Consider the following 288,358-nt stretch of genomic DNA (forward strand, 5'->3'; position numbering starts at 1 on the left):
TAAAAATATACACTGACCAACCTGAGCAATGAGCTGTCAGAATGAATGCCTGGTCTGTGATTTGTTAATAAACCTTTAATGAACACACTATCAAGTAAACAGTCTTCATACTGGAATTAAGTTGAGATACTGAAGAAAATGTCAAAAGAAACTGATTTTATATACAGAGATAATTCAGAAACATTTGAGAATTTAGAATACAAAGTACTTGTTTTAAATTCATTTTTCCCCCATATAGTGATATTGTTTATCTTATTAACTGATGAGAAAACAGATGGTGCATGTTGTTTTAAACTGGAACAAATCTAATCATTAATTTTATTTTCATAGGTAAAATAATAAACATGCATATTTTAAAATCTGTGTTCCTATGGACTCAAAAATATTGAGGTATACAGTTTTCAGCGGAAGAAGGGGAAGAGTTTCTCAGAGCCCATGGCAGTCCTGATTGTAGTCTAACAGATACTGTGATTTCTTTTTTTCATTGGGGAACCTCCTCCAGTCAATATTATAGACACCTGAATGTCATTCAGTAGTTAAAACACACAGTACTGCAAGTTGCTGAGAACCTTTTACCCCAATATCAGTGGATTGAAGGCATTCCCGACTTTCAGGTTTTTCAGCATCTTACATGACACGGACCTTTGGCTCTAACCAGTTTTCTACTGTAAGGCCCTTATCTTTTCCTCCGCCCACACACACAAGAATAGTTCCTAAAAAATCCTTTATATTTGGAAGTTAACATGGAGTTTGTAGTCAGAGGACTTTTTCGGGGAGGCAGGTTTTTGAAAAGTTTGAGACAACTAAGGTAAGGTGTTTGAGATATGGAACTGAGAATGGAGGTACATTTTGAGAGGTTTTAGAAATTTATTGTAAAGCCATATCTAAAAAAAGGGCTTGTTCTAGTAATTTCAAAAGTATCTTATTCCTTAACACACTATAGGTTATTTATGGTAAGATTCCATAGTCAGCAGATATTTATGTCTATTTATATATTTATTTTAAAAGAACTAGAAAGCTAAAAATTATGAACATAATGTGTCCATCTGATTATATTTCCCTTACAGCTATTCTAAATTAAGGTTTGGTGATCCAAGGTGCTGAGTCAATGCAACTACCCATGAGAAGTAAATGCTAACTGCTTACCTGGATCAGGAACAGCACTGAATAGGAACAAGCCCTTAGTTTATATCTATATGTAACCTTAAAAGTACGGTAGCAATTTTAATGGGGCTAAAGCTACAGTTCAGATGCCTTGAACTAAAACCAGAGCAAATGACTGATGTTTCTGAAGATCAGAGAAAAGAGATTATCTGGAGGAGCCTGAACCAAAAAAATGACAAAGGACAGCCCAAAATGGTGTCTATGGGTTCGAAAGAATTTGGTGAGGCTGAAGAAGATAGCGAATAGTTACTAGGCAAGGAATCTAGAGGAAAGCCATGAAAACCAGCCACAAGCCCAGTAAAGACTGTAGTCTGGCTGGTCCCATGCAGAAAGTACCTAAGTACCCTGATAAGTACACTTTAAGGAGAAGGAAAAAAATAGAAATTATAGGGTTAGAAAGGACCACAAGAGTCATTGGACTCCACTGCAGGAGAAGGGTATGCATCTCTTCCAGCTCTGTGCAGGAGGAAAGCAGCCTAGCTAGTCAAAGTCTACCAGCTTCACATCTCAGCCTATGTCTGTCTTTGAAAAGATGCCCAATGTGGTCCAGCAGATCAGGCACAAGCCTGGCATGTAAGAGAGGTGGGCCCTACCTGAAGTCCTAGCTCTGCTACTGAGCAGCTATGTGGACTTTGGCAAGTCACTTCACCTCTCACTTTGTCCCTGTATCTCTAACCTTTGCTTATTTATATTGTAAGCTCTTTGGCACAGGTACTGTCATATATTATATGTATGTACAGCGTCTAGCATAATGGAGGACCTGACTTCAGTTGGAACGTCTATTGTATTACAAGTAATACCAATATCATCATCAAAAGAATACCAAGAAGAGAGGCACCAGATACCTCCAAATACCAGCACTATTACCACTCTGTCACCTAGCCAAAAGTCAGAAGCATTAGGGGGTCGGATTGTAGAAAACTGGGGATCCTTGCCTCTCCAACCTTGTGGAATCCACTAGAAGGAGAAAACTGAACGCAGTCACAGCTGTTTGGCCTCCCTTGCACTGAGGAAAACAAGGATGTTGTTCACTTTAGGACAAGTTCTATGCTTAAATAGGGTAGGAAAGATTTCTGGGGTAACTAAAGACTTAGGGTACATCCTCCCTGGAGATGGAGTGTAGTTTCCACCTTGAGTAGACATGTCGTTGTTAATGCACTAAAATATAAAAGTGAAGCCATGGCAGCATGAGTAGCAGGAAGCACTAGCCTCCCTCGTGTGTACTTAGGTCTTAGATGGGCTAGTACTCAGGCTTATAGGTTTGAAGGGATGCATCAACTCCACCAAGTGTCTAAGTGATGATTGGGATTGCCATGACTATCTGAATCTCCAGTACAAATTTCTGCTATCCAGTCACTCAAGAATTTCAATGTAGCATATATATTTACAGGATCAGGGCTTAAAACTAAGTTTTTTGGGGGCAGGGAAGAAGAGTTTTGGGTTTGGGATATGGCTAACGTTTTCAGGCATTTGTGAATAACTGAATGAATGAAATTAAACACAGAAAAAATTGATGCAAAGTTCTTGAAGGAACACTATAAAGTCAATATTGTAACTCAACTTATTTTAATAGTTACCTTTAACTATGGGAGAAAAATCTGTTTGATTGTTGGCTAAAATAGGGATCATAGCTTTAGCTGCCAGTCTTTTGTATCACTATTCCCAAACAGAAGTGGGCTTCCATATTTTTGGATAAAACTAATATAACAGGAATTTCCTTTCTGATACGCATCCCATTTGTTAATCACAAACAAATGTTTAGATTCTCTAACCAAAGAACAAAAAATACTGTAAACATTGCAACCTGTTAATGTGCACATGAAAACTACTGATGTTTATCTATTTCCAGATTCTTGTTCATTTACAGTGTGTTATAACACACTTGGTGCACCAAATTCTCATGGTATAACTCAACAAGATGTTTGAAATTGTGGTGCAAGATGTTTTAATTTAAAAACAAAAAATGGTAGGAAAAATGTTCATTAGACTACAGAATTCCTACAAGCATCTTCAACGTCAATTCAAGAGTACACTAAAACTATCCAAATAACTATTCATGCCTTTATAACGTGTGCACCTCTAAGCTAAAGCCTATTATGATTCTTACAAGTAAACCCATGAGAGCTCCAAGGTAAGCAGGTGACTCATTCAGGCTAAATACTCATTTAATCATTCCCTCTCACCCATGTTTTTTATACAACATTACTAATACTATTTTATTATTGTCCCAAAGTTTGCCAAACCTTTTCAGGCAAATAAGAAAAGTTGAATGGATTGCACCAGTCAGTCAGTCAATACATGATTTTTGTTGGAGTTTATCACACCAGTGAAAAGCGCCATATGAGAGCTAGTTACCATTTTATTGTATTAATGTTAGTTCCACATGTTTGTTTTGAAGTTGCTTGTTTTGCTTTCTCCTATAATTCTATAGGATACGTACTTAAACCTGTTGCTACTTATGGCAAACTAAGACGGATATCAGATATGGCTGGAAACCTTTTCCTACAGCACTACTCTTCAGAGACTCTTGAATACAATGCCTATTTCACTTACTAAAACTGGAAGAGTGAGACCAACACACTCGTCTTCATCTTTCCCTAGAATGTTACTCCAGACATCAGCACTTTATCATATCAATTGACCATTCACCTATGCCTTTACATATAATAATTTGATGCTGTGAAGTCAAAAGTTATGTCCCTGCAACTTAAAACAAAAATGCTGGACTGGAGAAGGGATCTGCCCATTGGAATAAAAGAATGGCATATATTCCAATAATTCTATTTGTATGCAATATAATGCCATGTTATCTTATGGGGTGCAATTAATTACATTTTTTTCTTCTAAAATATGTGATATCATCCACCATATTCAAAGACCATGGTTTCTTAGCATTTATATTGCATTTCATTCAGAAAGGCTTCAATAGCAAAGTAAACCTAGGAATATAAAATGCATTACCCTGAAGTGAACTAATGGAATAAAAGACATGTTAATCTTTGCTGCCACCTTAGGCTAAGGAGTTCCTTTCATTCTAATCTCTCCTTAGAATGGCAATGCTATTCTAGATGGACATTCTAGAAAATCAGAGTTTCTGCTATAGCTATACTGATTATGTGCTACAGTCAAATATAGTCCCCTGGGCCACTGTACTGCTCAGAAAAATCAGTGCACTTAATTCTATTTCTATGTCCATCTGGGAAATGGCTTGTGTGGTTGAATATCAATAAAAGTATATTACAGAAATGTATCTCTCTCTTCAATTTGGTCTGGTAGCCCACAGAGAGTATCTGATTTATAGTTATGTGTGAAAAAACAAAGCCTGGGAAGACACTAGTACATGTTAAACTATGTGCCTTCATCCATCACTTCTACAAGACAAGCAATACAAAAATCTTATGAGAGGGCATCTATAGATGCCGCTTATCTCTGTAAAGACATACACCGCTAGCATCTGTAATTTTCTTTCACTGCACAGCAGCTAACAAATGCTCGTTTGACCCCTCACAACAGGTAACTTTACTTGTTTTGCTTCATGGTACATTGAATTTTATACAATTTTAGTGTGGTGAAAGCAAATGTTAAATACACAGATATCTATGGCTGCAGGTCAGAAGTGAGATCATTGGCCAGATACACATAGAGATGCCCACTTTGTGGTTGTTCAGTGTACTTGACTAGTTGGCAGAGAAATGTCTAATGCTGACAGTCTTAGTCTTCACCAAACAACAAGCCACTTTCTGTTCTCATGTACTTCCATGCATAGATGTTCCTGAGAATTTGGCTGCCTCTACAGTAAAGGCACATCAAAGGAATCTACCTGATGTACTCAGACAAATTAGGCCTAGTACACCTAATTAATACATAGAATTCTTTATGTGAGCACTGCAGCTAAGTTTGGAATTCATCTGTGACTGTCACAGTTAAGCAATTGAAAAGCTAAATAAGATCACTTGGTAGAAGAAAAGACATAAATCCCTTAGTCTGTACATTCAGTTGAGAAAATAACCTGAACTTCTTTAGACCTCTTCAAAGGGACTCTGAGAATGCTACTCTAAGCAAAGCCCTATTTGCTTCTTAATATTTCAGTTAAGGACCATTGGTACCAGAGTTGCTACATTTCAAATAAAGCAGACAACATGCTATATCAATAGTACAAACTTTTTTTCTACATTACAATTAAATTTACTGATTTATTTGTATTTCATTTAGATTAGAGATATCTTGCTGTCAGGTTCTGCAGGGACAGACTTGTTCTAGAATTAGAACTGTTCCTAAACAAAAAGACCTTGATCTAGGTTCAGATTCCAAGTTTGCTGAAAGTGCCGAGGGTATCTAGGTCCAGGTTTTGTTTCAGATCAATCGTATGGAACTCAAAGCATGAAACCTCTAGATCCCATCACAGGGTCCACTTACCACAGTGGCACCTCCTGCTGGCCATCCTCAGGGTTAGCTCCACCAGCTTACGCTCTCCCTCCAACATGGTCTCTCTCATCTCATCTCACTCTGCTGGTCTGCAGCTTCCTCTCTGTGGCTTAGCCTTCTGAGCAGCTTATTAAAGTTCTCCCCTCAGGCAAATTCAGAGTCTTTCAAAACCTGAAAGATGGCAGTTATCTGTAATGCCTTTTGCCATTCCCCAGTGGCTGGTTGCGGAACCCAGCCCCACCCTCTACACTGGGCTCCAGCCCAAAGACCCTATCACAAGTAGCCAAGGTCTCTGGACTGTCCCACCCCTTGCTGCTGGTTTCCCAGAGCTTCTTCCCACCTCTCTAGCTTCCCCACTCCCTGGCTTTGCAAGCCTCCAACTCCCTCCACTCAGGAAGTGGCTACAACCTACTTCCCCACAGCCTTTCCCAACATCAGCAAGCTTTCCTCTCTATAGCCAGCTACCTGGCTTTATACAGGCCCTGCCTGTTCCTGCACAGGTGAGCCTGTTTCTAATTAACTGCCTCCAGCCTAAATCTCCCCTGCTTTTAGCATAATTAGCTGATTAGGCCCACCTGACCAAATGCACCTCTTGCTGGGCTACTGTGGGGAGCACACCCCATCACAACCCCATATACCAAAGTAATATTTTTCTTCCCAACAGACCAAAAAGTTATGATCAAACATAAGTACAAAATAGAAATAAATCTGAACTACTGAGAGTCTCAAGTGTTCAATACTCACTTTGTAATACAGCACACAATGGGTTTCAGTACTAACTCACTTTCATGTGTTAAAGGGAATACGGAAAATTGTTCATGTAAGATAAACAGATGCTTTTTAAAAATTAATATCATATGCCTCCCATGTGTAATATCGCCCCATGTATAATTTTCAGAGAGGTTTACATCATAGGCATTTTGTGTCAAGTAAAATTTTGTTTGCAGAAAATAAAGAGGACCTGGGAAGGGAAATATGACGCTGCAGATCACAGGAGACATTTGTTTATCTACTCAGTAGATCCAGATAAAATATGAGATATTACTCAAGTCCTCCTCCAGAAATACGTTCTCTACAACCTATACATCCAGATTCTTCGCCTCACCTATATTTTGAAATCACTCAGATCATCATGAGAAGTTAAATGGTACAGTTAGAAGCAATTAGCAGATATTATTGATAGCTAGAGACATAGCAAAATTGTACTTTGTAATTAACAGAACTGTGGGCTGTCTTTTCTTGGATTATTTCCAAAAAGTGCAGATTTCATATAAATCTAGAGCAATTTGCAAATGTTGCTAATTTACAAAAAACTTCATTACAATAAAATCTTTACTATGAACAATGCCTGTATTCTTAATTTCATTTCCTATCCATACATGACACTAAGTCTTTGCTCTATTTTTTTCTTTAACCTTACACTGATCTTTGTTTTGTTTATATTTACAGCCTGTTTAGAACGGTTTTACATTCTATTTTATTAAGGATATATATCATTGCAGATATACCAATAATGAAATATCCACTGTTGGAAGTGGATAAGATACTTTATATACAAACTGTGTATACAAACTGTGTATATTTGCATGCTTTCATATCCTGGTTTTCTGTAGGCGAGTTCTGATCATATTGTAGATGTAATTATTTGAATGTTTATCCAAAAGTTCTCTCACAAGATTTGGCAGGGTTACCTACTGAGAGACAGGAAAAGGAGTTAGAAAATAGAGCCCATATGCAAAGAGACATTACCATATGTTTCACACTACATTTCATAAAATGTTCCATGCATTTATACATAATATGTATATTGCCACAACATATAGCATAACTATTAAAGAAGCAAAAAGAACAGGAGTACTTGTGGCAACTTAGAGACTAACAAATTTATTAGAGCATAAGCTTTCGTGGGCTACAGACTACTCTGAAACCTATTAAAGAAGCAGAGATGAATGGATGGCTGAACTTGGAAATGCAGTTTTTTGGGCCTTAGCTTCTTTAGCTCCCTGTCATCCAAATCATCCTGCTGTTGTCACGTGAAGAAAATTTCACCTCGGTACTAGCATATTTGTGGTACTCTGTACATGCTTTGTGGAATGTCCTGACATCTCAAGAATCTGTCTGCCATATGTAATGCAAGATAACTGAGATGTGCCAATATGGTAATAAGGGACTAGTTGTGGTACATAATATGTTTAATGGGACTGAAAATGATTTTCCCCTTGAAGAATATGGATTAGCCGCTACAACTCACAGAACCTCCATGGTCCAGTAACCACAAAGGATCGTTTCTCTGCCAGATTTGGCACTTGAGTTTAAAATTCTTTTGTTTTTTAATATTTGTAAAATATACCTATGGGGAAAATAGTAGTTTAATTCTGAAGGCCTTTGCCTGACTTCTGTTGGATTGTTGATGGAGTGCAAAGGGGAGACCTACACTGGCCATACTTATGCAAAGTATAACTATGATTTTTTGCTGGTCTTTGATGCACGTGTTAAGAGCATGCAAGGAATTTTTTGTAGCACAAGAAAGCAAACAGAGGCAGGATGGGAGTGGGTGAAGTTATCGTCCTACCCACTCTGCAGCAGCCCACATGGCTGGCCAGGGATGCCCTGTGCAGGCTTCACAGGGGTGAGGTACATCCGCCTTTCCCTGCATGTTCAAGAGCCAGAGGAAGTCTTGTAAGTGTGGCAGAATATCTCCCATTCTGATAGTGCCCCAGAGGTCATACAATTCTGCATTACCCCCAACACATACAAATTCAAAGTACCCAATCTGGCCCTGTGTTGGTACATTTAGGAACTTCCATGTACACCTGACAGTTGTATTCTGTACTTTAGAAAAGTGACTTTGGGAATAATTTTTCATTTCTAGGGGCATTTTAATTTGCTTCAGTGTTTACTTATAGTATCAGTACCTCTATTATTTATCATTAAGAAAGTTTGTCTGCATGGTATGTACCACAGGCTTCACCACAAAGTACTTCATTCTAGCAGACAAATTTCATCATGACTATTTCATTACATGTTGTTTATCAATTTTTATAGTTTTATTAAGCTATGAGAAGTGGTCTCATTGCTTTTTTATCTTCATTATTGGCAGTAATAAGCACTCATTTTATTGGAGAAATAACAAAATGGGATGAACAAAGAATTTTTGCTAAAAATGCATTTCTTACTTTCTGTTTCTCTATTATTACTTTCCCAAACTACAAACAACATCAGTCACTGAAGACTAACTGCTGCGCTATGACGGAAAATGTATGCTTGCCTTACAGTCATGTTTTCCTTCCTTTATAATAGACATTATTCAGAATGGAAATCGTAAATCTTAACTGATTTCAGAGTGTTTGGCATCAGACAAACTACTATTTTATGCTGTGTTTTAAGAATTGTGCTGAAGAAAAACCAAAGAAACAAAATTATTGCCGCAAATCTCATCTCACCAAAAAGATGTAATAATACAGATTCACGGATTCTAAGGCCACAGAAGGGACCATTTTGATGGTGTAAAATGATTGCCTGCTTATTACAGGCCATAGAACTTCCTGGAATTAATTCCTGATTTGAGTCCAGTAGCTATAGTTGAACATCATCATCATTCAGGGAAAAAAACATTCAATCTTGATTAAAAGTTTCTACTGATGGATAATCCACCACTCTCCTTGTTAAGTTGTTCCAATGGTCAAATTACCATCCCCGTTAAAAAAGGTTCACCTTACTTTTAGTCTGAATTTGCCTACTTTCAACTTTCAGCCACTGGATTTTGTTATACCTTTCTCTTCTAGATTGAAGTACTCGCTTCTCAAATTTCTGTTTCCCATGTAGGTACTTAAGGACTGCTCAAGTCACCCGTTAATTTTCTCACTGCAAAACTGAACACATTAAGCTCCTGGAATCTACCACTATAAGGTATGTTTTCATCATTATCAGGATTCTTTTTGGAATCCTCTCCAAATTTTTTGACATCCTTCTTGAATTTCAGACACCAGAACTGGAGACCAGTATTCCAGTACCAGTCACACCAATGCCAATTAGAGACTATAACCTCTCTATTCTTACACAAGATTCCCCTGTCTATACAGTCAAGAATTGTATCAGCCCTTTTGGCCACAGTATTGCACTGGGAGCTCATGTTCATCTGATTATCCACCATGACCCCTAAATCTTTTTCAGAATCTCTATTTCCCATGATAGAGTCCACCCTCCTGTTAGCATGAACTGTATTCTTCATTCATAGATGTATAACTTTACATTCAGCCATATGAAATCCTTATGTTTCCTTGAGCCTAGTTTAGCAAGTGGTACAGATTGCTCTATGCCAGTGACTTGACCTCTTCATTGTTTACCACCACTCCACTTTCTGTGCCATTTGATAAAAATATTAAATAGCAGAGGGCCAAGAATTTATCCTTGTGGGACCCTACTAGAAACACACATTCAATGGTGATTCCCTATTTACTGTTACATTTAAGATCTATCTGTTAGCAATCTATTTAGTGTGGCCAGGTAAATTTTGAATCATTCTAGTTTTTTAATCAAACTGCTGTGCTGAACCAAGTGAAATGTCTGAATATATTACATCACCACTATTACCTTTATCAACCAAACTTTTAATGTAATAAAAAAAACACATCTAGTTTGAGAAGATCTATTTTCTATAAGCCCATGTTGATTGGCATTACTTATATTACCAACCTTTAATTCTTTATTGATTGAGACCATATCAGCCATTTCATTATTTCCCTTGGGATTGATGTTAGGCTTACAGAGAGTGATGGGGTTGATAGACCTCACACTAAACCAGAGCAACACATGGAGCAATTCTGGGCTAGCAGGGCATGTGCTATGTGGAGCGACAGTTTAAAAGGGCACTGACAGCCCAAGGGAAAGGAGTTACAAGCTTCACTAGGAAGTGAGGTTAAAATCCAGAGCTGCTGGTACCATGATTATGGCACTGGTAAAACCATTCCAGAAGCAGTGATCCAGACCCTCCCCTCATCCCCTTTTGGAGGTGAGAACCCATGAAAGGCCCTGAAGAGCAGGACGTTACCCCGAGGGCAGACTAAACTACTAAGACTGATCATGCCCCAAAGGGAGAAGTTGCAGCCCTGTAGCAAGAGCCTTGGAGAGGAGAGGAAGTGGAACTTGGGATAAAACAGTGGGTGGTCTGGACACTGCAACACCCCTTTAGGGTCCTGGGTTGGGACCCAACAGAGTGGGAGAGTCTGAGTTCCCCTACCTTGCCCCCTCCACCTTCTGTTGTGACAGAGCCCTGATGCAAGAAGAGGGAACACAGGAGGGACTGAGGGCCACAATATATGACCCAGCAGGCCACTCCGTCCAGAACAGACAGACAGAAAAAGACTGTTGAGCCATTGCATGACCAGTAGGCATTATAACTGACCTACTTACTACTACTCGAGTAATCTGATTTACCCTTTTTAGCTATGATCATCTGATCATATCATATCAGCTCATCTGAACCAATCTGTTACACAGTAATAGTTCAGTTGCACTACATGCTATCATATGGTAGTGTAATGCCGACAGACCCCAATTGTCAGTGTGTGGGATTGAATGTGGAACCTCTGGAGCTTAGTTCAAGAGCCTCTATAGCATGAGATAAAAGCCAACTGGCTCCTAGCTAAGGTTGTAGAGTAAAATCATTTAACTCTCTTTAAGTGGTCTCGGTGCCACTAGATGGGACAGAACACCGTGCCCAGAAGGTGTGGGGAGTACAGTAGCACAATATTACAGTCCTCAATACTAGACGGTAAGATTATTTCCTCCAGAGGATAAGAGGTTCAAGTAGCTTTGTTATTGCTTCATCCCTTTAAGGCTCCTTGTCCTCTAGTCCTAGCCAGAAGGAAATAGACTGACAGGCCAGTTATATGGAATTGTAAAGCTCTTTAATGCAGGGATTTTGTCTTATGTGTTTGTAGATCACCTAGCACAAAGTGAAGCCTTGGAGAGACCTTGTCAAAGAGAGGTGCAGTAGCCAAACCTAAGATCCTATCCCTTCCACATGCTTACTAAAACTAGATTGAGGCTTGATGAGATATACTAATCATTTTTACAAAGATTCTGCCTGTGGGAAGCACTTCAGAGAGCCACCAATATGTTTTGCTTGGCATTGGAATGCTAAAAATAGAAACCAAATAATGAGGTACTAAATAAAAGCTGCATTCATTTTGTTATGCAATGTCTCCTGGAGTAATGGACAAACATTCAAAAGTTCAGTTCAGATAATTCCTGAAAGTTCTTATGAGAAAATGCATCATGTCATATATAAACTGAAGTTTATCTGAAGGTACAGTTTTATTTACAATTGATGGGGATACAGCAGCAAAATGAGAACAGACATATGCACGGAATTAAGTGGCAGGCCGTAACTTTTATTAAACTTTAAATACTGGGGGGGGGGGGTCTACCCTTCCATCATTTGCATGTATCATCTCCTATACCAGGTGGAATTGGTTCTAGCGCAGGGCTTAAGGGAAACTTACCATACAACTTGTAACAGAGAGTGTCTCTTCTGAGTCTACACCCTAGGACTCACCTCTCTCTGAATCCTCAGACACTTCCCCCCATGAGGGGGACAGAGGGTGCAGCATGCTGGGAACCTCAGCTCACAAGGACCACATGGTCTTTCTTGGCCTGCAAAGGCGACAAGGTCTGACCCTATCATATAAGCACAAGGCCCATCACCAGGACTTTTGCCTCTAGGAACCATTCATTTTATTCTTTTAACCACACTGGAAAACATCTGCAAGTTGAGATGAATAAACACCACCTTGTTAGCTCAGTTAGGTACTAAGCATATTCCTATGTAACCCACTGTTTCACTTGAGAGTGGGAAAAAAATACCTCCCTGGTCCTCTGCCAATTGGCCTAATTTCTTCCCAACACCCTAAACAGGTGATCAGCTGGATCCACAGACTCTGTCAGGCCAGGTTCCCATTCCTAGTTTGGGTGGGTAGGATGGGCTGCTGGAATGAAGCTGAAAAAAAGACTCCACTTGGCCCCTGCAGTGGGCTAAATCTCAGGAGCTGGGGAATTCTGGCCAATCAGCACCCCTCTCTCCCAACTAGGCAATGGGTGCCAGAGATTCCCATGGGAAGGAGCTACCTGTTGTCCTTTGGCAATTGTCTTTCTCCCTTGCTACTGGGACTATCCCCCTTTCACTGTTGGTCCCATCAATTTCCCACACCTGTTGATGAAGGTGAGTGGCATTTTTGCTTGCTGATGAAGACCTTGCTGAAAACTCATCTGTGAAAGTCATGGGAGCTCAATGGTGAGCCTGTCCAACAGTATCCATCCAGATTTAATATTGATTTTTCATACAGAAGGAATGTTTTCAGAAAAGAACATGTGATTTACACAGCATTGTAAATCAAGGCTCTCAGCAAGTCGGTTTGTGTAAACTACTGTTAATGTCAAGTTTTTTTTAATTCCATTTATATTAAACATATAAATTAAAATAATTCTTTACTATATTACATGAGATTTTTAAATCCTTGTTAACTTTAAACAAATTTGCATAGAAATTAGTAATTACTAGTGTTAAACACTTACATATCATTGATGAATCATAGAATCATAGACTTTACGGTCAGAAGAGACCATTATGATCATCTAGTCTGACCTGCTGCACAACGTAGGCCATAGAATCTCAGTCACCCACTCCTGTAACAGATCTCTAACCTAGGTTTGAGCTATTGAAGACCTCAAATCATGGTTTAAAGACTTCAAGGTGCAGAGAATCCTCCAGCAAGTAACCCGTGCCCCACGCTGCAGAGGAAGGTGAAAAAAACCCAGGGCCTCTGCCAATCTGCCCTGGAGGAAAATTCCTTCCCGACCCCAAATATGGCGATCAGCTAAACCCTGAGCATGTGGGCAAGACTCACCAGCCAAACACCCAGGAAAGAATTCTCTGTAGTAACTCAGATCCCACCCCATCTAACATCCCATCACAGGCTATTGGACATATCTACCACGAATAATTGAAGATCAGTTAATTGCCAAAATTAGTTCATCCCATCATATCATCCCTTCCATAAACTTATCAAGCTTAGTCTTGAAGCAAGATATGTCTTTTGCCCCCACTGCTTGCCTTGGGTGGCTGTTACAGAACTTCACTCCTCTGATGGTTAGAAACCTTCATCTAAGTTCAAGTCTAAACTTCCTGATGGCCAGTTTATATCCATTTGTTCTTGTGTCCACATTGGTACTGAGCTTAAATAATTCCTCTTCCTCTCTGGTATTTATCCCTCTGATATATTTATAGAGAGCAATCATATCTCCTCTCAGCCTTCTTTTAGTTAGGCTAAACAAGCCAAGCTCCTTGAATCTCCTTTCAGAAGACAGATTTTCCATTCCTCGGATCATCCTAATAGCCCTTCTCTGTACCTGTTCCAGTTTGAATTCATCTTTCTTAAACATGGGAGACCAGAACTGCACACAGTATTCCAGGTGAGGTCTCACCAGTGCTTGTATAACAGTAACAACATCTCCTTATCTCTACTGGAAATACCTCGCCTGATGCATCCCAAGACCACATTAGCCTTTTTCATTAGCCAACAGCCATATCACATTGGCGGCTCATAGTCATCCTGTGATCAACCAATACTCCGAGGTCCTTCTTCTCCTCTGTTACTTCCAAGTGATGCGTCCCCAGTTTATAACAAAAATTCTTGTTATTAATCCCTAAATGCATGACCTTGCATTTTTCACTATTAAATTTCATCCTATTACTATTAATCCAGTTTACAAGGTCATCCAGATCTTCCTGTATGATATCCCCGTCCTTCTCTGTATTGGCAATACCTTCCAGCTTTGTGTCATCCGCAAATTTTATGAGCACATTCCCGCTTTTTGTGCCAAGGTCAGTAATAAAAAGATTAAATAAGATTGGTCCCAAAACTGATCCAAGAGGAACTCCATTAATAACCTCCTTCCAGCCTGACAGTTCACCATTCAGTGTGACCCAATTTAATCTCCCCTTTAACCAGTTCCTTATCCACCTTTCAATTTTCATATTGATCCCCCTCTTTTCCAATTTAGCTAACAATTCCTCATATGGACCTGTATCAGATGTCTTACTGAAATTGAGGTAAATTAGATTCACTGCATTTCCTTTGTCTAAAAAAAATCTGTTACCTTCTCAAAGAAGAAGATCAAGTTGGTTTGACACGGTCTACCTTTCGTAAAACCATGTTGTATTTTGTCCCAGTTACCATTGACCTCAATGTCCTTAGCTACTTTCTCCTTCAACATTTTTTCCAGGACCTTGCATACTACAGATGTCAAACTAACAGGCCTGTAGTTACCCAGATCACTATTTTTACCATTCTTAAAAATAGTCACTATGTTAGCAATTCTCCAGTCATACGGTACAACCCCTGAGTTTACAGATTCATTAAAATTTTTGCTATTGGGCTTGCAATTTCATGTGCCAGTTCCTTTAATATTCCTGGATGAAGATTATCTGGGCCCCCTGATTTAGTCCCATTAAGATGTTCAAGTTTGGCTTCTACCTCGGATGTGGTAATATCTACCTCCATATCCTCCTTCCCATTTGTTGTCCTACCATTATCCTTAAGCTCCTCATTAGCCTCATTAAAGACTGAGACAAAGTATTTGTTTAGATATTGGGCCATGCCTAGATTATCCTTAACCTCCACTACATCCTCAGGGTTTAGCGTTCCCACTTCTTTCTTTGTTTTCTCCTTATTTAGATGGCTATAGAATCTTTTACTATTGCTTTTAATTCCCTTTGCAAGGTCCAATTCTACATGGCTTTTGGCCTTTCTCACTTTATCCTGACATGTTCTGACCTCAATAAGGTAGCTTTCCTTGCTGACCCCTCCCGTCTTCTACTCCTTGTAGGCTTTCTGCTTTTTTTTAATCACCTCTCTAAGATGCGTACTCATCCAGCTTGGTCTACAACTCCTGCCTGTGAACTTTTCCCCCTTTCTTGTGATGCAGGCTTCTGATAGTTTCTGCAACTTTGACTTGAAGTAATTCCAGGTCTCCTCTGCCTTTAGATCCACAAGTTCTTCAATCCAATACACTTCCCTAACTAGTTTCCTTAATTTTTTTAAAGTTAACTCTTTTGAAATCAAAAACCCTAGTCACAGATCTATTTTTGTTTATCCTTCCATTTAGTCTGAACTGAATTACCTCATGATCGCTCGAATCAAGGTTGTCCCCTACAACTATTTCTTCTATGAGGTCCTCACTACTCACCAAAACCAAATCTAAAATGGCATCCCCCGGGGTGACCAGACATCCCAATAAAATCGGGACTGTCCCGATATTGAGCAGTTTGTCCTGCGTCCCGACCGAAGTATGTTCGGGACACCATTTGTCCAGATATTTTGTTTCAGGCGCGTCTTTTTTTTTCTTCTTCCTTCGGTGGCAGTGATGGCAGGGGGAGCGCTTTTTCAATTGTTACACTCACCCGGCATGTCCGGGTCTTCGGCGACACTTTGGCGGCGAGTACTCCAGTTGCTGATGGGCTTCAGCAGCATTTCGGCAGCAGGTACTTCTTTCTTCGTCGGCAAGATTTATTTCCCGCCACTGAATGTGCCGGGTGAGCATAACAATTGAAAAGGCGTTCCCCCTGTGGCGGTCCCGATATTTTGTATTTAGCATCTGGTCACCTTAGCATCCCCTCTTGTTGGTTCAGCAACTACTTGGTGAAGGAATCCATCAGCTATCACATCCAGAAAAATCTGACCCCTATTATTATTACTAGCACTTGTCCTCCAGTCTATACCTGGGAAGTTAAAGTTTCCCATGATCACACAATCCCATTAGTATTTACTTCATTAAAAACATTAAAGAGGTCTCTATCCATATCCAGATCAGATCCTGGCGGTCTATAGCACAGCCCAAGCACTATCCCAGGGGAGGCTCTAGTAGCTTTCTTTCCCAATGTGATTTTTGCCCAGATAGACTCTGTCTTCCCCATTCCATCACTTCTTATTTCTTTACAGTCTACCTCATCATTGATATACAATGCTACTCCACCACCTTTGCCTTTATTTCTGTCTTTCCTAAACAGCACATACCCTTCAATACCTGTAGTCCAGTCATGACTACTATTCCACCATGTTTCTGTTATTCCTATAATATCTGGTTTCACTTCCTGCACCAGTAGCTCTAGTTCCTCCATTTTGTTACCTAGGCTCCTCACATTAGTTTAAACATTACATGTTTAAACATTACATGTACATAAAATGTACAAACATTTTAATTTTTGCTCTTTGGCCTCGCTCACATTCTTTACCTGATTAGGCACAGACATTCTACCACCAGTATGATCTATTAGACTGGTATGTACACTACCCTTCCTCCTTATGTCCATTCTCCTACCCACGGCTCCAAGTTCAGTATCCAAGCTCTACTGAAGTCCATGAGAGTTTTGCCACCAACTTCTGTAGAGCTTGGATTTGACGTGAAGAGTCTGATCCTACAACTCTCAAGCATGAACAACGCACTTAGAAGTCAATGGGCAAAACTTACTGGATCAGCCCCTGAGTTTGTAAGGCCCTGCTAAATGCCCTGCTTTAAGAGCCAAAGTAAAAGATATGCTGTACAAAAAATGTACTATTTGCCTGATTTAAACAGGCACCCTACATTCTTGCAGGCATAACTCTCCCCTCCTTCCCCCCATACACAGAAGCAGAAGATTTGCTGAGCTTTGGCTGTACTGTTAGCATGCTACGAGATCTGTGTCTTAACAGGGATTTTCAATCATATTCAACTAATTTGATAGAACTATTTTAACAGACACACAACCTCATTTGGCTCATCAAGACATGACCAAAGTGACAGGGAAGATCATGAGAGGGGTCAGTGGTAGCAGATAAAAAGGAAAAAAAAATGTTGCTTTGGAGGGTGGGGTAAACCTTTCGCTTAATTGAACACATCTATTTTGTAACAGGAAAAGGAAACTGGGGAAAGTTTTATACATATCCAGCTATGTATGATATTTATGAACATGGAAAATATCATTTTCAGGATGTCAAACTGGGTTTTTATGAACACAAGCTTGGTGAAGGGTGTTCAAGCAGTGAAGAAAAAGACAATCATTCTAATTAATAGACTTGAGATGAGTACTTTCACTTATACACTTTTCTTCCAATTTCTTCATTTCATTCTTGTGATTGAAAATATTTGTGTGGCACTTTTTATAATGGGGCTAAGTGAAATAACTTTAACCTGGTATAATGCTTGCTCCAGGATCTCTGCACTGGGATATGAATGATATATAGCAAGTTAATAGATCTGCAACCCTACTTATGTTAGAATCTCATTGAAAGAATGCAGAACTAGGCCTTTTATTTTATACAAGTAACAAGAAACTGCTGGAAAGTAAAAATGATTAGCAATTTGAACCTGAAACAAAGTAACTATAGATAAGTGATCTTTTTAGTGAAACCTAAATATAATTGAGATGGGGGGGTAACCAAAAACTCATCACACTAATGAAATCAAGAAACTTCAGCACAATTATCTAGAGAAGAGAAAGCAATGTTTTTTTAAAAAATTCTTCCATCTACTTCTGCTGTCTAATTAATGCTTAATTCTTGATATTATAGGTAAATAAGTGTGTATTTGATTAACTGTGGCTTGAAATCATCTAGTGCTTGGATTCCTTGCATCAGAGATCTCTCAACTTACATAAAATTGCATTTAAAATTAAATGTCTGATTGTACTGAGATATTCTAGTGAGGTGGCTGAGGTCAAACAAACAAACAAACAAACAAACAAACAAACAAACAAACAAAAACTTAGCTTGATCCCAAACAATATGGAACTGAAAACAAATATTTAGTATAGTTATTTGACCACTTGAGCCACAGTAGTTTTCATATACAAAGGTTGATTCTGATCTCGCACCAGTGAGAAACTGGAGTGAAATTAGAATCAGGGCCACAATATACAGCAATTAGTGCAACAGCGTCCTGATCTATAACTAGAGGTCATGGGCACTTTAGTAACAAATACATAACTACACTTTTCTACATAGTATTTCATATTTTATATTTAATTGATCCTTGTATCTGTCTCACATATTTTCTAAGGTGCCTTTGTTTGTGAATCAGCTGAATCTCAGAAATGAGCAAGAAATTGCTTCCTGGAAGCATGCACATAAACCAAACTTGGATGAAAGTTCCAAAATAGGAACTAAAAGGGTTGAGAACATGGTTGGACCACAGCTCTGCTCAGAAGTTATCCAAATATTCACAGATAATTTCTCACAGTTTTCCAAGTTCAAGTTAAGACCAATAATTTTAAATATGAGTTCATATAATATATTTCAACTATGCTGTCTACTAATTTACTTAAGGTTCAGTAAACATATGCCTGTTAAACATTAATTATAGAATCATAGAACTGGAAGGGACCTTGAGAGGTCATCTAGTCCAGTCCCCTGCATCCAAGGCAGGACTAAGTATTATCTGGACCATCCTTTACAGGTGTTTGTCCAAACTACCTTTAAAAATTCCCAGTGATGGAGATTCCACAACCTCCCTAGGCAATTTATTCCAGTGCTTAATCACTCTGACAGTTAGGAAGTTTTTCCTAATGTCCAACCTAAACCACCCTTGTTGCAATTTCAGCCCATTGCCTCTTGTCCTATCCTCAGAGGTTAAGAAGAACAATTTTTCTCCCTCCTCATTGTGACAACCTTTTATGTACTTGAATAATATTTAAATTATGTTAATTTACATTGTTTAAGTCAAATCTGACCTTCAACTGTGGTTTTAAAGTATTTATACGTCCAGGATGTGTGTACGTAAGTGTCATTTCAAAAACACTAGTTTTTAATGAACTTGAAACTTCACTGGCCAAATTTTCTTCTGGTGTAAATGAGCAAACTTCCATTGAAGTCAATAGATCCTCATCTATTTAAGCCAGAAGAGAATTTGATCTCATGTTTTTTCATACATTGAAAGTTTACATGTGGTGAGAAGCACTTGTAACCATGAGTACTTCCAAATTGCTATAACAAGCAAAATAACAACATTTATCTTTTGGCAATATCTTAATTCTGTTAAGCATGTTAAGCTGTCAACATTTATAACAGATGACAGAAAAGTACACAGTACCGTAGTTTGAACAATAGAACAGTTCAGGAAAGGAATTTTTAGCCTTTTCATCACATTAATCTAAACACGGAATAGTAGTTACCTGTAGTCTCATTAGTCCATCAAATATATTTACTGGCAACATTAAATACTGATAAAATTAAAGATAGAAAACAACGACAAGGCGCTAAAAACACAAGCACACTAACTTTTGTAACAGAATTTACAGCTGTGTTTCAAAATATATTCCTCCTGAACACCAATTCTCTGGCAGATTTTGAAGTGTTCCTATATTAGGCAAAGGTCCCTGCAGTGCTTAACAATGCTGCAAAGCTTTTGGGACCACAGAGAGTACTTAGGGTGGAGTCTCATCCCCATCAAGAACTGCAGAAAATAGAAATTAATTTTGAAAATAGAGAGATCAAACATCCCCTCCCTTAAATCAACAAATGAAACAGCAAAACAATCAGCATCCAGACAAAACTCTCTCAGTCTTTATCACCAGAAGAGCAGAGGAAGCCTGCGGGATTACTGATGACCACCTCAGGCTTGGCAGACCAGCAGGAAACTTCGCCCAGTTTTCTACCCAGCAGGAAAACTACATTTCATACTTTAGCAACTATCGTGTTTAACTCTGAGCGAATTGTTCTGTGTGAAAATAGCTGCTAGTGCTAGAAGTGAAGTAACAAAAGGCTGTTCAACCTTACTTATATTTAACCACACCCATTGACAACTCTTGAATTTTTCCTTCTTCTTTTAAACGACCCAAGACATTTTGCAAACACATATAGGATTTTATAATAAAGCATACTTTTTTACATACATTTAGCAGCCATTACATCTTTTCATATATATTTTTGATAGTGTGTTTCCGGTTATGGTATGGGGTTTTATATCAATGATTTGGGACCCGGGTACCCCTGATGCTGTACTTTTCTTTTCCCCATGTGGTGTTATCTGAGGCACCTGTGCTAACCTCCACTTAAAAAACAAAAAGGCCCAGGGTTAAGTGTTCTAAGTGAAGTGTTCAGGGCAGTGGAATTTACTCCTGCATTGATTTATTGGGTATTTTATCTGTTCGCTTTTTCAAACTTTCATAGCTCCTTTGCAAGGCCTATTTATTCACTCAAGCATTCTGTTTAGGATTACATTGAATTGGTTAACGGAGGGATAATTTAATTTGTGTTGAGTTGGAGTTGGATGCTGCAAAGTACTCAGAGCCTTTTTGAAAATTCAAAACCATAAATTATCTTTGATGAGGTAGGTAATCATAGGTATGCTATAATCCTGCCATCTTTAAATCTAATGGCTTTGGCTGAAGTCAGGTTTTATGATGCTTTTCCTCTAGCCTCTTTGTAACTGAAGTTTACCCATTTTAGTTTTAAAATGCATATAAAAAAAGATGTTATCAGCTGATGCTGTTCAGTGACATGTGAAATTAACTGATGTCTCTCTAACATTTCATGGATGTCTAGCCACCAGCTCAAGCTAAGTGTGGCTAAACCAAAGATCCTAATCTCCCCTCTCTTGCCCCCAAGACTTCCCTGCTATCTTTTTTGTTTTAATCATTGTGAACAGTACCACCATCCTGTCTGTCACTCTGGCCCATAATCTGGGTGTCATCTTCAACTCAGACCTTTCTCTAGGTCTTCACATCTGGGCTGTTTCTAAATTTTGCTAATTCCTTCTGGCATATTTTAAATGTTATGTATTCCTATCCAACCACACTACTAAAACTCTCTCATCTCATCTTGAATACTGCAATATTATCCTTTCTGGCCACAACAAATTCAATCTTGCCCTGCTTATAGCCAGACAGCATGCTGCTGCAAAGATCACTTTGATCATGTCACTGTGCTCTGTGAATCATGGACTCCAAGTCGAAACGGGACCACTGTAGTCAACCAATCTTGATTTTAAAATTGTCAGTGATGGAGAATCTACTGGGACCCATGGTAAATTGTTCCAATGGTTATTTACCCTCTGTCAAAACTCACATCTTATTTCCAGTTTGAATTTACCTAGCTTTGACTTCCAGCCATTGGATCATGTTATGCCTTTCTCTGCTAGATTGAAGAGCTGATCATCAAATATTTGTCCCCCATGTGGTTACCTGTGGGCGCTAATCAAGTCACCCCTTAACCTCCTTTGTTAAACTAAATAGATTGAGCACTCTGAGTTTATCACTCAGAGACATGTTTTCTATCCTATAGACATTCTCATGGCTCTTCTCTGAACTCTCTCCAATCATTCAACATCCTTCTTGAATTGTTGACACTAGAACTGGACACAGGATTCCAACAGCTGTTGCACTAGTGCAAATAAAGATAAAATAAGCTCTCTGCTTCTACCCAAGACTCCCTTGATTATGCATGCAAGGACAGCACTAGCCCTTTTGACCACAGCATTGCATCGGGAGTACATGTTAAACTGTTTATCCATCACTGATAATCCCTCTTCTGCCTCCCATTCTCTATCACATCAGAAACAAGGTGCTTGTATTCACTTTCAAGGTCCTGCACAGACAGTCCCCATCCTATCTATCATTTTATTTGCTAGTGAGTGGTCAATGCTCACCTCTAATCAGCCAATGATGCCAGCTTCCACTGCCCACCTGTTAAATTTTCAAACAAGCACTTTTGTGCTTTCTCCTATGCTGCCCTACCAGCTAAGGAGGCACTCCCTGTAAATATCTACACAGCTGCCTCATTATCCAGCTTCAAATCCCTCCTCAAAACTCTCCTTTTCCAGGATACCTATATAAAATTTAGCTGTAAAGCGGCTAGTATGCAGAGACCACTGCCTACTCATGCTGACCAATATTGTCTTATTGTTACTAGTCCTTTCCCATCTGTCTGCATCCATCTGTTGTCTCTTGCCTTATTCTTAGATTGTAAATCACTTGGGGCAGGGACCATTCTTTTGTTCTTTGTTTGTACAGCACCTAGCATAATGGGGTCCCGATCCATGACTTGGGCTGCTAGGTGTCAAAATAATACAAATAAATAATAATCCAAGTCCTTATGGACAATTGTCACAAAAAGAAATTACTACCACAACTGGAAACCTTTGCAGATGGGACAAGGGTTCAAGTCACAAGACAAACAAACTATGTCACCCCTAGAGGTGAGCCTTCCAGATAAGATCTGTGAGCCATTGAGAAGTACATCTATCAATTTGGTGCCTGCTCCATGATAACCTCACCCACCAAAACTCTCAGCTAGCGATTTTCACAAGTGCTAAATTCATGCAGGAGTGTATGAGTGATGTATACGTACACACAAACACACACAAGTTTAGAAAGTGCAGGTGTATCTAGAAAGCTTAAATATGGACAAAGTGAATACTACCACTAAAGATAAAAAAATGGTTTCAGGAGTCATTACAGCCCCTGGAGTAAGCAGAGCTGAACTGTATAACTCTCCATTTAATGTGTTTACTTTATTTGTTTTAAATTAAAAACAGAAGGATAAGTATACAAATGTACATATCATTAATGTATGGCAAAAAAATTGTGTAAACCAGACAGACTGAAATTAAGACGGACATTCCATATTTTACTTATTTCTCACAGTGCAAAAAGCTGGGGATTGAATTTTGGATTTCCTGCATGTGTGGGTTTTTTTTGGTTATAAACTTTATGTGGTTTAAACATTGAGTTTTGCACTTAATAGCCATTGTTTTTACTGGAACACTGCCAGGAAGCCCTAAACAAAGTAGCAGCTTCCAAAATATTAATGCAAGAATATTCTTAGCCTCACCATCAAGACTGTTCAGGAAACAACAGCTTATAGTACTGGCATAGTAGGAGACGGTGCTTTACCATGCTGTGCAGTGTGAAGTGGAGATGAGGAGCAGTAAGCTCAGTGCTGCCTAATACACATAGCCATCTCAATGATGCTATACAATTAATATGCAGATATTTAATTGCACATCATATGAATCGTGAGATAAGGAAATACCTTTTACTGTTACCACCCACATGGCACTAAGTAGATCATTAGTATGCCGTGAGTGCTTCCAGGATGCAGTGCCGGTGTTTAGCAAGCAAATAGAGGAGATCATTGCACTTCTGACCTTTAAATAATAAACAATTCTTCTCTTACATCACTATTTCTAGATTTAGAGATTACACTGAGAGGGGGGAATGATGTATAGAGATTAATATCATACTGATTTGGAAAAAAATCATCTGAGAAATTATGAAAAAAGAAACTAGAATTGTTGAAACTATTTAATTATTCTTCAGTGTGAAACCATGAGTCTGAACAACAAGAGTGATGCTAGAAGTCTGAAATTAGGATGGACGAGGAAAACAGAAGATGAAGAAAATTTCCTGAATTACTAGAGAACTATGTTTAAGTGGCACAATGGAATGAACATCCTAATTTAATGAGATACAAATGTAATCATTCTCTTCCTGCCTCTCTCATTGCATTTTGATTGTATTCTCAAAATTGTGGTGTACTTCAATGGTCTAACTATGAAACAATTTTATATACAATGGAAAAATGCAGTGGGTTAGAGTGACAAAAAGAGGACCCTCTCACCCACTAAAATGACTTACTCTTGTTCTCTTTTCTAAGCCTCCATCCTTGCCTAACTAGACAAGTCTATGAAAGCAGTTGTGCTTTACAGCATGCTCTGAACTCATCAGATCTGGCACTCTTGTGCCAAATGAGGAAGTGATTTAGTTAAGGACCCTCCCCTGAAAGCGTCTGGTGTCACACGCACTCAGGTTTAAAGCAGAGTGCTAACTGCTCAAAAACCTTGGCTGACTGAAATGAGGCTGGTATAACAAGAAAGAGAGTCTCACACTAGCCCAAACCAAAACCACACTGAACTTTCTGAATCAACAGCTGTATTTTAATCTTCTCTCAAATCAACTGGCAGCCAATGCAGATCAAGGAACACAGGTATGTGTGAAACACCAGTTAATAGTTGAGACCGTGGTCAGTCTGCTCCAGCTGCCTTACAGCATTGACTCCAACCTGATATTTTCAATTAGCTGTTAACACCAAAAACTAAATTGTCAAGTAAACAAAGGCTCTGACTATTCTTAAATATACGAATTCCAAAACTAAAAAAAAAAAAAAAAGGCTTGAACTCCAGCATTTTTGGTCTTTTCCTTCTTTTCATTAATTTAAATCCCTAGAACTTTGTTACCTACTTCTTACATGGTCAAAGCTATAGCTTCTGGCATAGCAACTGTTGGAAATAGATACTGGGTGAATCTCCAGTCCCATTGAAGTCCCTGGTAAAACTCTCTACCTTCCTTGGGCCAGGGTTTCAACCATTATTCTTATAGTGTGTCCAGAAGATTTAATATTTGTAAAGGGGGTAGCAGGAAACCTACATTTCAATGTAACCTAATGAGAGAAAATGCCAGGTTTATTAGACCTACCTATATTATATTTTCCCAGCTGTTGTCTGTCTTCTCTAATTCGAAAGCAAGCTTTTGAGGGAAGGGATCATCTCTTACTAGGTGTGTGTTTGTTTTTTAATAGTGCCTAGCACAATCCCACCTCTAACGCAATTGGGACCCCTAAAACTGTAATAATTATTCTCATTTCAGGCTGGGATTTTTTCAGGTTCCTAATGAAGTTAGGGACCCAAATCAACCCTTATGCTCCTTTGACTGTTTATTGGCTAGAATTTTCAATGTACATACAGGATGTCAAAGGACATTTGAAGGGAGATGGACAAATCTTCAGTATTGTGTATCTAGGTGAAAGGCAACAGCCACACATGCATTATTATCAGGAAGCATGAACAAGTGGTCAGAAGTTTCAAAACTAGAGCACATTCACCAAATACTTGCACTGCCTATTCATTTATTCTTAGTGATTCTATGGTATATTAGCATAGATTATGCTTCAGGCTTTTAAATTATTTTAAATGTTTTGCTTCACTTTTTTTAAAATAAAGCCTCTTCCATAGTTTATCCTTTTCCCCCTTCTGTGACAAAATGTACTGCTAGGCAGAAAGAAAATGAATTACATTTTATAATATGCAGTGAGTGGGCTTCAAAAGACTCCAGTCTGAAGCAATAAAAACAAAACTTCAGAAAGCTTTACACATAACAAGAAGGCAATCAAACAAGATGAAGACTATCTTGTTAAAACTACAGGAAATGGAATAAATACTTAGTGGGTGAGGTAGAGCTATCATATGTGCAGATTTAAAAGAAAACAGAAAAAAATCACAACCCCAGATATTGGAAGATTTATGTTTTGTCTTTTTTTCAGAGAGAGAACATACCTGGTTACAGTCAATATAAGATAATTATGCTTATCCCTTGCCATTGCTAATCACCCCCCACCCCTCTCAAATTTAATGATGAACTATCTTGAAAATGCTTGTTGCCTTAAGATAGCAAGAAACTTGGATATTTTGAGCTGTTAGAGGTTATATACTGCCACTCCTAATGTTGCAACCTCTGAAAGGTAATGACCACCACTGAAGGTATGTGAAATTCAGTAGATTTGATTCATGAAGATACTTGTATTATTCACTTTCAGGGCATGTTTCATATCCCCTGGGTTTCACTGTGAGTTTCAGATTAGTTAAAAATCTTAAATGAAAACCTTGGAGTTTCACTTGGTTTTGCTCAAAAGTTACAAAACTTTGTCAAAAGCTGTTGAAATATCAGAACATAAGACCTGGATTATTTAGTCCAATCCCCTATCATTACATCCAACCCCGCCCAATGTTTCTGTTTCTAAGCTTATCAAGGTCCATTTCTTGCCCCTATCACTCCTATTGGAAGGCTATTCCAGAGTCTCCCTCCTCTCTTGGTTAGAAAGCTTCTAATTTCTAACTTAAATTTACTCATGACCGTTTGTTGCATAAGTTATTTTATCAGCTAGTCTGTATACTAAGTTACTGTTTAAAAAAATAGTAAAATTAAAAAGTAATTTTAACAAAGTATTGTGACATTTGTTATGTAAATTTGATGTTATATAAATTTGATGTTTTGATCCTTGTTACGGATCATTTTGATTGAAAAATTAGTTGTCCCATATTTGTTTATATTTGGTCCAAGTTAGCCAAAAGGTCTGCACATATCCTGATGATTCTGTTGTGTGTGTCAGGTTTGCAACATAACAAAAAAACAGGAAAGTGTACCTGGTGGCAGGTTTTAGGATTATGTTTAGGGAAGGAAGGGCTCTTCTGCTGACTCACAGGGATTACTGATTCTAGTGTCCTATACAGAAATGCAGGGGTATTTCTGCAGAGTCACTCTGAAGTCACATCAAGTGTCAACTCAGAGTGTAGGAGTGTCTTTCTGTATTGCAGCCAGGTGTGATTTGCAGCTCCAGTAGACATCCCCAGGCTAGCTGTACGCCAGACAGTTTGCTAAAAATAGAAGTGAAGACGCCATGGCATGGCCTACAGTGTGGGCTTCAGATGCCTGCATGACCCCATTGGGTACATACTCGCGTGTACAACTGACACCAAAGCCAGTGCTGCATACTGCTATTATGGCTGCAATGTAGGGCCCAGAAAGAAACACTAGGAACAGCAAAGCAGATGAGAAAGGTCAGGCTGAGGTTTAAGCTTTGTTAGGTCTCTGAATTTAGCAATTCTAGCAAATTCTGGCAAATTCCAAGACAGGATAAGTTTGGACCATAACCAAATTCTATAAACTCTTCACAAAGGGCAGAGAAAAATTGAGTTTATAGGGAGACACTATTCTAACTAGTATTTTACAGCGTTCTAATAAACACTTGAAGAAAAGATAATATGGAGCAAGTCAGCTTTTTTCTGCTGACACCAGCATTTCAAGAAATACCATTTTGTGGTCAAAGGGAAATTATTTCTTTTCAGAAAGCATAGCAGGATCATGGCAGTACCCACAGCTATTGCGACCTGTTGTAGCTCACCTTGATATGCTGTGGTCACATGCTAGTTACCTCCATAGTACCGCAGCTTGAGGGCTAGATTTTGTCTCGCCATTGCACGGGGAAGAAAGGGAGAGTGAAATGAGCGTTCACTGCTGCTTCTATCACCTGCACAGTCACAATCCCTATACTCAGAAAACAAGGATTGCTCCATCTTAGTCCCCAGGCTTCCAAGACACCTCAAAGGAGGCATGGAATATATGAGGACATACTCTCTCCTTTCCCCACTCCATACAGGCCACAAAGCTGACTGGCACCAGATAGGGAAGCATATTGCATCATCCCTTGTGTGCCAGGAACCTCTCTGGGATTATATCTTCTGATGCACAGTCCTGCCTGGAGGTCCTACTGGAGTGTGGTGTCACATTGTTCCATAATGTGACTGGGACTCACAATCTGGCCTTGAATAAATGCTGAAAAGTCTGAAATTCGGCATCTATTCAAACAAATGGTACATGCTAATTAATTTATTTGGCCAGTATTTAGCCACTCTCTCTTCAACTCCCCTAATACCTTCCTCTTCAATGAGAGCAAAGCAAAGGGATTGAATGAAATTGATAGTTTTGTACTAAGAAAATAGATTAGCTAGCAAGTGATTTAAACACAAAGGACAATATTTTGAAGATTATTTAACTACAGCTATTACCATTCATACCCATGTTAGCCAGATCCCTAGGATTTATAGCAGTTTATTAAAAAACCTGCTCTCTCAAATTCTCACCACGTTAGTAAATGTGCTTTAGCACGGGCTCCATTTGTAAGAAATCTTGAAAATATAAAACAGAAAATGTAACATGTTTGAGACTTCATATTAATGTGGCATACAGACTAACCTGATTGTTAACCTTCATTATCTGAACAGATTCCTGGCACTTGACAAGCAGTGTTAAAAAAAGATTTGGAGATTTGGATAATGAATGCCCTGAAGCACAAGGATAGATATTCCTTATAGCTTGTATGATAGCTGCAATAGAAAAACCAGAAAGAGCCAGATAAACCATAACAAAAGTAATTATTGATGCCATTCCTATTCATACATATCTCCATTTTTTAACCTTGCTAATTGGTTGCTTCCATGATATCTGTGGTAACAAATCTGATGTGTCAAATAACAGTAGTATGCAAATGTGTGACATGCAGAAATTTTGTTTCTTGAAGTTACTGCCCAATTTCAATCCATTCCAACACAGCAGAGTAGAGAAACAGGCTCCCTCTTCTACTTATTCACCACTTTTCCGAACTGAGTCTTGATTACTCCCTTGCTTACACCATTTTTACATCCATGTGCCATCATTCATTGCTTTTAGTCAATACACTCCTGATGTATAGTGGGGTCAGTGAACGTGTAAGTCTATTCCAAAGGATGGAGTTTTAGTAGATACAGTTCCTGGTCTGTTTTATCTTGGAAGACAACATACTGTACGGTATAACCTAAGTTTTTATTGAACATAACACTTGTTTCTATATAGATGTCCATACAGAATACCGCTAATTATGGCTCTGGCTGGCTTATTATATTTGGATATAAGTCTACCACTTTACCAAGAATCTCCAAGGGGCTGAGGTAAAGTAGTACAGTACTAGAAAACAACCTGAATCCACAGTTCAGAAAACGGCAGATTAGGTTGATGGTGGCCATTAATGTCATGTCCCACACAAACCATAATTGAAACCATAGGCCAGATTCTGCAGTGGGAGTTGAGGGAACTCGACACCTATAGAAACCAGTGGGAGTTGAAGGAACTTGACACCTATAGAAACAAAACCTATAAATTATCCCCATAAAAGTTTAAGATGACGTAGAGGAGAAATTGGCGGATGGGAACACAGCTTCACTCATACAAATAAAGATGAGGAGAAGATAGAGTAGGATGTTCAGCTACTCTTGGCATCTATAAAGTTGGGGGTGGGGAAGTGCTAGGGAAGTGGTTCTCAAAGCTGGTCCACTGCCTGTTCAGGGAAAGCCCCTGGAGGGCCGGACCAGTTTGTTTACCTGCCGTGTCCACAGGTTCGGCCGATCCGGCTCCCACTGGCCACGGTTCGCTGCTCCAGGCCAATGGGGCTGCAGGAAGGGTGGCCAGCACGTCCCTTGGCCTGCGCTGCTTCCCGCAGCCCCCATTGCCTTGGAGCAGTGAACCATGGCCAGTGGGAGCCGGATCAGCCGAACCTGCAGACACAGCAGGTAAACAAACCAGTCCGGCCCACCAGGGGCTTTCCCTGAACAAGCGGCAGACCGGCTTTGAGAAGGTCCGCCACTGTGCTAGGGGAAGGAAATGAGAAGTTGAACACTTTTCAATAGTTTTGGTGCAGAAGCTAAAAGTAATAAAAAATTAATAGTACTTTGCACTGCTGCAGTGCCTTTAAAACACTTACAAAACCTATACCTAATTTCCTCAATACTAATTTCTCTCTACTGTTACTCACACCTTCTGTCAACTGTCTGTAATGGGCCACTCTCATTACCACTTCAAAAGTTATTTTTCCTCCCTTGGTATCGTGCTGTTAATAGATTTATCTCGTTAGACTGATCTCACACTTGGTAAGGCAACCCCCATCCTTTCATGTATTTATACCTGCTCCGGAATTTTCCATTCCATGCATCTGATGAAGTGGGTTCTAGCCCACAGAAGCTTATGCCCAAATCAATTTGTTAGTCTCTAGGTGCCACAAGAACTCCTCATTTTTTTTTAAATAAAAGTTAAGGAGGTGGAGGGATTGTAACAGGTAAGTATCAAACACTGTCAGTGAATCACAATTCCTAACACAGGAAAGGCCCAGGGAGAGTAGTTTAATCTCAATCAATCAATCGTCTTTCTCTCACACACACACACATGCAAACGCACACACACATTTGGGCAAATCCTTGGATGACAATCAAATCAAGAGTCCCTTGTAGGCTTCCTGTACAGTGAAACCTGCCAAAAATTTGTAAAGTTTTCCAGGAAGAAATAAATGAAGGAGGGTGAGTGAAGAGTTTCTAAAGAATTATATGATTTGAAAAAGTCAAGAGCACACTGTCTCTAAAAGTAGGACATAAGAGCCAAATACAGATATACGAAATAGTCTTTTAACTTTAAATGAGTTGCTTAATGTGCATCGATATGTATTTAGGCTCAAACTCTAACAATAATATTTTGTCAGACTATATAATTATATACAAAACTGACAAATATGGATATTTATGCACCAGGAAAAATAATACCTTAAAATTATTTACAATCTGCAACTATTTAGAAATTAACTATATATTTCCATAAGCCTTAATTAAAAAAGGTAAAATATGTTCATTTATATTTTCTTCTGAAGTTTTTATACTTTATTGAAAATACACATGCATAAAGAATAATATCTGTAAATAACATCAAGATCTTGACTGAAACCAGCAAATGCCAACAAACTCAAATTAGAAGTGTATACTCCCTGAATATGTATTTTGTTTGTGTCAGTAGGGGAGGGTTTTTTGGTTGTATGCTTTTAAAATTTTCCATGTTCTAAAGAACCTTAAGTACCTTTTAATTCACAGACAAAAAAACCCTATCATTGTTATCAGATATAATTGAGGAGAACTGCTTAGAGAAATTTCAGTGGAACTATATCCCTTTGGAATATTTAATTCCATCAGAATATAAATGCTTCATGAAATTGTGTATATTTCAAAAGAAAAGCGGTAAAAGTAATTTCTGTCAGTGTTGAACTGTTCTATTCTTATAGTCTATGAGCTGTGACAGGGTTAGACCAGATGCCTACAAGAGCGTGGTTGAAAGTAGATATATTAGTCCCAGATTAAGCAGGTCTCCTTTCCCTGGGTAAAATAACAGGTACTATTCCTGAAGACTCAGGAACTTGCCAGAACCAATTAAGGTAGGCAGGCTAATTAGGACACCTGGAACCAATTGGGAAGCTGCTAGAATCAATTAAGGCTAATCCGGGCACGTGGTTTAAGAAGGACCTCACTTCAGTGAGTGAGGCATGTGTGTGAAGAGCTGGGAGTAAGAGGCACTAGGAGCTGAGAGTGGGAAGGCGTACAGCTGGAGGACTGAGGAGTACAAGCGTTATCAGACATCAGGAGGAAGGTCCTGTGGTGAGGATAAAGAAGGTGTTGGGAGGAGGCCATGGGGAAGTAGCCCTGGGAGTTGTAGCTGTCACGCAGCTGTTACAGGAGATACTCTAGACAGCTGCAATCCACAGGGCCCTCGGCTGGAACCCGGAGTAGTTCCCCCCCAAACCTCTCAACTCCTGATCAGACACAGGAGGTGTTGACCTGGACTCTGGGTTCCACCAGAGAGGAAGGTTTCTGGTCTGTTCCCCGACCTACTTGGTGGATCAGCAGAGACTGCGGGGATCGTTCTTCTTTCTTTTCCCCATGCTGGCCAGTGATGAGGTAAGCTGAGTGACTGGCAGATTTGAGCCACGAAAGTGGCCAAACTGAGGGCTGCCATGAATCTCTGAGGCGAGCAAATCCGCCAATAAGCACAGGACCCACCAAGGCAGAGGAGGAACTTTGTCACAGAACATAAATTTGATTCTTTTGTTTTAAAATTACTTCATTTCATATTCTAAAAATATATTATTTTAAATCAAAACAAAACATTTTGACAAATGAAATGTTTTTGTATGGTAAAAATGATTTTTTAAAAAAAAAACATTTGTTTTTTTCTGTAATTCAGAACAAAGCCAAATTTTAAAATCTTGAAATCATTTGCAAATGGAACTTCCATTCTCCATACAGCTCTATAATTGAGCTCGTTAATTCCACAGGCTATTGTTTCCATTGAACTACTGTAGGTCAGATGCTAAATTCATAGCAGTTTAATATATTTCCAGATTTCCATTTATTTTCTTTCCATCAATCCAATTCTCCTCTTTTGAGGCTGACTACTAGCTATTGGCCTTCTTTGGCAGCACAACAGCTTGCAAACAGCTTGAAGTGCTGTAAATGACAAAAGTAGATGTACACAACAAAATACTTACTTTCATTTAATAAAAACAATATTTTTGAGCAGTATAGGAGCAAAGAAATTTACATATTGATTCCATGTGGCACTAAATAGAGTGCACCTGCATAAATCTATCAAACAGATATCTTCCCCTTAATGAACTCTTCATGTTATTTTCTCCTCTCCAACCTTCTATTGTAATTCACGGAGCATTTTAACAACAGCTAGGACCAATTTCAGAGCTGGGATAAGCAGGTGCAAATTCATGGAAGCCAACTGTGTCATTTCAGATCTGAAATTGACCCCTGCTCTCACAAGTAGCATTCAAAGAAGATAAAGCATAATTATCTTAAATCCGGTCATTTCTAATCTTTGTCTGTCACTCTCAGTTGATGCTCATTTGTCCTACATCTCGCCTTCAAAACAGGGTAAAATATTATCTCTTGTAACTTAGAGGTTACCTCATTTATCATTGGTAGGCTAATGTGACTTATGTCTCTACTGCACACAAAGCCCAGGCTCTGACTCAGGTCTGATCTCAAGCCCCGCTTATGTCCACAAATAAGAAGTCAGTAAGTTTTGCTACTGACTTCAATGGGGAAGGATTTCATTGTGTTCTCAGAGGCCTGTGGATGCAGTAGACTGAATATTGGCCTTTAGTCATGTTGGAAGAGGCTGACATCTTTCTGTGAGTGATACAGAGCTTTTGGGGGTAGTATTTACAGAAAAAATTGATTCAGTGACATAATTCCAAGAGGTAGTTTCTTTAAAAACAAACAATGGTATTTCAAGAAGTGATATAAATATGAGGAATCCCCAGGCCTGAGTTAATTGTGTATTTATAGGAGTCAAATCACCAGAAAGCCAAATCCCACAAGGAACTGATGATCCTAGACTCCCACTGAACTTAAAATAAAAAACAAAATAATCTTAAACTGAAATTCCATATGAACTTTCACATTGACAATATGCAGAATTATTTTTGTTTCTAAGGGGAAAGTTCATCCTCTTGGTCACAATGGGTACCTGTGTATCAAAACTGATGTGGTCCCAATGCACAAAAGAGAAATTTGGATGTGAAATAGAATGCAAGGAAGTGATTTGGATACTTCCGTCCCCTGCTCTCAGATGAGTCTATCTGTAGGTAGAATAGTTTCTGTGGAGTGGCTTTGCTTTCTATGGGGAGAAGGAGGGAGCAATTTCTCCCCTGTTCATCTCCTCAGCATCCAGTCAATATAATATTGTTAACTGAAAGATAGTCACATGTAGAAAAGTTCAAGTATTGGGATCTGCTCCTGTAGGGATTTTCACTGATGTCAGAACACAAAAACCTACAGGATCAGATCCCAAAAATGCTTCAACATTTCTAAAAGTGACTGGTTTTAAATCAACAATATTACATTGACTGAGACTTCAGAAGATAAGCAGAGGGCAGGCAGGGAGAAATCCTTACCCCCAGAAGATGTAGAGCTTTGCTGTGGTGGACTTGGCTTCTACACAGCTTAATGCATATGGTGGAAGGATGGATGCCCACGCAGTGGCAGATCTCCCGACTCCCTTTTCTCATGCTTCTCTTTTCCTTCCTTTCTCCCTGGATCCTGCACTCTGGGGTTTCATGTTCAGCTTTATACATAGACCCCTCACTTCTGTAATGGAGCTGAAAAAATGTTTGCTATTTAGAGTCGAAAATAAATCTGCATATTGTATGCGTTTGAATCTGCTTCTAATTTTCATATGAAGTTAAAACTTCAGAGCTGTGAGAGATGCACAGGTTCATTTCTAAGTCAAATTGAGGAGAAATTCATTGACTACTTTGCAATTTAAGTATAAAAGCTATCAAAATTAATGCCAACTAGATTGTTACTTTGCAGAAGAGTACACTACTAGTAGCATATCCTCCATTATCATCACCTCATTTGACAAGAGTGTTATGATGCTGTCATTACACATCAGAAAATAAAAAATAACCTCCTTCATGCTATTTTTTTCTACCCATTTTCAGTTCTTGCCTTCAGACCAAGCTCTCTATTCCCATAGTGTCAACAGTTATGGTCAAATGCCAATAACTTATGGGTTTTGTTCCCTGTTCTGTAACTTAATAGTTGTGTGGCCAAGTCACAACCTCTCTGTGCCATGTCTCATTTTCTCTGCCAGTAGAAGGAGAATAATTTCAAACCTTTCTAGATCTATAGATGAAAAGGGTCCCTCCAAAAGTGGTTGATTTCTTCTTCTTGCTCATGCCCCTATTCTAAAGTCAGGAATGTGCTTACTTGGTTAGCTGACACCTAGTGTGTAAGTATTCTGCCAAGCCACTGTGCTTCATACTCTTAGTTACACCTAGGGCTCCTACGAGGCCTACAGCCCTCATTACTGTAGTATAGGAGCACATCATAATCTTTAGTGTGCTTATCCTACTAACACCCCTGTAAAGTTGGGAAGTGCTATTATCTCCATCCGTGAAATGGGGAACTGGCTCAGAGAGTCCAAGGCCCAGAACCAGAAAGGTATTTAGGTTGCCTAAGTCCCAGTTTTAGGCTTCACTCCGCTCCACAAAACTGCCGAACCCCTGTGATTAGAGCAGTGTTGTTCCTATGATTTTGTATATGCCTAAAAGTTAGTCATTCCAATGCTTAGCTCTCCTTGATGGATCTAGGCCTAGGTGATTTGCCCAAGGTTACACAGGAAGCCTGTAGTAGAGGTGGCATTGAATGTGGGTTTCTTCAGTCACAGGCTAGTGCTTAACCACTGAATTATCCTTCTGCTGTTCACCCACATTTGCCCTCTGGAATCCCTACTATCTTCATACTGAAATTCTGAACCTCCCCTTTTAGCATTCTATTGCTAGGGCACCCTAATGCAGAACCACTGCAGGAGGAGAGAGAGGGTTTCTCTTCTATGCTGCCATATGGCAGAGCAGTCAAGCTCCTTGTTCATCTTCTCAGAAGACTCTTGGGATTGAAGAGGCTGTTGTTTTCCTACTGTAGAAGATTAGGGAAGTGCCCAGCGGGTTCGCTGCAAATAGCAGTGAGACCATCAAAAGGGAGAGGAAGGCCTGCGCTCTCTACTGAAGACAGCGGTAATGAGACTTGTGGGTTTCCTGGTGGATGAAGGTTTCCTTTTGGAGTAGATGGGGAGAGAGGAACTGGCTGTAGAGAGTATGGTTCCAGCAGGGATTGTGAATTTCTCCACTATGTGAATGTTCTTCCAACAAGTTCACCAAATTTAGCATGTTAATCCCAGGCTGAGTTCAAGGTTCTGTATGGGTGTTTCTTCCAGCTCTAGCCTTATGTCCCTTTTGCACTGTATTAACAACGTCCCCAGTGCCACGTTTATTTGGACATTACTCTCTCCTCTTCCTTCTATAGCACCTACAGCACAATGAGTGGCTGTCACTGGAACATATTCCAATATTGCATAAACAAGCATTCTTTGCGTGAAAATAGATGGTGAATAAGTTAAATTAAATAATTGTTTGCATACAGTAGTGTGATCCATAGCTCCAGAAGGCCAGAGTCAAATACTGTAGAGGGAATTAAGAGGAAGTTGTATAATTTTATGCCTATTTGTAATAATGCATGATAAGATAAGGGAATTGTAATGTCATGCTGCAAGGCATATGATGCTCATCCCAGGGAGGAAAAATGTTCTTTGTGCTATGTATAGCACTGTACAATTGACTAAGTTCATCACAGGGCAGGAAGGATGTATGTGTGTGAAAGACCTTCCTCTAAGCACAAGTATTGGCTACTTCAGAAGCAACATATCAGCCTTGGACAATGGCCAAATGGAGTATTGCAAAAGGGTGAAGTCTATGGACCAGATCTTCAGCTGGCGTAAGTCAGTTTAGCTCCAGTGAAGTCAAGGAGCTATGCCAGTTTACACCAGATGAGACTACTTTCCTAATTCAATAAATTCTCACCACATTTCTATTTCCATTTGGCAGCCTTATAGATCTGAAAGAAAAAAATATGGAAATGCATTCAGAAATTTTGAATCTACAATGCTTGAGTGAGCTTAAGGTTTCCCAAGTGTCACCCCCATCATGTTTAATCTTATTGTTCACCACTTCAGTAAGTGATACAGCAAGAATCCACAGGGACAGCCTACCTTCAGAAAACAAAAACAAAATGCACATATGCACAAAACGGACTAGAATGCATTCCTTCCCCAAAGCCTTTTGCTGTAATTTGGTTAGAGGATACTATTTTTTTAAGCTTTAAAAATAAATCAAGAAAGCAGAGCAAAATAAGGTCACAATTTAACTATAATCTCTTGAGGGTGTAATAATATGTTTCCTTACACACATACAGGTTTCCTTGCCAGATATTTTATGCCAACATGTAATTATTTTTTTCCCATTTTTTGTGATGATATTAAATATTAACTGAATAGCAATTAGTATTTTTTCAGTCCTGAAAAGCTCACATAAATACAATACCTTGTCAGTTTTGTTACTAGTTCTGAGTTTGAGGGGAGAATAACTGGTAAGTTTCTTGCACACTTAATGATAAGTGAATGGTGCAAAAGAGAAGCATTTGTCCAAATTTCTTTTTAATTTAACAAGTCAGGGCTAAGACTCTCTCATTTATACTAAACATAGATTCCAGTTCCACCAAGCACTTGACTTTACAATTTACCTGGATTTGTGCTGGAAATGGCCCACCTTGATTATCATGCACATTGTAGGGAGAGTGGTCACTTTGGATGAGCTATTACCAGCAGGATAGTGAGTTTGTGTGTGTGGTTTTTGGAGGGGGGTGAGGGGATGAGAGAACCTGGATTTGTGCAGGAAATGGCCCACCTCGATTATCATGCACATTGTGTAGAGAGTTGTCACTTTGGATGGGCTATTACCAGCAGGAGAGTGAGTTTGTGTGTGGGGGGGTGGAGGGTGAGAAAACCTGGATTTGTGCTGGAAATGGCCCAACTTGATGATCACTTTAGATAAGCTATTACCAGCAGGACAGTGGGGTGGGAGGAGGTATTGTTTCATGATCTCTGTGTGTATATAAAGTCTGCTGCAGTATCCACGGTATGCATCTGATGAAGTGAGCTGTAGCTCACGAAAGCTCATGCTCAAATAAATTGGTTAGTCTCTAAGGTGCCACAAGTACTCCTTTTCTTTTTACCTTGTTTAACATCTCAGATGCCTTTGTCCAGCTTTGCATTAAAGTCCTACAGATGTAATATGCTCTAGACCATACATCTTTTGTTTATTTGAGCATACAAAAAGTCCCTACCCCTGATCCAGAAACTTAAGTCAGCTGGTATTTGCATTTCTAATACCCTGTTCATGAGGATAAGATGAAAGCATTGAAAATCTGAGCTTTCCCACCCTCCGTCTCCAGTTGTCCTTCAAATGTGTAAGCTTGCCTCTCTATTGAGCATCTGGAGAAAGTCACAGAAAAGTCTACTATCTTTTACAAAATCAGGAGTTCCTCCCCTTTATTTTGTGCCAGCAGCATCATATATTTCTCAGACTAATGTTAAGTGCTAGACTGCTAAAGCCATGTTTATGTTTGGCCAGCAGCTGTCCTTTTCAGCTGGAAGAAAGGGAAGAAAAGAAAAAAAAAGTCTACCACAGTAATTCTTGGTCACAAAAAGAGGCAGTTAAGGCACCAGGATTCAAACAGAGTGAATGACTCAGTAGTAACACAAGCAACGTGTATGTACATATGAATATTTATTCAGTATCTGTTCAGGGTTTTATTTGCGGAAATCTTCTTTAGGAAGCATTTGCACAGCATTTCCCTTCAGTGCATAAACTTCACTTTGTCAATAATTCTGGTGTTATTGTTGGTGACAGAACAATTGGTGGTGGGTGGTCTATATGACACAATAATGCACAAGTACTGGAACTAAAATGCAAACTTTTAAAATATTTATTCTGCAAATAGGGAATGATGTATCAAATGAAAAGCACAATCAATAGGATACATTTCCTCTATTGTTATGTCAGAGACCACACCAGAATCATTGACAAAGTGAAGTTAGATGCCCTGAAGGCAAATGCTATGCAAGTGCATTGCAGAGTTCCACAAATAAAAAACACTGATCAGATACTGAATAAATACAAATTAAAAAGGGAGATATATTATATTGCTTTGTATTCAGATTATATACACTGCTTCCCGTTATCTGTCTACATAAATAGATATAGATACACACATTCATCCAATTGTAACCAAATAGCATCTATGTTGCATAGATGAAAAAGAATAAAACAATCAAAACATCTACTAAAACCTCTCTTGGTCAGCTGCATTATTTTGATAAACATTTCAGTGCTGAACCTGCTAAGTAGAATTTCTTTGATATGCTATTGTTTTCTGAATTCTTGAATAAGAAACGGTGTTTACAAACTTTATTACAACAAACAGGTCTCTAGCATGAAGTTTAGATATTTATAAATAGATGTTACATCAATACACATTAATTGTGTGGGCTCAGTACTCAGATTTACAGACAGCTTCTGTTCAAAAGCTTCTTGTTTCACAAATTTGAAATAGTATAAGAAAACATTTGTACTTGTAATGTCACGTTACCACATGCATTCTCATCATTGCTACCAAAGCTGAAATCTGGATGAACTTCATCAGTACAGATTAACTGAAAGTGTGTGTGTGTGTGTGTGTGTGTGTGTGTGTGTGTGTGAGAGAGAGAGACTGACTTTGGGCTGAGTTCTGTCATCATTTACACCTACGTCTTCTTGAATCACACAGGGGGGGAAAATGAATCTTTAGCCTGGAGACAAGATGTCGTACACTGCATACAGGAATGCAGCTAAGGTGAAAACCACAGTGTCTACTAATGCTAACACAATAGATTTAGGGAAGATCAATGACAAATGGAATTGAGGGGCTTCCATGCAGCTTCTTCTCACATACTGTCCAGCGGGGTAAGTCCAGTGTGATTTCCTAATGAACAATCATGAAAGCTAAAACTAATCCTTAAGGGAAGGCTACCCTTAATCCCTTTCTCCTAAAACAAACTGGGACTCAGAACTGGTGTTAGATATCCTTTCCCCATACAAATCATGAGTGTCAACATGAGGGGTGCCACATTCTGCACCAGACTTTGAGGCCTTCCCTCACCTTGCAAACAGAAAGCAGGTTACTCAGCCAATTCTCTGAATATAATGAGAACTCTACCTCTGTGCTTCCATTCCTTCTTCCCACCACACCCATCAAGTAAACTACAATGGACACCTTCCACAAAGTTGTGACAACAGTGGAACAAATAAGTCAAATCTCTTTGTTGCTGGGCTTGGACTGGGTGACGCGAGAGAAGGCACAGAAGATAGCATATGAACAATTCTTAACCAAACCAGAGGAGTAAACTCATCTCACCACCTGACTAATCATTATCAACTTGAATTTTGTAAGAAAAGTGAATTTTCAGGAGGGACATGAAAGAGGACAATTTGGTGGCTTTGTGACTTTTGAATGGCAGCTTTTCACCTGTTTAAGGGGAAGCCTGGGAGAAAGCAAAAAGTGCTTCCTAGAGAAGTGGAGACTTGGGAAAATGATGCTAGTGGAGCCGTGTCAACCTTGTGAACATAATAGGTAAGAGAAATATATAGTGAAAGACTATGAAAGCAGAACAAGAAGTTTGTGCTTGATGTAATGGAAGAAGAGAGTCTTTAATAGTGGAGAGGTGACAAAGTCAAAGCAAGAGTCCATGGAGAATTTTAGCAGCAACATTTTGCATTGACTTGAGAAGGGGAAGCTGTAAGCATCAAAGGCAGAGAAGAGATTAGAGTAGTGAAAATGTGAGATGATGAGGGCTTTGGCAAGGATTTTCGTAGAATGAGCAGATATGAAATGTCATATCTTCAATGTCTGTGCAACAATAATTAACAAGATTTTGACACTTCCTGGAGTGTGTATCAAAGGAGAAAGCAGACTAAAAGATGAAACCAAGATTATGGGTTTGAATGACAAGGACAATGGCTGTGCTGTCGACAGTGGTTGAGGAAGGGGAGCAGGAAATCAGGAGCACCATTTGGTGCCATGATAAGTTTTAGCTGACAGCCACACTTGTTGATATCCAATTAGGAAGTAGTACATCAATTTGGTCTTCAGGCTCTTGGCAAGTCTTCACAAAAGTTTTTTCTTCATTGTGTGAGCTGAGTTTCGTATAAACCTGTTACCAACAAAATGTCACCTTTACAGACAAATCAGGTCAATGGATTATTTCCTATAAAAGTGGACTACACCAAATCCACTTAAAAAGAGGCATATTCAACTAACCCTAAATATCTCAAAGGTTATGGAACAGATAGATGTTTTTCTGATCACACTGGCACTATTATTATTTTTTAATAAAAAATATATTTCCAATATGTCAGTCACCAAACGGTGAATTGAAGCAATCTAATTGGTCATTATTGCATATGCATTTATTGTGATTAAGAAAATATCCATGAAACTCAGAATTTAAATCAGTAATTGTTTATATTGTGTTTTTATTCCATTTTTAAGAGATAGCAGTTATTCCAGGGTAGTGATGTAACATGGCACATCTTAAGATTTAAAAACACTAATTGTAACAGCACTTGAAATATGAAACTAACTCAGTGAGAGCTAATTTTCTCTCCAGAATCCATTTCTGAACAAAAATGCCCAAAACCACATAATTTCAGGTATTTGTACATATAAGTACTTGTTGACCTCTCAGCAGATCTAATAATATCAGGCCCAAATCATTACTACTCAAAGGCAATTTTTAAAAGTCTGCAAATGCCACTAGCAATTTTATGTTAAAATAAACCACAGCTTGTTACAGTAGTGTTAACATAATATTAAACTTGTGACAATGCAGACTCAAAAATCCATAAACCCCTAAAGTTTAATTTTTGGAGCAATTTAATACAGCCACATAACTCGCCTGTATATGTAATGGTATACATTATTAACACATTCATTTAACAAGAGAAAGAGAAACAACACATGTGTAGCAGAGTCTAATTAATTTTGATAGGGTAACCTCCACATTTAGAATTTCCTGACTTAATAAAAATAAATAAATAAAGACTATATAAATTCATAGGTAAAAAAGTTTGAACAACTTCAAAGCTTTACCAGCTTTTCAAGCAAAATTTGTAAGTTCTTTGAAAAAAGCAAAGCACCTCTAATTAGTGGTACTCAGTGGTGCAAGTAGAAATCATTTCTTGCCAGTACTGCACTCATGCGAAGGACACAAGGGGAGGGTACATAACCTCCCCACATGACTCCTCCCTGCCCCCAGCCTGGGGACCAAACGCTCTCCTGATCCCCTCCGACACACCCCCTTTGTATATACAAACACCAACATGCTTCACTACTCACTTTCCCCCCAAACATGTAGTATTCAGGCTGTTTATATGTAATATGGGAGTTGGGTGAGGAGCCATTTCAGCATTTGTATGACTTATTAAAAGACTAATTTTAAGTATAACTGTATCCTAAACTGCTTTATGGTATAGTACCCAAACATTGCATTTCAATGTGGGATTCAACTTCATTTATAGGAACAGACTCCTGAAACTCTTACTAGTCCACAAAAGTGGTCCATAGTCATGCAAATACTCCCATTGTCTTCAATGGGATTGATCAAATGATTAAGGGTTCATAGGATTAGGTTCCAAGTTTGTAAATTGTTCTGGATGAAACTGAGAATGCATGAGCTGTCGAATCAGAAGGAGCTTTATACGAATGAAGGTGGACAGATGTGTGATAACTCTTATCTCTGTTGTTAAGATGAAGAACATATTTCAGCAAAGTTCTTGGCAGATTCCTGAGGCGGCTGGTTTAAGGATGTTAGTGTATGGCAATATAATCTTCACTTATCACTCACCCACAAAGCTGGAAAATTAGGTATTTGTTTTGCTGCTCTAGTTCCAGTTAACAAAATGCATGTTAGACTAGTTTGGCTGCAAAGAAGAATGTACAGTAGGGGCAACACCTGATTCCCATCAGGCTGGAGAACTTGGCTGACATCAGAATTCAAACATCCTCTGGTCAGTGCAAGCAGAGGCGTTCCTCTAATGATTTGGACTTGATGTGAAGCAGTATGAATGTCATGGATAATTCATACCAATAGGGAGAAAGAGAATAAATGTTTATGCACCTTCCTTCCCCACCACCCCTCCCCTCTTGAGGACTCCTGAACAACATAACAGCACAATACATATGACTTTATTTAAGTTTGTTAGCATATGTATTGTGCTGTTAAAGCCATATAAAGAATGAATGCCCTCCCTAGCCATGTTCTGCTCCTTTAAGGTACCCCGTTAAAAATTTCTTGCCAATATTGCATAGTGGAGGGTACCGCCCTACTTGCACTCCTGATGGTACTCTTAAAATTTAAATCTTCAAGGAACCAGGCACCCTCATTAGCTGCAATACCTTAAATAGGTACCCACATACAGTGTAACTGTGTTTCAATGTGAAATAGTCTCCTGCAGCTACTCAGTATGCAGTTTTCAGATGCTCACATCTTTATTAAATAAAAAAGAATGTTATGCAGACCAATAACAAGGCATTAACCATGCTTGCCCATGCCAAGTGTTTTTTTTTTCCTCTAAAAAAAGGGACAAGAATATTTTAAAGTGTGTTTGTGTAACTATATGATTTTTATAGTCTATCTGAAAGACTAATTCCTAGAGGAATATATCCAACATAACAGGATGATTTTGTTGATAATCAGACTAAATGACAGATCTCAGCTACATTCATTGTTATTATTATAATAGTGCCTGGAGATCTATCATAGGGTTTACTCACTGCTGGGGGTGTCCACTGGCAGCTGCGTCTGTGGATTAGCTCCACCCAGTCTGGCCCTGCAGCCCCTCTTGTTCTCTAGAAGTCACCCTGCTTCATCTTTGTGGCTTTGCTTCTAGCCAGGTATTTTCCAGGGTAACACAGTCTCACTGTCTGAGTGCTATTCCAAGCAGTCTTCCCAGCCATGACTGTGCCACTTTCCCAGTGGGGAACAAGGGCCTACTCGCTTCTCCAGATTCCTGCCCAGGGCCCCTACAATCAGCAGTCAGTCTGTGCAGCATCTGAACCCCTGCTGCTGTTTCCCTGGGCTTCTTCCTACTCTGCCCTCTGTTGGCTTTCTTCTACACTACTCTTCTGGGTAAATCCCTTCCATCAAGATCCTAAGGCTTCTGCTTCCCACCAGGTTTCTACCCTCTCTTCTCACTAGGCCCAGAATGACTACAAACTTCCATACTACAGCCCCTTCTGCTTGCACCTCCTAGCTTTGTGTAAGCTCCCACCTAGTCCTACACAAATAGGTTCCACCTTCAATTAGTGCTTGTCAGTCAAGCCTAAGTATCCCCCCAGGTGCAGCCAACTAGGTTAACTAGGCCCTGATGGGCCACCTTAATCCCTTCAGGGTGGTTTGGGATGAACACCCCCATTCCAAGTTCCCAATCAGGATCAGGGATTTCCTGTGCTAAGTGCTATACATTCAGAGAGTGAGAGACAGCTCCATCCCAAAAATCCTAATATCACGTACTTTCACAGATATTTGTTTTCTTTTTTCCCCTTTTCCTTGGGTTGCATTATTGAATGTAAACCACTGGTAAATTTTGCATATCAGTAACTTATCCACTACCATATAAAGTAGAAATTCTGAGATTTCTGATGGGAGTTTTGCACAGATGATATATTATTTTCACTGGGGCAATTAGGCATTGAACACCAGTTGTTTCACCCAGAGTACTGTGATTTACTTTAGAAGAAATAAAAACAGCTTGTCAGCTTCAGTACACAGACCACAACTCTTTAATAGAGAAAAATAATGGATTAACTCAAATTTCTACAATTTGTCCAGAAAGCAATTGTCAGTGCAGAAAATATACCACAGCCAGTATTTACTTTAATATTAGGAGACATATTCAAGGCAATTCATGACTATGCCATGAGCTCTAAGTAAGGGTTAGAGTTTTGTTATCTCAGGAGCAGAGAGAGAGAGAGATTTTCATAGTCTTCAGCGTTGCCCTTGCTCTGTATGGGGAAGTACCCTGCCCCCGATGTAGATGTGACACCGGTTATGCACCCAATGTCCCAGAATGGGTACATGGGTTGGGAAGGTAAAGCCAAGGCTTTTCCCAGTCCCAGATGCTTCTCACCCACAACTGTGTATGTGAGGAAATATAGCGGCTTTGCAAAGGCTATATCTGTTCTGTACTGCTATTCACAGTATGAATAGCCCACCCAGAGGCGTAAGAGGGGGCTTTACATTTCCCCTTCCCCACATCATTTCCCTGTGTGACTGCATACAAGGGGACATGATCATGTCCAGAATGTGCTGCAGTTAGAATAGGCTCAAAAGACAATTTTTTTTAAAAAAAAGAAAGCACAAAGTAAAAAAAAAAAAAGTTCTTGTTTGCTGTTGGGGCCAATTCAGTGCAGTGAATGTGCTCTATAAATCCCTTCCTCATTCTTTCTCTTTTCCTGCTCATTTATATCCTCCCATCACTCTCTCTCCCCACCACTATTCATTCCTTTCACTAAGCCTCCCCAAATAAGTTACTGTGGCTTTTGACCCTCCTCTCAAACCTCTTTGTGCGGTGCTGCTCCCCCCAGGGACACCTTTTGCTTGAGGAGCATAGGAGTGTCAGGATCAGGCTTCTCCTCACTTGTTTGACTGATCTTAAATGTATTGATCTATAGGGTATTGCGCAAAACCTCGGGGGCGGGGGGATGCACGCGCAGACACACATCCTAATACCCCAAACCTAATACCCAATCTTGAAGTCTTTAATTCTCTGAGTAGGCCTCTGAAGCTTATGGATCTGCTTACAGGTTTAAGGCTGCAAGATCTAGTCACTTGTCTTGGAACAGTTGATTAGCACAATACTGGCACTTACAGGAAGAAACAAGTAAAGCTAGCTATTTACTTCAAAGCTTGTCAGTAAGGAAACAAAGCATTCAAGAACTACAGTATTAATTACAATCTATTGTTACACAAGGATGGGTCATTCTGTTCAGATGCTCACAGTAGCCCACTGTGCCACCTTGCCACTGATACTCAAGAAAAGTTAACAAAGATGTTATATTTTTTACTTTGCTTTTGTTTGAAATCTAAGGGTGCCAGGTGAATCATCTTTTAGTACAATATGCAGGTGGTACTTAAAAACCCTGAGACTGAAAATTCTTACAAATATGCTTAGTTTTAAGCACGTAAGTAATCCTTTTGAAGTCTTTTGGACTACTCATATGCTTAAAGTTAAGAATATGCTGAAGCATTTAGAGGACGGTACTTAAGGTAGGTCTTTTAAATGAATTAAAACCAGATTATTACACAATACAGGGAAAAAGTGCTTCATGTGTGAAAAAAAAATTCTTCTGGTTCTGCATCAGATGCACAATGTAAACCAACTGATTTTTTTCATATTTTTATTAATAAAAGCTGTATCCCATATTCCACAAGTCAAAATCGTTCTCTTTTTGTGTAGCTCAAGATGTGTTTATTGTCCACGGGTAATGAGTGAGCTCTCTCTTCTGTTTCCATTCAAAGTAATGTATAATTTTGTTCCTCATTGAACTTTGATCCAAGTAGCAAACTGTATTGTTTTTCACAAATACCTCTGCTGCTTCAGATATGAATTCCTGGTGGGGGAAAGGAGCCTGTCAGGTTACTGCTGTTTGTTCTATGAGATGTTCTTGGTGTGATGTCCTTCAAAATGAGTGAGATTAATGAGCATTAATTGATTGTAGCTCATTAACATGCATGTTTTCATTTGTCAGCTATTTGGTTACCATAAGTGCTGTATAGATTCCCAATGATGTTTGTGGTATTCTTTCTTTCAGATTTAATTTTTATTCCCTAGCTATGTTTCTCTATCTTATCAGTGTTATTATGTAATTATCTGTCTTAGTGCTGTGTGTGCTACGTTTATGTGGTTCTTTGTATTTTATCCCTTTACTATCAAGGATAATTGTCAATTAATTTGCATAAATCTTAGTCGAATATTCTTTAGTTGGTACTAGTTGGTGTAACGTACTAAAGCTTCTGGGAATTTTTTTGTGTTCTTTTATTTTCCTGCAGCACTTGAAAAAAAATTCACAATGCATATTGATTACTCACAGTTTTATTCCAGTAATAGACCATTTTTTCCCCAAAACGATAATCTAAAATTAGTATTAAACATACGTTTTGCAAAACTACAATAAAAAATGGGTTTATTATCTCAATAGGATCTGCATCGACTTGCTAAAGAGTCCAAAATCCCTTTTCAGTGCATCCTGGCTCCTGAGTTCAGTCTAGAAAGATCTGGACTCCATATAAATAATGTTTAAGGCCCTTTGGTTTTGTTTTTTACTAAACTTCTCTGAAAAATTCCCAGGTTTGGAAAAAGTGTTTACTTGAGCTTTACCAATTTTAGCCCAATTTTTGCAAGTGTCATAAATCCCTGGATGTTGCACCCCATTCAGATTCCTTGCTGAATGTCACAGTGCATCTGAAATTGGCAGGCTGCAAAGGTGGCACACAGTCACATAGATGCCTCCCTTTCTGAACCATGGCTGAGCTCAGTTTGGCCACAGTTAAGTACCAAAATCAAGAGTTTAAATATCAGTTCTTATCCACCCATTATCATCTGTTGCCTATTCTTCTCACTTAGACTCAAAGCAGTGAATGCTCCTGTGAAGTATTGACTTGAAGGGAGCAGAAGGGTCGCAGAACCTCCCAGGAATGTTCAACACAATGCAGAATCAAGTTTTTAGGTTCCTTTATACTTGGAGCTATAGCCCCATCAACAAGAGTGTCTCCAGTGACCACTAACTTATTCTACATGTTCATCTCAGCTATTTATTTCAATACAATTACTTGCTTAATAAACTCATCACTTGCTCATAGTCTATAATATTGATCTGCAGGAACCCTACCAATATCTTACATCCTTATGTACAGAATTTTCTGGGTTTGGTGCATTTTGTATATTTTTAAACTATTTCACCAATAGTAATAGATTATATAGTGACTACATGAGGTACTTGCAAAAATGCATATTAACTTGATGGTGTATTGATTTTAAACACTAGCATTAAAAACAAAGAAGCAATGTTGAACATCTGATTTAAACCCATATAAGGAGAGAAAATTGGAATTAAAGCTAAAATTATGAGCTGAAAAGGTTGCTATATGCCTAGCATCCTTTGTACCTTTCAAGCTTTAAAATCAAGTACAGTTTCTATTGTGATTTTTTGCAGTTTTAAACCACCTGGATTGTTGTTTTTCTTATGGTAGAGCATATTATCATATATTGGTAACATATTTCTCCATTCACATTTTAGTTCTATTGTAAAAAAAGATGAGTTAAAACAGTATGCACTGGTATTTTCTTTTTCTCTTATCAAAGATACTTTACAAGTTACTTAGCAGTATTAAGAGTTAGTGTAGTCCACTGGTAAACCAAGAAAGAGGAATATGAAGGATTCTGGGCTCAAATCCCATTTGAGACCCTAATCTTGAAAACTTGAAATCACTGATGTGTGTAGTCCTATTGAAGTCAATTCTCTGTGAGCGTAAAGGGACCTTAGTGTAAATGAAAATCAAGCCTATTGGGACTACTCATCTGCTTAAAGTACAGTACATGCATAAATCTTCGAAGTTGGGCTGAGTCAAAAACTCACTCTGTGATCTCCAACAAGTCATCTGAAAGCATCATATTTCTGTCAGCCAACTTGTAAAACTGAGAAAACCAGATATGCTTTACTAGGCAAATTATTTTAAAATCAAAGCTGTGTATTCCCATATACGCAACTGTACAGAATCAAGCTAGTACATTTATTTAATATCTTCTTGTTGGTTCTGGTCCTTGAAGGATTTAATATTCTTTTATACATGCACATTTTGGAATTCTACTTGTTTTCCGTAGGTGTCCTTTTAGACCACAGGGAAACATCACTCAACAGTTTTGGAATTATTTGGCAATTTCAGTGTTTTGTCATTAAGAAATTAGGAAATTTGTAATCATCTGTTTTCATGCTTCATCCAACTCCTCTACATCCTCCCCTAGCCCTTCCCTCAACTCAAAAAGACATTAGTAAATATGGCAGAATTTAGAGAAACCTTACCATTTAAAATAAAATCAACATGTTTTCGAACAGGGGGTTGGACTAGATGACCTTCTGGGGTCCCTTCCAACCCTGATATTCTATGATTCTATGTTCAATGTTTAGAAGAACAATGATGGGCTGAAAAGGTTCAAAAACATTCAGAAATTTTAATCCTCTCCAAACTGCTAATAATTAAGCTAGAAATCTCACTGGCATGGCTTTTCTCATGTTTCCCCCCAAGGTCAGAAATAGAGTAAGAATGGCATTTCCTGTAGTGTTTTATTATTTTATTTCCATGCCAAAATCCAAAACATTTTTAAGTATCTGAAAAGAAAATAAAACAGTTATCTGAACTTCTTTGTGCTTCTAAGGAGGTTCAGGTCTGGTTTGGTTGAAGTTTTAACTGAAGAGTCAAAGCAGTTTTTAATTTAACTCAAAAAGGTTTAGTAATCCATACTTGAGAATAGATAGTTAAGATAGCCTTAACTAAATGCAAGAGAATTAATTTTAAACTGATCTTGGCAGGAAAAAAGTGAAGAATTAACTTTAAAAGGCTAGAGAAGTCAGGGGAGACCTGAGCTATTTATCCTTGAGGTCATGGACGTGATATTTCAATAATTGCGGATGATCTGTGAGAACTATAGTGACTCAACAGTGCTATCAAAATTATATATACTGTAAATTTTTAGCAAGCATGCAGATTAATATTACTTCCAGGAATGCCAAAAATATATATATTTCTATTTCCCTCCAACGGCTTTAGTTTATGTTCCCACTGTTGCTCTCCTTTGCTCACTACTCTCCAGAGCCTTTCACTGTGTCTAGTTAGATCTTGTATTAATTTAGTCCTTGATCCTGCATTTCTTACCCACCCATAATTTTCATTAATTTCAGGGGGAGCTTTAGGTGCATGAAGAATGTAAGATCAGACCCTTAGACTGTAAATTCTTTAATACCAGCGCATTGTCTTTTATACATCTATAAAATGCCACGAACATTTGTGGAACTCTACAAATAATACTAACACTATTCCCTTAACATGAGTCAAATCAATAACTGCAACAATTCCATCTAGCGTGCCACACTGAAAATTAACATCTAATGGGTGGCATGGTTGAACAAAACAAACTAGTATATCTTTTTTACAGATTCTCAAAAGTATTGTAAAAATCAGGCCCTAGCAGTGTCAGAAGCTCTAACAGGATTTACAGCATCTGTAGATGAGGTAGCCAGAAGTATGAAAACATAAATTTTTTAGTTGTGATGTGAACTTTCTTTTTTAATGGAGTTTTCTCTCAATCTGTGCCCTACAAAGCAATTGTTATCTGATGTGTAGTACAGACGGATGATCAGCAGGGAACACACAGAGATGTGTGTGTGCATGCATATATCTGTTACCTGGATGTTTGATTTCATTTTATTGTACTAGGCAAATATTTTTTGGGGATGTGAGGAAGAAGTTTAAAAAAACATAGTTGCTAAGAGGGGGTCACTATTACAGATGATTTTGCTTTTCAGGAAAAAATGGTTTTTGAACAAAAGCCAATGATTTTATTCTTTCTCACTTTCAGCAAGATGCTTAAGTACATTCCTAATTTTAAGCATTGGGAGTAGACCTATTAACTTCAGTGGGACTACTCATGTACCTTGCTGAGCTGGGGCCTGAATTCTACCTTCTTAATCCTGTTCAACCATTGGTTAGCTCTTGAGAAAAAACAGCACTTACCTGGAGCCTGCTCATTTCAGCTTAACTGACAGCTGAAAGTTCTTTCATTCTTGAGGGCGCTACAACAGGGTTTGTCCTTTTCAGATACGTGTAATAGCATACAGAAAAGGGAGGAAGAATGAGCAACTTGTTTAGGTAGAACTGTGAAATAAAAAAAAAAAATTACAGTAAGAAAACAGCAAGAACTTATGTTATCATTCATTTTAAAAGTTGCTTGAAAGCTTTTTGCTACATCCTCATGGGTGTTTTAAAGTTTTTCTCAGTTAAGAACCCCGCGCCCCCCGCCTCCCCCCCCCCCCCGCCAATATTATTGTTTTCTGGCCACTGGCACATATCATTACCTGCCAGAGTTGAACAAATTTCCTTTGGGAAATTACTATGAATCTCTCAGCCACCTATGTATTTGCTTCAAATACCATTAGCTTTTTTCAATTTGTGAATGGGTGCAAGAAGTTGCCTGATTCTAAGTCCTTGCATAAGGACAACTGTTCCTCTGAGTCACCCAGCTCTAAAGCGCTTGAACTTCCACATGGAAGTTCAATGTAATTACTGCTGCTTACTTTTAACAATGATAAATGGATGTAGGAATCTCTCTGAGCACTGGGAACTGAGTTCTGGGACAGAAACAACCAGCAGGGAAGTCTGTAGAAACACTGAGCTTCTGAGAAAAAGCTTAAGATGAGGTTTATGATGGTGATTATTTGAGTTACTAATAGAATTAGAGCTCAGGAAGCAAGCTCCATGGCAGTGACGCTCAGACAGCTCAGCTCTAACAAAATAAAATAGAGAGGTGTTCAAGGCAGAGGGTGAGCTACAGTATATATACAAAGAAGTTTTATTTTCAGCCTTCTTCTTCTACAAGTGAAGAGTTATAACATCTTAATTTAAGCTAAATATATCCCCAAAGGGCAATCTCCCCAGTCCTTTCAGCATACCATATCTCTTTGTGGTGTATTCTGCAATGACTGTTTTATCGAGGGAAGGGAAATAAAGGGAATAGCTGTTTATAATCTCAAAGATTTTTTTCTGTGATTGGACAGCTGGAGAGGATGAGTAAATTCAACAGTTCCCTACTTCAGCAAGAAGTTCTCTGTATTTCTTGATATCCTCCTACGTAATAAGCTCAACACAGGATTTGATTCCCACGTAACACATCCATCTTCAAGCTTCAGAACAAACACATAACAAAAGACCTAGGAAAATAATTCAAAATAAAGCTTGGCATTTTGAAAAATAGTGATTTGTTAATTTTATGCAGGACACAGTATAATGGCCCTTTAATCAAAAAGGGTAAGCTCTCCTGGATTCAAAGGAGGGGATTCTGATCTCACTTATACTGGTGCAAATCAAGAAAAAACCCAAATGAAGTCAGTGAGTTACACTGCTGTAAAATCATTGTCAGTTAGATCATAATCTAACCCAAAGTGTTGCTTCAGTACTTTCTGAACAGTTTGTAGCACAGTGGTCCAGAAACTCATTTTGGACCACCTCAGTGCCACTAGATGAAGTGAACCAGTGGGAGAAGAATGAGAGGCAGTAAAAAAATGCAATAAATAGTAACAGGAAATATAAAAGGTAGAGGTAATCTCAGAGCAGGAAGATGAAAACTCATTCTCCTTTAATTCCTCCCTCTCATCTGACTTTGCTGCTGATTTCAGAATTGCATGCTAGAGTAATGCCACATGCATGTTATTCTGATTGTAAAGAAGCAGCAAGATGATGAATGAGATATCAAAAGATTAATGAAGGTGATGTGAAATACTGAAGTATATTTGAAGGAGAGTAGGCTCATTTATGGAAGAAACACAACTCAAGGGCTCTATTGTGAAATCCTTACTCACATGGGTAATCCCATTAAGGCCAATGGGATTACTCATGAGTAAGAACTATTTGCACAAGGAATGGTTTACAAGACCAAGCCTCAATCATTTCACAAATTTCATTTTCTTCCCACTGAGTTCAGCTTTCACTTTGTTTCTACTTCCATTTATCCTGTTCCTGAATTGTAGCCATACATGAGAGGTTTTAACATCCTAACAATGTAATATTTTTATGTGTAGGAAATATGTCTAGGATGCTGAGGATAGACAATAGCTTAACATGTCTTTTTGCCATTGTAGACCTAGTCAACTATTACAAATTGGGAGAACTTCAGGAAGTTTGAAGTTTACATTTCAAGCCTAAAAATGTGGATGTTTTTCCAAACCCTTCCCAAATTTAACTGAGCCTGGTTTCCTCTGGTCTAGGAATTCTGAAAGAACAGCTCTTCTTGTGGTATTTTGGTACTTCCCCTTCCAATTCTTGCCATTGCTAGTTAGTACAGAGACATATCTATATACCTATATAGATATATAAAAGCAAGAAAACCATATTAACACAATGGAGCTTCTGAAATATATTTAACAAACGGTTAAATTCTGCCTTCTACTCCTGGCTGAATACAAGGGTTTGACAATGGGGTTTCAGGAACTGGAAAGGATCTTGCCTCATCCCAGATAGTGGAGTAATAAAAATGATTTCACTGCCTCACCCCTCTCCTAGTCCAACTTTGCTCCCAAGTCCTCTTGCATTGGTATATGCAGGGAGCATTCTGGGACTTTCTGTGGCTACAGAGAAGGGATAAGATTTGCTCCAAATAGCTGAGATGTTAAGAAACTTCTGGTAGAGGACTGAAATTCTTATTTCAAAGTGATCATCATTCACATACACTGTTAGCCATGAAATCTTACCCCTGGTGCCTCCTGTCTGAAAAGGGTCCCATGTGCATTTCAGATTATAGTACAGCTGTATGCGTTTGGGGGCAGGGAAAGAATTCTTAATGAATTCAAACAGAAAAAAAAAGATACCTTTTGAAGTAAGGCCAAATACTTAGGAGAAACTGCTTTTCATATATGAATAATTGAGGGGTAAAAACGTAGTGTTGTACAGGTTTTGTGCTCAGATTCCCTTTACAATGCTCCCATCTAACATGCTAATGAGATGAGACTCATCAGATAAGAAGCACCAACACATTCTATATATAGATTGATAAAAGAGCCTCATCTCACTCACTAACAAGGCTTTCCTTCCCATGTTAAAACTGCTGATGCTTTTGAGAGGCAGCTTGGATCATTATTTTCTTAATTTTTATCCATAAACTCCAGATGGCTACCATCCCACTAAAGCATTTTTCTTTGTCACTATATTTTGCTGCAGCATGCACTGGTCAATAATGAATACTTAAATTATTTTTCTGGTTGCATTTCTATGATTTCACAGGTTTTTGGGGTAAAAAATCTAAGTAACTATTTCAAGCTGAATGAATCTGCTTAGTTACTCTAATGAACATGATCTTTAATGTAAGCCAATGGGAGAAGGAAAACTGACCAAGAAATAATTTTCTTAAAGGGATCAGAAAAACACAGAAAGAGGTAACAATATTCCCTCTCATAAATAATAGTGTAGCTCTTTCTTCTGACAGTGTTTCATTTTTGACATCAGTGCTGACCCTCTGCCAAGTGGCAGCAGATGTCCATTGCCCTGCAGGTTGGGTTCCAAATAGAAGAGAAATCAGTGTGACATGGAGGTTGACTATAATTTTTGGTGTCATCTGCTCTATATACACCAGTCCTGAAGAGAGGCAATTACAAACAGTATGCAGGCTCTCCTCTGCACCAGAAATCTCAAGCCAAACATCCATGTCCAGTTCTCAAGATGCCACTCTGCCATCAAATTTGCCTTCAAGTACAGAGAATAACACAAAGAGAAAACTTTCTGCCAACTGCCACAGCTTGTCTCAAAGAACTACTGCATAACAAAACTATATAGTAGAGCTGGTTGGGAATTTTCCAAAGAAACAAGGAGCTGAAAGCCTAAAATTGTGGGAGCCACGGCTAAGCCATAAGCATCACTGCTTGGACTCCAGGGTTAATTTTGTGTCAACATTTTAAAAAAACAACATTCTGATTATTTCAAAATGATTTTTTTTCCCAGATTTCCTTTCCACTGGAAATGTCAACATTCTGCTTTTGGTTCCAAAATGGAATTAAGTGTCCTTCAGATTTTCAGAAAGTCCCATGGAACAGAAATTCTGTCTTTCAACCAGTTCTACAATACAACATTTCTTCAACTACGAAAAACATTCTTGTAAACTAAGAAAAAGGTCTTGTAATACTATGTAACATCACCATCCAGTGACCCCCATCATAACAAGAAAAAAAACAGAGGAATCTGCAATTGAACCTATAGTGATCTATCTACCACCTGTTCAACAGCTAATGTCAATAGTATCTTCTTCTTTATTTGAAGCCAAAAAAGATTTCTTCATTTGTGTAAGTTGACCCCAAAGGTAAAAAGGAAGCTCTATTGTAGAAATCAGACAACTAAGTATTCCAAAAAATTCAGCAGATGCTTGTCACTAGAAGTATTTAAGTGTTACACACATGCTTATCTAGGGACAAAAGGACCTGGAGGAATAAAATGAGTCTTTATGCTTAATGCTATGACATTTTCTCACTTTGAACTTTGAAGTGAATTCAGGAGAGTTATTTGACATAAATAAAGATGTATACTAAACAGGAGAACAATAAATAAAATCTTACAAAGGCAAATGTCATGTTTTCCCTTACTCCATTGTGTTCCTTCAGATGTGTAAAACTCTAACATGTCTCCTTGTAATGACCTAACTGATAATCTGCAGGTAGAATTTTAAGGAGTCTATAGGGAAAGAAAGAATTGATTTAGTGCAGAGAAGTTGGTGCCAGTACTTCATGCTTCCTTGGCCTTATTCTAATCACCCTGTCATGTGTCTAAAGAAATAGGATGTTACAGGTTAAGTTAAGCAAGATGAGGAGCTCTCACATGCCATTATTTATTTATTTATTGGCAGTAGTGCTTTGGAGCCCCAGTCATGGACCAGAGCCCCCATTGTGCTAGGTGCTGTACAAACATATAACAAAGAGATGGTCCCTGCCCCAATCTGAGTAGGTGATGGACAGGCGATCAGGATTTCATAATGACCTTGAGCCTTTTCCTTACAAGGTGACTGTGAGGTCTGGCCCAACTAGCATCTTAATCTAAACTGGGTTAGGTAGTGGCACATCCAAGTAGGACTAGGCAACCAACTCCCTTGGACTGGAGACAGACCCACCTGCAGAGACACTACTGCTACTTGAATGATCCAAACCGGTGGTGGGATTTAGTGGATGGGTGAGATAGTGCAGCCACAGGCCTGTTACCTTATGAGACATTCTCGCTGGTGGGTGGGAAGGGACTTAGCCTACTGTTAAAGTTACTGAAGTGGGAGAGGTATTTTACTATATATTTGCATATACATCTGTTGCTGTGTCTCCCAGTTTATGACTGTGTTCCCATTCCCCTGTGTTCCCTTGTTTATATACAGTCTCAGACTGCTTGTGAGTGGGGAAGTTCTGCCTGTTAAGTGAATGCAGGGACCATGTGATTAGTTTTTCCAGGTTTCTGAACTGGTTTAGTCATTGTCAGAAAGACCCTTGCTGCCCTTCTTCCTCCTGTTAACTACTTGGCAGATAGTCACGTATGGAATAAACAGCTATTGGCAGAATCATTTATTCTGTCTATATCCAAATGGAAACCAACCAGTTGCATTCACAAATTCTAAAAATTGTGCTAGTTTTCAATTAGCCATGAAAACTGCTGGTCAGTAGAAAGAACGCTGCTAATATCTTTTAAAGAAATTTTTAAATCTTTTGATTAATGCAAATCGAAATTCTTAATCCAGAAACAATTCTAAAAATACCTCCAACTCAGAGACATTATAAAACTCAGACCCATAGAATGCCATTAAAAGATCTTTTTGGAAAGGATTCTCTTTAATAATCTTTGCTTACAAAGCAAAATACTTTACAAAATCTGTTCAGTTTAGGGATCTCTGCTGAAATGTAAGCAAAAAAGGAAACAGATGTAAATCTGGATGTGGCTAATAAGAATTGGTCCAAAATCCATGAGCAAATTTTAAAAAGTACCAAGCCCTATTAAACAGTGTTTTATAAGGAAATACTCTCCACCATGCACATTCAGTCCTAAAAATATTAATTGATTATTGGTGTTGGGCTTCTTATCACAGTGCACTACTTTTATGTTGCTGCTAAGATATTGTAATAAGGAGGGAATTGATGGAGAATGCTGATTTGTAGAAACATGGGTGAGATTCTGCAGCTCCAAGTCACTGAGACACAGACCCACCAGCTGCCAGGGGCTGCCAAGCCACCTCCCTGTGCCATGCACTCTTCAGTTCTACTCTCCCAAGCTGCAGACGGCTATTGAGGGGACACCAGGGAGTGCAGAGAGTTAGTCAGCCACAGGGACAGAGCAGTGCACAGATTTAAAGTACTATTTGTTTAACTTTACCTGCATTCAGCTTCATTCTTTGCAAATGAAACAGGTTTATAGGTTTGTACGTAATGAAAACCAATCCAAACCTGAGGCCATAAGTTGAAACAAATACAAACTGAACTACTGAAGTTTTGGGGAAAAAAAAACTGGCCCACTTCTAAAAACCAATTTTCATTTTTGCACTCATCTGAGCTTCCTGATTCAAGCTGATACTGGAAGCAGAAGTGCTGAAATATCCCAACAACGTCACTGCTTATTGTAGTTTCAACCTGACCAGAAACACCAGGTACTAGAAACCTTGTCAGAGATCCTTGTCTAATGAAATTAGTTTGAGCCCAGCTCTCAATGCTCAGTAAGCTCAGATAGTTCAGGTGAATATGTTTCTAAACTTTTGGGTGCATGTCTGAATCCAATCTTTTCAGCTTTACACATTTCTAATAACTACTGTAGGCTAGTTCTGTGGGTACATGGTGTGAGGTAGAAAAGATTGCCAGGAGCCTGCCCTCCCCTTGTAAGGTATGCTTAAGGTGCAGGCAATCCTTGGATTCCATACCTACTGCCTTAGGAGTGCACATCCACCAAAAGAAGGCAAGGAGAAGGTGAACTCATGGCTCTGCCCTCCCCACAACCCAGCCACAGTATACAGTGCGAAACACCTCATAAAAGGTAGTAATGTGGGTAAAACTCTCCTTGCATGCCAGGGAGTTCAGGACATCATTGTGTTTCTCTGCTCCCCCACAATGGCACTGGGCTATCCTTTAATCTGGGTTGCATCTAAGTAGAAAACAAACCAACAAAAGAGGAAATGAACACCTAAGGCCGAAAAGAAGGATCATTTATCTTTTTCTTTAAGTATCTACCTTCCAGCATATCTAGGGCTTCTGATTTTGGTTTTAACCACAAAACATTGATAACACAATAAATAAGTAAAATAATGAAACCTGTGTTTATCCAAAAAAACACCAGAAAACCAGCAGTAATTGTTATTTATCTCTAAGGGCTTGTCTAGGTGAAGCAGTAACATGGACTACATGGGTATGATTTCTAAAGTGCATTAATGTTTTGAGCATTAATTGATCCACATAGACCCTACTGGTGCTCATCAAATATTCCCTTGGGCACTTTAACATAGTGCTGTTTGAAACTAGGGAACATTACAAAGAGATTACTTATTAGAATATATACATTGCTCATTAAAAGAGAAAGCCCCAAATCCAACCTGGTCCCTCCTGCAATTTTTGGATATCTACATAAAACTTTAAAATAGCTAAAAATAAACTCCAAAAAATTAAATGAATAAACCCTGGAAAAAAGAAGCCCTAACCATACCATATGTCTGGAATGGCTTCATCACTGCTGTTGTTTCTCTGCTTTTCTGACATCTCTAAAATAGGAAATCTCCACAGCAACATACAGTGTTGCAAGAGTATGGGAACAGGCTACAGAAGTCCTGTTGAAAGTGACTGTAAATCTGTTGATTTGTTAAGAGGATTTTCCATTCAAAACTGGTCATTTTACACCACTTAAATTAAAGCATGGTACTGAACAATGTATTACTGTCATTTGTCCAATTCCCATGTTATGGAGATTCTAGCTGATGTTAAGACCCTGCGCACCACACAAATTCAGTTAGGCAGCTGAGGATTCCCCTGGCAATGAATATTTTGACTGAGGTAACATCTATCTTGATTCTAGGTCTTCTTTCCATCCCCCATAGCAATGGGGCCATGCCAGAGATGGGAAGGGGTACCGCAAGAGTGCAGTGTGATCTGGGTCTCTATGAATCCATGACAATCTTGTCTAATTTAGATACATCCACATTAGAGCCTACTTTAAGTTGCGCCTGAGGCCAAACAAGCTCGGAGCCAGTTCTGGGATTGGTGGGAGCCACAGGGAAAGGTACACTCAATGCTGCTCCACAGCACTTGAGCACTGAGTCCCAGCTTTCCTAAGTTTTGCCAGTTTAATTCCACTGATTTCAAGGGAGTCATTCTGGTGTTAATGAGAGGAAAATTTGGCCTGGAGTCAAGATTTTATTTGAAAGCTCCTATAGAGTTTCATAACACAAAAAGCTCCTTTAGATAAATGAACATAATCCTGAACTCTCAGTTTTTGAACTATAGTGGATAGACTATATATATATTAGATAATCAATAAACATACAGCGAAATACAATCAGTAAACCTACAACTAAACATTTTGTATGCTGTCTGCAAGCATTATCTTTGAAATTCCAACACATAGGAAAACAAAAACCACCAAACGGTGAGTTCCCAAAGGGCTCACACTATGTGTCTGCTGAAAGCAGAAGAAACTTGATTTGGGGAGATATTTAAAGTAATGAAAAGAGCATTTGTATTTTACTTTTCTTTTGTTTTTTTTTTTAAATCAAGTTTCTTTCCCCAAAACCATCTGCCATGTAAATCAGATTCTGTGGTCATCACAGACAGTTTCAGTAAAATCAAAGTACAGATGGTGGTTTATTACAAAACAACATAGTAGGCTTAGAATAGATGATACATTTGGTCATTTTTGCACACAAACTCCCTGATTAAGTATGAAAAATGTGAATGTTTGTTTATCTTGGAAAAACTGCTATTACTTGTCAAGCATGACCAATTAGGTATTTCTAAACGGTTACCCATATAATTAAGAAAAAACAGCCATCTGTAAAGTTAGAAGTTTTGCTCTCCTTTTTTCTGATCCACATGTAAATGTAATTTCTCTAATCTGATTTACTCACAAGACAGTTACCAGACAGAGCAAAGAGGCTGATGATTGAAACTGGTCTATTTTACTTTAATTTTTTCCTTATTTTCCACTTACATTTTTCTTATGACAGATGTTGGCTGCTAATAAGAGAAGACAGGAGGAAATCTTCTCAAAATATTTATCATTTCATCCTCTACTGCACTTGAGGGATGTACAAGACTGAGATAGCAACAACAAAAGTTTCTTTTACATTATTAGTCAGTGGTGTTTGATACTTTGAATTTTAAAATTCAGAGAGAAAAACAAACAAATGTTCAGTCCATTTCTGAATTCTGTAAGATTAAAGCAAAGACGGGACATGGAAATGGATCTATTTTGACTCTTTTCAAGTAATAAGGAACACGTAGGACTTTTTAAATTCACAACCCATGGTGGAGGAGTAGGCCTGAGAAGAGGCAGAGATACCCCATGCCAGTGGGAGCCCCTAGAAGCAGTTCAACTCAGCTAGAAGTTATTTTATACTTGGAGAACACCCACTCAAGGAAAGGTCTTCTGCAGTTTCCACTGTATGCATCCGATGAAGTGAGCTGTAGCTCACGAAAGCTCATGCTCAAATAAATTGGTTAGTCTCTAAGGTGCCACAAGTACTCCTTTTCTTTTGCGAATACAGACTAACACGGCTGTTACTCTGACACTTGCACCAGAAACTCTGTGCACCATCATTTACACACATAAATACTGAGAGCTTCCATGCATAGAATTCATATGGACTCAGTTTTACACATTAAGGGCTCTCATACAGCACCTTCCGAAATCAATGGGACTCTTCTGACACAAATAGGAGCTGGATCAGGCCGTCAGGGAAAATCCTGATATGATTTTACTGTGCAGGATTTTGTAAGCCCACATAAATGTGAGCTCAGTCAGCTCTTCTTGGTGCAGGGTAGCTGGAAATCTTCCTTGTAACTTTATGAAAGTTTAAGAAAGTATTTCTTTTTCTTTCTGAAATAACCCTAAATTTAGCAGGATAAAATAGTTCCATTTAGCACCAAGCTTAAATTTTAATAGTTCAGTTTAGGTCGCCTAATCTGAGACCTCCAGGTACATGAAAAAACATAATAATGGTACATTTTCCTGAAAATATTAACTTTTCCCCCTAAATCAAAGGTGTGTGTCTGTATGTGGGGAAGCGGCCGGGGGGGGGAGAGGGGGGGGAGAGTCTATCCTGCTCCACCAAGGAACAAAGACTTTGACCAATAAGACTTCAAAAACATTCTCAGAACAACAACAACAAAAAGCCATTCAGAATATCAGTAGCTAATCTTTTAAACCCAGAAACTGAACCAAGAAAGGTTATATTTTCACAGGAAGTACACATTTAAAAAGCCATTTGTTTTAAATACATCAGGAAGAATGGTTAAATGATCAGATCCCTAAAGATGTCCTTCTTTAACACCCCAGAATGCATACATTGTATTTCTCATTCTGAAATTACTCAAGAAATTAGAACTTCATTTCTCAAAAGATACATTCATTAGTACGTGTGCCATCAAGTGGTTTCAAATTTAGAATTAATCTTTTCCTGGTTTCCATATCTAAAGTGATTTGAAAATTCCTTTAAAACCATACCAAATAAACTTAATGTCCTAGCACCATCCATTTCAATGTGGACATTCATAGTTTTAATGTATACAAAATAGTTAAAGAAATGTGATCAGATTCACTTTCTACAAAAGCAGCTGCTCCAGAAAGACTCTCCAGCTATAAAGAGAAGGAATCCATTTCAGAGAACATATAGAAGCATCAGTGGTCATGCCCAGCTTCAAATGAATCCAGCCTGAATTGATCAAGCATTATTTATATTAATGGAGATTTTCCAGTGTTTTTCTTTTCATTCAAGACATCACCTTATTTACCAGCTACAACTAAACTCAAAACATTAAAAATAAGTTATACCTAGAAAACCATATCAAAAGAAAACAAAAAAAAAATTTTTAAAGCACACTGGAATTTCAAAGCAAGTGAATTACTTAAAATAGTACCATTGTCCTTATCCTATCCAGGGACTGATTCTGAGAATTTTAACTTCAACCTCTCTATTCCTCAACATTCTCATATTACCAAAAAAAAAAAAAATCACAATACAAAAAGATCTGTCAGTAAACCAGGAGAGCATGTTATGGTCTCAGCTCCTATTAGCAACCAGTCACATCAACCAATGCAGGTTGTGTCTAGGGATGCAGAGTGGTGAATCCTAATGTGCTGCCTCAACCAAGTTCTGGAAGTGAAATCCATGGAGAAGCAAACAGATGGCATGACGGAAGAGTAGGTCAGCCACAACAGCTAGTACAAAGGAGTGAATCATTTCTTCATGCTCATTGTGAGCTGTCAGGGTTCCCTCCCCACTCTGTACTCTATGGTACAGATGTGGGGACCCCCCATGAAAGACCCCATAACCTTATTTTTACCAGCTTAGGTTAAAAACTTTCTCAAGGCACACATTTTGTCTTGTCCTTGAAAAGTATGCTGCCACCACCAAGTGATTTATACAAGAACAGGGAAAGGACCACTTGGAGTTCCTATTTCCCCAGAATATCCCCCCAAACTCTTACACACCCTTTCCTTGGGAGGCTTGAGAATAAACAAGATGAGCACAAAACCAGCCTTGGATTTTGAAGACCCCAAAACCCCAATCAGATTCTTAAAAAAACAGAACTTTATTAGAAGAACAAAAAAAAGATAAGAGAACAACTCTGTAAGATCAGAATGGAAGATAATCTTACAGGCAGTCAGATTCAAAACATAGAGAATCCCTCTAGGCAAAATCTTAAATTACAAAAAGACACAAAAATAGGAATACACATTTCCTCTAGCACAGTGAATTTCACAAGCCAAAACAAAGGAAACCTAACACATTTTCTAGCTAGATTACTTACTAACTTTACAGAAGTTGGAGGGCTTGCATCCTTGATCTGTTCCCAGCAAAGGTATCACACAGACTGACAAAAGCCTTTCCCTGCCCCTTCCAGATTTGAAAGTATCTTGTCCCCTCATTGGTCATTTTGGGTCAGGTGCCAGCCAGGTTACCTGAGCTTCTTAACCTTTACAGGTGAAAGGACTTTGCCTCTGTCCAGGAGGGATTTTATAGCACTGTATACAGAAAGGTGGTTACCCTTCCCTTTATATTTATGACTTGAGCAAAGAAGTAGCATGAGAGGGGAAGCAAGTGAGGGCCACAATAGAGGTATACTTCAGCAAGCCATGTTTTTGTTGTTTTTTTTTTAATTCCCCAAAGTTTCAGATACTCTGGATAAGAATCAGAAATTTTGGGTGCTTATCCCAGCCAAATCACTAAACTGTTTAAGGGTCAACTTTCAGGAGATTTGCAATTTACTCATCTGAGTTGCTCATCAACAGAAAGTCATATTAAGTATAGTAGTACAGATAGTACATTATGTAAATAATAATTATGCTTTCCAACCAAAGCCCTAGTTCAGCAAGGTAAATTTTAATATGTGAGTAGTCTCACTGAAGTCTATGGGAATACTTTTGTGCTTACATGTAGACAGATACTTAAATACCTGTCTGAATTGGGGCTAAAACCTGGATGTGAACTAAAGGAAATATACACAGTGTAATTGAACCTGATGTACCAATTGCTCTTTGAACCATCATCTTAAAGTTATAAGATATTGCCACCATTCTTTTGAAAGAGATTTGGAAAAATGTGTTTCAGGGGGTCAGTAATGTTAAAGGAATCTGTGAAATGCTATTGAAAAACATTTCATGACTACAAAAGTCTAATAATGTAAGATAACATAGTTTACTTATAACACAGAAACCAATCAAATGAAATAGGAAGTTGGCATCATTTTTTGGCACAGGGAGAATAAGTCTTCTTTAAGTCTTGTTTTTTTAGAAGACTGTGTATTATTGATCAGTTGGGGTGAGAGAAACACAAGGTAGTGACATGGTGCCTGTTAGACAACAACATAAAATGTTTCATAAAGTTATTAATCACTCTGAATAATTAAGATGGAAACTATAACATTATTCTGCCTATGGAATAAAGTTCATCCTCATCTGCTACATCTTGATACAAGGATGATGTCTGACGGGGAAAAAAAGTTCTTGATGAGATTTAAGATGGCTGAGGAGTCCAATCTGTGTGCTACAGGTTTTTCCATGCATATATCAGGTGGTTGCTTGGCGAGAGCACAATTGCTAGCCAGGATGTTGTACCCTTTCCTTCCTCCTCTGCCATTTCTCAGCCTCTTGAGCAAGCTGATTCTCTTCAAAAGGGGATGAGGCTTGATGTATGATAACACTCCATTGCAGTGTATTGCCAGCCAGCTCTTCCCAGTTCGTGGGGTTAATGCCTCCCTTCTTAAGAAATATTTTCAGGCTGTCCTTGTAGTGTTTCCTCTGTCCCCTGTGAGTTCTCTTACCATGAATACGTTGAGAAAAGAGAACTTGCTTCGGAAGATGAGTATCAGCTATCCTCACACAATGGCCAGCCCAGCGAAGTTGATGTTTCATAATCTTCACCTCAACACTGGTGATGTTAACTGCAGAGAGAACACTGGCATTGGTGCAATGATCTTCTGATCTGATATGGAGAATCTTCCTAAGGCAGTGCTGGTGGTACCACTCCAGATGCTTAAGATGGCTTTGCTATGTCACACATGACTTGCACCCATTAATAAGAATGGGGATGACTACTGCATTGTAGACCAGGATCTTAGTTTCCATCCACAGATCTCTCTCAATAAAAACACAACAAAACAACTTTTCAAAGGATGCGTTGGCACAACAAATTCTGTGTTTGATCTCCACATCAAGATTGGCTATCAAGGAGAAGTGGCTACCAAGGTAAGGGAAATGTTGAATGTTTTCCAGGGGTTTTCCACCAATGATGTGGGAGAATGGGAACAACTGGTGCTGGGGCAAGTTGATGGAGCACCTTAGCCTTTCCAATATTGAGGGAAGTCCTGGGCTCTGATAGGCAACTGAGAAAAGATATAGTGTGGATTGCAAGTCAGCCTTCGTATGAGAGAAGATAACACAGTCGTCAGCATACTGAAGGTCAGTAATAATAGTCCTGATTATCTTAGTTTTAGAATGAAAATGCTGTAGGTTGGCCATCCATGCAATAATCAATCCCAATTCCAGAAGAAAGGCGGTGTGATGGGGCAAGGCCAGATGGCTATAGTAAAGTAGTGGGATACAGAGACATTAGCCACAGGCTAAACAAACCCTCTTACCAGGATAAGCAAATGGCAGCTGCTTCAGGTCAATTAAGACACCTGGAGCCAATTAAGATCTTTCCAGAAAGCAGGGAGGACAGCTAGGTTGATTGGGACACCTGAAGCCAATCAGGGGCTGGCTGAAACTCATTTAAAGCCTCCCAGTTAGTCAGGTGGGCACATGTGTCAGGAGCTGTAGGAGGAAGCTGTACTGCTGGAGAAACTGGACAGTACAAACCCTATCAGGTACAAGGAAGGAGGCCCTGAGGTAAGGGTGAAGTGGTTATTGAGGAAGTGGGGGCTGCTGTGGGGAAGTGGCCCAGGGAATTGTATGCATCCTGTTTCTAAAAAGTCACTACCATAGCTAATACTATTAGGGTCCCTTGGCTGAAGCCCAGAGTAGAGGGTGGACCTGGGCTCCCCCCTTCACCCGATGATTAATCACTGAGACTGGGAGACAACAGAAACTGTTCAAGAGAGGATAGTTTCTCTTCACCTCACTCACTGGCTTATGATGAAAATGGCTCAGTAGGCTGTGACCCTTGCCTCTAGAAAGAGAAGGGCTATGTGGAGGGTCACAGTGGTCCTCTGAGGTAGCGAAATCCACCAGAATTCAGAGCTTTGTCACAGTGGTCACAAATGAGAATCAAGATCATGGTAAGATTGATGGAAAAAAGGGTTAGGGCAATAACACAGTCCTGCTTAACACTAGTATGGATGGTGAACAGGTCCATCTCCAACCCATTAGAGAGGACAGTGGCAGTCATCCCGTCATGAATTAGCCTGAGAACGTGAATTAACTTTATGGACAGCTGAACCTAGACAGCACCTTCCATAATGCTTCATGATTGATGGAATCAAAGGCCTTAGTTAGGTCAATAAACGTCATAAAACAATGGCTGGTGTTGTTCTCTATGCTTCTCTTGGATCTATCATGCAATAAAAATCATGTCAGTGGTGTCCCGAGACAGTCTGAAACCACATTGGGATTCTGGAAGAATGTCTTTAAAAAGAGAGAGGAGATGGTTCAAAAGGATGTGAACAAGTATCTTCCTGGCAATGGAAATGAGGGCAATGCCTTGGTAATTCCCATGCATTGATTTGTTGCCTTTCTAAAAAAGGGTCACAATATTGGCATTCTTTAGGTCAGGTGGAATTTCCTCATTAACCCAAATTCTAACAAGAAGTTGATGAAGATTTTGCACAAGTGCTATCCCACCAGCTTTGAAAACCTCCACAGGTATGCCACCTGGGCCTGACCCCTTGTTGTTTCTAGTTTGAGTGATGGCACCCTAAACTCCACTGGCTGAAGGTGGCTGCTCAGGCTTGCTGCTCTGTGCAGTAATCTCCTCCCAGTGTGTTTAGATATCACTGATTTGTGTCAGGTAGGTCAGAGAGCCTCTCTACCACAACAATGTAATGGTCCAAGGTGAGGGGAAGAAAATGGTTATTTTCAGGGAATTTGAAATATCTGAAGGCTACTTAACTCCTCCCTGTAGTTTCAATTTGATAAATTATTTTTTCTTCATTTCCTCTTCTAAAGGGGCCCATAGAAACATGGTGTGAAATTCCAGCCCAAGTTCAAGTCAATGGGAGTTTTGTATAACTCACTATATGTTCTGATATTCAACCTATATTTTCCCTTTCTAATTTGCATTCTATTGTTCCTAATTATGCCCCTTTATGTCATATGCCCTAAATACTTTTCTGTCCTGCATCATGTTTACATTGTTACATAATAACATCTCAGCTTTCTATTGCTCAGCTGAGCTATAAATACAGGTAGTTTAATTTTCATGCATATGTCAAGTCTTCCAGCCCCCTGCTTATTGTTTGTTGTTCTTAAAGCTACTTCCAGTTTGTTGAAACTTGCAGATAACATGGAGCCTACACTGGAATGAGATATTCCAGATGGGTTGCATCAACGTCATACAAAAAGCAACTGATCCATAGCCACATAGGGGAAGAAAAAGATGTGATACCTGAGCATGCAGACCCAAAATGGCATTTGCCTCTTGTGCTGTGGTATCACATAGCAAAATCATTGATGTTCACTATCAGCCCAAAGTCTCTTTCAGCATCACAGTTTCCTGGGTTTCTTGCACCCTTCAAGAAACTAGATTTCAGATTATTTTGTCCACAGATGTATTATCTTGTATTTTTCCAATCTGAATCTCATGCTAATTTCTGCCCATGTTTCCAACCTCTAAGGTCCCTTTGTATTATTTCTTTATTCTCACAATTTCCAGTTCTTTGAAGTTTAGAGTCCTCTGCAAATTTCACTTAAATGCTTCTTACTTAGTTTTAACAAACCATTTGTGAAGATGTTAAAAACTATCACAGCCAATGTGGTTCCCTTCAGTTTCCCACTAATATCTCCCTCTAGCTTGATACGCTGCCTTTTATCATTCATTTAATTTCCTAATTCAGAGTAGAGTTTTTTCACCCGAGATAGCTCTGATAGCAGTTTTCTTCTAAATTTCCATATTTCAAGGGTGTGTCCAAATTCCAGCATGGTACATGAGCATATATAGTCATATGATGAACGCTAAATTCAGCTGGAGATGTGCAATTAAATCCCCGCACGAGAAGTTGAAATATAGGGGTTATAGTTTACTATGTAAAGTAGTTGACTAAACAATCTAGAGTAATGACTTAGAATTTTGTTGGTAGCTATTAGCAATTCTGCTGTGAAGCAGCTGCTTGATTTAATTGGCAGACACTTGTTCTTTTCATTTACAGGCAGAATTAGCACCTCTCCCCTTGCCAACAAGTTAAAGATTGTATGAGTTCTGAAACAGGCACTACTTAACATGGTTTATAATTAATGCAGAAAAATCCCACCTTACAAAGTTAGCCCTGCCTGATATGGGCACTTAAAAATGAAAAGGTAATTAATGCTCAGCACATGATTTAGCTAGCAGGAACTCACTTTAGATGAATCCTTGAAATCTCATCCCCTACCCGCAACGCGCCCACCCCACCCCACCCCACCAACGCTTTGTGTTTTTTAGAGCTGAGCAAATTCAACTGAGTCAAATTTTGGAGAAAGTAGTTTAGATGGGGTGTATCAGTAATGTTACGGGGTGGATGGATCGGCATTCATGTTGCACTCCCCATTATTACCCAGCCCAGCCTGGAAAAACTAATGATCCAACCAGCAGACCAAATTCGGTGATATATCCTCATCATGTGCTACCTGAGGCACATTGCACATACATTAAGAAGAAGTAATGTTACAGAAACTTTAAATAACGACTGATACTACCCAATTGAATTGTGATGTGTAAGCCCCAAATTTCTTTATGATTTTATTACTATTTCACCTTTAATCCCTGCTGTACTCTATAATATATTGTGTTATTCTTCCAACAGTGGCTGGTCTCCTCTTAGTTCCTGCAGAGAACTCTTCCCTTCATTAATCATTAAGATAAAAATAGGCTGGAAGTTGGACAAGATCAACTATAAGTTTACATTTTGAAAGCTGGATGCCTAAGTTAGGCACATAACTCTAAAATGTGCATTGGGACTTAAAAATAGCATTTTGCCAGAGTGCTCTTATAACTGCTAATTCATTTGAGATTGTGGAAAAGGACTATGTACATGCCCAGTGTCTGGCTTAGGATATGAAACAACCAGGTTCAAGCCCCTGCTCTACCTGAATCAGAGCTATCCAGGGTGAAAAAACTCTACTCTGAATTAGGCAGTGCAGGGTATTGAACCCAGGTTTCTCACATCCCAAAGCAGTACCCTAAATACCAGACTCTAGAGCACAGGCATGCACACACACTTTATTTTGACACAATTTCATTTTTACCAACATTCTAAAGATGAATGAAAACAAGTTTTGATACTGCAAAAGTTGCCTTGTAACAAAATGTGTGTCATCTGGTCAGCTGTAATAAAGACCCTTGTGCCCAAGGACTGCACATACAAAGTCTGTCATTGACCATGTTGTCAAGTCCTAACTCCATAGTGGTCTAGTGAGATGTTCTATGACTTCCTTTTAGTTAGTGTTATACCCTGGATACAACTGTAGTCTGATGAACTATAATTTTCAACATCTACTGATCCTGCAATCCCCCTTCAGCTTTGTTTACATAGTCATTGTGCAGGAATTATTGCTGTTGGGAGCTGTAGTTGCAGTGGAACATAGTGGCTACAGGATTAGCAAGAGATACCCTATCAGGTTACAAAAATCCAGGCAAGACAGGACCTTTTGGTCTTGTAACCTCAGAAGTACAACACTTAAGAAAATAAGAATGGCCATACTGGGTCAAACCAATGGTCCATCTAGCGCAGTATCCTGTCTTCTGACAGTGGCCAGTGCCAGATTCTTCAAAGGGAGTGAACAGAACAGGGCAATTTTGAGTGATCCAGCCCTTGTTGTTCATTCTCAACTTCTGGTAGTCAGAGACTTAGGGGCACCCTAAGCATGGGGTTGCATCCTTGACCAGCTAGGCAAATAGCCATTAATGGACCTATCCTTAATATCTTTCCTAGAGCAAAGTTTAACTTTTTATCTTGGTGCAGGACTCATACGTTTTCAGTCCGGTAAGGGAATCAAGGAAGATTAAAAGGTCATCAAAATCTTTTCCAGTTACAAAAAGCTGCATTTTGATATTGTAACTAGTTTGGGCAACACAGAAAAAAATGGCATCCAAAGGTGAACTGAAGGACAGTCACAGTGATGGATTTAATATCTCTGTATTGTTTCACCCATTTGCTGAAAGGCAACAAAACAGCCCAAACTTCCAAAAAGCAGTACAACCTTCCCACACCTCAAGTCTGGCCCTACATTTGCCATGACAGAAGTTTGGTTAGCAACAGCAGAGGTAATATCTAGTTTGTGAATGCCCAATAAGGCTTTGTCCTCTGGGAGTGGGTTATTTAATTGTCTCCTTGTTGGGAAAGAAATAGAGTCAGACTTTAAGGCCAAAAGGGACCATCATGATCATCTAGTCTGACCTCTTGAACATTGCAGACCACAGAACCTCACCGACCCACTCCTGTAATAGACCCATAACATCTGGCTGAGTTACTGAAGTTCTCAAATAATAATGTGAAGACTTCAAATTACAAGAGAATCCACCATTTACACTAGTTTAAACCTGCAAGAGACCCATGCGCCTGCTGCAGAGGAAGGCAAAAAACTTGAAGTTTCTCTGTCAATCTGAACCAGGGAAAATTCCTTCCTGATCCCAAATATGGTCATCAGCTAGACCCTGAGCATGTGGGCAAGACCAACCTGGGAAAGAATTCTCTGCATTAACTTAGAGCCTTCTCCGTCTAGTATTCCATCAGCTGTTGGAGATATTTGCTCCTAGCAGTCACAGATTGCTTAAAATGGCATGTGGCCTGTCTCATCAAGCTATCCCTTCCATAAACTTATCAAACTCTGTCTTGAACCAGTTAGGTTTTTTGCCCCAACTGCTCTCCTTGGAAATGAATGGAATCAGACTCCGAATATTCCTTCTTAGTTTATTTTTATTTACATTTCAAATTGTGAACATGGATGGCCAAAATTTGCAAAAACAAACAGCAAAATTGACACAGATATAGCATCACATTCAGAGCTTCAAAAGAAGAGCTCTGTGTTCATGTTCTTCAGCCAAACACTGACAAGATAGCACAGTGAATTTACTGATTCGATATTTTCACCACTCTTGTGTACTATACAGCTACTACACAGTACGTGGGCCTCTTCACTTTAAAGTCTTAGTATTAAAATCATAGGTTTTTTCGCAAGTTACCACTAAAGATTTACAAAATATACACATTTATTTGATTTACCTTAACTTTCATGTCTCGATTCTCCCCCATTCTCACTTATTTCTGAACCAATTTCTTGACAACTCTCATGTGGGAACAATTGCCAGCATGTTCTGATACTGCCAGGGAAGGAATACAAAGGACATTTCATTTTCATTCACCACCTTAAAATTGAAAATGAATTGCTGTGTGTTCTTTTGAATAGGATTTACAGTGTAATTTAAGAAGAAGATTTCATCTGCTGTTCCTGTTAGCTTCTATATGGTCACCAGTCTTGTCTGACACAGTAGACAGCTAAATCTCCCTCCAGAGCTGGCTGTAATCTTAATATGTCAAAAAGACCACCAGGGACCATTTAAGTGTTACATTTTCCTTTAAACAGTATTACACTGAAATATACAGAGAGGCATCTGTCTGCTGTTCCTGTTAACATCACTACAGGGCTGGGTCTTTCACACGTCAACAGTGCTGCCATCTCTTTTGTGGGCTGTAGCATGTGTCAAAACTTGAACATAAGACCCAGGTCAGGAAAACAAGATTAATTTTAACAGGAATATTTGCTAAATCAAATGTGCTCTTTGGTTATCATATAGTTATTTTAAATGACAGGCAACTTTTACAATGTCAAGAAAATATTTGTAATTTTTTGCTACATCACATGAGATTTTTTTCCATTTTAGGTTTTATAGGTATTCTGTAGTGCAGTCTCTCTCTCTGGGAGATTCAAATACTTTCATATAGATGTAAAAAATTCTCATTGTACTACACCCTACTCTGCAGACCATTTTCTGAATCAGTAGTAGTTTGTTTACAATTATTGATTCAACAGATTCTTAATTAAGAGTAATCATTTGTTTAAAGAAATGTTTAAAAATAAAAAAAAGGTTTTCAATTTCACTGAGCAGATGGGCTATACAGCAATTGAACCTTGCACAGTGCATTGACATACAGTTCTAAACCCAATGCTTCCAGGGGTTTATCAAAAATTACAGGGTTTTCTATTAAATTATAATTCTAATGAACAGCAGGTCAGATATTTTGCTTCAAAGGAAGAAGGGAATCAAGGAAATCATTCTAACATATTGAGAAGAACATAGAAAATAAAAAACTTCAGAAAATCTTTTTTTTTTTTTTTTTACATTTTTGTTTATCCTTTAGAGTATACTGAAAAAATAAGTAAAACAAACAACATAAGAAAAAAAATGGATTCCACTTACCCCTATTTGTAGACTCCAGCCTCCAGTGTCACAGAATGGTGGGATTAATATTACCATTAGGGTGTGTGTCTGTGTGTATTTTATATATGGGCTTTCAAGCTATTAAAAAAATTAATCACGATTAATCACACTGTTAATAATAGAATACTTTTTATTTAAGTATTTTGGATGTTTTCCACATTTTCAAATATGCTGAATTTATTTTCAACATATAGTTTCAAACTGTATAGTGCTCACTTTATATTTATTTTTATTATAAATATTTGCCCTGCAAAGATAAAAGAAATTGTATTTTTCAATTCACTTAGTATAAATAGTGCAATCTCTTTACCATGAAAGTTGAACTTACAAATGTAGAATTATGCACAAAAAATAACTGCATTCAAAAATAAAACAATGTCAAACTTTAGAGCCTAAAAGTCCACTCAGTCATACTTCTTGTTCAGCCAATCGCTCAGATAAACAAGTTTGTTTACATGTGCAGGAGATAATGCTACCCGCTTCTTGTTTACAGTGTCACTGAAAGTGAGAACAAGCATTTCCATGTCACTGTTGTAGCCGGCTTTGCAAGATATTTACATGCCAGATGCACTAAAGATTCATATGACCCTTCATACTTCAACCACCATTCCAGGGGACATGCGTCCATGCTGATAATGTGTTCTGCTCTATAACGATCCAAAGCAGTGCAGACATATACATGCTCATTTTTATCATCTGAGTCTCAAGCCACCAGAAGGTTGATTTTCTTTCTTGGTGGTTCGGGTACTGTAGTTTCTGCATCGGAGTGTTGCTCTTTTAAGATTTCTGAATGCATGCTCCATACCTCATTCTTCTCAGATTTTGGAAGGCACTTTGGATTCTTAAACCTTTGCTTGAAATCTGTAGCTATCTTTAGAAATCTCACATTGGTACCTTCTCTGTGTTTTGTCAAATCTGCAGTGAAAGTGTTCTTAAAACGAACAACATGATGGGTTATCATCCGAGACTGCTATAACATGAAATATATGGCAGAATGTGGGTAAAACAAAGAGCAGAAGACATACAATTCTCCCTCAAGGAATTCAGTGAAAAATTAATTAACGCATTATTTTTTTAGCTAGCATCATCAGCATGGAAGCATGTCCACCGGAATGGTGGCCAAAGCATGAAGGGGCATAAGAACGTTTAGCATATCTGGCATGTAAATACCTTGCAGTGCTGGCTACAAAAGTGCCATGTGAACATCTGTTCTCACTTTCAGTTGACATTGTAAATAAGAAGCAGGCAGCATTATCTCCTGTAAACATGAACAAACTTGTTTGTCTTAGCAATTGGCTGAACAAGAAGTAGGACTGAGTGGATTTGTAGGCTCTAAAGTCTTACATTGTTTTGATTTTGAGTGCAGTTATTTTGCACAAAAAATCTACATTTGTAAGTTGCACTTCCATAATAAAGAGATTGCACTGCAGTACCTGTATGAGGTGAATTGAAAAATACTATTTCTTTTGTTTATAATTTTTACAGTGCAAATATTTGTAATAAAATAATAAACGGTGAGCACTGTACACTTTGTATTCTGTGTTGTAACTGAAATCAATGTGTATGAAAATGTAGAAAAACATCCAAAATATTTAATACATTTCATTTGATATTCTATTTTTAACAGTGTGATTAAAGCTGTAATTAATCGTGATTAATTTTTTTAATCACAATTTTTTTGATTTAATTGTGTGAGGTAACTGCTATTAATTGACAGCCTTAATATATCTAGGTTATATTTTATGAAATGCATTAAGGTCTCAATTATGTCACCTTTCCTCATGCCAAGTCATCGTTAATTTTCAAGTAGAGCCTCTGAAATTCCATTAATATATAGAAAAACTTTATATAAAAATTTACATACTTGCTATTTTTTCATTATATTTGCAAATGCATTTTGTCATGCCATTTTTGAAAATATAAATATATTCATAGATGACTCTATATAATAGTCATTTTCTAGTCACATGCAATACCTTTTGAGCCCAGTCTCGATCCCACTCTCACCTCTCAAGTGTACTTGGCATAATAAAAGAAAATGTTCTGTGGTAAACCCAGGACAAACAGCTACAAAAGGGGGGTAGTAATTAGTCCCAGGGGTTTCAAAGGCCCCTCCCTATCCACTGAGGAGAGAGAACCATGGGGCAATAAGGTTCAGCTGGAAAAGGGGTTGCTAGTGAACCAATTAGGTTCAGCTGACTCCAACTACTTGGGACCTTTCTAAACCCTCCCCTGGGTGGTAGGAGGGAGAGAATGAAGGAGTGAGAGGAGCAGGGAAGCTGCCAGTAGGCTGTCTGCAGCAAGACACCAAACCTTCCCAGTAGGGAGGCTACACTCACTCCCCAGGAGGGCAGGAAAATAAGCACAAGGGACTAACTGAGGAGAGGAGTAGCAGGATGCTGTGCAACCTATAAGGATTTGCCTTGCTGCAAACCTGAGTCTCCAAGGCTAAAAAGGACTGAGCCTACTGAGGTGAACAAGGTATTTTGCCACAGTTCCCATTGCAACTGTTCAGGAAATAGGCATGAACAAGTAAAATAATGGGGGGGGGGGACATGAAAAATATAGTCTCAGTTCAGAAAAGTTAGCTTTCCACTAATTGGGGACTGGGACAGAGTCAAAGGTGGGGTGAATTGGGACATGAAGAGCAGAGTGGAGAGACTGGGACATGAAACTGGGGGGAGAGGAGAACTTGCATTGTTACAAGGAAAGGCTGGAGGAGTTAGGGAGAAAGGTCTGTAATCACTACAATACACTTCCCTCAGAACCTGGAATAGAACATAGGATTCCAGAGTCTCAACATTTTTCTGCTGTCAGCAATTAGTTGTGAAACCCACTGTCAGAACTTGCCTTTTCTACCATCTTGTTCACATACAGGATGGCCCTTCTGTTATCAGCTATTTGTTAGCTCCAGAGGTTTGTACTGTGGACCTATAGATGGTGTCAATATGATGCCACATGATGGGATTTCTGTTTGGGGGGTTGTTGGTTGTTTTTCAAAATCTTACAAAATAAAAAAATAATATATTAAAAGAATGTTAAGTTTACAAAATCAAACACTCAAAATTAGGAAATGCCAGAATTAAGGTTGCAATTTTAATTCAGTTCCCTTGTGAATATGCATTATGATACAGTCTTTAATTACATGATCACATACTTTGTTTTCCCTGTAGGAACCCTGCCTCATTCAGCGTACAGGATGGACTCTGAGGATGAATCAGGGGGTATAATGAAGGTGTCTTGTCTATGGGATCCCTGCCTTATTTGGTGCAGAACATGGATGGCGTGCAGTAAACAAAACAGGAAAATAACTTTATTTTGTTGAATTTCATCGGGGAGAATTGACTTCTGTCCCTGATTTTGCCTTAGAGTTCCTATGTGATGCTAGACAAGTTGTTTAAACCAAACTTTTCACAGAGGGCCACTAATTGTATATTGTTCAATTTCTGGGTGCCCAATCTGAGACTATTTGATTTGTAGAAGTCCTGAGCATTTACAGCTGCAAATGAAGTCAATGACAGCTTCATTCTAAAGAAAGTGTTAAGACTATTTATTCTGTAAAAGAGGTCATACCCATCCATCATAAAAATGTCTGTTTCAGTTTCCCCATCTCTGAAATGGGAATAAAAACATCATGTTACCTCAGAGCGGTATTGTGAAGATAAACTCAGTAAAATTTGAGAAGAACTCGCATACTATAATGATGCGTGCCATAGAAAAGCCCATAAGGAAGCTAATAATTCAAAGCACATTTGAATTATGTGTAGGCACAAAAGGCATTGGGCCAAACATTCAGTGATGTAGGCAAAACAAAATATTGACTAGCTGTTCATTTAGTGAGCGCTATCCATTCTGTGCACTGAATGAAGCAGGAGTCCTGTTGATAAAATAGTGTCATACAATTAAAGACTGTATCATAATCAGTGGAGCAAGTGTGGTGGTATGGTCCCTGGTACGCCATCCCAGTAAGATATTTATAGCCAGTACTCTGTACCGGAAACACACAGGAGGAGCAGAACATGGGGCTGCTAGGCAGCCCTATGCCGACAGCTCCTCCGGCGCAGCTGTACTGCCCTCAGCCCTTCCACACAGCTGCATCTCCTGTCTGCGGTCTGTACAGCAGCCCCGCCAGAGGACAGGGCTGGGGGTGGCACAGCCGTGCTAGAGGAGCTGCCAGCGGCCCTACGTTCTGCTCCTTTCACCGCTGCAGTTCCCAGGAGAGCCCTGAGGTTCAGAAGTCTCCAGTGCAGCAGGAGGAGCACAGAACCCCCTTCCCTGAGGTAATGTGGGATGGATCATGGGGAGGGGACAGGGAGAGGGTGCGGGCAACGGACTGGGGGCAGGAGGAGTCACATGGGGGGGGTTATGTGTGGAGGTCACATGCCCCCCTTTGTGTCCCTCCCATGAGTGCAGCGTACCCGTAAGAAATGAATTCTACTTGCACCACTTATAATATATATGCACCAGGGGCGAAATTAAGTTTGTACAGGTTAACTTAATTCTGGCATTTCCTAACGTGAATGTAATGCCCATGCTTTATATAGCAACATTTGACTGTTTTTCAAGGGGATGTGAAGAGAAATGGAGTTTAGCTGGATACTTTGTCTTTGCACATCTGCAGAAAGCAAAGTAGGGTAACTCAGCATGACCAGAAACTTCCAGAACACGGTAACCAGACATGCTTAGTAGTTCTGATGTTGTAAGGAAGTTTTCATTGTGGCAACCTACCTTGCAGTTCATATCCTGTTCACTATCTGAGAGTTGAGACAATCAGTGTGTGTGTGATGGTGGGGGGAGGTATAAACAGAGATGAAAGTAGGCTTGTGGACTCAGCTGCTGATTAAGATAGCACCAAGAATTATGTTTGCTCTTAGTTCTGGTTCCCAATATCTGTTTGATTTTAGATGCAGGTAAGTGCTATGCCAGGTTTATTTATTAAGGAAGCCCCCCATTAGGATAATGTTTGGTCCACAGTAGTGGACTAAAGGGAAAGCTAGCTGTAAGCATTTGTTACCCCATATTGGCTAAAGAACCTGGTGGAATTTACATGTGGCTATCAGCTCACTGCTTTAAACTGGGAATCTGTCTCAGTTAAAAAAAGAATGGGGGACAACATTTAGTGAAGTGAGGGTTTGTAAATTCTTACCTGATTTAGATGGACTTATGGGGAGAGGAGAGCACCCTACAGAGTGAGAATCTTGTAGAGATTGAGGGAATGGATGTTTTATACGCTGATCTGAATCCCAATACAACATAACGTTATGTTGAAACCTTATATTTTCATGCTTGTAACACAAACAAAAGGGGAAGTCAGTGTAAGAAAGAGTAGATTTATTGTCTAAAAGCTTTTGTTTAAGAGCTATTCATAATATTCCAAATACTATTAACAACATGTTCTGTGTGTATTAAGGGTTTGTTTTACTAAGAAAGTTTATGGTACTCTTCAAAACTGACTGGAACTATTAATATCCATTTATCAGGGTTCTACATATCATAGCTCAGAGGCTAAATTATTTGTAATGCTTTTTGAAAATCCTGGAAAGGCAAAACTCTGGTCCGTGCTTCAGCAAAGTGTGCAGGAGGAAGGGAAATATCATAGATGTGTACAGACTAGTGTCTGAGCGTTCCCTCTTCTGTTACATGCACACTTGGCTTTGCAACCTTAATGTTCTGTTAATGTAGGGTTTTTAAACATAGAGTTTAACATATATATTGAATTAGCATTAGGGGTCTCAGCTACATTGAACCCTATTATGCTGAACATGTCACAGGATTCAGAAAATAGCAGTCCCCTTATTGTTGACAGTCTAAAAAGATACAAAATCTCGTGGATGAGACTAACAAGAGGCTTTGGGTGAAGGCAAGGGAGACAAAGTAACAAAACTAATAAGACAAACACCATACTTAATCGCTCAAGAGTAGTATTCACAACTGGCTATTTGACAAGCCATTATCTATGCAGATAGTTTCCTATTTGTGGAAGAAAAACAATACATTGAAGGAAAAGGCACTAAGAATTTTGCCAGAAATGTAGGAAAGTTTTCTTTTTGAGCAAAAAATAAAATATTTTGCTTTCTGAAAACAAGCTGTGCACCTCAGTCAAAGAGCACAGCAAAAAGTCAAGGGTAAATTCCAATTACTGTGACTTGTTCTCTGAAAACTGAATCTTAACCTTTGAAAAGGTTCAGATGAAACATTTACCAGCTGAATTAGTCATGACATGTAAGTGATGGGAAAACCTCAAAGTTTAACTTACAAAAGTTTATCTCAACCATCCAAAATATTCCAGCCAGAAAAATCAGCTGGAAGTCTGTAAAAACAGACTCTTGAGATTTTCCCATTTCCACTTCCAATAGCCACCAGAAATACCATGAGGGCAGATATGCTATTTTTGATACTTCTAGCTCCAGCTCTACCTGGAAGCCAAAGTGAAAAGACCTTGTTTGGATTTTCCAGAAAGTCAAATATGGATCATTTAAAAATGGTTATAAGCAATTTGGGCAGGGATAGTGCATGTTTGGCAATTAGCAAATTATAGGAACTACTGGAGTTCTATTGCTACTACTAAGGCCTTGTCTACACTGGCGGGGTGGGGGCGGGAGGAGAGCTAAGTCAGTCTAAGTTACGCAACTTCAGCTACGAAAACAGAGTAACTGAAGTCGACGTATTTAGAGCTACTTACCGCGGTGTCTTCACTGCAGTAGGTAGACTGCTGACGCTCCCCCATTGACTCCGCCTACGCTTCTCGCTCTGGTGGAATACCGGAGTTGACGGGAGAGCACTCGGCGGTCTATTTATCACGTCTTCACTAGATGCGATAAATCAACCCCCTCTGGATCGATTGTTCCGGAGGTAAATGTAGACATGCCCTAAGAGTAATAAGACAAGATTTTAGAGAAGTTTCTCCTCCCCCCCCACTCCCCAAATAGCCCTGGTGGTTTGGCTGGAACCACCACTTCAAAAGATCTTTTGGATCACCTTCTCTCAAACTCTCCCCCCTCAACCACCCTTTGGATAGCTGCTTCAAACATTGAAAAATGATGTTGGGAACTATGATTATGACTTTGAGAACAACAAAACAGGGGAAATGTGACTGGGGTGAATTTCTACTGTCCTACTGCACACAAGTATCAAGTTTTATTCCATTGACTAGGTAGGGCAAGGAACATGCTAATGTGATATTGGGATAGCTGTAAAGGTAATATCAGCTGTAGGGGTGCCACTGTACACCATCTTTTCCTCCCCCTAATAGTTGTCAGCAACTCATAATGCTCTTCCTTGCCCCCGTCCAGTTCTTCTATAATCCACCATCACCTGTGTCACATACAAGGATTTTGTATTGCAAGAATCAAATAAACATAATGCTAAAAAGTAACTTATTGGTGTCTTTATGTATTTTACAGGTTGTGATGTGTTGATATTCTAGGAGAATCTATCTTAAGGTTTTTTATAACACCTGACATAGTAAGATCTAAGTGCTTCCCAAGTAAATTAGACACTCAGTGAAGTCCCTAAGAGTACCTGAGGTGGGGGTAGAGGCAATGCATCCTTCACTTCAGCACCCTTCTTTCTCCAGCATCATTGACTTGGTCTCCATTCCTTTTGCAGAAATAGTAGTAAGCATTTTAGTGCTCAGTAAGGAGAGAAAGGTTAATGGAAAATTTTGTATATGCAAACTTGTAACAACTTAGACGATGTTCAGTTTAAATATTTTAGAAAGTGGCAATACAGGAAAATATCAGAAGCAAAAGCATTTTGGATAAATGGTCAAATTTGTCATTGTATTTAGAAAAGTACATTAGCATGATGAATCTCCTTGATGAATTCCCTAATGATGTTTTTCTAGTCTCCTTGTATTGCTTATGTAATGTTATTTTAAAGTGCATTCATTAGTGTATAGTATTTATTTTTCACCAATATCTCCTTCAACTGTCTTATTTTCTTCTCTTTGTACAGGTCAAAAACTTTCAACACAAAGTATTAACTCAAAAGACAGATGAATGCACTTCAAATAAAAATTGGGAAGCTGACTCCATTACCAGGTTTGTAACCTTTTGCCCGTGGACTCTAATTGAGATGGTTAGTGGAAAATTGTATTACTTTTCAAACATGGCTGAAATTAATTGCGGTTATGAGGATGGCTACAACCTGGTCATTCTTCCTGTGAGAGAAGACTGAATTACTAGACAATAATATGGATACCAACACACAACTAGTAAGCATATCCATATTGATTGGTAGACTTAACCTGTGAAACTATTATAGGCATGCAGTGAATCATCCTTGCTGAAACTAATATATCTTTAGACAATAAGAGAGGCTAACATGGGGGAAAAGCACCCGACATGTGTCCTTCCTGATTTCGGTATAGATCTATTGTTCCCGGAATGGGAATGTTTTGAAAGTGTGTTGTATACTCTAGAGCAGGGGTGGGCAAACTTTTTGGCCCGAGGGCCACATATGGGTATGGAAATTGTATGGTGGGTCACAAATGCTCCCAAAATTGGGGTTGGGGTACAGGAGGTGGTGAGGGCTCTGGCTGGGGGTGCAGGTTCCGGGGTGGGGCTGGGGATAAGGAGCTTGGGGTGAGAGAGGGGGCTCTGGGCTGGGTCAGGTGTTTGGGTGCGGGGGGGAGGGCTCTGGCTGGGGGTGTAGACTCTGGGGTGGTGCTGGGGATGAGGGGTTTTGGATGCAGGAGGGGGCTCCAGGCTGGGACCAAGGGGTTTGGAGGGTGGGATGGGGATCAGGGCTGCAGCAGGGGGTTGGTGTGGAGGGGTGGTTCGGGGTGCAGGAAGAATTTACCTCAAGCAGCTCCCGGAAGCAGCAGCATGTCCCCATTCCGGTTCCTACATGGAGGCGCACCCAGGCGGCTCTGCTGAGTGCTGCCCTATCCACAAGCACCACCCCTGGAGCTCCCATTGGCCATGGTTTCTGGCCAATGGAAGCTATGGAGATGGGGCTTTGGGCAGGGGCAGCATGCGGCGCTGAGCCCCCTGACTGCATTTAGGCATAGGAGCCGGAGCGAGGACATGATGCTGCTTCCGGGAGCTGCACGGAGCGGTCCCCAACCTTGCTCCCCAGCTGGAGTGCAGGAGTGTGACCAGCCCTAGACCCCGCTCCCCAGCAGGAGTTCAAGGGCCTGATTAAAACTGCTGGTGGGCCAGATTGACAGATATGGGAGTATAACCAATATCTCCCACATCCCACGTGACTGCACTAGCCACTGGGCCAAAGGTTAAAATAGAGGCAACAGCAGCTCCTCCTCCACCATTCCATTTCTTTTGATTTCAGGTCCAAAAGTGCCAGGAAACAAAACTATTCATTTTGAGTCAAACAACGTTTTGTTTGACATAGAACAAAATTTGTGTTGACTCTTTTGATTTGACAACAGTTGCTGGAATTTTCAGATTTGAGTTGGTTCAACCTGAATTTTTCAGAACAGTCAGTGAAAGAAATTAAAAGTCAATGATTCCTACAGCTGTAGTTATTGGATAGTTTCCAAAAACAAACATGGGTGTCAGTCTTGAAGCCAATGGGAAGTCTGTGTGAAGAACAGTTGCAGAATATGACCTTTTACACCTCTGCTGTATCTAGCACATTTTCAAAACATTGGCAATTCCATTTTGTGATCATGGGGACACATTCACCACTAGGATGCCTGGGGCTGGGGATTAGCTTTTTCCAGGTCTGATGCACCCTTCCACTCCTTGTTCTCATGCCCTGCTACCACGCTGCAATTCAGGGTGCTCTCTCTTCATGACTTGGGCCTCTAGCCAGGTCACTATAGTCCTCCCCTTCTAGGGTATCACTGCCTAGAACAGTTGTCTAGTCTTCTGCTCCACTGCCTTGTCTGTGCTACTTCCCCAGCAGCTGGTCAGAGAACCCAGGTCCACCCACTACTCCAGATTCCAGACCAGGGTTCCTACATCTAGCAGCCAAGGTTTTCACTGTCCCAAACTTTGCAACTGTTTTCCTGCGCTGTTTCCTACTTCAACTCTGTCAGGCTCCTTCTCCACCCTCCTCTGGGTACTCCCTGGTCTCAAGGCAAGGATCCTAGGGCTTCCATTCTCCATGTGCTTTTAGCCTTTCCCTTTCTAAGGCTAGAGAGTAACTGCAGGTCATCACATAGCAACACTCTGTTCTCAGCTTCCAAGTTGTATACAAGATCGGCCTGTTCTGGCCCAGTGAGGTTCCATCTTCTATTAGTGCTTGCCTATCCAGCCTAATCCTCCCCCAGGTGCACCCTATCAGATTAATTAGCCCCTTCCCAGCTACCTTAACCCTCTCAGGTAAGGGTGGAGTGCAATCCACATCACATATCCCTGTATAGTAGAGACATAATGTGGGGAAAAGCAGACAGTATAACTGTCATCAAGCTGTTTATTGCTCTAGGCATATGTTAATTTTGGTGAGAGTGGGACACTGTATGTCCCTAATAGCCACACAGCTTCAGTCTACAAATCAAAACAAATATTTTATTGTAGATTTCATTTGATTGACAATTTATGCTGACAGAAAGCATACAAATCTCTTTGAGAGTCTTCAAAAGGAAAGGGGATTGACTTTTTAAAATAATGCTTTTAAAAATACATTTTACTTTAGCAAATAACTTTAATGACCTGCTAATGTCAACAGTGATGTTTTAATTAACGGAAAGTCATCCATCTCTTTTAGACCTCCGTTTAAAAGTTCTGTGCTGAGAGGCATGCTTATTAAGTCTCTATGCCATCTTTGCACTTATCACTTCCCACACAGAGTTGTGGGAGTAGAATCATAATTTATTCCAGATTTTTTTAGATAGCAAATCTTACATCTCATTGTCACTTTGACTCATACATCTGTGAAACTTCCCTTGGAATTGTTAGACTGGGGAGAAGGTGGAGACTTTCAAAAATATTTACCAAAAAAAATACATACCAAAATTGTGTGCCCGAGACAGGAGTTACTCTTTTTGGAAACTGAAGTTGGACTCCTAAATACATTTAAAGTCTTAAATAAATGCCCAGAAAGCTGAAAATGAAATTAATTGGAGATGAATTCATTTTTCATGTCAAACTTATCTAGGAGCCATAGTATGGTCTTTGGCACCTATTTTAAGGCTCTAATATTTGAAAATCTTGGCCTGTATATTTTTAAATATCTTTAAAAATCTCTTCCCTTGCTCTTTATAACTAAGGACTAGGGGACTGGGATTTCCTAACTGGGACCATGAGTGGTTATTTACACCTACACAAAGTGAGTGGAAAATACTACCAAATCAGAATTCTTCACTCACAGTGGCAACAACATTCTATGCTCACTTGATGAGATGTAAATGACAACACAAGGTGCACAGATGGGGAAAATTAGGTCCAGAATACCATATGTTAAGAATTCATCTGCTCTTTTTGTTGATTCTGGATCTCTTAAAATCCTGTCTAACATCATAGTTATTTCTACAGTATCTGGGTATGATATCACAGGGTATTAAATATACAGCAGGATCAGATCAAATTTTAAAATACAAAGATCCTGTTTTTATGTTCATGACTTTATAAAGGCTAATGGAACAAAAAATACAGAAAACTATTTATCTAAGCAGAATTTTTCTAAAGAGAATATTTTTCAAACTCATTGACCATTTGTCAGCTGACAAATGGTCAATTATATACAGGCCATGATTAGGAATAATCAGTGTTTTTCAAAACAAAAATAAATAGTATTAGGACCAGAGCACATGGAATAGTCTTTTGCCAAGTATAGATGCATTGCCAGCAGATGTCTGAAATTTTTTTTATAAAAAAAAATATAGTTGAACTAATAGCTTTGATATCTCCTACAGGTACATTTCCTAGGATAACTTTTTCATCTTTTTTTTTTTTTAAACAGACAATATATTTTTGCAATTGACTAAAGAACCAGCAGGACTCATTGTCTCTCATACAAGATATGAACTGAGGAGAGAAAAAAGTTTCTAGTGAATGCATTTTTCTTGTTTAGTCACCAATGTTCTACCTTGGAACCACGCTGCCTTGTTACCAAGAAATGTTCTCTTTTTTCCAGAATATACCCAAGAATCAAACTTAAAGGGAAGGCTCCAACTTAGCATCCAATATCAAATTAGTCGTTGATCCACCTGATATCAGAAATTCTTGATGCAGGGTCACTCCCTAAACATATGAACTAATGTAGCACCAAAGTTACACATTTTTCAAGAGTGGTCAGCATTTATGAAGCCCATTACCATTAGCCTATGTGGGGACGAGTAGATTTGAAAGTGCCTTTTGGTAAATATGCTGTACTCTCAGGCTAATAGTTGCTTTTTAACGTTAGATACAATTGTATTCCATTAGGTCAGAGACAGTTGTGTATCCAAATCCCTTTTCCAAGCAACTCACAAATTATCAACCTTTGGTCAAGTTTTTTGGTCCAGAAAATCATACAAGGATACCACTGGCTATGTAAATCCAGGAAGGTTCTGGAGCTCCCATTGCATCTGGTCCAAATACATTTGTAAGTGCATGCTTTAACTGGAGGTACTACCATGCTCCAGAGCAGTGCAAGCAATATTGTTGCTGAAGATCTACAAACAATCTAAATTTATCATTGTCAATTAGCTGCAACACAGTGAAAATTCCTCTGTCCATCAAATCCGTCTACATTAATGTTTTGCCACCAATTTTAAGGAGAGGATTGCTTCATAGTATTGCCTCTACCTGGAAGAATGAATTGAAGCAAACTTTCTAGTCAAGTTTGACCAAGCTTGCCTCACAGCCATTGTGGGAGCTCAGGAGCCATCAAATCTGTAATAATTTGATCCTACAATGCCTGAAAGGGAAAGAGGGTATAGCAATTCTCATTCAATCTCATTAAAGGTGAGGTCACATCTAATATGCCAGGCTTAACAAAAAGAAGATAGAATTTTCCAAGTTGAGGTTTTTTTTAAAATAAATTTAGGGAATAGAAATAGGGAGACCCCTCAGAACATATCAAATTCTGGGAATGTCAAGGTTCCTTCCCCACTCTGGGTACAGGTGTGGGGACCTGCATGAAAGACCCCCCTAAGCTTAGTTTTACCAGCTTAGGTTAAAACTTTCCCAAGGTACAAACTGTTTTACCTTTTGTCCTTGGACCTTATGTTGGACCTTAAGCTGCCACCACCAAAGCATCTAACACAAATAACAGGGGAAGTACCCACTTGGAAACGTCTTACTCCCCAAAATATCCCCCCAAGCACTACACCCCCTTTCCTGGGGAAGGCTTGATAAAAATCCTCACCAATTTGCATAGGTGAACACAGACCCAAACCCTTGGATCTTAAGAACAATGAAAAAGCAATCAGGTTCTTAAAAGATAATTTTAATTAAAGAAAAAGTAAAAGAAAAACCTCTGTAAAAATCAGGATGGTAAATACCTTACAGACCAGTCAGATTCAAAACATAGAGAATCCCTCTAGGCAAAACCTTAAGTTACAAAAAGACACAAAAACAGGAATATACATCCCATTCAGCACAACTTGTTTTATCAGCCATTTAAACAAAACAGAATCTAACGCATATCTAACTAGATTGCTTATTAACTCTTTACAGGAGTTCTGACCTGCATTCCTGCTTTGGTCCCGGCAAAAGCATCACACAGACAGAGAGGACCCTTTGTTTTCTCCCCCACTCCAGCTTTGAAAGTATCTTGTCTCCTCATTGGTCATTTTGGCAAGGTTATCATAGCTTCTTAACCCTTTACAGGTGAAAGGGTTTTTCCTCTGACCAGGAGAAATTTAAAGGTGTTTTACCCTTCACTTTATATTTATGACAGGGAAGGATGTTCATTTTCAATATATTAATTTAATCACACAAACAGTGTTAATGAATTACCTTTCCCCAAATTGTTAGCCACTTGGGCAATAATTGGTTCTATATTTTATTTTAGAGATGTCCTGAACAATTTTGGAATTCAGTATTCTTAACTATTTCATATAAGAGGATTACCATTGAAAATCCACATTTGAGGAAAGGCCTTTGTGGCATATTTGTTAATGCCTAAGATTTCTGACTTATTCCAATTAATTTCATTGGAGAAGAGTCCAGTCTTAATAGTGGTTAGAAGTTGGGAAATGGTAACCTCAAGCTTAGATACAAATACAACAGCATCTTCCTTATGGAGCATAATTTTGTGCTCTTTTTCTCACTCTCATACCATGAGTATATTGATTTGCTTAGATGACAATGGCTAAAGGTTCTATCGCTAAATCAAATAGAGGAGAATGGGGCAGCCATACCTCATACCTCTTTTTAATGGAAATGGAGCAGAAATAATACTATTGGTAACTACCCTAAAAGTTGGTTAAGAGTATAAAATCTTAATTCAAGCAATAAATTGGTTACCAAATCCAAATTTTGCTAACACTGGAAAAAACTATGTGGTCAAAGTCCTTTTTGACATCTAAAGAAATGATAGCTAAGAGTTCTTTAGAATGTCTCAAAGTGGCAATAATATCAGTCAGTCGATACAAATTGTCTGAGCCATGTCTATTATGAAGGAAGCCTATCTGATTTATGTGTATAATGTGAGGGAGAAGTTTATCCAGTCGCATAGCAAGACCTTTAGCTAAAATCTTAGTCTCACAATGGATTAAAGCAATTGGTCTATAATTATGACATAGTCCAAGGACTTTACCAGGTTTAGGAATAACTGAAATTACAGCTTTTTAGAGTAAGCAGGACAGTTTGCTTATTCTTGGCTTCACTGAACATATCCAATAAACTAGGTGTTTAAGTTTCAGAAAACTTTTTATAAAATTCATCTGGCAACCCATCTATACAAGGAGTCTTTCCAATCTGAATTTATTTTATAGCCTAAGTCAGTTCTGCAATTCTAGAGGAAATATTGAAAAAGTTCCTTCTGAGATTGAGATCTGTGGCAGAGACAATCCACTAGATAGATATAGATAGCATCTTTACTGATTCCCTCTTCAGCTAAATAACTGAATAAATCTGTTGAACCTGTTTATTAATATCTGACTATATTATACATAATTTATTGGTACTATCACAAATAGCAGCAATTTTATTTCTATTAGCCTTTTGCTTAAGTCTGTATGCCAACAGCTTGCCGGCTCTCTTGCCAGATTCCCAGTAGTTTTGCTTCAAACAGAATAAAGCAAACTCAACCTTTGGAGACAGAAGTTTGTTAATTTAATACCTTAGACTAGTGATGGTTTTGAGTTTCTCTGGTGCGTGGACAGAAGCATAGTCTCCATCCAATGACTTAGTTTCCTTCACAAGCGTATCAATTCTATGTTCTCTCCCTTTCTTTTTGAAGGTGGCATAAGAGATGATATGGCCTCTAATGAAGGCTTTAAAAGCTTCACATAGTGTGATAACTGATGAAGCAGTGGAGGTATTTGTTTTTTTAAAATGTTCTAAGTCCTCCTGGATAGAGTTAACAAATGGTGTATCAAACAGCAGAGAATATTTGATCTCCATATTTTAGTTGAGGATATGTACCCTGGGGGCCTAAAAGACCTATTTATAAAACATGGTCAGATGTAACAATGTCACAATCAGTGACAGAACTGATCAAGTCTTGTGAAACTAAGAAATAGTCCAATCTTGAATATATTGAATGAGCTGAAGAGGGGAAAAAAAAAAAAAAACTAGTCTCTGGCTGTAGGATTACTCAATCTCCACACACCTTGTAAACCTAAATCAGCTATGTATGTATAAAGTAAGTGATGAGTAGTTATGGTCTTATATGAAGATGGAAAAGACTTGTCTAGGGCTTCATTTAAGTCTGTAGCAATAATAGGATGGTGGCCCATGTCTTTTATACTCAAAAAAATTATGAAAAAAATCTGGGATTGTCCTGGTTTGGTCCATAGAGACTGGCAAAGATGATTATGAAATTGCCAATTTTAGAACCTCAAATCTGCCCTCACCGTCAGATCTTGTGCTCAGAATGTTAACATTCAACTTTTTTAATGTATTAGTACACCAGTGCCCTTTGCTTTAGAATTAAAGTAATTAACTCTGTTCAGTTTACAAGCTTTAAATTCTGTTAGATGTGTCTCCTGGAGCACGGCAATGTCAACATTCCCTTTTTAAGCATTGAGTATATCACTTTTAAGAGGGTTATTAAAAACTTTTATATTCCAGGAGACACATTTAATTGCTGGAACCACTATTGTCAAAATATACCAGATAAAATATGAAGTCACTTTGTGAATAAATGAGAAATTGCAGATTTTCCTGAGCAGCATACAGTTCTTGTATAGCTATGCAGTGCAAGTTATATAATCCAGGGATAGGGTGTTGTTTCCCAGTACATTTTCTACAAGAGTGAGAAGAGAAATCCCAGCATGGAAAGGGGTAGAAAAGGGAATTAAAAACAGTATAAAAACAGAAATGGAAAAGATACCGGAAGAAGAAATACACCTTAGTACCCTAAAATCAAACAGAAACATTTGTTTCAACCGTCCAAAAATACACACTTGTCAGCCAAAGAGGGTGGACAAATCAGATGAAATTTAGAGATCCTCACACCTACTTGGGCCCCAAACATTACAAGTGTGGTAATCACATATTACCAATAGAACCTTGATACATTAGTCCATAAAGTAGTACCATCTAATAAAGCAACTATATAATATACATCATTACTAATCAAATTATAAATTTTATATTGATTCTCCTTTCCCATGAGTTATTGCAATAGGAAGTTAATTCATATTAACCCTTTAATCCTTCAACTCCAATGAGAGAGAAAAAATTGAAAAGGAGCTAACAAATATCAATTAACTCCCATCCACTTGTTTAGAGCAGCCATATCAAATTTCAGAGAGCAATACATACATTCCATATGGCCAGATCATTCGAGAGATGTTTCCTCTTGGGAGGGAGGAGTTTGCGCATTTTGAAGTATTTTTCTGCTCCTGAGGAAACTTAATGATACTATCTTCTCAGCACCGTTAATACGGAGTGTTGCTGGGTTTTTAATAAAATACTTCACGTCCATCTTCCTGGCCAATTGTTTTTCTTGATCAAAAGTTGCCCTCAGGAACTTCACAATCAATGCTTTAGGTCAACCTCCTGCAGCTGGCTTGGGGGCAAGGGCTTGGTGAGCCTGTACTATATCAAAACATTCCCTCAGGGACCCCCCCTCCCCAATCCTGATGTTACATCAAAGTGAGAAGTTTTCTAGATCAATTAGTTTGGCCGTATAGTCTTGATTTGATTACAGTGCTTCATAACCTGTTATTTATTCTCTTTAAAATCATCTTCTATTTCAGAAATTCTGTGTTCTGCTTCACCCATCCATCTGGGATCTGGTATAGGTCTTGTAGTACACTCTGACTCTCAGTCATGGTGGTCTGTAGGGTGGAATTTGTAGATTTAATTTCACCAGTATCTGCAGCCACCTGTTGCAATACAGCCATCAGCTGCATTCCATCAGGCGCCGGCATCATTTTGTTTGGAGAAGGAGGGGCAAAAATTGTTTTTAAATTGCCATTTGACATAACATTTTGGGGATTTAAAATTTGTTTTAGTTAATAAAAATTGAAACAATGTGTTTAATCATATCCAAGATATATTTTATAATTGTTAGTTGGAGATACCATCAAATTCATGAAGTATTTGATTCTATTTGTTCTTTGTTCACTTTTTTATCAATTACTTAGTTCTAAATATCAATCTCATTGTCAGCCAATTATTTCTCTAAAGCAGAACCTTCTGTTTTAGACGTTATCACATGTTTAGTTTATTGTGTGATTTCTTTTCTAATTTGGCCAGAATATTTAATCCAGTGTGTATCATTGGATTTAGGGATTGATATCCACAATTAAGAATACTATTTATTGATTCGTAGTAATAATGCATAACATACAAATAAGTCTTTAATGTTCAAAAGATAAAATTGGATACAGTAACTCTGCACTGTTTACAGTGGTTGCTCTTAATGAAATCACCATTGTTGAAGTACTGTATTCAGTAGTTTAAACAATAGCAATCCCATTTCAAGAGGTTGTCACTGTTGTGTGAGAACAACAGTGCTGGAAATAAGTGTTATAACAAATTCACATGCAGTGGTGACCAATAATCCAGCTCTGTTATGAGGAAGTGCAAGCTGCAAACCAGCTCAAGGTACATATCAACAGTCAGACAGAATGAGGTGCATTATGAACTCCAATACATTTCTGGGCATTAAATAGATATTGGGATTCAGCTTGCATTCCTTTTGTTCCTAAAACAACCATCAATCCAACTGCCCTTCCCCCATCCCTGCAGCCTCACAAGAGAAGAGGCTTTGTCTGAGATAGCAGCAGGGAAATAAAACCCTTGGACACAGTAAGGTTTGCACGCTCCTCCCACTCCCCTTGTTGGCACTCAGACTCCTTGTAAGGTTGAAGAGGGGAGCTTTGTGGCTGAATGACCGGACAGAAGGATGCAGTATAAGCCTCTTGGCTTCTCCACACACAAAGGGGAGGCTTATAAATCCTACCCCCTGCCCACTCATTCTGTGCAGGAAGTAAAGCTCCCTACCAGGGGCATCATTTCAGAAAAATTCTGCAGGCAAGGGGAGGGGAAAGTTATGTCAACATATAGAACATTAGATATAATTATATTATATTTTGCAGTAGGGGCGGGGGGGCAGAGTGGAAGACATGATGGACTATATAGATATATGAAAAGTCAGGGGGCATACCAAGGTTTGGGGGAAACTGCCTAACTTGCCCCATAGCAAATGATGCCTTTGCTCCTCATTCCCGCCTCCTTACTATCCCCCTCAGAAGTAAAGCAGGATTGGGTTCAGGGGTCTTGCTGTGGGCATCTTGCTAGTTGTCTTTTGGGGGTCGGAAGTTTTTTTTTCCCCTTCACTGCTAGATTGGCCAGGGTGGGACAGGTTTTTTCACTGGCCTTTCAGAAGCCCAGGGACCTGGTGAGTAGGTTAGGTTGAAAAACGCATTTTGTCACAACTTGGCAGGTGACCAGTGTTTCTTCAGCCTTTATAAATATGACAGCTCTTTCCAAGTGGTTACCATTCTAAAATATTTCTCCTTTAGGGTTTCATTTTGGAATGTGATTTTTTTTTCTTTGTAATAGTAGATGGTTTATTTTAATATAAGCACATTTTTAGTGAGACTTGTGTGTAGTTTTTTTACACAAACTAGATACATAGTTTTGTGCTGAATGCCCCAAATAGAAAGGGCAAGAGGGGCTTTCAGCATAATTTTAGTGCTATGCCCTATCCTAGAACAAGTAAAAAAGATATTATTTTTAAGTATTAAAAAATGCAGAGTCCACTTCATTAAAAACAAATCCCCAAGTCCTGTCCACAACATTCAAAAGATTCAAGTAGGACAGCTGAACACATGGCTTTCACAAATATGTGGGGGAAATTTTATGACACTTACCTACCTAAAAATAACGTCAATGTACAATAGCTTTAGCAATGCTAGCCACACGGTAACTACCTCAATGAAGTATTTCGCTGTTAGATTTGCTATCCTCTGAGAAACAGCTGCTTCAGCTGACACTTGGGCAATGGGTCAAGGGACACCAATTGGTTCCTCATTCTGAAAGCCAATAATGCCCAGCATCCGTCTTCAGAGGATGGAACATCTGCTGCACAATACTACTAATCACTAGTTGCTCTCATAGCATTGGAGTGGTAAATGGTAGGGAAAGAAAAAAGGCAGGGTAAGGAACAAACAAACTGCAATGAGCCAGTGATCTAGAATGCTTAATCAGGGAATATTTGGAAGAGAGAAAACAGACAAATTGAGACAGATGGATTTTCACTATATTTTTCAAAATAAATATGTGTGAGGAGAGTACAAAAGGAAAATAAAGATGAAACATGAACAATTATTTGACTGACATTGAAACATTTGAAATAATAGAGAGAAAATATGGTCTAGTAGTGAAAGGACAGGATTGGGATTCGGGACAACTGAATTCTATTCACTTCTCTGCCACTGATTTGCTCCATGATTTTGGGTAAGTCACTTAGTTTCTCAGTGCTGCCAGATAAAGGTGGTATTAGACTTAAAATCTGAAACATTGTGAAAGGTACTTGTAAATGCAACATTTTGTTTTTGCAAGCTGTCATAAATATAAGGGGAAGGGTAAACCCCTTTGAAATTCCTCCTGGCCAGGGGAAAGCTCCTCTCACCTGTAAAGGGTTAAGAAGCTAAAGGTAACCTCGCTGGCACCTGACCAAAATGACCAATGAGGAGACAAGATACTTTCAAAAGCTGGGAGGAGGGAGAGAAACAAAGGGTCTGGGTCTGTCTGTGTGCTGCTTTTGCCAGGGACAGAACAGGAATGGAGTCTTAGAACTTTTAGTAAGTAATCTAGCTAGGTATGTGTTAGGTTATGATTTCTTTAAATGGCTGAGAAAAGAATTGTGCTGAATAGAATAACTATTTCTGTCTGTGTATCTTTTTTGTAACTTAAGGTTTTGCCTAGAGGGGTTCTCTATGTTTTCTAATCTAATTACCCTGTAAGATATCTACCATCCTGATTTTACAGGGGGGATTTCTTCATTTCTATTTACTTCTATTTTCTATTAAAAGTCTTCTTGTAAAAGACTGAATGCTTTTTCATTGTTCTCAGATCCAAGGGTTTGGGTCTGTGGTCACCTATGCAAATTGGTGAGGCTTTTTATCCAACATTTCCCAGGAAAGGGGGGGTGCAAGTGTTGGGAGGATTGTTCATTGTTCTTAAGATCCAAGGGTCTGGGTCTGTAGTCACCTAGGCAAATTGGTGAGGCTTTTTACCAAACCTTGTCCAGGAAGTGGGGTGCAGGGTTTTGGGAAGTATTTTGGGGGGAAAGACGCGTCCAAACAGCTCTTCCCCAGTAACCAGTATTAGTTTGGTGGTGGTAGCGGCCATTCCAAGGACCACGGGTGGAATACTTTGTACCTTGGGGAAGTTTTGACTTAAGCTGGTAAAGATAAGCTTAGGAGGTTTTTCATGCAGGTCCCCACATCTGTACCCTAGAGTTCAGAGTGGGGGAGGAACCTTGACATGGTGGCAGCGGTGGGATTAACCTGAAATCATTTTGAGATCCAGTTGAGATTTTTTGAACTAGAAATACAGATTTTAAAAAGGAATTTTTTTTTCCTGTGGCTTTGAAGCAGCTTTGAAACTGAAAGCATCTTGGGTTTTCCCTGCTTTGTGGCCAAGCAGAGACAAAAGGGGATTATCTTGTGAATTGCAGGTTTTCTTTGCCTGGAGGCAGGGTACTTAACTCCTGCAGGGAAATTCACAGTCTTCCAACCCAGAGGTTTTTTTTTTTCTTTTCTTCCTAAAAGTAAATAGGGGGTGTGTGTTCTACCCATTTGCTTTTTCTTTGGGCTGGGTAAGCAGGTTTCCAAGTAGTTTGGAGGTTTTTTGCTTTAAGTTGGGCCCAGAACAGAGACAAGGGAATTGTCTTTTTCTGTAGGCTGACAATCACTATCAGAGAATAGGTATTCTATTCCAGCACAGCAAAATTTTACAGCCAAGTTTTGTTTGTTTATTTCTAAACCTCGGGTGTAAAGTTAGTTAAAAACAGAGAGGTTAGAATGACCAAATCCTCAGCTCGACTACAGCTGGAATTAGCCAAATTTCAGGCTGAGGAAAGACAAAGGGAACATGAAAGACAGATAGAACTCATGCGGCTGAAGAAGGAACAAGAAAGGGAGGCAGAACAACACCAAGCGGCTGCTCACAGGAGAGCTATGGAAGCGAGGGACAAAGAACTGGAGGAGAAGGAAAAAGAGAGGAAGTATGTGGAGGAGATGGAGAAGATAAAGGCTCAGCAGAATATCCCAACAAACCCTAGTAATCCTTCTCCAAGTACCACTTCCCATCCCAGAAAGTTCCCCACCTACAAGGCAGGCGATGATACTGAGGCCTTCCTAGAAAACTTCGAAAGGGCCTGCCTTGGATACAACCTCTCTACTGACCAGTACATGGTAGAGCTGAGGCCGCAGCTCAGTGGACCCTTAGCTGAGGTGGCAGCTGAAATGCCTAAAGAACACATGAACAAGTATGAACTGTTTAAATCCAAGGCGAGAGTCAGAATGGGGATAACACCCGAGCAGTCTCGTCGGAGGTTCAGAGCCCTAAGGTGGAAACCAGACATGTCATTTACCCGACATGCCTACCACATTGTGAAACATTGGGATGCCTGGATATCAGGAGCAAGTGTTGAATCTCCAGTAAATTTGCCCTTCCTAATGCAAATGGAACAGTTCTTAGAGGGTGTTCCTGAGGAAATAGAAAGATACATCCTAGATGGGAAACCCAAAACTGTAATCGAGGCAGGAGAGATTGGAGCCAGATGGGTGGAGGTGGCAGAGAAGAAGAAAACTGGTCGCAGTTGGAGCGGAGACCAGAAGGGACCACCCCAGACCACACCCTATTACCGGGGGCCGCCCAAGGCCCCACCTACCTCCCAAAGAACCCTCCAGACCCCTTATCGTCCTGCCACCCCGTTCTCCAGCAACCCTCCTCGCCCCAGTGACCCGTCAGCTGGACGATGTTTTAAATGTAACGAGCTGGGGCATGTAAAGGCCAACTGCCCCAAGAACCCCAACAGATTACAGTTCATTGCACCGGAATCACACCAGAGGTCCACAGGCCCAGATACTTCCCAGATACCCTTAGAGCGGAGGGAAACTGTGAGTGTGGGCGGGAAGAAGGTCACCGCGTGGAGGGACACCGGAGCACAAGTGTCAGCTATCCATGCTTCCTTAGTGGACCCCAATTTAATCAACCCAGAGATCCAAGTGACGATTCAACCCTTCAAGTCCAACTCTTTCAATTTGCCTACAGCCAAGTTGCCTGTCCAGTACAAGGGCTGGTCAGGAATGTGGACTTTTGCAGTCTATGATGATTATCCCATCCCCATGCTGTTGGGGGAAGACTTGGCCAATCATGTGAAGCAGGCCAAGAGGGTGGGAATGGTCACCCGCAGCCAGGCTAAACAAGCCGTGAGGCCTAGCTCTGTTCCGGAAACTTCTATCAGGACCCAGTCAGAGGTGATGGACCCGGACCCCAGGCCAATGTCTGCAACAGCAGTAGTGGATCCAGTCCCAGAGACCCAGACGGAACCAGTCCCAGAACCGGAACCAGCCGAACAACCAACACCAGACCCCGTGCCAGCACTGAATCCAGTACTTGCAACCTCAACACCAGAGGGCCCCACCGAACCTGAACTGGCAGCAGCCGATAACCCTACACAAGAGGCTCAGCCGGAGCCTGAATCCCAACCTAGTGCACCAGCGGAGAGCGGTTCACAGTCAACAGAAACAGCTCCATCCCCTATATTGCTTCCAGAGGGACCAAGCCTAGGTCCACAATCCAATGAGGGACTGATGTCTCCAGCATCAAGGGAACAGTTCCAGACCGAACAGGAAGCAGATGAAAGCCTCCAGAGAGCTTGGACAGCGGCACGGAGCAACCCACCGCCTCTCAGCTCTTCTAATCGATCCAGGTTTGTTGTAGAAAGAGGACTTTTATACAAGGAAACTCTTTCTGGTGGACACCAGGAAGACTGGCATCCTCAGAGACAGTTGGTAGTTCCAACTAAATACCGGGCCAAGCTCTTGAGCTTAGCCCACGATCACCCTAGTGGCCATGCTGGGGTGAACAGGACCAAAGACCGTTTGGGGGGGTCATTCCACTGGGAGGGAATGGGCAAGGATGTTTCTACCTATGTCCAGTCTTGTGAGGTGTGCCAAAGAGTGGGAAAACCCCAAGACCAGGTCAAAGCCCCTCTACAACCACTCCCCATCATTGAAGTTCCATTTCAGCGAGTAGCTGTGGATATTCTGGGTCCTTTTCCGAAAAGGACAGCCAGAGGAAAGCAGTACATACTGACTTTCATGGATTTTGCCACCCGATGGCCGGAAGCAGTAGCTCTAAGCAACACCAGGGCTAAAAGTGTATGCCAGGCACTAGCAGACATTTTTGCCAGGGTAGGTTGGCCCTCCGACATCCTCACAGATGCAGGGACTAATTTCCTGGCAGGAACTATGAAAAACCTTTGGGAAGCTCATGGGGTAAATCACTTGGTTGCCACTCCTTACCACCATCAAACAAATGGCATGGTGGAGAAGTTTAATGGAACTTTGGGGGCCATGATACGTAAATTCGTAAATGAGCACTCCAATGATTGGGACCTAGTGTTGCAGCAGTTGCTCTTTGCCTACAGAGCTGTACCACATCCCAGTTTAGGGTTTTCCCCATTTGAACTTGTATATGGCCGTGAGGTTAAGGGGCCATTGCAGTTGGTGAAGCAGCAATGGGAGGGATTTACACCTTCTCCAGGAACTAACATTCTGGACTTTGTAACCAACCTACAAAACACCCTCCGAACCTCTTTAGCCCTTGCTAAAGAAAACTTACAGGATGCTCAAAAAGAGCAAAAAGCCTGGTATGATAAACATACCAGAGAGCGTTCCTTCAAAGTAGGAGACCAGGTCATGGTCTTAAGGGCGCTCCAGGCCCATAAAATGGAAGCATCGTGGGAAGGGCCATTCACGGTCCAGGAGCGCCTGGGAGCTGTTAATTATCTCATAGCATTCCCCACCTCCAACCGAAAGCCTAAGGTGTACCATATTAATTCTCTAAAGCCCTTTTATTCCAGAGAATTAAAGGTTTGTCAGTTTACAGCCCAGGGAGAAGATGATGCTGAGTGGCCTGAAGGTGTCTACTACGAAGGGAAATGTGCTGGTGGTGTGGAAGAGGTGAACCTCTCCATGACCCTTGGGCGTATGCAGCGACAGCAGATCCAGGAGCTGTGCACTAGCTACGCGCCAACGTTCTCAGCCACCCCAGGACTGACTGAACGGGCATACCACTCCATTGACACAGGTAATGCTCACCCAATTAGGGCCCAACCTTACCGGGTGTCTCCTCAAGCTAAAACTGCTATAGAACGGGAGATCCAGGATATGTTACAGATGGGTGTAATCCGCCCCTCTGAAAGTGCATGGGCATCTCCAGTGGTTCTAGTTCCCAAACCAGATGGGGAAATACGTTTTTGCGTGGACTACCGTAAGCTAAATGCTGTAACTCGCCCAGACAACTATCCAATGCCACGCACAGATGAACTGTTAGAGAAACTGGGACGGGCCCAGTTCATCTCTACCTTGGACTTAACAAAGGGGTACTGGCAGGTACCGCTAGATGAATCTGCCAAGGAAAGGTCAGCCTTCATCACACATCTCGGGCTGTATGAATTTAATGTACTCCCTTTCGGGCTGCGAAATGCACCCGCCACTTTCCAAAGACTTGTAGATGGTCTCCTAGCGGGATTAGGAGAATATGCAGTCGCCTACCTTGATGATGTGGCCATATTTTCGGATTCCTGGGCAGACCACCTGGAACATCTACAAAAAGTCCTTGAGCGCATAAGGGAGGCAGGACTAACTGTTAAGGCTAAGAAGTGTCAAATAGGCCTAAACAGAGTGACTTACCTTGGACACCAGGTGGGTCAAGGAACTATCAGCCCCCTACAGGCCAAAGTGGATGCTATCCAAAAGTGGCCTGTCCCAAAGTCAAAGAAACAGGTTCAATCCTTCTTAGGCTTGGCTGGTTATTACAGACGATTTGTACCGCACTACAGCCAAATCGCTGCCCCACTGACAGACCTAACCAAAAAGAAACAGCCAAATGCTGTTCAGTGGACCGGAAAGTGTCAGAAGGCCTTTAACAAGCTTAAAGCGACACTCATGTCTGACCCTGTACTAAGGGCCCCAGACTTTGACAAACCGTTCCTAGTAACCACAGATGCATCCGAGCGTGGTGTGGGAGCAGTTTTAATGCAAAAAGGACCTGATCAAGAATTCCACCCTGTAGTGTTTCTCAGCAAAAAACTGTCTGAGAGGGAAAGCAACTGGTCAGTCACTGAAAAAGAATGTTATGCCATTGTCTACGCTCTGGAAAAGCTACGCCCATATGTTTGGGGACGGCGTTTCCACCTGCAGACCGACCATGCTGCACTAAAATGGCTTCACACCGTCAAAGAAACTAACAAAAAACTTCTTCGGTGGAGTTTAGCTCTCCAAGATTTTGATTTCGACATCCAACACATCTCAGGAGCTTCTAACAAAGTGGCTGATGCACTCTCCCGTGAAAGTTTCCCAGAATCAACTGGTTAAAATCGTCCTTAAGATGTGGAAAATATTGTTAGTCTTTATGTACTTGGTAGTATATTTAGAGATGCATGTGTCTTATTAACTCTGTTTTTCCTAGAGCTCCAGGAAGAAATCCCAGCCAGTGTTTCACCCTAGCTGAGATTTGGGGGGCGTGTCATAAATATAAGGGGAAGGGTAAACCCCTTTGAAATTCCTCCTGGCCAGGGGAAAGCTCCTCTCACCTGTAAAGGGTTAAGAAGCTAAAGGTAACCTCGCTGGCACCTGACCAAAATGACCAATGAGGAGACAAGATACTTTCAAAAGCTGGGAGGAGGGAGAGAAACAAAGGGTCTGGGTCTGTCTGTGTGCTGCTTTTGCCAGGGACAGAACAGGAATGGAGTCTTAGAACTTTTAGTAAGTAATCTAGCTAGGTATGTGTTAGGTTATGATTTCTTTAAATGGCTGAGAAAAGAATTGTGCTGAATAGAATAACTATTTCTGTCTGTGTATCTTTTTTGTAACTTAAGGTTTTGCCTAGAGGGGTTCTCTATGTTTTCTAATCTAATTACCCTGTAAGATATCTACCATCCTGATTTTACAGGGGGGATTTCTTCATTTCTATTTACTTCTATTTTCTATTAAAAGTCTTCTTGTAAAAGACTGAATGCTTTTTCATTGTTCTCAGATCCAAGGGTTTGGGTCTGTGGTCACCTATGCAAATTGGTGAGGCTTTTTATCCAACATTTCCCAGGAAAGGGGGGGTGCAAGTGTTGGGAGGATTGTTCATTGTTCTTAAGATCCAAGGGTCTGGGTCTGTAGTCACCTAGGCAAATTGGTGAGGCTTTTTACCAAACCTTGTCCAGGAAGTGGGGTGCAGGGTTTTGGGAAGTATTTTGGGGGGAAAGACGCGTCCAAACAGCTCTTCCCCAGTAACCAGTATTAGTTTGGTGGTGGTAGCGGCCATTCCAAGGACCACGGGTGGAATACTTTGTACCTTGGGGAAGTTTTGACTTAAGCTGGTAAAGATAAGCTTAGGAGGTTTTTCATGCAGGTCCCCACATCTGTACCCTAGAGTTCAGAGTGGGGGAGGAACCTTGACACAAGCAATGGAGATGCTATATTGAAAAAAGAATCCCTCAGTAATCCTGGACAAGTGAATTTTAAGATTATTTGATGTGCCATATAGATATTTATATTGTACAATACAAATAGTCAGAAACACGCATTTTCCAGTTTAATAAGCAAGTTGGACATTTCTAAGAATTTTGCTTCATGTTGTTAATACCATATTTCTATTTATACTGCAGTCTATATGATACAATTCTTCTATTCTCTTTTATACGTTTAGTTATTTTTTAATAAAAAGTTGAAAATGCTTAACTGCAGCTTTTCTGAACTACCTGTAACTCTTAACTCTCTTTCAATATGATCATCTAGTAATCTCCAAGTTCTGTCCCCTTTGAACAGGTTTTGTTTTATTGCACATTGTCCCAAATTCCTCTGTGTGTTTTATGAGGCCCAATTCAGTGGTTCTGGTCCCATTATGAAGAAGGGATTAAACACACACATTTACCTTTGCAGCTAGCAGGAAATTTATCTGTCTCCCTGAAATGTTGAGTACTACCCAGGGTGGCCGCTTCCATTGTGGGTCATGGGTTATCTCAAATGTCTTTTTATAAATCAATCAGCTCTGCCTTTGAATCTATTTAACTTTAACATCAGTATTGCAAAGCTTGAGATTAATAGTCTAAGCTTGTTTGTGAATGCTGTCAATGAGCAAATATCCCTGGGAATAAGTATCACTCACCCCTGTTTGGCCTTTATTCCTTTGCCTCCATACATATACCCCAAGTGTCCTTTTTTTCTTTTATTTCCCATGCATGACAGGGCAGACCTCAGCTGTCCTGTTTTCTATTCACATTACCGCAATTCTAGAGCGAGAACTCAATTCTCTTAAAAGGCAAGTTTTATAGCACTCCCTTTTTTCCACAAGGGAAATCTTTTCCTTGTGAATTCTTGTACTGTCTCTACTCCTCTGTTGCTGGGCAACCTGTGTTTTCATTTATTAACATGTAAGTGATATTTTTAAACATATAGGCTATTAAGCAGCTCAAGGGGACAGCAGAATGAGGGGATTGGAGCAGAAGGTCAGTTTTAAACTCTCCCTGCTCCTCCAAAGTGCCAGGCTCCAGGAGTGGCCCTCCAGCCCTTTAACTCTCTTGCATTTCCAGTTCAGTTTTTCCTAAAGAAAGTGGAGCTTTTCAGAAAATTTCACTAAAATTAGAAGGGGAGGGAATGGGAGAAATGGTAGGATTCTCCCCCCCCCCTCAAATTATTTCTAGTAGAAAGTAAGTTGGAAGTGACTGTTCTACAACAAACTGCTTCTGAAAGAGAACTCAGATTTGAAAAGAAATGAGGGGAGAGATGTCCAAATAATCTAGTTGAGCCTTTAAACTGGGTGAAAAAACAAAAAATATAGATAAAATATTAAGGAATATTACATGCTTTTCTTCTCTTAGCCTTTTACTAGGAACTATTTTTTGTAGTGGAAAGATATATTGAATATAACTTCTGAAGTATGATTTTGTTTTTTAAAGAAACTTAAAATTAAAGAGCCGCCCTCTAATAGCAATAAACTCCATTGGTCTGTTTATGAGGCTACACCTACACAACGGGTACTGTAACATCATATCTACAACACCATAGCCATGCCAGCATAATCCTGTGGTTTTCTGTTGCTGTAGGAACTCCACCTCCCTGAGTGCCTCCCTGAGTTCAATGGAAGCATTCTTCAGTTTACCTAGCTAACCAAGTCCATGGGCCATTTCTTACAAGGAGCTGAACACACTTACACCGTTCTCCAAATGGACTTGGTTCAGACATATTTTTCTTTTGGAGAGAATGGAAGGAGGTGGCAATGATCCAAACCAAACTTCCCCACACTCCAAGATGCTCAGGATCGTCACGGAAGATGAAAAACAAATACTACTCCTAAATTCCCCACCCCCTCAACACATGCACAAGCATCCTTTCCCATTGTTGCTTTTTTTTATTTTCAAAAATTGTCTTAAAGACTGAAAATAGGGATGGATCAGAATGGGCTGCAAGGCCATCAGAGAAAACTTTCAAGGTGTCAGCAGAGTCTTTTCAGAAATCCACTTAAAATGATGGTCTATTGTGCTGTGGAGAACATAGTGTATCTACTAACAGGTGGTGTTCACCAAAAAGAAAATATTTTTCTTTTGTTTGGCATTAATAAGTTTTAATTATGTTAATTAAGACATGAAGGTGGACAAATAAAATTGCTCTAGTGGGAATTACCACTTTTCATTACAAATGTAAAAACAGCATTTAAAATATCAGATTTCACTGTTATAGCTCCATATGTCAGGGTTTATATTAATCTCAAGTCATTATTAATTAATTATTATAATTATTTGTGCTTGAGTTTGGATTTTAACAAAGAACAAGGCTTGTAATATGAAATACAGTGGGATTGATTGAACTCTGTGGGTGCATACTTGGGTCTGCAGGGTCAGCTGCAGAGGGGGAAATTCAGCCACAGGAAAGGCAAGTGTAAGTACTGACTCTGCCTTCTCCCAGGATTCCTCCAGTTAAGAGAAACTTAAGTTTATGGCTTGGGCTCAATGGTAATCTTGCTGTTGCATGTGGAATGTGTTGTCTCACTCAGAGTCAACTGATGAACCACACAAATTCCCATCTGAAATCAGAATGAAAATTTTTAATCTCATACATTTTACAAAAAAAGAATGCTCAAATAAATTGGTTAGTCTCTAAGGTGCCACAAGTACTCCTTTTCTTTTTGCGAATACAGACTAACACGGCTGTTACTCTGAAACCTGAAATTAAACATTTAGTTTTCATTTGATTTAATTATCTTAAAAGCTAAACAAAGTCTTTTTGAACCAGACAAGTAGATTTTTTTATTTTGAAAATAATTTTAAAACTTTTTTTTTTAAATTTGAGTCAAGAAAAGTTTTGGTTTAAGCAAATCAGATTTTTCTGACAAAAAATGCTTTGTTAAAAATTCCTGACCAGCTCCTGTTGCAGTGATTTGTGCGGGTTTCTCCACGAAGTCTTTCCAGAACATAGCAGAACTGAATCCACTCCAATCTTCATTGTCCCTTTTGAGAAGTCCAAAATATATCCCTGTGACCAGGGTCCCAGGTGGCCACACTGAGATTGCTCAAATCAGGGCAAACTGCAAAGAATGGGGCAGACAATCCCCCAAACTGGTGGTTTTTCTAATACTTAGATTCACCAAGCTAGCAACAAAACAGAAGCCAAAACACAGTTATTTTAAGGCAACCCAGCCTTCCACTTCCACCTAGACAAATATGATGAGGATTACTGAAAAACTTGTTCATCATATAAAAAGTTTCTACCAATCCCAAAATACTGGACACATTACCTCACAGGTTAATGAATACTTCAGATCTTACTGAAATACATGCTTACAGCCAATTTTTATTAACTATGGTGTTTATTAATTTAACTATGGTTAACTTAATTTATTAAGTTTATTAATTTATGGTGTTCATTAATTTAACTATTAACTATGGTATTTATTAATTTATGGTGTCCCTAGCCTCTGTTTGTCAGAGTGTGGAGATTGATGGGAGGAGAGAGATCACTTGATCATTACCTGTTAGGTTCACTCCCTCTGAGGCACCTGGCATTGGCCTCTGTCGCTAGACAGGATACTGGGCTGGATGGACCTTTGGTCTGACCCAGTACGGCCATTCTTATGTTCTTACTAAACTAAAATTTATTTGCAAAGAAAAGAGAATATTGTTTAAAAGATCATTATGCATACAGCTATGAATACAGTTTTTAGGTCAGTATCATAGTAGAGGTGGTAAGCTTTAGTGTAGTAAAGCGTTCTTGGATCAGGCTTGAAGCAGTTTATGCCATCACTGATTAAGTCTCTGGTTGCTCCCAAATGATTGGAAGATCCTCAGTCCCTTGGTTAGAATCCTCCCATTAGTATAAGTCCATAATCCATAGATCAGAGCAGGAAAGAGGCAAAATGGAGATGTCTCCATGGCCTTTTATAGCTTCTGCCATGTGTATGGAAACCCATTGTTCTAGTTTGTGGAAAATTACAGGTAAGAAGATGGAGTTTGGAGTCACATGGGCAAGTGCTGGCCGCCGCTTCCCGCAGCTCCCATTGGCTGGGAACGACAAACCGTGGCCACTGGGAGCTGCAGGCGTCCGTGCCTGGGGATGGTCAATTAACAACAAACTATCTCATGGCCTGCCAGCGCATTACCCTGATGAGCCGCATGCGGCCCACGGTTTGCCCACCGCTGCTTTACGGGACTTGCAGATGTCATAACAATCTCATCATATGTCAATGAAAGTCTGTTGAGACTACACATTACAATGTCATGATGAAACGAAACAATGTCAATCCAAGTCTACAGAGGCCTACTCCTACTATATAACATTACTGTGACAAAACTAACTTTAATACAATTCTGTGGGAGCTACATTCAAAACACAATATACTGCTATTCCAAGAATGTGCAAACTGTGTTAATATAAAAATTTGTAAACCTGCAGTATCAAGAGAATTCTATGATTATCAAAAACTTCTTAAACTAGTCTATTATTCCTTTCTGTGTCTGCACATTTGTCCTGCACTGATTTCTAGAAGAGAAGATAGTATTACATAAAGACTAGAAAACTGCATTTCAACTGTACTAATGACATTGTATATGCTTTTGTATTTTAATATCATAATATACTTGTAGATAAATAGAAAGTTTCATATTAGCATGATGTAGATTTTTTCAGTATTTTTACTCAAAATATATTTTATCTGTACTCTTATAGTAAGGTCATTACTGTCAATATTTATATTCACCATGCTTAGAAAGACAGTTGCATTGCTTTATACGGGCCTCAAGCTGCAAATTTCAGATCCATGTTTGAATCTAAAGTTCATTCATGTTTGCAATAGACTTTTCTCTTCTACATACTTTCATATCCTTCCACTAAAATTCCTTTAATGTTAATGGACTTACAGGAAGAATGGTTTGGTCTATTGTTTCAAAGTCTGTTAACTTTTGAAAACCTTTCCCTTTTCAAACTTGTAACTTTTAAATTGACATCAGTGCCATGTGAAGGTCACGTAAACCTAATATTATAACAGGATGTTTTCCAGTGATCAGTCTTCTGAGTTCACTACTGCTCGGCCCCTAGACTCACATCTATCAGAAAGACTACTATACTGGACATGGAGCTCAGCGGTATGGTCCCAGGGTAAATCAGCCATGTGGGATTTGTACAAAGAAGTACTAGTCAACTGGGCAGGAGCATTAGCAAATATTTGTTTTCTCTTTATTGTGACAAATCATATAAGAATACAATTTAGAAATATATATCTATCTCACAGCTAAGTAAATTAGCTATCAATACAAGATGGACCATTGGTCTGACCTAGTTTGGCTATTCTTATGCCATTTGAAAAGCACTGGGTAAAAAACTTCAAAATGGAAGGGGAAGAAAGGCCGATTAGAAAGACAGCATAAAGTCAGAGTGGGACAAATTCTGATACTCCTTCTCAGGTTGGGTAGCACCTGATTCAACAACTGATCCCACTGACTTAAATGAGTGGCTCTCCCCCCACACCTACACAGTGCTCACTCAGGAAGGAGAATGGTAGTGTTGACCTTGCAGTGTTCTCTTTACAGGATGCAGGAACACTCCCAGCCAGGGCTCTGGGCTTAGATGGTCATGAATAGCCTTAAAGAGCCACACCAGCAGCCTAGGAAGAAGGTACACTTTGGCCTGGCAGAGTGATGAGCTGGGCTCCCACTCCTTCCTACCCCAATTACGTCCCTGAGTGATGACTCAGAGTTCTCTCTCTCTCTCTCTCTCTCCCTCTCCAAGTACTCACAACACTGGGGCCTGCCACAGAGGAAGGAGGCCTCAGCTTATGCAAAGAACAGAAGCACAGGGTTGGGAAGGCTTCTTTCACTTGGCCCACCTGAAAAGCAGCAGTGACAGCAGCAACCAGACCTGTGGCCAAAGACACACATACTATAGGGTACTTGTCTGAGGGAGAAGGACAACATTAAACATGGTTTTATTTCTTATTATTTCTGTCAGAAGAGCAGAGCAAATGCACCCATTGGTGGGTGAGCTGGAATCTGTTCTGGTTTTCTCATCATCAACAGAATTGTTGACTTAGGTGTGACTGCACAGTCTTTATTTCTGTTGAGAATACTTGATCCAGAAACAAAACACTTTCAGATCCCAGGTGAGTTTCCAGGATTGGCAGTTAGAACAAGGTTTTCATTGTCAAAGCAGATATGGGAGTCATTGAGAAACAGTAAACATGGAACTTCATGGTACACTTTTCACAGAGTAGTTTTTCCAGAGTAGAACTTCATTAAACAGTTCTAGTTCACACTTCCACATTCTGAAAGTATAAAGATACAAAGGACTGATGAAAACTGGACCATCATGTGAAGCTAAGACTAACAGGTAACAGAAAAGAGCTCTGTGTAGCTCTAAAGCTTGTAATTTTCATTAACAGAAGTTGGTCCAATAAGATATTATTACCTCAACGTCTTTGTCTCTCAGGGCTCAGGGAACCTGTGAGACGGGAGGGTGCCAGAGCCCAGGCTTCACACTGAACCTGGAAGTTTTCACAGCAAAGAAAAACTCATGGCTGGCCTGTGCCAGCAGGCTTGGGCTTGTAGGGCTGTTTCATCACTGTGTAGACTTCCAGGCTCAGTCTGGAGCCTGGGCTCTGGCAGCCTCCCGTCTCACAGGGTCCCTGAGCCTGGAAGTCTACACAGCAATGAAACAGCAAGCCCACAACCCCAGCCCAAGTCAGAAAGCACTGGCCAGCCATGAGTTTTTCTTTGCTGTGTAGACATACCCTTAGCTAAATCTTGATACTGGTTTACTTTGTTTATTTGTCTCTAACCAATTATTGCCTGGTTCTGCATTCATAATTACAGAATGTTTCAAAAATATTATTAATGCAAATTGACTGTGGTTTTACTCTCTTAATGCTGTGCACGGCAGCTATTTGCTGCTCACTTTTTAGTGTTCACACTGTCATCAACTGCAGTACTAGAGACCAGTCTTGCACAGACACAAGTATTTCTTCTTTCTATTGAATTCAATGGGACTACCCATATGAGTAGAGTTACTCATGTCAGTGTTTCTATAATTGGTCTCTTATATTATATAAAAGAGTAAATGCTTTACAATCTGCGCATACCCTTATGTGTTTTCTTCAAAGCTCAATAAAATGTCTAACGAAAAAAAAAACCTTAAATATCAAGGCTTCCCAAAAATCTTGATTTCTATTAATCACAAAGTTTACGGAAGTTGGCTTTTAGAAAAATAAGGTAATTCTATTTGTAGGAAAGACTTATATCACTGTATTTTATCAGAAAGGTTTACAAGCAGGTTTCTCCTGAGAAATATTAATATTAAGATATTAAGCAGATCGTCTGTGTTATAAATAGATATTTGTTCTAGACATTGCTAGGTGAACTATAAATTATCATGTTAAAGTGCCCACACAGGTCAAAATTTTTAAGTGTTAATTGCGTTCATATTTAAATTTAAACATTGATGAGTTCAATTCTTTTTCCCTAAGGAAGAAGGAATTAGCAACTAAGATTTACTGGAAGAGTACAAAGTCTGAATGAAATATTTTTCCAAAGTCAGGGAAAAAATTACAAGAATTTGAGTTGTTAGGATGAATAAAGAGCTGCACACTGTATAACACAAACTATTACAGCTCACAGTAAAAAAATTCAGTGTGTTCAAATTAGTTGTCAGGATACACATTTCAGACAAAAATAACATTTGAAAAAACAATATATACAAATCATTAAAATCTACTGAAGTCTTTAGATTTGTACATTGTTGAACCAATACAGTTAAAGAAGATTCATTGTCTTGTAAAGAGACTATCACAATCCGGGATAGAAATAGAGCTCTATGTATTGAAGAAAATGAGTACATCTATTACATTTCTAATTAATACTCATCTGTAAATATTCCTCCAAATAAAGATTCCTAGAAATCAAATAGATCTTAACTTGATCTTACATCAAGTTTAACCAGTAATTAGCATATAGCCAGCTCTACTTATTCTTGATTCCAGAAAGTTGCCTTTCCTATTTGCTATGTCATGTGCTCCTCTTTGTGTTGTATCTCAAATAACTAACTCATTAACAGCAGTTAAAGCACTTTTGAAAGATATGAACCAAAGAAGTAGGCAACTATGGAACTTTAGTAAACTATAGAAAATTGGGAACTGGGCACCCAAGCACATACAGGCAGCACACATAACAACGCCTACAGTTAAGGTTGTTCAACTCTTTACATTATAAAATCCAGTTTTCAGTTCCTTATATCTTTGCTTTGAAATTTTACAAGTCAGGTGTTTGCTTCAGGATGGTGAGGTATTTATGTTTTTGGTGTTTTTTTTTTTTAATTTTGTAAAAACAGTTTAGCCTTCTCTCAGAAATGATGACTAAGTGCAAAGAAGTAGAGACACAGAAATAGTCTTCCTATGTACTGGGTGTGTTACTGACTGGATTTTACCCCACTTCTAGACTCGGGTAAGCTGCCCAACCATCTAATGGTTCTAATGTAATAGTGACATAGATGAGCATTATCCATGTATTGATGATATTGCAGGACATATCACTTCACTAATTTCCCATCAACTTTACATACCTGTTGAACAGTAGAGGAGACACAGGAGAGTCCTGTGGTACCCTGCATGGCAAGGCCCTCACAACTACCCTCTGGATTTACCCCGCAATCATAATTCTCTCAATCACAGTGAGGAACACTGCCATGAAAGCAGTATGATCAGTGTTATCCAGGACAGCTAACAATTCTCAGGAAACCTGATTGTAACCTCTTGGGGGTCAGGACTGTCTTCATTCCATGTTTGGCAAAGCACTGACCACATTAATAAAAAAACAAGCAAACCATGGACAATTGTTTTTTTTTCTCCATCACCCGCAGGTTACTGACTCATAAAAAGAGTCCATGTTCTAAATCATAATATCTGATTGACCAGTGTTAATGAAATCAGAGAGGACTTTAGGTATTGCCCAAGTCCCCCCAAATCCATTCCTGCCTGTTGAACAATCACTCCCTTAACAGAAGGTGGCATCTTGCCCTGCTGTGGGAAGGCCCTGGAAGATTCACTGTCTCTCCACAAGATTTTACCAGCTAGGAGAGGTATGCATTTAATTTGAGCACGTTAGCCTGAAGTTCACCCAGCATCTCCAGAATTTCAGTGAGTGACACTGGATATAACTCAAGCACAGAAAATCCCACATTTCCCCTTTTTTGAACTGCCTCTTCTGCCAAAAAGATTGACTCTGCCTAATCTGCACTGTAAGAAATTCTTCACTCTGTCACCTTTCGATAGTTTTTTTCTCTTATAAATATTATTTATTTTGCTTAGTTAAGTATTGATGGTGTGTTCTTCACTCTAGAAGGAAAAAAATAAAGTAAGCCCCTGCCACAGAGAGCTTAGAATCTGAAGAGAGATAAGACAAAATGGAAGACATAACCTAGAGTGTTAATTTGGACATTTTTTCCTTCCCTTATAAAGTATTTTGTGAGTTCGGAGAGTGTTTGAGTGATATCGGTTAGAGTTTGTTGGTCTTTCAGAGAAGTTGGTCTGTAGGTGATATTAAATGAGAAAAGGATGGGCATTAGGTGCACTAGTACTGAAAAGGTCATTATCTATATAAATGCAGGAAAGAAAAAGGCAACTTTTTCATTTTTGATGTAGGGTCTAATCCTGTACCATGGGCATTAATGTGGCTTTACCATTAACATCAACGGGAGTGTGAGAAGGAACAATGTCTTTAGACCTGAACATTTTCTTGGAAATAGTGCCCAATTAGTAAATTTTAATTAATGCAAACTCCAGTCTAATTAAATGATAAAATATTTTAATGTAACTCTTTTTGCATATTAATTTATATTTTTACTATATTTCAGCAAAGCTTTCAGTTTATCATACATAGAAATTCTTTTGACCTTAGCAGAAACATAAAATCTCAGTGCTCCAACCCTTAAACGCCTTTCCAAATTTCAATTTAAAGAACCAGAACCTAAAGCCAAGTGTTATGAAATTACAGTAATTTAATAAGACAGAAAGCCAATATATCTATTTTTGCAGCTTTTTTTTACCTGCCTTTTCCTAGAAGTCAGTGCCAGCAGACCATCTATAAGTGTCTAGTCACCAGACATTAGAATTTTACTTATCTGTTCAAAATGATTATTGTGCCATTCAGTTGTAGACATAAGCATTCATTGTTTGTTTGTGGGATGTTTGCATTTTAATTGTTTAGCTCTTGTACACAGAGAAAGTTTTATTTTTTCAACATAAAATTCAACCTTATGCTTTTCCCCACTTGTCCTAGAGGAATGTGAAATAATGGTATTCATACATCTTTAACAGAGAAAGACAAATGCCTGATGGAATTATTTGCTTTCCTTAACCATAATATAGTAGCTTGTTAAAATAATTCGGTGTTGTGGAATGATAGCATTCACTTGTTACAAATATAGGGTGGTCTGACTGGTTATTTTCCAGGCATCACTCATTTTAATGAGAAGGGATTGAATGAATGAACCCATTTATTTATTTATTACTTTAGAGCCTGCAACAAAGAATCCTTTACAAATTTTCTGGGTGGATTTATTATTTTGCATTTGCATTTACCTGTACTCCATAGGGTTGCCATAGCAAAATGAGAGCTTCCAATTATAAACAAAACAGTACAGAGGGGAGGAGCTATTATTTGTATTTCATTCCTGCTCATGTTTTTGGTAGCAAAACAAAAACAAAGCGGGGGGAGGGGAAGTGATTGGTTTCTAATAAAATGGATTTAGACTAAAACCATAAGGAGCCTCAGTTCTCCTGAATTCTTTTGTGTGTGTGTGGGGGGGGAGATAATATTTTGGAGATTGGGAACAAATGCAAGCTATTATGCAGGATCATGGCTAAAGAGCACAATCATGCAGAAACTAGTCTATTCAGTACTGTTCACATTAATGAGAAATGCTCCACAAACATAAATTGAAATGCTGATGAATCAAGCCACTGGAAAAGAGTACTACTATACTGCCTAGATCAGTTTGCATCAGAGAAAACAGATCAAAGTGAGAGACAAAGAAAACAAAGGGGAAACATATAGATAGCTTTTTTAAAATCTGGCTATAACATAGAGTACAATTTTAAAAATCAGCCACATATGCTCTGTCCCAAATTCACAAATTCCTTGGATTACATTGCGAAGTTACTGGAATGAAATACAAATACAAACTAGTTGTCACAAGCTACTTTTTTAACATTCCGTGAGCTTTGGTAATATTTTTATTTCTAAAAGAATGGAAAACACAGAAACCAACACTAAAGTATTTAAATAAGGTATTTTTGTCACCATCTAAAGCTTTTTGTTTCAGACAAACAATCCCAAGTGAACTAGTTGGATCCCAAGAAAATAATCAGCCACAACCCTGCATGCGCAAATAATACAAGTGTTTCTCATGGAGTAGTATCACATGACTTGGACCCAAGCATGTCCAAAATTTGAAATTTTACCAAACAAAAACACAATACTTTCCCCTCCTCGGTACAACTCATTTTATATATAACGTTTTTAGAAATAGAAACCTGTGAACTGTGTGTCTGTCCCAGGAGGCCATGGGTAGAACAAAATCAAAAAGTGTGAAAAGATGAAATAATGAAAAATACGAAGGAAAAAAAAATTCACCACTCAATAGTCATCTTCCCACTGAAATCCATGAGTGCTAAATTAGCCAAATATTTATTCTTCATTTCAGTAATTTAATGTAGTAATTTATTAATAATAATCTATCCTGAACCTATCAACGTGTAGAGGGTAGATTTTCCTGACCCTCGAGCGGGTGCTGTTGAGTACTTAACACTTCCCAAAGTCAGGCTGATTGTATGCATCTAACTATGGATTTAGGAGTCTTACTTAACACATCCACTTTGGAAAAATATAGACTTGGTCTAGAGGACTGTGAAGGTTGAGGTAACGTGTTAGTGGGCTCAGTACAGAAGTCACTGAGTGAAAGTGAATGGCCTGTGCTATATAGGTCAAACTAGGTGATCTAATGGTGCTTCTGGCCTTAAACTCTATGAAATTTGTGAACCTGTATGAAATGTCAAGATAAGATATTATAAAATTACTTTTGCAGTAAGAAGAAATTGGAGGTGTTATGGGGTACCATCTTTCTGGAATGGTCCAATTGTCACAGTAGGACCTCACTGAGTAGCTAGCATACTGCAGGATTTTGGTGACCACTTCAAAAGAGAGAAAAAGAGGACAGAGTATCTGTTATCTGGAGAATAATGTGATATTGCATTAGCCTTATAAGAAATAATGGAAAACTTGCAGATTAATGGCATGATTGTACATGGGGCTGAGAACTCTGGCCTGAGTCTGAGAAAGTGCTTAATCACACAATTCACTTAAAGCATGTGAGTAGTCCCGTTAGATATTATGCAGTTGCTTAAATGTCAGATTTTCAGAATAACTTTGGGCCAGAGATTCAAAAGTGCTCATAAATATAAGGGCCATATATTTATAGAGTTCTGCACCTGTCATCTCCCATTGTGATACTTACGACCAGATTTTCAAAAATCTTACAACCCAATGAGTTGATTTTTTCTGGAAACCTGAAGTCTCTAAATGAGAACTGAGCACTTCTGAAAACCTTCAGCCTCCAACTTAAACCTCTCCAGCGCATCATAAAGGATCTACAACCTATCCTGAAGTGCGATCCCTCATTCTCACAGATCTTGGGAGACAGGCCAGTCCTCGCTTACAGACAGCCCCCCAACCTGAAGCAAATACTCACCAGCAACCACACACCACACAACAAAAACACTAACCCAGGAAGCTATCCTTGCAACAAAGCCCGTTGCCAAATCTGTCCACATATCTATTCAAGGGACACCATCATAGGACCTAATCACATCAGCCATACCATAAGTCGTTCACCTGCACATCTACCAATGTGATATATGCCATCATGCGCCAACAATGCCCCTCACCATGTACATTGGCCAAACCAGACAATCTCTACGCAAAAGAATAAATGGACACAAATCAGACATCAAGAATTATAACATTCAAAAATGAGTCGGAGAATACTTCAACCTCCCTGGTCACTCAATCCAACAAAAAACCCTTCAAAAACAGACTCCAATGAGAAACTGCAGAATTGGAATTAATTTGGAAACTGGACACAATTAACTTAGGCTTGAATAAAGACTGGGAATGGATGGGTCATTACACAAAGTAAAAACTATTTCCCCATGCTAATTTTCCCCCTAGTGTTACTCACACCTTCTTGTCAACTGTTTGAAATGGGCCATCCTGATGATCACGACAAAAGGTTTTTTTCTACTGCTGTAATAGCCCACCTTAATTAATTGGTCTCATTACAGTTGGTATGGCAACACCCATTTTTTCATGTTCTCTGTGTATATATATATCTTCCTACTGTATTTTCCACTGCATGCAGCCAATGTAGTGGGTTTTAGCTCATGAAATCTTATGCCCAAATAAATTTGTTACAAATTTACAAAGGTACAACAAGTACTCGGTTGTTTTTTTGTTTGTTTGTTTGTTTTTGCTGATACAGACTAAGATGGCTACCACTCTGAAATTTGAAAATCTTGTTCCATGTACTTTGTTGGATCATGGACAGAGTAATCCTCTAACATTTGGATATAGCAAAAATGTAAAATGTTTGTATTCTCTTTTATTTTCCCCCCTCATCTTTTACATAATTATGATCCCGGAACACTTTAAAGGACTGCTGTGCTTTATTTTTGTTGCACTTTTGATGTAAATGGCTCAAATATACGTAAGTAAGTCACACTGCACTAACCAGAAAAAGAATAAACAACTTGTTCCGATGTATATGTGGGCAAATTTAACCTCAATGAGGCTGTTATGCTTCTATTGTAATGGATACTATCTATGATTCCTGAATAACAGAAGAACAAACATAATTGCGTATTTCTCATCCTTATATTAAGCCTATTTGTGATTCCATCTTTTCAATAGCACCACTCAAGTTGTTTAAAAAGAAAACCTTGATTACATAGACTGTACTGCTTAATCTCAAATTATGTCTACCTTACAATGAACTAAAGTTAATACATTTAGCATCTTATGGGAGTTGAAACCGCATCAGATCAATTTTGTCCCATCTGATTTCAGCCTTTGACTGCAGAATTATTACAAACTGCCTTGAGACATACCTTTCTTTTTAATAACATACAGAAAATGCAAACCTTCAACTGTAGTTATTGTTCAGTATTATGTAGTGGAAGAGAAGTGGCATATAGTTATTAAATTGTCAGAACATTAAAAGTGCATAAATCATAACAAACCTTGTAACACATTGTGCACCAGCCAAGGTTTATAATTTTTCAGGATAAATTCCAAGAGATGGCAAAACAACTTGAGTGTGAAAGATGCAACTGACAACTGTCTGCACACACAAACATATACAAAGGAACAAAAATAAAGAAAACTAAACTAGAGATAATGTGATCTAATATAATATGCAATACCAACCATAACTCACAGAGGAAGCAATGTGGAGAAGGAGTTACTCTTATTCATGGTGCAGTAAATAACATTTTCTTTACTTAATAAATACATTTGAGCTCCTCAGGACAGGGGATATTTTTTCATCTGTCTTTGTAAAGTGCCTAACATAATGGGGTCTTGATCATGTCTGGAGCACTGGGGCACTATTGAAATATAAATATTATTAATAAAAAGGAGAGCACGCTTATGTAATAAGTATTTGAAAAAAACTTCACTGCAAGCAAAACAATATTACAAGAAAAACTGAGCAGTCAAAGAAGACTTTGGACAATATATGTGGAATATGTATATACTGTACACAGATATATATATTTACACAGAGGCAACACAGACAGTTAATAGAGCACTGGACTGGGAGTCAAGAAAGTGAGTTTTGTTCTTGGCTTTGCCACTAACCTGCTGTATGACTCTTAACAAATCCCTTCCAATTTTTGTCTGTCTTGTCTATGTAGGTTGTAAACTCTTTGGAAGAAGGTCCATCTTTTACTACATGCTTGTACAGTGCTAATCACAGTGGGGTCCTGATCTCAGCTGAGACAGCTACATGCTACTGTAATATAAATATATAAGAGACATGTCTTATATTTAATCACTGCCTGCACTTGAAGCGGGGGAGGGGGAGAGGAGGGTTGTCTGGCTGGCTGGGAGAAGAGGGCAATGCTTTCTGGCTTGGGGAGGAGGGGAGACGTAAAACTGCTGGAAAAGCAGTCAGCATGGTGGATGACTCACCACCTAGGAATGAGGGGTTTGAAAAGGTTAGCCTGGGCTTGGACCCTCCCCCTCATCACTCGAAACAGGCTAGGCAGCACCCACCCAACCTCCCTCCCTATTTAGGTTAGAAATATGCTGGGTGTTTAGCTATGTCTGCTGTGGGCATTATGCTAGCTGTCCCATTAAGGGGGGCTGGGAAGGAATTTTTCCCTTACCACGATGATGGCCAGGTGCAGTGGGGGGTTTTTCGCCTTCCTCGCAGCAGGTTCAGGTGGGCTCTGTTCATGCATAGCATGATGGGTGGTAGGCCATATGTCCCAACTATTTATTTAAGTGTATAGTGGATGTTCAGTGCAAGTACTCCATAAATTAAGGCACAAAAGAACAGATAAATGGCATGGGAAAGGCATTAGGGAGAGGTGTTTGGTAATTGATCGAGCTAGGGGCAGTTGCGGACTCCTCTGATTGGTACAGCAGGGAGCCAACCCCCATCATTATAGTCCACCTTAACCCCTCCTACAAATAGGGATGGTCGGTAAGGTCCCGGCAAGGGAATTGCTGGAGGGACCTGGATGAAAAGCGGGGAGCTGGCGGAAGCCGCCCGCCCCCGGAATCGGCTGGAATTAGAGGTTCCCCGCAGTGGATCTGCTGGAGGGACATGAACGGAAAGGTGTGGGGGAGGCTGAAAAGAGCACTCACCTCCCCCCCCCCAAGTGAATTATGCGGGTTTTCACCTGCACTGCACATTTTATCCACCAGATTAGTCCACAACATCTAATAACAAAGTTGCGGCCTGATTAAACCCGTATCTAATGTCTCCTGTCATTCTTTCGGCATAGCCAGATGATCCGTTTTTGTATCAAACATGTCACACAATGAAGTTTTAAATGTGTATCTTTCAAAGAAACAGTTAATTACATAGACATTCAAGGCATTGAAGAGACCTAAGATAGCCTATAGTAGTAATATATTTCTACACCGTTTAAGAACTGTCAGTCAAACCTTCAGTCAAATATCTCATCCTGCTTGCATGGTACATGTGTTTTCTCTCTCTGTCGATCGTCTAACATCTTCAGTCTCATAGTAGCTTTCTACCTTTTCTGGTTCCCTATCAATATGACACTTCATCACAGCTGTGATAAGTAGCAAGTATGATCCATGCCAAGGTATTAAATGTCAGTAACTTCTCATTATGTGACTGGTGTTGTTTGACAATTAGTCTGTCCTTTTATGTACATGTATTTTAACATCTAGGATAACTTCTGACAAGTTGTGCTTGCAAAATTAACTTACAGAGTCAAAGTGAGATTCTGAAGTGTTAATCTCTGTGTATATGGTTTACAACTGCTTTATGGGTGCTAATTCTGTTTAAATAGACACCAGAATAAAAGCAAAACTTTATACTGCATTTCAAGATCAAATTCCAGGATAATGATATTAGAGAGTCAAGGTAATATATTTTATTGGACCAAGGCTACAACTACACTGATTAGGCTAAGAATAGATATTTAATACCAGCACTATTGAACATGTATGTGACCCAAAAAAGACAGATGGAAAGGTATCAGCAAGGAATGGAAATTATTTTCAGTGTTTTATTTTCTTAGATAAATTATATTTAGCATCAAACTGTTCCATGGTTATTTGCTTGATAGAGACTTCTCTCTAGAAAATGAACTAACATCAGTTTTTTTTATTTACTTAGGAGCTAAGATGTCTAAAATCAATGTTGTCCCCGAAGTAATGCCCTGGCTATCATTTCCTGAAAGATGCAATTTACTCATCCACAAAACTTCAGTAACCCATCTTGTCTATGTAGGTGAAATGCAGGTACACTGGGAATGCATTTCTCCACCCCTTAGTGAGAGTAAGGAATGGCAGCATAACCACTTCCTCCCTCCACCCCTGCTACTACTTTAGCCTATCAACTATAACAGTTGCCATTTTTTCTTTGCAGCACTTGTGCAAAGACTTGTGACTATTACCCAAAATTGGGCCAGCTAGTAAGCTTAGGGAGGACTAATGACCCACCAGAGTTTGGCAGAAAGCAGCACATTTATTATACTGATGGCTAAGCTCAAAAGAAGTGGTGTGTGTGTGTCACACTCACACTTGCATACTCACACTCCCAAGACAGGCACGGCACTGGAGCTGTCAGGATCCTTCAAGGTAAGTGTCCCACAGTGCAGTGATGGATGGTACGATGAAGGTAAGGCACAATGGAATGCAACACGTCGAACCATTGGCCAGGCGGTCTGGGCAAAGGGCCTTCACAGGAGGTACAATCTTGTGAGTGAACTCCTGAGTACATGGCCCCTTCCCCTTTTAAGGACCTGCTCCTCTTGGCCTGCGACTAGAGATGACTTGGCCATGTCTGGTTAGTCACGCTCCACCTCGGACATCGTGCATGCAGTGTCCATGCATTGGGTGTGTGATTGCTGCCTAATTAGAGTTCCAGACACCTTGTCTACCTGGGAGCAATTCTGATCTTCCAGCTGTTCAAGCAGCCCATTCACCCCACAAGCATTCCAGGAGGGAGGGGGAGGGGGGAAAGCCATTTCACAGGTATTCAAAGAGGGAGAGGAGACAAAAGGGTGGGGGGATGTGTAACAGATCTTTTGAGTATACAGGTTATACATAGCATACAGAGCACTGCTGGTCCTACAACAGTGACTACTGGATCCACAAAATAACCACCTCTCACACCAGTGTGATCCTAGTTGTATCCTTGCACCAGCCTACACGAAGCAGATACAATGACTCTCAGAAACATACAAAGGGTATGGAAGTTATTATCTGGGGTGGCTACACCAGTATCCTCCTCTCCCTCAGCCAGAAACATACAGTCCTTCTGCATCAGAGTACAATATACCCATCTGCACAACAGTTTTAAAAGGTGGCATATTTTGCCATCATAGTTAGGTTTGGTAAAACCTTGCTATATGCTCTAAGCAGCAAAAACTGCTTTGTCTACTAAGATTACATTTGATAGGCTGTAAACTAGAGATACCTAGAGATCAAGGGGTAACATTAACTTTGTGCCATATGATTTTTTTTTAACCAGAATCATTTGTTGCTTACATGATCATTGCATTTATATCCTAATCAACATTTGATGGCGCAGGAAGAATTCATATTCAAATCATTGAGCACTACTAAAGTAGCAGACCTTCGAAAAGGAAATAAGGTTAGTAATAAGGCTATCAATAATAAAATGAAATAAATTATCCAAAGTAAAAGCATTTAAAGAAAACCATCCTGTTTTGTTATCTAAAAAGTTACTGTAAAATATTTTGTTATGTTGCAACAAAGGGATTTCAGCTACTTCAACATTGCTACATAACATTGTGGAAACCTGTGATTTCTTGAAGTATTGAATCAGAACAAGATTTTCACTGTTGTTTCACCTCTGTGTAGGGTCCTTCACTGTCTCAGGGTGAAAAAAACCTAGTACACATTTCAAAAGCTTCTTGCTTATTATTTTAATAAATATTAAGATGAATATTGGCATAATGTTGTCAAAAGGAAATCATCACATTACAGCTTTACTGAGAGCAATAATATCAGGCACTTTCTGAAGAAGGGGGAAAACAGTGTACCAATTTTAAATATCTTAGTAATTAAACTTGTCATTTATAGCTCTTCTAAATTAAAGAAAGTTTTAACTTATTATTATAGTAAAATATTTAACACATTTGTATACACTAATAATTTATAGACATGAGAATACTCTACAATTTTTAACATATAGTCAAGAAAGCAAGATAAAAAGTTCAAACTCTGAAGCTACTGACATCAGCACTTGTAAGTATTTGATCATACTCAGGTTTGTGGCATTATTTCATGCACTTTATAACTGTTCTTGATAGGTGAGTCTCAAAAGTTTTTGAAGGTCAGTTCACTTACGTTATTTTATTTAACCTTTATCCCTTTTCAGCATCCCCAGAATCAACTCCCCTTTTCCTTCCCCGAAGTGCTCCCATTATAGTTGCTGTTGCCAGAAACTCCAAGGGACCCTGTGGTTCCCTTCCTTGACCCCCCTGGTCTCCGACACACACTCTAGTAGCAGGAATAATCTTAAAAGAAGTTTTATGAATCCTCCCAAATGAAGCTCACTTCAGGGGATGCTCTGTTTGGTGCACAGTGAAATATGAGTGCATTTTTTTTGGTCTGCAGAGTGAAACATTCTGAGAAGCAAACACTGGAGGATTGGAAAGTTGAGACAGGTAAAGTTTCATAAGAGGAATCTTTCTATTATGAAGCTGTCAGTAGAAAGAAAGAGGAGGAGGCAAAAAGAAAATAACCCCCTTGCCCATTCTTGATGTTGCTCCTTAAATGCATCATCACTCACTGTGAGGCTTCTATAAGTCATGTTTCAAGGGAATGGCTCAGTATGCTGAAGTAAGACTAAGAAAGAAGCTCCAAAGATTATTTGAAGGTATCAGAGATATAAAGCAGTCACAAGACCCTTACCACAAGACCTTTAACTAACTAATCAATCATGACTGCTGCTTTCTCTGAAGTTCACCCACTGAAAAGAGCTATCAACAACAGTGCATAAGAAGTCAATGCACACATGAACACTCTTTGAATATGGATGGAAGCCCACTGGGGATACAAAGTGAATCCTGTCCATTCACCCAGTTAATAAAATAAATAAATGCAAATACAATTATTTACTGGGACAAATAGGAAGCGGGTGTGCCCTGTCCTGCTCTTGGGTGGAGGATCAGGAAAAGAAAGAAAAGGGAATGTGAGCAATGAGAACTGAAAAAGGAGAGGACTGTAGGGACGCTAATGGGAAGTGAGGAAGGAGGAGAGGGATTGAGGGGATCGTATGTGGAAGCGATCAGAAGGAGAGTATTTAGGGTTGAGATTATGAAGAAGTTACTTGTGAAAGAGGTTATGCTTGATAGAGGTAATTTTTCCCTTCCTGGGCAATTCAGTAATAGGAACATTGCTATGCTAGATCAAACGTGTCCGAACTCTCCGGTCTGACAGTGGCCAATACTAGATACTTCAGAAAAAGGTACAAATAACTTCTATGGACAGTTCTATGGAATAAAAAAAATCATTCAAAATCTGTGTTAGTAATGATTGGTTTATTCCCTGAAGCATAAGCGTTTATACTCCCTAAATTTAAAAAACAATAACACTCTATAATGTTCTCCTTACATATATATACATTTAATCCTTTTTAAAAATCATACTAAACTCTTGATTTCAGTGATTTCTTATGGCAGTGAGCTCCACGGGTTAAATGGGTACTTTCTTTTATTAGTTTTAAATGTGTTGACGTTTAATGTCATTGAATGTCCCCTTGTTCCTGCATTATGGGAAAAGATAAACATGAGCATCTGATTTACCTTTGCTGTACCTTTCATTATTTTGAACCTCCCTAACATAACTGGGCTGATAGCTGAACAGAGTGATTATTGCACAGTTCAATAATTTCACTGTAGGGAAGTTTCCCTGATGTGCACTCTAAATTTTCACCCCATTGCCCCTAGTTTATACCCCCTTCCCCAGCTCATTTATAACACTAAATAAATCCTTTCTTCCTTATTGAGGCTTACATAATTCAAACATATGTAGACTCTTACAATTGTTTGCCAAGTCTATACATACTCAGCTATTTTAACCTTTCATTATAATTCAGATCCTCCTGAATACTAATGGAGTTGGGGAAAGAGCAGAAAAATATATACACCAACTGTGTCTTGATTGGAGTTGGTGGATTGTTACTGGAAGCTTTCAGAGCCTCCAAACTTTCTCAGGTTCACCATCAAACATAGATGCCTAAACATCAAGTTTCTGATTCATAGACACAAAGACAAACAGTATGATAATTTTACTCAACTGACAGTTTCCTTGGAGAAGAATTTTTATATGAGCTCTTACTTTAAATTGACAGTTGCCAAAGTAATAGAATGTTACCTTAATTAGACATAAACCAACTTTGAATGTCCTTTGTTATATATTGCAAGTTTCTAGATGTAACTATATTAAAAACAATGCTAAAGAGATGTAGTGCGCACACAGGGACATTTCCCTCCCTGCTCCCCTGCCCGCCCTTGCCCCTGCCCCGAACGTATTTATTTTCCAGTTACATAGTCCATACTAGGATTCATCCAGGAAATAAGTGCCTTTGCATTCCAAAGTGTCCATTGTTTATATTGGTGAGACACAGATGAGTACATATTTAAATGAGGAAATTTACTAAAAGGATGGGACAACATTCTGCATCTGCTGGTAAAGGACACCAGCAATACCTAGAACTTATGGCTATCTGTATTTGATGCAAAAGCAATTGTAATACTTTACTAGAGTGTTGTAATTGCAAGAGCTGGTGACTGAAAAGCTTGTGTTTTGGTGCAGTTTTCATCACCTGTATCCGCATGATTACCTTGGCCTAATATTTGTATTTGAATACTCTAAATAGCTGGACCTGAGATGAAACAGAAAAGTTCATAACTGAAATATATAGTAATGGGGCCCAATGACCTAAATAATATATAAGGTAGTGGATATTGAGTGTATGAGACTGTGATGCTGACAGGCCAGCTGAGAGCAAAACCATAGACTAATTCACTTGTGGGTGAATATCAAAGAAGTGTTAAGTGTAGTGATATCCATGGACCAATTCACTTGTGTGTGGATATCTAAGAAATGTCAATATTATTGTCTCCACTTACCTATAACCTGTTGTTTACTATCACATTCCATTATGTATACCTGGTAGACACCCAAATATTATAAGTGTGTGCTAGTGTTAAGATGTGAATGTACTGAATCCTGTAGCTCTGAACTGTTTTGGATTCTAACAAGGTGGAATACTGAGCAAGTGGACTAAGATCCCCAAGATTACTCTGGTATCCCTGAGGAACGTTTTTTGGAAATTTAGCAGATTGCTACAACGCTGTTAACATTTTGGACTTACAAACTTTGACTCATCTGTTAATGTGTTTTACCTGCTTTAACCTCTCAATAACTCTCATTACATTTTCTTAGCTAATAAACCTTTAGTTAGTCTACTAGAGAAATTGGCTGCCAGCATTGTCTTTATGAGAGATCAAAAGTATTAATTGACATGGGGTACATGACTGACCCTTTGGGGTTGGGAGTAATGTAATGTGATGTGGTATTTGATAAAGCGATCAGTATCACAAAGTCCAGTTTGTCTAGGTGGCAAGTAGGCTGGAGAGCCTAAGGGGACTGTTTGTGACTCCATCATAACACCAGAAGGGCACATGTGTTACTGGCTTGGTGAAATCTGATTATAGAATATGCCACCAGTTTGGGACGTCTGCTCTGTTTTCCGACAATCTGACCTGAACTTGGCACTCTCAGTTGAGAGCAACTTCAGAAAGCATGACAGAGACCACTTCTTTCTGCACCCTGGTGAGTCAACTGCAGTCAGTAGCGGCACTTCAGCTGATTTAGCCCAAGATATACCTCAGAGGGTCAAGGGACAGAACATTCCCATCAAGTCATAGGCCAAGCTGAGTGCCAGTCTTGCTATAGTCAGGGCATGGTACAAGATTCATCTTTTAATGCACATATTTTTCTGACACCACACCACCATGTGGAATTGCTCTGTTCTGGTAAGAGGTTCTGAGACAGCAGAGTATGGGAGTACATTTTCTGCAGTCCTGTACATTAAACTTTAGGAAAATAATACCCAGCTACTATGGTGTGAGTGCTTTAAAAACATGTAATAATAATAACATAATAAATATAGTACAGAGGACATATTGCAATTTGCATTATTATTTTGATGAGATGACTGATGCGTGCAACAGCTTCCGCCTCTGTCTGGTATTTCACAGCAGTGATGTAACCTTTGAAAGGAAGGCTGACAGCTTTATTGAGAGTGAATGTCTTACCACATATGTAATTTTTTCTTCCATATGGTGGTAAACACACCATCATTCAGCACATTAAAATTAGAAAAGAATCCATGATTATCTTACTGCAGCAATGTTCCAACTACAGGAAACTTTAGAAAAAAATATTTTTCAAGTAATTTACATTAAAAGATATTAAAGGAAGTGATAGTTTATAATATGAATTTGTAAAATACTATTTAATCTGTAGAATAAGGAATGGCAGTGCACAAATTGGGATGGTGCTTTGACATTTCAGTGCATCATCATTTTTATACTGAAAAGGGGGTGGGTGGCAGCAAAACCTACAGTATATTTCTTCTTCTTCCATCGCTGTTGTTCTTTAGATTTTATTTGGTTTTGTTTTTTTGTTTTGTGGTTTTTTTTAAGAAATAGATTGCATGGGTCAAAGTAGGAATATATCTGTGTTTGACAGAATCTGAGAGGTGTAATATTCAGTAGCAGTTTCTTTCTAAGTCACTATAATTATTGCTTTTCTGAGGTAACTTAATAAATAGTGGTATTTTATTGAATGATACCCTTTTTCCTCATAACTTATAGATAATAAGCATGGGAATGACTCTTGGGTGAACCAAAACTGATTTTATCCCATACTGAAATCTCACAAATCTTTGCTTGCCTCAACCCTATCATCATGCCAGCATGCAACTGTACATTAAGTTTCTTTATAGGAAGAGTCCACACTAGTCCTGAAAAAAGAAGTGGATACAATGGGACAAACTGTGCAAATTGTTTGTTTTACTTGTTTATTAGAAGTAGCACACAGTATGAATATTTCAACAGGTCATAAGGTTGCCTTTCTACTGGTATTTTTAAACTAATGTGCAGTACGCTTAAGTTAGCATAGATAGAAGAGAAGGACTCGAAAGAGCTTAAAAAATAAAATATTATTTATTCCACAGATTGATTATAAAAAAGATATTAGTAATAAGTGGATTGTCACAGAAAAAAAGTAATTGCATAAGTTCAACTTCAAAACATTGGGTTAGACAGATGAACTATAAATCCAAATTCTCTGTCCAAACTATTTGAAATACTACCTCCTCTAGAGTAATTACTTTTTATAGAGTTCATGTACCACTACGTTTAGGTATTATAACTTGTAGTGTTATTTGGCATTTCTTGTGAATAGTTTATTGTGATTTTCTTCATAGTTATTCCATATTCTTCATAGAAATATTGTTATGATATGAATATGGAATAACTAAGATATGTTTTATGCAAGATAGGTCATGTGGATGTTATTGGAAAGGTTATGATTTACTGAATATGATTATCTAATTTGTATGCATGTATCATTTCTGTATCTAAACTTAGGAATATTGACTATGTAACAATTACATCTGTGTGTACACTTGGGAAACACCCACCAGACAGCAGGCCTTCATCCTTGATGGGCCATTGGGAAGAAACAATAAGACTTTGAAGATACTAATCTCTCTCCTTCCTGAGAAGCTGGGACATTGCTTTGACGCTACAAGGTCAGGTGGTCATGTCACCTGGTACTAAACTCCATCTTGGACTTCTAGTGATTTTCCACTAAAAGGATGGGGAGGTCAACACTGGGAAACAAAAGGTTCCCACTTTATATAAATTCTATTTAAGGCTGGGGAGTAAGTTGAGCTGAGTTCATTCTTCACTGAATCCCTACCCAGGATGACAGCTGGAAAGATCTGAGAAACAAAGACATGGGTGGGGGAGAGAGAGAAGAGTTAAGTCCAGGCTGGAAAAGTGATCTGGTCTGTCAATATGGTGTCTGAAGATTTAAACTGAAAGCAGGGTAGCTAACCTTCAGGAATTTCCACATCCTGCCCAAAAGCAACATTTAGGGTGAGAAAGTACTTCTTGAAACCAATCTCTTTAAGATCTTAAGCTTAGTATGCATGTTTTGTTTTATTTGCTTAGTAATCTGCTTTGTTCTGTTTGCTATCCCTTATAATCAGTTAAAATCTGCCTTTTGTAGTTAATAAACTTGTTTTTGTTTATTATAAAACCCAGTTTGTGCAATCTATAACTTGGGGCAAGAAGTTGTGTATACCTTTCTCCACATTGAGGGAGGGGGTGAATTTATGAGCTTACGCTGTATAGATTTCTCTACAGCGCAAGGCAATATTATTTTGGGTGTACTTTCTGGAGGGGAGAGGCACTTGAGTGCTGTGCAATTTCCTAGCTGAATCTTCCCATAGAGAACTGCTTGCAGACTCTGTGATTCTACAGCTGGTGTGTCCCTACCTGTATATGGGTGCGCCAGAGGCTGGAGATCCTGATTCAGCAAAATCTGAGGGAGCCCAGGCTAGTGCAGCAGGCAGGCTAAGTGAAACCCCAGTACATCAAATGGCATCCCAGGCGGGGGTGGTCCAACCTGTCACTTTTACATTTTTAGGATGTTCTAGTAATTGGTATTTATTATTTAACTTCCCATTAGCCTTTTAAGAAGCATTTTTTTCTTGGTTTCCTCTACTTATCTTGGTCCAGATTATGTCATCCTTATTTATATTGAGTAGTATTCTAAACTGTGAGCATTCTTAATGATTTACAGAACTATTCATAGACTAAGGGGCTACATAACATGAATAAGAAGTGGCAAAATCCGGTCCTTTAGCATCTTTGACATAGTGTAATGCCTTACAGAAACAGATTCTCATTTAAAAATAAATTGGAGATACTAGTCATGACTGTCATTTTAAAGGTTACCTCCTTCATTTTTTTATTTATAATCTTCCACTATATTTTTCATGGTTTCACTTAAGCTTCTACCATTCAAATGCTCTCTGGCTCCAACCATTTACTCTGATTCTAAACTTTCCTCACTGGTTTCTCTAAAATTCCAGATTGATTTGAAAGTTGACATACTTTAAATTTCTCAATAATAAAATACTCTCACTGTAATGTTCTAGAATAGCTTTCTATTTACATTCTCGCAGTACAAGCTTGCAGTCTTTACTCAACCCCATCAATGCTCGGGTAAGTCTTCCATTGACTTAAATGAGATTTTTGCCTAAATAAGGTCTGAATAAGTAATACAGGATGGGTCTTCAAAATGAAGTCTATGGACTGCTTGATTTGTTGGCAATATAATTTTGAAACTATCAGAGCCAGAGCTCTCAGTAATTATACTTCAGAGCTTTGATATCAACTTCAGTTGGAAATTTGTAAAGCTGAAAGTCTTTGCAGTGTAGCTGAAGTACAGTCAAGTGACCCTCTGAAAAAGAACATTGCAGAATTACAATGGCTTTTCTAACTGCCAACCCCGCAAACTCAGCTTGAGATCTAAACACTGAGTGGTATTCATTTAGCCTGTTTCATCATCACCAGGATAGATTCTGAAATCAGGATGTTTTATTTTAATCTGATGATACAAGGGGCAGAATACCCAACTCACTGCCACGGGTGCACTTGCTCGACAGTGCTATTATTAAAATTTTATTTGTGTCCATAGAGAAGCAGATGAATTCAGAACTCACAATGTGAACAAGAAGATATCATTTTTACACTGTCATTTTTATGGACATGGTCATGCTTTAAATCAAAATAAAAGAGGTACTTCTCTATGTTTCGTGCTGCTTGTAACTGGAGCACTCAAACTGTAAAGCATTGTGAATATTTTGAAGCACTCAAAAATACACTCAGTATAGGAGAGTTGCAGTATGCTACATGAGTAATACAGTCTATTGGTCTGAACTGCAGGAGCTGAAAATCAGCAAAGAGAGCCCATTAAATGGTAGCATTCATTAAACAGCAGAATTTTGATTCCGTTTCGTTCTTTCAGATGTCTCTACTATACCATCTTAATCTTGTTTCCAGATTCACAGATCAATGTGGATATCTTGCTAGCATGTAGACTTCCAACCACCAAAGACTTCACAAAGGAATGATTCAGATGCTGTCTGATTATGTCTACAAGGTTCATTGTCTTTGGAAACTTCAGTGTTCACATGAAAAATGCCTCTGATTTGACAGCACCAAGATCTTATAAAAACTCCACACTATATGAGGTCTCACAGACAATACTCTCAATCAAAATCCACTGCCTGCCATACCTTGGACTGGCTCCTCCGGCTGGACTTGGGCATAAGAAACACAAACTATCTGTTGTCCTGATCAGACAACTTCCTCCTTTATTGAAAAATCCAAACTTTTCATGCTCCAAGTTCAGAACAAACCATGACCATAGTCCACTCCTGAAAACTCGTGGACCCTTTGAAATTTGAAAGCTTACTTATAGAAAACTCTACTCAAGTCTACTCAATCAAGATGCCAATGAGTGGAAGTATTACTGAGGCACTACAACCACTTTCCGACTACTTTTTGACATCAATGCCTTTTCCACCATCCCACCCCATACATTGTCATTGTTCGTGGACAATTTGGAATAAAATAAAAGGGGAATGGAAGAAAATCCACGCTTCACTGGGGGGAAATAACCCAAACACTTGTTTGCGTCAACACAAAGAACTTCTACAAACCTATGCCTACTTCTTTGTGACAGAGAACAAGAAAAGTTACATCCTGTAGAGCTTTTCTAGGCTATAAATTGTTTTTGTAATCCCAGAGTACCTCCCAATTCAGTGTCTCATGCTGCAAAAAATGAGTATATAACATCATAGAAAAGCCCACCCGTACTCTGGGTGGCTTCATGAGCCACTGACAAGTCAGTTACAGGAGCAGACATACAATGCATTCCTTGCAAGAATTCAAATGATTCTTACTTAAAAAATACTGTTTTAAAATGTGTATTAAAAATAATGTTTATACATGTAATTTCAACATGTTCTGTCTTTGTATCAAACACAACTGAAGGAAGAAAGTGGGTCCCTAATCAGGTTCCTCCAACAAATCCAAAGTAGCTGCATGTTTTTGCCAAAACAATCAGCAGTGAAATAGTTAATGAGAATAAAATGGTCATACCTGAGTTTTCTGAGTTTGCAACCCATTAGATGAAAGGTGGTGTTTTGTACCTTTTGGGAGTTTTTATTCCAGGCAATGGACTTTATCCTGCAAATTTTTATCAGAGTCCCATTAGAGTCACTGGGACTACTCACACGAATAAGGGCATAGATTTTATTTTTATTAAAGCTTGCATTTTAAAATATTTATGCATTACTTCTTCCTTGCTCTAACCCCCCATGGAATACCTTTTGAAAGAATTCCACGCAGCTTGGACACTCACAAAGTTAGCATTATTTCCCCTCTCCAAATTAATTTATGCAATGTGGTCCATCATGTCATGAGCCATCTCTAGGTAGTGGCCAGCAAAACAGACCATGGAGTTTAGCCCCAAATCCAAGGCCAGGTCTACAGGACAAAAACAACAAACACCCACCACTCTCCAAAGGTGCAATTCTGAGAAAACTATGTGTGTAAATCTCTCTTGTATGAGATCATAGAATCATAGAATTTTAGGGTTGGAAGGGACCTCAGGAGGTCATCTAGTCCAACCCCCTGCTCAAAGCAGGACCAATCCCCAACTAAAAAATCCCAGCCAGGGCTTTGTCAAGCCTGACCTTAAAAACTTGTAAGGAAGGAGATTCCCACCTCCCTAGGTAACCCATTCCAGTGTTTCACCACCCTCCTAGTGGAAAAGTTTTTCCTAATATCCAACCTAAACCTCCCCCACTGCAACTTGAGACCACTACTCCTCATTCTGTCATCCACTACCACTGAGAACAGTCTAGATCCATCCTCTTTGGAACCCCCTTTCAGGTAGTTGAAAGCAGATATCAAATCTCCCCTCATTCTTCTCTTCTGCAGACTAAACAATCCCAGTTCCCTCAGACTCACCTCATAAGTCATGTGTTCCAGTCCCCAATCATTTTTGTTGCCCTCCGCTGGACTCTTTCCAATTTTTCCACATCCTTCTTGTAGTGTGGGGCTCAAACTAGACACAGTACTCCAGATGAGGCCTCACCAATGTCGAATAGAGGGGAACAATCACGTCCCTCGATCTGCTGGCAATGCCCCTAGTTATACATCCCAAAAATGCCATTGGCCTTCTTGGCAACAAGGGCACACTGTTGACTCATATCCAGCTTCTCGTCCACTCTAACCCCTAGGTCCTTTTCTGCAGAACTGCTGCCTAGCCATTCGGTCCTTAGTCTGTAGCAGTGCATGGGATTCTTCGTCCTAAGTGCAGGACTCTGCACTTGTCCTTGTTGAACCTCATCAGATTTCTTTTGGCCCAATCCTCTAATTTGTCTAGGGCCCTCTGTATCCTATCCCTACCCTCCAGCGTATCTACCTCTCCTCCCAGTTTAGTGTTATCTGCAAACTTGCTGAGGGTGCAATCCACACCATCCTCCAGATCATTATTGAAGATATTGAACAAAACTGGCCCTAGGACCGACCCTTGGGGCACTCCACTTGATACCGGCTGCCAACTAGATATGGAGCCTTTGATCACTACCCGTTGAGCCAGACAATCTAGCCAGCTTTCTATCCACCTTATAGTCCATTCATCCAGCCCATACTTCTTTAACTTACTAGCAAGAATACTGTGGGAGACCATGTCAAAAGCTTTGCTAAAGTCAAGGAACAACACATCCACTGCTTTCCCCTCATCCACAGAGCCAGTTATCTCATCATAGAAGGCAATTAGATTAGTCAGACATGACTTGCCCTTGGTGAATCCATGCTGACTGTTCCTGATCACTTTCCTCTCCTCTAAGTGCTTCAGAATTGATTCCTTGAGGACCTGCTCCATGATTTTTCCAGGGACTGAGGTGAGGCTGACTGGCCTGTAGTTTCCAGGATCCTCCTTCTTCCCTTTTTTAAAGATGGGCACTACATTAGCCTTTTTCCAGTCGTCTGGGACCTTCCCCGATCGCCATGAGTTTTCAAAGATAATGGCCAATGGCTCTGCAGTCACATCCGCCAACTCCTTTAGCACTCTTGGATGCAGCGCATCCAGCCCCATGAACTTGTGCTCGTCCAGCTTTTCTAAATAGTCCCGAACCACTTCTTTCTTCACAGAGGGCTGGTCACCTCCTCCCCATGCTGTGCTGCCCAGTGCAGCTGTCTGGGAGCTCACCTTGTTCGTGATATTCCTGTTTGTGCTACAATCTATTCCATGCATATTATAATAAAGTAACAAGAGCAAATCATACAATAAATGTAAAACGTGTACTTCAAAGAAAACAGAGAAGATGGTAGAAATGACAAAATAGTCAGTATGTAATAGCCTTAACTGTCCCTAACTTATCTTTTATATATTATTCTACCCCTTCACACACTGTGGAAGATGCTGGAACATGATGCACACAGGTGCGTACATGATGGCCAGTGGAAGTCAATGGAGATTCACATCTGCTACTGTAGTAATAACACTAAAGAAATGTTCCCTTTGTGATTTATAATAGGTAGATATTTTGTTTCTTAGTATGAAGAGAAGGACTTATAGTTTGTACTTTTAATTTAGCTTGATAAAACAGTCAGCTACCCTTCTTTGAATAAATAGACAGATGATGAGGAAGAATCTGAATTTAGATTTACTTTGTTAAAGAGCAAAATAAGAAAAACTAACACCATTAGTCAATAGTTTTTGAGTCAACATGTGAACTGTATTCCCCAGGGTTGCTAATAAACATACTCATAACAGCCCAATATGTCCCTAGGTAGGCTATGCTGTCATTCTTAACAGCTAAGCAATATGAGACTGCCTTATGGTAGCAAACTTTGCCTGACTCCATACCATTTAGGATTTGTTTCTCATCTGTCATGTAGTAAGAGAGTAACATTACAACCATTGCAATTTGAAGATTAAAAACAAAGTAAAACTTGGTGGGTGTATTGTCAATTGGACAGTATGGAGAAATGTATGTATTAAAATCTTTACAGATGTGGTTCATGAGGGATCATATGAATCTTTTAAAAAATCATGTAGCAATGCTCTGGGAAGAAATTAAGTAAAATCACTGAGAAAGGATACCATTTGTCATCAAATCTGATTTAAGCAGGATTAAAAATGGTTACGGTATAAATGTTTACACTGCTTAATAGGGATCCATATGAACTTTTCTTCAAAGGATTACTATAGTATGACAATGATTGGAGATGCCATCCAAGAAGCAGGTATATTGGGCCTAAATCAGATGTAGCGTAAGCAGGCACAGACTGTCTAAATTAATCTTATTTTGCTTAGATATAGTTAGGTGAGACTAAAACAGATAGAAGTTTTGTTTTACCATGAATAGAGCATAGTCTGCCTGAGGTTTAGTTACTAACTCCTACATTCTGTTAGCCATTAACAAGAGTCTAATCAATATAAACTTGCACTATATATAAACAGACTTAGATGACTCTTCATTCAATATGTATTTTATATTATTATTTCAAAATTAAAAGGGTAAATTACTGAAATTTACCTTATTTGTAACATGATTGTTTTGCCCACTTCTTGATAGTCACATTTTTGTCAAGAAATTACCCTCCCAATAATCTGCAATATGCCCAGGGACATAAAATTGGGGCAAGCATGAAGTGAGGTCAATCTCAGAAATACTGCTGAAGGAAAGCCTCATTAAAGGATCATATTTTAATGTCAGTGTACATAAATTACAGGCATTGACTGAAACATACACATAGTATTGGAAGAACAGACTCCAAAACATGTGCCATAATTTTAGTTCCATATTACTTTGTATCATACAAGCCAACAGACTTGACCAGGAGTAATTAGCAAAGAGGAAGAACACCTCCTGTTAGGTCAATTGACAGCATTAACTTTTATTTTAAATCAAATCTGAACATAATTTCACAATGCCTCAGACCACATTGTGTACTTGGGCATGTGAGAATTAAATATGGAGCAGAGCAGCTGCTGAACCACACAAGATCTTTAAATGATAGTGTGAGAATTGGGAACAAAGACCACGAGCCTGGGAAGCCATCTGGAAAAAAACAGTGCAAAACAGAGGCAGGAGAAATTTGATGGATGGTGGTTCTAGGGTGAAACAAAGGAGGAAAATTGATAGGGGATTAGCAACACAAGATTTGATATGGGGCTGTTGTGAAGAGGCAAATTTCTAAGTCTCCTGAACTGAACTTGATTCCTGTGGTTTAAGTAACAATGTAATTTTTGTTTTTTTCCCCCTTTTGTTGTACTTCACCTTTAAATCTCTAAACAGTGTACTGATCTGTACCAGCAAGCTGACATCTTGTAAAGCAGAGAGATGCAGCCTGCTCCACAAGTGACACACATGCTTTCTCATGAAGAATTTATTGACTTCTTTTTTTGTTCACCTTAACCTGAAATAATAATTTGTGATGCAAGTATACAGTTCCTTTTTGTGCAAGAAAATAACAAAATACAACAATCCTGAAGCTTAAAGAATGGCTTGTGTTCCTTGAGGAGAATAAATTAGATTCAGATATTATAATTCCTAGATATAATTGACTTAAGCTAAATTACAAACAACTTTTGTATAACTGTAAATAAATGCCACATGGTCCATTTTAATTATACCGTCACTAGTTAAAAATGAGAAATAATTTCTTGCTGATTTTTTTTATAGTTGAGACACTGAGGGAAAACTATCTAAAATATTGTTGGCTTCATAAACTCAAACTATTTTTTTTAAAAGAAATGATTAGTTTCATGTCTGTAGAGTTCTTAGAGCCATGACTGTTCTTCATAAAGATAAGGCTCCAAATATCCATTGGTTTAAATCCATTAGAGTGTTACTATTCCGCTCTCTCCCTCACACCTACTTGATGAAAAATTGATAAAAAGCAGGCTGTGTAGCTAAAATATGGGCAATGTGCTTAATGAAAGTTCACTATTATAGAGACCAGTTCAGCTTAACTCCAAAAATGTCAGAGGGTGCTTCTACTTTGAAATTGACTTATTTGGCACAGAATGGCTTTTCTATGAAAAAGAAAATCAAGATTGTGTGCTTTTACACAAATGAATGGATATAGTGGACTGTGTAACATAGTCACATGTTGAAGCTCTGAACATTATGGTTGCATTTGTGCTCATTTAACTTCAAATAGTTTTCTTCCAGTTTTTAGGAAGTTGAAACTTGTGCACACATTGGTCATTGCTTCCTTCTCCTCTGCCCAGCATCTAACAATAAATCACTAAGGTGGACATAGAATCAAACTGTAGGGCTAGAAGGGACCTCGAGAAATTATTGAGGCAGAAGTAAGTAAACCTAGACCATCCCTGACAAGTGTTTATCCAATGTGTTCTTAAAACCCTCTAATGATGGGGATTCTACAACCTCCATTGGAAGCCTATTCCAGAGCCTAACTACGCTTATAATTGCAAAGTTTTTCTCTCATATCTAACATAAATCTTCCTTGCTGCAGAGTAAGCCCATTACATCTTAACTCACATTCCATGGACATGCAGAACAACTGATCACAGTCCTCTTTAAAATAGACCTTAACATATTTGAAGATTGTTATCAAGTCCCTCTTCAGTCTTCTTTTCTCAAGACTAAACATTCCTATTTTTTTAAAAAAAAAAACTTTCCTCAGAGGTTATGTTTTCTAAAGCTTTTATCATTTTTGTTGTTCTCCTCTGGACTCCATACAGTTTGTCCACAACCTTCCTAAAGCATGGCACCCAAAACTGAACACAATACTCATGCTAAGTGCCAAACAAAGAGGGACAATTACCTCCCCTTTTTTACATAAAACACTCTTGTTAATACACCCCAGAATTATAGCAGCCTTTTTTGCAACTGATTCACACTGTTGACTTATCTTATAGTGTGATTCACTATAACCTCCAGGTCCTTTCAGCAATATTACCACCTAGCCAGTTATTCCCCATTTTGTAGTTGGAGATTTGATTGTTCCTCCTTACTTGAAATATTTTGCACTTGTCTTTATTGAATTTCATCTTATTGAATTTAGACCAATTCTCCAATTTGTCAAGACCGTTTTGAATTTTAGTCCTGTCCTCCAAAGTGCTTCCTCACAACTTGGTGTCATCTGCAAATTTTATAAGCACACTCTTCATTCCATTATTCATGTCATTAATAAAAATATTGAATAGTACTGGACTGAGGACTGAGCACTGCAGGACTCCACTAGATATGCCCTCCCAGTCTGACAATGAACCATTGATATCAAACCTCTGAGTATGGTCTTTCAACCAGTTGTGCACCCACCTTACAGTAATTTTATTTAGATCACATTTCTGTAGTTTGCTTTTGACAACATCATGTGGGACTGTATCAAAAGCCTTACTAAATTCAAGAAATATCTTATCTGTTGCTTCCCCCTTATCCACGAGGGCATCAACCCTGTCAAAGAAGGATATTAGGTTGGTTTGGCATGATTTGTTCTTGAGAAATTCATGCCAGCTATTCCTTATAATCCTGTTATCTTCTAGGTGCTTACAAATTGATTCCTTAACAATTTTTCCAGATATCAAAGTTAGGCTGACAGTCTCTAATTTCCCAGGTCCTCTTGGTTCCCCTTTTCATAGGTATTATGTTTGTCCCTCTCCAATCCTCTGGGACCTCCATGAGTTCTTGAAGATAATTGCTAATGGTTCCAAGACTGCTTCAGCTAGTTCCTTAAGTATTCTCAGATGAATTTCATCAGGCCCTGCCAATTTGAATCTAATTTATCTAAATATTCTTTAACCTGTTCTTTCCCTATTTCAGCTTGTGTTCCTTCCCCCTCATTCCCATTTTATATGCATTTTAATCACTGTCACAAAAGGCACTGATAGCATTACAACAGAAGGCCTGATGAATAATAATTAACCTTCCAATTGCCCTTAATAATCTCCCCCTTCCCTCTCCATATAACAAAATAGAAACTATACACTGTAATGTAATAACATGTGGCTACTTAAACCCATGGGACATTGTGGTGAAAGGAGGAGAAACTGAGTTGCTTTAATATGGACAAAAATGAAACTAAAGTCTGTTCGAAGCATTGAGCTTATTGCAGAGGACATGTCGATCTGTCTCTCTTCCCGCCACACACTAAGTGGAAGAACAGTGCGGGACTTCCACACTTTTTGGCTTTGATGGTGAGTAGCATATATCAAATCAAACCCCTGCACACCCTTTATGATTAGCTGCATGTGTATCACTGCTAATCCATCTGCAGTACTGACCAAATATCAGTTACATTACTGCTTTACCAGTTTGACAGAGCAGTGACAGTACAATTAGGAAGATCACTATTTTACTTTCATCTCCTTTCCTGCCCAATCAGAAGATATTGCTTCTGCTGCAGATGCTGATAAAAATCCAGGTACTCACAATGATGGATCTCACATAAACTTTAGTGAAAAATGGAACAAAATATCAACAGCTATTTTTAGTCTTTTCCTGCCATCTTTAGTTTAAGTTGGCGAAAGAAACAGGGCCATACTGAAGTTGATTGTTCTCAACGATGAGTAGAGCACCTCATCACAACTAAATTGAGACCTAATCATGGTGTAACTTTTGACACATTATAGCACAAACCTGATAGGCAGTAATATATTTATATAGTGCAATAATCAGGACAGTTTTCTTTAGGTGAGCTGTTAGAGCAAGGGGAATTAAGTTTCCCCATCCGTAATAAAAGTATGAGAACTCCCTTCCTGTCTGTATCTAGGTACTTATCTGGCCTTCATCACCATATTTGAGAGTGTCACAATCATTAATACAATTTATCCTTATAACACTGTTGTGAGATGGGGAAATATTATCCCCATTTTACAGACAGCAAACAGACTGAGGGTAAGTTAAGTGACTTGTCCAAGGTCACATACAGTGTGAGGCTGAGCTGGGAATTGAATCCTGGTCTCCCAAGTCCCAGTCAAATGCTCTATCTACTACACCATCCTTCCTTCACTTTCTTAAAGAAATGCTGCTCCAAGGCTGATGGGGACTTGCCCAGTAAGGAACTCGGAAGTGGGAGCATGAGGAGCAGCTGGTGCCTGGCTAAAGGAAATTTTGGAGTTGCAGCCCTCCTGGCAGTAGGTGGAGCAATGCACCACCTATCAGAGAGAGATAAGTTCCTCATCTAGGAGTACTCATCCATATCCTTTCCTCTAAAGGAAATCTTTTCTGTCCTTTGGCTTTTCCTTCACTGTTAGGGGAAAGGGCAAGAAGATCTTTCATCAAGCTCATAAAATCATCTTTTCTCAGATAGTTGTTGACAGACAGAAGGTGGCAGATTAATAGAAAATTGCTTTAAATAAATCTGTCTTTTGATTTATCTGAAGTGTCATCATTTCAGATACATGCATTTGAGACTTTCTGGGGAAAAAACTCTTACTGCCCCCCCCACCCGCACCCATCCCCAGTTCAGATTTTAGCTCCCGGTCAAATTTAAACAATGCATTTATAGAAATGGGGTTGGGAGCACCTAAGGGGATAGGGATTAATACATCTGTGGCATAGAACAGAGTAAGAGGCCAGATAATTTTCAAAGTCAAAATTACCAAAAGAAAATAATTTGCAAAATTGGTAATTTGGAGAAACAACAATTAGACAGAATTATTAATTGGTTCTCATATGACTACTTCAGGAAAATCAAATCAAGATGGAATTATTTATTATAGTTAATGAGACTAGAAATTTACCAAGAATTCTTTTCCTGTACACTAAGGGATGCCTCAAAATAAACAACTGAAATAAAGAAAATGATAGCAAAATGGTAATCATGGTTAGGACTGAGACACTTCTCTTTGCTTAATTCTCAGGAACAAGACACTTAAGTAGGAATGGAGGTAATTTAATTTGGACACCTCTATAATTGTCCTTAAACAAGGTTACTTCACCACAGCATTTATATAATACTCAGAATCCAAGATCTCTCTAACCTTACCTATACCCTATGCCACCCTGGATAAACTTCTATTGATTAAAGGAATTCAAGACTTTCATGACCAAAGAGTAGAAACATTGTGTAAGCTAGATACCCCTGGCATTTAGTCTATGAGGGTGCTTAAGCACTTATATCAAGTGATGATTATGGATTGTAATATTTAAGCCTCAACTAAATGAGAAGGAACACAGTGAGGAATCACAATACAGTAAATTTAGCAATTATTTTGGCACTCTTGACAGCGATACAAAGAAGAAAAATAATCATACACAAACTGTTCTCCTCTGCTATTTTAAGTTGGATGTTCCTCTGTACCTCCATACTGCAAATGGCAAAATGGCCAATGAGGACTTAAATGAATGTTCAGGTTTTTGGGGAAAAGTGGTAACAGCTTCATAAAACTTTGTAACTGTAACAGGATAACTCCTCGATGCAAACTCTCCTGGCACCAGTGAAAAGAAGTAAGCAGCACCCAACCCCAGTTCTTTTTCTCACCTTGCCTTCCATGCTGAACTGTCCCAGGCTTACCCAAACTCTGAAACCTAAGACGCTATCAGGGCCCAGACTATTCAAAAGGATGCAAACCTATGCAGGCTACTGCATACAGAAACCACTGAATAGCCTAGATCTAGGTCTCCTTGTTGATCAACCCACCTTCATACAGACTTGGATGTTAGTTCTCAGTGAAGGGCATTATCCTCAATTCCCAACCTCTGCAATGTCGTAAGAACCACCACCACCCTCAATAGCTCCACACTTGCTAAAGGGAATTTAATCCCTCTCTTTAGCAGCATCACCTCATCACCTGCTAACCAATCATGATGCTCATGTGAAATGTCAGGATTGGACCAATGACAAGACCTTCTGCCATTGACACAAAGACATCGCAGCACAACCCAGGGCATGCAATCCACCATCTCTATGCATTTAGTCCACTTTACTGTACACCAGATAGGTAACTTTACTGTCATGTTAAACATTTAACAGAGAAATATATAGCGAAAATTGAACTAAAGCTTCAATTGGTGGATGTTTTTTGTTATTATATGTATTTCTTGTTGAAAGCCAATGAGTTGGTGCTATGCATGTCATAAATATTGATGGTCCCTGTCCTAAGTAAAGACTACATGGCAGAGAAGACAGCATACACAGATAAAAGATATAGGTTTTTAATGTATTATTTAACCTTCTTTTTTTAATATCTTCCATGATGCTGCGATGGAGAAGGATGTCGATGTGGGTTAGCATGGGCATTGGGAAAGAAATTACATTTTAGGAGAGACTTGAATGAGGAGAAGGTTTGAACCTGGCCCATCAAGATGAGGAGGTTCTTACATGCAGTTGGAGCAGAATAGCAGAAGACACAGATTTTTCATTGCTTTATCTTTAAGATGCCTGGAGCTTGATTTGCCACTGGAGCGTATAAACCAGTTTTATGGTCATCATTACTCTGCTGACTTCAGTGACATCACACCAATGTAAAACTCATGTAATTGACTGGAGAATTAGGCTGGTCTTTGAGACAATATTTTTAGAATATGCCCAAGGTTTCTAGTACAACTTTGTTCAACTTAGTTAAAACACAACTGCTAGCCATGTTAGTTTTGTAGGTTCCTTGGAAGTTATATTTTATACAGTTAGATATAAGCATATACAAAGAGAATATGAATACATGAAGATGGAACAAAGGTCTTATTTGTATGAGTACATTACTCTGTCTGGTGAATCCACAAATGAGCTATTAGTGTCTTCACAAACAAAAGCTGTGAGCTAACTAAAGGCCACCTGCCTCACACAACTCCACAATTTATTACCTCTGTTTATGGGATGTGATGTTATACACAATACATGTGAATATGCACAGTCATTCATGGGTATATTTATCTATATGAAAAATATATAGAATAAATGGGTTGTAGTCGGGCACAAAATATTTGTTTCATCTCTTACTTCTCACCTCTCTATATCTTTGTTTGAGTTAGGCATATTTTCAGTGAGGAGAGACAATCATTTGCACATATGATAAAAGGTCATCAACATATTATAGTAAGGTTACAAAGAATACTTTAGTTGTAAAGTATTAGTAAGTCATTTAACAGAGGCAAACCTGTTTGATGAACTGAACATATTTTCTGCTACTGCACCAATGTTTTCATTTCATATGGATCAGTGTCATATGTGCTTATAGAACAGAACTAATTTGAAAAAAATTCAAGAACAGAAGACAGCAGCTTTATGCACCAGTATATACACTTGTTCTGAAAAAGCTGCATTTGAAACACTGATTCTTTAATGGTTCAGTTACCTCAGCTATTTATTCTCAACTCCAAAGAACATACCAATTTCACTAGCTTGGTTATACCCACAATAATCCATTTCATTTCCTTTACAAAAAGATAATGCACAACAAGAATCTTAAAGTTTCCTAGAAAATGACATTACCAAACCTTTTTATATTATGCTGGTATCTCTGACCTAAGTGAAATAAACTGCTCCTGAACTTGCAACCCATATTTAATAATCAAACACTGTTTTGTTGTGGACAAAGTGATTTTTAATACTCAGAACAAGCACTTTTATCACCTTTCATAATCAAGACCTTATTTGTCCTTACCTACATATATATCAAGTCCCTATATCTGAACTGTCATTTAGTATTTGTTTATTAATGTATTGCTTTGGACTCATTCAATTAGTTTGAAAGCAATTTTGTTTTGGAATGATTTACTTTCATTTTTATTGCATTGTTCTTGTTACTGAAAAATGTCTGTATCAGTACATTAAGTATGAAGCACCTGTATTGTGAAGCATAAATAGTATTCTGTATAGTAAAATCCCTGTTTATAATAGAGTAACAAAAACAGTCTGCAAAACAAGGGATGTGCTTTTTCCAAAATATTTAAATATTTCATCATATTGACAGTTGAAGGCCCTTGTACAGAATTTGATTCTTACAGGCCACATTTGGACTTATTTTTCACTCTTGATCTGATAAATTCTTACTTGATAATCATAAGAAATGCTCTCATACACAAGCATCAGAGATGTCCCCTGTCACTCAGATCCATTAATTGACACATTCAGAAGCAGAGTTGGCTCATTACAGCCTAATAAGCTGAGTTTAAAACTTGTCTTTCACACTGAAGCTGAGGGATTTTGCCTGTATCCATCAATCAGTCACCAGAGGTCAACAACATCCCTGGTGTTCTTTCACCTAATTACTTTCCAGACTCTGAAGTCCATCTATTTATTCCTTCTCAGTTTATCCAGACAGGGTCTCAGCTGGGTTCCAGTCTTTCCACATAGATTCTTTTCTCACCGAGTAATTAGTTCAGAAAAGGCACGCCTCATGTGGTAAAGCACAAAATGATCACAAATGTGCTGCAGAGCTTTTCCATTAAAAACATATGGTCTAATTTTGTGTGTGCAAAAGTGAGGATGTGGGCAAAGAAAAGGGCTGGGAAGACTAAATTTGATCTCTGTAATCTTGGCCAAACAAAATTCCCTCTATCTGCCATAAGCAATTCCCCACAAGAAAAGAATTCACTTTGGCAGTGGCATGCAAGAATTCTGATGCTTGCTTGCTTCAGTGTGACACCAGTCAGTTTAATTCTCTCCTAGCACAGTAATACTTTATCAGATTCTGCTCTTAAAGACCCTCCAAGCAGCATCTTTTTACTGCAGATTTCAGAAAGCAATTTGAAATCTGCATATGAAATACAGTGCACAATATTAATCAAAGTACATTTATTTACTACAGTGAAGTGAAAATTTGTTTTGTGTTTTTAAGGTGACAGCCAAAGCAACTAAAACTAATACAAACAGAAAGTCCTTGGATTCCTTTCGGCAAACTTTAGTACTTGAGATTTTCTTGATTATTTCTGAGTAGATAATTTGTTAAAGATGGAGTTCACTTAATAAAAGGCAGTTGGAAAAGAGAGGATCAACCCAATCAAAACTGAGCAGCATATTTCTCTCAAACCAAGAGCTTTTATCACACACCTGAGCTTTTGTGTACAGTATCAGCAAAACAAACTTCTGCAATAAAATGTGTTTCTCACAAATAATTAGTGTTCTATTCTGGATTTCTTTTTAAAATTTGCATTGATTTGAATATCATCCTTGATATGTCCACTGCAGCAGGAAGGGTCCACCAGTGGACCACATAATCAGCTAACAGCATTACAAACATTCAAACATGCACTGACCCTTGGAAAGGGATCAGTTGAGTGCTCAAGTATGTATGTGAATTTCAGTTATTGATATGGAGATTGTATTGAAACAGTTTAAATATTATTCATATGCATTCTACATAGAAATCCGTAAGTAAGAATAGTGCTTTCTACTGTATAAGAGCTAGGTATTATTATCATATAAACCTTCCCTGTAAAGCTCTGATAAGCCCTTAAACATTCATGAATTTGATCACACAACAATGCTGAATGAGGAAAGGCTTGTTAGCCTATAGTTATGGATGAGGTCATTGCATGAAGCATTAATGGCTTAAGTAGTTCCATTGACTCCAGTGGTTTTTGAATTGGGTCATAAGTGATTTGCCTAAGGTTGCACAGGAATCTGTGGTAGAGCCAGAATAGAATACAGATCTCCCAACTCTCAATCTTGTGCCTTAACCATATCATCCTGAATACATGGGACTGGGGTATCTCTTCCATTGTATGTGCTTTGTGAGTGGAAATTACCACATAATTTGTGGTAAGAGCCTTAAAGTGAGGCTGAGCAGTTTCAGCACTTACTAAGAGAATGTGCTATGCTATGAAGAGTACCCAGAATGCTACCCATATTTTATTAAAGCCTCAGGACAGTGGTATATTGTGACCACTAAGTGATTAGCAATATTTAGCCTCAAGGAGAAATGCTGACTGACTTATAAATACTGAAACACTTAAAGCTTTCAGTTAGTAGTTGGTTTCTTTTGTTTGAAGAGAAACATTTAAAGGGGTTCGAGCCAATTTTTTGTGTGGATCTGATGTAAGATAACTGAAGTCAATGGGGTCCCACAGACCTAGACTATGCCTTTTTCGTTTTCATCTGATTATTAGGAAGACGTGTCCAGAGGAGTGGAGCAGTGTTTAAAATAAGAAGGGGTTCTTTATGTTGTTTTAAGAGTTTCTAAGGACAATAAGAAGTGCAAATGTGTAGAGGCCCATCAGTATGTGACACAACTACTGCAGCTAATTAGATATTTGGTTTCTTAACTTATTCTTAGGTCAGTGGGAGAGATTCAACTATTTCCCCCCTTTATTCACCATGTTCAATAATGGTATAAGAACACATTGTCTTCCCATTCCTCTGCTCTTTAGGGTTATTAGAAGCACATTCTCTTCTCCCATTTCAATCAGTGCTAACAAATATGATGAACAAGACTTCACACATTAGAAAAACCAGGAAACACCTTTCCCCCAGCAACTCATTCACACTTCCACTGAAGTAAATGATAGTTCTGAGACTTCTGACATATATGTACAATTTGAAAATCATACCCCAGAGTCACAGCCAAATAATATTAAAATCATATTTCATTCCAGAAGCCTGTGCTGTTAGTAGAGATTCCCCCCTTTATCATCTTAAGTTTTTTTTTAAAATGAGATTGGCCATGAAATTTAATGTCACTTACTTGTAGTTGTTTTTAAGATCTGCTTATTATTTTTAAGATCAGCTGTGGCCTGTCAGAGTTCCCTAAATCCCTATTAGACTTTTTAAATGAAATATGAGGAGGCTGAAAATTCTTTTCCATGAGGAGGGGAACTTTATTTCTATAGATCTTCAAAAAGGTTTCAAGTCTTGGATTTTACCCAGTTAGGTCTTCTTCCCTCTCCCTCCTGTTCTTCTTCTACTCATTTTTTCTCTCTCCCTTTTCTACTTCCGTCTCAGATTTTCCCAGGCTCCCCCTGATGATGACTCAGCAGACTGCTATGAAGGTATCGAGCCATTGAATCTACCACTGTTTTAAGCCTCCCAAGTCTGAACAGAGTCCAGGCACTATCCCAGTCTTGGGATCCCTACGCACATTTCTCAGGTGCAAGACCCTCTGTCTAGCACACCATCCTGAGGGCTGGGACCACACTGTCCTGCTTTTGGGAATCATTGTTGACTCCTTAGACTCCTTCTTCCCTCCCCCCCACATACTTAAACACTATGTCAGAAATGTCAGAACTCCATCCAAAGGTGAGAGCCTTCTGGTTTACTTCAAGAGGACCACATGGTAGGTGTAGCACATGTAATGCCTACATAGCCTGGTTGGTGGCGGCTGGAATCAAACCTGGGATTTCTGAAGCTTAATGTATGGGACTGTAATGCACGATCTAAAAGACATTTCGCCTAGCCAGCCCTGGAGAAAGCTCATCATTCTCCAGCTGGTCTATTAGCCATTAGCAGGTCACAGAGTGCCAGGAAGAATGAGTTAAACATATAGGACACTTTGCACAGAATTCTAACACATTCTTGCTTTTTACTTAATCACACAAGAAATAGCTAGATCTACAGAAAAAATAATGAATCCTACACACATTTCCCTGCCTCAGCTTCCTCACTATTCCAAGGCATTCTTTGTTCTGAGGTCAGAGCCCCATGGGTCCATCCTTCTGCTCCAGAGAATTCTTTGTGTTCTGAAACAGAGCCTTCTTTTTATATCATCTTTCTTGCTCTGACCCTGGTCTATTCTCTTCCTTCCCTCCTGCCCAAACTTCTTGTTTGTCTTCCGCTTGTGAGTCCCTTTATGGACTCCTGCTTGGTCACCTGTCTTCTCTGGCCTGTGTTTGTGAATATTCCATTCTCCTACTTCCACCCCTTTCCTTAGACAGGAAGAAGTATCGTCTCTCAGCTCAAGCAAACCCAGTTAGCATATCTATTGCCCAGTCAAAGAAATCATTAAAATCCCTATTGTCCTCAGTCTGGTGTATTTGTGGTGCAGGTCCTCTAAGCAATAGTGGACACACAGTTACGTAAGGACTTCCCATTATACAGCAGTTCAATAACTTAATAATAACTTCACAGTATCAACTAGAATTCATAAGTTGCAGACAGATCCCCAAATCACCAGAGTTTCTCTTTTACTTATTATCCCTCGTTTTCACATCTGCTAGCCCACCATGGAGGTGGAAAATGGAGAGGTCTCCAAAAGGCAGGGAACAATAGGACCCAATGAGTCTCTATTGTATGACTGTTTTGCCTTTTCTCAAGACCGGGTAGCACTTTGTTTTCCCATAACAGGGAGACTTCTTACTGTATAATTTCTCCTTCTCTATTCTCAAGCAGACAGTGAGAGCACTCCTTCAAGTGTTCTCACAGCACTGTATACTGTAAATCAATGCAATTCTAATTATTTCACATTGATTTTATTTATATTTCAATTTTTTACTGTTAGCTAGATGTTGCCAGGGCATTACTGTTCTATAATGCTGTGCTGATGTGGCTCTTAACAGAAAAGAGTAAGCGGTGGGGTGGTGGGGTGGGGGAAGAGCTCCTAGATACAACTGTAATACAAATAAATAAAGAATAAACGATAATAGAAGTGAATCAGGGAAATAAGTTCTGATGAACCCTCCACCAATGCTAGAGACCTCACCAACTACCATTTAGGGTGAGATTTTCATAAATGCTCAGTGTTGAACTAACTCTGCTCACACTGTAAACAATACTAGCTTTAGCATTAACTTCAATGGAGCAGAGTTAGGTCAATACAGTACACTTAAAAATTCCACCCTAAGTATCTAATTTCCCTTTTCTAAACAAGATAATTGAAAGGCTTTGGGAGGGGGGAGGGAGGGAGTCTCAGGTGCAACCTGTCAGTTCCCTGTATCCTGGATTCCTCTCAGTCAGGATAAGTAGCAAAAGATGTAATCAATATGAGCATGGAGAAAAAGACCCTGTAAGTGCTAGACATGCCACATGCAATAATTAGACAAACACTGGGGCATAAATCCATTGTAGACTGGAATGCGTGCGGCCATTCCTGCAGAACAGCGGTCCTTAACCTACTTGTGGCAACCTTAAGAGAGGCTGCAAAAATCTGTTTCCTCTCATTTTCTACAAACACTAAACTTTATTTTAAAATGACTGTTTCTATTCCTTCTGGTTGTGAAGATAATTTTCTGAATGGATATGGCTGCAGAAATTAGGTTTAGAGTAAATGCATTTACATATTTGATTTAACTCTTGTTTGATTATACCTACCAAAATCTCTAGGTGCATTACAAAAGTTAAACGAATAAGCAATAATAAAAAAAATATTATCACCATCAGGGATATATGTTTGCAATTTTCTAATTCACTCACATGGAATGTTAATACCAGTTTTGTTTATATATGGCATCATCTGGAGTATTTTGGTTGAAACACAGGATTCTGAGATATGGACTCACATGAGAAAGTAACGGGTGGTTTATGTATTACAAACAAAAAGGGTGCAGTTTTTGTGTTCTTTGGGGGGGGAAGGGGTAAAAATCCCTGAAATATTTTTTTTTAATTGTGTGGTTACATTGCAAATATTTTTCATTTATCACTGCCTGTATTGCATACTTCAAAGTTATTTTACTCAAGTTGTTTTACCTAACTTATGCTCACAGGAATTAGTGGGGTGGGGGTGAGGGGAGCTGAGAGAGAGAAAACTGATCTCCAACAATTTCAAAAATAATGTTCTGCTACTGTTATATTCAGGGTCACATCCAGAAAGAAAGTAGCATGCTTTGGCCAAAAGTTATTTAATTGTGAAACAGCATCTCATTCAAAAATTACAACATGTAGCAGTAAACATGAGAAACCAAAAGCAATCAACTCAAAGCCACAATAGAATCAAAATGTAGGCTGGAATGGACCTTGAGAGGTTATTTAGCTCAGCCCCCTGCCCTGACGCAGAGCAAAGAAACATTGTCCATCCTTGAGAGGTGTCTGTCTAACCTGTTCTTACTAAACATGCAGTTTTTATAAAAAATGGTTTGCATAGATCAGTGTTTTATTAACCTTTTATTATTTTTCCACATCTTTCCTAAAGTATGGTGCCCAGAACTAGACACAGTACTTCAAGTGAGGCCTCATCTGTACCAAACTAGAGCCAGACAATTATGGAGCTCTCCTTGGAGTCTGTTTTTGAAGTCTTTTTGTTGAAGAATTGCAACTTTTAGGTCTGTAATCGAGTGACCAAAGAGATTGAAGTGTTCTCCAACTGTTTTTTTAATGTTATAATGCTTGACATCTGATTTGTGTCCACTTATTCTTTTACATAGAAACTGTCCAGTTTGACCAATGTACATGGCAGAGGGGCATTGCTGGCACATGATGGCATATATCACATTGGTAGATGTGCAGGTGAACGAGCCTCTGATAGTGTGGCTGATGTGATTAGGCCCTATGATGAAACAGACTCCAACGAGAGGCTGCTGAATTGGAATAAAACTATTTCCCCTTGTTTATTTACCCCACCCACCCCACACTGTTCCTCAGAGGTTCTTGTCAACTGCTGGAAATGGCCCACCTTGATTATCACTACAAAAGGTTTTTTCCCCACCCCCGCTCTCCTGCTGTTAATAGCTCACCTTAAGTGATCACTCTCCTTACAGTGTGTATGGTAACACCCATTGTTTCATGTTCTCTATGTATATAAATCTCTCCACTGTATTTTCCACTGAATGCATCCCATGAAGTGAGCTGTAGCTCACAAAAGCTTATGCTCAAATAAATTTGTTACTCTGTTAGCCACAAGTAATCCTTTTCTTTTTTTGAGTATGCAATTTTAACCAGTTTTGCAACCACCTTATAGTAATATCATCTAAATCTCATTCCCTCTGTTTCCTTATGAAAATGTCATGTGGAATCGTGTCAAAATCTTACTAAAAATCAAAAATAAACAGCTTCCTCCCTATCCTAGGACATTATCCCTGTCAAGGAAGGAAATTAGGCTGCTTTGGCATGATTTGTTCTTGACAATTCCATGGTGACTATGACTTTTAATTGCAAATTAATAGTTTAATAATTTGTTCAGTATCTTTCTGAGGACCAAAGTTAGGCTCAGTGGTCTATAATTCCTCAGGTCCTCTTTGTTCCCCTTTTCAGAGATAGATACTTTGTTTACCCTTCTCCATTCCTCTGGAACCTCACCTATGTGCATGCAGTTTCAAAGATAAATCGCTAACAGTTCTGAGTTCTAATTACCTAAATACTCTAGAGTGAGTTTCATAAGGACCTGCTAACTTGAATAAATCAAACTTACCTAAATATCTTTATCCTGTTCTTTCCCCATTTTGATTTGCCTTCCTTCCCCCTTGTTGTTAATATTAGTTGTATTAAGTATACAATTTACTTTTTTTTTTTTTTTAGGAAGATTGAAGCAAAATAGGCATTGAACACCTCAGCATTCTTTGTGTCACAGATTATTAGTTCTCCTTCCGACTAAGCAGAAGACTTACACTTTTCTTTGTCTTTCTCTTGCTCCTAATATATTTAAAGAACCTCTTCTTCTTCCTTTTTATGTTCCTTGCTAGATGTAACTCATTTTGTACCTTAGCCTTTCTGATTTTGTCCCTACATGTTTCTACTGTTCTTTTGTACTTCTCCTTAGCAATTTGTCCATGTTTCCACTTTTTGTAGAATTCCTTTTTGATTTTCAAGGTGTTAAAGAGTTTTGGATGGAGCCACATTGGCTTTTTATGATTCTTCCTATCTTTCCTTAGCATCAGAATAGTTTTCTGTTGCACATTTAATACGTCTGAAAAATTGACAGCGCTCCTTAACTCCTTTTTCCCTTGTTCTTCCCATAGAACCTTACCAACCAGTTCTCTGAGTTTGTTAAAGTCAGCTTTTTTGAAGTCCACTGTCCTTATTCTACTGCTCTCACAACTTCCTTTCCTTTCCTTAGTAATTGTGAAATCTATCATTTCATGATCTTTCACCCAAAATGCCTTCAACCCTCAAATTCAAAACCAATCCCTCCATTAGTCAGAATAAAGTCTAAAATGACTGTCCCTTTGGTTACTTCCTCCACTTTCTGAAACAAAGTTGTTCCCTAATACCTTGCAAGAACTTATTGGACATTCTGTTCTGCCATATTACTTTTCCATCAGATGTCTGGGTAGTTAAAGTCCCCCATTACTACCAGGTCTTGTTTGGGATATTACTGTTAGTCAGTATAGAAGTGTCTCATCCCCCTCTTCCTCCTGATTTGGTGGCCTGTACTAGACCCCTACCATGACATTATCTCTTCCCCCTGCTTTTGTATGCACTCAGGCTTTCAACTCATCTGGCTCTCACCTTTCTGGACTTCAAAACAATTGTATGTGTTCTTGAGGTATAATGAAACATCACCTACCTTTTATCCTGCCTGTTCTTCCTGAACAAGTTATTCCCCACTATACCAATCATGAGATTTATACCACCAAGTCTCTGTGGTGCCTATTAAATCATAATTTCATGTATTTACTAATATTTACAGTTCTTCCTGTTTATTCCCCATATTCCTTCTGTTTGTGTATAGACATATAAGATATTATGCAGATTCCTCCACTATTATGCCTCTTATTGTTGTGATGACCCTACTGTAATATTCCAGTCCTCCTCTACCCCCGTCTCCCGATATTTAGCACTCTTCTAAGGTCATTTTTTCTTATACCTGTGTGATGGGTTGGACCCCTTGGGAAGTCACCTGATGTGCTGATATACCACTGTTTACCTGTTCTGCCAGCATGGGTCCCCCTTTACCTGTCTTGCAGAGCCAGGCTCTTAAAACCTCCTCTCACACACACACACACACACACACACACACACACACACACACAGAGGCAGGGCCACACCCAGCTGCAGATCAGCTCTGGGAAGACTCAGTTTAAGGGACTTTCTCCAGCACTCAAATGACCACCTCCCTTGGAGTACAGCCCCAAAGATATATAATGAAATTTGCCTCTTCCCTCAATGTGGAAGAGGGTATACACAATTTCTCCCTCCCCCTCCATTAGAAATCACATAAACTGGGTTATATTATAAACCAGAAATAAATTTATTAACTATAACAGTTGTATTTTAAGTAGTTAAGGAGGTAGCAGACAGAACAAGGAAGATTACTAAGAAAATAAAACAGAGCACGCAAACTAAGCTTAATACAATAAAGAAACTGGTTACATGTGAGTTCTCACTCTAAATGTGGTTCTAATAATCTTCTTCACAGGCCAGATGCAGTTCCAGCCTGGGCCCAGTTCTTTCCCCCCATTCAGACTTATGGCATGGCTACACTTACAGATGTAGAGCGCTGGGAGTTAAACAAGCCTTCGGAGAACGCAGGAGAGAAAACGCTGTCATGTGTTTACACTGTCAGCTGCAAATGCACTGGTGTGGCCACATTAGCAGCTCTTGCAATGCTACAAAGAGCAGTGCATTGTGGTAGCTATCCCAGCATGCAAGTGTCTGCAACATGCTTTTCAAACGGGGGTTTGGGGGTGGTGGTGGAGTGTGACAGGGAGTGTGTTGTGTGTATGTGGGGGGAGAGAGAGTACATTTTTGGGGAACTGAAAGTGTATCAGCATGCTGTCTTGTAAGTTCAGACAGCAGCAGAAACCCCCCTCCCCCATGCCTTTCTCTCACACACATTTACAGCAGCAACATTCCACACTAATGGCTTGCTTTGTCCCGGAGCATATAAGCATGCCGGCTGTCAGAAACAGAGCTTTGAAAGGGCATATCCGCATTCCTATAGCCAATTTCAAAAAAATGACAAGAGTGGCCACTTGACTTCAGGGGATTATGAGACGTTTCTGGACGCCGATCATTGTACAGTAATGCAACACCTCATTCACACTGACACTGAGGCGTTTCAGCCGAAGCGCAGCAAGCGTTATGCTTCTTGTGGAGGTGGTTTACCAGGAGCACTCCAGCTGCAGAATCCAGGCACTCTAAGTGCCTTGCCAGTGTGGATGGGTCGTGAGTTAGGGTGTCTGGGGCTGCTTTAATGCGCTCTAACTTGCAAGTGTAGCCAAACCCTTTGTTGTTTCCAGCAGTTATCTTGGTTGGGGTAGCAGGAGAGAACTGACTACCAGGATTACCTCACTCTCCACCCTTAAATAGGATTTGCATAAGGTGGGAGTCCTTTGTTTCCTAGTTTGACCCCCCTCTTCCCTTACAGTGTAAAGTTAGAAGTCCCGGGTAATGTTTTAGTATCAGATGACAAGACCACCTGACTCTCTAGGACCCTTGTAGCAGTTCTTCACAGGCTGACCCACAGGTTTACAGGAAGACTAAACTCTTTTACAGTGCATTGTCCCTGTTGATAGGCCATCTGCCCTGGCTGGCTTTTCCATTGTTGTACCTGAAGTGTTGGCAGTGGGCGTCACCCCAAGTAGCATAGTTGAAATGCAGATACATAGCCAATATTCCTAATTTCAGATACAGACATGATACACTCATACAAATAGGATAATCACATTCAGTAAATCATAATCTTTCCAATGATATCTCACATGAGCCATCTTGCATAAAGTATATCTCAGTTATGTCATGTTTATATTATAAGCATATTTTCATAAAGAATATGGAATGATATGTCACAACCTACTTGTGGCCTTCTGACACCTGCATACTTTGCATCTATTTTAAAGCCCTTCTCACAATGTTGGCGAGTCGGTATATGTGTCAAGATGCTCTTTTCCTTCCTGGTTAGGTGCACCACATCTCTTCCCAGCAGTCCTAATTGCTCATCCAAATAAGATGTATAAAGTATTTCATAATTGGTAAGCTTTGGAAACCTTAATATCAGGATTTCTACTTTTAAAATTAAATCCAGCATAGTTTGTACTTCACTGCCACATCATAGAATGCATGTGTAGATACATCTTTAGTATTACAACAAAGCAATGTACATTATATTTCAAAAATTGATTTGAATTTTATACGAGAAGCTTCCTCGTAAGGCTGACTTTTCAACACAGTCTTGTTTAACCACTGAAAATGTAACATAAATCTCTACATAGATAGTGAGAGACGAACTACATCAGATAATCAATCAAACATTTTCCTTTCTGAATACTAGTACATGTCAACACATATTGTGAAGAATGAAATGCATTTGGTCTGCAAAGGATTCAGGAGAACTGAATTTACTTTTGCAAGCATAAATAGTAATAATAATCTATCAGTTAATTATCTCAATGTTAATGACCTGTTTAATGAAAAAAATAAATATGATACTTATTCTGGCTTTCACACATTAATGTGGACATGGAAACAATGAGACACAGATACCATTACTCTAGTGCAGTTCTCAGCTAGGATGGATGGAGCTTGATGTACTATAAACCTGAGGATAAGCCAACCAAGAAGCCATGACTAGAAGCCAAAGTACTGACTCACTTCCCTCCTACATGCTGGGGAGCCACAAACTGTGCCATATAAGCACACTGTTTCACTATATCATGCCATGCTCAGAATCGATGCGCAAACAGCACACTGGGTAACAGAGACCTCAATCAGACCCTTCTGAATTTACTAACCACACCGTAATCCGCAAAAGTTGTGATTTTCATTTAACTCCCCTTCCCAGCCCCACCAAGCCAGAACTTCTGGAGGCCCATATGGAGATGGACAACTCCACACAGATGTTAGCCATTTTTTAAAATATATCATAAAAATCACCTCCGGACCACAAAACTGGTGATCAGCATAGCACTTACTGGCGTCACAGGAGACACAGCAACTAGATTAAGAGTGGATTGGAAACAGGGCTATCCCACCTGGGAGACAAACTACCACAGGGCTCCCTCATCATCACCACACAGGAGCCAATGATCCATCACAGTAGCACCTGTAGTGCCCAATGAAAGCTATGGTAGATGGGACAAGCCCTAGAACTCCCTCCACACTACGCCAATCAGCATGAGAATATGATGGGGGGAAAGGAAAAGGGGGAAATAACGAAGCAGCAGCTCCCATCTGCCAGATATGAAGGGAGTGGGGAGGGAAAATGCATATGGAAAATGGCCTGAGCTGCTCCCAGCTGAGACTTACTTACTTCCTCTGCCCGAGAGGGAATTTCTATTATTCCAAGCCCCACCAAGGTCAGGTAAACAGGGTTAGAATTCATTAAATACCACAAAGTATAAGTAAAACTTTAAGTCCCTTTATGGAACAATCATAGCTTGTCCACTCCATAGTGGAGATCGAAGCTAGATTTGCATTATAAGCTTGATTTCTATAGTTGCTAACCGACTCCAAAAATACTTACTAATTTTTGCAGAGGAATTTTTGGAAATTTCTTCCTTTCTGATTTTTGCCCTATTTTCCTCACATTTCTTAGCGTTCTCTAGGTGTGCCAGGGGAGCAAAGTCTCTCTAAATTGAGGCATCAGTGTAGGGCTTCCCTCAGTGCTGCTGCCCCATGAGCTGGACAATCAATCATCTATAAAACACCCCTGTCACATTTCAGTTCTGTGATGTTTGCAAAGAAACAAATACCATGTTTTAAAAAACACGAACAATGATCCCCCACTTATGCCATATATACCATGAACAACCTGTCACCATACCTCCCTTACACTTACAAATATAAACCCATGTATAGAACAATGTAATTTATGAAAGACTAATTAAAATTGCATTAATCGTCAAAACACACACACACAAAACCAGTAAACAAGGCTGGAGTTCCAGGGTGACCATTGGTGGTTCAGGATGAGATGGAAATATGGGGCTATGGGTGGTGGAAAGGAAGAGTTGAAAGGGAACCAATGAGAGGGAAGGTAGAGGGTTTGTGTTGGTGGAAGACATGCAGTCTAGCAAATTTTACTCAAGGTTAATGATTTTTTGTTTGAATTAATTATAAATGCCACACAGACTGCCAAAAAATAAAAGCTGATACACAGTAGCAGACGTGAAGGACAAATGTAAATTATAGGGTCCAACTGCCTCTTCATCAGAAAAAAAATGGTGGGAGGGAAGCCCATGAGGTTTGTTGTACAAGCCACATAAAATTCCCTCCCAGACTTTCTGTGCAGTGGAAGTAAAGATCCATACAAAAAAAGCAGAGAATTTTGCCTCTCGCAAGCCCCTTATATCCCCAGGTACCTGAAAAAGGAAAAGGCCATTTCTGAGGCATCAGTTCTGTGGGGCCCCCTTCAGCTGTTCCTCTCTCATCAAAATTGTAGCTACAAGAAAACTTCTTGCAAAGGCCTACCTTAAAGGCAAGATTTAAGTAATCACCACCACAGTATTTTCTCTCTCTCTCTCTCTCTTTTAACCCATACATATATTACATACCAAAAACTACATTAAAAGAACACTAAGGTGAGTAAGTTAAGCATGCAAAAATCAGGAAATAAGGGCTACTTAAACACTCATGGATGAGGATTGAGTTCATTTAGTGAACAATTTATCCTGCAGAAGGAAAAATATAGTATGTAATCACATAATTAAAGACTATATCATAATGTAAATGCACACGGGAACATTTCACAGGCAACCATAATTCTGGCATTTCCTAGTTTATCATTGATGTAATATCCTAAGTCTTTAACAATCTTAGCAAAAACAAAAAAAACAACAATTAAGCAGAACCAAACCAACCCCTCACATCAGCAAGATTGGATCTTTAGATCCACAGTGCATTCCTCTGTCACATGAGGTAACAGAGTATGTGGTAACAGCCCAAAGGTTGTTATCACCTACATGTTGCTATCACTAAGGAGGTTGGAGACAGACATTTTGCAAGTGGCTTTCACAGTTATTTCCTAGACAGGAGAGAAATGTTGGGATTCAGGAATCCTGGATCCTATTCCACCTTTTGCGGCTTTACTAGGGAGACCATATTTCTCAAAGGGAAAACATGGGGCTAGCCCAAGCTCTCGCCCCCACACACATGGGGCTGGCCTGAGCCACTCACCCGAGCCTCCCTCCCCACATAGGGCTGGCCAGAGCCCCACTCTCTGCATAGGGCAGGCGTAGCTAGTTGCCCGAGTCCTGACTGTCCCCTACCCCCACACAAGGCTGAGACTGGTGTCGCTGCCTGCCCAAGCCCTGCCCCTCTCCCCCCAACCAAGCCCTACCTCTGCACCTGTGTGGGGCTGCCACCGCCGCTTGTCCTCCTGCATGTTTCTCTGCACCGCACTTTTTTGAAAAAGATGGGCATTTGTCCCGTTTTCTCTTGCCAGCTGATCAAGTCGGCAAGTGCAAATGGGACAAATGCCCACTTTGCCAAAAAGTCAAGATGGCTGGGACAGGGCTTTAAAATGGGACTGTCCCTGCCAAAATGGGACGTCTGGTCACCCTAGGCTTTACAGAACCCTCTGCTTGTGCCCCATTAAAACCTGACTCCCATTCTGCCCCAAGGCCCTTCAGCCTGTCTTTGTCCCAGATTCCTAATGCCTCACATGCTATTGAGCTGTCTCTCCTTATGATTAGCAGAGAAACAAGATTAAATTACTTGTTACCCCATGTTCTGTCCCCAATCTTGTGATTCTGTACAGCACAGCATCCATTGATAATGCATCATAAAACTGTATATACAAACTACACAGTTTAGCATTTTAGCACACTTTAGATGGATATAGTGTAACAAACACCCAAACTACATTATTTTAAACCAGGCGGTGGCAGATTCATTTAACATTTAAAAAAAAAAACAGTTTTATAACACTTGTTATTTTCTGACCGGTTACTCTTTTAAGTGGCATTATTTTAACTAGATCATAGGATTTGTTTTTCTTTGCTTCTAATAGTTCTGTAGTTGAAATATTTATTAACAAGTAATAAACCAATCAGCACATATCCACGGCATTACTGTGATTTATCTATATGTGGATGGATATGAAATTTGTAATAGGATTCAGGGCTCTATCAGAAAATGTCAATAAGTTAACAGGTGACCATTGTTCCTTTATGACTCTTGGATCTGTGGTTTGTCATAAATAAAAATAACTCACACTGCCTATTCCTAGCATTATTTTGTTTTGATAGCTACTCCATTGCTTTCACAGAAATAGTAAAAAATGCAAACAAAATACATTTACACCAGTGTGTTGCTGCCATTCTGACTTCTTCTGGCAGTCGACCTTCAAGGTGGCATTCGTTACTACTTGTTATTTGGACTGGAACCTGAAGACACAAGCATCTAAAAACAGTCAGTTATTAAAAATCCCAGTGTTATTCATAGATATTTAGGTCAGAAGGGACCATTATGATCATCTAATCTGACCTCCTGCACAACGCAGGCCACAGAATTTCACCCACCCACTCCTGCAAAAAACCTCTCACCCTATGTCTGTGCTATTGAAGTCCTCAAATCGTGGTTTAAAGACTTCAAGGAGCAGAGAATCCTCCAGCAAGTGCCGCATGCCCCATGCTACAGACGAAGGCGAAAAACCTCCAAGGCTTCTTCCAATCTGCCCTGGAGGAAAATTCCTTCCCGACCCCAAATATGGCGATCAGCTAAACCCTGAGCATATGGGCAAGATTCATCATGTTATTTTTCATGCTGTGTACAGAAAAGGCCGGCATGCACTTGTTCTAGAAGAAGCTCACTTTCATTAGGTCTAAAATTCACTCCAGATAGTTCCTATTTTAACATTTGTTTGAAATTTTCAAATTTGTGCAACATTTACAAATTTGTAAGTGAAGAAGTTAAGAGTTCTGGCAAGTAAGATTTAACATTGGGCTGGATAATCCTAACCTATGCTTCAGAAGTCACAACAAATTTGCTTGATCCATATTAGAGCTAAACAAATTACTTACACATCATAATACACAGCCTACCACAATAAGTCCTCAATCCTGTTTGTGGTTTCTGGGCACTACTGTAACAACATCACCACCACTTGACTTGGAACTTCATTCAAAACTCAAATTGAACTCAGATTTTCAGCCCCACCCCATTTTCTCACATCTTTCCTGGTCCTGAAAAGTCCAACAAAACATCATGAAAAAGGCTGTCTTTAAAAATAAGAAGATAACTTTTTCCTACCATGTAATGTACAATTAGCGGTAACTTAGCCCTTTCCCCCCTTGTGCAATTGAGAACTTGTATGTGTTTTTGAACTTGTCAGCTGAACTCCTACCAATTCATATATTCTCCCTGGTCTTTAGGCTCCCATTTCCTCCCTCCCGCCCATGTTTGCTAGCTACACCCCTTATGTGATACACTTCAAGGGGAAGGAATATGTCTGTCTATGCCCTGTATAACAGATCACAAAAGAGGTGGTTAGGCTCCAGAAATGACTTAATCTCCAGAACCTCTCTTTAGCGCCAGAGGGAATCTCGTCTCTTTGGGGTCATCTGTGTCAAGTTACCCACAAAACAGCAGTTTACTTAAAATGAGATTGAAGATGGAGAAAATCCAAGCAAAACAAACAATTTGCATAATTTGTCTAGCGTTACTCTTCTCATAAACTAAACTAGACAGACATTCTTGGCTTAGATATATAGGGTAAGATTTTCTTTTCTTTTACATATAGAAATAAGTCCCATATGATCATTTCCTAATTAGCCCTGACACAGCCTCTCCCATGTGTGTCCAGAGGAGTCCCTCATATCCTTTTCCTGACCTGTTTACAAAGTCCCATGTGTTAGATGTCTCCAAGTACAGCATTTCAAAGGCCATTTGGATCCCCACTTTCATAAAACTCCTACCCAATGAAGGTAACTGAGTTCTAATTTGTTTATCCCTTCTTCTTGGTTTGTTGTATCACACCCTCATGCTGGATGTATCTAGTTTCCATCTTAGCTGTTTACTGAGGTAGCATTGATTTCCCATGCTTAAAATCTTCCTTTGCCATGAAACTTGTTGACATACTTTAGGCCCTCTCTTGCAGAACTCTTGAAGCAGATTAATTTAATTCAAGTTACATCCTTTTAACTAAACCATTTAGCTGGCTATCCTTTCACCAACACAACTCTTTTTAAAGATACCATATTTTGTTTAGGAACATAAAAACCATCTATTTCAATTCAGTTGTCTGCCTGATACATTGGTTTTATTTGCACATCCCTTTCTCCTTGTTGCTATTAAACCTATGTAAAACTACAATGCCTGCTATTGATATGACAGAAATCTTCTTCAGATAATGTGAAATGCAACCATCTTAGACAAGGAAAATGATCACTATTGTGACAGTGGCCATTATGAAAAATCCAGCTACCTTTAGACTATTTAGCTTTTGATAGCATTTTGGTATTTCCACTTATAGCTAAAACCAGAAAAGGCACAAGCGGGAGGAAACAAGTAGGACACTCTGTGTGCATACATTGTTAATTATTTTCTCATGCTGTTGTGAATCCTTAATATTCTGATCCAAATATTCTGAAGCTTTAAGATCAAGAAGTTGATATAATGGAAGGTATTATGTATTTGTCCATTTTTCTTTTTAAAATTCTATTCATGATAATATACATTTATTTTTAGCATCTAAATGTTGTAAACCTTTCTAAAGCATAGCTCTTTTGTTATCTGGTTTCTGCTGTCATGCCCCAACATACTGCACATTAACAAGCACCAATAAAGAATACAAAAAATCTCTCTTCTTAATGTGCTGCATATTGTCTTGTAAACCTGCTATTATGGTGTGGGAAGGAGGAGGCAGATGACTGATTCCTTTTGCACATGTGCAATTATTTACAGTTTACAGTTTACCTGCTAAAAGAAATCAATTCAGTTTTCTTCACCATTGTTTGTTATTTTCTGAAATAAATGAGAGGCTTATCATTCTCTGGGCTAGATTCTGACTGAGCGACCAGTAATGAATATGGTCCATCCAGCACCAACAATTTTGTACAGGTCCTTATCTCACTCATTGGATACTGTATTCTTTTCTTCTTTTGCTTTGGTGACTGAAATCTCGCTCTTAAGTCCATTCAAAATGCTACCACCAAAATATTTTTTTTTTTATTGCTGACTGTCACTCCCCTCTTTCAGGCACAACACCAGCTCCACCTTCTTCATCACATCAAACGTAACACATGCTTATTCCCCTCAGTTTCAAAACACTTCAGTACTGAGCCCCACCCAACTTAACATTAATTTGAGTCATTAATTGTTGCCTTTGTAATGCCAGTGTTTCCTGCCTCTGCTGCCTGTTAGTCCAGTTCACCCATAGACACTTTCACGCTTTCTCCCACTATGCTTCTTGTGCACAATTAACACTTAAAAAAATGCATAAGACAGATCCCACTTCAAATTTCTTCTTAGAACTCTCTTCTACTGTGGGGCTTATATAAACCTACCATGATAACAGCAAGTTAGGTAGAGAATTCTACTTTGTGCATAGTTTGTCTACATGAAAATATACACCTATTATTCCTACCATACCCATCCTCCCTACATCCATACCTGTCCATTTCATCCTCCTGATGTGTCTTGTCATTAACAGAGTGCAAGTCTTTTAGGACAAGGACTCTTTACTATATGTTTTTACCATACCTAGCCCAATAAAGCCCTGGTCGCTAACTGAAACCTATAGTCTGTACAGTAATATACATATTAAATAATAATAAAAGCAGAAATGTAATAAGGAATGGTGGAGGGAGATTGGAGGAGGGCATAAGAGAGGAAAAGGAGGGAGGGGACTTCAAAGGAGATTGTTCTAAGGTTAAAAGGAAAGGAGCCAGGAGAGAGACTGAGGAGATGAAAGAGGTAAAGAAACAAGAACACACAAAAGAATAAAAAGTTAATTGTTGGGGGAGAGATCTTAGCATCTGAGAAGGGAGAATGGGAAAGGGTAAAAAAGGAGTAGGTAGACGGGGAGAGCTCTCATAGGCCAGCACTCCAGTCTAGTAAATTATTTTTATATATAAAGAGTTTGCTCCTGATCCATTTTTAGGCAGAGAAAATATTTACACAGGGTTTAAGTTCATGAAAAGCATAGTTTACATTACAAATTTTGTCAGATTGTAAAAATGTGGTTATGGTCAGAAAGACTCCTCAAAAATAACACCTGGTGTTCTGTACCATCTATGTTCTTCCTTAGTAACTTTACTATCTTATTTGCTCAGCCCAAATAAAATGATCCTAACTGAAAGTCATTGTGGCAGTGGAAAATAAAACTGTGTTTTTCTTTCTCATATCACTGTCAAACACAAGGTCCAATTGTGCCATCTTATTATGAATGCCAAATGGTATTTTATTCTGTGTCACAGGACAGTCAGTTTTAAACAGGAGGTATTTAGTGAAGAAAAACTACTACCATCTATAGACACTAACAGTTTTCCACACAGCTCAAGTTCCAGCTTTATCTTTTGGAGCTTACCAGGTACAATACCATATCTGGAATTCTACACAGAGGTATCTAGGCCCGGATTAAGCAAAGCTCCTAACCACATGCTTAACTTCAAGCATGTGCTTGACTGCTTTACTGAATTGGGATGAACTTAAGCACATGATTAAGTGGCTTGCTGAATAATATACTACAAGTAACTACATTATAGTCTGCAAGATATCCTAACCAGGTGTTTGATTACCTTTTGTCACCCCTCATGGGGTCACAACCACTTGTTGAAAATTTTATTACAATCTAAACAAAGAAAATCTCACTCTCTGCACATCCTTACTCTGTGTCTGCAACTTGTCAGGTTTGACATATTCACTACACCCAACACTCTGCTGTCCGAATCTATTACCTAAAATGCATCATGTAAGCTATCATATACAAACTGTTAACACGGTGGACCCAGAAATCATTGTATGATGTATGTACAGAGTCTAGTCAAAGAGTTACAAATATGTGCCAGAATTGTGTTTTTAAAAGATGTGTTTGGCAATCAATGCATAAGCCCAGTCTGCCCTAGACAAAGGAATGCGTATTTGCTTGTCTGACCAGCCTGATCATCAGGAAGAGACAATGAAAGTACACTTACATGAAAGGTAAACAAAACCATCAACCTAGCAAGTGTGGGAGATAGCCTCTTACCTATATCAAGGCGGAGGAGAAGACTGCAAAATTTAACATGGTGTCAGCCTCCCTTTGGGCACAACAAGCTGAGCCCCCAGGAGGGCTCTCTGCCTCCTGAAAAAGAATCAATGAACTTTGGAAGATATAAGGAGAGAAAAAGCCATTTTGACATCCTTCACCTAGACAGAGAAAGGATCCGAGCACTTTGAGATCTGTGAAGGATCCTGGCCAGAGAGTCTGGTCAGCCATGACAGTGAGAAACATTTCTTTGAACAAGAGTTTGTAATTTGGTAAATAATATTTTAGTCTTAGAAACGTACTTTTAACCTTTGTTTGCTTGTAACCCTTTCTAACTTTATTTCTCACACTTGATATCACTTAATCCTATGTTGTTGTTTTAAATAAAATTGTTTTAGTTTAAATAAATTCAGTGCACTGATTGAAGGGAAGTGTGTGTTAATCTCAGTTAAGCTAATGGGTTGCAGAGTTAAAGGAGCAATATACAACTTCTGTGAGTGTTCAGTGAAAGGGCTGGACACTGCAGGGAGATGTTTTTGGGATTTATTTTTTGTTACTTGCAAGACAAGGCTGGTTTGTCAAGGAGTTATCATACAGCTTAACAGTAGCAAAACTCTCACATGTTGAGGCTAAGAAAGATCACAGTAATTCCCAGTTCTGGAAACCTCAGCAGATTACCACACACTTCAAGATCAATTACTCTCTGTTCACATCTCATAAACACACAAAAACTACTTTAAACAAAAGTAAGGAGTGCCAAAATATTTAACTTCAAATACAAGGTCGCCTATCTGAAAAGGTAGAAAAATGCTGCCCTAACATATTGTATTTTATATTAATATAATTGTTTGAATTTAAGAGACGAGTTCAGCCAGGCAACTTGATTGCAAATTTCAGTGAGGCTGCTTGTCACTAGTGTATATGGGCTCTGAATTGTTGTCATTGGTGAAAACGTGCATTTCTACCCAGGCAGCAGAACAACCTAGTGGATAAAGCACTGGACTAGCACTCAAGAAAGCTCAGTTCTAGTTCCAGCTCTGCCACTGGCTTGTTGGAGGACTCTGGAAAAGTCACTTTCCCACTCTGTACCTCATTTCCCCCCAGTGTAAAATGAGGTTAACAATATTTATGTCCTTTGAAAGCACTTTGAGATCTAAGGGCAAATATCACTGTATAAGAGGTATGGGTGGTTGTTTTTTTTTTTTTTTTTAGAATAATAGATTTCTCTCAAGAGACATAAATACCAGCAACAGTATGTGAAAAAACAGGTTGCCATTTAATTTCCTGACCACCACCACAAATTATTACTCAGTACCACAAATCAGTCAGGTTTTTATTTTCCCCGACAGACTCAGCAACCTATATATTTCTTGCCACATGAAAATAACTTGCATGGTTTTTAATATAGGAATTGGCTTTTACTTACAAATGGAGATGAAAATAAAATAAAATATAGGAGTCTCTCAATGAGTCTAACTATTGAGTGGTCTTCAAAAATTATCTAACTAAACATCCATTTCAGTAGTCATTGCCATGACCCCAGTAAACAAAGTGGACCCTTTTGTAAAAAAATAGATTTAAGTAGAATCTCTTTTGTCAAGATGATAATTCGATTTTAAGACTATATTAGTCCATTATAGCTTTGTGTGTATCTAAATATTAGATTACTATAAAAGAATATTTACACATATTCCTTTCATAATTTAATCCTAATTGAAGGACAAGTTTAAACATAATATAAACATTATCTATTAAACATTTGTGTTTTTGAGATAGTTTTAGGCTAGAGAACAGTCTTGTTTCTCTTTTCTCAAGTCTTAGAGTCTTAGTTTATTCTTAAAGATTGTCTTTCAGCAGTTAATAAGATTTCTCAGTCAACTGTCTCAAATTGGATTACCAAATCCGTTTTAAAAATCTCAGACCCTTCTGATTGAAATGGTAGGGAAAAAGACAGATTAACAGCTTGAGGTTGGTGGTGGTGGGCATTTAAATACGGTAAAATGAGAACGCTGAAAAGATTTGCAGGGTTTCTTTTAATGTGCATATCTGAACAATATTAAAGGATCAAAGCTCTATCATTTGCTCTTTAATATCTTTTTCCTCCTTTAAGATTATATACTCTGGTATACACAGAATATACTACTGAGAGATCATCTAACCATGGTGACGTTTTTTCATTAGTTATATTAATAAGAAGGTTTCGCAGGAACCTGTAGAAATATTTTATAAGACCTAATAAACTGCTTTTGAAGGGGCTGATTTTAGGGAGAAAGGGTTGATCAAGTACCAAAAATGAACATGGATACATTAATTAGGTTAGTGTCATTAATTAAAAGAAATCACTATATTAATTTAAAAGAGGAATTAGTGCAATTAGATTATAGCTGTTGCATCACATTTGTTGCCAACAGAAGCAATTTGTTCTTTTTAAGTGATTTCCAGCCAGTTTATGTCCTATGTTTCAGTAAAAATATGGCCTAGATTGTTGCTTGCAGTGGGTGCTTTTCTTACACATCTATCTAAACTGATTTCCAGATGACACCCACTCATGAATCAAGATTACATTATGATGTAGGTTCAGATATATGTACTGCCGTGTATATTTCACTGTAAGTAAAATGAAGACTGCAGCAATTACTGTTTTTTAATTCCACCATCTCCTTCCACAGAACGACAATATTTATGTTTTCACCTTTTGAGTCACATGCACTACTTATTTTTTAAAAGAAAATTTTCTGGAGAAGCAATATTTTACAGACATACTCATTAAAGAATCCATTTCCCTACATTAAAGGAGTAATATACGTTTGTCAAATGTGACGTGCACATTTAAACACAAGGAATACTTTGTTAGTGAAATTCTGCGAATGCAATATTTCCAACCCTATGTAGAGCAAGTAACTGGGAGACAGATAACCCAAGTTTCTCTGCCACTGATTTGCTATGTGACCTTAAGCAACTCACTTAACCTCTGAGCCTCAGTTTAATCCACCAGTAAAACAAGTACTACATTACAAGGATTATTTGCCTCATAGGGGCTTTGTGAGGCTTATAGTAATTAATATTTGAAAATCACTTTGATATTCTCAGATAAAAGGACCTATATAAGTGCAAAGTAGTAGTAGTATGGTATTTAAATATCCATGCAGTGCTGAAACTAAGGAAGATAGGGTTAGACAGACCAACAAATGGGGTATTGCAGGTTTTGCCCAACTTCGCACAGAAAAACAATATTTCTCTCCTTACCTTGAGTGCAACATAATTTTTATATACACAGCATCACTTTTCAAGCACAGAATTTTTTTCCGGTTGACGTGAAGTTATTTAACATTAATATCACTAACTTGATTGAGAAAGACCAAGTATAAAAGTTTAAAACAGATTTTTTCTTTGTTTAAAAACAAAAGCAACAAACCTATGCCTGACCCCAAATCACTGATAAAAGTTGAACCTGCTTTCAGATGTCTGAAAATAACTTGACAGACAATGAAGCAGAAAGATGAAAAGGCTGTTTCAATTGGCAAGAGCTGCAGAGGAGAAGGTTCATTCCATTCACAGGTTCCTGATTCTATGTAAGGAGTGCACATTTTCATTAGTGGGATTTTCAGAAGCTTCAAGGCACCTACCATCCATTCGAGTTAGGTGCCTAAGTACTTTTGAAAATCCCACTACACATTCTTATTATGCACTAGATAGTGCAACCAGATGGTGGGTCAATTTATTTAGACATGATTAAGGATTACTTAGTGTATAACCAGTTTGAAAATACTGTAATTCATACCACTACCTAATGGCAAGGCTGCCCCCAAAGTTTTTTTCCGTATAGTTAACAGGAATTACAGTCTTCAGACCAGGTTCTGAAAAAATAAACTGGCTATTGCTGTAATGTCACTGACAGAATTACACCTTCAAACAGTTGTATTTAAGAACATGATGTCACATTGTAATGGTTTATCATGCCCGTAAAAACCTGAGTTCTGGGAGGAGAGCCTCTCTGTGGTAAAGATGCCAGAGTTTTCTGACTGGCTTAGTTTGTACTATAAAGGAACTTCACAGGACTTTGCATTTTACCACAATAAAATCGTCATTACTGATCAACTATGCACTTTTGATTATTTTCCCTTCTCAATGTATTTGTGCAGCTGATCAGAATATATTCCCATGTGTGGGGGAAAAGGGATACTGGATACTGGATCTGTGGTAACAAGATTTTATGAAAGGAGAAGAAATAGATTTATGTGAAAGCAAAGTTACTGTAGGTCCTTTCCATGCTGTATTTTTCTCTCCATGAGAAAGCTGCATCCATTTTAGTTTTTGCTGATGAGAGAAAAGTCTGATTACTGCACTATATGAATCTTTTCATTTAGTAGATTTAGGGGTAGATCCTTAACTGCTGTAAATCACATAGTTCCGTTGAAGCCATTGGGCTGGATCCTTAGCTGGTATAAATCAGTGTAGTTCCATTGAAGTCACTCTGATCATGATCCAGAAAAAGAAGTTAGGCACAGAAACACAGAAATTCAGGGCTGGAAGGGAACTCAAAAAGTTTAGTCCTCTGTGCTGGACCAAATATAGCTAGACCTTCCCTGACAGGTGTTTGTTTTGTCTCTTCTTAAAAACCTCCAGTGATAGGGATTCCATAATCTCCCTTGGAAATCTATTCCAGTGTTTAACTAACCTTACAGTTAGAAAAAATTTCCTAATATCCAACCTAAGTCTCCCTTGCTGCAGATGAAGTCAAATACTTCTTTTCCTACTTTCAAAGCATGGAGAACAATTGATCACTGTCCTCTTTATAACAAGCCTTAATATATTTAAAACACTATCAGGTCCCCTGTAATCATTCCTATTTACAGGCGTAGCACCTCCTTGTATCAGGAGTTGGCATTGCACTGATCTGTGCCTCAAGCACCCCCTTGGGTCGCTTCCTCTGCACTACATAAGCTTGTCCTTTGTCTTTGTGCTCTGTAACCTAGTTCTCTGGTTAGGACACTTCTCCGTCTCATCCCCTTCCAGAATATCAAAAGTACATCAACATCATACGCTTCCATCAACAATAAACAAAATGGGTTCTTCTGCACCTCCACAGGGCGGCATTAAGATCCCCTAAATTTTCTCTCAGATCTTCTTTCATAAGAGTCTGCTTGCTTTGTTCAATGTGATTCTCTCCCTGCAAAAGAGTCCTGCCTCCTCAACCCTCAGGTTCCTTTTATTGAATAAGCTCTTTATTGAATTTTAGCTTGTTGATTTCAGACTACTTCCCTGATTTTTCAAGGTTGTTTTGAATTCTAATATAGTGCATGTGCTTAACTTTAAGCAAGTGATTAGTCCCATTGCCTTCAACTGAAATTGCACTGTGTGCAGTGAAAATGAGCCTTGTACTGTTTCACAGTAGAGAGGCTGAGACAGAGGTCAGAGATACATTCTGCCTTTAACAGGTTTCTGCAGTCTGAATTTTAAGCACAGTGATTAGCATAACTTCAGTGGTACTGCTCATGTGCTTGAGTGCTTTGCTGGACTGGGATGCTCAGTATCTTGCAAGATCAAGTCCCTAATGAGGCCAAGTACTATATCTCTTTTCCCTTTGCAAAAAAGTGCATTCTTCAGCATTTGTCAGATTGTGATGGCTCCTTTCTGTGGTCTGTCTGATATGCGTGAGTCACAGGAGACCACTCATGGAAGAACTCCTGTGTTTGGTGTTCTGCTCATTCTGCTTAAAGACAGTCAAAGGCAACTGTACATCCATCAACAGAAGCTGGCAATGTGGAAGCAGCATGAGCAGCACTCACAGGGTACTGAGCAGGGCTGTCTGGGAAACATGCACTCACCTGGTTAGTGTCTGGATTTACCCTGCCCCCTGCATTAGTGCATTTTTCAAGCCATCTGTAACAATGAATAGTAGTCACACTGAACCCTTCCAAAATCAAAAGTACACAATGAGTTCAATCCAAAGAGTGTTCATCTAGGCCTCCTTGTCTAGGCCTCCTTGTCATCTTGCCTCCTCGTGATATCTTAAAAAACAAAATCCAGTATCTCCAAAAGCTTTTCATCTGCACCTTGTAAAACAGATCATTTGCCTCATATTCTTCATATCAATACTGCCACTTAAAACATGACAATTGTAACCAGCACCTTTCTGGTACAACTGCTGCTGTTTCTCTGTGGGTAATGACTACTTCAGGGAAGGATTGGGGGTGGGCGGAGGGACACCAAAGCTACCTTTCTTCATATTGTGTTGGCCCCTGACCTGACCTGCAAGTTTCTCTCACTAATGCTGGTTCTCTCCCAGATCTGTCTCCCCATAGCACCTTCCTTTGCACTTTCACATTTCCATATTTTCACATTCAAAAAGAAAAACTTTTCTTAATTAAATGAAGTGGAAGGGGGGTTGCCAAGAAAGGAAATTTTCTCTCCTCGGTGAAGTTTTCCCAAACTTTTCTTCTCCCATGTTCTGAAACTCCAACACAAACGTCCCTCTCTTAGCACTCTCTTGAGTGCTACTAGTTATGTAATTAAGATTCAGGCTGCAGAAAACTATCACAGCAGGCAGAATTTATCCTCTGACCTTCCTGTCCCCCTCTCCAATGTGACCCAGTACAAAGTCACTTAATGCAGTTTCTTTGGCAAAGGAGACAAAATATGCCTTTTTTTTTAAGTAAAACATATTTTATCATAGAACACACTGCTATACTCAAGTTTTACCACAAAGGATAAAGGATATTTCATTGTATTCTAATAGTCTACTTCTGAATAAGACATGTCATCTACAAGATAGGTGTTACATTCAGTATTGAATATGATAACGCACTCTGGTAACCTGTCTAGTTGTAGAGTATAAACTAGTCACACTTTTATGAAATGTTGATGCAAAAGTATTACCTTTTTTCAACAAGTTCTAGAACTGGCATTGTCTGGCCAAATTCCCTTTTGCCCCTGTAAGTGACTGGAATGTACAGAGTGGAATGAAAGGGGAAATAATCAGGTTGAAGACAGCAAAGCAACTGGAAAGGGAATTTGGTTGAGAAGAACATTTGCTCAGCCCATAACCAAAGCAGGAGGGGGGTCTGTTTGAGAATAGAGGGATAACAGTGTTTGCAGAAGGTATAGGTAGGAGCCATAATGTAAGTAGAGAATTTGACAATGTTTTTGAGCTTCTCAATAGGAAAAATCCTTAAGTATATGAAATTCCGGTGGAAATGCAAAGGGAAACATTGAACATGTCAGCCTTCCGGTTTTTCAGAGATGTGTTCTAAGGGAAGTGTTCTAAGTGATTCCCATTGTTTCCACAAATGGTTACAGGAAACTGTTCACCATGAATTGTGATAAGTGCCAAATCATAGAATCAAAGCATATGAGCCATTAGCCACTTGCAAAAGTACCATGGTGGCACGAGGCATTTGGGGAATAGAGTACTGGGGCTGACTGTGATTCAAAGGATGTATGATTAGGTATGATGGCTGAAAAGGCTCTGTAACTGGAGGAGCAGAGTGGAGAAGGAGCCTAGGGAGGGATAACATGCTGATAAAGACACAGCAGTTCTCAGGGCAAGAGAGGACCCTGGATATGGTAAGGAATATGGAATGCTAACCTAAAGATGTTTTGAAAGGGACTGTATTTATATCACAGACTACTTTGGACACAGATGAGATGAAAGTTAGGGCTTATCTACATGGTATATTAGTCTGCACCAGAGGTGTAAATTCTAGTGTGGACTAGCACGTCATGCACTACCTGTATGACAGTAGCACCTAAAGGTCCCAACTGAAATCAGGGTTCCTACTAGATAACACAAATTTACCTCTGGAATGAGGGCCTGAACACTATGGTCTAGACACATGCTGAGATACACTAGCACCAGATCCTGTGTCTCGAGGAATCTGTGCAGGTGCCCACACTACCAGAACTGGATGCAGAATCAGGATCTATATTTCGTGTATTACTTGTGCACAGTTAAACACAGGGATGCTGGAACAATTTTATATATAATGGAAACCACTTCAAGCCAGCGGGTGAGGCAGCACTCCAGCACCATTACTTCCAGCACCTACATACCAAGTCTTACTCCTCTGGGAGAACAACGAAGGAGACTAATTTGAACGTTGGAGACTAATTTGAAAAGCCATTTATATGTTTTGGTAAGACTTTGCTGTCTGCTTCAATAAGGGATCTTGTAAATTTCCATAACTTGAGACTCTTATCTGCAGGTAGTCCAAGGACATGTTGGTTTAGTAAAGGCATTATAGTATTTCACAGGTCTCTTCTACTTCCCTCAACCCAAATTTCTCTATTGTTACTCTCTAGAACTTTAGCCATTAGTTTCATTACATACTATAGCCATTAATTGCAATGACCAGGAGTTCAGACACACATCCATAATCAGACTGCTTTGCTGGCTGAAATTAGAAACTGTACAAATCCTACCTTTTCAGGACAAACACCTTTGTGTTACAAACATTGATTTGATCTAACAGCACATCTAAAATAAGTCTCTTTTCCTTTGCTGGGCACAGATGCTTTCAGTGTTGCATTCTGAGCTATGTGTGATCTCTCTGTCTATACCAACCTGATATTGTCCTGTATTAATCCAAGCCCTACCTCAGTCTATTGGTGTTCTTTTTCTAATCCAATCCAAAGTATGCTTTGACCTTTTCATTAGACTCCTTCTCCTCTCTGCGAATTTGGTGGTTAATTCATTTTCCCCTCCTCAACCCCAACAGTTATGGACAATAAATCATCTTCCATTTTAATATTCCTTCCTCAAGACTTTAGCCATTAGTTTAATGACTTTTAATTAGTTGTTCTAGTCTTTTGTTGAACTCAGATAGCCTGATACAAATTTGTAATTACTTTCATTTGAACCTATGTTATGTTAGTTGGTTACCCTGACCTCCTCTAATAGAAGTAATTTATGCAGACAATTTATAAAAATCTCAGTATTACACACACAAAAATTGTACAGCACTTATCTGATGCAAATCTAATTCTTTGTGGATGGTAACTCTGTGGCACTATGTACACCTAGGAGAGGTAGCTTTGCTCATTGACTGGGGCACTGGACTGGGGGACTCAGAAGACCCAGGGTTCAATTCTCAGCTCTGCTGGTGGTTTTCTGGGTAACTGTGGGCAAACCATTTCACCCTCCTGTGCCTCAGTTTCCCTAGATGTAGAATAGTGATAATGATAGTGACCTCCTTTGTAAAGTGCTTTGAGATCCATGGATGAAAATTGCAGTCTAAAAGATAGGTATTATCATTTTATATCTCCTGCTCTGCCAGGAATCCCCCTTTTTTGCCATGGCTTCCCTGGTCTTTAGATCAGGTTTACAGAAACTTTTCCCACATATGCACATATCTCTCATTTCTGCTGAGCTCCGGGAAATATGATCACCGGGACTCTTCTGTCTCCCTTCTGCCTCTCAGTGCAGCAGATGTTTCTCTACCATTTCTTAACCGTAAGGGGAGAATGACATCTGCTCCCTACTTGAAGTACAGTTGCTTTTCCTCTGGCCTCCAGGTCCCTAGTCCACTCACAACTCTCACACAAAACTTCTCCAGCATGGTGGCTTTTCTTTTGGCTATCCTGAAGAAATGGAGAAGGAACAGATGGTGGAAGAGAGGGTAAGTAGGAAGGAAAAAGTGTTAGTGTGAGAGATGGTTGAAAAGGAAAGGAGGAGGAAGACACGACCACATACAGCACCAGAAAGAAGACGGTAGAAAGAAGACAGAGGAACAGAAAATCCAAAGGTTTCAGAGTAGCAGCCATGTTAGTCTGTATTCACAAAAAGAAAAGGAGTACTTGTGGCACCTTAGAGACTAACAAATTTATCTGAGCATAAGCTTTTGTGAGCTACAGCTCACTGCATCCGATGAAGTGAGCTGTACCTCACGAAAGCTTATGCTCAAATAAATTTGTTAGTCTCTAAGGTGCCACAAGTACTCCTTTTCTTTTTGAGAAAATCCAAAGAACAAACAAAGGAACTGATATAGTTCTGGGTTATACCAGCTTTCCAGGGCGTAATCCAGATTTCAGGGTCCCCGCACATAAAATTGAAAACTAGGGGTTGTTGATGGAAAGGATGGCAGGAAACTGTGGGTGGAGGTCCTGGCAGAATGGGCCGGGGGCAAGGGACAGAGAAGAAAGGGAATGATACCTCCCACATGTGAGGAGTAAGAAGAAGTTAATAGAGACACCTTATGTGCATACTTGCTTCATGAACTTATGATGTCAATATTTTAAGATCATAGTTTTAAAATGGATGCTCCATGCACAAAAATGGTACAAGTTTGAGCTGACCCGCAAGGTGTATAAGAAAAAGTTCCAGGGTGTGCAGAAGACCCAGCGGATGACCTGTCTGGAACTGGTCACACTGATGGGGGAATACACCCGCAAGTTGGTGAATGGGGCCGGGGCCCAGACCAAGGAGGACATGATTGAACTGATGGGGCTGGAGCGACTATATGAACTCTGTCCCCCTGACCTTAGGATGTGGCTGGTGGACAAGAGGGCAAAGGACCTGCATCGTGCAGGGCTGCTGGCTGATGAGTTTATAGACAGCAGGTCAAGATATGGAATGGAATCCCAGGGGGACAGGCCCACATCAGTGCAGAAGGGGGTCACCCAGGAGCTTCCCAGAAGAGAGTCTTAGATAAATCCCTCCCAAGAGGCACAGCCAATACCAGAGCTGACCAACCGGCCCCAGGGGACCAACAGGACTTGAGGTGTAATTACTGTGGGCAGAGGGGCCACAGATGGGCCCTGTGCCAAAAGTTCAGGGTCAGGATGAGCAAACCAAGTCCTCACAGGGTTAACTCAGTGGAAGCCCAGCTGGAGGAGGGGCTGGCTCCCCAGGCAGAAGGGGCCGGCAATTTAGCAATGTCCCAAGAGGGAGGAGTCTCCCAGGCCAGCTTCTCGGGGGGAGCTTGATGCTGTGGATTCAAAGTTCTCAGTCTACAGGGTGGGCACGGGATGGCCCCTGAGGAGCAAGTGCCTCATTCCCCTGGAGGTGGATGGGAAGCAGGTCACTGGGTACTGGGACATGGGCGCTGAGGTGACGCTGGCCTGGCCCGAGGTGGTGGCCCCAGACCGGGTGGTGCCCAATACCTACCTGACCCTGATGGGTGTGTGCAGGCCCCCGCTTAAGGTACCAATGGTGAGGGTACTTCTGAAAGGGTACTCAATTGGGGGGAGGGATAGCTCAGTGGTTTGTGCATTGGCCTGCTAAATCCCTGAACTCACCCATTGTGAGTTCAATCCTTGAGGGGGCCATTTAGGGGTCTGGGGCAAAAATTGGGGATTGGTCCTGCTTTGAGAAGGTGGTTGGACTAGATGACCTCCTGAGGTCCCTTCCAACCCTGATATTCTATGATTCAATATTTGAAAAACATTGGTGCAGCTAAATACATGCAGGCAGGCCATTGTATCCTCATAGCTCCAATTGCATTAGGCTGGCTTAGGAGGAGAAAGCAATGAGTAACCCAGTATTCACATATATCCACCACCTCTCTCTCTCTTCTCACATAACATCTCAGGAGTCCCAGCAGGATCATAGCTAAAAATGGGTAACTGTGCTCACAAATGCCTGTTTGTATATTTTGGAGGGTTCAATTTAGAACCCTTTAATTTGGAACCCAGCCCTTTAAATAACTTCATAAAATGCAATGTACTTTTCTCCAAAGTGTTCATTTTTTACTTGTCTCTAATTTTATCACAGAATTAAACATTTACACAGGCAATTTTTTTTATCATTTAAAGACCCTTTCACTTCTTAAGAATGGAGCTCAAATGTGTTTGAAATTAATTAAAATTGTATAAAGGGTTGTAAAAGAGAGGGAGAGAACTTTCTACTGGGCTTAATCCATAAAGGAAAATGCTTTATTTCCTCAGCCCTCACTTCACTCCAAGTCTGTTTTTTTTTTTTATCAAGTAAATATTCTATGATTGGGATCTTTTAAACACCTAGGATGACATTTTATCAATAGTTGTAGAGCATCTTAAATTTCAGTAAAGATCTTCCTATGCAATATTTAACGATCTTCAATTTATATTGATTTCTGACACATTTATGGTGCCAATCAGCTTAACATTTAATTCGTTTTCTGAGATGAAGTAATTTAACTGCAAGAGGCCTGCAGACCATATGAATGGAAAAATATTTTACTTATGAGGGTGACAATAGCAATGTATTTTAAAATGGTCTCTTGTGAGATAAGAAGCACTGGAGACTTTTATAAGCTCAGAGTGCTGTGACTTTAAATTAATTGCAAGCCTTCACATTTGACTGTCCTGATTTCAATGGCAGTTATTTTTGCAGAGTCATTTTCATAAAATGGCTCATTTTGATTTATTGAATACTGCTGAATTAATGGGGGGGGGTGTTGTTTAACTTTATTATCATGTCTATTTAAAATTTTCCCTCCCACCCTTTTTTTTTCTTTTTCTTTTTTTTTTTAACTTGTTATGCAGTTGTGGTTAGTGAAGTTTTCCTACATTGTTAGGTGTTCTTCAGAGCAAAAAAAAAAAAAAAAGCAGAAAAGCCCATGCAGAAGATGGGAGTAAATGTAAACATGGTTTAATCCCACAGTAGTTCTAGATTTTTATTAAGAGTTAGATTTTAGAAATATGTATTCAATTGTTGCTGTTTTCATAGCAAATATTTAGCACACATGTGCTTGAGATGACCTGTGAGTTATGCTACTGAAATTCAGTAAAAAGAAAAGGAGTACTTGTGGCACCTTAGAGACTAACCAATTTATTTGAGCATGAGCTTTCGTGAGCTACAGCTCACTTCATCAAATAAATTGGTTAGTCTCTAAGGTGCCACAAGTACTCCTTTTCTTTTTGCGAATACAGACTAACACGGCTGCTACTCTGAAACCTGAAATTCAGTAGGATCTGGGCACAGCTCCATTAGGCTGCTTTGAAAATGCCACCCAAACAGCACAGTAATCAACAATATTATTTACACATGAGCCATAGGTGATGATACTTGCACACATATAAATGGGTAATGAGGAATGCATTTAACATGAATCCCTCAGTCTTGATGGATTCACCCAGATGGATGTGGAAGATGTCTGCAACTTAGACAGTAATACTAGTGCACAAAATGTCATTTTCTCTTTGTTCTGCATTCTAGTTTTAAGATAATACATGTTTCTGAATTCCTTCTCTGCCAGCAGCCATGCATTATAGACTCCTTATAGCAGTTGCCAGGTTCCCATGCAAATATTTTATACAAGTATTTACTACTATTAAGTGATGTGACATAGAATCATCCTTTTGCTTTAAAATAATGTGATTTGTTTGCATATTTCACAGTAATGTTCTGGTAAATTAGAATTTTAGTTCGTGGTTGACAGCAGACATTGTCATGTCACAGGGCTTATTATAATTGCAAACTTTGTACATGTTATTCAAACTCCTTTTTATATCAATGCTAGTTAATGAAATCAAGTTTTTATGTTTCCCGTCATTTCACACTACTCTGAACTCTGACTTGCTGTGTTTGAAATGGATAATGCTTCATGTTCTGTAATTATTGGAGGTGTTAAGTAATTTCCGCCTTGAATTTTTCAACTCTCTAATTGTCACATCAAAGGTAATTTCCACATGTATTACTATCAGAGGCATAGTATAAATTTGGATGCTACATATCAAAAATTGTTTTAGTATAAACTAGCTGTCACATTTAGAAATGATAAAAAATAGGTTTAGCATATTTGAACACTTAATCATCATAGAGCCACAGCTTCTGAAGTTTGATTTGTCAGTTTGATTTGGTTTACAGGGTGACGTACATGTGTTTGTGTGTTTTATACACACACACAGTGGCAAAAGCAACTATACAATGTGAGCAAGTACAATACATTTCAGACTTTAGTAGGCAAGTCCACACAGAGAAGTAGTCTCATTAAAAGTACTTGTAAAAAATGAGGCAATTATAGCCTTGTGACTAGCAGAACTTCATAAGCTTCCATAAACAGCTCTAAATCCACCGCACCCCTGGCCTAGTACTCCCACTGCCATTGCAATCCTAGACTGCTTATGAGAAGAAATTTCCAGTCATGCTGAAGTATAGAACGTTCCTGTGAAGTGGACAAACATCTCCTGAAAACTAAGATCACATTACCATCTGCATTTTCACTTGTAACATAAGCCAGGATTAAACCCAGGATCCAAGAAGTGGAAGGTTAGCCCAATAACTTGCTGTGTTACCTGGCTCCCTTACTGTAACACATTTAAGTATGTGTGTAAAATGTAAATATTAATGTAAAGATTGCTATGGTACTGTATTTCTGGTGTGACAGTGCTCCCCATACAGACGGTAGCCGGGTCGCTTGCTCTTTTAAAGGCTAGCATCCTGGGGCTAGCCAACCCTAGTTATTAAGCAGACACGTCTGAGCATGGATCGGCTGATTCCCCTACAAAGAGCAGAAAGAATGTGCAGAGAGACAGACAAAGAGAGAGAGAGAGAGAGAGAGAGATCTATCTCAGGGTATGTCTTCACTACCGGTTGGATCGGAGGGTGGGGATCGATTTATCATGTCTAGTCTAGATGCGATACATCAATCCCCGAGCGCTCTCCCATCAACTCCTGTACTCCACCGCCCTGAAAGGTGCAGGCAGAGTTTATGGGGGAGCAGCAGCAGTCGATTCACCGTGGTAAAGACACCACGGTAAGTCGATCTAAGTACGTTGACTTCAGCTACATTATTCACATAGCTGAAGTTGCGTAACTTAGATCAACCCGTCCCCCCAGTGTAGACCAGGGCTCAGGGAGAACAGAGGCTTCTAGAAATGGGCTGGCTACAGCAAAAAAAAAATCTGCAATTTCTGGAGTGAAAGAGGCAGGAAAAACCTGGAAGTGAACTGATAAGGGATGGACTTGAAGAGAGTTTTGGGAATTTTATTTGGAATGTATGTTCAGTTAATAAACCAGAATCCAAGAAGGGCTGGGAAATGTTCAATAACTCTCAAAAACTTTTATTATTAAAGAAGTCCCTTGAAGGGGGAAACTGAGGCAGGAGGCCATTTGCAGGTTCTTTGAGGCCATAAGAGAATGTCCTGGAGGAGGCTCCCCTATGACACAGACAATTAAATATACCAATGGAACGTTTACTCTTCTTTTTCTGAAGAAATAATAGAAAATAGGGAGACTAAAATGGTATGATGTGTACTAATACAAAAATACCAAATTTGGGAGTGAATCAAATTCTGAATGTAATGTTCATACAATATAGAAGGTCTGCCTTTAAGTGATCAGAAACATGGAAACTGATAAAGTAAGTGATGCAGTCTGCAGTGCACATTTTTCATACATTGATTAACATGCAACTGCACAGAGCATTGCTGCTTCATTGCCTCTAGGAATCACAATATTTCTGGATATTGTATGATTTATCGATACATTACCATCAAACCAGAATTAGAGGGGGACAATGATACAGAATTTCAATGTTAACCTGTAAAACTTGAAAAGATGGGAAGGCACTTCCCCAATGGCAACAAGTACCCAGTTACAAAATGTATACCCAAATCCTTAAAATTTTGCATCATTTCAATGGCATGTTCAAAAGCTAGTTGACTATCTGCATCTCAAACTATGATTTTAACGAAGTTTCTCTTATGAGTTTTAAGCCAACTGGGAACAATAGCATATATTGTTATTTAAAAGTATGAGATCATTGCAAAATAATATCAGGATGGCACAAAAATTGTATCTATTTACTGTGCTCCTAAAAAGGATGATAGTATTTGGTCAAAACTATTGCTATACTATACAGATATTAGTACAATTCTAGAACTTGGATCATTGATGCCGCCACTGAAAGGGTGGACATTGCCACTCCCTCTTCCAGAGTCTCTTGACTATTACCACCTGTTAGTTATGCAAAAGCACCACACTCACCTGACTGTGCAAAAGGAGTCCCTTTTGATATTTAACAGCAACCAGCCCTGCCCATTTTCACATGCTCCAAACACATTGGTTCTAGTTCTCTCCTGGGGTGATGCCCACCAACTGGATTTTGCCTAATATCTTCGTTAACTACGGACATTCTAACTGTCAAAGTGTTTTCAGGAGCATGATTCAGCAATGAGTTATCAATCCTGCCACTCCACAGCAAAGGAGCTCACCTAGCTTTCAAAATTCACCTCCCTAAAGTTTGGTTTATTAACAAATTAGCAGCAGCATAAAAGCTCAAACCTTCTCCCCAGTCATGGTTGTTATTAGAATTCCTTTCTCAGGACTACTCAGCTCACATCCGAGATCTTTTCTATCTCAGACCCTAGATCCCTCCAATAAGACAGCAGGGCTACATTTTTATTCTCTCTATTTGGATATCCTTCCATCCAGGCTTGCTATTGCAGTTAGGTGTTGCAGGGCCAATAATGATGATAACAGACTTCAGCTGCCATCTCTATGGCAGGTTATTAACCTCTCCCAGCCCTAATCCAATGTTGGATTGGTCCACTTCACCACGGAGCATATAGGCTGCCCCTCACATAAAAGAAACTAGGAATTTGGGCAGATGTCTTAAGAGATTGCTTCCTGCCCACATTACCTCCATCCCCCACAAAGAAAGAGGGGAAGAGGAGCTACTTGCCACAGCAATGGGAGGGGAAGCCAGCAAACTGTCCTTGAAGGTCCTGAAGTGATCAGTTACCCTCTAAAACAATCCACAGCAAACAACACATCCCCACCTACACAAGATCTCTCTCGTTCACTACTGTGCTGTCGATGTTCGACTGACTGGCTGATGATGTCAGACTCCATTTACCCCTTGTTATGTTTTTAAACAAGTTCCATTGTGCTTTCTCCCATGCTACATCTCCCTATAAATATTCACAGAGCTACCTCATATAGTCACCTTCAAATTGCTCTTCAAAACTCTCCTTTTCCATGGTGTCTACAAAAAAAACTAAACAGGCTCCTGGTGTGCTGAGGCCACTGTCAAGATTACCAATATTGTCTTATTGTTTGCTGTGACTCTCCCATCTGTCTGTATCCATCTAATGTCTTGTACTTAGATTGTAAACTCTTTGGATCAGTGACCATTATTTTGTTCTGTGTTCGTACAGCAGTTAGGTCCTGGTCCATGACTAGGGCTGCTGGGTGCTATAGTAATACAAACAAATAATAATTATAATAATAAAAAGGAGTTTTAATGAAGGACTGAAGGTTTGGTTCATAGCCAATGTAAAGTACAATAGCTAAGAATCTACCAGATTGTTTGCTTTATATAAAATAAATCTGCTGCTTTTTAGATCATAAAAATATTTTCCAGCATGAAATGTGCCAATTTTAAGAACAAAAACGAAATATAAAAAGCTTTGCTCAGACACTCATTCTCCTACTTTTGCTCATTCTGAGAAGTACCCTTTTCCCAGCTACTCAGGAATATGGTATTACCCAAAGGTGGCAGAATCTGGGTGATAGTGATGCAGTGGATGTACTGAACTTGTTGGTAGCTATGCAGTACCTGTATCTGAACCATGGTACAATAAACTAGCTGAATTCAAAGTAACTTGTATTGTAGAGCCAAGCACGTCTACTTGATTCCAAGTAACACAGACTGTCTGTTATCCATCATGCACATTTACAGAATGATTTAGATTAACAAAAAATAAAAACAAAAACTCTTGGCCTATCCCCTTCCATCATAGCAGTATCCATTATCCCTACACTCTCTCCTTATTAGATGGACACCAAACCTAGTGTTCTAAGTGAAAGTGATTCTACAACTTCTCTTGCAAATTAAACCATTTCTCTGAACATTAAAAAACAACCCATGAATTTGCAATTCAAATGATAGCTACTAGGGAGAGTGAAAAAAAAAATCCCACTTTTCACTTTTTGTTACTTGCATTACAGCAGTTTGCATGATCTTACATCACATCACATCCAACAGAACATAATGGAATATGGCAGATAATGATTCAATATAACCTAAAGCAAGAAAAGTTATGAGTTTCATACATTAGAAAACTTCCTCCCTGGAGGCGGAAACCAGGCTGGTCATTTTTAGGATACTCAAGAGGGACTGCAAGGCAGTATAGTGTTTGTGTACTTTAATCTGATGTCACTAGTGCACCAACACAGATGCAAAAAAAGGTTACTCTGTGGGTTACCTTTTACTGCTACTGGAATCTACAGCCACTTGGAATTGAGTGTAGGGAGGTCTGCTCCACAATGTGCATTCCATGGCCTTAAAGGAAAGTTTGGTCCATATGGGTCCATAGGAGGCCCATATTATTTTGAACTCCTGGAACAATTAGTGTGCAATACCTCCTCTATAACATATACCAAAGAATTAAATAAAAATCTTTTTTAAAATTTATTCACTACATATTACACATAATATACACTTCAGTACCGTCCACATATTTCAAATAGTAGTGTAGATGTTGACTAATGGGAGTTTTTTCTTACTGCCTGATGGAATAAATGTGACATAGTCAAAGGCATTGATAATGTAAAGATGGTGAAAAGGTGGAGAGAAGAAAATGGTGTTTGACCACATACAAGGACGTTGATTGTGTCTAGCTGTGTTCTAGGGATCAATTTAACTTGCATGGCCAAATTCTGTACTGACTTGCACAACATGAAACCCCTCTGACTTCAGTGACTTCAGAGACTCCCATGGGGCCACACGGCACATGAGTTCGAAGAATTTGGCTCAACGATTAAAGCTCCCTGTGGTATAATGACCTAATGAATTCTGACTACAAACTCCATGGTAACAGAGAGGATCAAACCTAGTCCTTCAACCCCAAACACACAGACCTCTACCACTAGAGTTAAAAGAAGTACTCCTTTAGCTATGAGAAAGTAGCAAACTGTTACATGTAGTAGGACCAGTCATTAGAACATATGATCGCATCACATGTGCTAAACCAATGTATTCTAGTAGCATTAGGCCAGACTGTTACAATGGGATTGCATGATGCTTGGAAATACTTGACAAAGGAATGAAGTGGTGATAGAGAGGATTCTCCCTTGTAGGACAACAATGTGCTGAGTGAGTAAATTTGATCTTAGACAAGATTTAAAAAAAAAAAATCAGAAATACCGCATTTCCATGACACACTCCTACCACTTCCATTGTTATTTAGCCTTTTATCTTCAACCATCTTGATACAAAAAGAAGAGGAGTACTTGTGGCACCTTAGCGACTAACCCATTTATTTGAGCATGAGCTTTCGTGAGCTACAGCTCACTTCATCGGATGCATACTGTGGAAACCCATCTTGATACAGTGCCTTCTGTCAGAGAAATGGGGAACAGCAGTGGCACATCTCCAGTCCTCAGGATATGAGAGCGAGAGAATGCCAGATGAAAAGTCCCAAAGAATGTAAAACAAAACCCAAAAAACCGCCCTGCATAATGTCTCATTGATATTGTGTGGGATGAGGGAGCAGGCGAGGGAGAGGTGGTATTTTTAGATCCTCGTTTCGGGGGTATCCTTCAAAAATAGGTTTTTTGTTTGTTTTTTCTGCATTTGCAAATAGATGCAGATGCCCCAAACTTTGCTGAATAGAGATAATGATATACATGGCCTCTAGCTGAATAGTACAACGCCACAGTTTGCTTCATTTGCATTAGCAACTATTCAGTTACTCCATATGTCCATATGATTTCTGTGAAAGCTTTGAGGTCTTCATTTTTCTGTCAGAGGCTCTCAAGATTTAACTAATGTGTTTTTCTTTAGGAATAAAGAATAATTCCATATGCAGATTCATGTGTTCCCCAATGGTTTATTCACATTCACAATGCCAAGTATTGCATGGTATTTTGCTGCTAGTAAAAGAATAGGAAGCAATACATTTCTTGTGATGGCTTCTGACTGACTGGCTTCAAACCTGTTCGCCCCCTGCAAAAAAATATCTTTTCATCTCCAAATGGCCTAATCTTTTAAAATAGTAACAGTCTAAAAACATTCTTCTCTTACCACATTTTTATTCATTCTTCATTTAAAAAGTAAGAGTGGTGATGTGAGTGCTCTGTGTGCATACTAACAGAGGAAGATACCTAAAATCCCCCTTAACTGAAGTCAACCCCATTTCACTCTAGCACACAAAGTCACGTTACTAATATGGCCTGAAGCAGGATCATTTAAAAAAAAAAAAAAGAATCTTTGGAGTTCCAAGTGGAAGAACAGTTGTAAAAAAGAATGTTTTATGCCAAGAGTGATTTTATTGGTTTGCTCCTATTTGGAATGGGGCAGGGAGGGATTTAATGTGGTCAAGGACATTGTTATGCTATGGTCCATGTTTCATATGATTAAGGACAGCATAAAGTGCAATATGACAGTAGTTCAGGACATATGCTTTTACAAAGTTAGGGATTGTGGTCCAAAATCTGCCCTGGCTCTCAGTGGAAATGCAGTTTTTTGCAAAGAAAAACACGTTTTGAAAGTTACTTTGAAAATGGATCTGTCCATTTTACTGAAAAAGTAGTTAACTTTTTTTTTTTTTTAATTTTTTTTAAATTTTTTTACTCCTGTTCACACAGTACTATAGGATCAAAATAGTTACAAAACTAAGGAGAATTAATTTCCCTGCTCATGAGTCATCAAAAGAATTTTTAACTATGTTCTAATTTCAGGGCCAAATTCTGCCATAACTATATGTATTTGCATATTGCACAAATACCACAAACATACTTATGAAAATCAACTTAATTGTTTAGGTCCAAATGAACTCTCTACTTACTTTGGGTGTTACAAAATGTAATTTGTGATGAACAGATCAAAATATATTCAAAGAGAGTGTGAAACACAGTATCGTGTCAAAATAATCACATTTTATAGAACACACTTAACTCTGAATGACATCATCTGCAAATGTCCCCATAAAGCTGAATCCAACCTTCTAAGATAGTCAGACATTTAAAATGGTGCTCTTTATAATGCGTTGAATAAACCCAACATGAAAAATACCACATTAAAAATAGAAAAACAAAATTATCTCCTGTTTCATAGGTAATGTTTTGAAGAAGTTCAGAATTTCCTGATTCCGCATTTCTGATCTCAGTACCTGAAAGTAATAAAAAGGGGAATAACAGATCTACCTGTGACAGAGGTTAATTAGGAGCTCAAATGAGGAGCAGGTAAATGTTGTGCTATTCAATTCAGAAAGCTTACTTCACTGAGCAAGTATGGAACTATGCTTGACTGATGTATACTTTATCCAATAAATCTGACCAAAATATTTTTGATAATAAATTTGCCTAACTGTACCCAACACTCTTATATTTTATTGGGTAATCACAGTTTTTGATGAATTGTTTTGGTTCAGCCAGTAAACTGAATAATCAGAACAATGTATTCAGAACAAAATCTTCTCTGTCTGATTCAGGGGCGGGATTTGAATCCACAACCCCTACCACGCAGATGAGTTCCTTAAGAACCAGGCTATAGTCACTTTCATGCTCTCTTTGGCCCAAGGAATATTTAAGTATTTATACAAAGTGGTACAGCTTCAACAGAAACACTGAGAGCAATCTACCCCAAAATAGCTTACAGCCTGGCCATAAGGGCAATCAGCTGGTAGGGGGAACACCTGGTGTGCACCGAAGTAGGGATTCAAATCTCAGTCTCCCATATCCCAAGCAAGTGACCTACCTAGTAGGCTAAAGGTTGTGTGGAGGAGAGAGAAAGAACAGACCAACACACACACTTTTCTGAAGCTGGCCCTGACAAACTTTTTCAAAAATAAAACTCACCAGGTTAAATAGTTTTGGTTCTAGCAAAACTGCATTTTTTTTAATAAACTATTTTTCTGAAAATTGTATCCCAGCATTGTGTGGGTAGGAAAATAAAGGGACATAAATGTTGCCATTTATGACACAAGTTAAATTACAGGTATTAACTTTTGAGATGGAAAACTTTAGAAATAATGTATCTGTAATTAGTCTGCTTGACTTAATGTGAAACACTGCACAGAAGTACAGTGAATGAACGAACAGATGGATGACATGAGTGTTAAGAGAATCAACACATGTAGTTATGGACTTTTCAACTTGAACAAACCATCCAGTATAAGCCAATGGGTGTCAGTTTGTACATTGGCTCCATATTATGAAGCCACTTTTATTTATAAGTCTCAAAAGCTTAACATAACTTGGGTGCAATATGTGATCAAAATTGATGGCTTCTATTTGAAGCCAGTAAATCAAAGAAGATAAGGACTTTGTGAGACTTTGTGTGACTTTGCGAGATTAGAAATATTGAGATACAGTTTATTGCACTGAATAGGCTGATTCTGAAAAGCAAGTGTTCTATTACAAACAGGTAGAAGGAATATTAATCAAACCAGGACAGATCTTGAAATCTTTATGCAGGAAGTCAGTGAAAACCCTTGTCTCACTGGGAGTTTACTTGAAAAAGAACTTCAGGATTTGGCCTATAATATACTGTAGCTAGAAACGTGGGTATGAAAACATGTGCTTGCAATTCTTCCGCTTTAAGTTCTACAGCACCTGATTTTTTAGAGCACATTTGGGCACATCTATATTTAAATTTGTTAGACTGAGTCACAATTTCTAAACATAGTCTCCATAGTCCTCTCTTCAGTTGAAAGAAGCATTTGCTATAGAATAATGAATATGAATTATGCAGAAAAAAATCTTTAAAGAAATTCTTGCATATTTTAAACCCGTTAGAAAGATGAGTTTGAAAGACATTATTGTCCAAAGAGATTCATTTCTTTTCTATAATAAGGAAAATCATTGCAAAACTATAGAACAGAGTATGTCAGTATGTTACTCTAGGCACAAACTTGTGCCATACTTATTCTTTTTGATTTTTTTTTCTGAAGGCCCTTATACTGTTCCCATTATAGAAACTAAAAATAGTTATATCTGTGTCTCATAAGTGACTTGAAGCTAACTTACTGCAAGAACCCTAATGTTATCAGTCTAATAAAAACTTCATATGAAAATTAATTTTAAAAGGTCAGTTCAGCCACATAAAGATGTGGGAATGAATTCTGCTCTCAAATTCAAGGGAGCAAACCCCACTGAATTCAACAGAATTAGCATCTGGGCAACTGAGAGCAGAATTTGTCTGTGATTTTTAAGACTCCAGTTAGAAAAGAGTTATACTTTTAAATGGTTACATTAAACAAGAAGTCATTTGACCTACCATGGCCTTCACTCTAGGTTCATAAACCCTCACAACATATGCTCTGAATTGGGGATGACAGGAAACCAAGCATGTGATCCTGCAACCTGTTCCAAATAGGCAGTCTCCTGCATCTACATAGACTTCAGTGGGGCCCTGTGCAGATTCAGGGATACCTATGCGTGTCTCAGCTTGCAATTACTGTCCAGCTGTGTGTTAACCTTATCCATCATTCAGGAAAAGAAAACTTAATTCCCTTCCTAGCATGACAGGCCCCTGAGCATCTTCATGTGCCCTCCATATCCTTATGCAGACTCAAGGGAGCACAAAGACTGGAATTGCGGTAGGCCACTGTGAAGGGAGTGTAGATACCATAGAGATATCATAGAATATGGATGAGGAAGGCTCCTTGTGGCTTTCTGCACTCCCTTCTAAACCCAGGCAGACCATCATAATCTGCCAACATATACAAACTCCTTTGGCAATTGGGAAAAAAAAAGAACTATTTATTTTTGTATGTATTCTTTTATTTTTTCCAATATCAGTACAATGAAATACACAAAGCAATTTCTGTTTTCATTCTATTTGTTTCTGACTATAAGGCTCCATTAGTTTGAAGAGTGTTTTTAGAGGCAGTTTTAGTACACACAGAAAAATTACACTTGCCTCCCAAAAGAACTGAAAGTAAAGGGAAGACTTCCCCTCCCCCCCTTTTTATTATGCACTTTCAAAGTCATGCTGGCACTGGGACCTGAATCTACCTCAACCTGAAAGTACTTTGAGCTTTGCAGAAAAGTCAAGTTTACATTAACTTTGACAGGAGCTTTCATCCTACCAGACTTTACTGCTTTTGTTCATGTTGAAATCTTTCAAACTCAAATGAATTCCAATTTCTGGGTAATAAAAGAGAAATGGACTTTGAAAGAATTTTAATTTTATGGTGTTTATTGGCTACAGTCCTGCACAGGGTGTCTGAAAATTAGATTCATGAAGGTGATTTTGTTTTGGGGCTAGGGATGGGAGATTCAATAAATAAAAATTGGTTGTCCTTATTAAAATTTCAATTTTACGCACTTGCAGGTATTGATATGTATGTTTGTGCAGGGCTGTCTCTCACACTCTTGACTGATTTACAACACATACAATAAGATTTAAATAGGATTAAGGAAAGCCGGACAACAAACAAACTTTCTCTATTTGATTAAGAATCCTTATCATAAAAGCCTTCTGCACTGCATGTCAGTCTTACATATGGCATTATTCTTGTGTATTTTAAAGTTGGCAAACTCAAAGGCAAGTCAAAGGGAAAGAGACATATTTTCTGAGACTTAAATAACTTAGTGATAAATAAAAGAGACAGTTTCAGAATAATCTGCAGTATTTGCCTATGAAACCTACCAAATATGAAGTCCCATTGCTTGAAGAATACAGTACCTTCTGCGAGTTTCATCATCTGTTTTTTATTGTATTCAATGTGCACCAGGGGAACCTTTCTTATCTTTCCCATAAATAGAAAAAGAGAGGGAAGGAGAGATTGTAAAATTCAGCACATAAAATATATACAGATTGTTGCCAAGAAAAAAAGAAAGGCTCCGTTGTTTAGCATTCTGCTAATGTAGATTGGAAGTTTAAGAGAATAAAGTATAGTTTATTTTGAAACAGATCCACATCATTTGTTTCTGTGACTGCCTCAACAGCAGTAACACTACACTAGCCCTTGGAGAATTTTCTTGCTGTTTCAGTTCACATGAAAAGGAAAATGCTAAAGGTTACTTTTGCACATCAAATATGTAAAGCCAACCACAGTTCATTTACTGAGGTGAAGTGCAGACATCTTTCATAAGCTGACCTACCAGAAAACAAATACATTCAAAACCAGACGACAGGTAACTACGCTGGATCAATTAAAGATTATACAGCGATAAAAAGAAGCATAAAAGAAAAAAAGATACAGTAAATCCTAACTGAATATCTATTGATTGAATAGACAGACATAATAGGGTTCTAGCAGTGTTAGAATTCCTAATAATAAATGAACATCTAATGGAAATTCTTGCTTATCACCTTAAGCAGGATGGTGAACATGCAACTCCAGCTCGGTCTACTTTTCTCATTGTAGAGAGGATTTATATAAGGAGCTCCTAAGAAAACATATTGAGTACACACAAAGAGGTAATCTTATAAAATAAATGCTTAATAAGGGTCTTAACAGTATATCTGTCATCACAGGGTGCAGATTAATGCACCTCACTGACAGGGCACAGCTTGTTGGGCAGGTATTGGCAGCTGGTGAAATGTGCTCCTTTTCCCATTTAGGGCACAAGGAGCCAGAAGGGGGAGAAGAAGGTAGTTAGAATTCAAGGTAGGTCACGTGTTATTCTCCAATTGGATGCTGCTGCTGCTGCTTCATATATTTTAGGAAGTCTTGGCACCCCTCCAAATTCCTTAATCAGGTACCATCTCCCTCTGCTCCCCCATTTAAGATTCCACTGGCTGGTGACAAAGCTGTTCAAAACTTCTGCTGATTTTTTTTTAAATGGAAAACTGATATTTTTTTGATGAAACAAACATTTGTGGAAAGTTTTCAGCCGTGTTAGTCTGCCGTGTTAGTCTGTATTTGCAAAAAGAAAAGGAAGACTTGTGGCACCTTAGAGACTAATAAATTTATTTGAGCATAAGCTTTCGTGAGCTACAGCTTACTTCATCGGATGCATTCAGTGGAAAATACAGTGGGGAGATTTACATACCCAGAGAACATGAAACAATGGGTGTTACCATACACACTGTAAGGAGAGTGATCACTTAAGATGAGCTAACACCAGCAGGAGAGCGGGGGGGGGGGAACAGAGGAGAGAAAACCTTTTGTAGTGATCGTCTTTCCCCCAAAAATCCTCCCAACCCTTGCTCCCCACTTCCTGGGGAAGGTTTGGTAAAAATCCTCACCAATTTGCATAGGTGACCACAGACCCAAACCCTTGGATCTTAAAAACAATGAAAAAGCATTCAGTTTCTGAAAAGAAGAAATTTTTAATAGAAGAAAAAAGAATCACCTCTGTAAAATCAGGATGGTAAATACCTTACAGGGTAATTAGATTCAAAACATAGAGAATCCTTCTAGGCAAAACCTTAAGTTGCAAAAAGACACAAAGACAGGAATATACATTCCATTCAGCACAGCTTATTTCCTCAACCATTTAAAGAAATCATAATCTAATGCATATCTAGCTAGATTACTTACTAAGTTCTAAGACTCCATTCCTGTTCTGTCCCCGGCAAAAGCATCACCCGAAAGTGTCCATCTTCATTAAAAACTTGGGGGTTTTCATAAAAAAGTGATTTTGGTTGGGTTTTTTTTCTTTTGGTTTTCGGTGTTTTGTTTGTTTGAGGGTTGTTGTTGTTTTTGGTAAAAATACAAACAAAATTAAAGAAAATGCAACTGGGGGGAAAGGGGATTTCCCCAGGCAGCTGTAAAAGCAACTCCTCACATCCTCAGCCATGGGAGAGAGAGAGTTCTCTGGAAGCAGTGCTAACCAGCAAAGGAGAGGGAGAGATGGAGGACTTCTTTCTCCACTTTTAGAAGAGGCCCATGAGTCAGGCTTCTTCTTATTCTACTACCTGGAGGCAATTTCTTTGAAGGTGATATGGTTTATATATGAGGGATATTGTTGATCTTGTTTAATCTGCACATAGTAATCATTGATCTTGAGAAGGTTTATGATCACATACCGAGAGAAGTCATCTGGTGACATATGAGAATGTAACAGATACCTGAAGGCTATATTAAACTCATCCCAGACACGTACAGGGTGGTGTTGCCACAGGTAGAAGGCCTTGTGGAAAAAGTGACAAGTTTCTAGTAAGTCCGAGTACATCAAGGCTTGACACTAAAACCCTTTTTGTTTATATTGGTACTTGATGCTTTACACCTAGAGAGTGGCACCCTAGTGAATGCTTTTTGCAGATGATGTAATGCTCATGGGGGAGAGCAAAAAAGAAGTGAAAGAACATTTAGAGAGACGGGAGTGCATACTTGACAGAAGTGTAATGAAAAATCAACAGAAGGAAAACAGAGTACCTATATGGACTGTAGATTTGATGATATCTTGCAGGAAGACAACAAGATTGTATGTCTGGGAAGCCAGTCATTATCAAAGGTGATGAGGTTCAAGCACCTGCATTTGATAGTACAAGACAATGGTGAACTCAATGATAAACTTAGAAGAAGACCATGAAAGGCATGGAATAAATGGAGAAAAGTGATCAGACTGATCTGCGATAGGAGATTGCCTATCAAACTGAAAAGTAAGATCTACAAGACAGAGTTAGACCTGCACTTTTGTATGACTCTGTATGCTGAGTATTGAGGAAGAGATAGGAGCAGAGGAAATGAAAATGTTAAGCTGGATGCTTGGAGTTACAACGATGGATCAAGTTAATAAGAAAGGAATTAGGGTAAGTGTGAAGATGGTAAATTGTAGTGAAACAGACAAAATCTGCTGGAGGTTTGAGCATGTGAAAAGAAGATCAGAAGAATATATAGGAAACAGGTTGGTAAGCAGAGAAGTGGAGGATAAGAGAAGAGTTGGAAGACCTGAAACTAGATGGATGTCAAACAAAAGTATTTGAATAGCTGTGTAGTTTGAGGAACTGCTTCAAGACAGACGGGAATGTAGAAGAAGGTCTCAGAGACCCAATCCCATATAGATAGTGAATGACTTATGGTTCTGACAGAGTCATGGAGGAGCTCTTCCATCACAAAACACAAATTTGAACAACTCTTATTATGATTGTATGTGTTGCACCCTTAGCAATATTTTTTTTTCTTTCTAAAGGGATTGCTTCAGTAATTTCTTTGATATCAAAATTAGCATGTCATTTGAAGAACAGTTACAAGCACAATCTAGTTTTTTGTTCACTGGTCTTTGGCAAAGTTATGGCCACCTCAAACAAAACAAAAAATTTCCCCTGTATTTCCAGTTTTGTTTACTCAGTTTTTCAGTATCCCTCAGATTAGAGAAAGGAACTCCACAGGTATAGAACTCTTAAAGCTCCTCAGTTACACTTTCTATCTTTTATGTCTGGGCAGAACTGAGACATCCCTCTCTCTCATTCCTCTCTACTGCTTGCTTTCTTCCTGCTTCCATTTCCTTCTCCAGTATCTAAAAATACAATCCTTTAAAGAGACAGTGAACTTCTAGAGGTATATTTTCTACCTGGTATTCATATTTCCAGTGATTACACCTTCTGGGCCAAGTCCTGGTACCTGGTCCCAAATCAATGGGACTTTTCACCAATAAGGTAATTGAGACATACCAATTATAGTTAAATGTAAATGTTTACACTGATGATTGGATTAATGATTTTGTTTTCATAGGGGGAACAAACCAAAAGGAGAAATATCAAAATATTTATGGACAGAAGCATAGTGCTTGACCTACACACAAACAATTTCTTCTAGCAGTAATGTTTACTATCAAGACTGAGTAGAAGGGATTATGTTGGGATACATATATATACACACACATCCATACATAATCCATATATCCATGTAATATATTATAGGCCTAGTGTGGATGAAGCGTGCTTGATATGAGTTGTGTGTTGACAACTGAAGCAAGAATTTGAGGTTTTAAGAGGTCAAGAGCTGTTTGTGAAAAAAAACTTTGTTATGAGAAAAATGGAGAAATACCAGATAAGGAAATAACACTGGGGACATTGCCATGACAATATACCTGTTCCAATGTACCTGCTGCAGTTGTAAACAAGAACTGGGGAAAGAGGAACTTCTTGGGCCTGGGACTGTTTCGAAACACCTTGGGTTTTGGCAATTTGCCCAGAACTGTCTCTTTGGAATTGCTCAGACAACTGATGATGTGGCGGAGTGGATTATAAAAGATGTTCGATACACTCGCAATTTGGAGTCATCTGTGGATCCAGAGCCCTGTTTGGATTAAGATGTGGTAATGCTGGCTCCCTGCATCTTGTGATCAGACTGAACGTAGACTGGCCATCAGGGCTTCAATTCTGATTTTCAGACTCTGTTGTAGTAAGCTTGGGTTACGAATGTAAAGTGAGTGGTTTATTTTGTAAGCAATAAAAAGTTAAAAAGTATTTGTGGATTATATACCAACACTGTGTCCAGTATCTGCCTGCTTCCCTAACTTGTAGGGAGACTCCTGCTGCGGGTCTAACAATTAGACTCATCTGCTGCCATCTGTAGGTGTCTTTTACCTGAGAAATGTCTGAATCAAAGAGACTAGGATACAGAACAAGAATTAATAGGAACAAATAATTTAGGGAAAGTCATAAAACATTAACAGACTTTTCTTAAATCACTAAAGCCAAGAAAATTTAAAAGATTGGTAACCCTAGGTGTGTCGCATTTTCTATCTACCTTTGTCAACAAATCTGTCTAGACTGTTAGCAGAGGCAATATCATTTATGGCATTCTCTTGCTCTCAGCAACAAGTCAGCCTTGGTATTTTCTTTGATAACTAAAGAGTAATATCAGGTCTTGCTACACAGGTATAAAGCATAATTTTAAAACTCATTAAAACTGTAGCAGGTGTTCACATCCACTATGAAAAAAGACATTTGATATGACTGAGGAGTCAATAATTTAAAAGCCTAATTTATATTGTATGAACTTTTTTTTGCAAACATTTCTCAGTAGACATCACTGAAATTTTAGAGTAGGCCAAGCCTGAAATTCAACAAAGGCCTGAGCTCACAAACACATATGTTTGTGCTTAACTGTGACTTCAATGAGGCTACTCCATGCATAAAGTTAAGGGAAAATGTAATTGTTTGAAGAACAGGGACTATTTGGCTTAATATTCTTTGCTGGAAAACATCAAAGTAATGCATACTAGAGTAAAGATGTGAACATTCTCAATACTCAGGTACCACAGAAATAGGTGCAGAATAGATAGATATAATATTCTGCAAACTAATGGTTGAGATTCTCACAGCCCATGAGGAAGACGACTACGATGATTTTAAAACACTTTTGCGCTTCCTAATCTTAGGCGGCTCTGGGGGCTGGACAGTCTCCCAGCAAAATTGAGGGAGTACTGGGGGCCTGTCTACATTATGACTTCCTCCCCAGGATTGCCCTATGGGCTGCAGTATTGCCCAGAATCTCTGCAGTTTTGCACTCCCATGCTTGATAAACCCCTCTTGGCCCAGCTCCACCCCTGTCCACTACACCAGAGTTTATGAGGTCTCAAGAAGCAGCCTGATGGCTGTCTTCCACAGAGCTTGCACCAGGGAAATCCTCCCCAACATCAGAGCGTTGGAGGCCTTTTTCTGCTGCTCTGGCCCGCTTACCAGACATAAAAGGGCTGGAGTGATCCCATTATTTGTAAATGTTATGCTATGGCTGGTTGAAAAACAATTTAAAGTATTAAAAAGGAGGAGGATGCTAATTCACAGATTTTTTTTTAAAGGTTTTGTGCAGGAGGACGGGTTTATAGTCTCATATCTGACACCAGCCAAAGACAAAAAGTAATGAAGTTACATCCACTTACACTAGGGGAGTATATACTACTCAATCTAGACAGAAAACACCTACCACTTATAACTTTATGCCAGAAGCTCATTTTACACTACCACATTATTTTTCCCCAACAGTGTTCAAATTAACATAAATATTTCACGGGCATGTTTAACGGCTTACATTACCCATCTACCATAAAATTCAATTTGTTACTAATAAATTCATACTTTAAAACAGTGAGTATGACTTGAGGTCTGAACAAAAGTAACTTTCTCTAGAGTGAATTGGCAGTGGATGCTTAAATGATTTTTTTCTGTGTTTTTTAAATATGTCCTAATTGAAATGTTTTGAGGTTAAATTGTCCTGCTTTCCAGTGTATAGTTATTTAAACCCTGAAAAATTGTGCTAAATATAGTATATGCATTGAAAAATGCCCTTTGCTGCCCTTGATCAGTTGAGTTTGGCAGGGCTTCCACTGGCTTTCAACCACGGAATGTATTATTTCCTTAATTAAATTCTAAATCTTAATACCCATAGTTAGTAATCTAGGTGTTCCTTATGCTGAGAGAGACAAGGTGGGTCAGATTTTTTTTTTCTTTTATTGGACAACTTCTGCTAGTGAAAGAGACAAGCTTAGAGCTTACACAGAGCTCTTCTTCAAGTCTGGAAAATGTACTCTGTCACAGCTAATACAAACTGGAGCAGATTGTTTAGCATAGGTAGTTAACACATATTGCAGGGTAAGGCTGAAGGTGAAGTGGCCCATTAACACCTCTTCAGGTGGGGCAGAGTGGGAGGGGGGGAGGAAGGGGAGTCCTAGCTGGCCAATGCCCATTCCAACCCTTATGTAAGTATTGGGGGCCCCTGGGACAGAAGGTCCTGTTTGTTTGCTGAATCAAAATGCACGCCTTGTCAGTTTAAACTCAGCCTTTTTACACCAAAAGTACTTTCTTTGTCCTTTGCTCGTCTCTGTAAAGCCCCATTTGAAGCAGTATATGCAAGCCATTCCACTCCATTTTTGGAGTTTATAGTTTCAGCTACTAGCCTTAATCACCCCTCACTGGTTTAGTTCCTGTAGGAGCTGTGGTAACCCTTCCCACATGTAGTAGAACACAATCATACATACATCATTAATAAAAAGAGTACTTGTGGCACCTTAGAGACTAAAAAATTTATTTGAGCATAAGCTTTCATGGGCTACAGCTCACTTCATCGGATGCATGCAGTGGAAAACACAGTGGGGAGATTTTATATACACAGAGAACATGAAACAATGGGTGTTACCATACACACTGTAACGGGAGTGATCAAGTAAGGTGAGCTATTATTAGTGGGGGGTGGAAACCTTTTGTAGTGATAATCAAGGTGGGCCATTTCCAGCAGTTGACAAGAATGTCTGAGGAACAGTGGGGGGAGGGGGTAAACATAGGGAAATAGTTTTAGTTTGTGTAATGACACATTCCCTTCCAGTCTTTATTCAAGCCTAAGTTAATTGTGTCCAGTTTGCAAATTAATTCCAATTTAGCAGTCTATCGTTGGAGTCTATTTTTGAAGTTTTTTTGTTGAAGAATTGCCACTTTTAGGTCTGTAATCGAGTGACCAAAGAGATTGAAGTGTTCGCCGACTGGCCTTTGAATGTTATAATTCCTGACGTCTGATTTGTGTCCATTTATTCTTTTACATAGAAACTGTCCAGTTTGACCAATGTACATGGCAGAGGGATATTGCTGGCACATGATGGCGTATATCACATTGGTAGATGTGCAGGTGAATGAGCCTCTGACAGTGTGGCTGGTGTGATTAGGCCCTAGGATGGTGTCCCCTGAATAGATATGTGGACACAGTTGGCAACGGGCTTTGTTGCAAGGATAGGTTCCTGGGTTAGTGTTTTTGTTGTGTGGTGTTTGGTTGTTGGTGAGTATTTGCTTCAGGTTGGGGAGCTGTCTGTAAGCAAGGACTGGCCTGTCTCCCAAGATCTTTGAGAGTGATGGGTCATCCTTCAGGATAGGTTGTAGATCCTTGATGATGCGTTGGAGACATTTTAGGTGATGGCTGAAGGTGATGGCTAGTGGTATTTTCTTTGTTGGGCCTGTCCTGTAGTAGGTAACCTCTGGGTATTCTTCTTGATCTGTCAATCTGTTTCTTCACTTCAGCAGGTGGGTATTGTAGTTTTAAGAACGCTTGATAGAGATCTTGTAGGTATTTGTCTCTGTCTGAGGGATTGGAGCAAATACGGTTGTATCGTAAAGCTTGGCTGAAGACAATGGATCGTGTGGTGTGATCTGGATGAAAGCTGAAGGCATGTAGGTAAGCATAGCGGTCAGTGGGTTTCCGGTATAGGGTGGTGTTTATGTGACCATTGTTTATTAGCACCCCCTCCTGCTGGTAATAGCTCACCTTACCTGATCACTCTCGTTACAGTGTGTTTGGTAACACCCATTGTTTCATGTTCACTTTGTATATAAAATCTCCCCAGTGTATTTTCTACTGCATGCATCCGATGAAGTGAGCTGTAGCTCACGAAAGCTTATGCTCAAATAAATTTGTTAGTCTCTAAGGTGCCACAAGTACTTCTTTTCTTTTTTGTGGATACAGACTAACACGGCTGCTACTCTGAAACCTACATCATTAATGTAATACAATGGTTGCAATATATGTTACACCCAGTGCTAATGATTACTAGCTTCACTTGGTATTTCATATTATTTTACAAGGACTATCATAACAATGTTTATAACAAACATAAGAAGGGGGGAGAAAAAAAAACCACTCTAAACTATGGCACTAGAATGGTTGTTTAGCCATTTCAGGATTCATGTCTTTGTATAGGGATGGAATCAATGGGGTACTGTAATAAAAATTCTAAACAGTTTAGGGCCACTGAAAAAAATATACTTTTTTATAGAGCTCAGTGCCAGCTAATTCAGGAAATCAAGAGACAAGAAAAGAGGGGGAAAATATCAAACATTTAAGAAAAAGTAAACTTAAAAAGGTCAAAAATGTAAAGGAGGAGAAATGCCATTATATACAGCAAAAGGAAAGAAAAACTGGTGTGAATGAATGAGAGAAGACCAAAAAAACCCACAAGGGAGACATTAAATATCAATACCATATATTTACAATAAATTATATGTAAAGTTTTTGGGTGTGTGTGTGTATATATATATACACACACATATATACATATATATTGGGGGCCCTGGGATAGAAGGTCCTGTTTGTTTGCTGAATCAACATGCACGCCTTGTCAGTTTAAACTCAGCCTTTTTACACCAAAAGTACTTTCTTTGTCCTTTGTAGGTCCTTTATATATATATAAAGAAGAGGGGAGCAAATATTTCTGGTATACCAAGGGTTTTGGCAAATTAAAAATGTTGTGGAATGTTCTATGACATTGCATGGGCTCTTTGTGGACTGGAAACCAAGAGAAAAGCACAAGCCACAGGACAATGAATAAGAAGCTACAGCAGTGTTGACATTAAAGTAGCTTCTATGATGAGACTAAACACATATTTAAACAATAACCCTTTTTTATTACCCATGCACATAGTTACGTTGTGTTGCAGAATCAAGAGAATGTGCATGTCACATGAATATGTACATTGGCCAGGAACTGAACCGTCAAGATTTAAAACATAGCTCGCCATCTCATTTCACATATATTGTTATCACGGAAATGGTCTCAGAGATAGTATTATATTCTTCATGGACAATTCAGAAGGATACTCGGACTCACAGAGCTTTCTATTTGGCATCTAAAAATAATCAATAGAACAGAACAATATAGATCAGCTTTTATACATTTCATTTGTTTTACTTCTGTTGTGAAGGATAAAATCCCTAAAGATTCTTCAAATACACACAATAGAAAGCCACCTGTTTCAGGTCTGCAACTGCCTGTTTCATATGCTGAATAACTATTTGGAAGAATAAATGGATGTATATACCTTTGTCTGTAGTCCTATTACTAGAAGATGCCTGCCAATTTTGAGTTACTAAAGTAAGACATCTAAATTCCTGTTAAAGTACCTAAATAAAAGTGGCCTGCATTTCAGCCATCCTGTGAAGCAGTAGAATTTAAATACACAATTTAATTTAGGTTTAGTGATGCTGAGTATTGCAATGCCTTACCCAGTGCTATCCTTAGCCCCAAATTAGATACCCAGACTCCCTATACAATGCACAGAAAGAGTTAGACACCTAAGCAAGGGATTCACAGAAGCCAGGAAGCTCAGCGGGGATCCACCTAAGCTAGCCAGTAAGAAATGCCAAAGACAGGGCTGGGGACTAAGCCTTCGAAAGGCACCTTACTCTAGGTTGAAGGAAGGCACAGATTAGTCCTTTCTCACAAATAAATAAATGAATAAATAAATAGAGAAAGGGTACAAACACCCATCCCCACCCCACCCCCCCACCCCCATTATAGCCAATAGGCCAGAGCACTTAACTGAGCTGTGGGAGACCAGTTTTCAAATTCTTCCTCTGCTGGCTTTGGAGCAAGAACTTGGACTTGTTTCCCCCACCCCTGGTGAGTGCCCTAACCCCTGGGCTATCGGGTACTCTGGAGTGGGTTGATCTCAGTCATTACTACTGAAGATGTTGTAAGTAGAAGTGCTTAGCACTTGTGCTCACATCCAAACCCCAGCACAGTTCTCAACTAGGCATTGCCATGCCTTTCTGGTCAGTTTGAGAATACTGCTGGTGTTTGGGAGTGAGCACTGGTGCTAAGCATTCGAAAATTTTAGCCACAGGTTTTATGTTTAAATTTAGTGTCTTTACTTCTCATCATTCCTGTAAATATTAACAAAGCTCAAGTAATTGCATGATAGACCTTTGATGTTGTTCCTTAAGATAATAAATTAAGTTTAGGTTATTTCCTGTTTGTGACTGTGATTCACAAAGCAGCCACCCAACTTCTTCCCCTTTCAGAAAGCAGAGAAGGAAGTTAATTGACTCTTGATCAGTCCAAGTAACTCATCTGGTAATCAAGCCTTAGGAAAAAAGACATTAGGGGAGATATCTGCAGTGCCTCCCCCGACATCTCAGCAAGTGACTAGTACTTCAGTAGATTTTTAAACCAAACAATGGCCTTTTGAATTGGACATTTAACACCTGTGGAACCCAACCAATCAGGACTCAAAAGCAGTGGCAAATTAGCCACTAGGCCAATGGGGCCCATGCCCAGGGGCCCCAGCCAATTGGGGGCCCCTGGAAAAATGAGTGCCCCCGTGCCCCAACCCACTCCACCTGCCCGGCGTGCCTCTGGCGCGGGGGAGCAGGGTGACTGCAGGCAGAAGGGGTGGGGGTGGTCCCCCACTTACTCTGGACCAGGGCCCCACAAAACCCTAATCCACCTCTGCTCAAAAGTATACATTTTACAAAACAAAACAAATCCGAGAGTTCGTTCAAATAGTACATGCTAGCTCATTCTGCAGAGCTGCACATTTTTCTGAATATTTAGTGCTGCCCTCAATGTTATGAACATTGAAACAGGTTTTAAAGAGACAAAAGGAACCAGTTTAAGATTCTAGGTTTTTGAACATAAAGGAGCCTATTCTCATTCATAACTATGAAGTCATGACAAAAGGAATTACACAAACCTTTTCAGAAGAAAATGCACCCTAACAGCCAAGTTACGCATCCTTTGAGGCTAAGCAGTGAAGAAGAGGGAAGCCATCTAAACATTGATGCTAGGGGACATTAAGACTACGTGTGAGCAAGCACTTCCCACCTCCCAGTCAGTCAAGCACATGGAGGGTGGAGGCATGGTATACCTAGAATATCTTCTCTGTAGGTAATCCTAGCCAACTTTTCCTCCAGTGCCCTGGAGTGCTTACAACCAAATTATGTCTACCTCCTGTACAGGAATGAAAGGTATTGTGCAAGATATGTCTATGCCTTGTCCTGCCTCTATCACACCCTGGCAGAAGCAAACATTATTTAGCATAGATATGCAAGACACAAATCAAAGGAAGGATGTTCCAGGAGTCAGGATACTAGCAGGGGACTTAGGAGACCAGGGTTAAAGTACCTGTTCCACCACAGACTTTCTGTGAGAAAATGGGCAAGTTATTTAGTCTCTTTGTGCCTCCCTGTTTGTAAAAGGGGCTAACAGTACTTTTCTACCTCGCAGAGGTATTGTGAGGATAAATACTTCAGGCTGTAAAAGTGCCCAAATATGATGGGAAGAGGGCCAGATAAATACTACAGATAGAAGTATGAACCTGAGATAACATTTGCTTTTACATTAGAATCAAAGAAGGAAAAGAGTAGGCAGAGTTAAGAACCAAACAGTGCCATTCCCAAATATTATGCCACTACTATCCTTGCATCATTTTCTCAATAATGCATATAAGAACTAAGAAGCTCAACCAAGTATGAAATATCCATGAGTTTTGTAGTGTGCAAGCCCCAGAAAGCGAGCTGTTGCAGCTCCTGACTCTGTGGTAGGTTGACCTATTCAGGGACAGTCTAGAGTTACTGAAGACATTTTAATTACCATTTAACTATAATACATAACAGGGGACAAAGATTATTGGTTCATAGTCAAACATTTGCTACTTAAATATACTCAAAAGATAGAAAACAATTATCATACTATTAAGTAAAACAGACAGAAGATCACATAGTTCAGAAGTTTGTAACACAATGTGTACAGAGCTTTCGACTTTAGTCAACAGACAAATCCAGCGCAGCTGAATTGGAAGTAATAACCATTCTTACGGCGTATATCTGAATACTTTATAATCATCTCTGTGAAAACCAGTTAGTGTACCCACACTGAACTGGCAATATGTCAATATCATAAGAAAATATTGTTACAAATGGTATATTTGTTGGCAGTCAGTCTCAGCAGCTGGGTGAAATAATCAAATGAGCACAATTTATCCTGTCATCCACCTATAAGAATGTTCCTTTCAGATCAGGATTGACAGGACATTTGAGAGAGGAGAATGAAACTTGCATTGCCATTGTTTATGATTTGTCTGCGCTGCAGATAGACAACTTTAGTCTCTAGGAGGACTCTCAGTCTGGTGCCTTTCACTTGCTATCTTAGACAAAGGTCATAATTATTGTCTAAAGCAAACATTGTAAGGTGAATGATTTCAACATCTTGCACTCAATTTTTAAAACTTCTATTTTTTTAGTTTAAAAAATCAGGCTAAATTCAATAAAGTCAGCCAGACTAAAAAAAGGAAAAAAAAAGTTTTCTTGTAGAGAGAGGAAAAAAAAAAGATTTCCTCTTCAAATTTTGCATCTGGCCAGATACAAAAATATTCTTTCAGACCAATCTGTGTTGGTTTACACAAGTTCATTGTTTCACTGTAGTGGGAAAGTAGCCAGAAAACTTCTGCTCATGGAAACAAAGGGTCTTGTCTCTTCTTATTTCAAATTTTTCTTTCTTCTTTTTCTGGCTGAGCACAACACCAACTTCATAAAAAGGCTTATCCTTTAAAATTTAGAAATGGCAGGGTAACTAGTGAGAAGGGAGCTGTTTTTCCTCATGTGTCTCAGTTTGTTGTCATTCAGACATTGCCACTTTCAAGTTTAAAAGTTTTTTTTCCCCTTAAAGTGGGCTTGGAAATGTCTTGATTTAAATTTTTGTTCTTATGAACAATAAGCTTTGGACAGCATTGAAGGAAAAAAAAAGTTTTGTTTCTGTAAATCAAAGTTAAACATTTTAGTTCTGATAAATTATGTGAGGAAGAGGAATATTTCTCAGACTAAGAAGTGAAAAATATACTTCAAACAGTTATAGGTTTTTATTTTTCCTTACACAATCATTAAAGGCCTGAGCAAAAGCCCACTGAAGCCTATGGTAAAAACTCCCACTGACTGTACTGGGACTTGGATCATACTCTATAGGAGTATAATGTTCATGAAGAACACCACACTGACAATTTTACAGACTGAACCTAACCACAGGTGAGGTTTCCACATGGTCAACAGCAGTACAAGCTTTCCTGTACTATCTTATAGATGTACCTCCACCCCGACCTCAGAAGATCACCTCGGGCTGAGAGTTCTGTCCCTAGATAACTTCAGTCTTTCTTCTTTGCTGAGAGTGCCAACAAGGCTGCCAGTCACTGAAACTTGCTATAGATGTTTTTTATTATAATATGGGCTATTGGAAGAGGATGGAGAATGCCAAATCATTTCATGAGGGCACCCTACAATCCGATAATTAAAGGACTTTCAAAAAGTATTGACCTGGGCAAAATAAGATTCAGTGACCTAGGGGAAAAAAGGCTTTATATTATATTATCAGTCAGACAGTCAGTCACACCACCTCCTCAACTTGTTATTTTCACGTATGTAGACCTCTGTAGCTCAAGATTTTGGAATATGTATGAAGTGATACTGCAATATATTGTCACATACAGTTTTATTGCCAACAGCAATTTAGAAAGTTGAATCTAAAAAGGGAGCTTGCCTACATGTCACAGACCCCTTTCCCCCCACTTAGAGCTGCTGGACTCCTTTTTCCTTTGCTCTAGTGGCTGTTGCCTGCTTTTATCCTTCTCTCTCGCCTTTGTTCTCATCTGTCCCTCTCCTGCTTCCACAAAACACAGGCACACACACTTCCCCCTTTTCTGTTCCTAGGTTACTCACTTCCACAACACTTACATAATCAGCATCTAGGACGGGGAGGGTCTCTGAATATGTCAATGTGGAACAATGTTTTCTATTTAAGCGTCTAAGGGGTTATCTTAAACGTTATAGAAGATACCACAGCAGTGCCATTTTAAACACCAGTAGACTGTACCTTAACTGGCCCTGATGAAATTCCAATAGAAATGTAATAAATTCCCTTTTTCTCCTTTTGTTTGAACTTCCTACACATAAGAGTATGAATCACTGGATCCTTTGTAATAAAGCTTTGTGAAAGCAATTAAGCAGTATAGCAATGTATATTGCACCTGCCTTTTATTTACTATTTTTACATACCAAAAACAGTCAATAAAAAAAATCAATGTTCATTTCTATAGTTTTCCATGAAGGAAATGTAGGAGTATAAATTTCTGACTGATGCAGGACACAGTCTGTCTTATAAGTCATGTCATACAAGAAGTGACTCTTTAAAAAAGCAGAGACTGTGAGAACAAAGTGTTTTCCATCTGCAAAATACACACATCTCAAAGGAAAAGACAAGACTATTTTAAAGTTATATTGGGGTTCTACTCTTCACATAGCATATAGATGATTTGATTATCCATTGCCCAGCACCATGGGCAGTCATTTACACAAGTGCAAAGTGAATGCAACCCTGTAGTAGAACAGAATCATTCTGATTAAGTAGCATTTTATAGTTCTTGACTGCTTCACCAGCCAAGGAGCAGGTAGAGCACTAGACACGCTGCTAAACCCCTTACCATCCCCGGCCAACATCTGCCAGCTCCAGAGAAGCCATATATTTTCCTGTGTTAGAAGTAATCCTCAACTGACCCTCTAGGGCAGCTTTCTAGCTCCTTTACTTTGCAAAGCAATTAGATTAGGGGTTGAGGATTGAACCTCTTTCAAATTGTTAAAACCTAAAAAGGCCTGAATCTAATCTCTCAATTCAGGGATTTAACTGAGCAGAGAAGCAGATCCCGAAGTTTCGAAAGTGCACATGAAAAAGGATATATAAACTTTTTCATGCCTACAGTACTCTGCTTTAGTTGATCAATGGCCAAATCCCAATGCAGGTGTGCTACGCAGATTGACACAAAGGCCACTGGCGATGCATGCGCACTTTGAAATGTTCGAATTTACTCTCCAAAATTTCAGATAAAGAAACAGTAAAAATCTAAGAAGTATGGCCAGTGAGCTAAATAAATAAATTGCATTATTAAAAGAAATTTAAATTAGATTATTTTCCTTAGTCACATATTTCTTTATATAATAGGGCTTTGTAATCTATTACTCCCCCTTTATCTGTCAACCACAGCCTGCTCCATTACACAGAGTATATCTAGATACTTGGTTACTTGAAAAGCTTTAATACATCTGTGTTATTCCCTATCTGCTGACATGTCTACTGTCTACTTGCAGTTGAGGGAAGGAAATTCACAGATGAAATCCAGTCATTTCAGTAATTGGTATTCAGGCCTGCTAGGTCAGATGGATTATTGCTAGTGTGATAGGCAGCTAACATTAAAGTCAAATTAACATAAAATATAAGGAAGACAATATGCTGGAGTTTGTGTAATATATATCAGAATCCGAACACATGTTGAAATTGATCCTAAAGGATTCATAAGACTAGTTAACTCACTATAATATATTTTAGGGCTGTTTTAAATGCAAGGTCCTAATTATAATAATTTAAATCTGCAACTCTGAGTAAAAGCTAAAGCATGATTTCTAGAGATGGACCACATTGGTTTAATATTTTGAGGGATCTTTGCACTAGAGGCATGTTGAGCCCTGTGGGAAAAATGTTGTCAATCCCAGAGATACTTGCACTAATGACACAGCACGGATTGATGCATTAATACAACAATTTATTGTTATGCAATTATTCAGGGTGTTGTTAAATTACGCATTTCCCTACTCCCGTCAAACCCAGCCAGTGCTTCACATAGCCACAACTGAATATGGTTTAGGGGAATGCCCAATAGTACTGGTCACATGTAAGCAGTAGCATTTCTGTGGACAGCTCTTACATTAGGCCTGAAGAGGAGTGGAACCTTGGCGGCACTGGCTAGCCTGTGGAACAGTCACACAAGGAGGGTCTGCAGCACCTTGCAGCACTGTTCTATAGCACCTGTCTGTCTGCAGAAGCTTCTTTCTATTTTTGGTCCTCAAAAAAAAAAAAAAAAGTTGAAAACAGAAGGGCATTGACCTCAAGGGATGAAAGATCTTACATAAGTGGGAGAGAATGTTCTTTTTTAAACGTTGTGACTATTTTTTAACAGTGTTATTTTAAATTAATCAATAATAACTAATTTAGTAAACAACTCGTTCGTTTTTGCAGCAAAACTGCTTTAATACATTCATTTTCCAGCCAATTTTGTAAAAATTACACCGAACTTTAAATGGGAGCAGGAAGCAATGCAGAATTTGGGGCTCAGATATTATGGTGATGGAGGGACACATGAGAACCAAGACAGATAGATACATTTATTACTGGTTTCAGAGTAACAGCCATGTTAGTCTGTATTCGCAAAAAGAAAAGGAGTACTTGTGGCACCTTAGAGACTAACCAATTTATTTGAGCAGAAGCTTTCGTGAGCTACAGCTCACTTCATTGGATGCAAAGCTTCTGATCAAATAAATTGGTTAGTCTCTAAGGTGCCACAAGTACTCCTTTTCTTTTTACATTTATTGCTGGATCACAAAATCCTTCAGGGAGAGGTAGAAGATAAACACAAGTGTGGAATTTTGTACTCTTTGCTTCCTGGCCCACCTAGACTTTACCCATAGACTTGTTCCTTGAAAAATTATGCCTGGCTGAGTGTGGAGCATAAATTTAATTTTTTTCTCTCAATAATTACACACAAAGTAACAGAAGGTACATGCATAGCCTTGGTTGCAAAAGGTGGCATCAAGTGCTGTCTAACTCACTTAATTCTCTCTGTTCCAGGACTCTAACATGGGTTTGGAGAACATTGTCCCCTGTTATGTTAAATGATATCTTTTGTATTGGCTGGAGACAAGTACATTGAAGTTACTGGACTGCAATTTTCTGTCATCACCAATTTTTGTCACAAGTCATTTGAATGTTTGGTCTTAATTACTTAGGGAGCATACAGATCCTTCTCTGCCACATTTAGGCCCACTGAACCCAAGTTAAGCATGTGCTTAAGACTTTGCAGGATTGGGGCCTTTACTCTTGTGAGGGGATATGGAAAACACATCTCACTGCTATGTGAACATCTAGTTTTTCTGGGTGCTAGCAGCCTCCAGGGAGACACTCAGACTCTTCCAACACCCACTGATTTCACCATTTGGAGGATTCTGTACTTGAGTACTTTCCCAACCCATATAAAACCCTCCTTGGTCAGAGATATGCAAGCAGGCTAAATTTATATGAGACATCATGCAAATAAAAGTAAATTGCTCAAATGGTCATTGAATGTAAACAGAGAAGGGACATGTACATGGCTATTTCACAGGCAATTCATTTTCCAGATGGAGCAAACAGTTGCAGAGAATCAAGGACCATAGGACAAAATCTTGTACTTGGTTCTGCATGCTTTAATTCATCCATATAAAAATCATACATGTTCTGATTTAAACTCTCATTGTAATTAATACAAAAAAAGATTGTTCAGACTTCATCCTAGAAGAAGTAGTATTCAGGGAGAAGTAGTAATCTGCTGCTGGGAATACTGTTAAAGTTTAAAATAAAATTGGTATGATTCCAACTGTAAATTAAACATTTGATAAATTAGCAAGAATGCCAGAAGGAAGAATTCTCACGTTAATTACTTGTAAGTAATTTTGTGCATTCATAAATGAATTATGTAAGAAAAAATATATCAAAATCATTAAGTTGGGTATGTAGCAAGACTAACTTCAAACTGATTACACTTATTCTGATTCTACCTTCTCTTTTCTTACAGCCTGAGATACACACATCTTGTTTTAAATTAGATTGTAATCTCTTTGGAGCAGGAGTAGTGTCTTACTAAGGGTTTTTTTTTCAGCACCTTCCATAATGGGGCCCTTCATCTTAATTGAGGTCTTCATTCAGAGAATTACTATAACAATCCTCTCTAGCAATGCATTGCCCTTGTCAAAGATTATCTCATTCCGTATTATACCTTGTCTAAGTTATTTGTTTGTATCAGTATTTTAAGAAAAGCAAGACACAGAGAAACCAAAACACAGGAAAAATAGAGTGATTCAATATGTGATCAGCAAAATTTCAAGGACAGCAAATCTAAAGGATATCTAAGTACTGACAGATATTACTGGATATAGGAAAAACAGAAGAACACATGATGATAATCAGAAATGTAGTATAAAAATACTAAGAAAGCTATTTTAAATTCAGTGGAGAACAACCACAAATTATAAAAGACTATATAACCAGGTAATTACAATCATGAACCATGATCCAGAGCCAACAGTCAGAGTCAGGGTTGGAACCACAAGCCAGGAACTGACTGAGCAGAGGACCAATGCTAGAGAGGATTTGGGCAGGATAGGAACAAGTCTGGGAGCAAGGCAGGCACAAGAGCAATCATAGTTGCACATGTTAGCTCTGAGCAGCCATTGACCTAATGCTGCTGCTGGGCTTAAGAGCACCTCCGTTGGCTCCTCCAGCCAATCAGGTGATTCTGTGGTAAGCCAGCCATGATTCAGCTATGAATTCTTTGTTGCTCACTAGGTAAGTGGAGCTAACAAGTCTAAGGGTCTGCTGCAAGCCCTAATTCCCGACAATCACTAAGGATGGCATAAAACCAGACCCATCCAAAATACATGTTAATACACAACCATCTACAGTACAGCACATAAAGTGATTTGGAGTCATTGCTGGGAGTTTTCAAGAACTTAGACAAATTCATCTCAAAATTTTCTCAAGCTTCAGTACAGCTATGCTGTGTCACCACACCGCTCAAGATGAGTGTTCCAGAAGAGTGGCACGGTGACATCAGAACAGTTTTGCAACAAGCTAAAAAAATTTTCACCAGGTCAGCAGACTAAGTGCAATCTATCTGGTTAACATCTATCAGAAACATCTGTGAGCCACTGTTCTCAGGAACGGATCCCAGTAATTTTTGCATCAGTTGCATTGTGAGAATTAGACCAGAGTATGGGTCCTTGGAAAATGAATTACTTTGCAATTGTGGGTGCACATAAAAAGTTTTTTTAAAATGTGTCAATAAGGTACAAAAATGTCAAACCATAAACCACAGAAAGTTTAGTCAGCAAATGATTAAATTCATCCTTAAATGTGCACACCTGTAGAGGATGCTACTAAAACTATGGAAGTTTGACATACAAGGAAAATACATTTCTAGAAAGGAAGTAATGATGGTGGACACACTGTCAAACAACATTTACTCTCAAGACATCTCATGGTATGAACCATCCCTAAAGGAACACACACACACCCTGTAGGCTTACAATTACTTATTTCAGCAGATTTGGAAGACAAATGGAGAGCTGCCACTAGCAAAGAATAAGTCATGCAGGATTTGACCAAGATAATACCAACCATATGGTCCAAAAAAACATTTAAAGTGATGGTATTAGCAACAGTAGCAATAGAAGATGAACCAGCAGAAATAAGTGGCATTATTCTGATTTGAGAAAGAACAGCTGAAAAGGAATCTGAAAAGAAAGTATTGGAAAATATACACAAAAATACATCATTGTATCAGAGAAAAGGTGAGTACATGTGATGGGTTCCCTCCGGGGTGCCCCCTGGTACTGGCGTATCACTGAGCCCTCTGACTCACCATCCTGGGCTTCCTCTCACACTATACTGCCGTGACAAGCTGCAGATCCACTCCTACACTTCCACCAGCATTCACACAGGTAGGGACATACCCAGCTGCAGTTACGTGCAGGCTCTTTGACCAGTCACTGCATGAACCAACAATAGCGGGGCTACAGCCAAAATAACCACCAGCTTCCCAGCCTAAGATCTCCCTTGGTCAAAACCCCAACTAGTATGAATTTTTAATCCGGTTCGCCATCCCTTCAATGTGGCAAGGAAATGCAACAGCCTTTGCCCCTAGAGCTAAGATTTCCAAGCACTTCACTCCAAACTTACTGGTTTAGATTAAAACATAAAATAAGTTTATTAACTGCAAAAAGATAGATTTTAAGTGATAACAAACAGATCAAAGCAGATTACTTAGTAAATAAACAAAACTGCCTAACATAGCTTAACATAGTAGAACAGTGGTGGGCAACCCGTGGCCAGCACACGGCCATTCACGGCCAATAGGAGCTGCAGGAAGCAGCGGCCAGCATGTCCCTGTGGCCCATGCCACTTCCTGCAGCTCCCATTGGCCTGGAACAGCGAACCTTGGCCACTGGGAGCTGCGGGTGGCCGTGCAAATGTAAAAAACTGTCTGGCGGCCCATCAGTGGATTACTCTGATGGGCCGCATGTGGCCCCCGGGACGCAGGTTGCCCACCACTGTTCTAGAAGAATAGGATTTGAATTAACAATTTCTCACTCTGACTGATGATAGAAGCAGGCTTGCAGATTCTCAAAGCACAAGCTGCACTTACTTTGCAGCTTGGGATCCCAACCCCCCGTTTCAAGTCCTTTTCTGTTGGAGCTTCTCCTTGGTGTTTAGTTGTGTAGGAGAGAACGACTGATGATGTTACCCCCTGCCTTACATAGCTTTAGCATATGGTGGGAACCCTTTGTCCCAAAATCAGTTTGTGGAAAAACACTGGTATCCAAGAGAGAGTTCTCTGTCACGTGGCCTGGTCACATGCCCTTGCATACCTTGCTGAGTCAGAGCAGCCATTACTTACAGGCTGTCTGGAGCATTCTCAGGAAGGCTTACCAGGTGGGGGATAAGCTTCTCCTAATGTCTATTATTTTTTCCTAATGGTCCACTACCTTGAATAGGCCCTTCATAGCTGGCTATCTAGACTGGAAGCATTTTGCCTTGTGGGTGTCGCCCAGGTGTAATTACATTTGAAATACAGATACATAGTCAATATTCTTAACTTCAGATACAAAAATGATAAATGCATACAAATAAGATAATCATATTCAGCAAATCATAACTTTTTCAATGACACCTTACATGCCCCATCTTGTACAAAATGCATCATAACTTTGCCATAATAATATCATAATATAATATGGAGAGTATGGGGTGCAGTGTCACACATGTGTCTGTCCATGCACAAAGACAGATGACTTGTTTTATCATTGCACTATTATAGTTTTTCTCCACTGAAGCCAATGGAGCGATACTGGGGTAAAACTGGAGTAACTATGGTGAATCAGACAAAAATGATGCAGTGAATAAGCATTTTGCATGTCACAAACTAGACAACTTATAGAGAACAATTAATCACTGTCCCAAAGCAGAACAAATCATAGAAGAAACTGAGTTCAGCCTATTTAACACGAAGAAAAGAATCATCGTACAGTTCCTGATCCCCTAAGTAACTATATAGAACTCAGCTGAGTAACCAAAAAATGCTCAGAGTCACCAATGCTATCGGTTTAAATTTAGCCAGGCAGAATGTTCAGAACTGACAATAGGTTTCAAATCACAGGTAATTTAGTAAATTTCAAGTGGAACAGAAATAAGAAAAAATGTAACATCAAGTCTGACCCATCTGAAATGTCTTTATGACAAGCAGACTTGTGTCAAGAAAATCCTTTGATCCTAATGATTAACAGAACTGTGTACAGAATAAGGAAACAAACTTCCTTCTACTCTGAATAGTCACAGCCGGTGACTGCCCTGTCCTGGGCTTCTTTTTTTTTTTTCTTTCTACCCCAGCAGGAAGTGTGTACCAGGAAGCAAGTGATTGCATCTAGAGTTAACAGGAAGTATAGAATCTATACTCTATAGCTCACCATCATCGGTTAAATTATGTTCCAAAATGCATAGTTCAAAATTCCAAGAATTTAAAGGGAAATTACAAATTAACTTAATTTCTTGAAGTTGAGACTTCTGCTTATAGATGTGCATGGCAGAGCATGAGAGGGTAAGGCCTGTACAATTGCTAATGAAAAGAAGGTGAAAAGAAACTATTCCAACTCTCGAAAAATCACTGAGTTCTGCTGACTCTCAGGGGACTAAGCTGCTTTTTAATTTTATTATTAGAAATTCCTTGAGTTTTGCTTAGGCATCTCTTCTTAATTGGATATAAACACAAAGAAATAAATATAAATAACAGAAAGAAACTGTATAACAGGCAAACTTTTTGTAGAAGAAAAAAGAGAAAGACTCCCAGAAATGATGCTAGGAACATCACTGCTGAAATGTTTAAGGCAATATTATAAAGTGCACATTCAAAAATGTAGGGCAAAGAGCATGGGAACTGATCATTATACAGACCAATATCAAAATTCATACACCTATGTTGTAAGAGCAGAGAATGGCCAGACCATTCATAGAAAGGTCAAACATCTGAGACCTGCCCACAAGATAGGTCTTCCCTAATTTGTCTGCTCAGTAATAAGCTGGGACAAATCAATCATGTCAAACCAGCAGAAACGTTTTATTGTTCATCATACAGGAACTGCCCCACAAACTTTCTCTGTAGAACACATAAAGGAAAAAGACAGTAAATAAGATAATTTCAATTGAATACACAAGTATACTCCAAACCTAACTATCAGTATACACTTTGGTCTACCAATTTCTATGTAACTCATTTTTGGTTACTCAGAGAATGGTTAATTTTGTAACTAGACAAAATGAGAAGTTATTCTCTCCATGTTAAGTTTCAGTAAGTCTTCCCCATAGTATTTGCAAAAAGTTGTTATTGCTGTCTAGTTGTGTATCTTAAACATATTTTGGCCCAGACTTCACTGAAGCACATACTTTTGAAAATACAATACATAGCTAGCCATTGTTCGCATTGTACAGTATGTCTCAGTGCTCTCTTACAACGAGAATAATGCAAAAACCTATAATATACGTTACCAGATGTTCGAAACAATATATGCAGTATCACTACTGTCCTCATGTTACCATAATTTCATCCTGCCCAAATTAAAACAAAAGCCTCGATGTTGCATCACCATGGAAGGCAGAACTATAGCAATCATGTGACCTGCTATACATCTCTATATGGATCCTGTAAAAGAGACCATTTTTTTTCTGTTCATCTATTAAACATATACAGTATGCAGTGGAGCTCAGTGATGAATTCCCTTCCCCCCCTGAAGTTTAAGATTTCATTTGTTAGGCGTTGGTATCTATAGCATATAGTAACTATACCACTGATGAAAAAATGAAACAGCATTTATTTTTTTCTATATGAGCATGAAAGAGGTACCACCTCATTTGGTACCTCTTAAAAAATACAATGTGTATCTTAGACTGAGAAATCTCTAATGCAATTATGTCCCAGAACCAAGAGAGGATCCGAATTGTGATTATAAAAATAAAACAGATACATAGAAATCTATGGTTGGATATTCTGTGTCGGTTCAGGTCCTGCTCAGTTTTTGTTAGAACTAAGGCAATGGCTTTTCATGCAAACAACTGTGTGTTTGACATATTTGAAACAGGATAGGACAGTATGAGAGCATAGCAACAGAAATGTGTCTGATTATACTAGAGATGTGTGGTTTTGATTTTTGTACAAATATGAAAAAACATACAAAAAGTTCAGGAAATAAATGGTTTTAAGATCTGAATATTTATTCATGAGTCAGGCTGCCATTAAAATCTGATGAGACCAAATCTCTTAAATAAAATTGCTCCAGGAAACATGATTGTTTACAGAGGTATACTTACTCTAGGTATAGTAACATCTGAATTAATGAGACAGTAGGAGCATATTCCTTAACAAATTATGAGCATCTCTTACTCCAGTTTCAACATCAAAAGAATATTCTAGGAATAACTTGCACCATGTGTAAATAAAACATATGTGACAGGAAGTATGTAAACACATTGAAAAAGTCAGGATAGATTTCTTTTTAATTTCTATAGTTCAGAAAAGGGGCAGCATGTTGTCTATTATATTAGAAGAGGATCACAAATAAAAAATAAATGCAAAGTAACCATGTGTTTCTTTCACTTTGTTCTTTCACCGCCTCTGCATATGGTACCCTTACTAGCAATTAAATTAGCTATTCTGCCAAATAGTTTGAAAATTATTTTAAAGGGGGATTTTTAGTTTGGTTGCATTTGAAAATTCTTATTACACACCACGTAGGTTAGGGTGGAAATTATTTGTTCTCCAAGCATCTTAAATATAAATACTCAACTGTGCATTGGACTGTGTACTACAAGTTTATCATAGGGGTTACTGGATATTGAGTTATTCCAACAGTAATATAATTCCATTATTAGCTGGACTACTTATTGTGATATATTTGATGATATATAACGCAATTTTCTCATTTCAAGAATCAAAATCAAATAGTAGTTTTGGACTGTGTTGAATTTGTTCTCCAATTAAGCATGCCCATAAAGGTACACTGAACCTCCTTGACTTAATTTGAATCAGAGATCTAGTTTTAGTTTGTATTAAACAGAGAAAGAGGAGAAACAATTTAAAAATCTTAATATGTCCTACTCATACTGCCTTGAATGCCAGACCCAATGAATATGCTAAGAAAATATTTATACTAAGATCATTGTATTAGAATTGATATAGCCCCAGGCAGTGCTGTTCATTATGTTGATCAAAGTCATATTGTGCCTTAACGGTGAGGTGAAATATCCATCTAATTTCAAGTGTACAACCTGGGATTATATTTAATAGGGTATATTGTAGTGTACTCTGCTTCCACTTGGGCTTGGACCCTTTTTGGGGACATGTGGGGGAAGGAGGCCAATTTCCACTGGGAAAAAAACACACTAAAGAATGGCAACAACAGTGTAATATCCCTTTTCATAAAAGAGAACTGTAAAAGGTACAGTAAGAGTTCTAACTAAGTAGACCACTAAGTAAGCCATCCTGATAGTGGTTCTTATAAAAATAGAACTAGATACTTCAACTGGATGTTCCTGTGTGCACGTCGGTGCCAGGACAGATCCAACTGCAAGATCTAGCTCACAGCTAGCAAGGAGAACTTAATGCAGGTAATGAAATAGTTCACTTTCCTATGCATGTGCAAGTCATAGAAAGAGAACCCAAACACTCTCAAGAAGATGTACTATGGTCAAACTAGTTATTAATTAACCTACCATATATGTAACTGCAGCATTGCTTTCTGTTTTCCTATTATTTATTCATACCACCACAACCTGCTCTCTCCTCTGCAGTTCTAGTAATATTCCTGATTCCCAGACTATCTTATCTGACCACCAGATTCAGATTCAAATAAATATTAACTTTCAAATATTTATGAGATGCCAAAGTCTAATCAGTCCTTTCTCAAGTCTGCTATATGAGTTCAGGGTGTGCTTCTTTCCCTCAAACTGCACTTTTAGAAATGCTCTGTAGCTCAGTCAGTCTTATTACACAACTAACGTTTACATTGACAGGGGTCACACTTTAAGCATGGAAGTTCAGGTTAAGATAGCCATATGATATTTTTGTATTACTTTAAATGCTTCCAAAAATTGTATTTTCACCAACCCAAAGCAGATCAGCTTTGTCTAGTGACATTGAGAAGTGCATATTACAAGGAAGCTTTTACAAGCATAACTCTTACAAGACATATTTCTCTACATTTCTGTCCTTTTCTCCCTGTCATTTAGTATCTCGGTTTCCAAAATCCTTCACAGTCCAACTTTGGGTTACTGGACTGATATTGCTTTATTTTCAGTGAGTTTTTCACTATTATGTCATTCATTCGTCTTCATGAAAAATAGTGACAATTCAAACAGGGTTTAGGAAGACAAGCCAATCATTAGCAATATGGAATACTTTCAAATATTAATTTTATTTAAAATGATTTCAGAAAAAATAAGAATTACAGTTGTGACTTCTGTTGATTTGTCTTGAAATTTAACATAGCAAAGGAGACAAAAGCCACAGGAAATTATCCATTTTAGGGATATATTCCCCCTTAATACATATTCAAAATGTCCATTTATACTAATAGAAGTTCCTTGCCCGCTATGGGAGAAGAAAATTTGATCCCTTAGTATTGTTAATATATGATTCTTTAGAGATATTTGTCAAAGCACAACAGTTGCTCCACTGATAAACTAGGAATTAGTATGCCTCTTAGATCTGGTACTACAACAAATAATAAATTAAATCAGCCATATCAGCCCACCTCCACTCTATGCACTCACAAACTATTTTTCATAAAAGTACAGTGTAAATTGCTTACATTAGTGACATCCACATGGGGACTAATGCTATCTCCCTTTAAATCTTGCACACCTCACAGCCAGGTACAGTGCTGAGTGAAGAAACTAATTGATTCAAATATTATTTTAGGCCAGGAGAAAGATCACTATGATAATCTAGTAAGACTTCCTGCTTGACTCATGTCATAGAACCTCATCCAGTGATTCCTTTGGCAGAGAGGATTATTTTTCCCTACTATGTAAGTGAACACTATTAGGTATAGTGAACATGGAGTTTTGCTAGTACAAAACCCAGGAGACTTTGGTGTGTTTTGCAATAATTCAGCATATATTTAACAGCATTTGAGTGCCCAAGATGTAAAAATAAAACCTTTAATCACTCATGTCTTAAATTCTAAGTCATCCTCTCTAGTTTTTCCAGTGCCAGCAGGCACATGCAGCATTACAAAACAAAGATTTTGCAAAGTAATGGGCAGCCGGAAATGACTAACCCACAAGCCTAGATGAAAATATCAGTAGAAGATATTAATATTCAGCCTGAGTTCAGAAGATAAATTAATTTTTATATAATAAAGTGGTTTTTTTGTAACATGCCTTATTTTTGTCTGAAATAAAGGATCCTTCAGGTAACAAATATTGCTGGACTGAAGAAAATAGTAAACCATTGCTGTTCTCACACAAGTGCAGTGCTATTCGGAAGTTAAAAATTTGCTCACCTGTAAGCGAAGTGGGATGTGGACGTGGCCTTCCAGAAAAGTCAAACAGCTTCATTCATTGTGAACTCTGTGAAGGAAATGGAATTTCCATTTGGGAAAAAAAATTGCATTTCAAATTTATGTATTATTATTAATTTTTGTTCCAAACAGGGGAGAAAAACTGGAAACATGAAATTTTCTGCAGAATGGAAATTTTCAAAATGCTCAATTTTGGGAGAACTGAAACAGAATTAAAAAAAAAAAAAAATCCAAGCAGGGGACAGCTGAGCAGCCTGGAAGTTCACCTGCCCACACAGCAGGATAGGCTAGCAGAGGAACCAGGTGAGCAAAGCAGCCCAGGAAGCCTCAATGCTCAATTTTGGGAGAACTGAAACAGAATTTAAAAAAAAAATCCAAGCAGGGGACAGCTGAGCAGCCTGGAAGCTCACCTGCTCACACAGCAGGCTAGGATAGCAAAGGAGCCAGGTGAGCAAAGCAGCCCAGGAAGCCTGGGAATCAGCCTGCTTCCAAAAGTTTCAACTGAACATAGAACAATCCCATAAAACATTTTGATTTCACTGAAGTGGCATTTTCTGACAGAAAACTTCTCTTGAGAAATTTTTGACCAGTTCAGTGTGTTACTTTCATTATAATATATTTTATATTTAGCAACATCTTCCAATAAAAGCCTATAGATTCAATTATGCATAAATAAGAATGAGATTAAGAGTATTGCTGATGGTGAAAAGGCTTCTATTTCTTCTCACTCAGCATGGGCAAGTGTCTCCATGTGGGAAAGATATGTTAGTGCCTTTCCAAGTATGCCCCTCCCACTGAGACCCCTGACTACACTGAAGGATCTGGAATCCTACACCAATCACCAAGTGTTCCAACTGTACATAAACAGTGTGGGTTTTGCAATAGCCCTGGCTGGCTCCTCCACCCCCAAGAGAAGGGGGGACACTGGGATCATGCTCCTTTCTTCCCTCCCACTTACTTTCTAACATCTTCTTTCTAGTACAAAATGGAGTAGAAAACAGGGGAAGTGTGAACTGGGAGAAGAGGATTGTTTCTAGGTGGGAGAGAATGAGAGGGTAAGAGAAGGGAAGAGGAGACAGGTATGTGGAACTAGTAATCTGCTCCATGGCAAGGGATGAAAATTTACTCCTACTTAGAGGCAGGCAGCAGTGCGTGCGGGGTAGGGTGGATATGATTTTTGGTTTACCACTTGTTTTCCGGTCTGCTCTTGGGGTGGTGCAGCTACACTTCGTCCCTAATTCAAGTCAGATTCCAAAGTTACAGTCTAGCCTCTAGGAATCTATAATAGTTATACAAAACATATACACATGCCACAATGATGTTTCTGTTCACCAGAAATGCTGTGTTCCTTTCTACCATGAAGGCTTTCACACTACACCTACTTCTGCTGCAGCTTATTTTCCAGACAAAGCAAAAAGCAGATCCCATTTACTCACAGCTCCTCCCATTGTCTTTCCTTCAAAGTTGGAAACTCTTTTGGCTTCCATTTCCTCGGATATTTTCCTTTAATATCCTCCAAAACACCAAACTTGTATATCCCCTACTGACTTCTTCTCTGTGCAAACACTCCCCATGGTCTCCCTCTCCAGTTCTTTTCTCTTCCTGATAAATCTTTAAAATGGTTCTTGATTCTAACATGGGAATTCCAGTATGTAGAGGTCTGCAAGAGGTCCCCACTCCCTTCCTGTAAATGCCAAATAGTTTCTGCTCCCTCTAGCTCCTCCTGCTGCCCTTCCTGTTTGAAAACCCAATGTGAATGAGTTTTGTCACTTTGCCACATTCAAATATATGAAGCCATTTGATCACACGTTTACTATGGAACTGGATTGTCAAGAAAATAAAGTGAGCACTTGTTCTCCAAACTAAATTTAATCCCTCCAGCAAGTTTTGTGAGTTTCTCATGCACAAGGCAAACTCAGTGTACTGAATTCTGAAGTTATACAGCTTTCTTATGGTTTCTTCTTTAATTGTACTCATTTAATTACTCCTCCTGCTGTCTTGCTGGGAAATATTTACATTTAAGTGCTAGTGTTTCTTTTTTCTTTAAATACAAATATATGGAAACTATTGTACTGACATATTTGTTTATGTTTGGGAAGTAATCAAAATAAGTCCATGTAGCTACAGGAATTTATTTGCATGCAAAATAAGCCTTCAGTTTCTTTCAGAAATAATGACAGAGCCACATCCAAATGGGAGAAAGCCATACTAAAACAAGTACATATAATGCATTACTAAACAAATATTTCAATATGTGATAAACAATCGAAGGGGTATACAGAGGTAACATGTTTTCTTTTTCTTACAGGTTGTTGGTTTCTTTTTTTCCACACTTCAAAATTTCATCTGTAATATAGTTAGCATCCATTCCATAATGGTTGAATCTGAACCAGAATTTATACAGAACCTATGCAGTAACACTTTGAAACGCAAGCTATTTTCCTTAGTCTTTGAGCTACATTATCTGTGAATGTCCAGCACCCTGAATAAAGAATCCCACTATAACAGTGGGCAGAGACAGAGCAAGGAGAAAGGAACTTTACAGCTAAAGGCACCTCAGAAGGAGAGTACTGTAGAACCTCAGAGTTACGAACACCTCAGGAATAGAGGTCATTCATAGCTCTTTGGGGCAGGGACTGTCTTTGGATTGCTTGTAGAGATGGACAGGATGAGTTCCGTGCACGCTGTGAAATCAGGGTAGCAAAGGGAGGGGTCTTCACTTCAGAGATTTTTATACCCTTTTCCTTCCTATTTCCATGAAGTTTAGAAAACACACCTCTAAGGCTTGTTTTCAATTTAATGTTTGTTGCTGCCATTGGTTCCAGGCCTTTGGGTCTCACTTAGGTAACACCTTCAACTTCTGAATATGCAGTCTGTTTAATGAATATGTGACATTTGTAAGTGCCTTAGTTATTTTGCTGGAGGAAAATCCCATATAATTTATTGAAGTTAAACTTTTTATTTTTATTCAATTTCTGGGATATCCTTCAATTTTATTAGCAGTTCAAATGGAAATGAAATTCTGGAAATCAAGTCCAAACACTCATTCTTTCTGTAAGAAATTTTAGTTCTAAATACAGTCTTAAAATTAAATAACTCTTAGAAAATCTTTTAGCTTAAGTTGTTGATTCTACATGACAATTTTGGGAAAGATGGTTTTTCTTCTCTTACTGAGTTGGCTGAGGGTTGCTTGCATGCTGCTAGAAATTAATTTTCCATTAATAAAAATATTGTACATTTAAATGGATTCTTACAGTAGTAATTAATTTAGAAGAGTTATTAAAATCCATGTTGGTACATAAATCATTTTACCATTTACATAGCAGTAACACTGAGAGCTATATATAAAGCTTTACTTCCAATGCAGTAGCACACACCTGTAATCGCAGCTACTTGGAAGGCTGAGGCTGGCAGACTGCTCAGGGGCTCTAGGCTGCGGTGCACTATGGCCAGCGGTTATCTGAAGGACTGTCTAGAACAACACAAATGAGGTGTTGTGATCAGCGCTCTCTCTGTGAGGGCTGATGGACTGATCGATCAAAGTGATATTAAGAGCTTTGCATTTAGATAACATATTTGCAAGTATGCACTTCACAAAAGGTGTTTGCCTTTTGAACATTTAACAAACAAACAGAAATTTAAACCATTTCCAAGTACTCACGTTTTTCTCTAAAGTTTCAAGAGCACAAGCAAAGGGTTTGGTTTGGTTCGTGTGCATTAAACATGGGGAAACATGGTATTTTTCCATAAACTTGTGCTGGGAATGGCAGGATCATTTTTTCTGAACATAAAAAGAAGATTCACCCTCAAGCAAACCCCAGGCATGGGAAATTTCAGTCCAATAGTTTGCCAAACATTAAAGTTATAAGCAAATGAAAAAAGGGTCTTAACAGGACGCATTGGACAACCCTAAGTATAGGCAGCATGACTGGCTCCACTTATAATAGATACACATAAACACATACACAAACATATTCAATTAAAAAGTACCCATTCTAGTATCTTTGTAACTAAAATTCAGGGAATTCATTGTCAAGGCTATCTTCATATTCTTAACCGGCCCAGTGGTGAGGACATTAGCCTAGGATATAAGGTCATGTCTAGACAGCAAAAGAAAAACCCACAGCTAGGCTGTATCAGCAGACTTGGGCTCTCAGGGCACAGGCTGCAAACCTGTTTCATTGCTGTGTAGACTTCTGGACTCAGGCTAGAGCCCAGGCTCTGGGACCCTTCCACTCCACAGGGTCCTAGGCCTGGGGCTCCAGCCTGAGCCCAGAAGTCTACACAGCAATGAAACAACCCCATAGCCCAAGTTGGCTGACATGGGCCACACACAGGTTTTTCTTTGCTGTGTAGACATAACCCGAGAGCCCTGAGTTCAGATCCTTGTTCTGCCACAAACTTCCTGTTTGAACTTGGGCAAGTCACTAAGCCTATATTTTCCATCTCTAAAATAGGGATAATAGTGCTTCCCTACCTCCCAGATGTGTTGCGAGAATAAATATTAAATATTGTGAGTCACTCAGATACTACAGTAATGTGCCCCATAGATAAGTAGATTATTGAGGGGTTGTTGTTGGGTGTTTTGTTTTTTTTTTCATAGCAGCATGATTTAAACATGGAGTCCCAGCCTTTACTATGCATTTCTTGATTGCAATGAAATCACTTAATTACAACAACAATAATCTCAGAGACATTTCACATGTGTTGTAGAAATAATATATTGTAGCGGGAATTTTTGGAAGTTAGTTCATGAATATGGTAGATAAGAGATAGAAAAGCTGTGAGCACCATTAGTAATGGTCTCACTTCTGTAACTACAACATTGTTAATACAGACTTCTTTCCTTTAGTGTTATATCTGTTGTAGATTTATACTGGTAGAACCACATAGCTATTTTTAAAATCTTTTGTATCTATAAATTAGGTGATGAGGTAAACTTGTGTTAAAACTCAAAGATGTATATTGGATAATGTTATTCATTCTGAAACTGTATTTCTAAACAGTTACATGCGGTAAACCTATTATCAATTGCAAATGATCACCAGAAACATTGACATATGATTGTGCAAGCTCAATACAATTATATTGATCACTTGATTAATGAGTTTGGAATATTTGCAAAAATATTATCAATTTACAAAAAAAGCATTAACTTTACAAAGGAATTTCAATTCTGTGAATTTCTTACTGTCTAAGCAAAAATGCATCTTTTCAAAGAGGTAATCCTCTGATGAAGCAATACATATCCAATTTCCTCCAACAAATTCTCTGAAATGTATCTACATCAAATGTTTTAGCAGAGAATTTTCTGAAATTCCTCCTATAATACTCTTTATTCAATGACTTTTCTTCTCCCTTAAGATACCATAACCTCCACCAACCAGACTGACTGTATTCTTTGCAACAGTTCTAAGTAGCATTCCTATTCTGACAGCACCTATTCTATTTCTGTATACAAATCTTAAATGTCTTATTACTGAAATAAAATCTATTTCCACCCATACGGTCTTCATTTTTTCACAGCTTCATTCGCTCACTCCTTTCTCATTTCCACATTGCAAACTGCATTATATTTTTCCCCCACTGCTTGATTTACTTTTTTTATTGACTCAATCTTTTCAGTAATGTTTCATTTTTAATGCTAGCAATAGCATTCTTATCTGTTTCCATCTTTGACTCTGCCTGGCACTTTTCTCAGATTGCCTTTTTTACTGAATCCTAACATGCTTTCAATGTCGTACTACACAAGGTATCTTTTGAACCAAATTTCTATGCTTCTGTCCAACACGTAGTGTACTTGTGAATAGTAATGTTGAAAGACTGTGATCATAAAAAATAACCACTATCCTACAGAGGGAGGAGGAGGAAATAATTATTTATTATTCCCCCCTTCTCCCTCTGTATACACACACACACACACACACACACACACTCATTTCAACTATCTGCAGCCTTTTAGATTGAAAAACCCCCTTTTCCAAACTGTCACATCTCAAACTCAGTATTTCCTTCCTTTTCTTCTATGGAAATGTGAATCTTTTATGTACTATATTTGTTTTTTTCATTTCTTACCTGCCTTTGGGAGCCCCCTTTAACAAACACTGAGTCAGGGAGAGAAGCTTTTTGTTTGTACAACACACACCCTCTGCAGAGGACCAGCATAAGGCCTGTATGCCTCTTAAGTCTCTCATAAGTCCTATTATGCAGACATAAATTGACTTAAATGATACAAAAATCACATGCAGACACTGTGGTAAGCTATACCCACTGAACATCTGGATACACTCTGGTGTTACCACACCTCAGAAATGACTAATCTGAGCTGCTGATGGAAACTAAGGACCTGATCCAAAGCTCACTGAAGTTAATGCTTTCTTTACGAGGTTCTAAATGACTGATTTAGGCTCTGATCTTGCAAACACTTATCCATGTGCATATCCTTCCTCACATGATTAGTCCCACTTCAGTGAAGCTGGTCATAAAAGTAAAATTTACAGACATGCATAGATTTTTGGACAATTAGAACACTAAATAGCATTTTTGTTTGTTTCTTTCTTTATTGGTTGCCCCTATTTTAATTTATTCCTATTTTTGGATATTGTTTTATTACTTTTCCATTGTACATTTATATTTATGGCACCAGCACTAGCTCATAAAAGGTGTGGGATAAATTACATCAGTATTGCAATTTACAAAATGATGTAGTTCCTGAATATAACTTGCCTTACTGTACAACTTTCAGAGTGTGTGTGTGTGTGTACACAATGCTGTAGAAATGGAAATAAACAGCAGACAGTGAACTCTTAGGAGTTAATTACAAAGTCTACATACAAATAATGTAAGGGTTTAACAAAATCAGAAAGTCAATTGGAGTTGTGCCATTAAATTAAAAAAAAAAATACTTACACCTCAAGGAGAATGTTAAAGCTAACGTTCTATTTAGGGAAAAAAATCTGCTATATCATTTTCATTTTATTCTTTGGGCAAGAAAAACTACTGTTGTTTCTTTTGAGTTATTTGCTGCTGCTTATTTCTCACCTTAAGTGAAACCCATTTGTTTCTAATAATATAACTGGTTGTTCTGGAAATCATTATGCAGGATTTTTGGCATTTAGTGACAGATAAATATGTTACACTAATAAAAATGATACCAACAGGATCTTGTAAGAGGGACAAGGCAAATTGCCATGTTTATTGTAAATACAACAAAATATCCCTATATGTAATTTCTGTATAGATCCATTCACACACAGGTTCTACAAAAAGATTGTTATAGTTACCAGCCTAGACGTTGCTCGTGCCAAGTCACTGGCCAGGTGACCTGGACATGAGCCGAGTCATTGTCAGATGCACATCTGATGCTGCTGGAGGGTGGTCATAGAACCAGACTCAAAGAACGCAGTCCCTGGATCCAATTTTTATAGGTCTCTGGTTCAATACAAGTCTATGGAAGTTGCTTCATCATGCTGAATTTACAATTGAGATGACCATCAATCAGCAGGTGGTACATCCATGACAGTTCCATGATGGCTAGGTGTTATCTTCTTGTTCTTCCTTGATGGGTTTTGGGTGGATTCCGGTTCGCTCTCCGGGGGTCATCCGGTTATCTCCACTTTGCATATTCTTCAGCCCACTGATAGCAAGGTTGAAATTCTTAGGATTAGGCTGGTACCATTTACTAACCAATTATCTCCCTGCTTCAGGCTCTCAATTCCATGCACTCATCATTCATTCTTTTACTTAACAACACAATCTATAACTCTTGATTCATTTAACAAGTTTTATCCCACTATCTATTTTTCCCTCTTTGGATACCAAGATTTACATAGGCATGACAAGGGAACCCCGGGGCGGGAGAACATCAGGGTGTTGTTTTAAAGAACAGCATTGTTTTCTCAAAGTTCTTATCACTTTCCAGCACAGACTCTTTGTCCTGTACCGGCCTGAAATAATGAGCACTTTGGCCTTGCATTTGTTACAGAGTGAAATTCAATAGCATGGAACTAATGTTCATACCTGTTTACAATACTTATATACTCTTTTGTCTATCTTTATTTCTACTACTACATAATTATAATTCTATCATACTTATATAACTTTGAGGGCGACCCAACAAATAGCAGCAACAAAAATAAATACTGTTTTCATTAAAGTGTCCTTGGTAATAAGGAACAAGGGGAAAATATATAGAATACTAAACTACATACGATATCACAATGGGTTCTAGATGGGATTTATTTTTCTTTAGCATTTCCTTTATAGTGTTGGCAGCTTTTAGAGACAGCCTATTTAAAAACAAGAACAGATACACTAACTCCTATAGTTAACCAAAGGAGCCTAATTTTCCAGTCCAATCAGTGGATGTAAATTGCTGTAACAGAGTTGAGAATCATACCCAATGCCTGGAACTGTAAGATTTCCATAATTTTTCCATTTGTTCTTCATACCTGTCATCTTTCTTCAGATATGTACAAGTTATTCTTACAAACTGCATCATTTCTTTACTTCTGAGTTTTGTTCTTCTCTTTCTTACACATTAGACTTCTAATATGATTTAAAGTCTCATTGCAAAATAAATAATAAAAATGCTACAGGAAATTTCCTTCCTAAGTGCTTTAATGAGAAAATCACTCTTCACTATCCAATATCACACCCTATTGCATACCTTGACCCTTAAAAACCACTGACATTGTTTCCAGTCCAATTCTATGACCTTTACTATAGCGACAATGCATGGAGCTGGTCAAATAACTAGAAAATATATTGAAGAAAAGAATCCTGCACTGTAATTGAGATGAGCTAGATGATTTAACTGGTCTGAGTCTGAAAACTGCAAATAATTGTAAGTACAAATGTACATGTAATTGCATGCACAGTGATTTGCTCATGTAAAATGGGATGCAAAAAATAATTGTCACATTCCATTTGTAATATTCTATTGCCCACAAGAGAATAATACATGCCAGTTGATAAAGTTATACACTTCAATGCAAAGAGAGAAGAGCAGTATAATAAATCAAAATGAGTGATGTATGTGTTTTTATGTATAGACTGATATACACAGGCACAGGATGACAAGCTCTTTGGGGCAGGGACTGTCTTTGTCAGTGTCCATAAAACATGTAGTACAACAGGACCTCTGAATGCAACTTTAAAACAAATAGTATAGAATTCTGGGGACAGATCGGGTCATTCTAATGTATGTCATCTGAGGATCTGGCTCATTCTTATTCAAATATCCAGATATTAAACCTTATTCCAAAGACTAAAATAGAAAAAGCACTAAATATATGAAGGTCAAAACCTCTTATCTGATTGAAAAATCTACAGATTATCTTCAAGTTTCATAACTCAATTCCAGCTAATAAACCAACTGAGAAAAGTATCCTAAAAAAACCAAACCTGTGACTAATAAACACTAGCCTCCTAAGTATAAATAAAAATCTTTTTAATAAGGCATGCCACCTTTCATACCGGAGATAAAATATCCATGGTCAAATTGTATTCCTTTGAAAAGAAGGTTTTATAATAGGGCTGTTAGGCGATTAGTTTTTTAATCGCTGTTAATAGTGTGATTAAAAAAAATCAATCACGATTAATTGCACTGTTAATAATAGAATAGCATTTATTAACATCTTTTGGATGTTTTCTACATTTTCAAATATGCTGATTTCAACTACAATGAAGAATACAAAGTATACAGTGTTCACTTCATATTTATTTTTATTACAAATATTTGCACTGTAAAAAACAAATAGTATTTTTAATTCACCTAACACAAGTATTCAAAAATTTAAAAAATGTAAATGTAACTCAGTCCTACTTCTTGTTCACCCAATTGCTCAAACAAGTTTGTTTACATTTACAGAGATAATGCTGCCTGATTCTTGTTTACAATGTCACCTGAAAGTGAGAAGAGACATTCACATGGCACTACTGTAGCCAGCTTTGCAAACTATTTAGGTGTCAGATCTGATAAAGATTCATAGGTCCCTTCATGCTTCGACCACCATTCCAGAGAACATGCATCCATGCTGATGATGGGTTCTGCTGGATAACGATCCAAAGCAGGGAGGACCAATGTATGTCCGTTTTCATTATCTGAGGCAAATGCTCTTTTAGTGGTTAGTGTTCTGTAGTTTCTGCTTCGGAGCGGTGCTCTTTTAAGAATTCTGAAAGCATTTTCCAGACCTTGTCCTCAGGTTTTGGAAGGCCCTTCAGATTCTTAAACTTTGGGTCAAGTACTGTAGCTATCTTTAGAAATCTCACATTGGTACCTTCTTTGCATTTTGTCAAATTTGCAATAAAACCATTCTTAAAATGAACATGTGCTGGGTTATCAAACAAGACTGCTATAACATAAAATATATGGCAGAATTAGTGGGGTAAAGGGTAAAACTGAGCAGGAGACATACAATTCTCCCCCAAGGAGTTCAGTCACAAATTTAATTAACACATTTTTTAACAGGCATCATCAGCATGGAAGCATGTCTTCTGCAATGGTGACTGAATATGAAGGGACAAATGAATGTTTACCACATCTGGCACATAAATACCTTGCTATGCCACCTGCAAAAGTGCCATACAAATGCCTGTTCTCACTTTCAGGTGACATTGTAAATGAGAAGTGGGCAGCATTATCTCCTGTAAATATAAACAAACTTGTTTGTCTTAGTGGAGGGGTTCTCAAACTGGGGGTCGGGACCCGTAAGGGGGTTGTGAGGTTATTACATGGGGGGGCTGTGAGCTGTCAGCCTCCACACCAAACCCTGCTTTGCCTCCAATATTTATAATAGAGTTAAATATATTTTAAAGTGTTTTTAATTTATAAGGCGGGGATCACACTCAGTGGCTTGCTATGTGAAAGGGGTCACCAGTACAAAAGTTTTGAGAACCACTGTCTTAGCAAATGGCTGAACAAAAAAAAAAAAGGGCTGAGTGGACTTGTTGGTTCTAAAGTTTTACATTGTGATTTTTTTTGAATGCAGTTATGTATCAAAAAATATCTACATTTGTAAATTGCACTCTCACTCTCAGTGCAAATATCTGTAATAAAAAATATTATTAACTGATGACTGTACGCTTTGTATTGTGTGCTGTAATTGAAAGCAATTATATTTGCAAATGTAGAAAAACATCCAAAATATTCAATTAATTTCAATTGATATTCTATTGTTTAAAGAAATTAATCATAATTCATCACAGTATTAATCGCACTATTAATCACGATTAACTTTTTTGAGTTAATCACATGAGTTAACTGCTATTAATTGACAGCCCTAATTTATAATGGAAATGTTGTGTAACTCATAACTACAGAAGCTATGGTTTAATTAATCTTTCAAAGTATTTTGTTACTTTTTGACTTTCATGTATTTTACAGTTCAGCAGAACATTCATCTTTTAAATGTATTACCATGCTCAAGCTTCAGATTTAATATTCTCACTATCAAAAAGTGGGCCATGTATTAAGTATTCATAATTTTAAAGTTTCAATTTGACATCAATCAATTAATCATACATTTTGTTATATCTTTAATTTTATTTCTCCTATCACCTCTCATTTCCATGTAGGCCTTCCTGTAACCTCCCACTGCAGCTACAGTGCCAGGAACAGTGGCATTCAGTCCCAAATGCTGACGTGTCATTTTTGCAATACAATAAATATGACAATTCAAAAGCATTGTTATACTAACAATAATGAGGATAAAAGTCCTGGGTCCTTAGTTCTGATGATCAGAGTTAGCACTGGTGCTGAACACAGAGTAAAAAGAGCATCAACACAATCTGCCTCTGAGCAGAACCATTTTGGCAGAGTCAGTATTGAACCCTACACCAAAAGTATCTTCTCCTTTACATACTTCATTTTTCTCTCTCTACCTGCAAAACAAAACATTATGTTTTAAATAATCTGGGTGGTAATGTCCACCTTTTAATGAAGGCCATAGTATATATAGATTAATAGATTATAAACCAAAAAGGGACTATTGTGATAATCTAGTCTGACTTCCTGTGCAACGGACTTTCCTGCATTAATTCCAGTTTAAAATAGAGCCTAACTTTTAGAAAAAAAAATCCAATCTTGATTTAAAAATTGCCAGGGATGGAGAATCCATCAAAACCCTGGTTAAATTGTTCCAATAATTAATTACCCTCACTGTTAAAAAATTGCAATTTACTTCTAATCTCAATTTGCCTGACCACACTATAGGGACCAATAAAAACTAGACATTTACCACTCATAGTAGTTAAACATCTGCCCACAGCAGGTCGTCTAAATTTGCATGGTCCTCATGGTTCTACCAGAGAGATGAGAAGGCTCTGGTCTGATGAAGGGGGTAAGCAAAAGAGATTAAAATTAAAGGATAGTCTGATGCCCTTGGTATATGTACTGTAGGCACCATAAAAGGAAAAGGAGTACTTGTGGCACCTTAGAGACTAACAAATCTATTTGAGCGTAAGCTTTCGTGAGCTACAGCTCACTTCATCAGATACCTATAGGAATAGGTATTTGCTTGGTAAGCCATAGGTATAAAGTAAAGCAGTAACAAAAAAAAAATCTACAAACCTGAAGGATTGTAAAACATTAGATTAGGTAAAATAATCAAGGCGTAGCCCCTAAGCCTTAGCATATGCAGCTGACTAGGATAGTCATAGTGGGTGTCAGCATAAAACAGACAGTAAGAACTGTACCCAGCCTGTGTGCCTTGGGAAATGCCAGAATGATGACCTCTGGTGGTGACAATGATGACTAAACATTTTGGAAAAAGAAAAGGAGTACTTGTGGCACCTTAGAGACTAACCAATTTATTTGAGCATGAGCTTTCGTGAGCTACAGCTCACTTCATCAGATGCATACCGTGGAAACTGCAGCAGACTTTATATATACACAGAGAATATGAAACAATACCTCCTCCCACCCCACTGTCCTGGAGGGTGAGAAAACCTGGATTTGTGCTGGAAATGGCCTAACCTGAAGATTACTTTAGATAAGCTATTACCAGCAGGACAGTGGGGTGCGAGGAGGTATTGTTTCATATTCTCTGTGTATATATAAAGTCTGCTGCAGTTTCCACGGTATGCATCTGATGAAGTGAGCTGTAGCTCACGAAAGCTCATGCTCAAATAAATTGGTTAGTCTCTAAGGTGCCACAAGTACTCCTTTTCTTTTTGCGAATACAGACTAACACGGCTGTTACTCTGAAACCTAAACATTTTGGGTTTTTCCACAAGGGATGTTGAGAGTATATGGATGCTCATTTTATATTATCTCCACCATCTTTGCTGTGTTGGAGTCTTTGTGACTTTACTTACTGTGCTAATAGAGATATTACAAAGCCATAAGGCCTTTCCCAAGTATGAGCGTGTACCCTGCTCATTGGGGTTCTCATCCTAATAATAACTCTTTAATATCTCTGGGTCTGATCCTAGATAGGATCCTATCAAACCATAGAATTTATATTAGGGATCCTAATTAATGTATCATCAAATCAACCAATAGGTCAGGCAATAACCAATATGAGCAGGACATTTGCTGTTCACTACTGTTAAATTTAATCACAATATCCCCCATTCTCAAGATAGGGGAATATCACAAATACCATGGAGTAGTTAAAATCCATTTTTAATAGCTCAAGCTTTGTGGATGTGAGAAATCTGTCCTTATAAATGACTAGTATTTACAATATAATGACATTACAACTTTTACCCATTAGAAAGCTAGTTTCCCTTGTTGCCAATAAGACCAATGGCATTTTGGGATGTATACGTATGGGCATTGCCAGCAGATCGAGGGACGTGATCGTTCCCCTCTATTCGACATTGGCGAGGCCTCATCTGGAGTACTGTGTCCAGTTTTGGGCCCCACACTACAAGAAGGATGTGGAAAAATTGGAAAGAGTCCAGCGGAGGGCAACAAAAATGATTAGGGGACTGGAACACATGACTTATGAGGAGAGTCTGAGGGAACTGGGATTGTTTAGTCTGCGGAAGAGAAGAATGAGGGGGGATTTGATAGCTGCTTTAGAAGGGGGTTCCAAAGAGGATGGATATAGACTGTTCTCAGTGGTAGCGGATGACAGAACGAGGAGTAATGGTCTCAAGTTGCAGTGGGGGAGGTTTAGGTTGGATATTAGAAAAAACTTTTTCACTAGGAGGGTGGTGAAACACTGGAATATGTTACCTAGGGAGGTGGTGGAATCTCCTTCCTTAGATATTTTTAGGGTCAGGCTTGACAAAGCCCTGGCTGGGATGATTTAGTTGGGGATTGGTCCTGCTTTGAGCAGGGCGTTGGACTAGATGACCTCCTGAGGTCCCTTCCAACCCTGATATTCTATGAAAGCTCAAAAGCAAGTTCACACATATAAAACCCCATGAATCTTAACAAGAAAACATCACTTTAAGTTTTGCTGTCTCCAGACAAGTTGGCTGTCAAAAGTAAACTTTAATTTTCTAATAGCCAAAAGATAGTTCAAAGTTTTCATATTTATAGACTGAAAACATTTAGCTTTTATCCTTTCCACCATGTGGAAGAGCTCTGCATTTGAATTAGACAAGCACAAAAGAATCAAAACGTGTAATCTAAATTCAAGGTTAAACCTGTGCATTGAAGAAGAGTGTCCCAGTGTTTGAATATTGTTCTGTTTAGTGGCCCTTCAGTAAGGCTGTCAGTGCTATAAACCTGATAGACAGTACTCATCAAGGAGGCTGTCAGATTCTCTGTACTGTTACATGCCACAATATCACATGCAAACTATTCTACTATACTGCCAGTAAGATAGAGCTCTGAGAAAAGATGACATGTTTCTGGAGGCTGTCTTGCAGTCAACATTTCTTTAGCATGTTCAAGCATTGCAACTTTAAAGAAAGAAAATGCTTTTTTTTGGTCAAAAGTATTTTACATATTTCAAAAATTGTATCTTCATTCTTTCATGTATATTTCTCCATTTCCAGTTCATAGTAGAAAAAAAATATCAGTCTGTCAAAAGATGAAAAGTTGCCTACTTTGAAATAATATTGGTATATTTTCCTGCCTTCAATGCTCTGCTAAAATATACTTTAAAAAATCACATGCATAGTCACACTAGCTGGTTTTCCTTGTTTTGAAGTTTAGAGAAATTGCAGTGGATGTGCCTTAGCAAAGATCAGGAACATGCAAAACATTTAAGGCACATAATATACTCCCTATATAGTCTTAACCAGTAAGTATTCATCAATAAAAGTATTTTTATGAAGTTTACACCTCAGGTCATCCTCTTCTCAAACATGCACTGTGGTGCATGGCACAGCATTTTGAGAGCAACAACAATATACACATTTTCAGACCTGATTGAAGCTATATGAAATTAAAGTTATGTTTATTTTTTTTTATTTGTGGTAGGCACTTTCCAATTACATAAAGATGACAGCCCCTCTTCCAAGAAGATCCAAATCTAGGGATTAATATATATATTTCTGAAGCCCCACAAGCTTTGTTCATCTGTAGAAATTCTGGAATAATAGAACTATTTAATGGAGATGTGTGTGGGTCTTTTTATCTCGATGATATCTATGGTTAAGATGAATGAGAAGGGTTTATATCTAGATTGCTGTCTGCCAGTTAAATGGATAAATAGTGAATTGAAGAAAGCAGAGCTATGAAAATATTTGCAATGCAACTCAAATATTTTTTTATTTAAAATATTCCAGGTTTCTTTATCTATTTTCTTTTGCTAAATTTTAGGCTAGATTCTGATACCTAATCCCACAAGTTTTAATACTGAACTCATGGTACTACACAGAATCTGGACCTCTGAATTGCTCTCTTGCACAAGGTCATAAAAAGTGTCCCTGCTGTAAAACTAGTTGTATTATTGAATATGGTCAGTGTTTGAGTAGCAATTATATGAAAGACCTTAATTATCTATTCTCTAGGGCTGTCAAGCGATTAAAAAAAATTAATCGTGATTAATCTCATGATTAAAAAAAATCACGTGATTAATCACATTGTTAAACAATAATGGAATACAGTTTATTTAAATATCTTTGGATGTTTTCTATATTTTCAAATATATTGATTTCAATTACAACACAGAATACAAAGTGCTCACTTTAATTATTTTTGACTACAAATATTTGCACTGTAAAAACAAAAGAAATAGTATTTTTCAATACATCTCATACAAGTACTGTAGTTCAATCTCTTTATCATGAAAATTGAATGTATAAATGTAGACTTATGCACAAAAATAAGTGCATTCAAAAATAAAACAATGTAAAACTTCAGAGCCTACAAGTCCACTCTCTCCTACTTCAGTCAATTGCTCAGACAAACAAACTTGGTTACAATTTGCAGGAGATAATGCTGCCTGCTTCCTGTTTACAATGTCATCTGAAAGTGAGAACAGGTGTTTGCATGGCACTGTTGTAGCTGGCATCGCAAGATATTTACATACTAGATGCATTAAAAATTCATATGCCCCTTCATCCTTCAACCACCATTCCATAGGACATGCGTCTATGCCGATGATGGGTTCTGCTCGATAAGTAGCCAAAGCAGAGTGGACTGATGCATGTTCATTTTCATCATCCAAGTCAGATGCCACCAGCAGAAGGTTGATTTTTTTTTTTTGGTGGTTCGGGTTCTGTAGTTTCCACATCTGAATGTTGCTCTTTTAAGACTTCTAAAAGCACGCTCCACACCTCTTCCCTCTCTGATTTTGAAAGGCACCTCAGATTCTTCACCCTTGGGTGGAGTGCTGTAGCTATTTTTAGAAATCTCACATTGGTATCTTCTTTGCATTTAGTCAAATCTGCTGTGAAAGTGTTCTTAAAATGAACTTGTGCCAGGTCATCATCTGAGACTGCTATAACACAAAATATATGTCAGAATGTGGGTAAAACAGAACAGGAGAGACATAATTCTCCCCCCAAGGAGTTCAATAACAAATTTAATTAACACATTTTTAATGAGCGTCATCAGCATAGAAGCATATCCTCTGGAATGGTGGCCAAAACCTGAGTGTCTCTGGATTAAGTTTAGAAGTGTGAGCAACAAGGGTGATGTCGTGGTGGGAGTCTGCTATAGACCACCGGACCAGAGGGATAAGGTGGACGAGGCTTTCTTCCGGCAACTCATGGAAGTTACTAGATCGCAGGCCCTGGTTCTTATGGGAGACTTCAATCACCCTGATATCTGCTGGGAGAGCAATACCGCAGTGCACAGACAATCCAGGAAATTTTTGGAAAGTGTAGGGGACAATTTCCTGGTGCAAGTGCTGGAGAAACCAACTGGGGGCAGAGCTCTTCTTGACCTGCTGCTCACAAACCGGGAAGAATTAGTAGGGGAAGCAAAAGTGGATAGGAACTTGGGAGGCAGTGACCATGAGATGGTCGAGTTCAGGATCCTGACACAAGGAGGAAAGGAAAGCAGCAGAATATGGACCCTGGACTTCAAAAAAGCAGACTTTGACTCCCTCAGGGAACTGATGGGCAGATCCCCTGGGAGAATAACATGAGGGGGAAAGGAGTCCAGGAGAGCTGGCTGTATTTTAAAGAACCCTTATTGAGGTTACAGGGACAAACCATCCCGATGTATAGAAAGAATAGTAAATATGGCAGGCGACCAGCTTGGCTTAACAGTGAAATCCTTGCTGATCTTGAACACAAAAAAGAAGCTTACAAGAAGTGGAAGGGAAGAGTATAAAAATATTGCTCGGGGATGCAGGAGTGAAATCAGGAAGGCCAAATAATACTTGGAGTTGTAGCTAGCAAGAGATTTTAAGAGTAACAAGAAGGGTTTCTTCAGGTATGTTAGCAACAAGAAGAAAGTCAAGGAAAGTGTGGGCTCCTTACTGAATGAGGGAGGCAACCTAGTGACAGAGGATGTGGAAAAAGCTAATGTACTCAATGCTTTTTTTGCCTCTGTCTAAACGAACAAGGTCAGCTCCCAGACTGCTGCACTGGGCAGCACAGCATGGGGAGGAGGTGACCAGCCCTCTGTGGAGAAAGAAGTGGTTCGAGACTATTTAGAAAAGCTGGACGAGCACAAGTCCATGGGGCCGGATGCGCTGCACTCGAGAGTGCTAAAGGAGTTGGCGGATGTGATTGCAGAGCCATTGTCCATTATCTTTGAAAACTCATGGCGATCCGGGGAAGTCCTGGACGACTGGAAAAAGGCTAATATAGTGCCCATCTTTAAAAAAGGGAAAAAGGAGGATCCTGGGAACTACAGACCAGTCAGCCTCACCTCAGTCCCTGGAAAAATCATGGAACAGGTCCTCAAGGAATCAATTCTGAAACACTTAGAGGAGAGGAAAGTGATCAGAAACAGTCAGCATGGATTCACCAAGGGCAAGTCATGCCTGACTAATCTAATTGCCTTCTATGATGAGATAACTGGCTCTGTGGATGAGGGGAAAGCGGTGCCCATGTTGTTCCTTGACTTTAGCAAACCTTTTGACATGGTCTCCCACAGTATTCTTGCCAGTAAGTTAAAGAAGTATGGGCTGGATGAATGGACTATAAGGTGGATACAAAGTTGGCTAGATTGTCAGGCTCAATGGGTAGTGATCAATGGCTCCATGTCTAGTTGGCAGCCGGTATCAAGTGCAGTGCCCCAAGGGTCGGGCCTCGGGCCGGTTTTGTTCAATATCTTCATAAATGATCTGGAGGATGGTGTGGATTGCACCCTCAGCAAGTTTGCAGATGACACTAAACTGGGAGTAGAGGTAGATGCGCTGGAGGGTAGAGATAGGATACAGAGGGCCCTAGACAAATTAGAGGATTGGGCCAAAAGAAATCTGATGAGGTTCAACAAGGACAAATGCAGAGTCCTGCACTTAGGACGAAGAATCCCATGCACTGCTACAGACTAGAGACCGAATGGCTTGGCAGCAGTTCTGTAGAAAAGGACCTAGGGGTTACAGTGGACGAGAATCTGGATATGAGTCAATAGCGTGCCCTTGTTGCCAAGAAGGGCAATGGCATTTTGGGATGTATAGGTAGGGGCATTGCCAGCAGATCGAGGGACGTGATCGTTCCCCTCTATTCGACGTTGGTGAGGCCTCATCTGGAGTACTGTGTCCAGTTTTGGGCCCCACACTACAAGAAGGATGTGGAAAAATTGGAAAGAGTCCAGCGGAGGGCAACAAAGATGATTAGGGGACTGGAAACATGACTTATGAGGAGAGTCTGAGGGAACTGGGATTGTTTAGTCTGTGGAAGAGAAGAATGAGGGGGGATTTGATAGCTGCTTTCAACTACCTGAAAGCAGGTTACAAAGAGGATGGATCTAGACTGTTCTCAATGGTAGCGGATGACAGAACGAGGAGTAATGGTCTCAAGTAGCAGTTTAGGTTGGATATTAGGAAAAACTTTTTCACTAGGAGGGTGGTGAAACACTGGAATACGCTACCTAAGGAGGTGGTGGAATCTCCTTCCTTAGATATTTTTATAGTCAGGCTTGACAAAACCCTGGCTGGGATGATTTACTTGGGGATTGGTCCTGCTTTGAGCAGGGCGTTGGACTAGATGACCTCCTGAGGTCCTTTCCAACCCTGATATTCTATGATTCTATGATTGGCTGAACAAGAAGTAGGACTGAGTGCACTTGTGGTCTCTAAAGTTTTACATTGTTTTGTTTTTGAGAGCAAATATGTAACAAAAAAATCTACATTTGGAAGTTTCTCTTTCATGATAAAGAGATTGCACTACAGTACTTGCATGAGATGAACTGAAAAATACTATTTCTTTTGTTGATCCTATTTACAGTGCAAATATTTCTAATAAAAATAATATAATGTGAGCACTGTCCACTTTGTAGTCTCTGTTGTAATAGAAATCAATATATTTGAAAATGTAGAAAAACATCCAAAAATATTTATTAAATTTCAATTGATATTCTATTGTTTAAGAGTGCAATTAATTGCAATTAATTTTTTTGAGTTAAGCGCGTTAGTTAACTGCGATTAATTGACAGCCCTACTTTCTCCAAAGATTCAAGGTCCTTAATTTTTATGCTCTATTACAATGCTAGTTTTTTTGTGTAATCAGATAGAAACAGATGAGATTTGCAGAGAAGCCCATCTGCATCCAGGATTGTCTCACAGACAATTAATAAAAATAAGTTAAGAACAGATACGGAAATATAAAACTCTTTCCTTCCACAAATTCAGTCCACATATACAAGAGTAGTCATGGAAGCACTGCCTGCAACTCCAATATTTGACCTTGGACAGGAAGAATGAGTAGAGGACACCTGAAAATATGCTGAAGCCCTATAAGTGCTAGAGAAACCATTATTTGAAGCCAAAGACCTCACAAAATATTGATCATTGTCAAGATCTGGTCAGAAATTTTTCATTCAAACAGAGTTTAAATTGAAGATGCCTGTTCACCAAACCTGAAATCTCTTTTGAAAGGTAGGCAAGGTGGGTGAAGTAATGGCTTTTATTGGACCAACTTCTGTTGGTGAGAGAAGCTTCTGCGCTTACACAGAGCTCTTCTTCAGGTCAGCTCAAAAGCTTGTTTCTCTCAGCAACAGAAGTTGGTCCAATAAAAGCCATTACCTCACCCACCTTGTCTCAAATATTCTCAGACCAACACAGCTAGAACACCACAGCATACAACATAGTAAAAAGCAAGTCAGGTTCAATGAAATTTTTCTGAATCACAGACAAGAGAACATTGTCTGGTTGCCTGCCGGCTCCCCTGAAGGGCTTCTGGGATTCCCACATGGATTGCCCCTGGCTGGGGGGACCCAGGCTTTCAGTAACCATTGCTCCAAGACAGACCAACCAGCTGCAAAAATGGAAAAATACATTCAGCTGGTAGTTCAGGGAGCATATTTCATTTTGCAAACACCATATGTATGCAAAGTTTCCTTTCAGGCTGTCCTTCGTAGTCTTGTTTACTTCTGAGGTTCTGAAATAACAGTTACATTACAAGAGTCGGGAAGGAGACAGGCAAAATGAGGATATAATCTATGAATAGAGTATTGGAAGTACAGTCAGAGTTCAAATGAAGCTTTCAGTGGCCAAATCAAAAGCCGGTGGAAGTCAGAGAAACACTGCAAGTAATTTTTTCACTATGTATGAAATCCTATTTCTGTTTGTATGACATTATATATCCATTATCTCATTTTCTGATGTCTGTACATATGAGAAGATATGCTACATTTTATGCTTCCAGGACACTGAAATGATCCAATTCTCTTATTTTTATAATTTCTATTCTTGCTACCCAATAAGTGTTTAGCCCTTTTGTGAATACTGTTAAACTCTTGGTCCTGTTAAACTTTTGTGTGCTGACTGAATTTTTTCTGGACTTGTACTATAATATGATAAAGGAGGAATGAAGAAGAGTCTGTTTCCTCATGTAATGATGTTCTAGCCTATCCTTAAGCAGCAACAAAAACAAGCAGTAATGGCATGGCGATGCCAATACAGCGGTGATTTTCAACCTCTTTTCACTTGTGAACCCCTAAAAATTTTCAAATAGAAATCTTAGATATAGTCTGTGGACCCCCAGGGATCTACAAACCACAAGTGGAAAACCACTACAATAGAGGCTTCAGAGCCCTGAGTCTATTTACAAGGTGTTTCTGCTGCTGTGTGACACTTTACTAGCTACCACAAATGAAATAGCTGAAGTTTTCATGAAAAAAAAATTAAATGTCTAAGGACCAAAACTATATTATGACAACCGTCCCATCAGACCTGAAAAAAATGAAATTCCAGGACAGCAGACAGTATCAATTAACACATTACAAGATCTGCATGCTGATTAAAAAAACATATACAGACATAACTTCAGAGAAACTCCAAACTGAAGGCTTGATTATTCTGAAAAGTGGTATTATAAACCCAGGGAATTTGGAGTTAAGGTTAAACTTAAAATGCAGACATATTAAGGTATGGAACAGCAGTTATTGCAAACAAAGAACTATGTCCCATATTGATGCCTTGAAAAAAAATCTCTTCAAAATCAGTTTAATCACCACATCACAAAGTATGTGGAGTAAACAACAGTTTTCCCCTTCCTACTGTTTAAAACATTCCCCACCAGGTGCGTTCACACACTCCCTTTCCCCTGCCTGCTCCACCCACTATATTTACTTGCATGTTCTCATCACAGTTTTTCTCTCCCTCCTGACCATCCACAATCCCCTGCAAATGCTTTTCCCAATTTTCCCTTTCCTCCTGCTCTTGCATGCCATCTACACATCCACCCACTCAACTTCCTCCTCATGTCTGCCAAGTTGAGTAGTTCTGATGTAATGGGTAATTTCTGAAAAGAACTGTTTAGGAATAGTTTTATTTTGCTGTTATTTTTCATAACAAAGTTTATTCATGATCATAGGCTGAATAATGAAAATATTTTCTTTCAGAGAAACTCAAAGAACTGTCCTTTGTCAAAAGGGGCACCATCCGCTACTTTGCTCACTGGGATTGAGGACACAGGCTACTCTCATTTAAGATGCCTTCTCTCAAACTGGCTACCATTTTCCATTGTTCCATTGAAAACAAGCTCTCCTCAGAGAAAATAGTAACTATATGTGGTCAGTTGGAGAAGAGCACTTTGAGGACGAGCTGAAGGAAGACAGTGACCATCTTTGGGAAGGGCAGGCTGTGGCCTCAGTTCCATTGAGAACAATAACGAGATGTTTCAGAGTAACAGCCGTGTTAGTCTGTATTCGCAAAAAGAAAAGGAGTACTTGTGGCACCTTAGAGACTAACCAATTTATTTGATCATGAGCTTTCGTGAGCTACAGCTCACTTCATCGGATGCATACCGTGGAAACTGCAGCAGACTTTATATATACACAGAGAATATGAAACAATACCTCCTCCCACCCCACTGTCCTGCTGGTAATAGCTTATCTAAAGTGATCATCAGGTTAGGCCATTTCCAGCACAAATCCAGGTTTTCTCACCCTCCACCCCCCCACACAAATTCACTCTCCTGCTGGTGATAGCCCATCCAAAGTGACAACTCTTTACACAATGTGCATGATAATCAAGTTGGGCCATTTCCTGCACAAATCCAGGTTCTCTCACTCCCTCACCCCCCTCCAAAAACCCACCCCCATACACACACAAACTCACTCTCCTGCTGGTAATAGCTCATCCAAACTGACCACTCTCGAGATGGTAAGTTTTGAGACTCAGTTCTTCATGGAATTCTTTGAAGTAGGGATCAATCTCAGATTCTCCAGAGGACCCATCCCTTTTAAAATAGCTTTTGCTAAAGGAGAAACTTTCACTTAAGAGTAAAAATTTAATATTAATCTTTAAAGGAAAGACATACAACAACTATAGCCTATGCAAAAGATTTCAGAGAGTTTTAACTATAAGAAAAGTTAGAAGATCCTGGTGGGGGAGCAGGGAGGTGAAGTCTGACACAGGTTGCTAAATTTCTTAAATAATCAATTTTTAAATTCATATTAACTTAAACTGATTAAAGTTTTTCCGATGAACTCTCAGAAAATTCATATCATATTCAAAGTAAGTGCTGTAATTTTGAAGAGTATTTTTCCATACATAACAAAGTGAATCCCTGCTTTAAGTGTAAAACTCAAGTTATCCTTAACTATGAGTCGCAACAAGTGTCTCTATATTAATGAGCGATAGAATGCAGAATCCAGGTGATAGGGATCAGGATTGGCAGAAGCAGTTTGACAAGTATTAAATTGGAGTGGAGGAGAGAGAATGATGAGGGAAAATGTGTGTGTCATTGCACATGTATTATAAAGAGACCTAAAAGACTAAAATGAGATCGGAAAATGTAAACTGTAGTGAAAGGGGCTTGATAAAAGGGAATACCAGTTCCTCAGCCCCTAAGGAAATATAAAAGCATGACTTTTTTTTTAATCCTGAAATATGTTGTGTGTATTATTTTCTGTATATTCTGTTATACTGTGTCAATGCTAGTTGGCATCTTACTACACTTCGTTGTTCTCATTGTCCAAATCTTTGCTATTGCTATTTCAATGGCATTAAAAATAAGCCACTAATAATAGGATACCGTATCTTTATATCTCAAAGATGCATTTAGAATGATTTGTTGAGAGTAGAGGCTTTAAAAAATTACAAGTGAAGAAACTGCCATGATTCCTGTCTGCATCTAACTGCATATAACAACCTTATGGCTCTTCCTTACCCTCAGTAGAAATGTGTGGGGGGGGGGGGAGATTAGCAAGCACATTCAGTGAGGAATCACTTAACATTTCCTGACACTACCATGCAAGACAATTATTCTCTGGCTTGTACAGTACAGTACGCACAGCCCTTGGCTGTTCTTTGAATTTCTCTTACACAAGTATAATTACTTCAGGGGGATTGAGTACATGGAACTAATTGATGTTTAACATTTAAGAAATGTAACACAATTTTATGCCTGTGTAAAAATGTCAAAAGTAATTCATATTTTTTTTAAAAAATTCACTGCTGGCAGAATCAATAGTTACACATGGGAAATTATTCTAAATAAAAGTGTCACTTCTAATACAGAATTCTTACAGAAAAAGTAAACTTTACCATTGACGATGGCACATCTATACAATGACAGCAGTAATACAGAGTTTGGATGTGGAATCAGGAACCCAGACTTGAAGCAAACATACAAGTATCTGTAAAACTTGCCTAGCTGCTGAAACTAAATAACCAAACTAATGTTTTAATGCTTTGACCCAAATTTGTTCTATACATTTGATGAAGTCACTTTAAATTACCACATACATGACAGAGCTCTTTAGTGTTAACCTGAGAACAATATTGAACTTCACAGTTGTCACAAAGCTCCAGCTCCAAACATACAGACACCTGAAATGAACTAAAGGAGAATTAACTTTATTTTTTAGCTGAGAACCATCATACATTTACACATCAGCCAATTCACTATTTAATCTCAATTACCTTTCAGCACCTGGTTTCAAAATTCACTTCTAATACTGATTCAACAAGTCTGTGGCCAAAATGGAACTTCAGTTATTTCTGCGCTGCATGTCATGACAACATGAAACTTCAATTCAGTAGTGGGTATCAGTAATCAGATGCTCCAAAAAGATGAATCCCCTTTAAAACCTCCTCTAGTTTTTATCAGAATGGAAACTCTCTCTAGAGCTGAGCAAAATTTGGAATTTGACATTTCAACATTAACATCCTGAAACAGGACAGAAAAATTGAAACGTTTCATGGAACGGGTGCCAAAACACTTTAAGACCAACTTCTGGTAGTAGAAGAGACAAGCATTCAAGTTTCACAGAGCTCTTCTTCAGGTCTGGAAAATGTAACCAGAGTGTCACAGCTAAATACAATGTGGGATACGTTATTTAGCATAAGAGGTTAACACATGTTGCAAGAAACCACTTAAATCAAGCAGGCAGTTAACACCTCTGTTAGTTAGTTGGTTACAAACTGTTTTAATGAGGCATTAAAGCAGCATCTCAGACAATAATTTTTAGTGTGCAGCAGAGTTATGATTTTAGGGCTGATCTACACTAGAAAGTTAGGTTGACTTAGCTACACTGCTCAGGGGTGTGAAAAATTCATACCCGAGAAACGCAGTTAAACTGGTCTATGACCCACTGTAGACTGCTGCCGTCAGCCTTGCTGCTGCCTCTTGGAGAGGTAGATTAAATAAAGTGATGGAATAATCCCTTCCATGACTGTTGTGAGGGTCCATGAGAAACGCTACTAGTGTAGTTTATACTCACCTTTAAGTTGCAAGGCTCATCTTTTTAAGTTTCAGAGTAGCAGCTGTGTTAGTCTGTATCCACAAAAAGAACAGAAGTACTTGTGGCACCTTAGAGGCTAACAAATTAATTAGAGCATAAGCTTTTGTGGGCTACAGCCCACTTCATCGGATGCATAGAATGAAACATATAGTAAGAAGATATATATATATATATATACACACACACACATACAGAGAAGGTAGAAGTTGCCATACAAAATGTAAGAGGCTAATTAATTAAGATGAGCTATTATCAGCAGGAGAAAAAAAACTTCTGTACTGATAATCAAGATGGCCCATTTAGACAGTTGACAAGAAGGTGTGAGGATACTTAACTTAAGGAAATAGATTCAATATGTATAATGATCCAGCCATTCCCAGTCTCTATTCAAACCCAAGTTAATGGTATCTAGTTTGCATATTAACTCAAGCTCAGCAGTATTTCTTTGGAGTCTGTTTTTGAAGATTTTTTTTTTTTGCAAAATTGCCACCCTTAAATCTTTTACTGAGTGGCCAGAGAGGCTGAAGTGTTCTCCTACCAGTTTTTGAATGTTATGATTCCTGATGTCAGATTTGTGTCCATTTATTCTTTTGCACAGAGACTGTTCAGTTTGGTCAATGTACATGGCAGAGGGACATTGCTGGCACATGATGGCATATATCACATTGATAGATGTGCAGATGAACGAGCCCCTGATGGAGTGGCTAATGTGATTAGGTCCTATGATGGTGTCACTTGAATAAATATGTGGACAGAGTTGGCATCGGGCTTTGTTGCAAGGATAGGTTCCTGGGTTAGTGTTTTTGTTGTGTGGTTGCTGGTGAGTATTTGCTTCAGGTTGGGGGGCTGTCTGTAAGCAAGGACTGGCCTGTCTCCCGAGATCTGTGAGAGTGAGGGATCATTTTTCAGGATAGGTTGTAAATCTTTGATGATGCACTGGAGCAGTTTTAGTTGGGAGCTGAATATGACAGCTAGTGGCGTTCTGTTATTTTCTTTGTTGGGCCTGTCCTGTAGTAGGTGACTTCTGGGTACTCTTCTGGCTCTGTCAATCTGCTGAAGTGAAAAAACAGATTGACAGAGCCAGAAGAGTACCCAGAAGTCACCTACTACAGGACAGGCCCAACAAAATGTCTTGTAATTAGTGACTATTGTAGTGCACATGCACACAAGAATGGACGCTGTTCTCTGGGCAATTTTCAATATGGCATTTTTTTTTCAGCTGCTCACATCACAACCTTAGTATTTATTTTATTTCTTATTTAAGACAGAAATTAAGAGACATTACATGGTGTGGTCAATGTTTTAACTGGCATGAATTGAGGATGGCTGTATTATTTACAAGCAGCAAAAGTATTGTCTGAGATAGTCAACAACCAGGACATCTAGTGCCAATGCAGATGATGGTTTGCCATGCCATCAGTGGTTCACTAAGGACTAAACTGAGACCATCTACTCATTTCATGTATGCTAATGCATGGACATACAGAATAGTAGCAGCTGGAAGTCATTACTACTGGAAGAATTTTAATTAATTGCTTAATAGCTAATGTTTATTTTTGTCCCATTACCAAATCCTTAATCATCTAGTTTCTCAGAAAACAAGAACTTTTAAACATGGAATGATTGCAACTTTCATACTGCTCATTGGGGAGCCAGCCCTCCAGACTGTATCAGCATCTCTAATGCTCCAATTGGCCAAGTTATTAGAATTTAATTGCAGCATATTCACTAAAAATGTCAACTTTGCAAATGTTTTTATTTCTAATTTCTGTATCTCTTTTAAAAAGTTTTAATGAGTTGGCAAGTACCTTGGGAGAATTAAAATTAAAGTACAGATTTTGAGTAATACAGTAAAGCAGTAAGGTCAGATATAATCTCATATGTGTAGCAAAGCTATCTGTTAGAAAAGGGAAGTACTGTAGATTGGATTTTGGATCTTAAATTTGTAAATAGAAACTAAGATGAAACCATAATCCAAATACGCCAAGCTATTTTATTTTGTTGATTACTTAACTGTTTTCCTAATTAGTTTGACAACTTGGTTAACCAACAACACAGATTAGTGCTAATAAAATAAAGTATAAAATAAAGTGCATATATTTATTCGCTTTATTCCACTTATGTTAATGAAAATGAGGCTAATAACCTCCCTATTTAGTGAAGTTATGTTATATTATATATTCAAAAACTTAGCAATTTATTTATTACTATCTTTATATTATGCAAAACAACACGTATTAAAATAATTTTAACACCATTTGACGTTAAAGACTGTAATTCTACCATAAATATATATTATTAATGGATTATAATAGTGGCTAGTTTACTTTGTAAGGTTTGGTTGTTGTTTTTTTTTAAATAAGTATAGGGACATCTTGTAAACAACTAACCATCTCCTGGTTTCCCTTTGTCATGGTGTTTCTGACCTGTACTAATTTTGCTGCTGCTGCTGTCAGCTATGCAAATCAGTCATTTCCTTTTCACTAAAATTTAGTCTTTACTGTTTCCTGGTTCAAATGTGACTTACTGTTCATTCAGCCTTGTATTATGTTGCCAAGCAGAACTGGAATTGTTATCATGAGAATATCACTGATTGCCAGACTGCACTTTAGGCCAATAAATATGTATATGTGCTGAATAGTAAATGACTTTATTAGCAATAGTCTTATAATGACATTTTTACATGTTCAGAAAGCCACAAAACAATCCAATAAAAAGCTCACTCAAATCACATTAATATATGTTCATTTGTTGTTCAAGATGAGGAGAGGAAAGATGGTAAGTGAAAGAAAGCTAAATGCCTCCTGGCCCTGAAATATAGAATTGAATATTCAAAAACTTCCCAATAGGTAAATAAATTAGACAGATAGAAAGTTCAGTAAAACACAATGGAGCAAATAAGCAATGTATGATTATAGATCAGGTAAGGAATAACATGACATATATTTCAACTGATAAGAAAGAAAACCATTCCAGATTGAGAAGTTAGTAATACTGAGGGTTTGATTTTACACACACACACAGAAAACAATCACATGCTAATTTGGATTGAAATTTAAACAAAACTGAAAGGCCAGGTATGGAATTGCACTGAATTTCAGAAAGCAGGAAAGAGTCAAGCTATACAGAGAAAATTCAAATGAAATGAAGTTCAGGGAAATGAAAGCTCAGTTGTGATAGCAGTATTCCACTCTCATACAAACCATTGATAGACTCTGCATGACTAGTTATATAATGAATAGGAATAAAAATTACTATAGAAAGTATAGAACAAGATATAGCTCATGCAATGAATTGGCTTGGCTCTCCCCATGGTACAGGATTTATTTCACTGGGCCATTCACAGAGAAGAATAGATCTCTCTCACTTTCAGATGTCTCAATGGGATTATAGTTTACATCTCTAAAACTATTCTACAAGTGACCTGGTAGAACCCTATAATCATTTGTTGTCTGTGACCAGTAATACAATGTATGGAAAAAATATTTAGGAACTATGTTATCTTCACAGTTCACTTTAGCATACAGATAGTGTGTAACAGAAAAAAGCATATGGTGCTGGTAGAAGACATCACATTCAGAGTCCAGCCAATTGGCACACAGATCACTGTATTTAAAACCCTAGGTTAGATGTGTCTCAGATGTAAAACAAGCTTTTTCCTCCTCCATAACTTCTGTTAAATCTGATCTAGTGGAACTCTTCTAGATAGTGAATAGCTCGGTTCATCTGGGCTGTGATGGTATGGTAACAGAGCTGAAGTCTTATGGGTGTTAAAATGTGTTTGTAAGTGTGATTGCTTGAATTCAGATGAGATTGACATATTTGAGGCAGCAGGTCCATTTCTGGAGGGGATAAACTGCCTTAAATTCATATTTAATTTACTGAAGTTCATCAATTGGTAGCTTCAGGCTCATCCAACAAATGCCAGACCTGGCTTATTAAAACATTTTTACTGCTTATTGACCTTGCTACACTTTTCCATACTTTTGTGGCCTCCAACAAGGACTATCGTAATGGACTATTAAAGACTACTAAAACTGCTGTTAATGTAAGTAGGCCTTGCTGTTTAATGAGATTAGGAAGACAATTCCTGTAGACATTCATTTCTGAACACAATTCAAAGTGTTTTGTTTTTTTTAAAATCCATACACTGGTTTGTGTCCTATTTACCTGAGAAATTGCATCTCTCAATGCACTATTATGGATGATGATGATGTTAGTCAATACACTCTTGCTAACAGATTTGAATCTCTTGGGGCTGTTGGCAGGGCAGGAACAAATCAAACACTGGAGCATGCTTCTCCATGGGTCCAAAGCAGCAACAGCTTGTGCAACTATTTGCCAAGACGCTGTGATAGGTTTACATTTACTTTCATTACGTGGCATGGCACATTTTATTTAGGGTTTTTCTATTAACTCTGTTACTTTAATTTGCACATGGGCACCTGCAAATATGATCATTTTCATACTGGCTACATAGCACAGCCATTTTATGGCTGAGAGAAATTTCACAAGAGCTGTGAAATGTTGTGCTTAGGAACTCTTGCTTTATACACTTACCTAATGTAAAAATACTCTCAACTAAAATAATTACAGATTACTACAGTCCAAGCTGCCTCATAAGTAATGAGTTTCCACTAATGGAAACTGTAACCCAGAACAAACCATCCAATAATTACAAATAAGCAATATTATTTCATGTATCCAGTGGAATGAAGTGTCCTGTTCAGGGAAAAGAGACAGAATTTGCTCATAACTAACATATATATTAATATATAACCAGTGGTGAGCTGGAGCCGGTTCGCACTGATTCGCTAGAACCGGTTGTTAAATTTAGAAGCCCTTTTAGAACCGGTTGTTCCGCGAGTCACCTGTTGGCACGGGAAGCCAGGGCAGGCTGAGAAGCAAGCTGCGGCTTCCCGCTCCAGCCCAGGGAGGCAGAGCGGAGGTGAGCTCGGGCGGGGGGGTGATGACGGGGGGTATGGGATGTGAGGAGGGCCGCCCGCACTGCAGCAGGTAACCCGGGGAGGGTGCGGCGCTGTGGAACCGCTCCCCGCCCCAGCTCACCTCTGCCACCATCAGCCTGAGTGGGAAGCTGCGGCCTGCTTCTCAGCCCTCCCCAGCTTCCCGCCGAACAGCTGATTCGCGGGAAGCCGGCGGGGGGGGAGGGGGGCGTGGAGAAGCAGAGCAGGGTGGTGCGTTCAGGGGAGGAGGCGGAAGCGATCTGGGGCCGGGCGTGGGGTGGGGAGCTGCTGGTGGGGGCTCTGCACCCACCAATTTTCCCCATGGGTGCTCCAGCCCCGGAGCACCCAGGGAGTTGGCGCATAAGGCACCACTTTTGATATGATCAGTGGGGGAGTGGTCTCTCCCCCTGCTCCCCTGCTAGCTATGCTCCCCTGCCCCTAGGAGCCAGAGGGACCTGTCGGATGCTTCCTGGGAGCTGCCCCAGGTAACCACCCCCGGGACTCCCCACCTCACCCCCCCGGCAGGTGCCTCTGGCTCTAAGGGGTGGGGTGGGCACCCACTACGGTGGCCCACGAGACCCTCCTGCCCAGTTCTGGGGGCAGTCAGGGGACAGGGTGTATTGGACAGGGGTCCTGGGGGGGGCACATCAAGGAATGCGGGGGGGTTGGATGGGGCAGGAGTCCTGGGAGGCGGGGGTGGGCAACGACCTCCTCGTGGGGTGAGGAGGGAACCCGTTGTTAAGATTTTGGCAGCTCATCGCTGTACATAACTAATAGTAGGCTGTTGTGCACACAGAGAGACTTACAGTTCTTTGGCTCTCTAAATACCATATTAACTAAAGCACAGTCAGGTTTGTCTATTTAAGAGTCTTCCAGACGTAGAAAAAGCAGTTACAGAAGGAATTACACCATAGGAATCTATTAACTCTGCACACAAAGTGGCCAAGACAGAGTAGACACTTGATAAAATCACACCCATCTTATCTAGAAGAGGAACAAAGGAGTTTGATGATTTTAACAGCAACATTTGATAAACACTAGAACATTAATATTTGATTTTCTCTAATTTCAAGGATAAAACTATACAGCCTATGTTACAAGATTGTGGGAGAAAACCTCTGGAAAATGAAAAATTATGATATAAATAAATCACATTTTCAGAAATAGAGAGCAGAGATCTGTAGGAAAAAAATGTGCTTAGACGTGTAGGCTTTCAATTATATGTACAGTTCCCACAGTTATGTGAAAATAAGCTATTGTCTTGCTATACCAAAAGAAAGACAGGAAACAGTTGACATGACATGAGTTTAATCAGGCCGCAACTTTATTACTAGACATCTGGGGCTACCCAGCAGATAAAAATGTACAGTGCAGGTAACCCCATGTTTTTTCCATAATTACTCAGGGGGGCTTCCACCAGCTCCCCCTCTTTTTCCATCCAGGTCCCTCCAGCAAATCCATCGCTGGGACCTTACCATCCACTCCACTACCCTCATAGGAGAGTTAAGATGGGCTATAAGAATGGGGTTCGGCTCTCTGTGGTATCAATTATAGGAGTCCCAAACTGCCCCCAAATTCATTCTTTAATGAAACACTTCTTTTTAAGTCCTTTTCCAAGCCATTTATCTGGGCACTGTATACCTTTCCTATGGAATACCTGAACTGTACATCTGCCCTACACTTAAATGAGTTGTGACATATGGCCTACCGCCCTTCATGCAATGCACAAAGAGCCCTTCCTGAACTCTCTGTGGGGAAGGTAAAAAAAACCCAACCATACCCAAGCCAATATAGTCGTGTCATAAATATAAAGGGAAGGCTAGCCACTTTTAAATCCCTCCTGGCCAGAGGAAAAAACCCTTGCACCTGTAAAGGGTTAAGAAGCTAAAGATAACCTCGCTGGCACCTGACCAAAATGACCATCCTGATTTTATAGAGGTGATCCCTTTTTCTTTTTTCTTCAATTAAAATACATCTTTTAAGAACCTGATTGCTTTTTCATTGTTCTTAGGATCCAAAGGTTTGGGTCTGTGTTCAACTATGCAAACTGGTGAGGATTTTTATCAAGCCTTCCCCAGGAAAGGGGGTGTAGGATTTGGGGAGGATTTGTGGGGGAAAATATGTTTTCCAGTGGGCTCTTTCCCTGTTATATATTTATTAGACGCTTGGCAGCAATAGAGTGCAAGGGCAAAAGTTAAAATAGTTTGAACCTTGGGGAATTTTTAACCTAAGCTGGTAAAAATAAGCTTAGTGGGTTTTTCATGCAGGTCCCCACATCTGTACCCTAGAGTTCAGAGTGGGGAAGGAACCTTGACAAAAATCCTCACCAATTTGCATAGGTGAACACAGACCCAAACCCTTGGATCTTAAGAACAATGAAAAAGCAATCAGGTTCTTAAAAGAAGAATTTTAATTGAAGAAAAGATAAAAGAATCACCTCTGTAGAATCAGGATGGTAAATACCTTACAGGGTAATCAGATTCAAAACATTCAGCACAACTTATTTTATCAGCCATTTAAACAAAACAGAATCTAACGCATATCTAACTAGATTGCTTATTAGCCCTTTACAGGAGTTCTAACCTGTATTCCTGCTCTGGTCCGGGCAAAAATATCACACAGAGAGAACCCTTTGTTTTCTCCCCGCCCTCCAGCTTTGAAAGTATCTTGTCTCCTCATTGGTCATTTTGGACAGGTGTCAGCAAGGTTATCTTTCGCTTCTTAACCCTTTACAGATGAAAGGGTTTTTTCGACTGGTCAGGAGGGATTTAAAAGTGGTTAGCCTTCCCTTTATATTTATGACAAGTGGTAATGGAAAAATTCCTTCCCAGCCCCCCAACAATGCCCACAGCAGGTCTTGACCAAACCTCGTATTTTACCAGATAAAGGGGAGAGAGGGTGGGTCCTCCTTCAGCCTGCTCCGTGTAAAAGGGAGGCTTCAGGCAGAGCTGCCCCTTTTAAATCCTGCATTCCCAGTGGATGAGTCAGTGACCAAGCTGATGCTTTTGCAACCGTTTTCATCTCTCTCGCAGCCATAAAGCACTGTTCCCTTCATTCTGCCAGCCAGCCAAATACCACCCCCCATACACACACATACACACACACACACAAAGTTGCAGGGCAGTCATTTCCATACACGGTGTCTGTTTATGTATGTAAACTACTAGCTCAATCCCAACTTGTTTCACACAGTAACTGTGTGCACAAATGTAAGATGTCAGTGTGCACAGACCTTCATATATTTTAAGGCCAGAAAAGAGACCATTATGATCATTTACTATGACCCCCAGAATAGCACAGTCCCTAGAACCTCACTCAGTAATTTGTGCAGTAAGCCAATGGTTTGTTTTGTTTTCTGAAAGTTGGTCTCTAAACGTTTAAAGTTCTTAAGATTTCTTTTCTAGATAATGTAACATTTTATTCAAAGTATTTAAGGCACCCAGGGTTACAGGGCAAGTGGTAACAATACCTTACTGTCTGGATTGTACCCCAAAACGTGACAATAGGATCCCAACCATATTGAATTACTTGCAAATATTAATCCCAGTCCTATTATCCTTATATAGGCATTAGTTCAATGTGATTACTCATATGAGTAAATACTGCTTCTTTGATTGTTTCAGGTTGAAGTCCACTGTGAGATGCTCAGGAAGCAGCGACTAATATAATTAGTCATGCAGTCATGTCTTCGTGATGTAAATATAAAAGAAGTATACAGTTGAACTACAACAACTTGCAAAAAACCTTAGAAGTCATAGAAATTGAGTTATAACACATTTTACGCAGAAACCTTTTGAATAAGATCAGAAAACACTGAAGCTTCTACTTTCAAGTGAAAGTGCAAGCTTTTAGAAAAGTGGTAGCTGCCATATATAAAATCTTTTGTAAATTAGTCCCTGTCACATAAGGGATTGAAACTCCTGCTAGAATAAAAAAAACAACAGATAATTCATGCAAATTTGTTGCAAGATCTGCATTCTCTAAGAGGAAATTTAAACAAGAACATTCAAATATTCCTCACTGTGATAGAAAAGTAAATAATTCAGGCAGAAATACTTATCTTCAGATAATATGAATATTGAAAGGGATTAATTGACCAGCTCTGATTTCAGATCATATTAACCAGGTGATTCTGTTTCCAAAATCTGTTCATGAGAATAAAAGCAGTATAACTTTATAAATAACTCGACCTCAGATGAGTTTGTTTTTTTATGATGCATTGCTTAAGAATTAGTCTATCAATGGTCTCAACTGGGTTGGAAAATTAGTGTGTGCCCACACTGCAATTAAAACTGCAGGGCTAATCCATGCCAGCTCGGCAATTGTGTGTCTGTGTTTATATACACAAAGATTATTTTAGATGTTTAGGAACAGATCCTCAGCTGTCAGAAGTCAGAGCTCAGTTCTTAGCTCCACTAAAGTCAGAGGTCTGATGGTTTACACCAGTGAAAATGTGGCCCTTATTTCTTTTTCCCAATGGGAAGGGCTGGAAAGGTAGCACAGCCAGAGCACACAGCACTCCAGCTATCCTTAGCTGTTGGATGACTTCTTGGGCCATGGCCAGGTGGTGTCATATACACCAGCCCCAGGATTCTGTTTTCTATGCCAAGCCTAGAATCACAATAAAACCAGCCCTGAATTAGTGAGCAGAAGCAAGGTGGAGCAGAGAATCTGGCCTGCTAGAGCACTTCAAGTTTAGTTTATGTTTAAAGTACTGATACTTCTACAGATAATACCAGAACTAATTCTACTTCATCTCCATATCCATAGTTTATTTTTTTTCCTTTCTGTGAGGACTTCACTGTTCCATTGCTGATTCCCCATTCCAACTCATAGTAATTATTTTTCACTCTGAAAGACTTAAAGGACATCTTGTTCTGCAAAAACTCATATCACAACTACTGATCTTCCAATGTCAGGTTTCAGAGTAGCAGCCATGTTAGTCTGTATCCACAAAAAGAAAAGGAGGACTTGTAGCACCTTAGCCAATGTATGGCTTCTTGTATCTCACTTGAATCTTTCTAACTGAACAGGATAAGTCTGACATTTGTAAATGGGATTTAGAATATTGCATTCCAGATTACCAGTTAAAAAAAGCCAAAATCTGAAGGGAGCAAAAATGTTACCCCTTTTATACAAGTTTGGCAGTCTCATTCCCATCCCCAACAAAGAAGTGCTCACATCACAAAAGCTGTCATCATAATTGGTATTCAGGTTTAGCCGTGGGGCAAGAATTTTCAACTGGCATGAAAACTAATGCAGGGGTTAACATCCTGTGATTATCACTCCTAGAGATGATATCTCTATATCAGGGTCGAGGTACATTAGCATGACTGAGAGGAAAAACTTGCACTATCACTGTCCATGTGGTACCTTTTCTATGGATGAAGAAAGGATTGCAGTATCTCGGGCTGCCAATTCAGCAACCTTCAGGAAAAACAAACAAAAACAAAACAAAAAAACCACACAAAACTGCAAGTTCTCATTCAAATTTCTTGTACCATGTTGCAATGGGACCATCAAAACTGCTCCTTTCTTGTCAAATTGTGATACAAAATGCTACCTGTAGGAAAAAGTTGAATTAGCCAGAAGAGCTAGATAATACAAAATGGCAGCAGGATGACTGCGAGCTTGGCTGCTAGCTGTTCTATTATCTTAAACTTGCTTTAAAGATGGTAGGCAAAGAAAGTGTATGGAAAAAGGAGAAAGATGAAATACAAGACGGGGAGGGACAAAGGAGAGAGAATGAAGACAAATAAATAAGTAAGTAAATAAATAGAGATTTTCTTCAGGCAACTAACAGAAGTTACTAAATCAGTGGCCCTGGTTATCATGGGGGACTTCAATCATCCCAATATCTGCTGGGAGAGCAATACAGCAGTGCACAGACAATCCAGGAAGTTTTTGGAAAGTGTAGGGGACAATTTCCTGGTGCAAGTGCTGGAAGAACCAACTAGCAGGAGAGCTCTTCTTGTCCTGCTGATCACAAACAGGGAAGAATTAGTAGGGGAAGTAAAAGTGGATGGGAACCTGGGAGGCAGTGACCATGAGATGGTTGAGTTCAGGATCCTGACACAAGGAAGAAAGGAGAGCAACAGAATATGGACCTTGGACTTCAGAAAAGCAGACTTTGACTCCCTCAGTGAACCTATGGGCAGGATTCCCTGGGAGAACAACATGAGGGGCAAAGGAGTCCAGGAGTGCTGGCTGTATTTTAAAGAATCCTTATTGAGGTTGCAGGAACCATCCAGATGTGTAGAAAGAAAAGGAGTACGTGTGGCACCTTAGAGACTAACCAATTTATGTGAGCATAAGCTTTCGTGAGTTACAGCTCACTTCATCGGATGCATCTCCTTTTCTTTTTGCGAATACAGACTAACACGGCTGTTACTCTGAAACCTGTCGATGTGTAGAAAGAATTAAAAATTTTGTTAAAGTTAATGTTTAAAATCAAATTTACACAAGTTAAGAGGGAAGGTATTCTACATCTGAGGTCGGGTTTGGGTTATGGGGAATTGAAAGTGTCAATTACAAGGTTCATGAGGTACATACATATCACATAACCAGATAGATCCAGATTGGGGTGTGGGAGTTTTTAAAGCATCAGTGGATAAGTGGGCTCCAGTACGCCACCCATGGAATGTATTAAGAGTCCAAGTCAGTATTGGTGTTGAGAATAAGTACCTGGATGTGGTGCATCCCTCGGTTCATCAGGGAAGGAAGTGGGTTATTTCCCTGGTTGGCATTGTTGGTTACTTGATCTGGTACTGGCGGTGTCCTGTGATGTGTTCTACGTAGATGTCTCTGGACCATCTGATGGTGTCGGACACCATGAGCTGTCTCATGAGCGGGCATAGCGTTGACAGACTCTGCATGCTCTCAGTACCGGCTCGTTGTGGGGGGGTCCAATGCACCCAGGGCTTCCACGACCAGGGCATGGTTCTGGACCTCGTAGCCATGGCCTCTCAGGGTGTCGGCCAGTAGGATGTACTTCAACGCCTTCCATGCTCAGGCCTCGTGAAAGGCCTCTGACACATTTTCAAATGGCACCAAGACGTCTACCATGAGGACCTTCTTCTCATGGTAAATATGTCAGCCTCACCTCAGTCCCTGGAAAAAATAATGGAGCAAGTCCTCAACGAATCCATTTTGAAGCACTTTGAGGAGAGGAAAGTGATCAGGAACAGTCATCATGGATTCACCAAGGGCAACTGACTAATCTAATTGCCTTCTATGATGAGATAACTAGCTCTATGGATGAGGGGAAAGCAGTGGACGTGTTGTTCCTGGACTTTAACAAAGCTTTTGACACGATCTCCCACAGTATACTTGCCAGCAGGCTTAAAGAAATATGGGCTGGATGAATGGACTACAAGGTGGATAGAAAGCTGGCTAGATCGTAAAGCTCAACCAGTAGTGATCAATGGCTCCATGTCTAGTTGGCAGCTAGTATCAAGCGGAATGCCCCAAGGGTCGGTCCTGGGGCCGTTTTTGTTCAATATCTTCATAAATGATCTGGAGTGGATTGTACCCTCAGCAAGTTTGCAGATGACACTAAACTGGGAGGAGAGGTAGATACGCTGGAGGGTAGGGATAGGATACAGAGGGACCTAGACAAATTGGAGGATTGGGCCAAAAGAAATCTGATGAGGTTCAACAAGGACAAGTGCAGAGTCCTGAACTTAGAATGGAAGAATCCCATGCTATGCTACAGACTAAGGACCAAGTGGCTAGGCAGCAGTTCTGCAGAAAGGGACCTAGGGGTTACAGTGGATGAGAAGCTGGATATGAGTGAACAGTGTGCCCTTGTTGCCAAGACGACTAACGGCATTTTGCGCTGTATAAGTAGGAGCATTGCCAGCAGATCGAGGAACGTAATCATTCCCCTCTATTCAGCATTGGTGAGGCCTCATCTGGAGTGCTGTGTCCAGTTTTGGGCCCCACACTACAAGAAGGATGTGGAAAAATTGGAAAGAGTCCAGTGGAGTGCAACAAAAATGATTAGGGGGCTGGAGCACATGATTTATGAGGAGATGTTGAGGGAACTGGGATTATTTAGTCTGCAGAAGAGAAGAATGAGGGGGGATTTGATAGCTGTTTTCAACTACCTGAAAGGGGGTTTCGAAAAGGATGGAGCTAGACTGTTCTCAGTGGTACCAGATGACAGAACAAGGAGCAATGGTCTCAAGTTGCAGTAGGGGAGGTTTAGGTTGGATATTAGGAAAAACTTTTTCACGAGGAAGGTAGTGAAGCACTGGAATGGGTTACCTAGTGAGGTGGTGGAATCTCCATCCAGGGCAGAAAGCCCAAACCACACCACATAGGGCTGACATTTGCGGTCCTGGGCCCCACCATCCAAGGCTGAAATGAGGGGCCCCAGGCAATTGCCCTGCTTGCTCCCCCATAACACCGGCTCCTGGTTTTCTGCATATAAAAGCCACTGTTTGGCACAGGTGGGTCATGGAGTTTTTATAGCATGTTGGGGGGATGCCTCAGAAAGAAAAAGGTTGAGAACCCCTGCCCAAGGGGACTATCTGTGATAAGACTGTTCTAGTGTTTTAGGAGTTTACACTCGTTACTGATTTGTTGAAATCTAATTATAGATCAGACAGCCGGTTTGGGGTATCTGCCCTGTGTATTGACAGGCTGCCATGTGGCTGGCACTCTCAGTTTTGAGCCACTCCAGACAGCATGAAACTTAAGTCAGTTATTACCACTTAGAAGGATTCCTGAACACCAGGTAGGCCTTACAGAACAATATTTAGATCAATCACAGCCAGGGAAACTGGCTTTGGCACACAGCTACTAGCAGAAATATTAAAAATGCTTGAATAATTTTAAAATGATGAGATGTTAAAGAGGACACAGGTACACCTGCCACAAGTACAACTGAAAGTCTTTAAACACTAGCAAAATACTGCCCCTCCTCTAAAGATAACCTTCCAGCAAATCAGGTATATTGGAGTTAAAAATTGGAAGAATACAGCAGAATCTGTAGAAATCCTTTATTTGTCACTTTCAAAGTAAAGCAGTTGCAGAAATATGTATTGGTTAGAGCAATACACACATCCCTCTCCAGAAACACTTCAAGAAGTTCTTATACTTTAAAGTATAAGAAGGCAAGAAAAATCAAGCTGGCCAGACCTATGTGATTTGGCCTTTTAATACCCACATAGTTTCATCTATCATTGATCATTTCTGAACTAGTGTTTTGCACAGCAGGAAACAATGCAACTGGTGCAAGATACAGATAACATCAAGAGCTGTGAATGTCTACTGTAAAGTAATAAAGGGGCAAAATTAAGGTATGTCATGATTTTCAAACATTTCTCACTTGTTTAGGATACCTCTAGAAGCTTCTAACTGAAATCGGTTTTCTATTTCTTTTAAAACCTACCATGCAAATAGTTTTTCCTTGTGAGTTTGCTTATTAGAGCATTGCTGCTGTAATTATTGGTTTGTTTCTTAAGCCAGCACTGAATAATTGTCTGGTGGGAAAACAAATGTAAAGTGTTTTATAGAATTTGCAAACAGATAAGAATAATAAAGATAGATCAAATGTTCATTGTCCCAACTTGACTGTGTCCCTTGAACCTGCAAAGATTCACATCCTCATATCTATCCATTACATTAAAGACCTTGAAATAATTGACTCAGGATGACTGAAGAGAACTAAAACCTCAGTTATTACTCAGACACCTTTTTTCCTCATCATTCTAATACAGACAGGAAAAATGCTGTTAATTAAAGTCAACAGTATAACTATGTGGGAGGATCATACAAAGTATATCATCATCAGCTAGAATATAATTATGCTTCACATATGACTCAGTAGGATGGTTTCAGAAAAAAAAATAGGTGCTGAATTTTTCCACAGGTTTTTACAGAATCTGCCCAGGATTTTTGAGAGATTCTGAATAAAAGAGTAAAACTGTGTTCTTCTTTTCTTGGAATTTATAAACTGCAGACAATTTTCTGCAATGACACTGTGTGATAATTTTCTTTGTATACAGATTGAAGTAAAGTATATGCTTAAGAAGTTGCTTCTCGTTTGCTAAATTCTGAGCACTCTCAATTCATTAAATAACAAAAAGGACTGTTTTCATTCTAAGCTCTCATGAAACATAGCACTTTGCTGAACATACCTGTCCCTGGTTACAGCATTCAGCTGAAGAGATATAAATCCTCAGATAGTGAAGTTGTGTGTATACCACATTGTAGCTAGGAAATTGGTACCAGGACTCAGTCACAATCTTCTTCCCAGTAACCCCTATACTACCAGGGAGATAGTAACAGCTCCAGATCTATACCTGATAATTACCACATTTCTGTTCTTATGGGAGTCATAAAAGTCTGTTGTCATGCCCAGCTTCTCCAAGTACAAACTTGCACAGATGAAAGCAGTGGTTAACTGAATGTGTTATTTTAATTTAAAGGTGCCATTAACAGCTCTTTTCATTTACAGAAGAAACCCAAGACAGATTAGCAATGATCCTGAACCTTATTTAGTTCACAGTTACACAAGAGCAGTATGATAGAGATAATTTTTAGGCTGATTGCTCACCTGTTAACAATAATTTAGGACCATGAATGCTCAGAATGAAGGTTAGTGTGCATAAACAGTAAGCACATTTCTGAATGTTAATATTCAAGACAAGGCACAAATGAAAAAATAAGGGGTTATGTACAAAACAGGCAGGAATACAATTCACACTCTGAACAAATGAAATACATGTATATACAAGGTAATCAAAAGTTCAATAGTCAAATACGTGAAGCTAAAATATGTGAGCCTACATACATACTTCTAGGTCTGAGCATATAAATAATTATTTATATGCTTAAATTCATGCCAAAACTGCATTGACTCCACCACCACATTTGACTGCAATATGATGGGCTTGTCTTCACTACTGGGGAGATCAATGCAATGGGTGTCGATTTAGCAGGTCCAGTGAAGACCCACTAAATTGACAGTAGAGCACTCAGGTTGACTCTGGTACTCTAGCTCCCCGAGAAGAGTAAGGTAAGTCGATGGGAGAGCATCTCCCAACGTCACAGCACAGTGAAGACACTGCGATAAATTGACCTAAGCTCTGTTGACTCCAGTTACATTATTCATGTAACTGGAGTAGTGAAACTTAGATCAACTTGGTAGTGTATACAAGGCCGATCACTAGAGAAATCAAAGGGAGTTACACATCCCCCAAATTGCCCAGGAAGGTTGTGGGATCTCAGCCATTGGAGGTTTTTAAGATCAGGTTAGAAAAACATTTGTTGGGAACCTCTAATTTAGACCATCTCAAACTTTTCTTATTGCGTACCCCCTTCTAGAATACAAGTGTTATATTTTAACCCTTTTGGTGCCCAAGTATTGTAATACATAAACACATACTATATAGGACTATAATAAATAAATAAAAATAATAATAATTTATGGTTTTAGTTTTAATATACACTTTCTTTTGACCAACTTAAATAATGGCTTACTAGTACCACTCACCAGTAATGTGACGGATGAGGTTGTTTTTCAAGCACAGGTGCATAATGTTTGGAGTGACATGATAGTTTGTAATAAGTTGTTTTCTGCACAAAGATGAAGAAAGATATTTTGATTTCATTCCAGTGAGTGATGAAAATCCACTTTCACAAACAGAAGATGTACCAAACAAACAGCATCCAAACCTTGACAGCCCTGTCAGACAATTTGGGGAACTCTGATTGCATTTGGATCCAAAACTCAGCCAACTTTTGTTAGAACTCAGTCTTGACTCTGCCATCAGTTGAGATGTCCAGGAGATTCTCTTGATCTTTTATTGACAAGTCTTGCAGCCTGGGTACTGTGGGGAGGGGGGAGGGAGAACGTGAAAGGGTTGTGATCCCATTTGTTTGTGTTTCCCACTGAGGGAAAGTACTCACTTAATTGGTTTGCCAGTTCAATGAGATGTTGCTTTATGTCACCTTTAACACTGTTTTGCAACTGTAGTTCATTCATTGTCAAGAATTCATGCATGTTTGGGAAGATTTCAGTTTTTTCCTCCACACAGTGAGTGCAGAATTCCAGGGTTTTTTATATAATTTACTCAGTTTTGTCATGGACAGTGTAGGTGTTGGCATTCAGTCCTAAATTTAGCATATTCAGGCAAGACTATATATGACAAGTAGCCCAGCTGTGAGAGCCAGGCCCATGTTATGCAGACAGTGAGAGAGTGGGAAGGAGTGGTCTGCAGAGAATACCTTGACCTCAGGGTGAAGTTCAAAGAAACATGCCAAGACCTTGCCCCATGACAGCCATCGAACCTCTGTGTGGAGCACTAGATTGATGTGCAAACTTCCCATCTCATTACACAGAGTGGAAAAGATTCTGGAATTCAAGGATAGAGCTTTTATAAAGTTTACCATCTTCACAGCATTGTCCAGCACCTCCCTCAAATTAGCGGGCATTCTTTTGGCAGGAAGTGCTTCCCTATGTAAACTGCAATGTACCCACATCTCATTGGGTGACTGCTCTGATACATGTCACTACTCATTTTATCAGCCATTTAAACAAAACAGAATCTAACGCATATCTAACTAGATTGCTTATTAACTGTTTACAGGAGTTCTGACCTGCATTCCTGCTCTGGTCCCGGCAAAAGCATCACACAGACTGAGAGAACCCTTAGTCCCCCCTCCCCCCGCCCCGTTTTGAAAGTATCTTGCCTCCTCATTGGTCATTTTGGTCAGGTGCCAGCGAGGTTATCTTTAGCTTCTTAACCCTTTACAGGTGAAAGGGTTTTTTCCTCTGGCCAGGAGGGATTTAAAGATGGTTAGCCTTCCCTTTATATTTATATTTATACAGGGCACAATCCTCCAATTTGTCTAGGTCATATTTACATCTCTTTGATGGAGATCCTGTTTTGTTCCTGGTGTCAATGTTTCACTTCACATGTCAGAAGTTGTTGAGTCACCAGCAACTTCAGCGAATGTGCACTAGTACTGGGAAGACAAATTTAATCACTTTGCTTCTCATCACTGATACTGTGTGTACTCTTCTTAACACTGTCTTTAGTCATCTGTCTATATTTCACTGTTAGATACAGACATAGTTATAGTGCAACATACAACCCCCACAAAACAAAAAAAACAAAACAAAACACACAACCAACCTTGACTAAGTTCTGAGCTCAGTTGCAATGGACAGTTGCTGTGCAACTGAATCCCTTCTGTACGGTGTTTGGAAGCGAGGCCTTTGTATGTCAGCATCTCTCTATATGTGTTCTCATTGCTACATCTTGAAGTACATTAGATATCATATTTTATTAAAATTCCCAGCATTTTAAAGGTTCATCTGAGTAGTCTATTATGAAAATGGGATAAATAAAATCCCCTATTACCTAATTTCTCCCATGTAACCCCCAGAGATATCTCATGTGCCCTAGGGTAAGTGTACTACAGTTAGGGAACACCTGGTCTAGATGATACTTAGTCCTGTCTTGAGAGCAGGACACTGGACTAGAAGACCTCTCAAGGTCCTTTCTAGTTCTATGATACTAAAAATATCTGTAATTGACAGCAAAAGGATACAAAAATTAATGTAAAATGGGGCAGATATTCAACTAGTATAAATTGCCATAGCTTTATTTACTTCAGTATTGTACCCTACCCCATTTTAGGTAATGAGACTTGAACATAGTAGTCAGGTTAATCTCTGTGCAACACCTTTGACATCATTCATGTTACAGAGGAATTAGTTTAGCTCAATTAATATAAATTTCAAAACCTCTACTTATTGCCAATGGACCCTCCACACCTGTTTAGCCAGCAGACCCCAAAAGGTCTCTCTTGCTTTTCCAGGGTCACTGTGATTAAAATGCTACTGGTTGGCTTGCTTGCCTCTGCCTCTCTCTCAGTTGTCATCTGTTCTCACTTGGTGTGTTCCCTCACACACCCACCCAGTCACAATATCCAATGGAACCTTACACCATCCACATGGTGCTAGTTTCTGGGCAGACTATTAGGCCTTATTTTAGGTGTGGCCCATTAGCTGTCTCTTACAGCTATCTTAAATGAAGGGCATGGTCATACATCACTTTGAATGAGGTTTAAACTCAATCCATAACAAAGTTTCCACTCACCTTTCAATATTTATGCAGGAAAAAACAGTATTCCCTTTAGTATCCTTGGGTGGAGGTCATGGGAATCTTTGCTTTAATTCGACTATTGTAATTAAAAAACATTTCTAACATTTTCTTCTCATTAAGATTTCTCAGATTGACAGCAATTGCTTGGTTTATAAATGGACTGAATCAAACACAAGTGCCTTCTCTATTGCACATAACTTGCTTCAGCAATCAAAATGCTTGTATTTAGAATATATAGTACTTCTGTAACAAATGTAAAGATAATGATTTTATAACCATCAAGATGAGTTGTATGAAGACCAGAGCAGTCAACATTCCTCATATACTAAAAAAAATTAGTGGTTAGTGATCTTTCTGTAGTTGGAAAACAGCTAGATAATTTATTATGGAGAGATCACTCTTTCTACTGCATGTTTCTGTTACTATCTTTCTAGAGATGCTAGAGAAAGTAGTAAAAAAAACCCACATATTTTTGCAAGACATATGAAAAGACAAAAACCCATCATTTTTATGTATACAGAAATTTTGGGAAACTATGTAAGACTTAAGAGATGCATCCAAATAGAAAACAGGGCTGGTGGAGGGAGTCTACCCAACTTTTACAGGTTTACTGAATAGCATCTGTATTATGTGTTACAATCTTTCAGACCAAGTTTGCATTCCTTTTCAGGCAAAATTTCCATTAAAGTCAATGAAAGTTTTACTAAGTGCAGAGTTTGTCTCTGCATGATAAGGTCCCCCCCACACACACCTTTATTAGAGAAAGCAAACTGGCACGGACACCTTTTGAGGTGGAAAGGTAGTTAGCCCCCATGCCTGTTCAGTCATTAGCATCTTTGCTGCAATTGGTTGTGCGCCAATGAAAGCAAGTAATTTCAGGCCAATATAATGCATCCTACTGAAAGAAACCCATATTATTCTGCATTAACAGTGCCTCTGCAATTTAAAAAAAGAGTGGAGGAGTCAAAGTTATTAAACTTAAGCCTTACTGAAAATTCTGTGAACCAGCTGAAGAAAAATAGGGATTATTATTTACTGTTTGTATTACAGTAGTGCCTAGAGGGCCCAATCAAATTGAGGTTCCATTGTGTTAGACACTGTAAAAAAATAGTAAGGGGCAGTCTCTTTAAACAAAGGAGTCAGGATAAGGCGCTACATAGACAAAGCACTCGTTTGGCACATACCTGCACGAGTCCCAGTGATTAGAAGCCATGTGGGTAAAATCCTTTGTAAAACTCTGAAAATTGATAGCCAGGTTTTAAAATGTGCAAAAGGGGGGAAAAGGGGGCGGGGGCGCTGCTCAAACAACCCAGCAAGGCAATGTGCAACAAAATTATATATATATATTTTTAAATGAGAAATACTTAAACATCTGAATTGCAAATAGCAAACATCTGAATTGCAAACATTTTTATTGCTCCATTTCTGCCACCTTTGAGAATACCAACAGTGCCTCTCTTTTTTTTTTTTTTTTTTTGGTTTGGATAAAACAGCGTGCACGCGCGCACACACACACGCACACACACGTCTTTTTTTTTTTTTAATACTACCTATCACACACAAAGTCTGTGTGAAGGAGTGCTGAGCTGGTCAAGAACACATTCTTGCTTCCTGTGCCTTGCAAATAATGAATCCAAATGATAAAATAAGATGTTTCTAGTGAGTGAGTGTGTTCCATGGTGATGTCATTCTGTACATATTTGCAGACTATAACTAGGGGAATCAAGAGAAACCAACACTAGTTCAAATACAGTTAATGATGTTTGCCCGCATTTGAAGAATTATTATAGAGTTTGTATTGCAACTACATACTGACAAATATTAAAAAAAATTATGAAGTTCCTCTGACAAAATGTGATTGACATGCACATATTGAACATTTTCAGCCAAATAAATTTTTAAATACATACTATCCATTTTCAGTTATTCTTTTAAGGTTTAAAAATTAAACTAGTAATTTAACATGGAGGCACAGTAACTTTCCTATGATATTTTGTGTAGCAAGGTTATGAGTTTGATACTTCACCATTATGTTGTTTATGGATTATTTTCTAGCAATATCAAAACTCTCCAAGCAGCCCAGGAAGAGTAAATAAAAGTGATTAAACACACACAGCTGTATCCTCAGCTGCTGTAAAGTGATGTAGCTCCATTGATTTCAACTGAGCTGAGCAAATTCATTCATGAGGAACTGGTATGCTATATGAAATTTAGGTTTAATAATGTTCCTCTAAATGAATTTAGATTTAATGATGTTCATACAAACAGTGTACTAAGACTTAGTTTACTCAGTGGACATAGTGTACTTAGACTTCCAGAAAGCCTTTCGCAAGGTCCTTCACCAAAGGTTCTTACGTAAATTAAGTTGTCATGGGACAAGAGGGAAGATCCTTTCATGGATTGAGAACTAGTTAAAAGACAGGGAACAAAGAGTAGGAATAAATGGTACATTTTCAGAATGGAGAAGGGTAACTAGTGGTGTTCCCCAAGGATCAGTCCTAGGACCAATCCTATTCAGCTTATTCATCTGGACAAAGGGGTAAACAGTGAGGTCGCAAAGTTTGCAGATGATACTACACTGCTCAAGATAGTTAAGACCAAAGGAGACTGTGAAGAACTTCAAAAAGATCTCACAAAATTAAAAGATTGGGCAACAAAATGGCAAATGAAATTTAATGGGGATAAATGTTAAGTAATGAACCTTGGAAAAAAATAATCCCACTATACATACAATATGATGGGGGCTAATTTCGCTACAACTAATCAGGAGAAAGATCTTGGAGTCATCGTTGATAGTTCTCTGAAGACATCCACACAGCGTGCAGCGGCAGTCAAAAAAGCAAACAAGAAGTTAGGAATCCTTAAAAAAGGGATAGAAAATAAGACGGAGAATATCTTATTGCCCTTATATAAATCCCTGGTATGCCCATATCTTGAATACTGCGTGCAGATGTGGTCGCCTCATCTCAAAAAAGATATAGTGGCACTAGAAAAGGTTCAGAAAAGGACAACTAAAATGATTAGGGTTTTGGAATGGGTCCCATATGAGGAGAGATTAAAGAGGCTAGGATTTTCAGCTTTGAAAAGAGGAAACTGGGGGGGGGGGGATATGATAGAGGCATATACAATTATGAGTGGTGTGGAGAAACTGAATAAGGAAAAGTTATTTACTTGTTCTGTGAAAGGGTCAGGTCAGATGGCTATAGGAGAGTATTTTTTTTTTTTAAGCAAAAGATGTTTTTATTTGCATAACACACTTACAAAGTAAAAACAGCAGCATATGCAATGTGTAACACAGCAACCAATTGTTTTCTCATTTGCTTCAGGGGAGGGAAGTGTTCAAGCTTGCCTGGGCCCAGAGCAGGGGGCTTCCTCAACTCTCGTGGTCTTCCACCCTGTCGAGTTACCTGGTGGCCCAGAGCGAGGGAGCTTCATCGACTCTCAAGGTCTGCCACCCCCTCGAGTTACCTGGCGCCACGCCCGGTGTCACCAACAATTCCCTCTCTGAAAGCACCCAACAAGAGGGGCAGGCTGTGGGGTGGACAATCTGGGGGCACGTGCACCCACGTGTGAAAGGACCCCTCTAGGGTTGTGGTGTCCGCAGCAGCAATGGCTGGGGCTGGGGTCCCTTACTCTCTCCCCCAATCAAAGGGTCAGACAAAGGGACCCGGATGGGGACACTGAGCAGAGAACCTCAGACAGCGCCCACCGCTCCTCAAAAGCATCAAGGGGAGTCGGTGGACGCCGCCCAGAGGAACTACGCCTGGATACGTGAACGGACCGAGGATCGGAAAACGGCCCCACAGTCACAGAAAACTCCATCGGCCAGGAGGAGGTTAACTAGGAGATCCCGCGACTTTGTGAGGCTACGGATGGGGAGTGCATAAATAAAAAGGTGAGGGGAAAAATGCAACCAAAAACGTAATAGGAGGTTTGTGAGAAGCTGGAACAGGGGCTGCAGCCTGGCGCACTCCAAATATACGTGCGCCAGGGTTTCCCTCACACCACAAAAGGGACAAGTATTTGGGACAGGGGTGAACCGCTCCAAGTACGTGCCTGTGCTCACAGCTCCATGAAGGAGCCGCCAACTAATGTCCCTGACGGGCCTCGGAACCAAGGTGGAATATAGGCTGGCCCACCAGGGCTGCTCACCCTCCAAAGGTGGCAGAAGGTCTCGCCACTTTGTGTTGGGACGGGACACTAGGGTGAGGGCGTGAAGGGTATGGAGCACGAGCGTGTATAGATGTTTCCTTGGCGCAGTTTTGCAGCCGGCTCGCAGTGAAGGGGTGAGGGGATCGATTGCGGAGCAGGGGGTCCGGCGGGCCTGGGGTAGAGGGTGGGCGGGGCGTGCCCTCGAGCAGGACCCGGTCGAGGTAAGCTCAAGCAGCAGGCAGCAAAGTGGCCTTCACCTCCTGAAGTACACACCGGGGGGTACGAGGTCTGGAGAGCCCCATGCGCCGGGTGAGCGACAGGGGATCCAGCCAGTCTCCCTGGTTGTAGCCTAGGAGGTCTTCGACTCTCATGACTTCTGCCAGGATCAAGCTCTGGCGCACCGAGCGGGACTCCACCACCTGCACACGGAGCTGGGGGTTGTGTAGCAGGGGCTCCGCGAAGAGATCTACGCCCTTGGTGGCCGCCACAGACATGATGGTTAAAAAGAGTTTCCAAGTCCGGAGGAGATCCTGGTAGAAGACCGGCAGCCCGGAGAGGTCTCGCGGAAGACCTCCCGGATGGAGATAAAAGAGTGGCAGGTCATATCGGAGCCCCCGGATGCAGCGCAGGATGGCGTGCGCCAGTGTGCTCCACGCCCAACTGCCTGCACCATAGAGGAGCCTCTGTAGGGCCTGGAGCCAGAAGACACAGACCTGAGTGTGTGGACACTTCAGGCCCTGTCCTCCTTCCTTCAGTAGTAGATGAAGAACCCCTACAGGGGCCCAGTGCGTTCCTGTCCAAAAGAACCCCAGCATCTACGTCCGGAGGTTGGTCAGGAAACCCGGGGCCGGGACCAGGGTGTTGAGCCGGTACCAGAGCATGGACAGGACTAGTTGATTAAGCACCAGCACTCTTCCTCCGAGGGAGAGACATCAGAGTAGTCCTGTCCATTTCCAGAGCCACTCTATCACCCCGCCCTCTAAATTTTCCCAGTTCTCCGGCGGAGAGGGATGCGTGGCAGAAAGGTAAACGCCAAGGTAGAATAGATGGCCTGGCAAGCCTCCACCCGCGCCAAGTCGCCAGGGTCCTGGATCATGAGGAGCACGTCATCAGCACACACCAACAGGACCAGCTGCAGCTCCGGCTCCCACAGCACCAACCCTGTCAACCTCCTGCAGAGGAGACAGAGGAAGGGCTCTATCGCTAGAGCGTACAGCTGGCCCGAGAGGGGGCACCCCGCCATACCCCTCGTCCGAAGCTGACTGGTTCAGTCAGGGTCCAGTTGAGCTTAATCAGACACTCTGTGGAAGCGTACAGCACCCACAGAAAACCCACAAACTGGGGTCTGAAGCCAAACGCCTGCAGAACGCTCAGGAGGTACCCGTGGTCCACCCTATCGAACGCCTTCTCCTGATCTAGGGACAGGAGGGCAAACGACAGATCGTCTCTACGCCCGAGTTCCAAAAGGTCCCAAACCAGATATAGGTTATCAAAGATACTGTGGTCCAGGACGGTGTAGGTCTGGTCTGGGTGGATCACGTCCGCCAGCACAGAGCCTAGCCACAGCGAGATTGCTTTCACTACGATTTTGTAGTCCGTGCTGAGGAGTGAGATGGGACACCAATTTCGTAAATCGCGGAGGTCCCCCTTCTTTGGCAATAACGCGAGCACGCTCGCCTGCACGAAAGAGGGAGGACCCCGCTCTGCAGAGACTCGGCCCAGATGGTGACTAGGTCTGGGCCGAGGACGTCCCAAAACATGTGGTAGAACTCCATGGTCAGCCCATCCGTGCCTGGAGACTTATTAGTGGGCATACGACGGAGGGCTTCCGAGAACTCGGCCAGAGTGAGAGGCAACTCTAGCTGGTCTCGGTCGCTCGCGCTAACCGTAGGGAGCTCCTCCCAAAGCACTCTGCAAGCGCTAGGATTGGTCGGATCCGGGGAGAAAAGACTTGTGTAGAAGGCTCGGGCCCTCCCGCACATCTCCGCCGATTCCATGAGGGGATGCCACCTTCTGCCAGGAGGCAGGTGACGTGTTTCTTGCCCCCCCCTCGTTTTCTCCAGGGCATAGAAGACCTGAAGGAGGAGGATGCGGGATCGAACAAAGGCGCCCCAGGCCCGATGGTCCTCGAGGGCCCGGAACTCCTCCCGCTTCTCCCGGCATGCTCCGCAAAGGAGCGGGTCTTCGGGGCTGGCGGTCAAATGCCTCTCCAGCTCTAAGACCTCCCGTTCCAACTGCTCTATCGCCGCATTTCTCCATCGGCTGGTGCCCCGGGTGTAGTCGCAGCAGAAAAGCTGGGTGCGCACCTTCCCAGGTCCCACCATCGCCGTGTCGAGGGAAAGGCATGCCGCTGCCCTCGCCAGGCCAGCCAGAATTCCCAGAAGGACGTCATGAAGCCCTCATCCTCCAACAGGCTGTTGTTAAAATGCCAATAGGCCGACCCCGGCCTCTCCCCACGGAGGGAGGCTGTCACGGTGGCTAGGTGATGGTCAGAAAATGGGGCCAGCCGAAAGCTGGAGGAGTGAGCTCATGAGAGATGGAAGCGTGATAAATAAATGCGTTCCAGCTGGGAGTGGCTTGACCAATGGGCTTCCACACAGACAAAGGTGAACGTGGAAGTGTCATCCGGGTGGTGGTCACGCCAGATGTCCACTAGGGAGTGATGTTCAACTATCTCCTGGAGGGTGTCCACGGCGGCCGGGCTCTGCTTGGTCCCCGAGCGGTCTCGCTCCTCGAGGGTGGTATTAAAATCCCCTCCCAGGACCAGGCACTTGTGAGAATCTAAGGTGCCGAGGAAGGCAGACGCCTGCTGATAGAATTGCAGCCGCTCTGGGCCCGATGTTGGGGCATAGACGTTAACGAGTTTAACCACGAGCCTCTCTATATGGAACCGGAGATGCAGCGGGCGACCCGGCACGGCCTTGGCGACTCCTAGCACCTCAGGCCGTAGGTCGGGGGAGAACAGGGTCGCCGCTCCAGCCTGCCGAATCGTGGAATGGCTAAAGTAGACCCTGTCCCCCCACTCCAGCTGCCAACTGTCTTCAGTGGTCGGATCCGTATGGATCTCCTGCAGGAAAATCACAGAGTACCCTCCCTCCCGAAGGAAGGAGAGCACCTGGGACCTGCGGAGAGCCATCCTACAACCCCGGGTGTTCAATATTGCGATGGTGAGAGGTGTCATGGGGGGTGAAGGGAGGATCCTCACTGCCAGGGATGCTCACATCCCCCAGCAGGCCGTGCAACAGTCCTTGACCCATCCTGTAGGTGAGTAATTGGTCACGGAAGACGCAGATCCGCCAGTAGGCCGTGGCATCCTGCTTCCCCGTCCCTTTACCTTCCCCCATGAATCATAGAATCATAGAATATCAGGGTTGGAAGGGACCTCAGGAGGTCATCTAGTCCAACCCCATGCTCAAAGCAGGACCAATCCCCAATTAAATCATCCCAGCCAGGGCTTTGTCAAGCCTGACCTTAAAAACTTCTAAGGAAGGAGATTCTACCACCTCCCTAGGTAATGCATTCCAGTGTTTCACCATCCTCCTAGTGAAAAAGTTTTTCCTAATATCCAACCTAAACCTCCCCCACTGCAACTTGAGACCATTACTCCTTGTCCTGTCCTCTTCTACAACTGAGAATAGTCTAGAACCATCCTCTCTGGAACCACCTCTCAGGTAACTGAAAGCAGCTATCAAATCCCCCCTCATTCTTCTCTTCTGCAGACTAAACAATCCCAGTTCCCTCAGCCTGTCCTCATAAGTCATGTGTTCCAGACCCCTAATCATTTTTGTTACCCTTCGCTGGACTCTCTCCAATTTATCCACATCCTTCTTGTAGTGTGGGGCCCAAAACTGGACACAGTACTCCAGATGAGGCTTCACCAATGTCGAATAGAGGGGAACGATCACATCCCTCAATCTGCTCGCTATGCCCCTACTTATACATCCCAAAATGACATTGGCCTTCTTGGCAACAAGGGCACAGTGCTGACTCATATCCAGCTTCTCGTCCACTGTCACCCCTAGGTCCTTTTCCGCAGAACTGCTGCCTAGCCATTCGGTCCCTAGTCTGTAGCTGTGCATTGGGTTCTTCCGTCCTAAGTGCAGGACCTTGCACTTATCCTTATTGAACCTCATCAGATTTCTTTTGGCCCAATCCTCCAATTTGTCTAGGTCCCTCTGTATCCTATCCCTCCCCTCCAGCGTATCTACCACTCCTCCCAGTTTAGTATCATCCGCAAATTTGCTGAGAGTGCAATCCACACCATCCTCCAGATCATTTATGAAGATACTGAACAAAACCGGCCCCAGGACCGACCCCTGGGGCACTCCACTTGACACCGGCTGCCAACTAGACATGGAGCCATTGATCACTACCTGTTGAGCCCGACAATCTAGCCAACTTTCTCCCCACCTTATAGTGCATTCATCCAGCCCGTACTTCTTTAACTTGCTGACAAGAATACTGTGGGAGACCATGTCAAAAGCTTTGCTAAAGTCAAGAAACAATACATCCACTGCTTTCCCTTCATCCACAGAACCAGTAATCTCATCATAGAAGGCGATTAGATTAGTCAGGCATGACTTTCCCTTGGTGAATCCATGCTGACTGTTCCTGATCACTTTCCTCTCATGTAAGTGCTTCAGGATTGATTCTTTGAGGACCTGCTCCATGATTTTTCCGGGGACTGAGGTGAGGCTGACTGGCCTGTAGTTCCCAGGATCCTCCTTCTTCCCTTTTTTAAAGATTGGCACTACATTAGCCTTTTTTCCAGTCGTCCAGGGCTTCCCCCATTCGCCACGAGTTTTCAAAGATAACGGCCAATGGCTCTGCAATCACAGCCGCCAATTGCTTTAGCACTCTCGGATGCAACTCATCCGGCCCCATGAACTTGTGCACGTCCAGCTTTTCTAAATAGTCCCTAACCACCTCTTTCTCTACAGAGGGCTGGCCATCTATTCCCCATGTTGTGATGCCCAGCGCAACAGTCTGGGAGCTGACCTTGTTCGTGAAGACAGAGGCAAAAAAAGCATTGAGTACGTTACCTTTTTCCACATCCTCTGTCACTAGGTTGCCTCCCTCATTCAGTAAGGGGCCCACACTTTCCTTGGCTTTCTTCTTGTTGCCAACATACCTGAAGAAACCCTTCTTGTTACCCTTGACATCTCTCGCTAGCTGCAGCTCCAGGTGCGATTTGGCCCTCCTGATTTCATTCCTACATGCCCGAGCAATATTTTTATACTCTTCCCTGGTCATATGTCCAAACTTCCACTTCTTGTAAGCTTCTTTTTTATGTTTAAGATCCGCTTGGATTTCACCATTAACCCAAGCTGGTCGCCTACCATATTTACTATTCTTTCGACATATCGGGATGGTTTGTCCCTGTAACCTCAACAGAGATTCCTTGAAATACAGCCAATGCGGGCCCTTGTGGCCTGGAGGATTTGAAAAAAAATCGCCCTATTGCTGGAGAGCAAGCTGTACCTTGTTGCGGGAGCCACGGACATCCTCTAAAAACTTCCGCAGCTCTCATCGCAGCTCATGGGAGGGTGGGGTTATGGTTTCCCAGTTGTTCCCCGGCAGGGCCCTTGGTGCAGCACCATGGTCCACTAAAACGGACAAGCAGGGTGTGGACCCCCGACGGGGTGCCTGATGGGCTAGAGCTTCTAGGTCCGTCTCAAGCTCTGGGGCGATAGGGGGCGGTGGGAGGGAAGATAGCAGCTCCTAATGGGTCAGGGCAGGAGAACACAAAGGCCGCTCTCAGGGGGTCATCAGTTGGGAAAGGGAAGGAGACAGCCCCGGTGGCGGCAATGACATTGCAGGAGGTGAATTGGATAGGGGTAGGGGTAGGGGCAGGGGCAGGGGCAGAGGCGAGATTCTGGGTTTTGGGAGGCAAGCAGCTGGATGGTGGCGCCTTCCGATCAGACTCGAGGGTTAAGGGGGTGGGGAGGGAGCTCTCAGTGATACCGAGCGTGGGCTTTCTGGTGGATTTAGAGGCCACAGCATGAGGAGGTGGATTATCTTCTGTTGGGCCCCTGCCTGGGAAGGAAATCAATTGCTCCACACCAACGGGGGGTGCCCCTGGCGACTCGTGTCCCAGTCGCGTGGCGCCAGCTGTCACCTGAGCAGTCTCGGTGGTCGTCAGTGGGGTGCCATCAGTGGCCAGGTCGATGGAGGAGTCCAGGGAGGTGGGAGCAGAAGCAGCAGTTGGGGGGGGGAGCATGGGGAAAAGAGGGGTGGAGTGAGGTCGCCCAAATAGAGGTTTGCTGGCAAAAGGTCGTCCTCCCCCTGCGCGACCGGGGTCAGATCTAGGGCCTCGATCTCCTCGAACATGGAGGAGAGGACACTTTCCGTCACCCCGGGGTTCTCCCCGCTGGCACCCGCCACGACGGTTGCCTCGGGGTTCACGGGGGCTTCGGGTAGTGTCAGGACAGAAGGGGCTTCCTCGAGGGTCTCGGAGGGGAGGGTCTCCCGTGACGGGGAGACACTACCTTCCGGTGCTACCACATCTTTCCCGGCTGACACCGGTGGATGGAACGCACTCATGGGCAAAGCGGAAGGTTCAGCATCGGTGCCCCCCTTCCTGGTCTTACAGGGGGCCTCCGCCTCCGGTAGATGAGGCGGAGCTCGAGCCTTCCACTTGCCTCGCTTCCCCTGCACTAGGGCCCAGCCCTCCATGACATCATCTGGGGGCTGGTTAGCAGGAGTCGTGTCAGGGGGTAAAGGTGATGGCTCAGGGACTTGGGGGGAGGGGACGGTGGGACGGCATAAGGGAGGGAGGATTCTCCCTGGGGCAGGCTCTCTCCCATGCCTGGTGGTATCTCTGCCACACCCTCCTCCATAGGCCCCACCAGATTGTCAGCAGTGAGGGCAGGGCTCTCCCGCTCATCTGGGCATTGTAGGGGAGGTGCCCCTTGGGCCTGAGCGGGAGAAGTGGTGGACCAAAGAGGAGGGGGGCAGGTTCAGGTATTGGGCGGCCAGGGGCGTCGGCAATGATGGGGCCGATGTCCTGCCGGGTCTCAGGGATCCCAGGTGCCCCTCCTTGCCGGGCTAAGGGGCAGTCCCTCTGGACATGCCCTGATGCCTGGCAGAGGTAGCACCAGGCTTCTCCCATGGAGAAATACACCCGGTAACGGGCCCCCTGGTGCCTCGAGTGCCTCTCGGTCACGCGCCGCCGACGGCAGTAGAAGCTGCACTTGCTGGCAGAAGGAAAAGATGTGATGGAGGGTGGGGTCCCTGCAGCCCAACGGGAGAGGGCTGATGACAGAAATAGGTTTCCCCACGGTGGAAATGGCGGGTAACAGGGCAGCACTGGGGAGAAAAAGAGTAACAGAGGTGAGGACTAGGCAGACACCCAGGTCCTCTAGCAGCTCTAGGGGAACAAACACCGCCCCCCAGGCTCCTCTCCACCACCTCCTGGGCGGCAGCCTCTGATGCGAAGAAGCAGACGACCTTCCCATACATTTTGGAGGCTGCCACAATGGCCGAGGGTCCCACCACCCTCGCCAGCGCCTGCACGTAGGTCTCCACATGGGGTGAGGCAGGCAGCAGGAGGCATCAGACACCGTGCTTCCTTGTCATGGTGGGGAAGGGGTCCCGGCCGCTGTTGATGGTGGTGGAGTTGGTGGGCGGGAGAGATGATGAGGCGGCAGGCGGGGGGGCTGCTGCCGCCTGGGCATACTTCCTGGGGGGTGAGGGAGGGACACCCGCAGAGCTGGTGGAGGGGGCAGCGGGGAGGGACGCCGTGGTCGGTAGCAAGGCTGCAGCAGTGGGGGAGGGCCCGAGCGGAGGGCCTGGTGGTTTTAGCGGGGCCCTTCCCCTTCTTCTTGCCCGGCCTTTCCCGCTGGCTGGGGGGGCTCCCCTAGAGTCTGGGGAGGCGGTGGGCATAGCGGCGGCGGAGGTCACCCAGGTGCCCTCCATTGCCGATGCCCCAGCAGGGCCGGTGGCAGGTGGTTAACAGGAGTTGGGGGTCAGGTAAAAAGGGACAGGCTGTGAGATGGGCAGTTCATGTGGTGGGTGCACATGAACCATGAACCACATCCAGAGAGGCCTGTTTGGTTGGCTGGTGCTTCTGGCCCATGCGGTGGAATCAGGGTGAGCAGCTAAGTCCATAGGCAGATGTTAAACAGCCAGCAATGATGATGGAGGGGGCAGTGATGAAGATAGTAGTGTAGGGGTTGGGAGAATACAGATGGATTGGGGGGCAGCTCTGTGCCACACCCCCTGTGTTCCTACAAACACAGTCACGACACAGTCAAGGTCTCCCCCACACGAGAGCACAGTTCAAAAGTTAATCAGTCTTGGGCCCCCTCCACAGCGATTTGTAGATTCCCTGGGCGGTGTTCCTCTGGTAGACGGCTTTGTCTCTGTCTGTTCTGGGCTTTCTTGTCTGCATTCCAGAAATGCCGGAGCAAGTGATAAGATTCCTCTCAGCTGGTCCGTAGACAAATAGCAAGCGGCTCAGTCTGGGGGCTGGGTCCCTCCACTCCCCCGCTTTGGGGTGCGGGCTGGCAGCCCCCCCCTCTCTTGGGGGGGGTTCAGCTGGAGTGGCAGCAGCGTCCGAGGGCGGGTGGGGGGGCTAACAGCTGGCTGGCAGCCAGCCAGCATTCTAGCAACAGCAGAGAAAGAAAAAAAAACAACAAAAAGAAAAGAAAGGGGGGAGAGCATCTGGCCCGCTCCGGGGGGAAGCTGAAAGCAGGGGCAAAAAGCAAGGAAAGCCCAGGCCACAGAGCAGCAGCAGGACAGCAGGCTAAGTAGGTCCCTTTTCCATGGGTAAGGGAACAGGGAAGGTGTTTTTTTTTTGTTTGTTTGTTTTTTTTGAAACAGAAAAGAATTTTATTGTGTAACACTTGCAAAGAATTACCAAGGAAAACAAAACAAACTATGCAACAAAACAACGCAAACAGAAGGTACAACACAGCAGCTTTCAGGAGGGAGAAGTGTTCAGGCTAGCCTGGGCCCAGAGTGGGGGGGCTTCCTCGACACTCGTGGTCTTCCACCCTCCTGAGTTACCTGGTGGCCTAGAGCGGGGGGGCTTCCTCGACACTCGTGGTCTTCCACCCCCTCGAGTTACCTAGTGCCGCGCCCAGTGTCACCGATTATCCCTCTCCTGAGAGTGTCCGGCAAGATGGGCACGGCTGCGGGGTGGGCGGTTTGGGGCTGGGGGCGGTAGACACCCATGTATTATAGGACCCCTCCTAGATGACAGTAAGGATGGTATCCACAGCAGCAACGGCTGGGGCTGGCGTCTCTCGCTCTTCCCCTCAATCAAAGGGTCAGACTGAGGGAACCGGATGGGGTCACCGAGCAGAGAACCCTGGACAGCGCCCACCGCTCCTCGAAGGCATCAAGGGAGTCGGTGGACGCCGCCCAGAGGAACTCCACCCGGATACGTGAATGTACTGAGGATCGGAAAAAGGCCCTACAATCGCAGGATGCTTCATGGGCCAACCTCTCCTCTCTGGTTTTATAAATCGCTGTTTTAGCCAAGGCTAGGAGGAGGTTAACCAGGAGGTCTCGTGATTTTGTGGGACCATGGATGGGGAGTGTATAGATAAAAAGTTGAGGGGAGAAATGAAGCCAAAAGTGCAATAGAATATATGTGAGGAGCCAGAAAAGGGGCTGCAATCTGGCACACTCTAGATATACCTGCGCCAGGGTTTCCCTCACATTACAAAAAGGGCAAGTATCCGGGATGGGGGTAAACCGTGTCAGAAACACGCCCGTGCTCACAGCTCCGTGAAGGAGCCGCCAACTGATGTCCCCGATGGGCCTCGGGACCAAGGTGGAATACAGGCTGGCCCACCGAGGTTACTCACCCTCCAAAGGTGGCAGGAGGTCCCGCCACTTTGTATTGGGGTGGGACACCAGGGTGTGGGCATGAAGGGTGTGAAGCGTGAGTGTGTATAAATATTTCCGTGGTGCGATTTGAAAACTGACCGGCTGCAGTTCATGCAACTGGCTTGCAGTGAAAGGGTGAGGGGTTTGTTGGGATCGGCAGGGTAGGGGCCCAATGGAAAGGTCCGGCGGGCCTGGGGTAGAGGATGGGCGGGGTGCGCCCTTGCGCAAGGCTCAGTTGACATAAGCCCGAGCAGCGGGGGTCAAGGCGGCCTTCACCTCCTGAAGTACGCGCCGGGGACTACGGGGGCTGGAGAGCCCCACGCACCGAGTGAGCATCAGGGGATCCAACTAGTCTCTCCGGTCGTAGTCCAGGAGGTCTCCGACCCTCGTGACTTCCGCCAGGACCAACCTCTGGCACACCGAGCGCGACTCCGCCACCTGCACACGGAGTTGGGGATCGTGTAGCAGGGGCTCCGTGAGGAGATCTGCTCCCACGGTGGCCGCCACGGACCTGGTCATTAGAAACAGTTTCCAGGTCCGGAGGAGGTCCTGGTAAAAGACCGGCAGTCCGGAGACGTCTCGCGGAAAACCTCTCGGACAAAGATAAAAGAGCTGCCGGTCTTATCGAAGCCCTTGGAAGCGGAGCAGGAAGGCGTGCACCAATATGCTCCACGTCGAACTACCTGCACTATAAAGGAGCCTCTGAAGGGCCTGGAGGCGGAAAACGTGGACCTGAGTGTACAGACACTTCAGGCCCTGCCCTCCTTCCTTCAGGGGTAGATGAAGAACTCCAACAGGGTCCCATTGCATTCCTGACCAAAAGAACTCTAGAATCAATCTCCGGAGGTGGGTCAGAAAACCCGGGGCCGGGGCCAGGGTGTTGAGCCGGTGCCAGAGCGGGGACAGGACTAGTTGGTGAAGCACCAGTGCTCTCCCTCGGAGGGAGAGACATCGGAGTAGCCTCGTCCATTTCCGTATCCGCTCTATCACCCCGCCCTCTAAATTTTGCCAGTTCTCCAGCGGGGAAGGGTGCGTGGCGGAAAGGTAAATGCCAAGATAGAGCAGTGGACCCGCACTCCACCGGATGGTCTGAAGCGCGGGTGGGAGGGAGCTTACCTGCCGCCAGTCCCCCACCACCAAGCCAGAGCTCTTGACCCAGTTGACTCGGGCGGAGGAGGCTGCCGAATAGATGGCTTGGCATGCCTCCACTCGCGCCAAGTCACCCGGGTCCTGGACCACGAGGAGTACGTCATCGGCATACGCCGACAGGACCAGCCGCAACTCTGGCTCCCGCAGCACCAAATCTGTCAACCTCCTGCGGAGGAGACAGAGGAAAGGCTAGATCACCAGAGCGTACAGCTGGCCCGAGAGGGGGCACCCCTGCCGCACTCCTCGCCCGAAGCTGACCGGTTCGGTCAGGGTCCAGTTGAGCCTAACCAAACACTCCGCGGAGGCGTACAGCACCCGGAGAAAACTCACAAACTGAGGTCCAAATCCAAACGCCTGCAGAGTGCTCAGGAGGTACCCGTGGTCTACTCTATCGAACGCCTTCTCTTGATCAAGAGACAGGAGGGTGAACGATAGACCATCTCTCCGCCCGAGTTCCAAAAGGTCTCGGACTAGAAAGAGGTTGTCGAAAATGCTGCGACCCGGGACAGTATAGGTCTGGTCTGGGTGGATCACGTCCGCCATCACGGACCCTAGCCGCAGCGAGATTGCTTTCGCTACGATTTTGTAATCCGTGCTAAGGAGTGAGACAGGACGCCAGTTTCGTAGATCGCGGAGGTCCCCCTTCTTCGGCAGCAAAGCGAGCACCGCTCGCCTGCATGACAGAGGGAGGACCCCGCTCTGCAAGGACTCAGCCCAGACGGTGACTAGGTCTGGGCCGAGAATGTCCCAAAACGCGCGGTGAAACTCCACGGTCAGCCCGTCCATGCCCGGAGATTTATTGGTGGGCATGCGACGGAGGGCTTCCGAGAACTCGGCCAGGGTGAGAGCTCTAGTCAGTCTCAGTCGCCCACGCTGACCATGGGGAGTTCCTCCCAGAGCACCCTGCAAGTGCCAGGATCGGTCGGATCCGGGGAGAAAAGGCTTGTGTAGAAGTCACGGGCCCGCCCACACATCTCCTCCGGATCCGTGCGGGGTGTGCCGTCTTCCACAAGAAGGCAGGTGACGTGTTTCTTGCCCCCCCTTGTTTTCTCCAGGGCACAGAAGAAGCGGGAGCCGCGGTCCATCTCCCGAAGGAGGCGGATGCGGGACCGAATGAAGGCACCTCTGGCCCGGTGGTCCTCGAGGGCCAGGAGCTCCTCCCGCTTCTCCCGGCACGCTCTGCAGAGGGACGGGTCCTCGGGATTGGCAGCCAGGCGCCTCTCCATCTCTAAGATCTCCCGTTCCAATTGCTCTATCGCCGCATTTCGCCGTCGGCTGGTGCCCTGAGTGTAGTCACGGCAGAAGAGCTTGGCGCGCACCTTCCCGAGATCCCACCATCGCCGCACCGAGGGAAAGGCACGCCACTGCTCTCGCCAGGCCAGCCAAAACTCCCAGAAGGACATCACAAAGCTCTCGTCCTCCAACAGGCTGTTATTAAAGTGCCAATAGGCCGGCCCCAGTCTCTCTGCACGGAGGGAGACCGTTACGGTGACTAAATGATGATCGGAGAATGGGGCTGGCCGAATGGCGGAGGAGTGGGCCTGTGAAAGATGGAAACGGGATAAGTAAATACGGTCCAACCGAGAGTGGTGTGACCGACGGGCCTCCACCCGGACAAAGGTAAACGTGGAGGTGTCATCTGGGTGATGGTCACGCCAGACGTCCACTAGGGAGTGATGTTCAACTATCCCTTGGAGAATATTCGCTGCGGCCGGGCTCGGTTCGGCCCCTGAGCAGTCCCGTTCCTCGAGGGTGGTATTAAAGTCCCCTCCCAGGACCAGGCACTCATGCGAATCCAGGGTGCCAAGAAAGTCGGACACCCGCTGATAAAATTGTGGCCGCCTGGAGCTCATTTGCGGGGCATAGATGTTAACAAGATTAACCACGAGCCCCTCCATACGGACTCGAAGGTGCAACAGGTGGCCCAGCACGGTCTCATTGACCCCTAGCACCTCAGGCCGTAGGTTGGGGGAGAACAGGGTCGCCACTCCAGCTTGCCAGGTCTCGAAGTGACTAAAGTATACCCCGTCCCCCCACTCCAGCCGCCACCTGTCCTCGGCGGCCGGGTCCGTATGGGTCTCCTGCAGGAAAACTACAGAGTACCCCCCTTCCCGAAGGTAAGAGAGCACCTGGGACCTGCGGAGAGCCATCCTACAGCCCCTGGTATTCAGGGTCGCAATAATAAGAGGCGTCATGTGGAGGGCTGGGGGGGTGGGGGTTTCGTGTTGGCGGGGGTGTTCAGGGCCCCTGGCGGGTTGCGCAGCAACCCGTGACCCATCCCGTGGATGAGTAGATAGTGTCGGAAGCTGCGGGCTCGCTCGTAGGCCACAGCCCCGCTCCTTCCTTGCCCCCTGCCCTCCTTTATAAGGGCCCTTGTGGCCTGGAGGATTTGATCAAAGACCCCCATAGCTGAAGAGCCAGCTGTACCCTATTGCGGGCGCCACAGGTGTGCTCTAGGAACTTCCGTAGTGCATGCTGCAGCTCATGGGGGGGTGGGGTTACAATTTCCGGGGTGTTCCCTGGTGGGACTCTTAATACAGCCTCGTGGTCCACTAAGGCGGGTAGACAGGGTGCGGACCACCGACGGGGCGTCTGACAGGCTGGGGCTATTAAATTCATTTCATGCCTTGGGGTGGAGGGGGATGGCAGGGAAAAAATTGCCACTCCTAATGGGTTGCGGCTAGAAAGTGCAAAGACTGCTCCCTGGGGGGAATCTGCAAAAGGCGGAAAGGAAATAACCCCAGGGGCGGCATTAGCATTACAGGAGGAGGGGACTTGGGCAGGGACAAGGGTGGGGGCAGGGGCAGGGGTAAGGCTCTGGGGTTCAGGAGGCAAGCAGCTAAAGGAAAGTGCCTCCTGAGCAGAGTCAAGGGTTAAGGGGTAAGGGAGGGGGCTCCCAATAATGCTAGGCACTGGCTCCATGGTAGTCTTAGCGGCCATGGCATCAGGTGGTGGACCACCTTCTGCAGGGTGCTCACCCGGGAAGGCAATTAGGGGGAGGGAGCATGGGGAAAGGGAGGCTGGGGTAAGGTTACCCAGCTCGAGGCCAGCCGGCAGCAGATCATCCCCTCCCTGGGTGACCGGGGTCAAATCTAGGGCCTCAATCTCCGCATACACGGGGGAGAGGCCAGTTCCTGCCACCCCGGGGGCCTCTCCTCTAGGGCCCGCCTCAACGGTCACCTCGGAGTCCTTGGGGGGTTCGGGTGGTATCCAAGCAGAAGGGGCGTCCTCAGAAGTCTCGGAGGGGAGGGTCTCCCGTGGAGGGGGGATTCTGCCCTCCAATGCCAGTCCGTCTTCCCCTCTCGACACCAGCAGATGGATCTCACTCGTGGCCGTGGCGGGAGGCTCGATTTCAGTGCCTCCTTTCCTGGTCTTCCGGGGTGCTTCCGCATCGGATGGATGCAGCGGAGCTCGAGCCTTCCGCTTGCCTCGCTTCCCCTGGACTAGGGTCCAGCCCTCCATAGCGTCATCTGGGGGTTGGTTAGCAGGGGTTGTGTCGGGGGGCGGAGGCGATGGTTCAGGGGTTCGGGGGGGTAGCGGTGAGGCAGCATGAGGGGCGGGGGTTTCTCCTTGGGGCGGGCCCTCTCCTATACCCGGTAATATCCTTGCCACACCCTCTCTCCATAGGCTCTGTTGGAGTGGTACTAGCAAGGGTGGAACTCCCTTGCTCGCCCAGGCATTGTAGGGAAGGTATCTCTTGGGCCCGGATGGGAGCAGCGATGGGTCGAGTAGGAGGAGGGTTAGTTTCAGGTGCCGGGCAGCCAGGGGTGTCGGCAGCGACGGGGCCGACGTCCTGCCAGGTCTCGGGGGTTTCGGGTGCCCCTCCCCCCCGGGCCAAAGGGCAGTCTCTGCGGACATGCCCCGCTGAGCAGCAGCGGTAGCACCGGGCCTCTCCGGTGGAGTAAAAGACCCGATAGCGGGCTCCCTGGTAGGGGACTAGAAAAGACCCCTCGAGCGCCTCTTCGTCACGCGCCCCTGCCGGCGGTAGAAGCTGCACTTGCCGGCGGAACGAAAAAACGTGACGGAGCGTGGGGTCCTTGCAGCCCAACGGGAGAGGGCTGATGACAGAGACAAGTTTCCCCAGAGTGGAGAGAGCGAGTAACAGGGCAGCATTGGGTAAGAAGGGAGGAACGGAGGTGAGGACGAGGCGAACGCCCAGGTCTTCTAACGGTTCTAGGGGGACAAACACCCCCCCCACAGTCAGGCCCCTCTCCACCGCCTCCTGGGCGACATCCTCCGAAGCTAAGAAAAAAACGACCTTCCCATACATCTTGGAGGCCGCCACAATAGCCGTGGGTCCTACCACCTTCGCCAACGCCTGCATGTATGTCTCCACATGGGGCGAGGCGGGCACCAGGAGGCAACGGACGCCGTGCCTCCTGGTCAAGGCGGGGAAAGGGCCCCGGCCACTGCTGATGGTGGCGGAGGCAGGGGAGAGGCGAGATGACAAGGCGGCAGGCAGGGGGGAGCCCATTGCCGCCCGGGCATACGTCCAGGGGGCCGGGGGAGGAACAATCGCAGAGCTGGTGGAGGGAAACGCAGGGAGGGGTGCCACGGTTGATGACGAGGCCACAGCGGTGGGGGCAGCCCGTGCCATGGAGGGCTTAGTGGTTTTAGCGGGGCCCTTTCCTTTCATCCCGCCCTGGCCCTTCCGGCCAACCGGGGGTGGGGGGTTTCCTAGAATCTGGGGGGGCAGTGGGTGCAGCAGCGATCACCCCGGTGCCTCCTGCTGCCGGTGCCCCAGCGGGGAAGGGGGGTGGCAAGTATCTTAACAATAGTGGTGGGGGGGGAACCTTGGGGGTCGGGCAGGGGTGGTGGTGGGGGAGGGACAGCTAATTTTGTTGAAGCGGCCTCACCCCTCTCATTCCCCGCCATTGTGAGCAGGGAGAGACAGGGAGACACCGGAAGGAGGAGGGGGGGAGGGGAGAAGTGGAGTAGCCCTTCCTCCCCACTAGGCTGCAGGCGGGGAGGGGGGGAGAATGCCGAGGGGGTTGGACTGGGAGGGGGGGGAAGAAACAAAATTGGGGTCCAGTAATAGGAGCAAACTGTGGGATAAGCAATCCGGGGGGAGGGGTGCAGACCCACACACGTTTGTCCAAAGAGTCTCGGTTGGTCGGCTGTTATGTCCGGTCCGGAAGGCAAAGTTCAAAGTGAACAGCTGGATCCGAAGGGAAATGGCAGGTTGCCAGCAGGGACAGACGGCGGCGGGGCCGTGACAGTTGTAATAATGATGGGGGGGTAGGGGCACCGATGGATCGGGGGTGGCGGTCTCCACGCCACACCCCCTGTGCCGCCACAAACGCAAGTGACCACAGTCAAACTCCCCCCCCACGAGAGTATAATTCAGAAAATTACTCAGTTTTACGGCCCCCTTCACGATGATTTATAGCTCTCCTGGATTATTTCTCCTGTCTTCTGAAATCTTCTTCTCCAGCTGTGTTGGCTGTGTTCCAAGGCTTCCGGCATGCTGAGAATGTTGTAAAGTCTGAGCTTCTAGCAAAACGGCTGGGTCTGGGGGTTTCCACTCCCCCCTCCGGACAGCAAAATCGGCAATCTTCCCCCCCCTCCTCCGGGGGCTCAGCTGAGGCAAATAGCTGCGCCCGAAAGCAGGCGTGGGGGTGGGGGCAGGTGCTGGTGGCGAACTGAGGGCCGACAGTACGTAGACAGAAACAAAAAATAAAAAATCAAAAGAAAACAAAAAAAGCGTCTGGCCCGGTCGGGGCGGGGGGGGGGGGCGGGACTAAGGCAGGTTCAAAAAGTAAGAAAAATCCAGGCCAGGGGGCTTTAGGAAAGAATAGAAAGCAGATAGCTGAGGAGCAAGCAAAGGACGTTCCGTTTCCCAACAGGGAAGGCTCCAGAACAATCAGGAACCTTCTGGAGACAATTAAGACAGGCTGATTAAAACAATCAAGAAGCTGCTAGAATCAATTAAGGCAGCCTAATCAGGGCACCTGGGTTTTAAAAAGGAGCTCGCTTAAGTTTGTGGTGTGCGTGTGAGGAGCTGGGAGCAAGAGGCACTAGGAGCGGAGAGTGAAAACACATACTGTTGGAGGACTGAGGAGTACAAGCATCATCAGGAAGGAAGGTCCTCTGGTGAGGATAAAGAAGAAGGTGTTGGGAGGAGGCCATGGGGAAGTAGCCCAGGGAGTTGTAGCTGTTGCACAGCTGTTCCATGGGATGGTGTTCCATGAAGGAGGAGTGCTGGGCAGAGACGGGCTCCACCTTACGAAGAGAGGGCAGAGCATCTTTGCGAGCAGGCTGGCTAACCTAGTGAGGAGGGCTTTAAACTAGGTTCACCGGGGGAAGTAGACCAAAGCCCTGAGGTAAGTGGGAAAGCGGGATACTGGGTGGAAGCACAGTCAGGAACGTCTGGGAGGGGAGGGCTCCTGCCTCATACTGAGAATGAGGGGTGATCAGCAGGTTATCTCAAGTGTTTATATACGAATGCACAAAGCCTTGGAAACAAGCAGGGAGAACTGGAGGTCCTGGTGATGTCAAGGAATTATGATGTGATTGGAATAACAGAGGCTTGGTGGGATAACTCACATGACTGGAGTACTGTCATGGATGGTTATAAACTGTTCAGGAAGGACAGGCAGGGCAGAAAAGGTGGGGGAGTAGCACTGTATGTAAGGGAGCAGTATGACTGCTCAGAGCTCCGGTACGAAACTGCAAAAAAACCTGAGTGTCTCTGGATTAAGTTTAGAAGTGTGAGCAACAAGAATGATGTAGTGGTGGGAGTCTGCTACAGACCACCGGACCAGGGGGATGAGGTGGATGAGGCTTTCTTCTGGCAACTCGCAGAAGCTACTAGATCGCACGCCCTGGTTCTCATGGGTGACTTTAATCTTCCTGATATCTGCTGGGAGAACAATACAGCGGTGCATAGACAGTCCAGGAAGTTTTTGGAAAGCACAGGGGACAATTTCCTGGTGCAAGTGCTAGAGGAGCCAACTAGGGGGGGAGCTTTTCTTGACCTGCTGCTCACAAACAGGGAAGAATTAGTGGGGGAAGCAAAAGTGGATGGGAATCTGGGAGGCAGTGACCATGAGTTGGTTGAGTTCAGGATCCTGACACAGGGAAGAAAGGTAAGCAGCAGGATACGGACCCTGGACCTCAGGAAAGCAGACTTCGACTCCCTCAGGGAACGGATGGGTAGGATCCCCTGGGGGACTAACATGAAGGGGATAGGAGTCCAGGAGAGCTGGCTGTATTTCAAGGAATCCCTGTTGAGGTTACAGGGACAAACCATCCCGATGAGTCGAAAGAATAGTAAATATGGCAGGCGACCAGCTTGGCTTAACCGTGAAATCCTAGCAGATCTTAAACATAAAAAAGAAGCTCACAAGAAGTGGAAGGTTGGACATATGACCAGGGAAGAGTATAAAAATATTGCTCGGGCATGTAGGAATGAAATCAGGAGGGTCAAATCGCACCTGGAGCTGCAGCTAGCGAGAGATGTCAAGAGTAACAAGAAGGGTTTCTTCAGGTATGTTGGCAACAAGAAGAAAGCCAAGGAAAGTGTAGGCCCCTTACTGAATGAGGGAGGCAACCTAGTGACAGAGGATGTGGAAAAAGCTAATGTGCTCAATGCTTTTTTTGCCTCTGTCTTCACTAACAAGGACAGCTCCCAGACTGCTGCGCTGGGCATCACAACATGGGGAGTAGATGGCCAGCCCTCTGTGGAGAAAGAGGTGGTTAGGGACTATTTAGAAAAGCTGGACGTGCACAAGTCCATGGGGCTGGACGAGTTGCATCCGAGAGTGCTAAAGGAATTGGCGGCTGTGATTGCAGAGCCATTGGCCATTATCTTTGAAAATTCGTGGCGAACGGGGGAAGTCCCGGATGACTGAAAAAAGGCTAATGTAGTGCCAGTCTTTAAAAAAGGGAAGAAGGAGGATCCTGGGAAGTACAGGCCAGTCAGCCTCACCTCAGTCCCCGGAAAAATCATGGAGCAGGTCCTCAAAGAATCAATCCTGAAGCACTTACATGAGAGGAAAGTGATCAGGAATAGTCAGCATGGATTCACCAAGGGAAGGTCATGCCTGACTAATCTAATCACCTTCTATGATGAGATTACTGGTTCTGTGGATGAAGGGAAAACAGTGGATATAGTGTTTCTTGACTTTAGCAAAGCTTTTGACACGGTCTCCCACAGTATTCTTGTCAGCAAGTTAAAGAAGTACGGGCTGGATGAATGCACTATAAGGTGGGGAGAAAGTTGGCTAGATTGTCGGGCTCAACAGGTAGTGATCAATGGCTCCATGTCTAGTTGGCAGCCGGTGTCAAGTGGAGTGCCCCAGGGGTCGATCCTGGGGCCAGTTTTATTCAATATCTTCATAAATGATCTGGAGGATGATGTGGATTGCACTCTCAGCAAATTTGCGGATGATACTAAACTGAGAGGAGTGGTAGATACACTGGAGGGCAGGGATAGGATACAGAGGGACCTAGACAAATTGGAGGATTGAGCCAAAAGAAATCTGATGAGGTTCAATAAGGATAAGTGCAGGGTCCTGCACTTAGGCGGAAGAACCCAATGCACAGCTACAGACTAGGGACCGAATGGCTAGGCAGCAGTTCTGCGGAAAAGGACCTAGGGGTGACAGTGGACGAGAAGCTGGATATGAGTCAGCAGTGTGCCCTTATTGCCAAGAAGGCCAATGTCATTTTGGGATGTATAAGTAGGGGCATAGCGAGCAGATCGAGAGATGTGATCGTTCCCCTCTATTCGACATTGGTGAGGCCTCATCTGGAGTACTGTGTCCAGTTTTGGGCCCCGCACTACAAGAAGGATGTGGATAAATTGGAGAGAGTCCAGCGAAGGGCAACAAAAATGATTAGGGGTCTGGAACACATGACTTATGAGGAGAGGCTGAGGGAACTGGGATTGTTTAGCTTCTACCTACCCCAAACTTTGTAGGATCTTGAGTGGCCCCTAAGGAGGTTAGGAGCACAGAGCAGGCCAAATGGCCACACCTGAAGACAGAGGAAATGAAAGTGCTACTAGAAAAAGACAAAGTGCAGGAGCTTTGGGCACATTTTAAAGAAGGGGAGGGAATCTCTAGTGAGGAAAATGAAACCTAGTCTACACCCCTCTTCCTTCAGGGAAGGAAAGCCACTGTATATTCACCTCTCCCTCCCCCTAGTAATAGCTCAACATCTGCCTGCTAGCTGGACCAGAAAGCACAAATCTTGGAACACTGATCAGTACTTCTATAGATGTATGACTGAGTGCTCTTAGATAGTATTTACACACTTGTGGTATTAATAAATTATTTTATTTACCAGTTCCTACTACAGACTATTTGAAATAGGGGAAATTTACCCTCTTGGTCATCTATTATAATCTGCCTGCAACTCCTGCAATACTCAGCTCCACAGATCCATAATTTAACAATTTATGAATGCAAAACTACAGCTTCAAAGATATTTCTTCCAATGTATTGTATATGCTTAGGGAATACCTCAAAAGACAGACCTAAGGAAAACAAATCTGATTTAGGATCTGTATATATTTCAGGATATAGATTTTTCCAGATAGGTTAATTATAAAACTCAATGCAATAAAATTCCTAGTTTGAGATAATAAGTAGGTTATAAATTTTTTATATAAAATGCATTTTAAGCTGACAGTAAAATTACTACTAATTAAGACAAAATGTAGGAGGGACACAAATTAAATCCTGCCATAATTTAAGCATTTTCTTCAGCTATGTCTGTTCAGCATTTAAAAAAGAAAAAAGAAATGAAAGTAAACTCAAGGGTAATTCAAGCAGACATTGACCTTGACAGCACTGGGTAGGCTTTTCACAAGGATGACCTATTCTTAAACAATGTTTATACTATATAGTCTCACTTGCAATTTCATTTACCCTTTGCAGTTGTTCTCTAGCTAAGCATATAGGAATCTATGACCCTCATGACTCATTTATTAGGTAGATAGATCAGTCTTTGAACTAAAACATCTTAATATAGGGGTTTAATTTAAATATAATGGCTCAGATTACCCCTAGCACCACAAAGTAATTGCACTTCCCTGTGCCAGGAGTTCTGTTTCGCTTTATGGTGAATTCACCTCCATTAAAAAAAGGGCAAGTCATGGACTGTGGCAGGAAGGCTTGCATCATGACCCCAGGAATTAGTCTGGTAGGAGCATAATTCTTGGTAGGGTCACCCATGCAGGCAGACTGCATGGAAGGAGCCAGACTAAAGGCAGTCCACCAGGTCTCCTTTAGCAGATTGAAGTGAGCTAACAAACTGCTTCTGTTAACCATTTTTTTGTTACAGAAACCTGCACTACTATTCAGTTCAACAAACTCAATCCAACTCAAGTATACTTAGAAGAAAGAGGACGCAAAGTGGTCAAACCTGCATGGAAGCTACTCCAGTAATTTGCTGTCTCCTAAATCCCGAACCAAAATTGGTACACGGAATGTGTGAACACTTTGAGTCCAGTAAAAATGGTCCATGAATCTAAAGAAATGGACAAACTAAATATACTAGGCTTTAGTGAAATGAGATGAGTAACATCAGAACAGATAACTGTTAACTACAGATATACTGTATTCTGGCTGACACTGAATGCCAGTCATGTATACAAATGGTATGGGTCTGATACTGTTAAGCAGGGCAGCCAAAAGACTGATGAGTCCTTTCCAAAACTGGTGCCCCTTCTAATAATACAATTTACTGTTCCATAAAACATTATTAAAAGGTAATGCTCCAACAAATCAAGCTGACCAAGAGGAAAAAGAAAACTTCTACAAGCAGCTGCAGATCATAATAGACAAGGTTCCGAAAATAGAGGTCTTGCTAGTAATTGAAGATGTGAATATTAACATAGAAGCAACAACATTGGCAGAGAATTAATTGTGGGGGGGACAAACATCTGAAATGAATTAAAATGGTGAAATTATTACTGATTTTTTTGGAACAAACAACTTGGTCGTTGTAGGAACTCTTTTGTTAGAGAGTATATATTTTGGAGGATCATATTAAGTAAAAGTTAAGGCCAGTCCTGAACCTGTGAAACAATTGTCAAGTGTTAATAAGCTTTGTTAATGGACTTGGTTTGTTAAAATTGCAGGGTGTATTCCAGTTAAAAATTAGGTAATTTGTTTATTAAAATAGAAAACAATATGCTTGAGAAAAACAAAGGTACTCCACACACAAATCAAGGACAAGAACAACACAGCAAAAGTAGATAAGTTGAGAGAAAAACCAGGAAACGTGGATAGGGTTACCAGGCAAGATGACACTGTTACTATGTGATTGATGTAAAGGGACCAAATTAACGGAATGCTTTGTTTAAAAAATGCAATACGTATATACCAAATATGGATCAGGATGATAAGTGATCAGTTAGGCAACACATGAAACAGTAAGGATGGTGCATGCATGATGTATGGGTTAGGTAAGCGTATGAGAGTATAAAAGAATGTGGATTGTCCAAGGCTAGAGCAATGCAGAACCCCTATAAGATGGAACCAGTGTGGACCCAGTGATCACAAACCACCTACCTGTGCTCCAGGACTGAGTAACTGATCACTATCCTCTCCTGTTTTAACTCATGCATTTATGTTTTGTGCCTTTATACAGTGGTAACATACGCTCCTAAAATTTTCTAAATAAAGCTTTAAAATTAATGAAGCTTAAAAATTGGCATGGACTACATTTTTCACCCAAACACCTTCCTCACCATACTATTCATAAAATAACTTGGAGGCCACTGGATCACAGAACAGGGAACCAAACTGATCACATTACAATTCAGCACAAAAGAACAACGGAACGTTTCAATAGTGGGAACGGGGCAGGTGTGGGAGCACACCATGACCTAGTAGTAGCTAACTAGCTGTTTCAGGGGCAAAAATGGAAAGAGGATAGGTGATAGGGAGAAGAAGAAAAATGTGAAAAAGAGGAAAAGCCTAAAATCTGGAAAACACCTCTGATGTTTCAGACAAATGAAATAGTGTTTCTTTTTGAATCCAATGGAATTAAAATTATTTAAGTTGCCATTATGAAGTTAACAATTGTCACACCTTACAGGAAGGCCTATTCAGGTATCAAAGGCTACATCTACACTATACTCCACTTTTGGCAGCATGTAGTGTACATGTGGCTACACGCCACAGTGAAAAGCATGCTATGTCTACACAGTGCTCCATGGTACATGTTACTGAAAGGCTCTGGCAGAGGTGAGGCCACTGCTAGAGCCTTTCCCTGCTGCTAGAGACCTTCCCTCATGTGGGGGAAGGTCTCCAGCAGCAGGTAGCCAGAAAAGTTTTTCCCTGATGCCTCCCCCTGCCAGAGCCTTTTCCCCCTGCCAGAATCTTTTCCAAGGAAAGGCTCCAGCAGCAGGACACCACACTGCTAAAAACAGCAAAGGAGATGGGGATGCACAGCTTGGGTGAATAAAGCACAGTGTAGGGTAGGTACTCGTGAACATACCCATGCCCTTCAGGTGTGGTTTTTACTTTACTTGCCTAACCCATGTCTCACCATCTACACTGCTGTGAATACCCATGCTAAAGGTGGGGGCAAGGGAAAGACTACATAGGTATGCACACTATATGCTGCCAAAAAAAGTTTGGAGTGAGGATGCACCCTAACGGAAGATTTACAAAGACAGAAATGGCAGTTAGGTGCCTAGATGAGGCTGGTTGGAGAAAAAAATAATTAGATTTCACAAAAAAATTCAAAGTTTTTAAAAATGTGTTTGCTTTGCATTGGAAGGAAACATAGATCTAAATTTTTCATAGAACACACCACACAAGATTTCACTCCTGAATAGCTAATTGGTCAGTGATTAGGGTACTCAGCTGGGAGACAGGTTCAAATTCCTGCTCTGCTTGATTCAGAGTAGGGACTTGAACCTAGGTTGCCCACAACCCAGATGAGTGCTATTCTGGGATCTCTCACACTCAAGACCAATATTTCCATCCTGGACCTGAGAAGCCTACCCAGTGAAATTTTGTCACAGTGGACACATTTCAATGACAAAATTCAGTTATGATGAATCACCATTTTCCAACAAGAAAAGTTTAGAGAAGTTTTTTTTTTTTGGTGGCGGGGGGGAGGGAAGACCCACCATCCATTTACCCTATGGTAATAGGATTGTTTCCTATAAAGGAGTGATTTTCTTTCCAGTTTTAAATTATTTAGGTGATAGGGCTTCCACTCATCAAGTTAAGCCCATATAAGAACTTTGAGAGACTATTCCACAGTCTAATTGATGTCACAGTTAAAAAAACTTTCCCTTGTATTTATTTATTTTTTTTATTTTGCTAAATTTTATCCAGTTAATTCTAGTTTTACCCCTTGGCTCATACAACCAACTGCTGTGGTTGGAGAGGTAAAAGGAGACAACAGTATATTTCTCACCAACTTTGATGGAGAGGAAGCAAGTCCAGTCCCAGCTACTGTGTGCGGAATTCACAGTCCTGTCCTCTACCACCTCTTTGGGTCCACGTCACAGTGGACCAGTGAAGGCTGAGCTCAACAGCTGAAAGTCAGACAACCCAAGAGTCAGCCAGCAGGGGGAATGCAGAAAGTAGAGTTCTACTGGCTGCACTCACAGGAAGGGAATAGTCCCTTCCCCAATAGCTCTCTGGTGCTCATAGGAAGTGGCCAAATGCACCAGAGATACTTGCTTTCTGATGCAGGGAAGTGAGTTCCTGAGGGGAGAATCATAGAATATCAGGGTTGGAAGGGACCTCAGGTGGTCATCTAGTCTCCGGGGAGACATCCCCAGAGGGAAAACTGGACCCAAAGGTGTAAGCAAAACACAGAAAACGAGGAATATAGGGGAATGGCACATAGTACCAGCACACATTCACATGGCATAAATGAAGGACATGATATTAGGGAGTAGGGCTGGTTGAAAATTTTCTTTTGAAACTGTTTGGATGCAAAATTAGGTTTTCAACTTAATTACATTTTTAGCAAAAAGTATCTGCTTTCTACAGAAAATTTCAATTTTTCATCTCAAATAAGCAAATGTTTGGAAATATTTTGATTTGGATATGCTAACATAGTGTCTCATGGTAACTGAAGGTCAGTCTAGCATGACTTGCATTGTGGGAGTTGCTCACCACGGTACACATATCTCTTGGTCAGGCAACCCAGGATGTGTATAGTAATGCAATACCTTTCCTCACTATGAGGTGAGATTGTAGTGCATCATTAGATATATAGCCTGACAGAGTCCAATCTATAGAAGAGACTAAGTACCTCAGTTAAAACCCCCCATGAGGCATCACATCATCATTAGATTATTTTGATCGTTTGCCCAAAAGCCATTTTTTGAGCGAGCGGGGGTGAAGAGGAGTCCATGTTTGCCTATCAACATTATGACTGAACGAATACCTTTTAATCGTAAGAGCCCTGTTTGCAGCTTACAGCTTTCAAACATTAGGAATGGCTATTCGATTCCCCTCTTGCTATTAATGCAAGCTATATGTACTTAGTGATGTTACTTTCCAATAACGCTCTGCTATTTAAGTTACATATAGTAACATCTTAAAATAGTAGGAGCTCTTTAAACTTAAGTTATTTAAAGAATACTTTTCATCAGGTTGGAGCACAGAAAAAATAAATGGCTTTTAAAATGATTAAATGTCTAAGTGAAGCAAAAGTGTTTCATAATTTTGAAAGCCTTCTATTGTAAGTAAACTCATCACCAGGGACTATTATGAACAGATTTCAATGACATTGTTTCCTGCCCCTTTTGACTTTAAGGTCTTCTGATTGACTGAAATACTCTGCTATTTAGGGATGGGACATGGCGGGAGAATGCAACAAGAGTTCGCACTGTAGTACTCTGCTAGAGTGTATATCAGCCCTTATTTGAAGAGACTACTTCCTTTATGGGACTTCATGCATTGACAGTGAATAGTTTAAGGGAGTGGTTTGTATGTAAAATGAATGGTCCCATAAGAAGCACAGTTTCAACTAGAGCAGAGTCACTTCTCTTGGGATGAGGAGAATGTATTATTTTCTATGGATGGTGATCTGCTGAAATTAGTCCTGTATATTATTATATAAGTTCCAAACGATATTGCAATGTTTTAGTAAGACTGTTAAATGCACTGGGTATAGTGCTAATTTTATAACAATCAAACAACAATATGTAGCTTTGAAATCCAGATGACAGCAGTATGTTTAGGATATTTAATGCAAAATATAATGGGTCAAAATCACCCATACACAAAAGGATGAATTTGGCACCAACTGGACAAATGAAAGACAGTCTCACTCTCCACCCATGTTTCCAGAATCCAATTACATTATAGGCTGAATGTAGGATTTCCTGTTCTGACTACATTATAATATTCTCATTCAAGCAAGATTAGGAGTGTCTAGTAACAGTACCTCGGGGCCCACATAAAATATTTTTGCTCAGTCAACACTGAAGTGAGCCTTTAAATAATAATTCAAGAAGTAATTTAATCTCAACAATGATTGTTTTATGGTATCTACATGACATTTCTCAGGAGGTGGTGAAGTAAGCAAAATAAGGGGAATTCAAAGGGAAATAAGTGAGAAACTAACATACAGGAGGTAGAAAACAGGAGGTGTTCAAAGAGAAACAGAAAAGGCATTCAAAAGATTACTTATGGATCTCACATAATATACAAGAAAAGGATATTTAAGTGATGAGGATTTAGGAGAAGACAGCAAGCTGACTCAATGACCACGCAGCAAACTCAGAAACTTTGAAAAAAAAAATCAATTTAGGACTTGATACAGTAAGATGCAAAGTTTCCTCAACTCCCATTGCAGTCAGTGTTTTGTGCATGTTTTCTTAAAGTCAAGGGGGGAAACACAAGAACTGGGTACTTAATAGTGTGATTTAATGGCTCAGAAAATATGAACAGGTCAAAATGTAGTGACTTGTGGTTGCTGGTAATTCCCTCATATAAAGGGAAAATGGTGAATTTTGACATTAATTGTTTGTGAAAAGACAACAAAGGCTCACCACTCACCAACACACATTCTGTGGTTGTGTCATTTTATTTCTTTGTTCCAAATAGACAAGTCTATTTTTATTTCTTGAGTGCTGGGCTGCAATATTACCCTGCTGTTGTGAACTGCCTATATCAACTTTCTTTCTAGTGTTCTCACAGCAAATAACCAGATTTCCGTATGTCTACTGATAGACAAATGCCAGATTTTCAGAAGAGCTCAGCAAACATAATTGCGGAAGGATTTTCAAGAGATCTCTGCTCTTATTTAGGTGCATAAATTAAGTGGCAACATTTTAAATATTGCCTAATGTATGTGTGTGGAGAATATAAATAAATTCTCTCTCTCTCACACACACACACAAAGTATCACTATGCCAGCTATTGGGCAGGACAGCAGAACTCAACTATTGCAGCAGATGTATTTCCCTTCTATATAAGGAAGCACCAGGAGGCATTTTACTTCTCTGGGGAAGTGATATTTCCCACAGCTCCTCCTGTGGTAATGCAGCTCCATATTAGCAACCGAGGTCTGAGGTTATAGGTATAAGAGCCCTGAGGTTAAATTTTCTGAAGTGTTTAAGTTGGAGCCTACATCCCATTTTCAAGAGCAAGTAAGACATGTAGAATATGTTTACCCAGCATACTGGAACCCACAGGAGCAAGTCTCCCAACCTGGGTCAGATTTGGGCTAGTCCAGTAGATTCTAGCACTCTAAAACTAACTGTATAGACAGTACTTTGAATTTGCAGCTTGGGCTGGAACTGGAGTTCCAAAGTCTATGGAACATGGTGGACAAGTTTGCAAATTTATGTCACTTGTCTCTGAGAACTTCAGCAATTCTAAAGTCTTCACTGTACCCCTGGGTGTGAATTTGAGGATCTCTTTTATTCTAAATACACTTTGCATATAAAAAGATAGGCCAAGAGTATCTAGTATACAACAAGTTCTTCAGAAAAGCGAGTTATACTTCAATTAAGTATGGCATTTTAGAATGCTTATATTTCATTCTGCTTGCATGACGCTCTCTTGGGGTTTGAGGCAAGGAAGCCCTGGGATGAATGAGATAACATTTTGATGTATGTGTAGTGGTGTCTTAATGTGGCCTCAGTATCAAGAGGACAGATCATCAACACAAGATGCTTGACTTAGGCCCACTAAGATGTTCCAGAGTCTTTGTAAGAGGGCTGGTGACCCTTTTGCCCATCTCTAACAAGTGACACTCATTTCTTTTCCTGTATTTATTCAGGAATAAATCAGAATAAATACATACATATTTGTATAATCTACAATAAGAGTCCTCTAACCCCAGCAGTGTCTGTTTTTAGGAACAACTTGTCTTTGCTAGTGCCTATTCTGAACAATTCATAAAGAAACTTACTCACTGAGACACAGCAAAAGAACCAACTTCAAGCTACTAGACATCTTGCACTCATCCAGAGATTCATCTGCCAGCCACATTCCACCTGAAAATTTTAAAATCTACTAGTCACCCACATGACAAAAG

Source organism: Eretmochelys imbricata, chromosome 4 (assembly GCF_965152235.1).
Source record: "Eretmochelys imbricata isolate rEreImb1 chromosome 4, rEreImb1.hap1, whole genome shotgun sequence".
In the NCBI taxonomy this organism is placed as follows: Eukaryota; Metazoa; Chordata; order Testudines; family Cheloniidae; genus Eretmochelys; species Eretmochelys imbricata.